The sequence below is a fragment of the Mangifera indica genome, chromosome 6, assembly GCF_011075055.1.
Source record: "Mangifera indica cultivar Alphonso chromosome 6, CATAS_Mindica_2.1, whole genome shotgun sequence".
NCBI classification, from domain to species: domain Eukaryota; kingdom Viridiplantae; phylum Streptophyta; class Magnoliopsida; order Sapindales; family Anacardiaceae; genus Mangifera; species Mangifera indica.
This window is the reverse complement of record NC_058142.1, coordinates 11,843,751-12,132,108: the sequence shown is the minus strand read 5'-3', so window position 1 is coordinate 12,132,108 and position 288,358 is coordinate 11,843,751. Positions and strand designations below refer to the sequence as shown.

The 288,358-nt window shown below is 32.0% G+C and overlaps 11 protein-coding genes across 32 annotated transcripts in view; 2 read left to right on the top strand and 9 right to left on the bottom strand.

The window, feature by feature from the left end:
* Positions 1–5,624, bottom strand: part of LOC123218765 (cation-chloride cotransporter 1) — a 12,970-nt gene extending 7,346 nt beyond the window's left edge. Inside the window, exons 1-7 of one of the 6 annotated variants that reach the window (XM_044640378.1) lie at positions 5,516–5,624; positions 5,206–5,370; positions 3,873–4,016; positions 3,482–3,566; positions 2,817–2,908; positions 2,427–2,541; positions 23–123 (exon numbers count right to left, since the gene is read on the bottom strand). In XM_044640378.1, coding sequence (XP_044496313.1) covers positions 23–123; positions 2,427–2,541; positions 2,817–2,908; positions 3,482–3,566; positions 3,873–4,016; positions 5,206–5,348 — 680 coding nt within the window. In that variant the 5' untranslated portion in view covers positions 5,349–5,370; positions 5,516–5,624. Of the gene's footprint in view, positions 1–22; positions 124–2,426; positions 2,542–2,816; positions 2,909–3,481; positions 3,567–3,675; positions 3,775–3,872; positions 4,017–4,473; positions 4,573–5,205 lie in introns of those variants that run through there. The other 5 variants (XM_044640377.1, XM_044640379.1, XM_044640380.1 and 2 more) reach the window with 5 other exon arrangements.
* Positions 5,625–27,488: 21,864 nt separating this feature from the next.
* LOC123219319 (BTB/POZ domain-containing protein At1g30440) lies at positions 27,489–32,797 on the bottom strand. Its single transcript, XM_044641209.1, has 4 exons — positions 31,771–32,797; positions 30,739–30,808; positions 28,790–30,016; positions 27,489–28,260 (listed from the first exon to the last, which is right to left on the bottom strand). The coding sequence occupies exons 1-4, from the start codon at positions 31,827–31,829 to the stop codon at positions 27,712–27,714; spliced, it is 1,905 nt and encodes a 634-aa protein (XP_044497144.1). The 5' UTR covers positions 31,830–32,797; the 3' UTR covers positions 27,489–27,711.
* Positions 32,798–91,938: 59,141 nt separating this feature from the next.
* Positions 91,939–97,018, top strand: LOC123219540 (protein ALTERED PHOSPHATE STARVATION RESPONSE 1). Of its 10 annotated transcripts, none has more exons than XM_044641545.1 (7): positions 91,959–92,074; positions 92,349–92,468; positions 92,861–93,641; positions 94,219–94,403; positions 94,847–95,070; positions 95,542–95,869; positions 96,377–97,018. In XM_044641545.1, the coding sequence occupies exons 3-7, from the start codon at positions 92,867–92,869 to the stop codon at positions 96,824–96,826; spliced, it is 1,962 nt and encodes a 653-aa protein (XP_044497480.1). In that variant the 5' UTR covers positions 91,959–92,074; positions 92,349–92,468; positions 92,861–92,866; the 3' UTR covers positions 96,827–97,018. The 10 variants fall into 10 exon arrangements, with proteins under 10 accessions (XP_044497477.1, XP_044497480.1, XP_044497475.1 ...); XM_044641540.1 differs by having other exon boundaries at positions 92,821–93,641; XM_044641538.1 differs by having other exon boundaries at positions 91,986–92,074; positions 92,323–92,468; positions 92,821–93,641.
* Positions 97,019–116,443: 19,425 nt separating this feature from the next.
* LOC123219670 lies at positions 116,444–149,314 on the bottom strand. Its single transcript, XM_044641666.1, has 9 exons — positions 149,125–149,314; positions 146,892–146,995; positions 143,831–144,000; positions 130,038–130,383; positions 129,302–129,480; positions 118,220–118,376; positions 117,612–117,692; positions 116,871–117,121; positions 116,444–116,771 (listed from the first exon to the last, which is right to left on the bottom strand). The coding sequence occupies exons 1-7, from the start codon at positions 149,312–149,314 to the stop codon at positions 117,672–117,674; spliced, it is 1,167 nt and encodes a 388-aa protein (XP_044497601.1). The 3' UTR covers positions 116,444–116,771; positions 116,871–117,121; positions 117,612–117,671.
* An 892-nt stretch (positions 149,315–150,206) lies between these two features.
* LOC123218804 (ABC transporter C family member 12-like) lies at positions 150,207–195,155 on the bottom strand. Of its 7 annotated transcripts, none has more exons than XM_044640436.1 (28): positions 168,826–168,921; positions 167,731–168,075; positions 167,006–167,184; positions 166,810–166,849; positions 160,105–160,261; positions 159,682–159,796; positions 159,494–159,574; positions 159,341–159,365; positions 158,813–158,869; positions 158,530–158,595; positions 158,009–158,083; positions 157,753–157,860; positions 156,900–157,034; positions 156,435–156,541; positions 156,248–156,341; positions 155,795–155,962; positions 155,408–155,548; positions 155,028–155,228; positions 154,790–154,888; positions 154,552–154,704; positions 153,794–154,188; positions 153,470–153,650; positions 153,045–153,368; positions 151,759–152,515; positions 151,508–151,629; positions 151,147–151,392; positions 150,631–151,045; positions 150,207–150,481 (listed from the first exon to the last, which is right to left on the bottom strand). In XM_044640436.1, the coding sequence occupies exons 2-28, from the start codon at positions 168,061–168,063 to the stop codon at positions 150,393–150,395; spliced, it is 4,863 nt and encodes a 1,620-aa protein (XP_044496371.1). In that variant the 5' UTR covers positions 168,064–168,075; positions 168,826–168,921; the 3' UTR covers positions 150,207–150,392. The 7 variants fall into 7 exon arrangements, with proteins under 7 accessions (XP_044496371.1, XP_044496372.1, XP_044496370.1 ...); XM_044640437.1 differs by lacking the exon at positions 168,826–168,921 and adding an exon at positions 168,635–168,795; XM_044640435.1 differs by lacking the exon at positions 168,826–168,921 and having other exon boundaries at positions 167,731–168,796.
* LOC123218805 (ABC transporter C family member 2-like) lies at positions 179,538–186,362 on the bottom strand. The gene is made up of 16 exons (XM_044640443.1): positions 186,245–186,362; positions 185,801–185,907; positions 185,614–185,707; positions 185,160–185,327; positions 184,778–184,918; positions 184,401–184,601; positions 184,163–184,261; positions 183,924–184,076; positions 183,181–183,575; positions 182,856–183,036; positions 182,432–182,755; positions 181,142–181,898; positions 180,887–181,008; positions 180,526–180,771; positions 179,992–180,424; positions 179,538–179,842 (listed from the first exon to the last, which is right to left on the bottom strand). Exons 1-16 carry the CDS (start codon positions 186,326–186,328, stop codon positions 179,754–179,756), a joined length of 3,594 nt encoding a protein of 1,197 aa, XP_044496378.1. The 5' UTR covers positions 186,329–186,362; the 3' UTR covers positions 179,538–179,753.
* A 28,578-nt stretch (positions 195,156–223,733) lies between the features above and the next one.
* Positions 223,734–246,725, bottom strand: LOC123219794 (ABC transporter C family member 2-like). The gene is made up of 28 exons (XM_044641780.1): positions 246,623–246,725; positions 245,588–246,027; positions 244,510–244,688; positions 244,324–244,363; positions 243,629–243,785; positions 242,882–242,996; positions 242,721–242,801; positions 242,468–242,492; positions 241,867–241,923; positions 241,603–241,668; positions 241,368–241,442; positions 240,296–240,403; positions 240,058–240,192; positions 239,774–239,880; positions 239,588–239,681; positions 238,408–238,575; positions 236,655–236,795; positions 234,375–234,575; positions 232,917–233,015; positions 232,177–232,329; positions 231,285–231,670; positions 227,827–228,007; positions 227,217–227,540; positions 225,450–226,206; positions 225,131–225,252; positions 224,796–225,041; positions 224,177–224,600; positions 223,734–224,040 (listed from the first exon to the last, which is right to left on the bottom strand). Exons 2-28 carry the CDS (start codon positions 245,918–245,920, stop codon positions 223,943–223,945), a joined length of 4,872 nt encoding a protein of 1,623 aa, XP_044497715.1. The 5' UTR covers positions 245,921–246,027; positions 246,623–246,725; the 3' UTR covers positions 223,734–223,942.
* Positions 246,726–254,168: 7,443 nt separating this feature from the next.
* LOC123218235 (cell division cycle protein 123 homolog) lies at positions 254,169–256,462 on the top strand. Of its 2 annotated transcripts, none has more exons than XM_044639530.1 (2): positions 254,169–254,619; positions 255,209–256,462. In XM_044639530.1, exon 2 carries the CDS (start codon positions 255,261–255,263, stop codon positions 256,266–256,268), a length of 1,008 nt encoding a protein of 335 aa, XP_044495465.1. In that variant the 5' UTR covers positions 254,169–254,619; positions 255,209–255,260; the 3' UTR covers positions 256,269–256,462. The 2 variants fall into 2 exon arrangements, with proteins under 2 accessions (XP_044495465.1, XP_044495464.1); XM_044639529.1 differs by having other exon boundaries at positions 254,176–254,619; positions 255,214–256,462.
* Positions 256,463–257,070: 608 nt separating this feature from the next.
* Positions 257,071–267,659, bottom strand: LOC123219085 (DNA damage-binding protein 1a-like). Its single transcript, XM_044640810.1, has 19 exons — positions 267,378–267,659; positions 266,997–267,045; positions 266,750–266,809; positions 266,547–266,638; positions 266,282–266,333; positions 266,048–266,110; positions 265,836–265,885; positions 264,733–264,808; positions 263,978–264,187; positions 263,752–263,858; positions 263,443–263,551; positions 262,946–263,146; positions 262,639–262,854; positions 260,893–261,003; positions 260,029–260,304; positions 259,440–259,714; positions 258,298–258,646; positions 257,925–258,209; positions 257,071–257,818 (listed from the first exon to the last, which is right to left on the bottom strand). The coding sequence occupies exons 1-19, from the start codon at positions 267,479–267,481 to the stop codon at positions 257,237–257,239; spliced, it is 3,267 nt and encodes a 1,088-aa protein (XP_044496745.1). The 5' UTR covers positions 267,482–267,659; the 3' UTR covers positions 257,071–257,236.
* A 1,639-nt stretch (positions 267,660–269,298) lies between these two features.
* LOC123218465 (pentatricopeptide repeat-containing protein At4g21065-like) lies at positions 269,299–271,317 on the bottom strand. Its single transcript, XM_044639925.1, has one exon. The coding sequence runs from the start codon at positions 271,202–271,204 to the stop codon at positions 269,429–269,431; it is 1,776 nt and encodes a 591-aa protein (XP_044495860.1). The 5' UTR covers positions 271,205–271,317; the 3' UTR covers positions 269,299–269,428.
* A 14,552-nt stretch (positions 271,318–285,869) lies between these two features.
* On the bottom strand, positions 285,870–288,056 carry LOC123219498 (glucan endo-1,3-beta-glucosidase 13-like). The gene is made up of 4 exons (XM_044641488.1): positions 287,689–288,056; positions 286,416–286,739; positions 286,290–286,320; positions 285,870–286,177 (listed from the first exon to the last, which is right to left on the bottom strand). The coding sequence occupies exons 1-4, from the start codon at positions 287,744–287,746 to the stop codon at positions 286,078–286,080; spliced, it is 513 nt and encodes a 170-aa protein (XP_044497423.1). The 5' UTR covers positions 287,747–288,056; the 3' UTR covers positions 285,870–286,077.
* Between the last annotated feature and the right edge of the window lie 302 nt (positions 288,057–288,358).

Here is a 288,358-nt window from a genome sequence, read left to right as displayed (position 1 = left end):
AAAATTCACAGTATATACTCACAGAGCTCCAGCAACAGCATTCCCAAGGAAAAAGCAAAGTCCAATGCTCACTCCAACCTCTGGACCAAGGGCACGACCAATGAGATAATATGGTCCTCCACCCTGCAAGCGAATATTCAAAAAGCAATAAACACAAAAACCAATGAGAAACGGTGTAGTAATTTCTGAAACCCAGTACGGAAACAGGAATCAATTCTAAGTATAACATCAATAGAAATGCATCCCTCAAATTAGACCAAAACAAAGCATTTTTGATAAGTTCCAAAACTAGTAATTTGAAGTATGGGAAATTACCAAAGTGAACAACCTATCTAGAAAAACCATGATCAGTTAGTAGAAAACACATCTGGATCCTTACAACATGTACTGTGTAGTCATATTCTAATATCTATTACTAACAAAATCATTTTTGCCCTCAAAAAACAAAGTATTAGCACAATCCACCAGCATTAAGCAACCATCATTCAATTACCAACAAGAAAATGCAAAGATAGCAGGGATACCCCATTGCCAAAAGAGTCAACCGAAAACACGTTCACACATGGAAAATCTCAGAGTATGCACGACCAATCATAGAACAGTCTAAAATTAATGTCAGTTCCTAATAAATCCTCTAACAAGAGGAAAATATACACATGAGATCAACCTAAATGCAACTATGCAAGTTCAAAATCATATCAGATTCAAAAAAGTCATCAAGTGATTATTCATATCTGGATTTTTATGAGAGGAATCACATTTGAAGAGCATTAATCAATTGGTAGCTACAGAATCTTACAATGAAAACTATCAATCACAAGATTGTGAGAAGAAATATCAAAAAGGCAGAAACTTTTTACTAGTCATGTTTTCATGTAATTATACATCAACACTTTGATTTCCTAATTTTAACTTAAAACAGAGAGGGGGAAAGTCTGCAATGGGTGCACAGGGAACATATATCCCCTCATATCCATAAATTATGAAAATTGCAAAGAACCCATGAAAAGTGTTCATAGGATCTGATTCAAAATCCTTTCAATGATGATTTTCATCAGAAGGCATATCATCATTCTGGTTCACATCTAAACCTAAACCCTAAACTAATATCAGATTAAGATTATGAGAAGTCTGAATTTTTAGAAAGTAAATTTACTCGTGTGACCAAGCTGTTAGCCTTTATGATATTATCTTCACATACAAAACACTGCTGTGTGTGCATAACAGAACTCACCACAACTTCTGTACCATCAATTAATAGCCCACAAAATGTTATTTCAAAAATCAAACACAAAGATTAGCAGCCATTGACATGCATTAAATTTGGACAGCAATGTGCCACCAAATCTCAATTTCCAATGTTCCCCATCACCATATTTCCCATTCAGAAATAATCATTATTTATAATCAAATGTCAAAACGTAACAGATTTTGCAGTTATACAGGCACGAGCAAACATACAAATGCTCCCATTATTCATGCAATACCACATGAAGAAATCTTAAATTTGGTAATTTGAAGAGCCTTGTTAGGTTTATGACTCACTCGCTTGTGTCATGGAAAAAAGGAAATTGTCACCACTCACCAATTAAATAAAGTGTTATCATATTTTCTTTTGTTTGGTTTTCTTTTTACAAGAAACTATAAAAGAAGTATTTATTAATAAGAGCTATACAAAAGCAAACAAATGTAACTACCAAACACAAGCTTGAGAAAATATGAAAAAGCTATACATAAGTGCATACCTTATAAACCAAAAATTTTAATCAACAAAAAATTACTCAAAATCAACTATATGCTCCTCACATTCAAAACTAAATAAGGGTGAGCAATTAGAAAAAGTGGGAACCGGAACCTGTACAGATAGGTTCAGAAAGAATTGAATATTTTATTCTGTAATTATTGCCTAACAAGCAATTATAAACAATAGCATCCAAAGACACAACAATTGCACCAACTAGCTCAAAAATAGTGGAGATACAACAATCTACATAGCCCTTTAGAACTATATATCTGAAAGGAAGCACTTCTTAAAACATGAAAAATGCTTAACATTCCAGACCACTGCAAAATACTGACAAACATAACTGGAATAAAAATCAAAATCGGTTTTTCAAAGAAAAATCAACTTCCTCAATTATAACAGAACCCCACATTTAAAGTACTGTCCATTCTTTAAATATAGTCAGTAGTCCACCAATATGCCATTTAATGTGACTTATCTTCTCCCTCATAACCAGTAGTAAAGATATTAAGGATCAAGAACATGAAATTGACCAAGGTCATAAAGAATTATTGCCCTGCAAAAGCGGACTCCAAATAACTGTGACTAGACTCACTACATGCCCTAAATATAATTATATGTGTACATTTAAGAAGAGTCCTTAGCTTATATCAAAATGGTGGTACTAAAAAGAGATAAATACCTTCATTGCACCATTTGTTGCAATTGCACTTAATGATAATGAAGTCAAGAAAGTACACAGGCCACAAAATGCCACCAGCACCAAGGACTCACCTATGCCAGCCATACCAACAATCCTGCAATTTCCAAAAATTCATAAAGGTAGAAAAAGGAATTGGTTAGTCTGAACGGTGAAAACACACAACTAAAGTTGGCCAAGAATTTCAATCAGATAAATTTTGATAATTTCAAAGTTACAGGAAAAGAACTCCACCAACTTTTCTCTTTCAAATTCTCAGGCAGTATCATTGATAAAAAGAAAAGTAGATACCAAATTGACAGGGAAAAATAGACTGATTCCAATACAAGAGTAGCAAAAACAAAAATTAACAGAAGCAAATGTAAGTTATACCATGTGAATCGGATGTAGTAGATAATTCCCAATATGTTTTGCAAGCACGGAATAAATACACCCATCATCGTACCCAATTTCGCCTCACTAGGCTGCAAGATAAATATGTACGCATATCAAGAGGCAAAGAAAAAGTATGAGAAAGCATATACATTGCAATTACTAACACATTGTTTAGATTCACTATTTCAAAGCTAGCCAAAAATTTATTTCGGGAATATATGCAAATTAAAAGACTATCCCATATGAGTTAACTAGATATATATACATCTTTCACATAGATACACTGAAGAAAACAAAAGAGAATAGAGGACTATAAAATTTCTTTTATTGTTACTTTTTTAACTTTTGAGCAGAAACAAAAGAACATCATTGATAAAAAAAAATTACAAAAGAATGAACAAGGTTATCAGTAATGATCCTTCTAAAACTCACAATTAAGTTGTCTAAAACATAGAAAATGACTACACCATGATATCCAATGCTAAAGTCTTTACCTTCTAATTCCATCATATATCTTCTCAGACACATAAATATGAAAACAATAACAAATTCCAGTATGTCAAGTCGATGAGATCTTGCAGGCAGTTGTATATAAACCACAAATCCAGTACTGAAAAAAGAAATTATCTCAGAGATGTGGCATGCATAAAAAATTATCATACCTGTGGGCGCCCATAAGTAACGGGAGCATCATCACCCTCTCTACCCTCTCTTGGACTTGAAGGTGCTGCAATTTGCTCAGTCATACTGGAACGGCACAAAGCAAGAATATCAATGACAGTTTAGTCAGACCAAATAATAAAAAATTAATCATATTTAAGACTAAATTAGAAACTCCATCAATATATCTTCATACATATGCTTTTGTAGCCATCCATCTGTGTCTATCTATCTACATATGGAGGCTTGTAGCCATCCACTGTCTATCTGTCTATCTACATATGGAGACTTGTAGCCATCCACTGTCTATCTATCTAAATATGAAGCTTTCTCAGTGTAAGAGAATACAATCAAGAAGATAAGAGAATAAGTTAATAAGAATAGACTGCTTACCTTCTAAGGCCAAGAATATTGACAAGAGAATCAAAACCAAACAATTCCAACTTGGAATCCCTTTGGGAGCCATTGATTTCTATAGTATCAAGATTTTGCCTGGCATCAGAACCCCTGTTTGCCTGAGAATCTACCTTTACATTCCTGCCATGATGTATTAATAATAAGATAACCTCAACATGAAGGAAATTATCTTAATATTTCCATTCAATTAAACAACTTTATATTCCAAGTAGGGCTAGATTCGAACCGATCTGAGCTCGAGCTCATTTTAATGTAGTCAAGCTTGAGCTCAGCTTGTTTGAGAGGAGTTGAGCTCAAATCGAGCTTAGAATTCGGCTCAATACTAAAATAACGTCATTTTAATATGTATTGATCAAAATGATGTTGCTTTAGTCGATTCGTATCGAATTTATCAAGCTCGCAAGTTTTACAAGTTTAACACTCTTAAAACTCGAGCTCGAAAATATTAAACTCTTAAGTTTGAGCTCGAGCTCGAGCTTGTTGAGCTAAGTTCATTTCAGCTCAAGCTCAAACTTGAACAAATTCAGCTCAAATTCAGCCCTAACTCCAAGAAACAAAAGTATCTTTATTAAAGTACCTTCTGTCCATCAGATGTATAAAACTTAGAAAAAATTTGAAGTCCTTGCATAAGATCACCACAACTGAACATGGCACCCAGACAGATCAAAAAGGTATTCTGACATGCCAGGCCATGAAAACAGGAATTTCATTTTTGCACATATTAAGAGGATTTATCAGAGCAAGTAATACTTTCACGTATTTACATTTGTAGCAAATATTCAATCATTTTCAATAAAGCAAATAAATTCTTATTCATTGACAAACAAATAGAAAAGTATGTTCATGAAACACCCGTCACTTCAATAGCTAACTCATCCCAGATTTTAAGAAACATGGCATAACACCTCTATACAAAATTCTAACCGTTCAATTCACATGAATCTAAAAGCGGAACCTCCACATCTTGAAAAAGTAAAATAATTATATTGAAAGAGAATAAATTTGTAATTAAAACTTCATACTACCTTAATTCACTAGTAAGACAACATCCAAGGTTACTAGTTGCACACTAAATGTTACCAATGCTCACGTGTATCATTCCGGTAACATTATCGAACTCGGTGACACAGCAATTCCGCTAAATAAAATTAAGCAAACACAAGTGGAATCTTGTTTCTCGCTACTTTTAAACTAAAATTCCACATCCAACACAGCTTCTCATTTCCAAATCCAATAAACATATGGGAATAGGGAAACAAATACAAATACAAATACATAAATATATTGAAACAGAGAGAGGTGTTTATACTTGAGAGAAGAAACGGAGGGAGATCCCGGATCCATAGAAGACATCTGGAAGATGGCGCTATCGTTAGCCACTACCGGCCGGTACTTGCGACCGCGCGGAGCGTGAAACTCTTCGTCTCCGCCTTCAATGTCTCCATTGTCCATTTTCGGTTGAATTTTTGATCGGCTGTTGCAAATTTTTTGAAGAGATTTGTGAAGGTGCAGATCCAAATTAGAAACAAAAAAAAAAAAAAACGATAATCACATGCAGAGATCTCAGATACAAAGTGAAGACCAAATGGAGTTTTTCTTAACTCCGACCCGATTTTTACCCTTTTTTCTTCTTATTATTATTTTATTTTGTTTTTGTATCGTGAGAGGACATATGGAGAAGTTTGTCTTTGTCACGCTCTTCCATCAGGCGCTATTTTTGTGGTGGCTTTATTCAACTTAATTCTTTTGAAATGGTAGTTGTGTAATATTATTATCTTTAATAATTTTTTTAATTCTTTCAATATATAATAGTATAATATATCAATAAAATTAGAGATATTTATTATAAATACATAAAAATATATATATTATATTATTATATAATTAAATAATTTTAAATTAAAAATAAATAATACATAATTATATAATAATATATATTAAATATATATATATTTATATACTCAAAATAAATATATATATTAATATTTATAATAAATATAAAAAAAATTTCTTAAGAACATACTGCAGACTTATAGACTTATAATATATATATATATATGTTGACATGGTCAATTTTGACCAGACAATTCAATAGTGTTCTAAAGATGACTCACAATATATATATATTCTTGACTGATACTTTAAGTTATCCCTGCATAAAGGGCATTGCACATTTACATTGAAATGCCTACCTTCGATGTATGCTGAATCACTACTCAAGGGTCATAAATAGGGCTGGATTCGAGCTGAGCCGAGCTCGGCTCACAGCCAGCTTGAGCTCGGCTTGGTTCATATATGGGCTATTCGAGTTTGACTCGGCTCATTTTTCGTTATCAAAACAACATCGTTTTTAATATATATTGATCAAAACGACGTCGTTTTATATAAAAAAATTTAAAAATAAATCTACCGAGCCAACCCAAGCCAGCTCAAGCTGGCTCGGCTCGAGTCCAACCCTAGTCATAAATAACAGGAAAATTGAAATATTTATCCTTATTTTAATTTGTATATATATATGTCATTTATCTCAAAATTTAAACAAATATATAATAATAATAATCTATTTTCTTAAAATATCCGTCTTGATGCTACTCATGCAGAGATTCTCTCTTCTTTCCCATCCTTCAAGTGAAAAAGGAATCTCTGCAGTATGAAAAAAAAATTTTAACAGAGAACACACATGATTGAATAATAAAACTCGTGAGAAAACTATTATAAAGAATTTAATTTGGACACAAGGGAGGGAGAGACAAAAATTGCTAAATTTATTAAGAGAATTAATATCTGCCGCAAAGATTTCACAACAAAATCATCCACATTTAGGTCAGTCTTGATTCAAACTTGTATGTTATGTGTTTTCTTTATAAACAATTAAAAATGAAATAAGTATGATAGATTTATGTTCATAACTTCATATAAAATTCAATTTTGTTGTGATTTCATATTGTTAGATTGTTTAATGTTGTTATTTCAAGTTGTTTAAAATTGTTATAATATTATTTAATGTTGTATTAATAGTTATAAAATACGAAAATTCAGGCTTAAAAAAATTCCAAATGAAGAACAACACATAAGATTTCAACCATCGACATATAAAATAAAATCTACTCACTAAATTTGATGGATGTCATAGCATAATAAAAAGAAATAGATAAGCCTTGTGATGGATGGCACAACATATTAAATTTGATGGATGTCAAATTTAGCTAAATTTGATGGTTGGTGGTAGGAGGCTTCTGCCAAGCCTTGGCGTTTCCGTTAGCCTCCCCTATCCAACCATACAAATTACAATTTAATTTGAAATTAATTTGAATTTCAATTTGGAATTAATTTGATCAAATCAAAATTAATTTGAATTTGGACCAAATTAAATTTCAATTTATATTGAATTCAAATCGAATTAAATTTAATACGATACAATTATGCTTCCATTTTTATAACGAAACCTAACTTGTCGTCTAGCCATTATGTCAACACTACCGATGCTCGATGAAGCTATTACTAATATTGTGAAGTCATTTAATGCCATTATCAGACCTACACAGGGTCTGCCTATCACGATACTCGTCAAGTTCATTCTTGGTACATTACAGCGATGGTTTTACAAAAAGAGAAACCATGCAAATACATGCCTAATGGTTAATAATTATGTATTTGAACATGTATTTCTTCCTTTATGTTTGTTATTAACATATGTGTTGTTAATATTTTTTCAAATTACAGATAAATGACCTAACTTTGTCACCCATTGGATAGAGGAGAAGATCAGTCGTCATCTGTCAAAATCTACATGCTTGGAGGTTTGGCCAATTACACCTATTCGGTATTAGGTTGTTGGTTTTGGTGGATACATAGATATTATGGACTTCAATGAAATGTCTTGTACGTGTAGAAAGTTTCAGCTTTCACGTATTCCGTGTAAACATGTCGTTGCTGTTGCAAGACACATGAGACTCACAAATGTCAATGCATGGGTTCACCCATTTTTCAGCATCGAGTTCTACCATACAATATATGAGGAACTTGTCAATCCTCTTGGAAACCAATCAGAATGGTTGCATGCACCAGAAGAAAGAGTTATCCTACCCTCCGTTCTTGATAGTCGTCGTCCGGGTCACCCTTCCAACAGAAGTCGACATCCTTCACATGGAAAAAATGTTACACCCAAGATTTACAGTCATTGTAAGGAACCAGGGCATATCCGAACCCAATGTAAAAACCCAACACCAGTCTTGAGCTCCACCCCACAAGGTTCATCCAAAAAAGGTAAAGGATCGAGATCTTAACAAGGTTATGTTTAGTTTTATTAATTATATGATTCATGACTATTATTCAAATGATATGTAATCAATGTATTTTGATTATTGTTTCAAATGTGTAATTGTATTCACATGTGATATAGTAAATTTAGTGTGAATAATTTCTTCATTTCATATTTGTTAGAATGAGCATTATTCTTCCATTTATTAGAATTAACTTTTCCTGATTTAATTAATGTATGTTTTACCTATGTATTAAGTTGAACTTATAAAAATCAATAAATTATGTCATTGAAACTTAACTATATTAAATAAATAATAATGATATTAATGTTGAAAATATTTTTGAGTATTTCACTAATACCATAATTTAATGTTAATAACATCACTCTAATCTCATATAATTATTTCCATGACAAAATTATTTAAAAAATGAAATCACATGCATATCTATATATAATGATAGATAAAGTACATCATACACATAAGCACATAGAATAAATATATACATAACAACATCTGAAGAACAATAAATAAACAATGATCAAACTAAATATACATCTGTGATCTACTTGATATAGTGAAAATACAATTGCAACACTAAACGCCGATGCATAAAGGTAGATGACTCTCGCGGAAAATCTACGCTCTGTGACAATGTCAAACACTCAAAAAAGTATAGCATAAACACGCCACAGTCACTGAGGGACACCTTTTGCTTAATGTAACATTAGGGGATCATATCGTGGTGTATGCCTAGAAACTGTCCAGAAATCTATCACCTTTAATAATGCCAGTATGAATGTCATGTAAGGTCGCATCGTCATTTGAGATACCCTATATTCCCTAAGTATGATATCTCAAAGTCGTACACCGTAATCAATCAATCACAAAAATCTATAATGATGGTTATCTAATGTGCACAGTCAAAGTTTATAGGGATGAAAACCTATAAACAGTGAGAAATTAGAATGGATACACGTGTAGATTATATTATAATTCAATGTAAATTATAATAAAAATACTATTATGCTATATCATATCAACCATCCCTAATGGTTTGTAAAACAATCCTAGGGTATAATCTGTTTTAACCATCTTTGTAAAGAGCCCAAGAAACCAATACTCCCCTGTCGGTGTGGTCTACCAACTGTTGTAGGCCATCTCAACATGTCCTATAAAGAAAGTGTGGGTAGTCATCCAACGCTGTGAAATAATCGCGCAGTGATCATCCTGGTGCCAACGTAATATAGCAAAAAAGAATCCACATATTGAAATGGTATAAAAAACTTGAAATATGTTAGTTATTGACGAATATATAAAATTTTTAACCAAATATGTAGTATATATAACTTACATCGTCGGTCAGCCATTCGCACAACTCCACCACAATCTGCTCGAAACTGTCTTTCAACTTCGACCTGATGAAGTAAACATCATACATGCGCGGCTTTGGTGTACCACACGAGAAAAGATTCCTCACGCTCTACAGTAGAGGATGGAATAGTTCGGAGTTGTCGTTTCGCCCTCGTTTTGATTGGATTTGTATACGAGGTGCAAACAAGCGGACCCTTTTGGATGATCTGACCGTGTGCAGTACGAACCAACTGCAAATATATACAACTATTAATTCATTATTTCATCTTAAGTAACAATTACGAATTAATCAATTTATGTTACCTTAGCCATGTATGTCAGAGAAGGTTTGATTGGAGAATCTTCTACCGTAGTCAAGTCAATTATGCCAACCCCCTCAACAAACTGCAAAATTATAATTTTGAAATCATCACTAATCAATATATATGAAATCATAATTATAGGAACCAACACTCCGAAAAATTTGGTATTAGGTAGACGAAGGAGATGCCCAAAACATCTCCTCTCAAATAGTCGAAACTGATTCGGGGTCAGTGTTGACCTAATCCTGGACAATGCAGTGCACTGTGCTCGACATATAACCTCTGCTCAGAAGTGTCTCAATTCGTCGGGGATTCGTAGCTTGCCTTCGATACGTTTTCTTTTGCGAGAAGTATTTTACAAAAAATTTTGAAAATTCGTAAGACATTCATAAAAAAAAGATTTATAAACAAACATAGAAATGACAAATAAAAAAACATCAAAAGATAAAAAATAGAAAAACAATCAAAACAAAATGACAAAAATCTAAAAAACAAAACTGTAATTCGAATTCTATATGTTGAAATACTCTAGAATGTCAATAATCGAAAAATCGTTCAAAAATCTGAAAAATACGAGTCGACATATCCTAAAACGGAAAAAATCAAAAGATAGAATTAAATTTCGAATTTTGTACGTTGAAATATTCTAAAATGTTAACAATCGAGAAATCGTTCAAAAATTTAAAAAATATGAGTCGATATATCCTAAAACGGCAAAAATAAAAAAACGAAATTGAAATTCGAATTCTATACATTGAATACCCTAAAATGTTAACAATCAAAAAATTGTTCGAAAATCTAAAAAATATGAGTTGATATATCCTAAAATGACAAAAATTGAAAAAACGAAATTGAAATTCGAATCCTCTATGTTAAAATACCCTAGAATGTCAATAATTGAAAATCATTCAAAAATTTGAAAAATATGAGTCGATATATCCTAAAATGGCAAAAATAAAAAAAATGGAATTGAAATTCGAATTCTATACGTTAAAATACCCTAGAATGTTAACAATCGAAAAATCATTCGAAAATCTGAAAAATAAAAGTCGATTTATCATAAAATGGTGAAAATCGAAAAAACGAAACTGAAATTCGAATTCTATACGTTGAAAAACCTTCAAATATCAATAATAAAAAAATCATTCGAAAATCTGAAAAATATGAATCGATTTATCCTAAAATAGTGAAAATCGAAAAAATAGAACTGAAATTTGAATTCTATACGTTGAAATATCCTGAAATATTAACAATCGAAAAATTGTTTGAAAATTTGAAAATACGAGTTGATATATCTGAAAATGATAAAATTCGAAAAAACGGAACTGAAATTTAAATTCTATACATTGAAATACTCTATAATATGAACAATCAAAAATTTGAAAAATATAAGTCAATATATCCTAAAATGACAAAAATAAAAAAAAGGAATTGAAATTCAAAAATACGAGACAATATATCTTATAAAAAAATCAAAATATCGATCAGAAATTTCGTCATTACATCGTAAAATATGTCAAAAAAGCACAAAAATAAAAAACCGAATGTCAAATTCAAAAACTACATATTTAAAAACTCTAAAATAGGAAAAACAGATATAAAATTTGAAAACTACACATCAAAAAACTCTAGATGTGGAAAATATTATTTACCCCCTTAGAACATTTCTATTGCTAATAGGTCCAATATTTATCTTTTGCCCCTACAGTTTAAAAAAAGTAAATTTCCTTCCAACCCACGGTTTTCACGTCATTAGCCCACTGTTTCATGTAAAATTTTCAAATACCCCCAGTGGACTAACCGCTCTCCCATAGCTCCCTAATATTTTGAAAAAGCCACTTCCCCCCAACCCACGGTCAATCTCTCCTGACAGTGGGAGAATTCCTTCTGTCTGTGGGATCCACTATTTCGATGGACAGAAGCGTCGACGATTCTAACCTCTTTTCTGACTCAAAAATCATCGTTTCTACCTCCATTTTGAACATAAATCAAATCTATATATCCTATAACACAAAACCCTTCAAAAATTCAACCAAAACAACTAAGAATTAAAACATTTTATGCATTGGTCAAAATCAGAATCCTAAAATTTCAAACCTCAAAATTTCTCTGAAATATCAATAATCTTAATAATAAATTGATTTAAACAACAGTAGAGAAAATGTACTAATCTTCTTTGCCATTTTCGATTATCGAAAAACACAAAAATCGACGAAAATCACTTCGCTCATGGAAGGCTCGTGGGATGCTCATAGGAGACGCGCAATTCTTTGAATTTATACAGTAAAACCGTGAGAAAATAACAGAGAAAATATATAAAATTCTTGGTTTATATATAGGGGTAATTTGGTTATTTTATTAAAAAGGGGCATTTTTGCTTAATCCTAATTGTTTTGGATAATTTTCTTAGAATCCCTTAATTTAAGGTATTTAATATAATTTCCCAGAAGTTGATGATGTTTTTTAAAAAATTTTAAATGTCAATATGTCTCTCAATAATTTCAAAAATTATTATTACACCTCTAAACAAATGAATAAATTGTAACAAATCAGGGTTGCAAACGTCATATTAACTTATTATAACTATAAATATATTATAAAAAATATATAGAGTGAACATAATAAGTTTCGAAATAAGAAAGGGGAATGTCCAATTGTCCCTAGTAAGTTTTGAATTTGGACATTTACACCCCTAACTTACACTCCGCATTATGAATTTTGGAAAAGAAAATTAATATAAAATATTTTTTTACTGTTAAAATAGATTATTGATTTTGACATACCAGCGAAAAATTAGTTTTCTCAAATTTAAATTATGAGAACACAATTTCATCAAACTTTTGGTGGGACATAGTTATTTGGCCCATATAAAAAGGTTAATCTTTAGTTTTTGACTTTCTCGTATAAATATGGTTAGAATAGTTCTTATTCATCGTTAAATTAATTAATATTAAATAAAAAGGATAATTATCATTTAAAAATTAGAACGAATAAATATTATATGTATAATTTTTATATATAATTATATATATTAATAATAATATGTTATTATTAATTAGATAAATTAAAATTAAAAATAAATTAAAATTTAATAAAACACATTATAATTTATATATAAAATTATGTATATAGTTTTATTGATATATATTATATATTTATAATATATTTGTTGCTTACTAAATTAAATAGGGTTGAGAAATGTATATTTTTTATTATTTTAAATGCGATAAGCTTGCTTGAATTATATAATATTTTTGTTGCTTGCTAAATTAAATAAGAATGAAAAATATATTAATTTTCATAATTTTAAATGTAATAATAAGAATGCTTGACAATGTTGTGGTACACAAGTCAATGTTTTAATAATCGGACCGGAAAATAAACCATTTTGAATACTGGTTTTGGTCAAATCGGTTAGACCGTTTTGATCGGTCGATCCAACCGGAGTTTTAGAATCTTAAGCAGCCACCAAGAGACCAGCAGAAGGCAACTGGGCCTAGGCGACTGGAAGAAGACATGTCACCCAAGAAAATCTAGAAAATTCAAAAACAAATCAGCGGAAAACTTGGCAAGGAACCACGGAGAGTTGCAGCAGGAAGAGGGCAAATGGACAGGAGGCAAGCAGCAGCAGGGCAAGGCTTCTCCAAAATCCTCAGGCGCAGGCAAGGAGAGGCAAAGAAAACTGACTTCAATGTGCTGCACCAGCTTAAGAAAAGGCCACGAAAGCACACTTCGGCTGAAGCAGACAGAAGTAGCATACTAGAAAGCATCCAAAGCATCACCCAAAAGCAGCTCCTTGACAGGAAAATGCAGCCAAAGAGGAAGGGAACCCAGCAGCAAAAAGCTCTAGAAAGCAGCAGAAAGCTCCAAGATGCAGCAGAAAGCTCCAGGAAGTAGCAAAAACCACTGAGAGAAGGAGGAAGCGAAGCATTGGCAGGAAAATATTAATGTAGAAACCGATCCGCCTGCGGTTTAACCTGTGAAATCATTAAACCGCCAGTCCCCCTCGGTTTACTCCAAAAATTAATTAAAAATGGTTTTGGTGCATTACAAAAACCGCTACAGTATCCGATTCAACGGCTGACCGGTCTGACCGTTCTGTCCGGTCCGGTTCTGCAATCCATGACACAAGTTACCTTTATATTTCTATATAAAGGTAAAGTTGTGTTTTTATTGAGGGGTAAAAAATTATTTTAGTAATATATTTTTTATTATTTATATTATTTTATTTGATTAATAAATAATAAAAATTTTTATAATTATCTATTATTAATAGTGATATGATAAATATTAAAAATTAATAAGTTATTCTTAATTTTATTATAATTATATTTTTACTTATTTATTTTTTAGGATAAAAATAGTTTTATTTTCAACTAATATAATGAGTAATATGGAAAATATTTTAAAATGATTATACCTAAAAATATTTAAATAAAATAATATCATAATGTTTTTTTATTATTTCTAACTAAAAACAATAATTATTTATACATATTAATTTTTATTAAATATAATAATAATTTATATTTAATAATCTCTTAAAAATTTATCTTTAAAATAATATTTTAATTTTTATAATAAAATATTAGCCAAACCAAACTTGCTATAAAAGTAATTGTCACCTGCCAATAAAATAGAAATGGTTAATCATTATAAAGAATTTGGGATTTTCTTTGTCTGATAACTGGGCTTGCCAAACATTAGAATAAAATGAAGAGTGCTCCAAATCTCAAAGCCTAATCATTGTCACGCTTACCTTGCCACATTATAAGACTAGATTGTGGAAAAAAAACCTCAATCATTTTCATTACTGATAGAGATGTTCAGTGGATTGGATCAGGGTTATCGAGTCAATCATATTGTAATCTATCGAGTTTACATATTAGATTAGGTTTAAACAGGTCCCTTGATGGGTTTTATTTCAGGTTAATCTAACAAAAACATAAGACCTGACATATAATCTAAACCCTTAGGGACGTGTCCCATGAGCCACTAGTAGGTCGACCCACATATTTTTATGATATAACCAACTAAATTATAATTTTTTAATATTTTTAATTTTAAAAAATATATGATTTTTTATTTTTAAGTAGATTGTATTTAACCAACCCAAGAGTCCTATCTCATGGTTCAAGCACAACCCTTTTTTTTTTTGTATCGGACCAATGCAAACCATACCAAAATTATAGGGGTTGGAACGGGCCACAAGCCAACCCAACCCCTTTAACAATTCTATTTGTGGTCCTGAACTTTGTCTCAACCTTTCGTTGACCATATTGTTCCAATCTCTTGAGTTGTCTCTTTATTATTAATAAAAATATGTGCAAAAACATAAACACCTTTACTATAACTCCATAGTTTTCCACTTGCTCATCCAGTTGAGCAAGCTGGAGAGCCCTAGCATTCCAAATCAAGACTCTTTCCCTCAAACTCATGACCATGTGCCTCTACTATTCGGCCTAGAATCTGTCTTCAGCAGCCTCAACAAAAAGTGGCATACCCAAATCGTGTTCTGGATTATTTGCTTTAGCCGTTGAGGTGCCACGATTGAAGGCCCACCGTTCTGCTAGAGAACTTCTTCACTATATAAATTAATGTAACATGTGATGGTATAGTTTTGAAATGATAGAAAAAGTAAATACTTATATCACTCAATCATATATTATTAAATTAGTTTGTATGAATAAATTAGTGAAATTTATTTGTATATATAATTTTATTAATAAAAGAATTGTGGTGTCAACCACTTACTCATTTTGGGACTCTTAAAATTTTATATTTGTGTTATGCTTTGTAGTGATTCCACCAGATTGGTTTAGGTCAGGTTTTTCAAATGGTTAATGTTTGAAGTAAACTATTGATGAAACGTCTCATCACTAATTAATATACATAATTTACATGGGAAAAGGACTATTTCCCACCCATTTTTTAGGGCATTCTCAAACCTATATCCACGGAAGATCAAAAACCTTTTTTCCCATCCATGACCAAACTGTCGTCTAATTTTTCAGTTAAGAATAGGGGCAAAATCGTTATTTTACTGTTTATATTAAAAAGTTATAAAATTTATTACTTTTCACCCCCCTTAGGTTTTAGAAACTAACATTTCACCTTTACCTAAAGTTTTTAAACTTTGAAAACTAACATTTTTACCCCCAAACCTAGGGTTTACATATTTTTCAAAATGCAGCCGCCCCCCATAACTTTCAAAACTAGCAGTTTCACCCCCATTTTCAACTTCATCTTCCAACGTCTCCTCCGGCATCGTCATCGGCCTCCTCCTTCTCCTGGTGCGACGACGGTGGTGCGACGAAGAGATCTCTGTCTCTTCGTCGCACGGTGTGATGAAGAGATAGAGATCTCTTCGTCGCTCCACCCAGAAGACGAAGGACGATGCTTCGTCGCTTCACCCAGATGACGAAGGACAATGCTTCGTCGCTCATCGCATCGTCCAGATGCGATGACGAAGGACGACGAAGCGTCATCCTTCGTCTGTTCTTTCAGATCTGGACGATGCTTCGTCATCCAGATCTAGGCGACAAAGGCTTGTCCTTTGTAGTCGAAGATGAGAGATCGGTCGAATGCGTCGATCGTCGGTGGTGGCCAGAGAAGGAAACAAACCCTAGGGGTGAAATCTAAACTTTTCAAACATTAAGGATGGGTTAGTTGTTAGTTTTTAAAACCTGAAGGGGGAAAATGATGAAATTTTAAAGTTTTAAGGTTTTAAACAGTAAAATAACGATTTTACCCCTGTCCCTAACTGAAAAATTGGACGGCAATTTGGTCATGGGTAGGAAAAAGGGTTTTTGATCTTCCATGGGTGTTTGAGATTGGCTTAAAAAATGGGTGGGCAATAGTCCTTTGCCTAATTTACATATACAAGATAGGCTATAATAACAATAATAAAAATTACTTCTTTCATAGTGAAAAGTTTTTGGTGAACAGTGCTTGATAACCAAACACTAAGAAGGTTAAGAGAGGACGTACATAAAAACATTATCAAACCTTTTTCCCCTACAAAAACTATGGTGTCAATCACTTGTTTTACTAGCATTTCAATTTAGTATTTTAGTGCCTCATTTCTCACATTTTGTAACTTTCAACATTTATTTTTTTTCCTCTAAAAATACTATTAGAGAGTTCCTCACCCACCATATTTTTCCATTTTCGTCTAACAATAAAGTTATTTATACTTATAATGAGTATTAATTTAAATATCAATGTCATAATATAATTGGATGATTTCAAATTAAGAATAAAAAAACACTTAATCACATAAAAACACATTATATATAGTATTTAAATTAATATTCATTATAAGTATTCATAAAATTGCTCTTTACATTTTTTTTTTTACATAAAATATCATTTTATTGAAAATTAGTTGTAATTTCCATTTAATATCACTATTCTAATCAAAATCCGTATTATACAATTTTGAAACCACCATTAACATTTAGTATCAGTATCTCACATCAAAATTAATCTTTCCACATATTATCAATGCATAATTTTTTTATATATTTTCTTATTTCTTAAAAAATGTACAAAATTTTTTTTAGAAGCATGTTTGTTTTGTTTTGTTTTTTGTTTTTAATTTGAAAGACAATTTTGACTCAAGTCATGCTAAATTTAATTATTTTAAAACATAACTGGTTGATATAATAAAACTATATATATTGACGCATGAGTTAATAAAATTGGTGGAGCTTAAGCACATCATGAGTTTTACCACTCTTATACGACCATTAATCAAAATGTTAAATGTATTGGACACAATAGATACGTCGTTGATAATCAAACACTGAGAACTTTCTTCACGAAATCAATGTTTCCTTTTCTGAAGAAACTACCGTCACACGAACTGTCATGAGGCACGATTTTCTGACAAGTTTTTTAAGTTAAATGATTGGATGAAGATTTTCCACCTTTTGAGTTAAGTTTAGTTTGAATATTAGGTTTTTTGGGTCGATTCTTGTGTGTTTTGGATGAATTTTTTGAAGTCTTTTCTTGTTAGAATAGGTGCAGATTTGTTTGTTATTGAAATGAGAATCAAAAAATGCAATTTGGATTGGAAAATTTGACCTTGTGTGTAGGCATAACCACCTTGTGATATCATAAGGTAAATAATTTCATAACGAGGCAGTTGGTTATCTCATGATAAGGGGTAGTTACGATTTTTTAAATGGTATAAGGCCTTGTGATTGGGGGAATTGTGTTTTTTAAATAGTGACTCCTCGTGATAACTTGGGGGGGGGGGGGGGGGGAGAGAGAGTTGGGAATTGTTGTTTTTTAAATAGTTTCATCTTGTGAGATCTCATGATACGGGGTAAAGTAAATTTTTTATAGTTTAGGCAGACATATTGTAGTTTTAAGGGTTTAGAAGGGGCAAGGAAAATTTTTAGGAATCAGGGGGCAAATTAAAATATTTTTCTATTATCTGGTTTTTCTACATATAGCTTTCAAATTTCCTATTTGTTTTTTGAATTATTGCAATATTAGATAGATTTTACATATTTAAAGGATATTTCATATTAAGGTTTTTTTACGTATAGTTTTCGAATTTTAAATTCATTTTTTTGAATTATTGCAATATTATTATGATTTTATATATTAAGAGGATATGTGCATTTCATATTAAGGTTTTTTTCAATGTAGTTTTGGAATTTCCAATCCATCTTTTCGAATTGTTGTGATATTATTATGAAAATTATCATTATAAAAGTTTTTTCTTTTTTTTTTTTTTTACAGAAAGTTTCATAAAAAATAAAACATGAGGACAAAATGGGGGATTGAGATGACTCGATGTGACGCTACACTTTCCGTTGGAAATAACAACTTGAGTAAAACAAGACCAATGAGCATGTTGAGAATATTTGAGAGGATGTGTTTTGGATATCTTTTAAATCTCAGAGACATGAGATGCAGTTTTTGTATGCTCATTCGTTTTAAAACAAGTTATAAGAGGTGACATGAGAAACTAGTTAAGGTTCCGGGTTAATGGGGTTGACTTGAGATTCAGCCTATTCAAGTTTACTCTGATCACTAGCCTTCACTTCTCCAAATTTAGGGACATTGAGATGTATATTCCATAAGGTGCTAGAGATAGGATTAGGGACACATATTTTAAGGGTTCTGATTCAATCAGTCACAGTGATATTGAGATGTTATTTAAAGCGAGGTCATAGGAGGGGGAGAGGGATGATGGTGAGGACACCATTAAATTGAGTCTATTATATTGTTTTCATATAGTGTTATTAGGGAATGACCATCCAAAAAAGGTCGATCCACAGTTTCTCCGATTGGTTGATCACCTAGATAGATTAATGTCTACCTATAAGGTGTAATGGTGTAGGATATGACATACTGATCCATATGCCAATCCATTGAGAGGATATCCTCGGAACTACCCAACACTGATATAAAAAAGTACGGTATAATGGGATTCCCGTAGGCTTTACGGATAAGTGGATTATTGTAAATAATTTTTTTAATTGTAAGAAAATTAAAAAAAAATCATTGATGGAATGTAAACTTTGATTTTGATATTACAGTTTTGAATATACAAGACGCTAGACTTTTTGATTGATTGGGTAGATTTAGTAAATAATACGACGTTTTCCCACATGTTTAAGTGGAAGGTGAAAGACTTCTTGGGTTGGAGTAATACAAAAATTATATTCATTGGAGATGTGATTATTAACTTTGAATTGATTATTTAATTGTATAATTATTGGAGTGATACAAAATGTTCATTGTTATATTTTATTGAATAGGATGATGTGAATATCCCCACCTTGCTACCAAAAACGAGGAATGCACAACATTGTATTCCAATGTCGTTGACTTTTTTGGAATGTTGGGTTCACATCCTTTCTCCTTAACATCATCATCATCCTCGACTCCTATAGAGGCTACTTCTCTAGCCATTAAACCCACATTTATCGTGGCACTTGTTGACGATTTAGATGTGCATCCCACGACTGTGTGCATATCACCTGTGTCTTTGATTGTGCCCCTCATGACCGAGCATAGATTGCAAGTGTCTCTAATTGTGCCCCCTCACAACCACATCCTTGAGTGTGGCCCCCACGAGCAGGCATAGATCACCCAAGTCACTCGTTTTGTCCTTTTTATGATGTTGCTACACCTATTTTGTCCCTTTTGATGTAACATTAGCTCAATTGGGCACTCCTATATAAATGGGATATCTTGTATGGAGGATGTATTGAGGATCAGATGTCTCAAATGGAGGAACATCTAGATGATAGGATGACTTACGTCAAGGGTAGAATGAGTCATTTGGAGGACATGTTGACCCATATTTGCTTAAATACTATCATCTAGGTGAAAATAACATCTACAATATTAAAAAACAATTGCAATATTGAAAATTTGTATTTATGAATTATGACATTTGCTATTTGTAGTTATACTGACTCGTATATTTTGTTGCAACCTTTTTGCAACAATGATGACAAGCCTTGATCCATAGGTCACGTTATGACATCTCTTCCCCTAGTAGAGGTTCATAATAATTTGTTACAAAAGTGTACATATACTAGGTCTTAATATTTAACCATTTATTATTAATCATCGAACTGGGTATTAGACATAAGAGATCATTAGTCGAAGGTTCTTCACGGACACCATCCCCAATTGTGGAGGTAAGTACACTATTGTTCTTAAGTCAGTCAAATGCAATTCAATCTAACAAGGTGATTAATAACTTTTTGTTGGTCCTTTCAAGATGAACGTTTGTTATTCCTTGCAGACTTACCCCCTAGTGCTAGTAAGTGATCGACTATAACACCCACAGATGCGTCTCAAAGGTAAGATAGTCTTTTTGCATGAATTAGCATGATTTGAGAGTGAAAAATATAGGTACTAAATGACACACGACTATTTATAGTAAGGTCATGTCTGTGTGTCATGTCATATCAACTGGATTAGACTGATTCCACATAAAATTTAAAATTAAGTGACACATGATCGTGTGCCTTGAACACACGCTCATGTGTATGTAACGCGTTAAGTTAGGTTGATGTTTCCAACATAGTTTTGTGCCAAATTTTAACCTAATATTGATTGAAGGTGTAGAGACAACCTAGAGATCAAAATTAGAATTCTCGGATGGCTTTCTAGGTTTGCCACACAACCATGTGATGTGGGATACATGCCTGTGTGTGCAGGGCCTATAATCCACGTCTTATTCTCGATATGTAGAGCTTTCTAAAAATGGATGAAGTGTGTTAGAAGACACATGACTTACATACGTGGATCATCGTGCATGGGAATGTGTCCAAGTCAACTCCTTGTGTACTTCTGCTCTATGCACGACCATATGTTGAGTGACACATGCTCATGTATATGGGTTAGAAGGCACATAGGTGTAGGTGGAAAAGCACACGACTGTGTATCCCTAAAAAAAGAAAAAAGATGATTATACTCTTAGACTATGTGCATAGAAGGGGAGAGTTAAGTAAAAAGAATAATAAACTATTAGAGGATAAATAATTGAACAAAAACATAAATGAGATGTTTGACTATGTGGACGATGACACAAACTTAGACTGAATCGAATCTGAGTCAAAAGTCAATAACCATAAGGCTAGTGTCACACAACTAGATAGTCACTAGTTATGTGTATAAGTGACAGTAATTGTGGAAGCAATAGGGCTGGATACTTATGAAATGCATCTTGCACTCGATGCCAAAGCGCATAGCCACCTAGTTCAGTTTAGGTGTATATGGTAAGGATATGGATTTTAGATATTCCTCACATGATTAGCAAGATACACCATATATGTACTCGAGGTAAAACCCATCTTCAAATGGTTAGTTAGTAGTTCTAATCAACTTATATGGTAAGAGAATAAGCTACTATCAGAGATTTTTCTGTGTGATTAGGGTGTCCTCATTAGATAGCATAATAGGTCATTTGATATGTGCGCAAGACACAATTAAAGATGATAATTTCAATCCGAATTTAGAAGCTTCGACCTTCCTTGACTCTAAAGAGGAAAAGATTCCCCAATAAAAACGGGAAAAGAGGCGAGCATGGAGACGAAAAAAATCCTCATAATTAGGGATGAGATACATATGTCCTCGCCCCGCCCTACCCCATCCCCCCCTCACCCCCTAAATCTAATATATTAATATAATAATTTCTTAACTATTAAATTCTAGAAACTTTTATATTATGATTTATTAAAACTATAACCTTAATTTTACTAATTTCTGAATTATCAATTATCAGCTTTTACTAATTTCTGAACTATTAATCTAATATATTAAAAAAACCCGAGAGTTTCATTATCATAAAATCCAAATGCACCAAATTAATTCTATTTCAACTTCAAAACTTAATCAACCAATCCACTAGGTTTTACAAAAAAAAAAAAACAAATTATAAACTTGATAAAATCAATTGAAGTGAATGAAAAGTGTTAAATTTAATGTTATTACAAAATTACCCTAAATCACATATATATTTACTAAAAACTATAACCTTAATAATTTTTATTACAAAATTGCCACCCATCTTTTAACCTTAAATCTAAATCTCTTTTTCCTTCCATTTTTCACTTCACAATCGCAAACTCCCTCTCCCAGCCAAAGCTTCTTTGTCTTGTAGTTAGACTTTGACACCAGTAGGTAAAAGCTTCTTCCTTCCATTTCATGATGGAATTTTGCACTTGAATCAACAGGTTTTGTACAAAAAAATGGTGAAACATATGGAGATGCAACTACTCGATTGATGCCACCAACTGGAAGCCTGGACTGATTGGACTCCAATCTATAAAATGAAGCAGTCCTATTACCCTTATCGTGAGGTAGATATGCTTCTCCATGGCTCAATTTTATATTTCCTAAAATATTTGGTTGTAATATATAACCAATTATTTGCATCTGAGTGTCAACTTGACCATTGATTTTGATGAAAAAATAGGTGTTCTTACTGCAATTGGACTGCATGATTTTTTAATTGTGTGTAGATATACAGATGGATGATTTTTTGAACTTAGTTTTGAGCATGGATAGATTGAATGTTCTCTTATATTTTTGTCTAGTTGTATTTTCACCCTATTTAAGTGCTTGTATTTGACCCAAATTTTTTGAATTTAGTTTTAGTATAAGTAAAGTTTATTGATTATGATTCGCATTATGGGTTTTAATAGTTGTGTTTTATATTAACTTGTATTCTAAATTTTGGACTATTTGATTGGAATGTCTGCTGAAAGCTTTTTGGTTAATAAAAGAAAAAACATTAAAGATGTTAACATGCAAAATTCTCAATCCTTTAAAAAACTAACATCTTTTGAAATTGGTCATCATACTGCAACTCCGGTAGGAAGTAATCAGATGCAATTGCTTGTTGATGAAAGTAATAAATCAAGTCAGGAGTTGGATAGTCCTTGTTCAAGCCCTTTTCAAAATGCACCTAACGACTCTCTTGTTACTGATCCTACTGGAAGTTGTAAATTAATTGTATGACAACATTTCAAAAAAGTAAAGGTTGATGGAAAAGACAAGGCGAAGTGTAATTATTGCCACAAACAATTGGTTAGTGGGGGAAAAAATGACACTAGATATTTACATGATCATCATAAAATTTGTCCAAAGAGAAAATATCAGGGTGTATCACAGAAGTTGCTTGTGGGATCCCATAGAGAGAATAATAAATTGACATTATCCACTTATCAATTTGATCAAGAGGCTGGTAGAAAAGACCTTGCAAATATGATTATACTGCATGAATATCCTTTAAGCATAGTAGATTATTGTGTGTTTAGGAGATTTTGTAACACCATTCAACCTTTGTTCAAGATGGTCTCTAGAAACACCATTAAGAAGGACATAATGAATATTTATGATATTGAAAAGGGCGAGACAATGAAATTGTTAAACAAAAATTTAGGGAGAATTGCAATCACTTGTGATTTGTGGACTGCAAGCAACCAAAACAAAGGGTACATGACTATTACGACCCACTTTATCGATAACAAATGAGAGTTACAAAATAGACTTATAAGGTAATTTTTTTTTTTTTATGTTTAATGTCTTTTAATATATTTTGTTAATATATACATACATACATACATATATATATATGTATTTAGTAAACAATTTTCTATTTGAATTGTAGGTTTGTTTATGTTTCTACCCCACATACAAAAAATGTGATTTATAAGATATTGATCGATTACTTTTATGAGTGGAATATTGATAGAAAGTTGTTCACATTGACTGTGGACAATTGTTCCACTAATGATGCAATTGTTGATGATATCTTAAATAAATTACCACGTTCATCACTTATGCTTTATGGTTCATTGTTTCATATGCATTGTTGTGCTCACATTCTCAATTTAATTGTTCAAGATGGTTTATCTGTAATTAGTGATGAAATTGCAAAGATTCAAGAGAGTGTTGCCTTTTGCAGAGCATCACCGAAAAAGGGAACAAAAATTTGATGAAGCAGCCAATCGGTTGGGCATTCAAAGTACAAAGAATTTGTCTCTTGATTGTAAGACTCGTTGGAACTCAACTTATCTTATGCTTAATATTGCTTTGATTTACAAAGAAGTTTTTTGTCTATTAAAACTTCGTGAGCCACAATATAAATGTTTACCAACGGAGGAAGAATGGGATTTGGCACAAGATATTTGTGGGAAATTGGAAATATTTTACAATGTCACTCTATTATTCTTTGGTACTAAATTTCTGACTACAAATGAATATTTTCCTAAAATTTGTCAAATCAAAATTCATTTGACAAAATGACTCATGTGTGAGAATGTAATAATAAGTATTGGAGTGTGATTCATGGTGTTATGGGGGTGGCCATTGTTTTAGACCATAGATTCAAAATGAAATTGTTAGATTATTTCTTTCCTTTGATATATGGAAATGATGGCAAAGACAAAATAATTAGAATTCAACAATATTGTCATGATTTGCTTTATGAATATCAACCGGAGCATGGAAGTAGTACAAGTCACACTTTGTTTGTTTCATCTTTTTCTCAATCTAGTTTTTGTGGTGATGAGGAGTATCTAGCAGATTTTGATATGTTTATTGAACAAGAATCAAATAATATCTTGAGAAAGTCAGAACTGGAATGTTATTTAGAGGAGCAACTTTTACCTAGGAGTCCAGACTTTGATATATTGACTTGGTGGAAGTTAAATGGGCCAAAATATCCAACCTTGCAGAGGATTGCTTAAGATATTCTTACTATTCCAATTTTTACTGTTGCTTCTGAGTATACTTTTAGCACTGCTGGTAAGGTAATAACTCCACATCGCAATAGACTTCATTCAGGTGCATTGAAGGCATTGATGTGTTCTCAAAATTGGTTATGGGCTGACCTAAAAGGTAATAAAATGAATTTTTATCAACTTTAATATAAAGTTAATAATTATTAAATTTTGTCTTCAATTTTTTTTATTTTCTTGAAAGGTGAAGTGTCTTGTTTGACAATCTACGATGATAATTATTCAGAAGATAATAAGTATTTTTCATTAATCTCTCTAATAAAATCAAATAATTAATTTTATTTTTAAGTGGAATATGAAACATTGGTTTTTAAAATATTGTAAGAATTTATTACCTATTTTTTTACATGTGTTGTAGTTGATAATTGATGACATGGATTTGAGTTTCACTATCCAACCTTGATGTTTGGCATGTAAGTGGATTTTGATTTTCTAGTATATTTTAATTAGTTTAATATTTTTAATTACAAATTCATTAGTATTTCTTATATAAGCTGCTTTTAAATTAATTTTGCTTTTAAAATTGATTATTGCAGGTTAGTTTTAAAAATGTTGCTTTGTATCAACATGAAGAATTAATGATGATATCAACATGAAGAGCTACTAATAAAGAGATTGATTATTGCATATTGTTAGATTTTGTGAAAACTTTGTATTTGAGCTAAAATAATAATGAATATTTTGTAGCTCTTGTAGCAAGTGATATTTTGGGAAAATATGATTTATTTTATTTATTGAAATACAGGAAGAAATTAAAATTTATATTTACGGGTATGGAGAGGGGATTTTTCCCCGCGAGGACGGGGAGGGGATAAGGAGAGGATTTTCCTTCGCGGGGAGGGGACGAAGATTCTTTGTTATCCTCGTAACGGGGACGGGGACAGAGATTGATATCCCTTTCCCGCCCCTCCCCGTTGCCATCCCTAGACACAATAGTAGTTTTTACTAAGGCATTAGATATGTTGATTTCAGTTTTGGTCTTCATATCTTCCGTGGACGACCCATGTCAAGGCACCAATGTGTCATACTATGACAACATTTAACATACAAATGGAATGCAAGTTTTATTATCAATTATTCATAATAGTTCGACACCACTTATTGAGTTTAACTCACGTGTTTCCTTTTGTATGTTTGCAAGTAAAGGTGAGTAGTAGAACAGACAGGAGATCCAGTAGTCGAGTTAGCAACTGCACGAGAATATAGGCCTTTTGTTACTTAGTTTTCATCAGATATATGGTTTTATTATTTTTATTATTGTCATTATTGCTAGTATTTTCAAACACACAATATCATATGAATATTGATTAATAAAGTGTTTTTATTACATCACATTTTTATACGCTTTATAATTATGATCATGTATTAACATTTTCAAATAGTTTAGTTGTGCACGTCTTTTTTGGTGTATTCCTATCAGGGGTATGTACCTGAAGAAAAGTATTACAATTTTTTTTTTTTAAATACTTTAGTAATAAAAAGTTTTAAATATGTTCTAAACAAAAGCAGTATTCAAACAATTAGGATGATTTACTTTTGTAAACTTAATTGAGCAAGAATGGATGCAAAGTAAACATGGTAAGGAAGCCCTTGTAGAAACAAATAATAACTCTTTTTTGTTTCTAGAACTTTTAGTTGTTTTTATAAGGTGTCTCTTACAATTGTTATATTGCACATGTTCCTAGTCAATCAAATCTATAAAATGAAGTTGTCTTAATCATTTGTACACTTTTCCCATTTAAAACATATTAAGTTTTTTTCATTATCAAAATATTCTAAAGAAAAATAATAATTAGTAAAATTGGAAAAATAAAATGAAAACTAAATTGTTATACATTAAGGAACGGTAAAAGTGGTAGATAAAGAGAAAAACAAAAAAAAAAAAAACACTATATAAAGGTCATGCATGTGAGTTTCTCAATTCTTTTTGTTAGCAAAGCAAACGAACAACAATTATCTCAAATCTTAAACGACAAGCAACCTAAGAAAACATAGTTAAATAAGCAAGTTCTAACACGACTTTTCTGATAAAATAAAGAGTTTTATTTAATTATAATACGACAATTAGTAATAAAAAATTATTTTATATCATTTAAAAATATAAATAAAATATGATTTGAATGATTGATCTATCATTTATGATCTCCAATTGTATTAATTTGAATGGAAATATAAGTTAATAATATTTAATAATAATTTTTTAAACTATAAATTACACTACAAATTCTGTGTCAAATTTTAAACTTGTTTTTATCTTCTCTTCTATATATAATTTCTTAAAAAATTTACATTATTTTAACACTTCTCTGACTGTGCTTCCACATTTACTCTTCATGAAATGTAATTTGTGAATGAAATAAAGTTGTTGCATTGTTATAAGAGCAAAATTAGAGAAAGGTTAAATAATGTTACATGAAGCAAATTGCACCATGATGTTTTGTTTCTCCATTACAAATTTCATATGATGAGAACATGAAGATTTAAAAAAATACATTAAGCAGGCATACAAGGAGATGGAAATTTTAGAAGTGGAAGTAGAAGCAATAACAACTCTGAAACCTCAAGAAAAATAGTTAATGGAAATGGGATGGTCTTACCCATCTGGTGACCAGTTTTTCTTGTGTTTTCCATGCCTCTCCTTCACCTTCTCAAGCTTCCCACTCCCGTTGTTCTGTTTGCTAACTGAGCCCTCTTGTGCACTACACATTTGCGACTTTAGTTTGAATCCGAATTTCTTAGAAACGTTACCCCAAGTGCTAGGTCCCTTTGCCCGACCCAACTTCTCAATCTCTTGCTTCATGCTTGAACATTCCTTTTCAAGCTCGTATACTCGCATCCTCATGTTGTCCATTCCCACCTTCAGAACCTGGTTCTCCCTCACAGCGGATGCCCAACCTCCCTCTTGTGAGCCAGCAAACCCGCTTCTCAGTGGCCTTGACCCGTCAAGATTATCAGAAACAAGAAAGCAACCGGCAATAGAAGTCCTGAGCTGAAGTTGCTCGAAGAACAAGACTTGGACAATTATCCTTAAGGGAAGCCTTTCATTTTGGGCAGCATGCGTGCAAGCTTCCAAGGATAGCTTTTGGCAGTCCATCAACCTGCAAAGTTGTTCTCTATCGGACTCTGCCAACCATGGGTGTGACTACAAGTTTGACAACCACAAAAAAATTAAAAGGTTTGCATGCATAGTAAACCTAAGCATAATCGAGTATTTCTCAAAAGTCACATACTTAGATTTGAGGTTACATTAAAATCTTTTGCTTTAAACACTTTCATATACCCCATTATTGTCATGTTAAGTAATGGGTGTCAGTAGCTAGAGCTTCATTCAACATTTCATCATGAAACGGAAGCAAACTATCCTATTCTTCATTAGCAGGTATTTGGTTTTTATAGGTTGACACAGAGAGGCAGCTATAGGCTTACTTAGTTTAAGGCTTGAAATTCGGACTGAATGACTTAAACTAAGAATACTATGAAAACTGCTACATTGTTGACTGATATACATATTTTAGTTGGACTAAGCAAATCTTGTCCTTTAATGCAAGTGATAATGTGACCTCTATTATCAAATTATATTGAGATGTCAATTTGAAACAATAACAGAAATTGCCATAAATGCTATTAGCTATCTAGTCTAAGAACTTTGATGCTGCAAGAAAGTATTGTACCTTCAGATATATATCTATAGCCCGGTAAAGACCATCATCCAAGGGCCTTGCATATTCAGGAACACCAGCAGCAAGGGCCTGAAACTTGGGGAGCTTCAAATTAACATCAGGTGCAACCTCTGCAAGGTACCCATCAATCAACTTGGCTACCATTGTAATTGGTGTCAATGAAGGTGATCCCATCGACTGGCCGTCATCAACTGAACAGGGAGAGGCACCACCTGTGATCTGATCCATAGCAAGGAAGTGGTCCAGAATCCGCTGCACACATTCAACATTGTAAAGTGTCTCCATGGAATAAGAGAAATTCGGCATCAATAGATCTTCAAGAGTAGCTTGATCAAGCTGCATCCCAATTCGCTTTTCTAAATTGGATGTGCATGAGGAGCTAGCTCTAAGTATCATGGCTGTTCGAAGTAGACCAAAAAGAAACTTGGTTGGGACTAGGCCCTTTTGAAATGGAAGTAACTCATCAATTTCTTCCAATAAAACTTTTTGATATTCTTCTGATGGAGGAGTAGCCAAAACCACAGGTACTAGACGGGTACTAGAATCACTAGCACCTTGACGCCGATTCAGCCCAGGTAAGAATTTTTTGGCATAGAAAGTAAGGGACTCAGCAATAATTTCCTGTCGAATACCACGAGATTCCATTGCCGCAATCAACCTCTTATAGAGAGGTAAACTTAATGAAGATGCATCCTCATACCACCAATCTGAAGTTGAATTTTGTGGTCTAGCCCCTGTACTTATCCCATTCCACAAGACACTCCCACCAGGACTCTGCATGGGTCCGCCATGCTCCACTACAGGCCAACCAAATAAATTTGGGTCAGTAGATGCCTTCATTGCTAGAGACTCAATGCACCTCTTTACAATATTAAGTTTTTCCGCATATGGAAGAATATCATCACAAGTTTGCAGTGCTTTTAGAGATTCTTTCCAATTGCGAAGGACAACTTGATTGAGAAAGGCTTCAGTTTGCGTAATTAAGTTACCCTCTCCATATTCCTCTGTCATTTCAAGAACCTCAGCTGCACACCGGAGGTATACAACATTTGAAGCAGTCAATTCCAGTTTAACACCATAGCAGAACTTTGCAACATATTCAAATGTTTTGGCACCACCAGGGACGTCGAGGAGGCTTATGACACATTTTTCCTCTGATTCTTCAGATGATTTTGCAATCAATCTTTCCATAACCCCACTTCTAGAAAGCAAAGGGAACTGCATCAAATGTATAGGAAAGATTAAGAGATTAGAATTGACTACACAGTGAGTGCCCATTGAAAAAGACATGAGAAAGGAAAGTGCAGGAAAATCAGAAGCTATACAAAATGTAACAGGCTGATCTCTAATAAGAAGCAGTTTCAAAGTGTCACTTTATACAGAGTAGTTCGGCCCATTGATGGCATTACCATAAGTATGAATAGCAGATGGCTTTATCAGGACTTATACAAGACCATATCATCATAACATTGCCCAGACAAACTACTGAAAATCTCACCTACAATGTTCAATGGCATTATAACCCATTTAAAGTTACAATAAATATAAGAAAATTAAATATAATAAGAATAAATAAATAAATCATATCACATGGCTCTGGGTAACAACTCATAGGCCATAAAGACAATAGATTTGGGTTTAACAAATTTTGGAAGAACAAGAACAAACATGATTAAAAATTTATTATGCAATACTGTAGAAACTTAATGGACTAGATTTGACCATGGAAAAATAATTTGGAATATAAACAAAACAAAGACAATACATATAGCGTACCACCTCCGTTGGGCACTCAAATGAGAACCAATATACCATTTCTCAAATCAAGAAACAAATGATACAACCATATATAAATTATCAAGTGAGTGCATACATGAAAATATTAAAAGAAACAATGAAAGAAAAAAACGAGTATAAGGATGAATGACATATATTATTACCTTGTGCAGATGAAAGGACATCTCTCCAACTTCAACAACAATGTCACTTGGAAGACCAGTTGTGCAGAACCTATAATGATACATGTCAAAAAAGATCATTATTTAGGCACAAATGAAGTGCATTACAAGCAATACGAGTGAAAACTAAGTAGCTGGGTACATTCACTAGAAGAGGTATTGTTTCTCATAGATTATAACATTTGCTAAACAACATTATCTACAACTACACAAGAACTCTAACATAATATAGTATCACAGAAAATACTTAGAATCCTATAATGTAGTCCTGGCAACCAAGTTTGAAGGGTATTTATAATGTTTAGATCAGAAGAGGATGTGCTTGTGATATATATAAACAGAATCTTAGTCAGGTAAACTGAAATTTGAAGTCAATGAAACAAGATTTGTACAGTATTTTCATGTTGCATAATTGCATCATGGCAGCAGAGGGCAATAGATAGCTAAGGAATGTTGTTTCAATTCCTCTTTACAACCCCTGCAAGCCCCCTGACAACAAATGGTTGAATAATTTAAGCTTCATGGTCAAATCAAACATCATATAGGTAGTTAGACTATCCTAAAATGAACCAATCCGTCTATCAGCTTTCCAGGCAGAAGCACTGTTAGTTACTCAGTTAGTAGATCCATCAACAACAAGTAGTTGAAGCATTCTTCCAACAATCCAATGAACAATTAATAACACTTCACCTAATATTACCTCATTTTCAATAGGATACAAAAATTCTCCTCAGAAAACAAATTTAAGCTTCAGATTGAAGATTAAATACACTAAATTATTTAGGAAAATGCAAGTGCAGGTAAGCTTTCACTGTCAACTAAAAAGTTACTACTGAATCCAGACCATCACAGAATCACCCAAATTTGGTAAGCTTGTGTTGACAAGGATAACGCTAGTTTATGCACACGAAAACTTAAACCAGTAACAACTTCAACAATGATAGGAGATGAGCACAAATTAAAATTAACAACGAAAATATATCACAAAGAGAACAGATATGTGTAGTTTCATACCACGCCTGTCCTTGCCGTTGAAAGGCATCAGTTTTAGATCCCAGCTTCATACAAGCCATATTTTTTTTCAAATTACAAGCTGGAAAGTGTCAACAACTGAGCTTCAAATTGAGAGCTGAGCAAAAGAAGAAACTGCCACAACAGCCTCCTGAATTCCTGTCTCAAACTAGAACATCAAACCAAGCACTTCAGAGGCCTTAAAAAAAAAACCCCCACAAACCCAGTTGAAAACAAGCCAAAATCACCCGCAAAAACTTCAGAAAACAAGCCCAATTTCCTCAAACCAAAGACAAAAACTCAAAATGTAGCTTCTTCAGTGATAAACCTGACCAATCTGCACAATAAACTTCTCCAGAATCTTCCAGTGCCTTCAAAAAGTGAATATTTTTCACAATCCCAGCACTGATCCCATGAAATTAAACCCTAAAACCACTCCAAAACCCAAATAAGACATACCCACTTCAAACAAAAAAAGCACTAAAACAATCAAATCTCAACCCAAAACCACCTAATTCCCAAATTAGGTAAACGATTTCAGGCTGCTCCACTCCAACTCTCAACCTCACCAAAAAGTATCTTTTAACTGAAACTTAAAAAGAACATAAAAGGCCGAAACCACTCATACCCGTTAAAGAAAAGGAACAACTAAGCCACTGAAATGGTCCTAAAATTCAATAAATAATCAATTCCTGGATACCACATGGGATAATAATTAGTAAAAAGAAAGGCAGCACACTTGAAAAACTCAAGAAGGGTAACTAATGGGGAGGAGTCGTTCTGAATCTGAAACCAAGTCTAACACATGCATCAAAGTGGGACCATTTGGCTTGAAAACGCACAGAGTCAGAGTCATTGGTTTTCTTCAACTTAGTTTCATTTCGTTTCTTCTTTTTAAAAAAAAAAAAAACACAATAACGGTGAGGGTTTTACTGGAAAAGATTAATGAATATTTTAATGGCGATGAGAAGCTTTGAAATTACAGCTACCTGCCTTGTCCAGGTAGGCCATGTGGGTTCATCACCTAGCTTTGGATTTCTTACAAAAGTTTTTATTATTCTGCAAGTAAAATTCATATTCTTATAGGATTACAAGGACAAAAAGAATATTAATTAAAGATTAGAGAAATATTAACAAAATGAAAAGAGAAATCTTGGCGTAATTATAAGATAATCTATTTTTAAATTTTTGTAAATAATTCAGGTTTTAATCAATTTTTAAATAGTAAATTATTGTTTTTAAAACAAGAGTTAAAAAAATTAAGGGTTATTATAAATTAAATGACACTTTCAAGAAAAAATAATAATAATAATAAGATAAATTTAGTATTATCATAATTATAAACTATCACTTAATCATATAATAAAATTTTATTATTATTTCATAAATTAGTTTATAATAAATGAAGTATATGCTATTTTTTTCCAACTTAGTACATTAAAAATTCCACAAAATAATACTCTACAAATTATGCATCTCCATTAATTCATACAGTATAAAGAAATTACAATAAAATGAATATTTTTGGGGTGGATATGAATCAAAGAGTTTGAGCATTTTTTATTTAAATTCGGTTTGAATTTATTAAGTCAAAATTAAATATAATTTGAGTTCAATTTAAATGAAAAAGTTTGACTCCGTTCAATTCAATTTTATGATTTGAATCTATGATTTCGAATTTGTAACTCCAGTTTATAGTTAATTAAAAAACGATATCATTTTACCTAATAATAGATAAAACAATATTATTTTAATAATCATTTGACATAACTTGTATTAAGTTGCAAGTCGAATTTAAACCAAATCATATCATCCCCAACTCACAAACCAAATCTAGTTTAATTTTCTTCAACTCAAGTTCAGGTCAGTTTTAAAAAAAAAAGTTGACCCTTTTGACTTAAACTAGTTTAAATTCAAGTTGAATAAATCTAAGCCAATTCAGTTTTCGAAACTGAGGCTAGCTTTATTCGAATCCAACCTTAAATAGTATATATATGTATGAATAATTTTAATTTATAATATGGTTTTAAAAAATAGTTAAAAGGAAGTTAAAATTTATAATATGATTTCCATGAAACTTATGAATAATTTTGTTTGTTGTAATTTACATGGTTAGTATTATGTGATATATATATTATGTTACAGGGCAGTCATATCAATATCGTTTTATATGATTTTGTAACATAATTTTTATCATATCAAAGCGAATTAACAAGAGTAATTAAGAGATTAAATTAGCCTTTAATTAAGAGAATGAAGGGTAAGTTTGGAATTTCATGTTTGTTTGATTTTGAATGGAAGGCTGCGTTGTTGACACAAATGGGTAGCTGGGTTGGGACGGCCTTTTAACTTTTAAATCTTGTTGAATCGACCTTTTTGACCTGGTTGGGTTGGGAGGGAGATGTAGTCAAAATTTTAATTGTGATGGGTGTGGAAAAAAATGCAAATACTTAAAACAAATGAAATGTGTTAATTGAGTAAAGGCTAAAACGGATGTTTCCTTTTTTTCTTTTTAATTTAAATCTAAAATATTAAAAATGTATTTTTTAAATTCATTTCTTAATCTTCAAAACTAAATATATAATAACATTATTGATACAATTAAACTTTAATATGTAAAGTTAATTCAGAGAAGCAATTACTATGCTACTATTTCTCCAAAAATAATATCAATCTATACTGATAATTTATATTATATTATATTATAAGATATACTCATCGTATTATGTAAATTTTGATACATGTTAGAATATATATCATTTTCACAATTTATGTATTGTATTGAATGTGTCTTATATCATAGGATTTTAATAAGATTTAGATACTCTTATCAAGATCATTATTTAAAATCAAATCCTTTTCAAGACAGCTCTTTTAAAGTCATATATTTAACTTTGAAGAATTTAACCAATTCGTCCTATAACATAAATTAAGTATTTGGATTTTATAAACTAATAATACATATAATTTTATATATATTTAATAATAAATTATTGTAAAATAAAATATTATTTTATTTTTAATTTAAAAATATTTAATTATATAATAATATATAAAATTACATATATTATTTACACTAATAAGGTTGCTCTAAATATTATGTCTGAAAGCCAAAAAAAAAACAAAAAAAAGGGAAAAATGCAGTGTAAATTTGTGAAACAAACGCAATAATGAGGGGCGGCTTTTGACTTTGTTAAGGTTTGGGGCCTACCGTTGATTCCCTTCTCATCGATTAACGTGTATCGTAACATTTATTACTGATTAATTTCCTTTCCCCAACCCACATACTTTATTAAATTTCCATTTATGACCTCTTTTGACCTACTTCGCCAAAATAATGTTGAATCTAGTTGGTCTAATGGCAACCTACCCAAATGCACCTTTAGATGGGGGCCTCTGACAACCATCAATGCTTGTTGCCTTGTTTGGCAACCCCATGTAATTAATTCTTTATTTCAAAATATTAATATTATAATTATATTTAATAAGTTATCAATCAAATTATATATTTTTTTTTATGTTAATAACAAGGGCATTTATATAATTAACATTTTGGCCTAAAGATTTGTCCACCCAAATTTGCTTAAACGACAACATTATACTCTTGGAGTTTTAAAAAGGGAAAAGGACTATGTCCCACCCAAATTTTAGTCTAATTTTAAAGCACACCCACAAGAGATGAAAAACCTAAACTTTTACATATGACCAAACTTCTGTTAAAAAAAGAGATAAAATAGTCATTTTATTGTTTATATTAAAAGTTATAAAATTTATTATTTTTCATCGTTCTTAGGTTTTAGAAACTAATATTTCACTTTTACCTAAAATTTTTAAACTTTTAAAAGTAATATTTTCACCCCCAAACCTAGAGATTTCATATTTTTCAAAGTGCAACCGCCTCTCATAACTTTCAAAAATAGTAGTTCTACCCCTATTCTTTAACTTCATCTTTCGACATCGTCTCCAGTCTCCTCCTTCTCCTAGTACGATGACGATGGTGCGATAAAGAGATTTTCATCTTCTCATTGCATAGTTCATTGCACGATGCGAAGAAGAGACAGAGAAGAGGTCTCTCTTCGTTGCTTCACCCAGATAATGAAGGACGACGCTTCGTTGTCCTTCGTTGCTCGTCACGTCATCCAAATGCAACGACGAAATGTCTTCCTTCGTCTGTCTTCTAGATCTGGACAACGCTTTATCGTCCAAATCTGGGCAACGAAGGGTCTTCCTTCTTCATCCTTTGTAGTCGAAGATGAGAGATTGATGGAATGCATCGACCGTTAGTATTTGTTGGAGAAGAAAGCAAATCCTAGGGGTAAAATATAAACTTTTTAAACTTTGAGGATTAGTTGAAGTGTTGATTTTTAAAACCTAGAGGGGGAAATGATAAAATTTTAAAGTTTTAAAGTTTATAGGTAAAATTATCATTTTACCCCTGTCCCTAATTTAAAATTTAGACAACAGTTTGGTTATGAGTAAAAGTTTGAGTTTTCTATTTCTCGTGGGTGTGAGTTTAAAATTGCGCTAAAAGTTGGGTGGGAAATAGTCTTTTTCCCTTTTAAAAAACCATACTTCCACCCGTTATCTACTTGTGTATTTCATTAAGTTAGAGCTTCTCAATTATATTTTTCTTTTTTAAAACGACGTATTTTTGTAGAGTGAACTATAATTTTTTAATAATTTAAAGATTTTAATGAAATTTTAGAGATTTTCTGAAAATTTGAAAAAATATTTGAGGTGTTTTTAAAAATTTTAAAATTCAATATACTCCTCAATATTTTCAAAATTGACTGTTACACTCAAAAAAATTAACAAAATGTTACATTTTAATATTAGTTATAGTTTTGATATTATTTTGCGGTTTAAATAATAAAATTTTAAATTGATAATTTAAGACATATATTAAGTAATAATAATAATTTTGTATTCTTGAAGGTGAAAATTTGTTGTTTTATCCAATCTTAAATGGAAAATAAATATTTGAAGAGTGAAACTTTGTTGTTTCGTTAAACCTTGAGTGGGAAATAAACATTTCGCCAAAAGTTTATAGTTAACATGGCTAATTAAACAGCAATGTTTTCAGCTCCATAAATTTTCACCTGATCAAGGGGCCAATTTGAGTCTTAATTGGTCTAAATCTAAACCTCAATAATTGTAAAAATTTTCATACAAAAATGTAGGGCGCAGACTTCTCAAATTATTTTTTCGTAAACACTTTTAAAAAATAAATTATAACATATGAATTGCACGTTTTTTAGGTATATAATTATGAGTTGGCATACAAAGGGGACGTTCCATATTATAGTTTGCTCTTTAACACTTCTAAATAGTATTAGAAAATAAAGACACTGAAAATAAAATTATTTATTTTCTGTTATATTTTTTCAATGATAAATATAAAATAAAAAATTATCTAAAAAATACATCTATGCTTTTTTATTTTTTAGCTATACTAAATTCTTGTCCTTTTGCCTTGTTAATGATGAAATTAGTAGCTAGGGGTATACACAATCTCGTTTAATGTAGTTTGAGAGTTTTTTAAAATCAAACTAAAAAAATCGATTTGAAAATTTTTTAAATCAAACCAGATTTAAACAAAACAAAACTAAAAAAATACGATTTAAATTATAGTTATTAGTATCTTATGATACATGATATAATACAATACAGATAAAAAATTATATATATTATAAGGTATATCGAATTAATACGATATAGTAAATATATCATACGATGTAATACGTATCCTACAATATGATATATATTACCAGTACAAATTGATATACTTTTTTAAAGAAAATGATAGTGCATTAGGGCTGTATATGAAAAATTTTTAAATGTTAATAGTGTTTGTAATATTTTCCAAAATGATAATGTGTCAATTATAATATTTTATTATTTTAATTTTTAAAAGGTATATTGTACGATATAATAAATTAGGGTTTTGATATATAATACAATATGATATATGATTCGACTATCATAGTTTAAATCTTCTAAAATTAATATACATATGTAAAATCAACTTAATTGTAGTTTTCTAAAACATAATATACATATGTAAAATAAATATAAAACATATATATATATATATATATATATATATATATATATATATATATATATATATATATATATATATATATAATGTACATTAAAGAAAATGATAAAATAAATATGAAAAAACAAATTGTACACTTAATTGTTTATTGAAAAATTTTATCAAATATAACTATATATATGTACTTTAAAAAAATATGGTTTACGGTTTAGTTTTTTTTTGAAAATAGCCCAAATTATAATCCGAACTTAAAAAATAGTTTGAAAATCTTAAACCCAAGCCAAATCAAACCAAACTATAATTTCTAAGCAATTTGATTCGGTTTTACAGTTTAAATCGAATTATGCACACCCTTATTAGTGTCAACAAGAAGTGCATTGAATAATGATAAAGTATAAAAATATATGAACATGGTAAAAATTTTAACATAGTTTGACTTGTAATTCAAAATCTTATATCTATAGTTATGTTATTGGTTGTTTTGAATGATTAGTAACGAGATTACAATGAGTGCAGAAGAAGTCATAAAAGTCTTTCGATATTCCTCAACCTCTATACAATTTTAATTAAGAAATACTATACGTACTCATTTTAAATATGTAAATAAACACATTTATATGTGTTATCATATGATTGAGTGTTTCTTTATTTTTAATTCAAAATTATTCAATCACATGACGATATATAAATGTGCATTTAAAGTGAGTACGCATAGTTTTATTGATTTTAAATTTATAGAGAAAAATGTTAGGGTTATATGTATAACTTAACATAAAATGTAATATCACGAATCTTGATGGACATCACTATCATTGGATGAACATATACTTCCAATATGGTAAGAATATAATTACATTTCAATTGTAATTATTGATATGATGAGAAGTATTTTCATGATAATAAGAAAAATGTTATTAGATATTGAAGAAACGATGAGAATCATGATAACTTCCAACTCTTATCCTCTTATTGCTTTTGGATGAGAAAGTCTTTTGCTTGCACCTTAAGTCAACCTGCATATTGGTAATACACCTAAACCTTGATTGTGTAATTTGTCATTGTTTAATGACTAATCACCTCTTAGGTGTTAAATTCATAAATTTGATCAAGGAAAAATTTTGATTTTATAATAAATTTCATTAGTTTTACAAATTTGCCCTTAAAAAGTATCTCGCAAGAGAGATAGTGAGTTTATATTGATCCAAAGCCTTCAACTCCTATTTAATGTAAGATTTTTGGTGTCAACATAATCATTACCCCTACTCAAGGGACGTGGAGAGGGTGATTGACATCATCTCCAAAGGCGAAAATCACTAGTATATGTCTTGATCTATATATAGCAAACTTCTTAAAGTTATGAAGTATTGTCTATTTCAACCTTTGTTGGTTTCAAATTTTTGTCTTTAAAAGGTGCCTCACTAGGCCAAGAGAGAGACAATATGTTTCTATTGATTCAAGTCCTTTAACTTTTGTTTAATATGAAATTTTTAGTGTCGACACCGACATTTGGTACGAACAAATATGATATACATCTTATAATATTTGTAATTATCAATCTGATTGATTTGTAAAGGTATTTCTTCAATTATTTTTGTTTTTTTAGTCCCTTATAAAAATATTTGAAAAATATATTAATCTATTTGACTCTCATCACGTAAATTTATTTAGTTAATTTTTTAGTTTTGATCTCAATCTCATGAGGTTAAGTTGCATGTAATTTATGATTATTGAATTATAATAATGGAGTGCAATTATAAGATAATTAATTATATGATAATTAATTCTTGTATGGTTGATATAATATATGATTATTAGATTATGCATAGTTATAACTAAATTGTGACCATTTGATTATTTAAGTTAAAGTGTTAAATATGTTTAATACTTTAGCTCTTGGATTAGAAATGTATAAAAATATTAAGTTAAATAATTCTTAAATAATATAAAAATGTGATTATAATTTAGGCTAAAAGACTTATTCCCACCCAAGGTTTGACGTGTTTCCAAACTCTTACCTATGAAGTTTCAAAAACTCAGATAAGCATAATTATGATAAAGTTCACTATTATGATTGAAGATAAAACCATTATTTACAAAAAAAAAAATTAAAATACTAAAATTTTATTTCATTTCTCTCGTTTATTTTAAAAAACTAACAATTTTTCTCTATCCAAAGTTTGAAAATTTAATATTTTCTCTTTAAAAAAATTATTAATTTTTTAAAACTAAAGGAAAGAAAATGAGAAAAAATTTTAATTTTTTGAATATTTTTTGTAAATGTAATTTTACCTTTACCCCTGATAGTGGTTTTAATAAAATGGTAAATATTTGAGTTTTTGAAACTTTATGAGTGAAAATTCAAAAAAACACCAAACCTTGGGTGAAAATAAATCTTTTGGCTTATAATTTGTAATCAGATTATTCACATAAGTTATTCTATACATGTCATAATTGATTATTTAATATAAGAATCTCAATCATTAGATTATACTAAACAAGCTTTTAACTATACAAGAAAAATCCCTCTAAACAACAACCGATTTTCTATCACCCATTAGTAGTTAAGGTACATGATATAGAGTAATTTTAGGTGAATATATAATAAATAATACCAATTTGAATATATAATGAAACAATAATAAGCTGCTTTTGAATGCTTGCCTTTGCAGAATTCTTTAATTAGCTTCTTATCTTCTCTGTCATTTGCAAGCCTTGTACATTAAGTCATTAATAAAAAAATCCATGTTTAAACTAGAAAAAGAATCATCCATTTTCCCGAGAAAATAAAAAATAAACGGTGAAAGACGAAACACTTCGGTTGCCTTGTAGATTAAGAAATGTTGTTGATTCCGATCTCAAAGAATTTCTTGGAGTTACTAATTTATCAAATTAGTTGATCATGGCGCCTCTATCTCTATTCTCAATTCTCAATTCTCAAACTCAATCATATTGTTCAAACAATGTGTAAAATATTCACATAGGTTTTGTTATTGTATTAAAATTTGTATTGGAAAATAAAACTTTTGCGCGCATGCAGAGTCTAGACTCCAAAGTTACTACATATTATGAATCATCTTTTAACATTTAAAACCTAAGATGGGTAGTACACTACAAAGATTCTCCATAGTGCCTTTTCGAAACAGTTTTGTATATAATGAGTTTTGATTTGAATATGTTATCGAATGATTAGAGGATGTTTAAATTTTGATTCAAAGAGTAAAATTATGTGTATATGGTTTTAAATATCCAATTGAATATTCAAATGATATTTTATTATTTGATTAGAAATCATTCATAATTATTGGTATTTAAATATAAGTACATATAATTTTATTGCTTTATGAACAATAAAACTATATTAACTTAATATGAGTATTAATTTGGATATCAATGATGATATGTCATCATATGATTGAGTAACTTTGAATTAATGATAAAGTAATACATAATTATATTGTGGCATATCATCAATTATACTTAATTTGATATTCGTTATAAGTGTATATATTATTGCTAGGGGGAGAAATTTGGAAGAGATTTTAGGAGTGTTGCTTGTGTCTCTTAGGGTAATTTGTCGTAGCAAGTTATGTCTATTGTTGTATATTATTCTCTATCTTGTATCGGTTCAACTGGAGGCAAATATTTCCTTGAAGTCTTCTCTATTGTTGGCTATCTTGCACCAATTTTCTAACACTGTCTCCTAAGTACAAGCTTGTCAACTTAAACAATGACACGAGGACGATAAAATTTTGTGGGGAATCATGGCTTTATCAATAGCTTCATCTTTTGCAACGATTTCTTCCATCTTCAAACACTTTGTTATGTTCTTAGCTTGAAGTTGCACTAGTCCAGAGATTTTTTACGAAGAAATTATATATCTCAAAGTTGCTGCAATTATCAACTTGTGTGATTTCAGGTTTGGAAACCCAAAGTTTTTTCATGACTTTGCTCCTGTATATGCTTCAACATTGGTAGATCAATGCCCCAAAGGTAGCTTGAATAATATTGGAGATGACTCCAAACATAAAAGAAGGTTTAAATCTCTTTTAATAATATTTTAATAATAAATTCTTAACTTCTTTGAAAGTGATTTATTTGTTATAAGTATCTATTGACATTGTAATAGTCTATTTGGAATGTTCCTCGCAGCCCTCCAGTGGCCTACTACTAGAGATCTCAAAATGGAGAAGGCACTACTTCAATAGTTGTTTGATCCACAAGGAGAATTAAGAAAATCTCAAATATTTGAAGCCACAATATCCAACTTACCAAAAGTAATAGAATTTGTTATTCCTTATATAAGTGTACTTCTATCATAATAAGTCTCTAAATAAATACAAACTTAATGTAATGCCAAACAACATTTCGATCATTTTAGTACTACTCAATGCTATATTTATTGTTCAATTTTTGTCGATGTAAATTGTGTGTATGTGCCTGTATATAGAGATTGTATATGCCTAAGGGTGAAGTCGGAGGAGCGTTGCGTGTCTAGATATAAGTATGTGTGTGTGTGTGTATATATATGAAAGTTAACAAATATATATATGTACGGAAAGATAGATGCTTATGGATGTTTTCCCACAAATCCTACGCCTGGGAGAGACATTTTCCTCCAGTTTCGCCAGAAATATGCATGGCTGGATAAAATTTGCCATGCATGACTCGCTCTTACAAGCATAAAGAAGAGAAAAGAGAGAGGTTAACTATTTCCTTTCTCTAGTACAACATCCACTTGCACAGAGAGGGAGAGAGCAGGACTTTCAGTACTTTGGCTAGGGAAGGATGTCATCGAGGAGACTGTTGCCACGCGAAGACAGTTGTAATCGCTGGAGGAGAGGTAGGCCATGAATCCCATTCCTTTTTTTGTTTACGCTTAAGCTCTATGCTAAGCCTTGTATTTATATTCTGGATTCGTAGGGATCATATATTGTAAAAACATGTATATGGTCTCTATCTAAGCATATATATATTGAGTATGCAAGATAAAAACCAAAATTAAATTGCGGAATATTAAACACTAACCTCCAGCCATTGCTTGACGATTTGATGCAGTATAATCCTCTGAAAATTGCTTGCAAGTTTCGTCTTCCAGGTGATATTTTTTTCTCATAGAATGGTGTATGTTTTCTCTTGTAGAAAAAACTCACCCAAGGACCCTATTTATAGCCTTAAAAAGCATTCTACCATCAAGAATGCTACGCAACTTGTGGAGTTATGGCATGAGAGTTATAAACCATAATGTATGGGAGTTACAGACCACTAAGCCATGAAGAAGTAACTACATGAAACAATTACCATTAAGCCATGAAGAAAAAACTGACATTCTCCCACTTGGTCTGTAACCCATCAATCCACATACTGAAGTAAAGAAATAAAATACACGAATCATGGCGATAAGTCCTCTAAGAACGAGTATTATCTTCCATATATCACGATGTATTCATTCCTCTATAACTTAATGAATAAACCTTATGTTTATTCTGGGTCCAAATTTGATTATTTTCTCAACCAAAATGTGCACATAAAATGAGAAAACTTAATCAATTGAAAAACTGAATAATTTTATTATAGAAAATGTATATACATCAAATCACATGATGGAACCAACTTCCATCACAATTACAACATGAGACCAACTTCTATTCGCTATACATGATCCTTAAAACTTTTTGGTGGCATGCCTTTTGTCAAAGGATCGACAATCATCAATTCAGTGCTGACGTGTTCAATGACCACTTTATTTTCTTTTACACGTTCCTTAATGGCTAAATACTTAATATCGATATGTTTACTTCGACTGCTACTTTTATTATTTTTAGCCAAGAAAACAGCAGTTGAATTATCACAATAAATTTTAATCAGCTTAGAAATAGAATCCACAATCCTAAGCCTAGATATGAAACTTTTCAACCATACACCATGTGATATAGCCTCAAAACAAGAAACGAACTCAACCTCCATGGTAGATGTAGCAATCAATGACTGCTTTGCACTCCTCCAAGATATGGCTCAGCCGACAAACAAGAAAATATATCCAGATGTTGATTTTCTTGAATCAACACAGCCAACAAAATCTGAATCGGAGTAACCAACTACCTCTAAATTATCAGTCTGTTTATATATAAGCATGTATTCTTTGGTCCTTTGAAGGTACAGCATCACTTTCTTTGCAGCTCTCCAGTGGTCTGTACTTAGGTTACTCTTATATCTTCCTAACATCCCAACAGCAAATACAATGTCAGGTCTTGTGCAAACCTGAGCATACATAAGACTTCCAACAGCTGAAGCATAGGGAATGTTCTGTATTTGTTCCTTTTCAAGTTCATTTTTAGGGCATTGGTTCAAATTGAACTTATCACCCTTCACAATTGGTGCTATACTTGGTGAACAATCTTTCATCCGAAATCTCTCTAAAATTTTGTTGATATAGGTTTCTTAAGATAGATCTAGTATGCCTTAAGGTCTGTTCCTATGAATCTTAATGCCAATGACATAAGACGCCTCACCCAAATCTTTCATATCAAAGTTTTTAGAGAGAAATTGTTTCACCTCATAAAACAATCCTTTATCATTGGTTGTAAGTAATATATCATCCACATATAGAACAAGGAAACAAATTTTACTCCCACTGACCTTCTGGTATATACATTGATCCATGATATTCTCTTCAAAACTGAATGAAGAGATAACCTCATGGAATTTCAAATACCATTGACGGGATGCTTGTTTCAATCCATATATGGATTTCCTAAGCTTGCACACCAAATGCTCACCATCACTAGAGGAGAATCCTTCAGGTTGTTTCATATATACCTCTTCCTCTAAATCTCCATTAAAGAATGTCGTTTTCACATCCATTTGATGCAGTTCCAAGTCAAAATGGGCTACTAATACCATTATAATACGAAAAGAATCTTTCTTAGATACAGGAGAAAAAGTCTCCATATAATTGATTCCCTCCTTTTGAGTGAAACCCTTAGCAACGAGTCTTGCTTTATATCTTTCGATGTTACCTAATGAGTCTTTCTTTGTTTTATAGACCCATTTACACCCAATGGCCTTTGGTCGATTAGGTAACTTGACAAGATCTCAGACTTCATTACTCTTCATAGATTTCATCTCATCTTTCATAGCATTGTACCATAAAATAGATTTACTGCAATCCATTGCTTGTGAAAATGTAACAGGATCATCTTCGACTCTTAAATTATGGTCAATTTCTTGTAAATACACTATATAATCACTAGAAATTGTTGATTTCTTCATTCTAGTTAATCTTCTTAATATTGTAACACTATCCTCTTATGGAGTAGAGTGTACAACTGGTGGTTCAACAATATCTGAAGGTTGTTGAACAATTTGATCTACTAGAGTATTATCAACAACTTGTGGAACTTCATTAATTGTTTGTTCAACATCCATTTGAACTTAAGGGGTGTTGTAAATAACAACCAATCTATTACTTGAAATAGGTGGTTGAGTATCTGAATGATCTTTCTCAAAAATTAAATCCTGAGATTGATCGCTCCCACTGATTAAGTCATTTTCAAGAAATTTTACATTTCGAGATTCCACTATTCTAGTGCTATGTGATGGACAATAAAATCTATAACTCTTAGACTTTTCGGCATATCCAATGAAATAACCACTTATAGTCCTTGGGTCTAATTTCTTCTCATGTGGATTATAAACTCTTACTTCAGACGGGCATCCCCAAACGCGTATATGTCGCAAACTCGGTTTCCAACCTTTAAATAACTCAAATGGTGTTTTAGAAACAACCTTAGTTGGAACTCGGTTCAATATATACACTGTCGTTTTAAGAGCTTCTACCCACAGTGATTTTGGAAGTTTGGAGCTGTTAAGCATACTTCACACCATGTCCAATAAAGTTTGGTTTCTTCTTTCTGCTACACTATTTTGGTCCGGAGAACCAGACACAGTGTATTGGGCAATAATCCCATTTTCTTCAAGAAACCTTGCAAATGGACTAGGTGCTTGTCCATCATGAGTGTATTTACCATAATATTCTCCACCTCTATTTGATCTCATGATTTTAATTTGTTTTCCAGATTGTTTCTCTACTTCTGCCTTAAAAACCTTAAAGGCATCTAATGCTTCATTCTTGTTATGGAGCATGTAGAGATACATGTATCGTGAATAATTATCAATAAATGAGATGAAGTATTTTTGACCATAAGCGTCCATATCAGGACAATAAATATCTGTATGTATGATTTCTAATATGTCTGAACTCCTCTTGGCACCTTTCTTTGACTTGTTGGTTTGTTTTCCCTTTATACAATCCACACAAGTATCAAAGTCAGTAAAATCTAGAGTATCTAGTAGTCCATCATTCACTAACCTTTTAATTCTTTCTATGGAGATATGTCCCAATCTCCGATGCCACAATATAGAGGAATTTTCATTCATAACACTTCTTTTAATACTAACATTATCTTGAACATGCATCAAATTAAATAAAACATTGTTTTATAAATGAATTCGGAACAAACCATCAGACAATGTACCATTTCCCACAACTGCAGATTTATAAATCAAACTAAATGCAGTTTCATTAAATGTAAAGAAAAATCCAAAGGGTACAAGTCTTGAAACAGAAATCAAGTTTCTAGAGAAACTTGAAATATAAAAGGTTCGTTCTAAATCTAAAACTAAACCAGAATCTAAAACTAATATGCACGTTCCGACCGCTTCCACATGTGAACATATCTTATTTCCTGAATAGATGTTTTGTTCACTGGCCATCGACTTCCTTTGGTTTAGAAAGCCCTACAAGGTATTTGAAATATGGATTGTAGAACCAGAATCAATCCACCAAGTGTTATGACAAACATCAACCATAGTAGATTCATAACATACAAGTGAGATTGGATTACCTTTCTTTTCAAGTCAAGCTTTAAACTTAATGCAATCCTTTTTCACATGTCCTTTCTTTTTACAGAAAAAATATTTGGATTCCTTCTTAAATTCGGGCTGATTGAATATTTTATCCTTTCCCTTATACTTAGCTTGGTTCTTTTTCTTCTTCCCTTGTGTAACCATATGTGCACTTTCATTCATTTCAATTAACAACCTTCCTTCCTCTTGAACACACATGGTCAGAAGTTCATTGATTGACCATTTTTCCTTATGTGTGTTATAAGAGAATTTGCAAGGTCCGTATTGTTGTGGAAGAGAATTTAGAATGAAATGCACCAGGAAAGATTCAGACATCTCAATCTCAAGAGCCTTAAGCTGAGCCGTAATATCCCTCATTTGCATGATGTGCTCACGCACACCTTTAACACTAGTGAGCTTCATTGATGTAAACTTTGTTATTAGAGTGCTGGCAAGTGCTTTATCTGAAGACTCAAACTGTTCATCAATAGCCTTCAGTAATTGTCTGACATTATTACACTCAGGGATTGAACCACGAATACTAGCAGATATGCGTGTCCTGATGAACATCATACTCAAGCGATTAGATTGCTCCCAACGCTCATGCAAGGCAATTTCATTTTGAGTGCTAGTTTCTGTAGCTATAGGTGGTTCATCCTTCCTAATAGCATAATCAATGTCTATACACCTTAATTGGAGAAGAATTCTCTCCTTCCAAATTTTATAATTGTCACCACTCAAAATAGGAATATCATATACATTATCAGAGAAATTCACAGGTTGAATAACTGCAAATAAATATTAATATACACGATTAAGTCACTAAATTTGAAGCTATCAAAAATAATATCATGTTCTACCAATGTATAAACATGCTTTAAATATATAAACCATATAACATAAAAACTGCTTGTGGGCTAAGTTTTTAATTTAAATAGGTTTATATACAAATATATAAACCGTATGATGAAACTACCAAATTATATTCTTTTTCTTAATTCCTGTGGGTAGATTAAGAAAAATAATTTGTTATTTCATCCTAATTAATCACATAAATATAATAAAAATTCTTGTGGGATAAAATTTATCATACTTACATTGATTAATTACAATTGATGTCATATAACTAAATGTGATCTCAAGATACTTAATGTATAACTTTGATATAATCAAAGATGCTGTGGCTACTCTATGATCAATCAAATATTATACTAATCACATGACATCTAATTTTATGCATATAATCCTTAAGAAATTATTTAAAGTATAATTTCATTTAAACCAAAATTATGCATAAAATTAAACAATATTAAATTATTTAATAAACACTAAAAATTGGATAAATGAAACTTAAATTATCCAATTAAAATTAATAATAATAATTTTGGCAATCATATATTATAAAAAATATATTTTATTAAGGCCAAAATATATTCAAACTGAACCCTAACAAAGTTATTATTCATGGCAGAGGATGGTAACGGGTTCCAGCAAACTAGAATTTTATGAAAACTAAAACTAAAGCATATAAGAATGTACGATGTCCCTGAATTCCCAACGAAAATGAAATTGGCTGAGCGACGAGTGTCTCACTCAAAACCTTGTGCCTTATGGTTTGGTTCGAAACGCGAGATTGAAGTAATTTTTACATTTTAATAAAGCAGATGAACAACATGTCATCCGTTGGAAATGAATGCATATGTCATGTCGGCTGGCAGTGCATCACAAAAGAGACAGAAGTGATGGGTATGACATGTCATCTGCAGAAACCAAAAGCAAATGACATGTCATCTGAAGATCATCCCTGACCTCTAGCCGAGTCAAGATTCGGGTCGATAGACCCGGTTTTAGACCCGTATACATTTTACACTCTAAATCAGCCTACAAAACTCTGATTTTGACATTCCATATATCAAAATTCTCAGTTTTTGATGTAGAATTTATCTAAATAAAAATTTTAAACAAAAAATGCTAACAGTCAACTTTCTCTTTCTAAAGAAATTCAGGATTACATAAAATTTTGCATGTTATAGAAATCAAAGCAAGGCAGAGGCTTAAAATAGCTATGATACCAAATGTAAAAACATGTATATGGTCTCTATCTAAGCATATATATACTGAGTATGCAAGATAAAAACCAAAATTAAATTGCGGAATATTAAACATTAACCTCCAGCCATTGCTTGACGATTTGATGTAGTATAATCCTCTGGAAATTGCTTGCAAGTTTCATCTTCCAGGTGATCTTTTTTTCTCATAGAATGGTGTATTTTTTCTCTTGTAGAAAAAGCTCACCCAGGGACCCTATTTATAGCCTTAAAAAACATTCTACCATCAAGAATGCTACGCAACTTGTGGAGTTATGGCATGGGATTTATAAACCATAATGCATGGGAGTTACAGACCACTAAGTCATGAAGAAGTAACTGTATGAAGCAGTTACCATTAAGCCATGAAGAAAAAACTGACATATATGACTCATGGTGTGTAGGTATATCTTGATATATATAAACATTGTATGATCTTTAACGTCTGCATATATAAATTCACGAAGAAGTAATATGCTCTAAGGATGACGATGATTGGCTACTAGAAGTTTTGATGAGTGTGTGTATAAGAAAGGGTGAATCTGGATTTTGTGATGGACGATCGGAGAAGGAGATGCTCAAGATACCATAAATTCTGTTTTAGATATCGAAAGTTGGTAGGTGCGTGCGGTCGCAGACGCCAGGCACCCTCACATAGGAAGTTCACGGTGGTGTTGTGGCTGGATCACCACCTAACATCGTAAAAAATGTGGGTCCTTAAAAAAATAAACGTTTGACGTTCCAAGGAGTGTGGTCGTGCTTTGCGCTCACCAAAATTAACGCACTGCCCAGACGTGTAACACGCACGGCAGAAGTGCAGCATGCACGCCAGATGTGCAGCGCGCACGCCGGCTGTGTGCAGTGCAGGTCTAGCAGGGGCAAAGTTGTCGTCGTCTTCTTTACTAAGAAGGCCAAACCTCCGTCACGTTAGCTAAAAGAAAAGCTTTGCATGTACACATTTGTTTTGGGAGCTGGGATGCAACGCGTGCATCCACACCTGTTACGGTGCACGGCACCATTTAAAGAAATCTCAACCACTAGTGAAGCACCAATGCTTGATTCTTGAGCTTGTTAAGTAAATAAATGGCTTATCATGTGATTTTGTGTAACTACATGCATGAGTTTGATTTATTGCCTTGAATAATGCTTCCATGGGCCGTTATTCGTATTTAATTGATAAATTGCATGGATTAACATAATCACAATGAGGGTATAAGTAGTTATGAATCGTATTAAAGGTCAGTTGATGAGATGTTTTGGTCTCGAGAATGCTTGATGAGACGTCTCGATTCTAAATAAGGGGAAATTAGAATTAACCTGATATATATTGATGATGTAAGCAACACATGAGATGAGTGTTCGAATTTGATGAATATAGAAGTAAGAGGCATCTAAGATGGATGCCCTTATAATATGATAGTGTAAGAGGCACCTGAGACAAATATCTAGTCACGTGCGCTAAGGATGAATTTGATAGTGAAATTCCATTAAAAGTATCCTTAAGGAACATTGTATTTATTGTAAATATATACCGAGTTTGACAACTCACATGTTTATTTTTAGGTATTGCAGATAGGAAAAATAGTGAAGCAAGCAGGGCGACGAGTAGATTAGTATGTTGAAATACACGTTCGACTATAGTTATTTTTATTTCATTCATTGTTACAACCATTACTTTATAGACTTCGTGCACATTAGAATTATTAGTATTACTTGTAATCATTGAATTTATTTCGGGATATTTTTGGCATGCTCATTTATTTCCAATAAATGCATGGTGGTTACTCTTCATAAACATTATATAGCATTTTATTCTTGTTAATTTATTTTAATCATCCACAAGTAATGTGTAACATAATTACTGCTTGGGGTATACTCCCAAAGTGGGGTGTTACACTTAAAATTCACAAGGAAAACAAAAGAGGAGTCACCGTACAAACCTTAACAAACCTCTACCTTGGCAAGTTTCCACTTGAGCAATGAATATGATGAAAATTATACTCTACCATCAATGCATGAATAACCATGCCCAAATTTCACCTAACACCCGAATAACATTTTCAAAATATTGTCTCACCAAGATCATTGAACAAGAATCTCTTCACCTATAACATAAGACTTTGTTGTAGCCATATTCTTTTGTGTGCACAAAATCTTGAAACAATTCACCTTTTGGATTATCACCTAATGCTCTGATCCACATCCTTTAAGAAAAGTGCTAGGTTTATGTGTTAGTGTTTGAGTACAAGGGAAAAACTATCTCTTGAGTTAGCTTTTGGGATGGAAAGATCCAATAAAACTATCTCTTGAGTTAACAAGTGGTATTAGAGACATGCCCCCTCCTCCCCCCCACCAAAATGTTTGGTTACGAGGAATCTGAAACCAATGATCCCAATGTATGAAGGGGACATTTTTAGGTTGTTTAACATCCTTTGGGAAAGGGGCTAGCTGCAGGTGTTAGTGTATAAGTGTGAAGGGTTAAACTAATGGCTCAATGTTTCCCTTAGATGGTTGTGAAAAGTATCAAACTAATGATCTAATGTGTGGGGGAAGGTTGTTGGGTTATCTATATCATTTGGGAACTAAGCTGGGTTATAGGTGTTAATGTATAAGTATGAGAAAAAACTTCATTCTCTGAACTAACTTTTAAGATAGGAGAGACCAATAACATTTAACTAAAAGTAAAAAGTAACAATAATACTATATAATTTGCTTGATACCAATTATACCTTATCAAATTTCAAAAATCAACATTAAATCTTGGGTGGATCCATCTTTTATCAAGAGATAAAAACAGTTCTATTAATTGTAATAGTATAAAAGGAAATACATATATTTGTAAACATGTTTCGGATTATGGAATTCAAGTCATGATCTTCTTGAAAGGAGTCATGATCCTTTAATGGTTTTGGTTACACCCTATGTAATTTTGGTGTGCTTAAAACTCTATAAAAAATACTTCAAATTTGAACATTATCTAAAAGTGAAATCTGTCAGACAGAAGGATGAAATTAAGGTTTGGCAACAAATGTAGTTCCAAAATTTTCAGTCAGTTGGAAACAATGTCTTCTTTTGTTTCAACTTCCTCAGGTTAAATATTATTACCTTATTATACAAACTTTTCCATGTATGTTGTAGATGAGGAAGAGAATTGAGCTTTAAGATTATTATTGGCAATGATTCTACTTTCACATTGAAATAGCTTGCAGAATGTTCAAAAGAAAATTAATGAAAAGACATCATGAAAGCAGACCACTTAAAGATCTTCAAGTTTGTGAAACATATTTGTTGTAAAATAGCAACAGTCTGGGCTTATCAATTGAATATCATCGCCGTTTTGAAGGAAATTTAACTTTTATCACCTGAAAATTCCAAGTAGACATTAATTAATGTTCTTTATGTTACAAAATTTCTTAATTTTTTTACATTTAATAAAACTTGGATAAATAGGGTCTAATTAAGATCATTTTAGTTGAAGGTCCAATACATTTCATAAATAAAATATGAGTTATGTTGATACAAATGTGGTTTATTAAATTTAGGGTTAGGTTTATAATGGAAGGACCCGTAAAATATTATAAAAAGAGGTTAGATCTTCTTTTTCTAATGCACACATGCTTAAAAACACCTTAAAATAAATATCATTATTTAAGCGAATACGAGAGTAGAAGACCAATCTCATCACTTCGATAATTGATAAAATCGAACAAACAATTCTATTCTACAGTAATTATGGTGCAATTGGATTTGCTAATTCTCTAATCCATTGATTGAATGCATTTACCATTTTGTGATAATTTGTAGTTTAATCAACATATGGTATAAGAGTAATGCATCTTAAGTTATAGATGTTGAATTTGGAATTTAAATTAGGATTTAATGATTTTAATTTGGGATTCAATTCAAAATTAGGTTTGAAATTCTATTTCAATTTTAGGCCACAAAATTGAAAAATTAAACCTTGGAATCAAGGTTAAAAAATCCCAGGTTATAGGAAATAGATATTGAATTTTAATGCGGATGAATTGAAAGTCGTGATTGGCATCGTATTGCAACTTGTGTTAAACTTGAATTTTAGCAGGATTAAGCATAATTTAAAACACTTATAATGAAACCGTGCAAAAAGGTGCAATAACTCAAATATAACTCAAATATAGTTATCAATATCTTATGATACGATACGTATCATGAGATATATTGAATTAATATGATATAATAAATTTATCATACGATACAATATATATTACCGATACAGATCAATACACTTTTAAAGAAAATGATGATATAATAAAAGTGTATATGTGAATTCTTTAATTTCCAAGGGTGTGTTATTTTTTTTCAAATAATGATATGTTAATTTGATTTTTTATTATTATTTTATTTTTAAAAGTTAATATCATATAATATGATATGATACTTGATACATGATACAAAAAATTAAGTTTTTAATATACGATACAATATGTGATTTAACTACTATGAACTCAAATGCTCAATTGAGAAAATGTTGAATAATATAACATCATCCATAAAACAAACATGTGTTTAAATACAATCCCATGCAAATAAATGTGCATAAAAAGTCTCAACTGACAAATAAATATATCAATCATAACATAGATAATAAATGATAAACATGCTCCTTAACCTTATGCAACAACTCAAGTTGGACCACTAACTCCCCTGTATGTCTCATTACTTATCTCGTCTACCTGCAAAACCATAAAAATGGATACGTGAGTGAAAATCATTCAATAAGTAGGTAACTTCTCGGCACGTTACACATAACATCTTAACATTTTGGTGTTACATATCTAACTCATGTTATAGTTACTAATGGATGTTTTTATAGCATTCTCTCTATACCCATCCATATTATCTTGACACCCTTGTGCCTTTTATACATATGTTATGTTATCTTGGATGCCTAAAGCCTAAATTGAACTCAGCATATTTAATGCATTCATGAAAGCAATCCATATCCTATATGTCAACTATTTATATGCCTTGTGCACTTTATTGGCTAGACTTTGGGTTACTAATGCTGATACCCTAGTCACATGGGAAAAACTAATCATAGTCTCTCCTTTACCATGTTCACATAGCTACAAGATTGTCAACTAGATTATCATTTTAAGATGACTCATACCATTGATGTATACATAATGCATCTCATTGACCACGTGAGAAAACAAACTAATGCCATTATCCTTACCATTCACACTTGAATTGAACCGAAATGAGTGGCTTGTGCACCTTGGTGTTGAGTGCGTGATTTATCTCATGGGTATCTATCTCTCTCTTAGTCCTATTACTTTCAAATATAATGCCACTTTCGCACATAGTTGTGGTTATCTCAATGTACATTGTTTTTCTTAACTTTTCTTGTGTTCAACTTGGATATGTTCTAGTCGGGGTCTGTGTCTTGTCTACACAATCGAGCACTCCCATAATAACTAGATATTGTAATTCGTCTTCTCAAAGCCTTTCTATGGTTATTCTCTCTTTAACACATAACATAAAGGTAAAATGGTCTTTTCTTACATAGGAATGAACGTGTTTAGCCCTTACTCCCCATGTTTCTCACATAAACTACACACGGGCGCTTACCCTTCCTAGGGATAGGCATTCATTGCTTCCTTGACTAACGACAAACTTATCTTGACTAAAGTCGTGAAGTTTCCTTAATCTCAAGTAATGATTTTCCTTCTCTCAAACTCATGTAATATCCTCAGGTATGTTCCAGGGGCATTTATGTATTTTGACCTTGTTTTGAGATATTTCCCATTTTAAGTATATATATATTTTCACATGTATATGTATGTTTATATATATATATATATATAAATACAAAAAGAAAAAGATAAAGATAAAGATAAAGAGATAAAGATGTAAATAAAAAAGAGAAAAGACAAAAAAACAATAAAATGAAGCTTCAAGTGTTTTCTATCATCTTGTCCCGTAAAACTCCAGCAGCCAGCCCCTTCATGCTTGTTTTCTTCATTTTTTAGAAGGAAAGTGGATGATTTAAAGAGTTTGAAAGAAGAGTAAGGAAAGAAAAGAAAAAGAAACACTTTTGAAGCTTTGTAACCAAAAGATCTCTTTCTTTTTCCCTCTTCCTATGTTTATATATATTGAATGCATGTTATATGAATATGTTAGTATGTTTTGGTGTTGATTTAAGGTGATTTTGGTGATAAAGAAAGCAAGACAAGGAAGAGGAAGTCAACTTGCAAAGATTGACTTGAAACAAGGTAAGGGGTATCATCCTTGATATGTTGCATGTTTTAGGCTTTCGGTTCCTTGGATCTATGTTATAAATGATGATTTTGAAGTTGAGAAATGTTGTTTTTCCATTTGGGGTGTCTATGTGTGTGAATTTGTTGATGGCAGAACGTTGACTAATATTTACAGTTTTACCATTGATTTCGTCCCATGTTTTGACTATCTTATCTAATGAATTATTAGTTCTATTATAGCGTGTTGGAAAGCTCTTTGAATCCTCTTTCCAATGATATATAGCTTGTATGAATTAGAGATCATTTGGACTGTTAAATATTGTATGAACCAAAAAGACTGATTTACCAAATAAACAGTGAAGACAGTTTTTTGCTATTGATTTCATCTCACGTTTTGGTTGCCTTATCTAATAAATTATGAGTGCTATTATAGCTTGTTGGAAAAATCTTTGAATCCTCTTTTCAACGATATATAACTTGTATGAATTAGAAACCATTTGGGTTGTTCAATTGTATGAAAAAGAAGGTTGCCCTGCCACATGATTGTTCTGTGAACAATATTTCGCAGTTTTTGGAAAGAAAGAAAGAAAGAAAGAAAAGGAGGAGAAAAAGGAAAGGAAGAAAGAAAGAAAAGAAAGAAAAGAAAGGAAAGGAAAGGAAAGGAAAGAAATGAGAGAAAAAGAAAAGAAAGAAAAATAAGAAAAGGAATTTGGGGTTCAAGATTTAGGGGTCGTCCCAAGAGTATGGTCTAGTGAGTTATGAATAGATTTAGATAGAAGCAAGATTAGTAAGATATAAGGCACGCATGTATGCTATGAACTATGAGGGGGCACTTTACACTACAGCGCCTGCAGTAGGGCACGTCCGAAGTAGGACATAGACCTTAGTAGGATCCGCTTGTAGTAAAGCATGCTCACAGTAGAGCTCAATTCAGATTCAAAAATAGTGTAGTGAGAGAAAGAAAGAGAGCTCGAGCTTAGAAAAGTATCAAATCCCTATAGTTAGCTTCTAGAAAGTATCAAATAGATACCAGATGGGATAAAGTATGACCCCAAATAGTAAAGTATGACCCCAAATAGTAAAGAATGAACTAGATTATCTCCCGCTTGATTATAGAGGTTATGATGTGAGATTGAGTCCCGAAAGTGAGTTAAAACAAGAAATGAGATACTCTACTTATTTCTTTCCCCTTACTGAGCGTTCTTATCTCTCACTTCCTTTTCTTTCATAATTGCAAGTACAAGTGATCGTGGTAGCTACGAGGCAGGGTTAGGTCAACGAAGATAGATCTGGTTGGAGCAGGTTATCTCTAGTTTATATTACATGCATACAGTCGCATGTTCTAGTTGACTTTTGACCTTTTTGAGATGATTGTACAGTTGTATAGGTTTACTTTATGTTTTCATATGCTTCCTGATGAGTTCTTATATAAGTATATACATTTTTTGTTCACTTCCAGATTTTTAGAGTAATTTCTAAACACTTTTAGTGATGTGCTTATTTTAAAGTATTTCAAAAAAAAAATATAGACGCTCTGGATATGAATTCGTAACATTTCTCCTTTGATGGGTAGCACTTTTTGGGGAGGGATGTTTCAACTCACCATTCATTCTAAAACGCCATGAATGAGTAGTCGTCCCATACTAAATAATCGTTCATTCTTAACCTAAGATGAACATGCATTTGACGCACAAGTAGTTATCTTTTTCACTGAGGATGAACATGTATCCCTAGTGTGGAGGAATGATCGTTCATCAACGCTTGGAAATTTCATTCCTAATGGTTTCTATGTTTTCCAATCAAATGACCACATTCCAATCGTACCAAACAATACATAATCACCATAAACATGTTTTAATATACAAAAACATCATTCCTTAACCTAAATCATTCAGATCGTAGCATATATCCATATATCTTTAGGTTTAACATCAATTCATCTTATTTACTAGCAATTTCGTCTAATTTCAATCATATAATTCAACTGATCATTCAACCAGTATACTCATCCTCATTTGCAATTTCTAGATCATGTAAACAAATTCATGGCATTTATTAACTCAGGCTATAAAAGAATAAACTCTATCTAAACCACCATACTTATTTGTTCTCTAAAGTAAAACAAATCTTTACATAGCGTGGTGATTCCAAATGGTCCAACCTTTTATTGGTGCTTTTCGATCATGCTTAAAGTGTCTTTTCGCTATTGTTTAGCTTTGAAATGTGTAAAAAGTGAAAATAAGCCAATTAAACTTACACTTCTTTTTATTTTGTCAAACTAATGCCATGAATGGTCATCTCTTTTTCATGAACCATCATCCCTTTAGTTATACAACTAAAGACATATCCCGAAGTCACTGGGAAACTAACTTGTAATACCCTCAGGTATGTTCCAGGGGCATTTACGTCTTTTAACCCTGTTTTGCGATACTTTCAATGTTTTAAATATATATATATGTTATGTATGGGGGCATTTATATAAATATACATATGTAAATAAATACAAAAAGAAAACAAAAAAAAAAAAAGAGAAAGAGATAAAGGGAGAGTAAAGTCAACAAAGACAGCTCATCCCATTTGTTTTCTATCATCTTCTTCTCCCGTAAAGCTCCAGCAGCCACCATTCTTCATGTTTTTCCTTTGCTTTCTTGAAGAAAAAGGAAGGATTTGAGGGAGTTGGAAGATAAGAAAAGAAAAGAAAAGAAAAGAAAGCACTTGGAAGCTTTGGTAACCAAAGATCTCCTTCCTTCTCCTTTCATCTATGTTTATATGCATGTTATATGAATATGTTAGTGTGTTTTAGTATTGATTTAAAGTGATCTTGATAATAAAAGAAGCAAAACAAAGAGGAGGAAGCCAACTTGCAAAGATTTGACTTGAAATAAGGTAAGGGGTTTCCTCCTTGATATGTCACATGTTTTAGGCTTTTGGTTCCTTAGATCTATGTTATAAATGTTGATTTTGATGTTGAGGAATATTGTTTTGCCATTTGGGATGTCTATGTATGTGATTTTGTTCATGGCAGAAAGTTGCATAATATTTACAGTTTTTGCCACTGAGTTCGTCCCATGTTTTGGCTGCCTTATTTGATGAATTATGAGTGCTATTATATCTTGTTGGAAAGCTCTTTGAATGATCTTTCCAATGATATATATCTTGTATGAATTAGAGATCATTTGGACTGTTAAAGATTGTATAAACCGAAAGGACTGCTTTATCAAATAAACAGGGGAGGCAGTTTTTGCCACTGACTTTATCTGCTGTTTTGACTGCCTGATTGAATGAATTATGAGTGCTATTATAGCTTGTTGGAAAGATCTTTGAATCCTCTTTTCATCGATATAAATTTTGTATGAATTAGAAACCGTTTGGGCTGTTAAATCGTATGAAAAGAATGCTGCCCTGCTAAATGTCTGTTCTGTGAACAGTATGTCGTAATTTTATCACTGAGTTTAGCTCACGTTTTGACTGCCTTATCTATTGAATTATGAGTGTTATTATAGCTCGTTGGAAATATCTTTGAATCCTCTTTTCAACGATATATAGCTTGTATGAATTAGGAACCGTTTGGGATGTTAAATGGTATGAAAAAAAAAAGCTGCCCTGTTAAATGACTGTTCTGTGAACAGTGTTTCATAATTCTGGGCAAGAAAGAAAGAAGGAAGCAAGAAAGAAAGAAAGAAAAGGAAGAAGGAAAGAAAGGAAGGGAAAGGAAAGGAAAGGAAAGAAAAGAAGAAAAGAAAAAGAAAGAAAAACAAGAAAAAGAATTTGGGGCTCAAGATTTAGAGGTCATCCCAAGGGTAATGTCTGGTGCGTTATGAATAAATTTAAATGGAAGCAAAATTAGTAAGATATAAGACCCGCATGCATGCTATAAACTATGAGGGGGCACTTTACACTACACCGCCCGCAGTAGGGCACGTCCGCAGTAGGACACGTCCGTAGTAGGACATAGACCCCTAGTAGGGTCCGCTCGCAGTAGAGCATGCTCGCAGTAGAGCTCAATTCAGATTCAGAAATAGTGTAGTGAAAGAAAAAGAGCTTGAGCTTAGAAAAGTGTCAAATCCCTATAGTTAGCTTCCAGAAAGTATTAAATAGACACCAGATGGGACAAAGTATGACCCAAATAGTAAAGAGTGAACTAAATTATCCCCTCAATCTCTTATAAAGGTTAAGATGTGAGGTTGAGTCCCAAAAGTGAGTTAGAACAGGAAAAAAAAAAGGATAGTTTACTTGATTCTTTTCCCTTACTGAGTGTTCTTATCACTCACTCCCTTTTCTTTCCTGATTGCAGGTACAGGTGATCGAGGTAGCTGCGAGGCAGGGTCAAGTCAACGTAGGTAGATCCGGCTGAAGCAGGTTATCTTTGGTTTATATTACATGCATACAGTGGCATGTTTTTATCGACTTTTGACTTTTTTAGATTATGGTACAGTTACATATGATTACTCCCTGTTTTCAGATACTTTCAGATGAGTCTTCATATGAGTATATACATCTTTTGTTCGCTTCCAGATTTTTAGTTTTCTTGGAATACTTCCTAAACACTTTTAATGATGCGTTTGTTGTAAAGTATTTTTAAAAAGAAAAAAAAAATAGACGTTACGAATATTAATTCGTAACATTTCTCCTTCGGTGGGTAGTACTACTAAGGAGGAATGTTACAGTTGGTATCAGAGCATGATTTTGGAACCCAAAAGATGTTTTCTAAAACAAAATGGAGTAATCAAAGTAACACAGAGATGGAATACCCTCCAGCCACGTTGACCACCCTTGCAGCCGATCACTGTAAGTTAAGTTTTCACTTTTACCTGCTGAGTTTTATGAAACTAATGTGTTCATTTTTAGGACTTATGAGTCAAACACCAGTAGATCCCTCTCAGAGGAGCCAGAATGAAGGAGCAGCCCCTCAGGTACCCTAGGGGGCACTTAGTGCACATGATGTGCGAGAGATTTTCAGAGAGATGATGAGAGAGCATAAAAGTGCTCCTACACAGGGAAGTAAGACGGCTCATACGCCGCCAATCCAGGGACATGATATGAGGGAGGTTACTTCAGCATCTACAGTAGCCCCAGTGAGGACTCAGTTGCATCCTATTTTCAACCTCCCTAGTATGCACCAACCTCAAAAATTTGATGGTGCAAGAGACCCAATAGCAGCTGAAGAGTGGTTGGAATCAGTAGAGAGTGCCATGGCCTTGTTTGACATGACTGACCAAGAAAGAGTGAGATATGCCACTTATCTTTTCAAGTCAGGGGCAAGAATATGGTGGAATTTAGTCAGGGAGACGGTTAATGTCTTAGAGATGACATGGATAGAGTTTAGGCGCCGATTCGAGGCAGAGTACAGGGGCGCCGATGTTACTTGTATCAGGGCCCAGGAATTTATCAGTCTAGTGCAAGGGACAGACTCTGTAAAAGAATATTCCACAAAGTTTAATCAATTGTCCCAGTATGCCCCCGAGATAGCTAGCACAGAAATAGGGCGTATGCAGAAGTTTGTGTACGGGCTGGATCCAGAGATAGCTCGAGATGTTATGACCGAGGCACAGCCACCTAGAACTTATGTAGAGGCCCTTGATAGAGCTTTAAGGGCAGAGGTTTTTGTTAGAAGGAGGTTTGGTCAGACCACAGGGCAAAAGGTTACACCTTCTTCTACCATGTCAGCTCCCCCAGTGAGTAGTGGTTCAGCTTCAGTACAGAGAGGCCCTCCTCCAGAGCGAGACAGGAAAGGTAAACGACCTCTCCAGTTTAGAGGCATGAAAAAGAACTGGAAGAGTGGAAAGAAACAAAGAGGACCTGAGATACCAGCTTGCCAGAAATGTGGGAAGCACCATAGAGGAGAGTGTTTGGCAGGTCAGGCAATTTGTTTTAGATGTCGTCAGCCTGGACATATTGCTCGTTTCTATACAGCTGCCCCAGTGAGAGTAGAGTAGCAGCAGCCTATAGGAGGGGCCACAGCCAGAGTTTATACGATCACCCAAGGCCCAGCAGAGGCTAACCCATCAGCAGTCATGGGTCAGATTCTCTATCTTGATACTCCTATTTATGTTTTAATTGATTGTGGGGCTACTCATTGTTTTATAGCAAAGAGTTTGCTTGAGAGGTTAAAGTTACAACCTGTTAGAATAGCCCAGAGGATTATGATTGAGTTGTCTGATAGGGGGTCAGTCATTAGTGAGATGATGCTACTAGGACAGAGTATTATGATTCAGGGTCGACAGTTACTAGTGGACCTGATTGTGTTCGAAATGCCAGATTTTGACATGATTTTAGGGATGGATTTTTTAGGGAGATACAGAGCTGAAATTGATTGTAAAAAGAAGAAAGTGAGATTTAACCTAGACTCTGGAGATCAATTCGAGTTCGGCGAGGGTTATATCCGGAGTTTGATGATCAGTATGTTAAAAGCTAGTAAAATGTTGAAAAAGGGGTGTACAGGGTATTTGGCTCATATAGTGAGCAAGGTTGAGTCAGGGCCAACTATTGAGGAAACACTAGTGGTACGTGAGTTTCCAGATGTGTTTCCAAGTGAGCTACCGAGATTAGCTCCTGAGAGAGAGATTGAGTTTAGCATAGAGTTGGCACCTGGTACAACACCTATTTCAAGAGCACCTTATCGAATGGCCCCTGCCGAGTTACAAGAATTGAAAAAACAGCTTCAAGAGTTATTAGATCATGGTTTTATCAGACCGAGCCATTCTCCTTGGGGAGCTCCCATCCTATTTGTGAAAAAGAAAGACGGGTCTATGAGAATGTGTATTGATTACAGAGAGTTAAATAAAGCCACAGTTAAGAATAAGTACCCGTTACCCAGGATTGATGATTTATTTGATCAATTGAAGGGATCCGTGGTCTTCTCCAAGATAGATTTGAGATTTGGTTATCACCAGGTGAGAGTGACAGAGAAGGATATACCCAAGACAGCTTTCCGAACGAGGTATGACCATTTTGAGTTTGTAGTGATGTCATTCGGATTGACAAATGCCCCTGCAGTATTTATGGATTTGATGAACAGGGTATTCCATGACTGCCTGGATAAATTTATTGTGATATTCATTGATGATATCTTAGTATATTCTTGTAGTCGAGAGGAGCATGTGCAGCACTTGAGGTTTACCCTCCAGAGATTGAGAGAGAAACAATTGTATGCCAAATTCTCAAAATGTGAATTTTGGCTAGATAGAGTTACCTTTTTGGGGCATGTGATTTCAGCAGAGGGTATATTAGTGGATCCCAGTAAGATTGAGGCAATAGTTGAATGGCAAAGACCAAAGACAGTCAAAGAGGTTCGTAGTTTCCTAGGTTTGGCAGGGTATTATCGGAGGTTTGTGGAAGGATTTGCCAGATTAGCTAAACCTCTTACAACTCTCACGAAGAAAGCAATGCCATTTCAGCGGTCAGATGCCTGTGAGACAAGCTTCCAAGAATTGAAAAAAAGATTGACTACTGCTCCTGTGTTAGCACTTCCAAAGGAGGGAGTTGAGTATAATTTATACACCGATGCCTCACACGGTGGTTTAGGAGCAGTGTTGATGCAGCGAGGCAAGGTGATAGCATATGCCTCAAGACAATTGAAAGAATTTGAAACGCGATACCCCACTCATGACTTGGAGTTAGCAGTGGTGGTTTTTGCTTTGAAAATTTGGAGACACTATTTGTATGGGGTAAAATGTAATATTTATACTGATCATAAGAGCCTCAAATATTTCTTCACTCAGAAGGATTTAAATATGAGGCAGAGGCGATGGCTCGAGCTAGTAAAAGACTATGACTGTGTTATTAAATACCATCCAGGCAAGGCTAATGTGGTTGCAAACGCCCTCAGTAGAAACGTGATGATATCATAATTGACGGTCCAGAGAGAAATTCAGAGAGAGATAGACCGAGAGCAGATTGAGCTCGTGATTGGAGCTTTCGCCAGATTAGAGATTCAGCCTACTCTCATAGATGAAATTCGAGAGGCTCAGACACAAGATGAATGGTGTCAACAGAAAATTCAGAAAGTAGAAGAGGGTCTCGAGGTAGATTTTCACGTATCGAATGAAATTCTTAAATTTAGAGATCGAGTGTATGTTCCCCAGATAACTGAATTGAGACAGAGAATTCTTACAGAAGCTCATAGTTCTCTTTACACTGCCTACCCTGGGGGTGTAAAAATGTATCAGGACTTAAAAAGGCATTTTTGGTGGTCAGGCATGAAAAAGGATATAGGTGAGTTTGTTACTAGATGTCTCACCTGTCAGCAAATTAAGGCCGAACACCAGAGACCTGCAAGGTTACTTCAGCCTCTACCTATTCCAGAATGGAAATGGGAGCATATCTCTATGGACTTCATTAGTGGACTCCCTAGAACTCAGAATGGATGTAATGCTATCTGGGTGATTGTTGATAGATTGACTAAGTCAGCTCATTTCCTGTCCATCAAAGATACTACTACCACAGATCAGTTGGGGAGATTATATGTTAGGGAGATTATTAGATTACATGGTGTACCCAGGACAATAGTATCTGATCGTGATACGAGATTTGTATCAGCTTTCTGGAAGAGTCTCCAAAGATCTTTGGGTACTAATTTGGCATTTAGTACAGCCTATCATCCTCAAACAGATGGTCAGACGGAGAGGGTTAATTAGATTTTGGAAGATATGTTGAGAGCTTGTTGCTTGGATCATAAAGCTACGTGGGTAGAAATGTTGCCCTTGGTAAAGTTTGCTTACAATAATAGCTATCAGACGACTATTCAGATGGCACCTTATGAGGCATTATATGGTAGGAGGTGTCGTTCTCCTCTTCACTGGGATGAGATAGGAGAGAGAGATGTGTTATCCCAATCCCTCAGGCCTGAATTGACCCAGAAAATGATTGATGATGTCCAACTGATCAGGCAGAGAATAAAACAGGCTCAAGATCGACAGAAAAGCTATGCAGATCATCGACGCCGAGACTTGGAATTCAATGTAGGTGAATTTGTATTTGTAAAGGTTGCTCCATTCAAGCATTTGATGAGATTCGGAAAGAAGGGAAAGCTAGCTCCCAGATTTATTGGTCCATATGAGATACTTGAGAGAGTTGGTAAAGTGGCTTACAAATTAGCCTTACCAGCGAGTATGGACCGGATTCATGATGTATTTCATGTCTCATCGTTAAGAAAATGTCTTGGTGATCATTCCCAGGTTGTGAATACAGAAGATATTAAGTTATCAAAAGACCTTAGTTATGAAGAAAAACCGATTCAGATACTTGATAGAAGAATTAAACAACTAAGGAACCGACAGATTCCTCTAGTAAAAGTCTTATGGACAAACCAGAAGACAGAGGAGGCTACCTGGGAAATGGAGCAAACCATGAAGGAGAAGCATCCAGAGTTGTTTTTGTGAATTCCGAGGACGAAATTCTTGTGAGGGGGGAAGAGTTGTAATACCTTCAGGTATGTTCCAGGGGCATTTATATCTTTGAACCCTGTTTTGCGATACTTTCAATGTTTTAAATATATATATATATATATATATATATATATATATATATATATATATATATATATATATATATATATATATATGTTATGTATGGGGGCATTTATATAAATATACATATGTAAATAAATACAAAAAGAAAACAAAAAAAAAAAAGAGAAAGAGATAAAGGGAGAGTAAAGTCAACAAAGGCAGCTCATCCCATTTGTTTTCTATCATCTTCTTCTCCCGTAAAGCTCCAGCAGCCACCATTCTTCATGTTTTTCCTTTGCTTTCTTGAAGAAAAAGGAAGGATTTGAGGGAGTTGGAAGATAAGAAAAGAAAAGAAAAGAAAAGGAAGCACTTGGAAGCTTTGGTAACCAAAGATCTCCTTCCTTCTCCTTTCATCTATGTTTATATGCATGTTATATGAATATGTTAGTGTGTTTTGGTATTGATTTAAAGTGATCTTGATGATAAAGGAAGCAAAACAAAGAGGAGAAAGCCAACTTGCAAAGATTTGACTTGAAATAAGGTAAGGGGTTTCCTCCTTGATATGTCACATGTTTTAGGCTTTTGGTTCCTTAGATCTATGTTATAAATGTTGATTTTGATGTTGAGGAATATTGTTTTGCCATTTGGGATGTCTATGTATGTGATTTTGTTCATGGCAGAAAGTTGCATAATATTTACAGTTTTTGCCACTGAGTTCGTCCCATGTTTTGGCTGCCTTATTTGATGAATTATGAGTGCTATTATATCTTGTTGGAAAGCTCTTTGAATGATCTTTCCAATGATATATATCTTGTATGAATTAGAGATCATTTGGACTGTTAAAGATTGTATAAACCGAAAGGACTGCTTTATCAAATAAACAGGGGAGGCAGTTTTTGCCACTGACTTTATCTGCTGTTTTGACTGCCTGATTGAATGAATTATGAGTGCTATTATAGCTTGTTGGAAAGATCTTTGAATCCTCTTTTCATCGATATAAATTTTGTATGAATTAGAAACCGTTTGGGCTGTTAAATCGTATGAAAAGAATGCTGCCCTGCTAAATGTCTGTTCTGTGAACAGTATGTCGTAATTTTATCACTGAGTTTAGCTCACGTTTTGACTGCCTTATCTATTGAATTATGAGTGTTATTATAGCTCGTTGGAAATATCTTTGAATCCTCTTTTCAACGATATATAGCTTGTATGAATTAGGAACCGTTTGGGATGTTAAATGGTATGAAAAAAAAAAGCTGCCCTGTTAAATGACTGTTCTGTGAACAGTGTTTCATAATTCTGGGCAAGAAAGAAAGAAGGAAGCAAGAAAGAAAGAAAGAAAAGGAAGAAGGAAAGAAAGGAAGGGAAAGGAAAGGAAAGGAAAGAAAAGAAGAAAAGAAAAAGAAAGAAAAACAAGAAAAAGAATTTGGGGCTCAAGATTTAGAGGTCATCCCAAGGGTAATGTCTGGTGCGTTATGAATAAATTTAAATGGAAGCAAAATTAGTAAGATATAAGACCCGCATGCATGCTATAAACTATGAGGGGGCACTTTATACTACACCGCCCGCAGTAGGGCACGTCCGCAGTAGGACACGTCCGTAGTAGGACATAGACCCCTAGTAGGGTCCGCTCGCAGTAGAGCTCAATTTAGATTCAAAAATAGTGTAGTAAAAGAAAAAGAGCTTGAGCTTAGAAAAATGTCAAATCCCTATAGTTAGCTTCCAGAAAGTATTAAATAGACACCAGATAGGACAAAGTATGACCTAAATAGTAAAGAGTGAACTAAATTATCCCCTCAATCTCTTATAAAGGTTAAAATGTGAGGTTGAGTCCCAAAAGTGAGTTAGAACAGGAAAAAAAAATGGATAGTTTACTTGATTCTTTCCCCTTACTGAGTGTTCTTATCACTCACTCCCTTTTCTTTCCTGATTGCAGGTACAGGTGATCGAGGTAGCTGCGAGGCAAGGTCAGGTCAGCGTAGGTAGATCCGGCTGGAGCAGGTTATCTCTGGTTTATATTGCATGCATACAGTGGCATGTTTTTATCGACTTTTGACTTTTTGAGATTATGGTACAGTTACATATGATTACTCCCTGTTTTCAGATACTTTCAGATGAGTCTTCATATGAGTATATACATCTTTTGTTCGCTTTCAGATTTTTAGTTTTCTTGGAATACTTCCTAAACACTTTTAATGATGCGTTTATTGTAAAGTATTTTTAAAAAGAAAAAAAAATAGACGCTACGAATATTAATTCGTAACATTTCTCCTTCGGTGGGTAGTACTACTAGGGAGGGATGTTACATAACTCTTTATCTAATTCAAATTTGATAAATGGATGCATGAGCATTCATTCCTAACATGAATGATCATTCATAATCCTTTACACTTAAACCTTTTCACATACTCAATACGAAAAGACCATTTATCCTTTTCAAGGCACAAATGATTGTCCATCTTTATGGTGTATGATTGTCCTTGCTTTCAAACAATATATATATAAACACAACTCAATTTTAAGAAAAAAGACCAAAGTGCCCTTACACATAGTTGTGGGTATTATAAGTAATCTATAATTTATTATTGATATTACTTTATTTGTTTTGTTAGGTAAAAAAGGTTTTTGGTAATCTTCAATTACTAATTTTGATGTGGCATATAATATAAGAGTAATATGATTACTATCTTCATATTAAGTATTAAAAGATTAATAATGTAATTTTGATTTTGTTACAATTTTTTTTCCTTATAAATTTTAAGAACAAAATTACTCTAATTGTCAATTAGTATCTCATATTCAGTTAATATAACAAGTAAAATAAAAAATATTTTAACATATTTTTATCCAAAAATATTTAAATAAAATAATATCGTAATATTATACTTATTAATTTTTATCAAACATGGTAATAATTTATATCAAGTGATTGAAGGATCAAATAGTCTAAGAAATGGGGTGAATTAAACAATTTAAAACAATTTTTAACAAATTAAAAAATTAAATCAATTTAAACAACTTAATGAATAATGGCTATTTTTAATGCAATTTGCGAAAATGTCAAGATATATTTCAAATAATTAACATCATCAAAACAACATGCAATACAAAATATGAGTCTAGGGAAAGAGAAAATTAAATGAATGATGTCTAGTGGTTCGGTGCAATCTAACCTATGTCCACTCCTCCAAACTATGTCCCTTGAAGTACTCTATTAATCCTTGATTGACAAAACTCCAACTAAGTTTTTCTTCGCAACACAAATAGCTTCTAAAATGCTATTAACCTTTACAAGTGCTAGAATCTACTTTCTCTTTTTACAAATCTCTAGTCTCACTAAGAGTGAATCTCACTCTTTTATATACAAATTAATAAGAAGATAAAGCTTAAAAACTCTCTCAAAGAGTATATATCAAAGTTTTAATTCAGTACAACCTAATACAAAAATTCAAAAAAGTTTATAAACAAGGGTTTTTATTAGCCAAGAGGATTTCAAATGAATAGCTCAAAATTAATTTGCTCTTAAATATATGAATGTTCTTAGTGGCAAAAAGTCCTTCTCAAGTGGATTTAATTGAGTTTATATATGAGAAATGAAGAAAGTTTCCGTTGTATACAAAACTAGCTATTTTAATTTTTTAGAAAATACAAAATTCTATCAATCGAATGTAATTAGATCAACCAGATGTAATGTAACACTTTCGTGGCATTTATGTGGCACTAGCTATTAAAAAATTCATAATACAATTCAATTTATTGGAAGGAATTCAGTCAATCAAATTTTTGAAAGCTAAAATACATGACTTTTGGATAATTCATATGCTACCATCGAAAAATTTAGCTAGTCAAATTTGGTCAATCAAATTTTTTTTTTACCCCCTAAATTTTGAAAATTTTCAATTTCACCCCTAAAAATTTGAAAAGTGACAAGTTAACCCATTTTGGAAAACTTTTTCAAAACCAATTTTGAGATATGAAATTTTAGTCCATAAAACTTTATAATTTCAAATGAGTTATTGAAATCTAATAAAAATTTGTCTTAACTCAATAAGTTTGAATAATAACATTTTAACCAAAAATATGAAAGATATGAGAATAAATTTTTGAATAAGTTTTCACATGTAAATGAATATTCTAATTAAGACTAATGTTTCAAAATTACAAAAAACATCTACCTAGATTTGAGCTTTTTTTCAAATCTTTAAAAATTCTTTATTTGAGTCTTGTCTTTAATTTCCATCTTGATATTCTTTCAAATCCATTTGATGAATTCTTGTAATCTAGACTCACACTCAAATAAAATCATTAGTTAATTTGATTTAGAACATATTAGTTTGTTATCATTAAAATAAGAGTATAATGACTCATTGAGTCAACAATAATTTATCTTTCTAATAATCCTTCATTTTTAGTAATAAAAAATTACCCAAATCAAATGTTCGTATTTGGTTAATAGCATTAAGACATTACTCTAGTAATATTTCTTCTATTACTGATATTATTTTGTTTGGTTTGTAGATAATAATATATTTTGATAATCTTCTATTAGCAATGGTGATGTGACATGTAATATAAAAAGTAATTTAATTACCACTTTCCTTTTAGGTATTTAAAAATTACCCAGTTAATCTTTATTTTATAATAATTATATTCTTACTCATTAAGTTTTTAAGATAAAAATAATCGCATTTTCAATTAATATAACAAGTAACATGAAAAATATTTTAGAATAATTATACTTTTAAAGGTATTTAAATAAAATAATATGTTATTATTCTTTTATTACCTCTAATCCAACATAATAATTATTTATTCCTATTAATTTTTATCTAATTTTATTATAATAATAATTTATACTCAATAATATTTTAAGTATTTTATTTTTAAGATGATCTATTATTTTTTATAATGAAATATTATTTGAACGAAATACACTTTTAGAGAGCGTTTGGTTTAGATAATGTTTTATTTCCAAAATAGGGAGATTACCTTGAAGATAGATTACTTAGAAGATTACTGAGTATAAATAATTAATATATTTAATAAAATTTGGTAGGTATAAATAATTATTATGTTTAGTTAAAGATAATAAAAGAATACTAGTAAATTATTTTACTTAAATACCTTTAAATATAATTATTTTAAAATATTTTTATATTATTTATTATATTAATTAAAAATAAATTTATTTTTGTCTCAAAAAATTAATAAATAATAATATAATTATAATAAAATCAAGATTACCTTAGAATCTTTTAATATTTAAGGTGAAGACGGTAATCAAATTACTACTTATATTACCTGTCATATCAGTATTAATAATAAAATATTATCGTAATTTTTTATTACTAATAAGTTAAATAAAATAATATAAATAATAAAAAATATATTATCAAAAAAAATTTTAATTCGGTGAACCAAATGTCCCCTCAAGGATTTATTCATATCACAGGCCAAATTGGGTTAGAAAATCCAGAAAAATCAACCCAAGTAGCCGAATGGATTTAATCAAGCCAATCAAGGTCAAACAAGGTCAAACTCAACCCAAAACTGGCCCAAAAACTAATTGGATCGAACTGATCCTGTTGGGAGAGGTGTGTGACGTTACACCGCACATGGAAGGATAATAACCGCATGTGACGTGCGTGAGAAAGCATGTAGACATGTGGGAACTTTCAAATAGCGCCGACTATTTTTAATACGATTTGTTAATTTAATATAATATAACATTAAAAATATTAAATTAAAATTAAATTTTTTGATACAAAATTTATTTTAGATCAATTTAATATAATTTAAAATTAAATCAGATAAAAAATAATTTGATATGATTTAAATCGATATAAATGTTTTGAAAAAATATTATTTTAATATATTATAAATAGTTGTATCTTTATATAATTATAATTATTCATATTATTATTTATTTGTATTTAAATATTTTATTTTATTATTAAATAGTAAAAATATGATTTGATTAATCTAATTATAGATATGTTTATTCAAAAATTTTACTCATATTATAATTATATATTATATCTTTATAATAAGAATTTAAAATCTTTACAGATTGCACATAATTATATCTTTATTTAATTATAATTACTCATATTATTTTTTATTTTTATTTAAATATTTTATTTTATTATTAAATAGTAAAAATTTAATTTGATTAGTCTAATTATATATGTGTTTTTTAAAGGTCTTACTCATATTATAATTATATGTTGTATCTTTATAATAAAAATTTAAAATCTTTACAAATTTCATATAATTATATCTTTGTTTAATTATAATTATTCATATTATTTTTTATTATAATATTTTATTTTATTGTTAAGTAGTACAAATTTGATTTTGTTAATCAAATTATTGATACATGTTAAAAGTCGTAGTATATAAATTTTTAAAGTATTTATCAATAAAATAAAATATTATATTGTATATTTTATTAATAATCCATTAAATTAAGATAATTTGATAAATAAATTAAAATGATAAGAATAATTTAAAAAATAATAAATAATTTTTTATTAAATTAAGTTAAATCATATTCACTTAAATATTATAAAATTGAGTTCAAATTAAAAAAAATTTTAATATAACTTTAATTTAAATTAAATTAAAATAGAAGATTTTTTATATAAAGTTTAAATTGAGGTATCTTAAATACTGTTTGATGATATAATACGAATGATACGATCGATCAAATCTACTCTCGAATGCGCGGGAGCAGGTGACGACGTGTGGAATACAGACTTCTATGGCGCGTTCAACCTCGTGAATGGTATAAAAAGTTGCGCATGGGCGCGTGGATATTATAAGGGGTGAGGGAGAGGACGTAACTGGCTGGCTCATAAAGTTGGCTAAATTATTTCATTTTAATATATTTAAGAACCACTTGATAAGTACAATTTACTATTTATCATTTTTCTCATTAAAATTACCTTTCTTTAAATGACTAGATTTGTAGGTACCTAGGCCTAGGCTATCTCTTTTTTAGTGTCGTAACTAGACATGTAATTGATGACCAAATATCCTCTAAGCAATAATACAAGCAATAGCATACAACTAAACAAATCTCACAAACAATATCATATAACTTAACAAAATTCAAAGCATTTAATTAATATAAAATCTCAAAATCTTGCATTGTCATAGTTTTGGCCTTTACATGACCTTAGTATAAAACAAATTCATAAATAAAAAAATGATCGCAAAAACTAAGTATAAAAAGAGGAAAGATGACACCTATTTATCGGTTCACAAGGTGTAGTCGGTGAATTTTGGTCTCCTTTGATGCTTCTCAAATCCTAGCCTCCAAAATTTTCACAAAATAAACTAAATAAAAGGTAAAAATTGCCCAAATCTCTCTAATCTGTTAAAAAATTTACAAAACTGTAAATTTATATTTGCAATAGAATGGGTATTCTAATTAATGTATGCACATTCTAGGTTTTAAGTCAGGGCCATTTCATTAGTCATTCCTCTAGCATTGAAACACTGTATCACAAACTAGTTTGTTCTTTACCCAACAGTCATGGAATAGTTGTTTTAATCGATCTTTGGACTATTCAATAGCATCTACTTTTGAATCAAACTTAGAAGGCAAACTTGCAAGTGCTTTCAACATTATTTGCTTTCTCAAATATGCCTTTCCATGAAATTTCATCTAACTTAAAAGCTCCTAGGCTTTGTTGACATACTTTTTCACACTATCTGCCTCGTTCATTTTCAATTTTTCAAACTAAAAGATTGAATGATCTAAAAAGGAGGGTGATCTAGGTTTTTAAAACATTTAAGGCCAACACAAAGGTTAAATACAATTTATGTCACTTAGTGAAGTTTGACTATCTTTAATGCAATTTATGAGAATGACAAGAGTTATGATAAATAATTAATATTAACACAATAACATATAACATAAAATAAGAGGTTAAGAGATCAAAAAAGCAAACATGCGGTATATAATGATTTGATACAAACCGATCTACTTCAACTCCTCCTAACTATTTTATTTGGAGTATTTCACTAATCCTTAATTGACAAAACATCAACCAAGTTTTCCTTTACAATACAAACAGTTTCAATATGCTATTAACCTTTGCAATAATTAGAGTTTAATTTCTCTTGTTAGAAATCTTTACCCTTAACAAGAGTGAAAATCACTCTTTTATAACTTACATTTCTACAAATATGAAACGAAAACTCTCTCAAAGAGTATATAATAATGCATAATTTAATACAAATTAAACTATACAATTACAAAGAAAGTGCATGACTAAAGTTTTTATTAGAATGAAATATTGTAAGTGAATAACTTAACAACGTTTTGCTCTCTTTAATATGAAAGATTTGACTAGCAAATGTTCTTTACAAATGATTTAATTAGATTTATATAGAGAAGGCCAAGGGACTATTTCCTTCCCAAGTTTTAACTCAATTTTAAAAGCATACCCACAGTAGTTGAAAAACTCAAACACTTTTTCATGAGCTAATTTCTGTTAAAATTTTTAGTTACAGATAAGGGAAAAATCATCATTTTACCTTTCATATAAAAAATATATAATTTTATCTCATTTCTTCCTAAGTTTTGAAAAGTAACATTTCACCTCAATCTCAACTTTGAAAAAAGTGACATTTCACCCCTACAAACCCTTAGAGTTTTCTTCTCTCCGGCAATAGCGATAACAACAGTGACAACGACCACCACCATTCTCCTCCCTTCTTTTTCTGCCACTGTCGATGATGTCCTACGATAAACGAAAAAGCGTCTGTGTGAAGAACCAAAGAAGAAGAAGTTGTTGTCATGTTTTCCTCCAGTGCAACTTCATTTTCTGTTGAATCATCTCTAGACAAAGCTTCTATAATGCGATTTGTCTTTCTCTAAAGCTGAATAGATGGAAAACGAAGTCAGTGTTGAAGGAAAACGCAATGGTAGCTTCTTCCTCTTTGATTCATCGTGTTGGCACTTTTTCCTCTTTAATTTGTCATGCCAACACTTCATCGTCCTTCATGGCCGAATTTGGAAAATAGATGGAAAGTGTCAGCTGTCAATTGGAGAAGGAAAACAAACCTTAAGGGTGAAATTTAAACTTGCCAAACTTTGAGAATGAAGGTGAAATGTTCGTTTTTAAAACTTAAGAGGGGGTATATGATGCAAATGATCAAGGGATAACTTCACCAAATTCACACATGGGGAAGCATTCTACTTCAACAAACACAAAGATTTTGGATCCATTGAGCTATGACGGAGGCCCAATTACACGAGCAAGAGCCAAGAAGATGAAAGCGACAATCATTGGGCTCGTTCAAAGTCATTTGGAGCTTATGGGTAAGAGTCCGAGCGAAGTCGAAGGGCAACTCATGGTCAACGACATGACAAGCATGGAGTTTAGTTCAAGACTTGTGCATTTAATTCAATTTGAAGAATTAAAAGAGCTTATGTTAACACAAGGAGCCCAAATACATGAATTGGGCTAAAGGCAGCAAGGAGCACATGTTGGGCTTAGTCGAATATGCATATGGAAGCCCAAGTCACATCAATTCAGCTAGCCCTTTTGTGATTAGTTATTATCTAGTTGTTATCCTAGTTTAATTAGGAAAACTTGTTTAGTTATTATCTAATTGTTATCCTAGTTTAATTAGGAGAGTACTTAATTGTCATGAGTTGTTTTTTTCCTTTTTTAAAGGATTTATTTCGTTTTTTAGGGTTAGAAGCAACATATATATATGTATTAAACTCAAAATTATGGGCAGCTTGATTCTAATCAAAAATTCTGAATTTCTCCAAAGTTCTTGTGAAAGTTTTCTTTGCATTCATTTCTTGAGAAAGTTGTGAATTCTTTCTTTGATAATTAGAGTTTCTTGTTGTTAGATAACAAAAGGGTTCTAATTCTTTTGGTTTATGCTAGATAGATCTTTGGGCAAGATTCCAATAGATTGTTATAGTTCTTGTTAGATCGATTAGCAAGGGTTGTATCAGTATAATATAAATTTTTTAAATTTTAAAGTTTAGAGGTAAAATGATAATTTTACCTTTGCATCTAACTGAAAATTTTAACAATAACTAGCTTATGAGTGAGTGTTTGAGTTTTTTAATTATTATAGGTGTATTTTTGAGATTGAGCTAAAACTTGAGTGGGAAATAGTCCTTTGGCCTATAGAGAAATATGAAAATGTAAACGTTATGTACTTAACCACGTTATAAAATTTTAAGCTCACAAAATTCAATTGATCAAATCTAATTCGGTTGTCAAAATCAAATTTTTGAAAGCCAAATATATGGATACTATTTGATCCGACAATTGATATTTAGCAGGTCATGTTAGCAAATTTGGTTGACCAAATTAATATCATTTACCCCTAAAGTTTTGAAATGCATTTTCCACTTAAACCTTTAAAAATGACAGTTCAGCTCATTTTAAAAAAATTAAGAAGATTTTAACTTTAATTTATGATATTTTAATCCTTGATCTAAAAACCCCCAAAGACAAATTTTTAAGAGGGCATTCACATGCACATAATTTTTCTAATTAAGATTAATGCTTAATGCTTACAATAAAAAATACCTAGACTTATCAAATCTTCAAAAATTCTTTATTTAAGCTTTGTCTTGATTTCCCACTTTGATCCCCTTTAAGTGTATTAGATAATTTGTTGCAATCTAAATTTACACTCAAATAAAAGTATGAGCAAATATGTTTAACGAGATGTTAATTTGTTATTATCAAAATAAAAGTACAGTGAAAACAAACTCCCTTCTCAAAGTCATCAAGTTGAAACATCCCCCAAATTGTTTTGGCTTCACCTTTTATAAAAGTTTCCCAAAATTTGGGCTGGTTCCGCTCCTTTTTTCTGATGAAGGCAAGAGCTCTGTAATTTTGTTGAGGCCATTCATTGTTCTCCTTCTTAATTTTGAGCATTTGTGTAAAGGACTCACATCTTCCAATCCTTTATAACTATCACATCACAAGCAATATCCCATAAGCCATTGACCTTGAGCAGAGTCTTCATTCTCTTAGCCCAATGTGTGCAGTGTTTCCCAGAGTAAGTTGGTGTAACAAGCATTGATGATTCGAACAAGTGGTGTGTTGAAAAATTTTCAATGATTAAGTCCTTAAAAGAACTTTTGATGCTGGGGGGTGTGCTTATCAAATTCATATTATTGTTGTCTGGATTCATAGTCGGTAAATGGGCCTTCAACTACAAGTGATATAGTTATCTATGATGATATGTTTGAGATAAATTAAATTCCTGGATTTTCATCAACAAATATAAATAAGGAAAATAAAAGCCTGAAAAAGCCAAAAGAAGAAAACTAAGTGGTAATTATGGGCAGAAACATGCTTTTAATTAAAGTGCTTTTAGAAAAGCTAAAAAAAAGAAGAAGAAGAAGAAAGTTGAGAAGATAGCTGAATAATCAAATGAGCCGAAAAAATTGACTTGGACTTTTGAAATTGGATTTTTTATTTTTTATTATTATTTTTGTTGTTGACATGACAATTCCTGTTCTGATTCTCTCATTGTAAACCGCGCAACTCTCCCCTCCCCACCAACCACACTGGACAGCGAGAACTGGATTTTGATACATGTTCCTTTTGAGTTTTTAAAACGCCGACGGGGTTATCCTAATCCAAAATATCTTATTTTTCACTCATTAACTATAACAATTTTAAATATTTATTTATAAACTATTAAATTTATTAATTTAAAAAATATAATAATTATTTTATATAATATTAAAAAAAAGTTAAAATTTTATTTTTATTCTTTTCTAAATTTTAAAAACTAATAATTTTCTTTTTAAACCAACTTTTAAAAAATCATATTTTTCTCTTAGGTTTATTTTAATATCTGATCACTTTTTTAGCATCATACCCAGTCATCTGTCATTTTTGATAGTTCTCCTTCCTTCGACGATTTATTTCAAAAAAATCTTGACCTTTCTAATGTCGTGTGACATCATCTGAGAAGATGAATTGTCTTCGCAGACTCCTTTGGGAACTCACTAACCTCTTTACTTACCAGCATTGTTTTTTATACTAAACCAGCTACGATTCAATGGAAAAAGAGAAAAACCTTACTTCACTTTTGCAAAGTTGTGCTTTTTGAGTTGGAAAGAGTGGCAGAACAAAGAATGAGGAAAAAAAAAGAGCTAGTGAATCCCCCGACTTAAAACCCTTTGTCTCTTTGGGAGTTCAGTCAATCCATTTGCTGAGTGGCTAGCAGAGAATCTCCCTAGAGCAGTTGTTGCCCATACGGTATCACATGGCATCGGAGGGGTTAGAATTCTTTGAAACAAACTATTAGAGAAAGGAGAATCGTTGGGAAGGACAAATGACCAACAATAACGACAAAGAGAGTGACTGGATATTAAAGTAATCACTAGCGAAAAAATGTGATTTTTTAAAACTTGACTTAGAGGAGAAAATTATTAGTTTTTAAAGTTTATAGAGGAAAAATAAAATAAAATTTTAAAAGGTTAGAGTTTTATTAACTTTAACCACTTATGGGTAGAAAAATAAGATTTTCTAAGTTAAAGAATAAAAACTTAGGAAATTATCAATCTATGGGTGGGAATAAGTCCTGTGGCCTTTTTAAAAAGTCTAAGTTTTATTCTCATATGAATTGTGTTACCTATAGACCAAAAAATTGTTTATATAGATTTTTTTATTATATTATTCTTATTCAAAACTATATATGTTTTGGGTGAATTGAAATTTTTAAAAAAGTTAGGAATACTTTTATAAGATTTTTATAACAAAATGACGCCTTTTTTTTATTTTTTAAATCTTTTAATATGTACAAAATATACCAGTTTAAGATTAGTTAAAATTTTTATAGTTTTTACGAGTTTAAATAATAAAATTTTAAATTGAAAGAATATATTAATAATTTAACATTTTATTTTTAGTGTTAATAATAATTCTGTAATTTCAATAAAAAACAATTATTTGTAAGAAAACTAAATAAATTACTTACAAAAGTAAATGATGGACGAGGATTTAACTTTTTTTTTAAATTTAAAAGGTGAAAATTTGTTATTTCATCAAATTATGGGTAGGAAATAGTCACTTGACCTTATTATTAGAGCAATGATATGTTTATACACTTTTGAGTAGACAACTAGATATACAGGTGATGTGTCATTATATGATTATATGTTATTTTATTTTTTTGGGTAAGTATATTATATGTTACTTTATTTCTAATTCAAAATCACTTAATCATATAATAATATATCATCTATATACTCAAAAATTTATGCACATAAATTTATTGTTATTATTATTCTCATATGTTTTTTTGTTAAATGAAATTCAATCCAATTGGAGATATTAATTAAAAGAATCACTTTTTAGGAAAACTATAACTACTTTTTTTTACTATATAAATATAGTCACTTTTTAGTTTGACTTTGCCTTTAAAAGGAGAAAAGTCTCTCGATGAAAGCAATGGTGGTCCAAAGTTGCCGTCCATTACCAACAACTTTCTAACCGAAAAAACAAAAAACAAAAGAAAGTTAAAATATTGTAGTAAACACAAAAAAAATCTCAGTTTTAGAGGATATTAATTAAAATAACTATTTTTTTGTCATTTATACATATGTAACCACTTTGTTTTCAGTATATAAATATAACAACTTTTTAGTTTGACTTTGTCTTTAAAAGAAGAAGAGTCTCTGACCAAAAACAATAGTGGTCCAAAGTTACGATCCACTTCCAATAACATTCTAGCAAAAAAAAAAAAGTTGTTAAAATATTACAGTAAACACAAAAAAGATCTAAATAAGTTTTAAATCCATATCTTCTAAATGTTATTCATAACTTTTTAATATTATTTATTTTGTTAGAAATCATGTTTGTATGATAATTCATGATTTCTTAGTAAAAGTTGTGGTTTCAAAGTTAAATAACATAAAATACTGAATAAATAATCAGAAATGTTTAGTAAATCAAGTAGAAAACAAATGTTTTCTTGTCTTTATGTTGCTTGGGTGCATGAGAATCTGGGCTTTTGGGTTGGCAGTTGACCATGGCAGGATAGGTTGGTTGACCGAACAAGTGAATATATCTCATATTATTTAAATTCAATTTTAATAATGTCCCATGTATAATAGTTAATTTTTATTAAATTATCTTACAGGTTTTATTTTCATTTCAAAATAGCAAAAACTGCATTTATAATTAAGTTTGGAGGACATTAGGTTACTAGAGATAATGGTATTATGAGATATGTTAGTGGAGACAAAAAAAAATGATAATGGTTGATATAAAGGCTTATTTTGAAGGATTGATTGAGAAAATATGTTATCATCTAAGAATCAACTGAAGGTAATCAAATGTTCATATATATATGGACACTAATTTGGTGGTGCTTGGAAACCTATATGAGCTCCAAGAGAATAAGAATGCTGAATTTTTTATGATGGCAGCTGAAAAAAAAAAGTTTCAACATGTCTTTATGTTATAGAGAGCTAAATTGAAGAAAGAGGCAATCTTGATAAAGAGTAAGTTGAGGCAGAACAATTGTAGGATGATCTGATATGCAATTGGACACAACCATAGAATGCCCCAGAGGATGAAGAATTAAGTAATCACAATGATGATGATGATGACTATGATGAGAAGAAGATATTGAAGAAGAATTTGATAGGTTTATGGATGTTAATGAGATGTATGATATACCAGTCGAGAAACTTGAGTTGTATGGTAGAGAAGACATTGAAAAAAGTCCAAGTGATTTTCATAATGTTAAGTGCGAGTCTAGCGCAACACATCATAGTTAGTTGAGCATAGAACATCCTCCAACAAATATAGATTTCCCTAATCCATTTCAATAGGTCTCATTGGCAGCTATGGATGTTGAGAATGAGGTAATTGGTAATGTTGAAAGATGACTTGATGCAAAGATCAAATTGGTGGGCTATAATAATAGTAAGGAAGAATTACAAATCTATTTGCAATACTTGCTTTAGAACAAAGTTTTCAATACAAAGCTTATCCATTAACAATGAAACAGTGGGAGATTAGATATAGGTAGAAGAAGTTTTGTAAATGGCGGGCACAGACAAGAAAGAAAGATGAAACTAAATTGCGGCAATTACGTTATTTGGATAAAATATACATATGTCCTAGAGATCAAATATTACCTCAACATAGACAGACTAGTGTTTAGGCATTGGGAAGGATTCTTACATCAATGTTCGTGGTTAACTGTATCTATCGATTGAAAGAAATTATCGCAAATATGATAAATATATATAAAATTGACATATCGTACACACTAGCATGACATGAGAAGATATGAGCATTAAATGCATTAAGAGGATCACCAGAGTATTCTTTCAAGCTCTTACTGGAGTACTGTCACAATCTTATGTTATGTAACCATGACATAGTCACACATATTAAAACATATGAGGGTAACCAGTTTAAGTTTTTTTTCATGGCATTGGGGTGTTTTGTATGGGCATTTCAACAATTTTGTCATCCGATTATTTGCATCGATATTGCACATTTGAAAGGGAGATACCTTAAGAGATTATTTATTGTTATTATGAAAGACGACCTTGGTAAGGGGTTTGTAAATTGTTGTGTTTGTAAGGTGTGAACTATGGCGAAATATGTGGGCTCGAAAATTGTTGTGCTAGTAAGGTATGAATGTGGGGGAAACCATGGGGGCTCTTAAATTGTTTTGCTAATTGTGGGCTCATTGGCTTAGTGGGTGTATTAGTGGCAACCTAAACGTGTGGATAGGTCAATGTTCCGACAAGATGGTGACACCTAGGGAAACTGCGAGCTAACCTCACAGGTTAGGGACTGGTGGCTAGGTGCAACATCATCCTCCTTTGCAATCTCATAATTCTCCTCATCACTCATCCATGACACCCCTCTAATAAACCATTTTGTCTCTATCTTTAATGGTGTTGGAAGTAATATAGAAGGGAGAACATCCTGTTAAGTGAAATAAAGCAAATTCGATTAAAAAAATTGTAATTAATGATTCAAACAACTATAAGATTTTTGAAATCAGTCCATACAGGAAGAACATCCATAATCATTGATTCGCGTTCTCACGTTGGGATGCTTAGAGTCCTTCATTTTAGCATCTGAGGGGCCTAATCAACTTTGAGTTGCTCAATGCCTCATAAATCCAAAACTATATTTTCACCAAACATTTAGGTTAACAAAAATGATCACGTGATAAAAAATTCATTAACAAGTAAATAACATGCTTACTTGGAGGCCTATTACATACCTCATTATCGAATAATTTATAGATGAGGATGCCACAAAGAAAGGTGGATAATTGTTCATCATGTGTTTGTATCTCATGTGTATTGCCTGCCATATCGAGTCCATTGTTGCATTCCACACAATGGTTCCCCATAAGTGCCTATTAAAACCATTAAAGTCGTCCATTAAATGTACGAATATATCTTGGATGACCTTCTTAATGTTTGCCCCCATTAAAGCATTATGTGCAAAATGTAAGACGGCTAGCTTCACCTTATTCTCATCGTCATCACCTTAGCAACATGCCTCAATCACTGCTTTCATATCAGTATAATTAATTGATGTGACCCTTAGAAAGTATTGTCACCTAAATCGAGAGACCCTTAAAATGTGTACATATGATAATACATTTGTATTATCGCCAAAATTAGCTTTGTCACCAATGTAAACTCTACTAGGCTAAATCAAACATCAACACCACTTACTCGGAACCATAACTCTTTTCTATGATCCTCGTAGTTAATAAGATAAAATAACATCGAGTGCATAAGTATTGAGTTATTCCGATGTTCTCACATACGTAAAAATTGTCCAAAACATGTTCCTTTAAAAATTTTTCATTGACTCATATTAAGAATAGATTAGATCTATGTAACTACATCAAGGTTTGCTCGAACAATCAATTGGCCTAAGAATTTGTGTGCAGGGTGAAACCCATACTCACAATCCCGCTCATTCACTGGGAAATTCTAAAACAAAGTAAAAAAAAAACTAATTAAAGATAAAAAATTATTGAAAAAACATATTTAAAAAAGTAATCAATAAACCAAGCACCTATAAATTATTTGAAAAATTGGTTGATCGACTAACCAGACACCTGATTAATCAATTTTCAAAATTAAATTGTTTGGCTAGGTGTTTGGCCAATTGGCCAACCACCCGACCAACTTTCTTATCAAAAATTTCATTAGAAAATTAAATCATTTCTCCCACATATCCACTAAATCATGCATCTCAAACATTTTTTCAACTCACATATATCAGTTTTACCAAAACAAAACATTATTTCAATCTAATAAAATTAAATTTAAGAAAACTCAAATCAACCTAACAAAAAACTAAGCAAATCTAGAAAATTTTAAACCTACATTGTAATACTCTCAGGTACGTTTCAGGGGCATTTACGTCTTTTAACCCTATTTTGAGATATTTCCTATTTTAAGTATATATATATTTTCACATGTATATGGGTATGTATAAATAGCTATATAGACATATAAATACAAAAAGAAAAACAAAAACAAAAAGATAAAAGAAAAAAAGATAAAGATCACATATATATGGAGAGAAAGTCAAAAAAGACAACTCATACCCTTTTTTCCATCATTCTCCCATCTCTTCCATAAGGAGGCAGCTTTCCTCTTGCTTTTGCTAGTTTTTTTGAAGAAACGTTGGTGATTTGGAAGGCTTTTGGAAGATAAATAAGGAAGAAAAATAAGATGAAACACTTTGGGAGCTTTGGTAACCAAAATATCTCTTCCTTTTCCCTTTACCTATATATATATATATTGGATGCATGTTATATGAATATGTTAGTATGTTTTGGTGTTGATTGAAGGTGATTTTGGTGATAAAAGAAGTAAAACAAAGAGAAAGAAGTCAACTTGCAAAGATTTGGCTTGAAACAAGGTAAGAGGTATCATTCTTGATATGTTGCATGTTTTAGTCTTTTGGTTCCTTGGATCTATGTTATAAATGATGATTTTGAAGTTGAAAAATGTTGTTTTTCCATTTGGGATGTTTATGTGTGTGATTTTGTTCATGACAGAAAGTTACACAATATTTATAGTTTTGCCATTGATTTCGTCCCTCGTTTTGACCATCTTACCTGATGAATTATGAGTGCTATTATATCTTGTTGGAAAGCACTTTGAATCCTCTTTCCAATGATATATAGCTTGTATGAATTAGACATCATTTAGACTGTTAAATATTGTATGAACCAAAAGGACTATTTTACCAAATAAACAGAGGAGGCAGTTTTGCCATTGATTTCATCTCATGTTTTGACTATTTTATCTAAAGATTTATGAGTGATATTATATCTTTTTAGAAAGCTCTTTGAATTCTGTTTCCAATGATATATAGCTTGTATGAATTAGAGATCATTTGGACTGTTAAATATTGTATAAACCAAAAGGACTATTTTACCAAATAAACAGAGGAGGCAGTTTTGCCACTAATTTCATCTCATGTTTTGACTGTCTTATCTAAGGATTTATGAGTGCTATTATATCTTGTTGGAAAGCTCTTTGAATTCTCTTTTCATTGATATATAGCCTGTATGAATTGGGAATCATTTGGACTGTTAAATATTGTATGAACCACAAGGACTGTTTTACCAAATAAACAGAGGAGGCAATTTTTGCCACTGATATTATCTCACGTTTTGACTACCTTATCTGTTGAATTATGAGTGCTGTTATAGCTTGTTGGAAAGATATTTGAATTCTCTTTTCAAGGATATATATCTTGTATAAATTAGAAATCGTTTGGGCTGTTAAATTGTATGAAAAAAAAGTTGCCTTGCCAAATGACTATTTTGTGAACAGTATTTCGTAGTTTTGGGCAAGAATGAAAGAAAGAAAAGGAGGAGAAAAAGGAAAGGAAGAAAGAAAGAAAAGAAAGGAGAGAAAAAGAAAAGAAGAAGAAAAAAAAGAATAGGAAGAAAAAGAATTTGGGGCTTAAGATTTAGGGGTTGTCCCAAGAGTCTAGTTTGGTGAGTTATGAATAGATTTAGACGAAAGCAAAATTATTAAGATATAAGACACGCATGCATGCTATGAACTATGAGAGAGCACTTTACACTATATCGCCTATAGTAGGGCATATCTGTAGTAGGACATAGACCCATAGTAGGGTCTACTTGTAGTAGAGTATGCTCGTAGTAGAGCACAATTCAGATTCAAAAATGGTGTAGCGAGAGAAAGAAAGAGAGCTTGAGCTTAGAAAAGTGTCAAATCCCTATAGTCAGCTTCTAGAAAGTATCAAATAGACACCAAATGGGATAAAGTATGACCCAAATAGTAAAGAATGAACTAGATTACCCCCTCAATCTCTTATAGAGGTTAGAATGTGAGGTTGAAGCCCCGAGAGTGAGTTAGAATAGGAAAGGAGATAGTTTTGATTATTTCCCCTTACTGAGTGTTTTTATCTCTCACTTTCTTTTCTTTCCTGATTGTAGGCACAAGTGATCGAGGTAGCTGCGAGGCAAGGTCAGGTCAGTGAAGATAGATCCGGTTGGAGCATGTTATCTCTGGTTTATATTACATGCATACAATTGTATATGATTACTTCCTGTTTTCATATGCTTTCAGATGAGTTTTCATATGAGTATATACATCTTTTGTTCGCCTCCAGATTTTCAGTTTTCTTGGAATACTTTTTAAACACTTTTAGTGATGTGTTTATTTTAAAGTACTTTAAAAGAAAAAAAAATATAGATGCTTCGGATATTAATTCGTAACATTTCTCCTTCGGTGGGTAGTACTTCTAGGGAGGGGTGTTACATATATTCACATCATTTAACATTTTTTAGGTGTCTAAGTTTGAGATCAAATGAAAATTAGTGAAGATGATGAAAACCCACCGGTGGAAAACGTCTAAAGTGATAAAAACATGGTTGTTGGTGACCGGACAACATTGGTAACAACGACTTGGCTGCTTAGCAGTGGTGGGAGTTTTATCCTTGGTTAGGTGAGTGATTTTTATGGGTTGGCTAGGTGGGTGAGCTTTATGGGTTGACTGGGTCACCGAGTGATTTTTATACCTTGGTTGGGCGAGTAGAAATACTAAAGATATTTTAGATATTTTATGTTTTGGACTATATATATAATGGAAAAAAAGTGACTATATATATATAAAAGACAAAAAAAAATTATTTTAATTAACATGCTATAAAGTTATCTAAATTAAGAATATATGAAATAATTGTCACAAATGAAAAGAAGATGCATCTCTAATACAATTAGAAATCTTCAATTTGTTAGAAAGATTTCATTTAAGTTTTAATGTTTAATTGAAAGTTATGAGAAAATTAGTAGAGTTAATGCATTGATGATAGGACTACAAACAAGTAGAACTAAACACAATTATTATCCAGCCAAACTTAATACTAGAGATTTGAGTATGTATTAAGTCAAATTTGAGTTTTTTATTTCTCACTCGTTGAACTAACAAATTGTGATTATATTAATAAACTTTTAAAAATTTAAAATAATTTACTTAAATCCTCAAAATCTAATATTTATCCCTAAAATTAATATTTATGTCATACATTAAGCTTTTGTATTTTAGTGTAAAAAATTTTTCCTAAACCTTTAAATTTTTAAAATTTATATATACAATTTATTATTAAATTTTAAATATAAAAGATAATTAATAAATATATAAATTATAATATTTAATTATAATTTCTAAATTATAATTCAAGAATTCCCATCACATACATTAATACTTGATTTGACAGGACTGTAGCCCAATTTATGCCCTTAGATTTGGTTAAACAGCTAGTCTCTTTACGGGTTTTCAAAAAACAAAAATCTTTTTATTGGAATGAATATTACTAAGCTTTTAAGATTTGCAGCCATTTACTAACTCTTGAAACTTATTTGTAGGATTTTTTTTTTTCATTTAAAAAACCTCAATAAATTTTTAATATTTAATCAACTGTTAAGAGTGATTATCCAAAGTAATTTTGTTATTGTAAATCTTTTGAAGAATAGTAATTACATGATCAATATCTATTAGATTTGGGTCTACTCATGATGAATATCTATTAGATTTGGGTCTACTCATGATGAATCGATTTGATCTGATTTATTTTAACTGCCAAGAACAGTTAATGTAAGAGAGTTATTGATAGTTGAACATTTATTTAAATATCCAAACTGCCTCTCTAAAGGAGAATGAACGCTATTCTTTTTAACAAAAAAAATTTCTTTTTCTCTTGGAACCTAAAATACAAAGAGGTTATGTCTCTCAAAAGAAATATAGTGCGTGGGCAAATGAGGTCATGGAAATGACTCACGTTAACACCTCGTGCCATATTCGAATAGATTTTGTCACAAACTTGAAATCAGTTACACGTATTAATGTTTATAGTATTTATAGAATTTAATATATGACATGTTAAATTGTTTCCATCAATATCAATATTAATTTTTTCAATAAAACTATACATATATATTTTTAAGTACATAATTAGATAAGTAGATAATATTTTATCATGTAATTGAATGTTACTTTATTTTTAAGTTAAAATCATCTAATTATATGATAGTACATCATTTATGTCCTCAATTATGTATTTAAAAGTATACGCATATCATATTACCCTAATTTTTTTTTTCTATATCATGTTGTTTCTTTTATTATAATAATAATTATTATTATTATTGATCAATTAAATGTGTCACTTAATTTTCAAAATTTAAATCTTTTAAATAAATGTTAAGAGAATAAATTTAACATATATTATAATTATATATTTTTTCAATACTCAAAGTATTTTTTTTTCATTTTATTTTTTAAAGTATAATGATGCAATGTAATAAAAATATATTATCTAATTTTATCCATTTATTATCCTTCTCTGTTAATAAAAATTATTTAATTTTACTATAAATTATTAATCTATCATTTTTAATAGAATTATCAAACTATTTTAAAAACTTTGAGACCAATGTTAATTACCAATAAATTATTATCATCCTACACTTTCCCCACCAAACCCACCCTTTGCCACGATAAAAACAACTCTACACATTATCTTCAAATCTTCTCTCTTTTTTAACTCTGCAACATTTTCTTTCTACCAAATAAACAAATTTTTATTATATTTTTTAAAGATTCAATTCAAAGATTTTAAAAGCGATTTTTATTCAAAGAAAACACTATTGAGTTGTCTTCAATGGTGTCAAGAGAATTGGAGAGACCGTAGATTCAAAAGCAACATTGTCATCAAAGAAGATCAATGCCTTGATTAGATTTGCTCAGGCAATCTCTAGTCTCAAAGTTGTGGTCTCCGATGCCGGAGCCTGTAACGATTTTGGTGAAGATGCAAAGCAAATGGACATGTCCTCTTCTTGTTATCATATTAAGGAAGGTCCAAGATTGTCATTGAAAGTTGTACAGATAAGCTTTTTGACTTTATCTCAATAGCTGAGTTGTCGTTGATGTTACAAAGGCCCTCAAGGGACCCATTAAGGGACCCTCAAATTAATACATCAAAAAATATTGAGATAATGAAAATAACTTCAATTGTTAGAATTAGTTTTAGGATATAAATGAGATTGTTGTTTAAAGGCCAAAGGACCATTTCCCACCCAAAGTATGCTATAATCTCACTTTTCATCTATTAACTATGAAAATCTCATTTACCTACCTATAAACTATTAACATTAACAGTTTAAAGAGTAAAATCGTTATTTTATTTATAATATTAAAAATAAATTAAAATTTAATCTAGTTTTCTCCCTAATCCCTAAAAACTAACAATTTTTCCCTAAACCAAGTTTTAAAAAATAGCATTCCCCCCTAGGGTTTAGCTTTCAATCCCAAGTGTCAAATCCTATGTCATTGCCGACGACGAAGCTTTCAAGAGGCATCACCATACTTCAACCGTCTCTCTTTTCTCCTCTAGAACTTCTGTCAGTCCAGATCTGGCCTAAAAAGTCAAAGAGTTTCGTCTCCCGACTAAGCTCTTCAACTTTCTAGGCCAGATCTTGGTCGATCAGCATTCCAGAGGAGAAAAGAGAGATGATCAGAGCATGGTGATGCCTCTAAAAAGCTTTGTCATCGATGATGATGTTGGATTTGACGTCGGGGATTGAAAGCTAAACTCTAGAGAGGGAATGCTATTTTTTAAAACTTGACATAAGAGAAAATGATTAGTTTTTAGGGGTTAGGGGGGGAAAACTAAATTAAATTTTAAAGAGTTAAGGTTATGTAATTTTAATCGTTCATGAGTGAGTAAATAAAATTTTTAAAGTTAACAGAGGAAACTTTGAGATAATAGCATACTTTGGGTGGGAAATAGTCCTTTGGCCTTGTTTAAATATAAATTCTCAATTATAGTTAAAACTTCCATTGATTTAAGTAATATTTTACGCCCCGGATTTGAACAATCAATTTAATTGATTCAATTGAGATCCACTAGTAATGACAACTCCCATGATGGTCTAATGACTTTAGTCATTGAACTGTATTAAAATGTAGTTCAATTGGGAATTTTATACCAATTTGTTAATGAAATACTAGTTTACAATATGAATGAGTTGCCAAAAGAATATAATATCAATGTGGAAAATGAATCGGATAATAAGTCTAACATTATAAATGATGAGACTGATTCCAGAAATAATCATAATGAGGTTAGAAAATGATGAAATCAATGCCATTAATGAATCATATAATCAAATCAATGTCAAAATTGACAAGACTAATGTTAGGAGGAGATTAAAAATGATATTTTCTTTACTGATAGTAGTTGACAACGAGAATGACGAGACTAGTGCAACTAGAGTTTTTCAACGTGGTTTGAGGAAAATTTATCATTTGAACAAGATAAAAAATATAATATCTCTTTGAATAGTTCGTTGGTTTAACCACTGATCAATATGTTTGAATATTAATTGATCTGAGCAGACTTTTTTATTAAGTCAATGTTCAGTTCAAATACAAAAACCTTGGACTAAAGTGTTGTAATTGTAAACATCATGTTGGCTGGTGGAGTCTTTTTAAAGCAAAAGATGAGGAGGGAATTAATTGAAGATAAATTTTAAAAACTGGAGAATTGATTTTCCAAAAAGTTTTCAAAAGCAAAATAAAATTAGGAATGATGTTGTCTACACTTTGACTTGATGTGACTCAACAAATCTCCAATAATATGCCTTCCCTTCATTCATAAGTTATAGAAAATCTGTCCTGATTCAAGCTAACTTGCGCATGATGCCAATGCTAATCTATGCACAGTAGCCATAAATATAATCAAGCACAAATCAGACATTCTTTCCAATTTTTTAATTTTTAGGATGTGTAGGCCTTTTGGGATACATAATAATAATAATAATATATATTTTTTTAAATTTTATTTTAGAATATAAAATTTATAAATTAAAGAATATAAAGCAAGTGATTAAAACGTAAGTTTGTAGCATTTAAGACAAATTAAAGCCCGTATAGAAGATTCAACATTAATGATACTAAGTTATTATCAATTTCATCCCCAAGGGTTCGTTATAATCATCTTCAACAAAATTTTGTTTTGGTCTCTAATGTTTAGTTTAAACAAATTTCCCCAAGTTTCCTAAGTAGAATTGCAAATGAGCTGACCTACTCATGATTTGATTTCTATTAAACCGAGTTTTTATTAGCTATTATTAAACTGAACTATTTGTGAGCTACTTACAACTCGATTTGTGTTAAATCAGATTTATCTTGATTGTTGTTTAGTTGAATTCAAATCTATTGTATTTTTGACTTTTTAGCCCATTTGAACTCGCCAGCTTAATTAAAATGTATAAGCATTAATAAACCCATAAAAATTTAAAAATTTATGCTTATATCCCCAAAAACTTATATTTACCTTTATGACTTACATTTCCCTTCCATAACTTTTGTATCTTAATATTACAAGTTTGATTTAGCCCTTCCAATTTTAGAATGGGTTTTTCATCCATTCTTCTTTTAGTTTGCATATACAATCCAACATTGAACTTTAATTATTTAAGTAATTGATAAAATATATAAATTAAAGGGTTTAACTGTAATTTTTTGAACCGATCTTAAGTCGTCAGTTTATATCTAGAGCTTCACCTTATAACTCTTGATTTAGAGTTCAAACTCAACCCTTACATAAACCCAGTTGAGTTGCACTCGAGCCTAACAAGACATGGTTCGATTCTATTACAACCCTAATGTCAAATAGGGACTAAAACGTTACTAAAACATGGTATGGGGATACAATTTTTTTTTACCTATTCAGGTATGTTACAGGTGTTATTTAATTAAAAAAAAGGGCCAAAAGACTTATTCCCACCCAAGGTTTAGTGAAAACCTAAACTCATATCTACTAATTTTCAAAAATCCAAATACCCACCTATCTGTTAATTTTGATTGTTACTGTTAAAAATAAAATTGTCATTTAAAGATTTTATTTGAAGAATAAAAAAATTATCTCATTTTTTCTACCTTAATTTTGAAATGTAACAATTCTCCTCTTATTATTGTTATTTTTTCAGAATTAAAAACTATCCTCTCCCCTCCAACCCAAGTTTAGGTTTCAATTCAGCCTTTCATATTTTTCCTATTTTAGTCGCATCCTTACCTTTTAAAAAATTTTAGTTTCACCCATTCTTCAACTTCAACTTCTACATCACCATTGACATCTTTTTTCTTTTGCTTCCAAGAATCGAGACCGAGCCACCATGACATACCCTTCACCTTCTTCCTATTTATATCCCATGCCAAAACTGAGCTAGATATCTCTTTCAATTTTGGCCATCAATGCTTCAATTCGTCATTGTCATCGGCCATTGGCGGTTTGTCCCCCTTCAATATGAAAAATTGGAGGAAAGAGATGTTGCGCTGCCATCGACCATCGAAGGAGGGGTCAATGACAACATGAATTTACTGAAGAAGCTAAAACCTGAAACTTTGTGTTCGCATTAATTCAGTCAACTTTGGCTTTGTGATCAACCTTCATTGTCCATTCGTTGATTTGAGAGTATAGGGTGCACTGAAGGAATGAAGAATGGCACCGAAAAGTGAGGGGCTATCAGAAAAGAGAAGAGGAAGTGAAGTTTTCAAAGTTTGGGGTCGCGACGAAAAGAGTAAAATATATGGGGGGGTTTATGAGATTTAAAAATATAAATATGAAACTGTAAAGATTGGGGGGCAAATATGAATTTTGTAAACCTAAAAAATTAACTTTTAAAACTAAAGTAGGAGAGAATTGTTAGTTTTCAAAACTAGGGTAAGAAAAAGGAGATCATTTGTATATTTTTTAGATAAATTTTTTAAATAGAAATTTTACCCTTGAGAGTAACAGTTAAAATTAATAGATGAGTGAATATATTAAGTTTTTGAAAATTAATAGGTATAAGTTTGAATTTGTACTTTACCTTTGGTGGGAATAAGTCTTTTGGCTAAAAAAATGTATATATTTTTGGCCAATGGACTAATTCCCACCAAGGTATAATGAAATCTAAAGTGACCATCGCTAACTTTCGACAACCGAAATGCCCACCTATTCGTTAGTTTTGGCTACTACAGATAGGGTCAAAATCATCATTTAAAAATTTTTATTTAAACAAAGAAAAAATGTTTCTTTTTTTCTCTTAGTTTTAAAATCTAACCACTTTTCCTTAACTCAAACTTTGAAACATTGTATTTACACCCCCAAAACTTCATTATATCTTTCTAGCTACCCTTCTTCCTAACATTTCTCTTTGATTGCATCTCCTCCCCTTCCATGATGGTTTTTCAATGTGAAAACTACCAAAAATTTGGCCAAAATAGTTGGATTTTCTCGCACGAATTTGTGCTTTTTTGCACAAATTCATGCGATGATTTATGCGTTGGTGATGCATAGATCAACTAGATGATGTCGCACAAATGATGCCCGCGTTTGTGTGACATTGTCCAATAGATCTATGCATCAATGCACAGATTTGTGCAAGAAAATCAAACTATTTTAGCCAGATTTTTTATGGTTTTTACATCGAGAAGCCACCATGGAGGGAGGGGAGATGCCGTTGAAGAGAAACACTAGGAAGAACAATTGTCAGAAGATGGAATAAATTTTTTGGAGTGTAAATACAATGTTTCAAAGTTTTAGGGGGTGGCTGTTCATTCAAAGTTTGGGGTGTAAATGAATATTTTAAAGTTTGAGGGTGTAAATATTAATTTTTAAAGCTAAGGGGTTAAAAGGAAGTCAATTTTTTAAAAATAAAAATCTCTAAATGATGATTCTACCACTGACTGTAACCATGGAAACTAATCAATGGGTGAATATTTAAATTTTGAAAAGTTAGTTAGGTCATTTTGAATTTTCATTATACCTTGGGTGGGAAAAAGTCTTTTGGACTATATTTTTTTAAAATGCGGTGGATGTTCCTGAAATTTGTCTTTGGATGCTTCTCTTACTGTACCCCACCTCGGTACTCGAGCCCTGACCTTTTTCCTCTCTGTAAAGCGTTAATCAATATTATGAATTAGACGTGACAAAGCACTCTTCAAGTCAAATGAAACCAAGCTAATACTAATGGTAATGTGTTTGGTTTCCTTCCTTTGTTGCAGAAGATTCTTTTTTTCTCTGTTAATGTTTGAAACTCTTAAGCAAACTGAGTCCTCATTTACTTTCCCAGTTTCTGTGTCAGTACCATTGTCTTCTTGTCTTCTCAAAACCCTCTTTTTATTTCAATTTTTGTCTTTCTTTGCTTGTTTGTTTGCGAGATACTAAGGTTTTGGAGGTGAGTTATTTTTTGGGTGAGTTATTTTTTGTCTTCTTTTCAGATAACCCCTTCACCTCTTATATCCAGGAATGCGAATGTGGGGTTTTGGTCTTTGGGTAGAAATGAGCACATTTGTTGAGTAAGCTTGCGAAATTTTGTGAAGAAGCAAGCTCCTTTTGAAAATGATGCCTGTTTTCAGCTTTCGGGGTTTGTATATATGTTTTGGTTTATTTGAAATTTAGTGTTTTTTTTTTTTTTAACTTGTTTTTAGTGTGCTTTAGTGAAAGAGTTTTTGTATATATGAGCTTTGAAATGTTAAGAAAGTTAACGAATTCAGTTTAGAAGCTACAAATTTTTGATGTGAAGGTGTTTAGCGTGTTGTCTGAGTAGAAAGATTCGAAACTACGATTATTTGAACTCAGTTTAGTTGCTGTGTATTCTGAGAAATTGGTATTTGTTTTGGTGTTTGAATGTAAGAGTTTAGTCTTTTATTTTTTTACTGTTTTGTGTAAAAATTTCTGAAATTTGATCCTGCATCTTGGGTTATATTGTGTTGTAGTTTGAAGTTATATTTGATGGACTGGTGAAATTTGTTTTAGTGAGAGATGGGTTGTGCTGCTTCAAGCATTGATAAGGAAGAGAGAGTGCAAATATGCAGGCAGAGAAAGAAATTAATGAAACAGTTGCTAGGGCTTAGAAAAGAATTTGCTGATTCTCAATTGGCTTATTTGAGGTCACTGAAGAATACTGGAGTAACCCTTCGGCAATTCACTGAATCAGAGTCATTAGAGATTGAAAATCCCCCTTATGACACAACATTAGAGGCCTCACCACCTCCTTCATTGCCTCCTTCTCCACCACCACCACCACCTCCGTATAGTCCTGACTTGAGGAATGTTGATGATAATCTAAAAGATGAAGTTATCCACAAAGAGAGCATAGAAATCAATGAAGATGGTAGCAGGATCTCACCAACTCAGGTCCTGAGTCCGTCATGGGAATATCATTTTCATTATTCTTCATCTCATGGGCAGTCAAGTAAGTGTGAAATGGTGACGCAATTTGATGAGGAAACTTGGGCAGAAACTAAAACTGACTTTGAGGAAGATGATCAGGAAGAGGAAGTTAATTCTAATACAGTCACTGAGAAGCCACCACCTGAAGAACTTATTGCTGATAACTTAAAAATGATGAGCTCATATACTAAAGACACAACTCATATGACCATGGCACTATGGAGGAGGAAGACCTTGGATGGTATCATCAAGGAGTTAGATGATTATTTCCTGAAAGCATGGGCGGCTGGAAAGGATATAGGTATTCTTATGGACATCAAACACGGGGACACTTTTCTTCCACAGAATTTCAAAGAAAACAAAAGTAAATACTCTCCCTTGCTATTAACTTAGATTTTATATGATACACACATATTGCCTAATGCTTTAAAATTTGATGGAAGAAACCTGAAAAGGTAGTTGTAGTTTACTAGATATACTTACCTGTATAGTACGTAGTTTGGCATTCAATGCACTACCCAACTGTTCTTAGGTGAAGCTGACAGTATTAGTTGTATACTGTATCTCTATATATTTATAGATCAGGACAGTCCAGAAAACAAGGGAAAAAAAAAAGTGAAGACACATGACATAAAAAAAGGTCCTGAAATCCACAAACTAATTTATCATTTTATGGTTACTGTAGTATTGTTCTTGCTAGTAAAACTATAATTTAGAGTTCTGTAGCGACTAGCTTTGAATGATTTTCTCTGATAAAATATTTTAGGACTGGGTGATTTATTATGCTGCAATTATCTGCGCGGCAATAATATTGTACTGCTTACCGTTTTTGTTTAATGGATGTGGGTGCGCATTGTAAGTCAATTGTTGAGTTTATGATGATGGACTCTTGCAGTAACAAGTGCCTACTGGAAGTTATAATAACCATATTTGCATGGCAGGGAAGAGGAGCAATTCCCCCAAGGTCTTTAGTTCGCTGTCATGGAACTGGTCTTCCAAGTCACTCCAATTTACACAAGGTGCTTTTGGTATGTGTGGCCCTAGTGAACCATGCAGGCCTGGAGCTCATTGCATCACTCTTTCCAAACTATATGCTGCAGAGCAGAGACTTTACAAGGAATTAAAGGTGAGAATAATATTTGACACATTATTGGAAACATTTGTGCATGAATTGTGATTCTTGAAAATAGATTTCCCCCTTAGACAGAGTTTTATTGTTACATCTTCTGATTTCATTAACTTAATGAGAAAACTGGCTTGCATTCCCCACCTTTTCTTCCACCAAACTAACTATAAGAGCTATAATTTTGTTGATGCCTTGATTCTTCAATTTAGTTCTTTTGCTTGAATTGGTAAGAGTGAGTCTACCAACATCTGATATTCGAAGAAATTTTGGTTTAGCTTTTCGTTTAGAGCTTTGGTTCACTTTTTAATCCTGCTTCCTTATCTCTTTAATAAAATAATCTTATTCAATTTCCAACCAAGGGTCGGTTCAGTTTTGTAAATGATGGATACATGTTCATTTATGCTTCATTTTCTGTTTACTTCTACTTTATCCATATTTTGTAGGAGGAAGAAACAACTAAATTAGAGCATAAGAAGAAATCCATGTTATTACAGAAACAAGAAGATGAAAACTACAACTGGATAAAGACTGAGAAAACTCGAGTCTGTGTTGAGAAATTGGGGACTGATATAGGACGCCTGCAGCATTCAATTAGTGAGACTTGTTCATCTATATTGCAAATCATTGAAGAAGAGCTGTATCCTCAGCTGGTTGCGCTAATTTCAGGGTAATGTTTGTAACACTGTAACATCTATCATAACTCTTTGTCGAACACCCATAACTTTAGTAATGGGTGCAATTTCATATATATATATATATATATATCAGTTATTGGGATTGCATGTTCTTTCATATGATAGTGGTTACTTGGTAGTTTTAAAACCATATAATATTAAGTTCATTCCAAATCCATTCATTTGAAATTATGAATGTTAAGGTCTAACGACTTCCCTGCTTCCCAATAAATTGGCTAAAGTAAGGAAGTTTTGAGTAATTTAGATGAAAGAAGCTGACCAAAAGACCATGCATTTACTCATTGGGTATATCCCCAGTGAGATGCCAGTTTAGGTGCAACTCCCAAAAGGCTTTAGCTGTTCTTTGATGTTGATGAAAACTTAGTATCTTTGATAATTGCATGATTGTTTATTTCAGAAAAGGAAAAACATTTATGATGGATATCTTGGTTAAACCCTCACAGACTGATGCATATGTGGAGAACAATGTATGAATGCCATCAAGTTCAGAAACATATCTCTGAGCGATTGAGTCATTTAACCAATGATCAAAGCAAGGACTATACTACTGAGTCCCATCAACAAGCCACAGCTCAGCTTGAAGTGGAGGTCACTGCCTGGCTTGCCAGTTTCTGCAAGCTTACAAACTCTCAACAAGTTTATGTGAGAACCCTGTGTAGGTGGATCCAACTTACTGCTTGCCTTGTGCATGATCAACAGACTTATAGCTCTTCTGCGATTCGTAGGCTCTGTGAACATTGGCAACTTGTTTTTGACAAATTACCTGATAAGGTACTTTGTCTAGGACATTCTTTCAATATTATTTTGTTTTTAAGTCCTAAATTCTAAGATTTGCTAAAATCACAGTATACCCCTAGCACTAGTCCTGTCGTGTTTTTCATGTTTAATTCAATTAGTCCATAGGCAATGTTTGCTCAGCACAGATCAGGAGGCTGTTGCTTAATGTGCACATTGCTCAGCACAAATCAGGATGCTGTTGCTTAATGTGCACAGCATGGTGACTTGATTTTCTCATCTACTGGTTCATTTTACCTACTTCTCTCCATGCAAGTTGTTTTGATGGCAATGAAACGGATTGCCTCAAAAGTATTGCTCTAAAACATTATTTTTGTGTTAAACCTGTATCTATTGAAAATTGTAACTTTCATTTTGAAATTTTGATGCACTCATCCTTGTATTCCCAAGATATCTCTGTAGCACTCTTACAAAATGCCTTGTATTCTCAAGGTATTCGCAAGACTTTTTGATGACAATTTTTGTTGAACAATGTGCTTATAGGTGGCCATAGAAGCCATTAGGAGCTTTTTATCAGCCATCCAAGTGATATTCCAACAGCAGCTGGAAGAACGCAATCTGCACAAAAAGTCTGATAGACTTGAGAAAAGGCTTCAGAAGGAGTTGAAGTCTCTCGCTGAGATGGAGAAAAAGCTAGAAGGGACGTTACCTGATGGAGTTGACCCCTCCAATCTGAGCCCCAAGCATCCTTTATCCCTGAAGAGTGCCAAAATTGAAGCTCTGAGGAAGCAAGTTCACACTGAAGAGACCAAATATCTGAACTCAGTCCAGGTTACCAGAGACATGATTATGAATAACCTGAAAACAAGCCTACCCATTGTATTTGAGGCATTGATGGGTTTCTCAAGTGATTCTGCTAGAGCATTTGAGGCCGTTCACTGCCGCATCAATCAAGCAACTTGTTCAGATGCATCAGAAACCTTGACATTCTAAACTTGTTTGATTCACTCATTGAGCAGGTAAAAAATATTATCCTATCAATTAAAAATATGTTGCTTAAATTATTTGTGGCACTGGAGGACATTGACCAAACTACGATGAATTTTTGTTTATATTAGAAGATGTTTGTTTGTTAATAGTGTACTGGAGGGATGATTTTGTGTTAATAGGTATATCTTGTTATCATCCTTCTCCCTTCCCCCTTCCCACAAGCATGTGATTTTATTAATAGTTGATACCTCAATAGGAGAGTGTTAGCCCTCTTTCACCCCATTAAAGAAAACAAATAGAGGAAAATATTGCTGTAACCAATAGCCTTGTAGCATGATCTAAAATCTACGTACCAAAATTGACACTCATGATATGATTTACTTTCAATATTTTTGTGCAGAGAGATAGCAAGAAAATGAAAAGATACATATTAGCCCCCCTACACTACAATATATGGATGAGTACATGAGAAAGTACATAAATGACTGATGTGGGATGAAAGTTTAATAATATTCTTCAAGCTGGAGCATAGGTATTAACCATGCTTAACTTGTTACATATATTAAGAATTATCTTAGGACTTCAAACTTTAGAAAAATATCAGCAATCTGCTTAGAGAAAAGTGAAAAAAGTGTATAGTTTTTGGTTCATTACAGCTTCCCTAATAAAGGGACAATCGACCTCAATATGCTTTTGCTCATGGAAGACTGGATTATTGGCAATATGAATGACAACTTGGTTATGACAATGCATTTGAGGGGGTTCTAATAGGTTGGGTGAAGGGGAATAATGCAAAAAACGTTATACATGTTGAAGAGACGTGAATCAAAACATTAATTAGGAAAGGGAGAACGGTGAAGGATTTTATTTATTCTTTTACCTCTTATATAGATATAGGATGATAATAAAATGAGTCTTCCACTTGTGAGACCTCTAAAGAAAGTCCACTAACAAGTAGAAAGACCACCCTTATTGTGAGGAAGAGAGGGGAGAGAGTTTTACAATTTTAGTGAGCAAATTTTAATTTAAAATGAATTAACTATATTTAGAATGAACTAACTTTATTCTTTTATAATGGTGGTTAGTAGTAGTTTCTAAAATTTTACTTTTGGCTCACTAAAATCTTGATTTAAAGATTTATCGTACATATATATCTATTATATATTTTAGTCACATACATTTTATCTTACTAACACCTTATTTTAAAATGTTACTTTTGTATTCATAGAACATTTTATATGATTTTTATTATTTTTCGAAAGTTGCTAGCCAACCCCAGCTAACTAATTCTCCCTCTCGAAAGTTTAGTTTATTGGTGTGACCTTTTAGATTTATCATGACATAGCTGTGAGTATTTTTTCAAACCATCTGAAAGTGCATCTATAAATTCGACGACTATGGTAAACATCTAATAATGTATCATAACCCCTAAACCATAATAAAAAAAATTCTCTATTGAATCTAATATCTCTAATTGTATATTTTGTATAGGTAATATTCTCCTGTTGTCCAATCTAGATTGATTTTGAACTCACGATTCGTCGAAGCCCTAATTTTGATATTTTATGAATCATTGATTGAAATATTTAGAACATGTTATAACAAACATATTTCATATGACTTATTTTATACTTTGACCAGAAAATTTGATTTTCAATATTTATTGACATTCACTTTGAAACTTAGATTCGAATCGAATCAACATATATTTAAAACTTAATACTTTTTGAGTCAACGGATCTCATTTTGATCATCATTCATCCCTACATATAAATAACACATGATCGATATAGTTTCTCATATGAAATGTGGTTAACTTGTATTAGAGGTGTTCAAAATTATTCGATAACTGAACAAAACCGATTTTTGAACCAAAAATTGAATAAAAAGTAGGTTATTTGAAGAATTGGTTCAGATACTGGTTTAGATACTGGTTCAATAATATAAAAAAATTAGTTTTTTGGTTTTAGAAAGGTTGAATAAAAAATTAATACAATATGAAAATATATTTTCAGAAAATAGAAAAAATAATAAAATATTGTTATTTTTTAAAATTTGTTTAAAGAATTGGTTAACCAAAAATTCGGTTTGGTTAATTGGTATTTTTAATTCAGTTCAAAATAGGTAATCATTAAATCAATTCAGTTTCGGTTCATAATTTATTCCCCTTATTCACCTACCATATGAATCACTCGTATCCGTATCAAATTTGATCATGATATCTCAACTCAAAGGATTATTTCGTACACTAGTATGATTATACAATAAGTCATTGATTATGATTTAATGAACAAGTAATTTATTATTATTGGTCACGTTTGAAAAACAGTTTTTTAATTGTTAATCCATACTAATATCCTATTGACATGCCGTCATTATCCCTTGCATTAATGTTATCTCATGATGTTCAACAGATGTATTCAGTATACTTACTATGTGATATAATAACCTAATTTATATCACGTCTATAAGAAAAATTTGATGATTCAGTTTATTTATTAAGTGAGCCTTGTGAACATTTTATATACATATTTTATATTATCGCAAATAAAGGAAATAACTTATGTATATAAACAAAAGAATTATTCTCTTTTATTAATAAGTTATTACAAGTGTACATATAAGACAAAATGTTCCTGAAACCTACAACATGAATGGTTCCTAGGACATACATTAACAAAACTCTCACTTGCACTAGAGTCATTTGCTGTTGTATCATATACCTATTTTCTCAAGATGATAGTTCAACTGTTTCAGTGTTATCGTTTTAGTTAATAGGTCAACAACGTTTTCTACTGACGGTGTCTTTTGAATTATGATCTCTTTAGTTCCATCGAGTTCTCTTAAAATATGATACTTTCACTGAATATGTTTGGCCTTCTTATGCACCCTTGGTTCTTTTGTCTATGCAATAACATTAGTGTTGTCACAAAACATGATTATTAGAGAAACCGTATTTGGAACCATAGCAAGTTTGGATACAAACTTATGTATTCGTACAACCTCTTTTGTAGTTTGTGAAACAGTAATATATTCAACCGTTGTAGTGGAGTTAAAGGTGGTTGATTGTTTGAAACTCTTCCAACTAACCATACCCCTATTACAAATAAAAATAAACCCTGATATAAACTCTCTATCATCAATGTATGATTGGAAATCAAAGTTTGAGTATCTCTGAATGTTTAACTCTAAACACCTATAACTTAGAACGAGATCCTTAGTTCTTCTTAAGTACTTAAGGATTGATTTTACAGTTGACTAATGTTTTTTCCTTGGATTACTGTGATATCTGCTTATAACAATTGCAACAAATGCTATATCAAGTCTTGTACATAACATTATGTACATGGGTGTACTTACAGCCGAAGTATAATACACATTATGCATTTGTTGTCGTTTTTCATTAGTCTTTGGACTCGTATCTTTAAAAAGATGAAAATTATAAGTGAAAGGCAAAAGTCATCTTTTTGAGTTTTCCATGTTAAAAATTTTTAACATTTTTTTATATATAATTTTTGAGATAATCCAATTATATTTTTTGTTCTATCTTTATATAGGTCATATGTCCTAAGTCTTTCATCGAGAAAGTTTTGGACAATCATATTTTTATTTTATTCATCATGTCAATGTTATTACCCATTAGTAGTATGTCATTACCTATTAGTAGTATGTCATCTACATACAATATGAGAAATGTAATGACATGATCCTTAACCTATTTGTAAACAATGGTTCATCCATATTTTTTTTGTAACCAAACAATTTGATTGTTTTATTGAATCAAATGTTTCAACTTCTGGATGCTTGTTTCAATTTATAAATAGATCAATGTAACTTGCACCTTACATCTTTCGGAAGCGGATACAAAACCTATGAGCTGTTCTATATATATGTTTTCCTTAATGAATTCATTGAGGAACACAGTATTGACATCCATTTGCCAAATTTCATAATCATGGTATGTTGCGATAACTAGTATTATTCAGATGGATTTAATCATACCCATGAGTAAAAAAGTTTTCTTATAATCCAACCCTTATTTCTGAGTATCACTCTTTGTTATTAGTTGAGCTTTATAAGTCTCTACCTTTCTATTATTATCAATCTTTCTCTTGAAAACCCATTTACAACCAATAAGAACAATTCCTTTTGGTGGATTGATGAGTGTCTATACTTGATTAGTAAGCATGATTCTATTTCAGAATTCTTTACTTCTAGCCATCTACTTGAATTAGTATCCAGTATAGCTTTCTTATAATTTTTAGGATCATCACAATGATTTGTTTCTCTCATTAAGTAGGATTCAAAATTTTGTTCATGGAGAAATTCGTATCTTTTTGATAGTCTAAATACCGTAGAAGATCTTCATGCTAGAACTGTAGTATCTGATATTGAGGTTTGCTGAGTGGATGATCTATTCTTAGTAATGTAGGTTTGGGGTTCTTTGGACTCTTCCTTGAGCTCAATGTTCCTTCTACTTTACTTTCTTCAAGAACTCTTTCTTAAGAAAGTGTGTATTACTATTGATCGTTATTCTTTGATTAGTCGAAAAATAAAAATAATACCCTAAACTCTCTTTAGGATATCTTATCAACCGACCATTCTCTGATCTAACATCTAACTTATCTGATTTAATTATTTTGATATATGCTATCCATCCCCAAATTTTCATAAAATTAAGGTTTGAGGAATTGGAATACCATAACTCATATGATGTTTTTTGGACTAATTTTAACAGTACCTGATTTAAGATATGCATAGCAGTTTGGACGCATATCCCTACAATGACATTGGCAAGTTTGTAAAATTTTACTATTGATCGTATCATGTCTAATGAAGTACGATTCCTTATTTCAAATACACCATTATAGAGGAGTTATTTGGAAATTATTTCATTGTCTTTCAAAAATTCTTGAAATTATGTACTCAAGTATTATCCTCCATGATATGATCTTAGAATGTTAATACTCTTTCTAGTCTATCTCTCTACTTCATTCTTGAATTTTTTGAAATTTTCAAAGGATTTAGATTTGTATTTCATTAAATACAAATACTTGTATCGAAATAATCGTTAATGAAGGTAATGAAGTAATGAAAACCTCTTTTACCATATTATTAAATGGTCCACGTATATTTGTATTTATTAATTCTAGTAATTCTTTGATACGTTCCATTTTATTTTTAAAGAGACATTTGATCATATTTTCTTGGAAGCATGATTCACATGTTGGATAGAGTTCATAATCCAATAAAATTCAAAGCCTACTTTCTCTAAGTTGAATCAATTTTCTTTCCCCAAGTGACCTAATCTATGATGCCATAGAACCTTTGATATTTGTTTCACTTGAAATTTTTTTATTAGTAACAAAATTTATATAACAATCATTCAGTTCAGTACATACAAATCATTTGTGTTTACAACATTACTCACTAAAATATTTTTAAAAAATATCAAATATTCATTTATATTAAACTGATTATTGTAACCAAGTTTATAAAAAGCAAAAACAGAAATGATATTTTTAGCAGCATTTACAAAATATAAAATTTTCTACAATTTCAAAACATGTCGTGATGGTGCTCTAATGTGGCAAGTCTTTGTGGCCTCGACTACAACTCTTGCCTCAGTTGTCATCTTTAAAATGATTTTGTCCTGTGACAAAACAGAACTATTCTGTAATGCCTGCATAAAACAATGAAAACATTTTTCTTTTACTTTTGCCTTCTCCACCTTGGCGACATCTTTCTTGAAATTTCCCTTTCTCAATCCAACATTTGAGCCCCTTTTTTTTGTTGCCTCTTGGGCCTTTTATTGACCCTATTGGTAGAAGTTAGATAGACATCAACATGTTTTGAATCTTTCTTCCTTTGCTTATAAAATTCTTGAAGTTCATTCAACAACTTTGAAAACGTTTGCTTAATTCGGTTGGGATTGTAGTTAGTTATAAATAGTTAACAACTTGGTGAGGGACTGCAAAATCAAATTCATTTTGACATGCTCTAGTAAGACTATGCTTCATACATCCAAATGCCTAATTTCATCGATCATTTTTATGACATGATCATCAGGGGGCAATCATTTCTTTAATTTCATGTTAAAGAGTGAAACACATAACTTGTACTCTAATACTCTTGAGTTTTTACTTTATAACTCTTATGAAGCCACGAGGATGTCATACACACTTAAAACATTTCATGTTTGGTCTAGAGCTCTTTATTCGTTGAAGCTAACATGTAACCTCGAGCTCTTCAATTATCCTCAATCCATGCGTCAAATGTGTTATGTTTCTTATCGACAACATCTTGAACAATATTGATAGAAAATGATACTTCCAAGACATAAGCAATATTTTCGAAATCTAGAACGATTCTAAGATTTTTCAACTAATATTTGAAATTTGGTCTAGTCAAAATATTGTTGTCCATTACCCTTAGGAGTACATTGTTAGTCATTTTCAATTTTATCACAATTTATTAAAACATACTGTAAAGAAAATTTAATTTTATTGAGGTCTCATATATATATATATATATATATATATATATATGTGAATTTAAACATTTTTTCACAAAATCTCACTAACTTTTACTATTTTATTTGAATTTTACACTTCTTTAGACAAGATTAAAAAATTTTCTTATATTAAATTTCTAGCGAAGAATGGAATTCTTGTTAAACATAATTAACCCCACTTACTAAAAATTTTGGTTAATTAAATTTAATAAGTAAGAAACTCTTTTCATTTATATTCTTATATAAGACTTGATTCATTTTTATATCTTTTGTTTCAGATACCTCACACAATAGAAATCTTGGTATACTTGGTTAGTTAAATTTGAACCATTACATTTTTTCGCAATGATTGTTCCTATCATGTTCTCACATAATAGAAATCTTGGTTATAATAAAAATAATCACTAAAGAATAAGATAAATTTAATTCTATTACATAAATCTTATATTCCTTATTTAATAGAAATCTTGGGTTACTAAAATTTATATTATAGAATTTAATTATCTCGTAATAAGAGACATAAATTTAGTAATTTTAACTAGGGAGATTTAAATTTAACTTAATTTTAATTAAATTCAATTAAGCACGACATCTATAAATCTCATATATGCATAATTTCAAACATAGTGAGATGATCATAAGGTTTTCGAAATTACAACCTAATGTAAACTATTCATCTAGGTCTATATATTCATTCAGATAATCATTTGAATCACCTTCAGGTCTTCATCTAGTCGCTCCAATTACATTTGTGAATATAATTTTATATTAATAATTAAAAAAGAATTTATTATTATTTAATTCATATATTGTCTATTTATATGATCATACCAATAATATGTCCTTAGAATTATAAAACTTTGATGAAAATATTAGACAACTGATTGTGTGAACTCTATATACACTTTTAGTGGCTATTTTAGAAACATCTATGATCATAACATTACAATAAACAATGACACATGTAATGATGATGAGATTATCATAGTGTTGAATAACCCCACCAAAAGTGATAATAGTTCTCACGTATTAAAGTTATTGTAGATAGCTTTGTACAACATATAGGTGTATGTTGTAGACGTGTTCATTGGACTGATATGATCAGTGAATATATATATGGATGATTGTTTTAGTGTTTATGGAATAAATTGTAACATCTCTCCCTAGAAATACTATCCACTGAAGGAGAAATGTTACGAATTAATATCCAAAGCATCTATATTTTTTTTCTTTTAAAATACTTTAAAATAAACGCTTTACTAAAAGTGTTTAGAAAGTATTCCAAGAAAACTGAAAATTTGAAAGCGAACAAAAGATGTATATACTCATATACAAACTCATTTGAAAACAGGGAGTAATCATATACAACTGTACCATCATCTCAAAAAGGTCAAAAGTTGATAAGAACATGCCATTGTATGCATGAAATATAAACCAGAGATAACCTGCTTTAGCCAGATCTACCTACGCTGACTTGACCTTGCCTCACAGCTACCTCGATCACTTGTACTTGCAATCATGAAAAAAAAGGAAATGAGAAATAAAAACACTAAGTAAGAGGAAAGAATTAAGTAAACTATCTCCTTTCCTGTTCTAACTCACTCTCGGGACTCAATCTCACATCATAACCTCTATAATCAAGCGAGGAGATAATCTAGTTCATTCTTTACTATTTAGGTCATACTTTGTCCCATCTAGCATCTATTTGATACTTTTTGAAAGTTGACTATAGGGATTTGACACTTTTTTAAGCTTGAGCTCTTTTCCTTTCTCTCACTACACCATTTCTGAATCTGAATTGAGCTCTACTGCGAGCGGACCCTACTGTGGGTCTATGTTCTACTACGGATGTGCCCTACTACGGGCAATGTAGTGTAAAGTGCCCCCTCATAGTTCATAGCATGCATGCGTGCCTTATATCTTACTAATCTGACTTCTATCTAAATCTATTCATAACTCACCAGACTATACTCTTGGGACGACCCCTAAATCTTGAGCACCAAATTCCTTTTCTTGCTTCTCTTTCTTTTCTTCTTATTTTCTTTTTCTTTCCTTTCCTTTCCTTTCTTTCTTCTTTTCCTTTTTCTCCTCCTTTTCTTTCTTTCTTCTTTCCAAAAACTGCGAAATACTATTCACAGAACAGTTATTTAGCAGGGCAACCTTCTTTTTCATACATTGTAATAGCACAAACGGTTTCTATATCTTACAAGCTATATATTGTTGAAAAGAGGATTCAAAGAGCTTTCCAACAAGCTATAATAGCACTCATAATTCAATAGATAAGATAGTCAAAACGTAGGATGAAATCAGTGGCAAGAACTGTCTTTAATGTTTATTTGGTAAAACAGTCCTTTTGGTTCATACAATATTTAACAGTCCAAATGATCTCTAATTCATACAAACTATATATCATTGGAAAGAGGATTCAAAGATCTTTCCAAAAAGCTATAATAACACTTATGATTCATCAGATAAGACAGTCAAAACGTAGGATGAAATCAGTAGCAAAAAACTGTCTTCACTGTTTATTTGGTAAAACAGTTTTTTTGTTCAAGAAAATTAGCAGTTCCAAAAGTCTCTAATTCATACAAGCTATATATCATTGAAAAGAGGATTTAAATAGCTTTCCAACAAGATATAATAGTACCCATGATTCATAAGATAAGACAGCTAAAACATGGGACGAATGCAGTGGTAAAATGGTAAATATTATCCAACTCTCTGCCATCAACAAAATCACACATATAGAGACCCCAAATGGCAAAACAATATTTCTCAACTTCAAAATCATCACTTATAACATAGATCCAAGGAACCAAAAGCCTAAAACATGATACATATCAAGGATGATACCCCTTACCTTATTTCAAGTCAATCTTTGCAAGTTGGCTTCCTCTTTCTTGTCTTGCTTCCTTTATCACCAAAATCACCTTAAATCAATACCAAAACACACTAAAATATTCATATAATATGTATCAAATATATATAATCATAGGTAAAAGGGAAAGGAAGAAAATCTTTTGGTTACCAAAGCTTCCAAAGTGCTTCCTTTTTTCTCTTCTTATTTTATCTTCTAAAATCCTTTCAATTCCTTCCTTTGGCTTCACAAAACAAAAGAAAACAACATGAAGGAGGCTGGCTGTTGAAGTTTTACCGGAGAAGATGATAGGAAAACTTGAAGCTTCCTTTATTGCTTTTTTGTCTTTTTATTTACATCTTTATCTCTTTTTTTTTTTTTTTCTTTTTGTATTTGTATATATCTATATAGTTATTATAAAAACACATATATCCATGTGAATATATATATATATATATATATATATATATATATATATATATATATATATATATATATATATATACTTAAAATGAGAAATATTTCAAAACAGGGTCAAAAGACATAATTGCCTCTGAAACATACCTGAAGGTATTACATAAATTCTTTAAATACCATGAGTTCATGTGAAGCTTTGATTTGAGGTTATTAGACCATCTCATGTAATGATCGATATAATTTGACGTTATCCACTATGTCACCATAATTGGGTTGACTATAAAGGTAGTAATCGGTCAAATTGTGGATACATAGAGACTATGGTTGATCAAGAAAGAATTTATCACTCTCAAGCACATGAGAAAACTGAATAACATTTATGACAGCTTGAATCTGTGACTACAGTGGGATAAGGTTGTTATCTAATCCATATTAGTCATTGATATGTATCAGTTCATACTGAGGAACTACTGAGATAAACGTTTTCCTATATCTCAACCTCAAGAGTATTGGTTGATGAAATGATTGAATTGCACATAACAATGATGTCGTAAAAGTTCAAGAGATGTTTGTTGACACTATATTGTTTGAGTAGCTATGATGTTTTGCTAGAAGACAATCTTGATTTCTGTTTGAATTGGGTTTGAATTCAAACATTGTGGATTCGATAAAGAGTTTACGGGTTATACATATATAAGGGTTGATTTGAACCTAAAGGTGGGGATTATTTAATGATAATTCCGATGTTTAAGGAAAAAGACAATCTATTGACTGCGTTTTGACCAAAGTAAACCCATGACACGACTGGACAAATTTTTGTCAAACTGTGCAAAGCCAAAATGCATGTCAAGGGGCACACTTGTGCGCCACTTGTGCAAGTTGTGAAACATGTTGACTTTGTATGTTTACATGTTCGTAAACACAAATAATCCGACAAACAAACCCTAACAACCTTCACTTTGGATTGTCTCTTACGTGTTCGTGCTTTGCATGAATATCAAGACACAACTTCTCAAGGGTTCAATAGTGTTAAGTCTCAAGTCACATGAAGATTTGAAAGAATCACTAGTGCATGTATAAAATCTAAAATACTTTATACATGTTTTGTATGTTCATGATTATATATTTAAAACGGGCATCTTAGTTAGGACTTTTGGGATTATACATTATTAAAATTTTTAAATTCCTTTGCGCTGCCGGTTATCGATGCCTTGAAAACCATATATGCTCATCCCTTAATCATCCATCCATCAAACATTCACATTAATATTTAATATAAATTATGAACTCATTTATGATTTATTAAACATTAATTTATAAAATATGATCTAATTAAAAACATAATTAATAACATACAATGATTCAATAATTTAAGTACAAATGACATGACATATATTATTCAAATATTCATAAAATTTATTTTAAAAAACATTTACCTAACACTAGGCCATTACAACTTTCATATTTAATTAACATTAAGTATTAGTTGACCTTATGTACTTTTATCAACTCATACACTGAATCATATTAATGCAAGTTGATGCTTGTACACAATCTTTCATTCAACTAATACATCTAACCATATTAATGCAAATTGATTATTGTACACAATCTTTCATTCAACTAACATGTTTAATATCATTAATGCAAATTGATTCTTGCCCATAATCATTCATTCAACTAATACATTTACTCACATTAATGCAAACTGATTCTTGTACACAATATTTTATTCAACAAAACAAAATCATGCGCTTCATCTTATAGCTCATACACATCCATTACCATTCAAAATAACATGCACATACTTTTACCATGTGTTATAACCTTTTAAATTATATAAAATTACATTAATCACATACATAATAATTTTTACCTAAGTGTTTTAATCAACATTAAAACATCATTTAATATGTCCAAATGAGAACTTGAAAACTCTAGAATTTTTATTATGGACCAATCATGACATATATGCTTACGTATTAACATATCATCATATATCAATCATTTCAATGCATATACCATACTTGTATGTCTCTAATACATGTATTCCATGTATAATACATAAAATAACATTAAAAAAAAAATCACCACGCATATCATATACACATGGAGTCGAGACATGTAACTTATCCATCAATTTTCAATTTTAATTTTTAAGCCAAAGTTACATGACATGCTATACATATGTGCCCTTAATTCATGTATTCCATATACTATATATAAAATAACATAAAAAATAAAAAAAATTTGAATCATATGCATCATTGTTGTGAGATGCATCCATCATTCATGACTCAAAAGTTTATTCTATGAGCCATAATGTACATACTTGTAAAGAAACAAGTATATTCACATGCAACCCATAAGCATTTCATCATGTATATGTCATATATTATATGTTTTTCATTTCAAAATCATTAGAACATGAAAATAAAAAGAAAACTCTATCCAAGAGAGTTCAAGAAGAAGAAATGCTTGGTAAAATGGATTTTAAGGCAAAATTAGAGCATACATGTATACATGTGATATTAATGCATAATAAACATATTTTTGGCTTCAAAAGAAACATGCAAGGAGTTGCACTAGCTTTGATACAAATTTTGGGCGAGGAATTAAGGCATTGAAGGACATGAAAGCCGTTTTCTCTCATAAAGAAGAGCATTTTGAAAGGTTGGGTGAAGAGGAATGATGCAAACAACATTATACATGTTGAAAACTCATAAATCAAAGCATGTATTAGGAAAAGGGCAAAAAAGTAAAGGATTTTACCTCCCTCTTTGCCTTCTATATGAATACAAAATGATAAAATGAGTCTCCCACTTGTAAAACCTTCAAAGAAAGTCTACTACCAAACCAAAAGCCCACTCTTCTTGTGAGGTAGAGAGAGGGGAGAGAGTTTTGCAATTTTAATAAGAGAATTTTCGTTTAAATTGAACTAACTATATTTAGAATGAACTAACTTTATTGTTTTATAATGGTGGTTAGTAGTAGTTTATAAAATTCTACTTTTGGCCCACCAATATGTGTGTATATATATATAATTTTAACCACATTAATTCTATCTAACACCTTAACTTTTAGGATGTTATATTTGCACTCATATAACATTTCATATGATTTTTATTATATTTTGAAATGTGCTAGCCAACCCCAAATAATTAATTCTCTCTCTAGAAAGCTTGGTTTATTAGTGACCCTTTAGATTCACTGTGACGTAGTCATTAATCCTTTTTTGGATGCTTCAAAAATGCATCCAAAAACTCAATGAGTATGATAAATATCTAGCAATATGTCATAACCCTTAAACCATGATGAAGAAATACTATATCAAACCTAATATCTTCAATCATACATTTCATGTAAGTAATATCGTTTCGTTATCCAATCCAGATCAATTTCGAACTCATAGATTGCAAAATCTTAATTTTGATTCTTTACTAATCGTCGATTAAAATATTCAAAACATCTCATGGTGAACATCCTTTGTATAACTTGTATTATACTTTGGCCAAAGATTTTGATCTTCAATATTTATTGAAGTTCACTCAAAAATTCAGATTTGAATTGAATAAGGGGATATTTATAACCTAATACTTTTTGAGTTAGTGAATTACATTTTGATGATCATTCATTTTCACATGCAAATAACACATGATGAAAATGGTTTCTCGTACGGAATGTGGTTAACCTAGTATTTACACATCATATGAATCATGTCATCTGTACCAGATCGACTGTCATATCTTAAGTTAAAGGATTTCTTCGTACACTAGCACGACCATATGATAAGTTATTGACTATGATTTTAAGACTATGTGACTTAGTGTTATTGGTCACATTCGAAAAATGTTTCTTTAATTGTTAACTCATACTAATACCCTAATGACATGACTATCATCGTTACTCATATTAGTGTTATCTCATGATATTTAACAGAAGCATTCAGTATGTCTACTATGTATTATCACAAATAAAGGAAGTAGTTTAGGTAAATGAATAAAAAAAAACTATTCTTTTTTAATAATAAGTTATTACAAGTGTACATATAAGATAAAATGCCTTGAAACCGCTAATACAAATAGTCCTGAGGACATATACTAATAGTTTTAGCATGTAAATTTCATAGAGAAGATTTTGGAGCTACATCATCTCACATATGGTCTGAGCCATGGCTCTATATTCAGCCTTCGCATTTGACCTAGCAACTTTACTCTGTTTCTTTTTTTTCCAAGTCATTAGATTTCTACCCACGTATGTGTAATACCTAAAGGTCAAATTTCTATCATCTTTCGACCTTGTATAGTTAGTATCAGAATATGCATCAATTTTCAAATGTCCATTCTTCTTGAATAATAATCATTTCCTTGAAGCTCCCTTCACATATATAACAATTCTTAAAATAGTTTCCCAATGTATAACTTTTGGCTCATTTATAAATCAACTCACCAAACCTACAACAAATGATATGTTAGGTCGAGTAATAGTAAGATAAATAAGCTTTCCAACTAGATGTCTGTATTTGGTCTTATCTTCAACTAATTCATTATTCTCACTTTAAAATGTAGGACTAACCTCCATAGGAGTATCAACTAGCTTAACACCTAATAAACTAGTTTCCCGTAATAAGTGTATAGCGTACTTCCCTTGAGACAAGGAAATATTCACTTTTTTGTGAGTAATTTCTTTATTCACAGATAGTACTTAGGATGCCCTAAATCTTTAGGAATAAAGTGTCCCCTGAAATAATTTTTGGTCTTATTTATGCCTTCTATGTCATCACGAGACAATAAAATATCATCAACATACATAATTTATATTACAATCATAAAGACACATTTTCTAATGAACACAAAATAATCGGCATGACACATCTAAAAGCCAAATGTCATAATAATTTGATTGAACTTCTCAAACCAGACTCTAGTACTCTACTTTAGGTCATAAACAACCTTGTTAAACTTGTAAACCATATTTTCCTCTCTTAGGCAATATACCCTAAAGGTTGCTCCAGGTACACATTTTTAACCAATCCTTACAAAGGAATGCACTTTTCACATCAAGCCAACATAATGACCAATCTTCATTTATTGCCAAGGAAAAAAGAACCTGAATTAAGTTAAGTTGGGCAATAGGGGAAAATGTCTTAATATAGTCAACACTATAACTCTGTGTGAAGCCTTTTGCTACCAATCTAGCTTTATATCACTCGATTGAGCCATCAGAGTTGTATTTCAAAGTATACACCTATTGACAAACCACCACATTAGCATCAAAAAGAGGCACCACCAATTGCCAAGTATTAGTAGAAAGTAAAACAAACATTTTCGTGGACATAGCACTTTGCCAATTTTAATACCTACTACCTCTTGATAAGAACTTGTAAGAGCAATGGATAACTATAATATGACAAATTTTTTAAAAGAGGGACCAAGGTGATTAACATAATTAGATTAAAAAAATAAGTTGTACCACTTCGTTTACCTTTTTGCAGTACAATAGGCAAGTGAAGATCAGAGGTGGAAGTGTTTGGCACTAGAGGATCAACTACCTAAGGCAAAGGATTGACAATAGGTGAGGTGGTACAATGGGCTAAGATCTTTTGGCATACATTTGAAAGGGTTTGACAACTTTTTCAGTTTGAGGACAATCAGTAATAGCAACAGTTATAGGAAGGAGTATAAGACTAAAGTTTTATTAATGCCCTTTATTAGTAAAATAAGGTGTAAACTCAAAAAAAGTAACATCAGCTAAAATATAAGCATGATGAGTAACCAGATCATAACATTTATACCTTTTTGAGTACGAGAATATTTAAGAAACAAAAATTTAATAACCTTAGGAGATAGCTTGTTAGGACCTTTAACATAAACAAAATAGACACATCCCTACGAAGAACTGATGATGACATTCTATTTATCAAGAAACAAGTAGCAAACACAACATCCCCCTAGAAATGTTTAGGAACATGCATTTGATGCATGATCATTCGAGTTGTGTCTAAGATATGTTTATGTTTTCACTTAGTCATACCATTTTGTTAAGAACTATGAACATAAGAAGTCCACTATATAATGCCATGAGAATCACAAAATTGAGAAACTTCAATTTTAACAAATTCCAAGGCATTATTAGTTTGTAAAATATGGATGTTAACAAAAAACTAATTCTTTATTTTATTATAAACGGATCTTATTATAGAAAAGACTTAAGAACTTTCTTTTAGCAAATAAGTCCAAGTTATACTTGAGTAATCGCCTACAAAGATTGTAAAATATCTAAAATTCTCCATAGACAAAACAAGAGTAAGACCCCATACATCTAAATATACTGACTAGAAAGAAAAAGAACTATAATTTTCAAGTCTACTAGGAAAAGTAACTTGTGGTGTTTTCCCATGTGACAAACTTCACACTCAATAACAAACACAAAAGACTCAATTAACAATATATTTTTCAATTTTTCTACTGAATAATACTTTAGTCTGCAATGCCATTGAAAGGTTGAAATAGATGTAGAAAGGGTTTGCACATTGTGAGATGAATATTGGTCATCGAGAAAATAAAAATCATCATGCTCATATTTGCCACTAATCCTCTTCTTTGTTAATAGATCATAAAACTCACAATAAGAAAGATCAAAATTAGTTGAACATTTATAAGATTTTTGCAATTTGACTTATAGATAATAGGCTTATAAGAAATATAGGGCAAATAAAACATTATTAAGAGGAAAAGAAGTAGCAGAAACAATGCTAGTGCCGACAACAAGGGAAAATGAATCATTAGCTAATTGCACAGATGGTATAAACTGAGATAAGGATAAAGAAGAAAAATGAGACCAAGTACCAGTAATTTGAGAGGTGACACTCAAATCTAACAATTAAAACTAACCGAAAGTGACAACAAAGACACTTAGAGTTGTAGTAACTAAGTGAGATGCCAGAGGACGAGTCAACCATTCATATTCTTCTTTTGATATGGTTACAACCTCTTTAACAATTGGAATAACACCTTCAGTATTATCAATGACATTGTTTGCCTATTTTGGATGCCCAAATGTTTGCTAACATTTTTCTAAGACATGATTAGTCTTGTTATAATGCTCACACTGTAATGCTTTAGAAATTACTCTGCATCTACTTGCTTGGCCACAACTGCGACCGTTACCATGACCATGACCATGACCATAAGCTGTCTTGACAAAAGTTTCACTCATTATAGTAGAGTTAGAGTTAGAGTTAGAGTCCAAAGACACACACTAAACTCATGCTATTACTCCTAATAGAGATAATAGATTCTCAATGTTGAGGATCTGATTATGGATTGGAAGTAAAGACTCATCTAATCCTGAAAGAAACTTAGCAACCATAAACTTATTACGCTAAGTTTCACTCATTATAGTAGAGGTAGAGTTAGATCCCAAAGACATATACTAAACTTGTGCTATTGCTCCTGATAGAGATGGTAGATTCTCATTGTTGAGGATCTGATTATGGATTGGAAGTAAAGACTCATCTAATCCTAAAAGAAACTTAGCAACCGTAAACTTATTACGCTAAGTTTGATGAACTTAGGCATCTGTAGTCATATGATAATAAATAACAAGCTCATCCATAGCACCCTTGAGATTGACATAGTATTCATTAATCAATCTACCACCTTGACGCAAATTAAACATTTTCCCATAAAACTCATAAACACGAGAGACATTCTTGTAGTAGGAGTACATTTTGCTAAGTGCATCTCACATCTCCTTTGCTATAGATAGGAACACGACGTTACTATTAATAGTGGCCTCCATGTTATTGAGTAACCATGTCATAATGGAGTAATCATCTTGTCGTTGATTAGATCTATGGCATCTTTCACATTTGGAGGGGCATCGATCAGGTGAGAAACTTATTATGAGATCCCACAAATAGTTTGAATTACTGGGAACAAAATAGGTAATTGAGCCCATTAAGTTTGTTCATGGTACCCAATTGAACCTTATTCTCTGAAGAAGATGAAGAGGATGTCATTGAAAAACAACACCAGAAGAGGTAAAGGACATGGATGAAATCTTAACACATCCACTTTAAGCCAATAATATAAAAATAAACGGTGTAAAATCATAAGACCATGTATTTAAGAATAGGGCAGTGGTGATTTGAGAAAATCTAAGTGCTTACTGTTCACCTAGGGCAAGAGAACAAGGCTTTGGTGGTTGAAAGCAAAAGAGAAACCCTAAAAAAAGATATGGAAAAGAGAGGAAAAAAAAAAACAAACAGAGGGACATAAGGGTGACAAAGGTTATATAGGCGGCAAACCTATGGTTTTATTGAGCCTTATTTGATACTATGTGAAGAGAGAAAGTGAGAAAAAGAGAAGATATATATTAGCCTTATTATTCTATCTATAATATGTAAAGAAGTACAAGAGAAAATACATAGATAATCGATGTGAGACAAAAGCTTAACAATTTTGTTGATCATTATTACATTACAATGCCAAGTCCCAAGATAATGGGCCTGGTTGGCTAGTTTCTATGATTACAATTGCATAAATTTATTACTATATACAATTGGAAATTTGTTCTATAGCATGCCAACATGAATAATAGAATTGGCAAATTCTCAGTGTGTTGTAACTTCAGTATTGTCCCAATAGAGGACTTTCTTCAAAATCAGCTTAAAATTCTTTAAGCCTATATTGACCCAACCTACCTATCATTGCAAGACCAGAAAACATATAGCAAAACCGATTAAAGCAAATTTATCAAACAAGTCAAATATTTTACATAAAGAATCCAATGGTCTTATGATTGAGCAACTTTGCTAAGTTACTTTTTATGGATTAAGTTTTATGCTTGCAAGAGTATTAAGTGTACCTTGAACTATTCTGTAGAGAGCTGACCACCATCCTTCTCTGGAAACTTGGTACTGATGTAGAGACTCATCTATTTCTTTATCATGCTTTCCTCCTACTACTTTCTGTAGTGTTATAACTGCATTTTTTGTTTTCTTAAGGATATCATTCTCATCCTTGATGTCTAGCCTTTGAAGGTCATTCTGAAAAAAAGTGAGACTAACAACTAGAGCAAACTCTGCAGCTGCTGACCATTGAGAAGAAGCCAACCATCTACTTTGCTCATCTTGCTTCTTGCTTTCTTCTCTGCTTGACTTGTTTTCAAAAACTATGCTTAGTAACCTAGGTAGCACAGAAACAAAAAGGTCAAAACGGAAACGTGGAAACGTATTTTCTTAAAGAAGTAGGAAATGGAAACGTGTAAATGTAAAAAATATAAGGTTTTTTTTATAAACTTGAATTTTTATAAAAAATACAATAACCTATGTTTTAATTAAAAAAATACAACAATTGATTTTTTCCAACCAATTTAAAATAACATATAACAAAATAATTTCATACAAAAAATAAATTACAAATTCAAGTTCTTGAAACATGTATGTATAAATTAAATCAATATTTATATATTCATCTTTTAAAATAGAAAATAAACATGTATATAAATCAATATATTTTATCAAAATGTAAATAAATCAATATAATAATTTAATATATATTTTATAATAAAATAAAAATCTTGGAAAACTGACACACTTAGAAGAAGCATGCATTGACAGAGAATTATAGTCTTGGGAATAGAGTATATATAATAAATTAATATATATTTTATAAAAAGAAATTAATTTTGGGAGTAGAGATGCATTATATTAGAATCTATATAAAATAATTTGTATCATAAAAGGCAAGAAAAACACACTTTTTTTCACCAAGTTTTCTTTCTTCTAGCCATTGTTTGGAGAAGAAGAAGAAGATGCTCAAGAGATTGACAACAAAGAAGAGAAAATAATCTAACGCATAAGAAACTGTTTTTGTTATTTACTTTCAGAATCTTTTTATGATACACTTTCAGAATCCTTTTGTGTATAGGAAATTGTTTCTATTAAAGAAACGCATTTCCCTTTTATTTAAAATTACCGAAACGGCCCGAAAAATTTCATACCAGCTTTGGGCCGTTTCGGATTCATGGAGTGCATTTCCGTGCTTCTTAGTTGGTAACTACTGAGCATTTGTAGGCCCAGTACTTTGAACCATTCTTGCAAATGCACTGTCCTCTCTTAATAACAGTGCCTCTGGCGTATCATGCTCCACAACCTGAAGGAAAAGGTTGCTAGTTCTCAACTCACGAATAAACACAAAAACTAAATTACACTCACAATGATTTCTTGTTTTGAAATATGCTTTCAAGAGTACCTGGCCAGCATCGAGCACAAGTGTGCAGTCAGAGTCAATCATGGTGTTTAGTCTGTGAGCAATAATCAGCATTGTACATGATCTGAATTCTTCACGGATGGTTCTCTAGATGAGAGCATCAGTTCTGACATCAACAGGAGCTGTTGCTTCATCGAGAACCAGAATCTTGGACCTCCGTAGCAAAGCTCCTGCAAGACTTAATAATTGCCTCTGTCCAACACTGTACTGAAATTCTCACCTCTCTGTGAAACCTGGACATAATTAAAATTACATCTTGGTCAGCACTTTCCTCATTTCAGAGATGATAAAAAACCTTCATATGGTTTACAAGAAAAGAAGATTGTTACACTAATGCCATAGAATATTTAAATTAAAAACATCTCTAACAAGGAGTAATCTTAAAATGAAGTATCGAAGACTTGATATTAATCCCTGTGATGTAAGAAAAATTGATCCATGTTTCTAAGTGCAAGATAGAATGAAAACTTTAGCAACATTTTTTTAGCCAGTTATGGAGTATCGAAAATCACAATATAGAAAGTTCAGAGAAAATGTGCATCCAAGAAGTACAGAATATGAACTTGGTGCCTTAAAAAAGCCTCCTAGCCAGAACCTAAAGATAGTCGTACGAAAGAAAAACAATGAGACAACAGATACACAAATAAAAGCATATCTCCTTTAAAAAAGATCAGTGTCTGATAAAAATTGAATAAGCATAAATTATGTAGGGCAATCCAATACCTCCCACCAAGGCTACTATTCAGTGCTCTTAGAAGCTAGGGTTTAGGCCGCTGCGATTCTTTAGCCCAACATCTCTGGAACCTGAAAAAGTACAACCATCCCTTTTTGTGTCATCGAGTTGAAATACATAAAATACAGTGATGTAGATATTAGCAAAAGATTGTTCAACGTAAGCAACAGAGGCAAACTTTTCGGTCAGAATCTCAGTCTGGTCCCATGTATCTAACTTCCAAACAACATTTTCAGTGATAGGTTTCTTATAGCCCAGTTGCATAAGTGGAGTCATCCAAAATATATCCCTAAAAGAAGGCAATGCACCAAAGTGTCGATGAACAACTGTAAGCAACAGGATATAAATACCTTCATCTTACATTACATAAAGGGGGAAACAAATTTTTATGACGTCGGTCTGCTAATAAACATGACAGATAATTGTGTAACATGAAAAATCCAGAGATTAATGCTTGTTGAATTTCAAAGGGTAGACTAGTGGCAATAAATGAACATATGCCTATTATTTCCCCTTCTAAAAAATAAATCAGGATATTTTGAACCCTTTAAAATATAGATTTCTAAGAAACAAGACAGCCAATTCAGGAACTACTTACGTGAAAGTATACTGGCATTCCTCTCAGGACATATATGTTCTCCTTCAAGAAGTGCATCATATTCAACATTATCGAGTGATTCATCTTCCAACAAGGTGTAATCCGGATGAGAATGCAAATTCGGAATATAAATAAATAGAAGAATCGCAAATAAAACCTGCATCAGAAAACAGTCACAACCATATTAATTAAACAAGCTTTCAAATGAATAAACAAATAAGCTAATGTTAATGGATTCTGCTACTATATCATTTCTGTACTGGGGATGGCAACTAGCCCCTCCCAACCGAGTCCCCACTTAATTTACGGAAGGGATTCCCCGATAGAAGCTAAGACAAGAATAGGAATGGAAAATATTCTCGAAAGCAAGGGAGGGTTGAAATGGGGATACATATATACCTACCATGGCCATATCTAAAAACCATTTTATTTTTCCCAAATATAAAACCTAATGGAAATGGAAATAATTTGATACGAATTTGAATCGTTACCTCTCATACAACACCATTTGACAATGGTTAATTGAAGCTAATGCGTGAAATGCACAATTCTACTTAAAAGCCGAGACGACGTTGTGGCAAGCAAATAGAGTGGGCATGAATCGTGTATTGGGTTGCTGATTTTCATTTTGTTATTTTTGTTTGCTGGGCTAGACAATGTTGTTAGACATGCAATAATAAAATATTTTAAGATAATCCATGTAACGAATGGAAGCAGAATATTATGAAATAAGAATTTCCCTTTTTCATTGTCTCTTTCGTCTTCTTTCTCCCTTTTTCTCTATAATTTTGCTACTATAATTGTGTTTTAAATTTTTGAGTATGAGGTGGTATCAAGTGGTATCAGAGCATCAACTTGGAAATGGCTGACGGAATTCATGCACAAGAACTCTGAAGGGAAACGATGCAACCGATTTAGGATGCAGAGCTTCATCAATAGAAGCTAATTCAAGAAGTAGAGCTCTGTCAACAGAAGCTCATGAAGGACTCAATTGATGAGATCAAAACCTTGATAGGGGGAACGAGCGTGCAGCAATCAAAGATACTCACCAGGAAAAAATTAGTTGATTTAACGAATGAAGGAGCCACAACATACCCAAACTAGAGAGCTGCGTGGGGGCAATCCACTAAACTCGAATTCCCTAAGTTTAGTGAGGGGACATGGACAGTTGTTTATTAAAGGTAGAGTACTTTTTCGAAATAGATAACACAACTGAGAATTGGGTAAAGGTTATCGTTTTGCATTTAAAGGGGAAAGCCATCCAATGACACCAAGGAATCACCAAGATAAGAGGAAATCAACCGAATACACAGAGGAAGTACATGCATTTATTGAGTGCCAAATTTGGTTCACATGCTTATGATGAACCCCTTTTGGATATGCAAAACTTAAGGCAAGTTAGTTCGCTCCAAGAATATTTGGATGTACTAGCAAGTAGTCAAGTATAAATTTTATGATGTAACCTGGAAAGAAATTTTGGCCATATTTTCGGAAGAGTTACATTTGCTCAAACCAAAGTATTCTAGTGGACTACCAAGCAATCCCAGTATGGGGACCAGTCAAGCCATTTACAAAACAAGAAATAAGAGCATGACTTTATAAGGAGTCCACTTTGTGAATTCAAAACGCCAAGAAACTATGATACTTAGCGTGTTGATATTTCTTTGACATTTACAAGTCAGTAAATATTGAGTATAAAGAAAAACAACTACCATGCTGATATTGGCTTGACAAAAACATGTTAAACATCAGTATTTCAAACTAGAAAACTGGTAGTTTTTGAGGTCTTTCCCACTAAATAATAATTGATACTTTCTCATAAAAAACATATAATTTTGTATATAGCCAATTTTTTATTTATATAATTATTTAGACAAGGCTAGAAAAGGTCAAGCCTCTGGGTCTTTCAAGGTTAAGGAACATGGTTTTTAAGGGAAATTGAAATTTTTAGCACTATTTTATTCCGTGTATACAAAATTGTCATCTATCCTAAAGCTTTCACAAATATACCACAACAGTACTCACCTTCCCCAAAATACCCCTCTTCAATTTTTTATACACAAATTCTCTCTCTTCTTCTCTGCAACTTTTTTCTCTCTTTTTCCTCTTCTTCCAAAGTGATAAAAGAATCACTCTCTCTTCTTCCTCATCTTCAAAAACAAAAGCAGTAAATCACTTTGAAGAATTCTTCAGATTAAGAATTCTTCAAAGTAAGGATTTAAAAAAGAAAAGATCAACCCACAAAAAAATCAGCTACATCAATTTTATATCCTGGAAGAAATGACCATAAAAAAAATCATTTAGTAGGATTTAACTGAAAAAAAAAATTAACATTTAAGGATTAAAACTGAAAAAAAAAATTTTGAGATAAACCGAAAAAAAAACAAACGTAGGCGTGAAATTCTGGAAATTATTCCTGTGCTGTACATATAAGGAATATATTATAATATTATATAATATAATATTATAATAATATATATTATATTATATTATTATATATAATAATATATATAATATAATATTTTATTATAATATTATAATAATATTAAAATATATTATATTATTAATAATTATATATTTTATATATATATAAAATGGTTGGCGAAATCGCCAACCCTTGGCGATTCCGCCAACCATTTATACTAATATACTATATATATTATTATATTAATATATTAATTTTTTATATTATTATATAATATATTATAATATTATTATATTATAATATATATAAAGGGTTGGTGACCGCCAGCCCTTTATATTAATATATATAATATATTATATTATAATATTATATATTATATAAATAATATATTATATATATTAATTTTATATATTATTATAATATATTATATAATATTATATTATACATAATATATTATAATATAATTATAATATTCTAATTAAAAATATAATATAATATATTAAATATAATTATAATTATATATTATAATATATTAAATATAATATATTATATTAATATAATATATATATATATATATATATATATATATATAATGGGTTGGCGGAACCCTTTGCCTTTTAATATCTGTGAGGGTTGGCGTCGCCAACCCTCTGCTTGCTTTATTTTTTTTGAAGTTTAAAGAAAAAAATTGGCCAAACAATTATATTAAAATATATTATATATTATATTATTATAATAATATATTATATTATTAATAATTATATAATAAAATATATATAATATTATAATTTAATAAAATAATTATATAATATTAAAATAACATATTATATTATTAATAATATAATATTATTATATATATTATATATTATGTAATATATTATAATTATATAATTATATATTATATTTAATATATTATAATATATAATTATATTATATTATATTTTATATAATATATATTAATATAATATATAATTTTGTTACCAAGGGTTGGCGGCATCGCCAACCCTTGGCGGCGCCAAGGGTTGGCGATACCGCCAACCCTTGGTTTATATATTATGACACCCTTGGTTTATATATTATATATATATTATATTATAATATAATACTGTAACCTTTTCATTGATATGGGTCCCATCTCTTTATAAAATACAAAATACAAGCATTGAAATACGCACCCTTTTATGAAATAAAATAAAATATATTATATATTATATAAAATGGCAAATAATATATACATATATTATATTATATAATATTTTTCTGAGAAATTCTGGGAATTATTACGCCAACCTTATATGTATATATATTGTTAGATTATATTATTATATTAATATTATTAAATAATATTATATATAATATATTAATATTATATATTATAACATATAAAATAAAATAATAATATTTTATATTATATAATATATATTATAATATATATAATATATAAAAAATGTATTATATATATTATTAAATATATTATAATATATATTTTATATATTATATATAACAGTAAAGGTTGGCAGATTCCGCAAACCCTTATTAAGTATTATAATATTATATATATATATATATATATATATATATATATATATTAATTATAATATATATTATATTATATAATATTATATATTATAATATTATAATATATTTTATATATTATTAATAATATAATATAATATATTTTTATATTATATTATATTATATTATAATTATAATTATAATTATAATTATATTATATATTAATATATAAGATATTATATTTAATATTTGTAATTATATAATATATTATATTATATAATATATATATTATTTATAATTATATAATTTATATAAAATTATATAATATAATATTATATATTATTTATATAATATTATTATTTGTATATATTATATATAATATTATAATAAATAATATTATATATTATATATTATATATATAATATATAATATATAATTACCAAAGGTTGGCGGGGTCGCCAACCCTTGGCGTCGCCAAAGGTTGGCGATGCCGCCAACCTTTGGTATTATATATATATATATATATATATATAAAATATTTTATTATAAATATTATATATATTAAAATATATATAATTATATATTATATATAATAAAATATATATTAATATATTATTATATATTATAATATATAATATTATAATATATTTTATATATTATTATTAATATTATTATATTATATATAATATTTATATAATATAATATATGTATATATTATTACCAGGATTGACGAAAACCCTTATCAGTTTATTTTATATGTTAAATTATATAATATTATATTATATTATATTATAATATACTATATTATATAATATATAATAATATAATATAATTATATTATATTATAATATAATATAATGGGTTGGTGTCTGGTGACGCCAACCATTTGCTTGTAAAAAAGTATTATGGGTTGGCGGAAACGCCAACCCCCAAAAATTATAAAACGCCAACCCCTGCCAACTATTTTTAATTTTTTTTTTCCAGTTTTCTTTTTAATTAAATACCCAATCTATCGATAAGATTTCCAGTTTTCTGAATTCTGAAATCTACCGAATAAGATTTGCCAATTAGTTTTTTTCTTCAGTTTTTTTTTGACAACCTTTTTTCACTTTTTTTTTCAGTTTTTTTTTTTTAGTAAAGAATTGTTAATCTGAAATCTATTTCCCTTTTCAGTTTTTTCCTTTCTTCTTTTATTTTTGAAACATTTATTCTATTTTCTACATGATTATTTTATCACTTGAAAGATAAGAAAGAGGAGAGAAAAAAGTTGCAGAGAAAAAGAAAGAGAGAATATATGCTTGAAAGATTAAAGAGAGTTATTTTGGGGAAGATGAGTACTGTTGTGGTATATTTGTGAAAGCTTTAGGATAGGTGGCAATTTTGTATACACGGAATAAAATAGTGTTAAAAATTTCAATTTCCCGGTTTTTAATAACCTAAAGCTGAACCCAATTTGGCGCAATACAAAGTTCTAAGGATACTCTCACCTTTTTCATATAGAGACCATTTAGCATTGTGACAGTGCAACCAAGCACTAAGGAAAACTAGAAGAAGAAATGATGATAGACCTTATAAGTTTCATTGGAAGAAAAGAAAATAAAATGCAAACTTTTACAGAATATGTAGAATATGTATATTGCCTTATAAGAATAGATTATATAGATACTAGGGTTTGATTGTAGGGATTTAATTATGGTAGAACTTGGTTATAGGATCGTAATCACAAAAATCAAATATTTAATTTTCCTTATCTAGAATTCCTAATTTGCATATGTATATGTATCTCTGTAATAAAGTAATACATGAATACAAAATATTTTTCTTCAATTTTGTTTATGGTATCAAAGCTAAGTTTAACCCAGTGAGCAAATCTGTCAATTTCTTCTTACCCTAGTGAGCAAAGTCTTAGGTCACCCTTGTAGAGTGATTGTTTCATCTCACCACAGGCGTACAAAGCAGTGCCCCTTGAAGACTGTTCATTTCCTAGAATCCCGTCACCAAAAGCCCAATGCATGACCCACATGTGCCACTTGTTTCTTTGATAGCATCTTTCACTAATCTCTATCTTCGACGAGCATGAGTTCTCACTGTTGATACCAATGCACTTAGACGACGCCAACTATCTAAACCCCATAAGTCCATCGCATGCGCTGTTATTGTTGCTAGAACAATTGACTTTGCCAATTTTATCCTTGTTCAGATTTCGATCACCTTATTTTGATGTCATCTCTCTTTGTACAATGTATCTTCGTAACTGTTGTTGAAATCATTTAGTCAATCACCTTTTTGCTATATCTTATCTTTGGTGTTTTGAGTACTATTATAATTGATAATGAACCTATAACTATGTCTGATGTGGTTTTTTATAATTTTAAAAATCATGGAACACAAACTTAAGGGGCCCAATTTTCTAGAATGGAGTAAGATAGTTCAACTTTATCTGCTGAGCCTTAAGAAAGATGATCACCTTATGCAAACCTTTTTTTGTTGATGGTATTAGATAGACATGGTTGGGAGATGTGTTCGATTATTCTTGCAGATATAGAATTCCATTGAAAGTGAGGTAATTAGTTAGATTAATCACTGTGAATTGGTTAAAGAATTAATGAAATATCTATATTTTTTGTATTATGGAATCTTGCATATATAAGGTGTGCAAAACATTTTATCGTGTAAAAAAACAATATAGGACTATCACATCTTATTTTATGGACTTTAAAAGAACTTATGAAGAACTCAATATGTAAGACAGTTCAACTTTATCTGCTGAGCCTTGAGAAAGGTGATCACCTTATGCAAACTCTTTTTTGTTAATGGTATTAGATAGACCTGGTTGGGAGATGGTGCCCGATTATTCTTGCAGATATCGAATTCCATTGAAAGTGAGGTAATTAGTTAGATTAATCACTGTGAATTGGTTAAAGAATTAATGAAATATCTAGATTTTTTGTATTATGGAATCTTGCATATATAAGGTGTGCAAAACATTTTATCGTCTAGAGAAACAATATAGGACTATCACATCTTATTTTATGGACTTTAAAAGAACTTATGAAGAACTCAATATGTTGTTACCATTTAGTTCTGATATGAAAGTTCAACAAACTCAAAAAGAACAGATGACCATCATGAGTTTCCTAGCTGGTCTTTCTCTTGAATTTGAAACGGCTAAATCTCAAATACTTACTAGTCTTGAGATCTCATCTTTCTATGATACATTTACTAGGGTACTTTGCATAAAAATCACCCTATCATTTCATATTAATAGTGCTCTTGTTTGTCGGAGTAGTGCACAAAAAACCATGACAATGTTATTAATAATCGGAGTTAGGATTTGAGAGGGATTGTATGCTATTATTGTCATAAGTTAGGACATACAAATAGCACTTGTAGAAAATTATATAATCTAGCTCTGAAATCTTAGTCAGAAATTGTAGCCACCAACACTACAACTAATTCATCTTTTAGAAAAGCCATTATGATTTATGCAAATGAATTTGCTAGAGTTTCTCAATACTAATAATCATTAAAGTCTTCATCTACTCCTATCACTGCCATTGTTGAGTCAAGTAAACCAAACACATGTCTTATTTCTTGATTATCCAAATGGGCATTGATTCTGGTGCCACAAATTATATGACAAGTAATTCTAATCTCTTTTTTATTGTTTAGTCATATGCATCTTCTTCTAGTGTTACTTTAATAGATGGATCAACATCATGTATTTTTGCTTTTGGCACTATTAATCTAACTCCATTAATTTCCCTGTCATTCATCTTGAGTATACCAAAATTCTCTTTTAATTTAAGTTTTGTGAGTAAACTCACTCGTGCCCTTAAATGTTATGTCTCATTTTTTATTGATCATTGTTTATTTCAAGATCTTATGACGAAGCAAATTATTTATAAAGGACATAAATATGGGGGCATATACATCATGGACATGCAAGTGCCAAGATCCATTGCTTATTCTAGTGTCTTAACTCCATTTGAAGCATATTATTGATTGGGACATCCTTCTCTACCTCTGTTGAAGCAACTATGTCCTTAATTTCATCACGTATCTTTATTAGAGTGTGAATCATGTCTATTTGCCAAAAATTATCGTCTGTCTTCAGGTTCTAGAGTCAATAAATGTGTTAGTTTTCATTTTAAATTAGTTCATTCGGATATTTGGGATCCTTTTCCTATTGTGTCCAAAACTAGACTTAAATATTTTGTTATTTTTGTTGATAATTATTCTCACATGACTTGGTTTTATTTAATAAAAAATTATTCTAAGGTGTTTTCTCATCTTTGTGTCTTTTTTATTGAAATAAAAACACAATTTAATATTCTTATTTATACATTACGAAATAATAATGCCAAAGAATAATTTTCTAAATCTTTTCAATCATACGTAATTCAAAATGACATTCTTCATCAATCCTCTTGTGCTAACACCTCTTCTCAAAATTAAATAGTCGAAAGAAAAAATTGATACTTTCTTGAGACAACTTGAGCACTCTTATTTCAGATGCAAGTTCTAAAATAATTTTGGGCTAATGCAATTTCCACATCTTTTTTTCTAATTAACTGCATGTCTTCATTTGTTCTTCAAGGTCAGACTTCTAACAATATTCTTTTTCCAAATAAATCTTTATTTCCTATTGAACCTAAGATATTTCGTAGTACTTATTTTGTTTGTGATATTCATTTCTAGGTCACAAAGTTAGGTCCAAAATCTTTAAAATGTGTTTTTCTTAATTACTTTCATCTTTAAAAATGGTATAGATGTTTTTGTCATACTCTTAACTGGTATCTTGTGTTAGCTGATGTTACATTCTTGGAAAACACTCATTTTTTTCTACCTTTCCTACCTATTCCATTTAGGGGAAGGATGATGATTTGTTAGTATATACTATTACATCTTCTAGTCCTCTAGAGGTTTCTCCATCTATTGATCTCACACCTATTAGTTCTCTAGAGTTTTCTCCACCTTATGATTCTACACTTGCTAGGCCACCTATTACCTAGGTTTATTTCAAATGTTAACAACCTTCGAATAAATGTCCTAGACCAATCTCTTCGATTGCCAGATCCAGTCTCAACTAATATTGATATTCCTATTGCTTTTTGAAAAGGTAAACGTTAGTGTACTTACCTTATTTCTTCTTTTGTTTCCTATGATCACTTGTCTTCTTTTTCTTATCCTGTTATTGCATCTCTCGACTCTGTCTCTGTTCCAAAAATTATTCATAAAGTCTTATCTCATCTTGGCTGACATGATGCTATGATGGAGGAGTTGAATGCCTTAGATGGTAATGGTACTTGGGACTTGGTAAACTTACCTACATGAAAGAGAACTATTGGATGCAAATGGGAGTTTGCAGTTAAGGTTAATCTTGATGGATTAGTGGCTTAACTTAAGACACGCTTTATTGCTAAAGGATTTGCCCAAGCCTATGCATTATATTACTCTAACACTTTCTTTATTTTTGCTAAGTTGATATCTATCCATTTATTCATTTCTACAGCAGCTACCTATGGTTAGCCTCTACACCAGTTCGACATCAAGAATGTCTTTTTACATGGTGACCTTTAAGAAGAAGTCTTTATGGAGTACCCACCCGGGTTTGTTGCTTAAAGGGAGTATGGGAAGGTTTGCCACCTTCGCAAATCCTTGTATAGTCTAAAACAAAGTCCTTGTGCTTAGTTTGAAAAAAAGAGCAAGTGTGATCACTCAGTTTTCTATAAACAGTTAGAAACTGGTAGTATTCTTCTAGTTGTGTATATTGATGACATTGTCATTACCAGAAGTGATACCATGAGAATTTCGTCTCTTAAATTATTTCTTCACACTTAGTTTCAAACAAAAGATTTAAAGGTGTTGGAAAATTTCTTGGGCATTGAAGTGACAAGAAGCAAGAAAGACATCTTCCTATATGTGTTCGACTTATTGACTAAGACAAAAAAAAAAAAAAAAGAGCTAAACCATGTAGTGCTCCAATGATTCCTAATTTGCAACATTCAAAAGATAGTGAATTATTTGAAGACCCTGAAAAATATATAAGATTGGTGGGAAAGTTGAATTATCTTATAGTGGCTCATCTTGATATTGCACATTCTATTAGTGCTATAAGACAATTCATATCTTTTCCAACAATCGATCATTGGACAACTTTAGAACAACTTATATGCTATTTGAAGGGAACCTTTGGACATGATGTGGAAATTATGAACATATTCACATTGAATGTTTCTCAGATATAGACTAGGTAGGTTTCAAGATAGATTGAAGATCCATTATGGGCTACTATGTCTTTGTTGGAAGAAATTTGGTATCTTAGAGAAGTAAGAAGCAAAATATTTTGTCCTATTCTAGTGCAAAATTAGAATATAAAGCTATAGAATAGTCTATGTGTAAAATAATGAAGATATACCAACTTTTGACTAAAGTTGGTTTCCAAATTTCATTACTAGCACAATTGTGATGTGATAACTAAGTTGTTCTTTATATTGCTTCTAATCTTGTGTGTTTCATGAAAAATCTAAGTATATTGAAATCGACTATCATTTCATTTATGAGAAAATTCAACAAAATTTAATTTCTACAAGATATGTGAAGATTGAAGAACAATAAGGAGATATATTCACTAAGGGTCTAAATGGGGTTCGGATTGAGTATATTTATAACAAACTGAACATGATTAACATCAATGCCTAAGCTTGAGAGAACGTGTTTTAGAATATAAAGAATCTATTACCATATAGGAATATATTACACAAATATTGGAGCTTGATTGTAAGAATTTAATTACGGTAGAACTTGATTACAAAATCGTAATCATAGGAATCAAATATTCTATTTTCCTAATTTAGAATTCCTAATTTGTGTATATATATGTGTGTGTAATAAAGTAATATATGAATGAAAATTATTTCTCTTAAGTTTGTTCAAAAACAAACCTGGCAAAAGATCGTGCTGACATACAAATACAGTGCTGATCTGAATTGAGTAATAAAACCATAAGTGCACTGCACATTACCCTCCAATAAAACCAGACTGTTTTTTCTTCTATGAGAAAGAGAAGCTTATATAATTTCTAGGAAACACTTCCCTTAAGAATGAAATTCATGCAGTGATATGCAGAAAAAACTTACCTACTGTAGTTGTCCATCATTGGAAGGACAAGATTTAGCGCTGCAGCATCCCCTATCAGAACATAAATGACTCCGAACCGCATGTACCACCTGAACTCACGGACATAAATTTCAGTTTCCAAACCAGTCATTATGGGCACAGAGCACCAGGCAAGAGCCTCAATGATCAAAGAAACCACCTGCAAGAGAAAATAAAATTACTTTGAATATCTTTGGTAAAGGAAGTCCAAAGTGTTGCTTGTAGCATATAACTCAACCACCAGAATTAGAGATGGAATGACTTCGCAACATCATACATTGATCACATATTGGGAAACACAATGTTATTGCCTAACCATCAGTAATTAACATATGAAAGAGCTTAATTCTGATATATTTTAACTAATTAGATTTTTCTTGGCAATCTATTATAAACATTAGCATTGTTCACTACACTTTCAGTTTCAAATCTTCAATGCATGAACCTTGTGATGTCCACCAGTATCTAGCCTCAGAAAACAGTTCAGGATTGAGCTCGCAAGGTGATTGTGGAAAAGCAGAACAATTAAAGATAATGCAATTTATGATTTTTAAAATTCTAACTGATTTCATAGTAGATTGAAGCTAAAAAAAAATCAATTTCCAGTACATTTGATTTTGTGTGCGCATGCTGAATTCGAAAGCCAAAAGCCACAAGAGGAAGACAGAGAAGATAAAACGAAACAAAACAATAAGACATAATAAAAGAAAAGCCCACCTCAAAAGGAGAAAGACTAGTCTTTTCGTCCAAGTTAAAGATAGAAATTCCCATCACCAATCTTAGTAGAGGCTCAGCAGTACAGTAAGCAGCCAACAATCCCAGCGTATAATTGTTGTAATTCGAACTCAAAGGAAACCTTTGAGCTATAGAACTTCTTCTGAGAAACCAGATTCGATAAATGCAAAGGCCGAAAAGAACCAAATGAGAAAAGGAAATGACGAGAGAATCAACCGCACAATTTGTGTATGCACCAAAAGCACTATCCACTGCTTTTGCCCAAATCCCATTTTCCACTGGTCTACAGTACCATTCCAATGGCTCAAAACCCATCCCTTTATCACACCTACAATAGATTCAAAACTCACATTACGCATTCATTATATCTTGTAAATTATGATTAGAGTCACTATGTGTGCGGGAAAATTCTGTGTTAAATAGATGTATTCACTCAATTACTATAGCAATTGCTTCACTTCTCAACACAATGGACTACATTGAGTAAATAAATCTTGGATTTAATGACTTCTTATACAACCATTGCACCAGATAAAATCTCAAACTCAAATTTTCTCTTTTGAAAATTTCACATCTTTTACCATCCAAATTAGGGGCACAGATTTAGTGTCTTAATTGATCTTAAACCAGGATTTTTTTGTTTCCAAAAGCTCTGACCCACACACATACATGGCTGATCGATTAGCTGCCCACTATGAATCTGAAATTGACCACCCTTTTGCAATTATTGTACTGTTTATTTGGGCACTAAAGAAAAAAAGAGAGAGGGAAAGAAGCTAGTCATCAATTATGTGGCCCACTATGAAACTGGGTGCACATAGTTTTATTAGACTGAGAAAAAGTATATACACAAAGTCATTGATCATAGTCTAACAGTTTGAGATACATTGGAAATCTTTATGAAGCAAACACAGGGGAGTTCGCATTCATTTAATTGCAATGGAACTTTACCACAGAGGGAGTTAACTTATAAGCTAATGCCAGGAACAATGTCAAAAGCAAGATATATTGGAGTTTTGGTTTTGACATTTAGTTATAGAGCTGTTTGAGTCGTGTGGTTGTGGAAGCTGCGTTTCTTCTGACATCACCCTCTGTTCTTTCTTCTCCAGTCTTCTTCTGGCTTTTGCAGCTGCTCTTGTTGTCAGTTTCTTCTTCCGGGTAACTGCTTCATGCAGTAAATGAAGAAACTGTTAAGAGTGTTGATGGCTGTAACTCCCATGCTTAATGGTTTGTAACTCCTATGTCATAACTTATCCGCAAATGCTTCAGTTTTTCATCTTTTATAGTAAGATGTATTTAAGCTATCTTTAAAGTCCTAGGTGTGTGATTTTTTTGAAAAAACACATACACTATATTATATAAAAAATCAAATCATCTAGAAGACAACACACAAGCATATTCCAGAGGTGTACTTTGTACCAAATCATCTAGCAATGATAAGAGATCAGATTTTATATTTCGTAATTATAAATATTTTGGTTTTTATCTTGTATATTTGTGATTGTGCATAGATAGAAACATATATTTATGTCTTTCATTTGGTATCAGAGCTTTCTACGGCCTCTGTCTTGCTTTGTTGTTGAATTGTCTTGAATTTTATATTTAATTCGAATTTGTTGTAGAGAGAGAACATTTATTTTTGGCATTTTCTATTTAAAATATTGTTTATATGAATTCTACATATAAATTGAGAATTTTGATATATAGAATATCAAAATCGGAGTTTTATAGGCTGATTTAGGGTTTTTTTAATATTCAAATCTGAAACCAAAGCAATTGACCCGAATTAGACCCTATTGGAGATTAGGGACGACATCCAGATGATATGTCGGTTTCATGTGATTTTAGTAGCCGACATGTCATACACATTTCTAGCCGCTTATATATTAACCCGATTCATTTGACCATGTCGTCTGTATTCATCCATCTTCTGTTGATTTAATAAAAAATTAATAATAATAAAGGACGGAATAATGCGTGGCTCGAATCGGAAACTCAGAAGATTGATGGAATCCGGAATAACCGCGGTAGCGGTTTAAATTTCCTTGGCTATCGGGGCAATATATTTATTATTATATTCTTCTTTTGCAGAATGCTAATTAAAAATTTTGCAAAAGACGAAGCTGCGCCATTTGACTGTCATCCGAACTGATTAACCAGCAAGCCATTTTAAGCCAGTCGCCTCAAATTTCTGCTCTTTATATTATTATATTGTTGTGACTCAGTTGGGTTTTGCAAAAATTTTGCATTGATTGGATTAAAAAATTTCCCAGTTTTGTCATATAATTTGTATTTGGTAGGCAATGGGTTATGCTTTGGAATAGCAATTATTTTAGTTTTATAAAATATGTTTCTCAATATATTTATTATGACATGTAATTGCTATTTATATTTGTTTAAAATTGGATTACTTTAGCTTTAAATCCAATTTATATTGTTGATTATTCATGTGGATTAATTTTTTTTGCATATTTAAGGTTTAACTGAAATTATTTTTATCTTAATGAATTTATGTATAAATTAGATGTCGAGTGACTAATATGATTTTAATTAGTTAAAGAGCAGCTACAACATCTTTAATTATATTAAAATTATACATTGAGTATCCTGAGATCACATATAATTATATAATATCAATTGTAATTAATCATTGTAAATATGATAAATCTTATCCCACATAAATTTTATTATATTTACATGATTAATTAAGATGAAATAACAAATTATTTTTCTTGATTTACCTACAAGAATTAAGAAAAGACATATAATTTGGTAGTTTCATCATATGGTTTTAAAAATATGTATATAAACTTATTTAAATTAAAAACTTAGCCCACATGTAGTTTTTATATTATGAGGTTTATATACTTGCAACATGTTTATACATTGGTAGAATATGATATAAATTTTTGTTATTTAAGTACGTATGTTTATATTTATTTGCAGTTATTCAACTTGTAAATTTCTCTGATAATGTATGTGATGTTTCTATTTTGAGTGGTGATAACTATAAGATTTGGAAAGAGAGAGTTCTTCTTCGATTAGAGTGTATGGACATTAATTATGTTATTAGGAAGGATGAAACACCTACACCTACAGAAACTAGCACTTAGGTTGATGTTGCGCTATATGAACGATGGGAGCGATCTAATCGCTTAAGCATGATGTTTATCAGGACACGTATATTTGCTAGTATTCATGGTTCAATCCCTAAGTGTAACAATGTCAGACAATTACTAAAGGCTATTGATGAATAGTTTGAGTCTTCAGATAAAGCTCTTGCCAACACTCTTATGACAAAGTTATCATCAATGAAGTTTACCAGTGTTAGAGGTGTGCGTGAGTACATCATGCAGATGAGGGATATAACAGCTCAACTTAAGGCTCTTAAGATTGAGATGTCTGAATCTTTCCTTGTGCACTTCATTATGAATTCGCTTCCACAACAATATGGACCTTTCAAAATCTCTTACAACACATAAAGAAAAATGGTCAATCAATAAATTTTTGACCATTTGTGTACAAAAGGAAGGAAGGTTGTTGAAGGAAATGGGTGAAAGTGCACATATGGTCACTCAAGGAAAGAAGAAGAAAAAAGTATAAGGGAAAAGATAAAATATCTATTCAGCCTAAATTCAAGAGAGAGTCCAAATGTTTTTTTCTGTAAAACAAGAGGACATGTGAAGAAGGATTGCTTCGAATTTCAAGCTTGGCTTGAAAATAAAGGTAATCCAATCTCATTTTATGTTATGAATCTAATATGGTTGACGTATGTCGTAATGCTTGGTAGATTGATTTTGGTTCTACAATCCATGTTTCAAATACCTTGCAGGGCTTTTTAAACCAAAGGAAGTCGATGGCTAGTGAATAGTGCATCTATTCAAGAAACAAGATGCGTTCACTTGTGGAAGCAGTCAGAACACGTAGATTAATTTTAGATAATGGTTTTGTGTTAGGTTTGGAACGAACATTTTATATTCAAAGTTTCTCTAGAAACTTGATTTCAATTTTAAGACTTGTACCTTTTGGATTTTCCTTTTCATTTTATGAAACATCATTTACTTTGTTTTATAAATCTACAGTTGTGGGAAATGGTACATTGTCTGATGGTTTGTTTCGAATTCACTTACAAAACAATGTTTCGTTTAATTTGATGTATGTTTAAAATAATGTTGGTATTAAAAAAAGTGTTATGAATGAAAATTCCTCTATGTTGTGGCATCGGAGATTGGGACATATCTCCATAGAAAGAATTAAAAGGTTAGTGAATGATGGGATACTAGATACTTTAGATTTTACTGACTTTAATACTTGTATGGATTGTATAAAGGGAAAACAAACTAACAAGTTAAAGAAAGGTGCCAAAAGAAGTTCAAACATATTAGAAATCATACATTCAGATATTTGTTGTCCAGATATAGACATTTATAGTCCAAAATATTTTATCTCATTTATTGATGATTATTCACGATACATGTATCTCTACATGCCTCATAACAAGAACAAAACATTAGATGCCTTTAAAGTTTTTAAAGCAGAAGTAGAGAAACAATCTGGAAAACAAATTAAAATCATGAGATCAGATAAAGGTAGAGAATATTATGATAGATACACTCAGGATGGACAAGCACCTGGTCCATTTGCAAGGTTTCTTGAAGAAAATAGGATTGTTGCCTAATACACTATGTCTGGTTCTTCAAACCAAAACGATGTAGCAGAAAAAAGAAATCGAACTTTATTGGACATGGTGAGAAGTATGCTTAGCAGCTCCAAACTTCCTAAATCATTGTGGGTTGAAGCTCTTAAAACGACGGTGTATATATTGAACCGAGTTCCAACCAAAGTTGTTTCTAAAACACCATTTGAGTTATTTAAAGGTTGGAAACCGAGTTTGCGACATACACGCATTTAGGGATGCCCATTTGAAGTAAAAGTTTATAATCCACATAAGAAGAAATTAGACCCAAGGACCATTAGTAGGTATTTCATTAGATATGTTGAAAAGTCTAAGGGTTATAGATTTTACTATCCATCACATAGTACTAGAATTGTGGAATCTCGAAATGTAAAATTTCTTGAGAATGACTTGATTAGTGGGAGTGATCAATCTCAAAACTTAGTTTATGAGAAAGATCATTCAGATGCTCAATCACTTGTTCAAGTAATAGATTGGTTGTTATTCATAACACCCCTCAAGTTCAAATAGATGTTGAACAACCAATTAATAGAGTTCCATAAATTGCTGATAATAGTCTAGTAGATTAAGTTATTTAACAATTTCCAGATACTGTTGAACCACTAATTGTACAACATTAAGAAGATCAACTAGAATAAGGAAATCAGTTATTTCTAGTGATTATATAGTGTATTTACAAGAAGTTGACTATGATTTAGGAGCCGAAGATGATCCTATCACGTTTTCACAAGTAATAGATTGTAGTAAATCTGTTTTGTGATACAATACCATGAAAGATGAGATAAAATCTATGAAGAGTAACAAAGTTTGGGATCTTGTTGAGTTACCTAATGGGGCAAAGGCCATTGAGTGTAAATGGGTCTTTAAAACAATTAAGGACTCATTAGGCAACATTTAGAGATATAAAACAAGACTCATTGCTAAGAGTTTCACTCAAAAGGAAGGAATTGATTACACGAGGACCTTTTCTCCTATATCTAAGAAAGATTCTTTTCGAATAATTATGGTATTGGTGGCCCATTTTGATTTAGAATTGTATCAGATGGATGTGAAAATGGCATTCCTTAATAGAGATCTAGAAGAGGAAGTATACATGAAACAACATGAAAGATTCTCCTCTAGTGATGGTGAGCATTTGGTTTGCAAGCTTAAGAAATTTATATATGGATTGAAACAAGTCTCTCGTCCATGGTCTTTAAAATTCCATGAGGTTATCTTTTCATTTGGGTTCGTAGAGAATATCATAGATCAATGCATATACCAAAAGGTTAGTGGGAGTAAGATTTGTTTCATTTGTTCTATATGTGTATGATATTCTACTTGCAACCAATGATAAGGGGTTGCTTTATGAGGTGAAACAAATCCTCTCTAAAAATTTTGATACGAAAGATATGGGTGAAACATCTTATGTCATTGGTATTAAGATTCATAAGAATAAACCTCAAGGTATTCTAGGTCTGTCTCAAGAAACCTATATTAACAAAATTTTAGAGAGATTTCGGATGAAGGATTGGTCACCGAGTATAACACCCATTGTAAAGGGTGATAAGTTCAATATGAACCAATGCCTTAAAAATGAACTTGAAAAGGAACAAATGCAGAACATTCCCTATGCTTTAGCTGTTGGAAACCTGATGTATGCTTAGGCCTGCACGAGGTTTGAAATTGCATTTGTTGTTGGGATGTTAGAAAGATATCAAAGTAACCCAAGTATGGACCACTGGAGAGCTACAAAGAAAGTGATATGGTACCTTCAAGGGACCAAATAGTGCATGCTTATATATAGACGAACTGATAATTTAGAGGTGGTTGGTTACTCCGATTCAGATTTTGCTGACTATGTTGATTCAAAAAAATCAACATCTGGATATATTTTCATGTTTGTTGTAGAGCCATATCTTGGAGGAGTGCCAAACAGTCATTGATTGCCACGTCTACCATGGAGGATGAGTTCGTTTCTTGTTTTGAGGATACATCACATGGTGTATAGTTAAAAAGTTTCATATCTAGGCTTAAGATTGTGGATTTTATTTCCAAGCCAATAAAGATTTATTATGACAATTCAGTTGTTGTTTTCTTGACTAAAAATAATAAAAGTAGTAGTTGAAGTAAACACATCAACATTAAGTATTTAGCTATTAAGGAGTGTGTAAAAGATAATAAAGTGGTCATTAAACACGTCAACACTGAATTGATGATTGTTGATCCTTTAACAAAAGGCATGCCACCAAAGAGTTTTAAGGATCATGTAGAGCAGATGGGAGTTGGTCTCATGTTGTAAATGTGATAGGAGTTGGTTCCATCGTTTGAATGATGTAAATACATTTTATGAATAATAAATTTTTTATTTAATATTCAGTTGATTTGTTTTTGTCATTTTCATGTGCACAATTTTGTTGAGAATAATAATCAATTTTGAGCCTAGAATAAACATAAGGTTTATTCATTAAGTAATTAAGAAATAGATACATCGTGATACATGGAAGATAATAATCGTTCTTAAATGACTTATCACAATGATTCGTGTATTTTATTTCTTTACTTCAGTATGTGGATTCATGGGTTACAGACCAAATGGGAGAATGTCTGTTCCTTCTTCCTGGTAGCTGCTTCATGCAGTAAATGAAGAAACTATTAAGAGTGTTGATGGTCTGCAACTCCCATACTTAATGGTTTGTAACTCCCATGTCATAACTCATCCATTGCTCCGACTGAGAACATTCTGAGGAGAGAGAACTACATGAAGAATAGTTTGTGTTTAAAAGAAATGTCATTATAATAGATGAAGTAACAACACAGGCTATAATTTTAGAATTTGGTTTGAGTTATAAACCAAAGTTAGAATGAAAGCAGAGACCAATGCAGCATATATATATATATATATATAAAATGCTGAGCCATTAGCTTGTTGCTCCAAAAGTTTTACTTTCAAAGGAAAATTATCTTTTAACAGTTCAAATTCATAGCTTCTAATTTCTTCCAGCTGATTGATGAGGCAGTCAAGAAACCAGAAGAGCTGAGCATAATGAAACCAGGTGAAGGCAAAACTTTTTTTTTTTGGTTAAGTAATTTTTTCAGGGTTTTGTAAATTTGATAGAAGTTCGAACAGATCTTTTTACTTCAAAATTCTAATACTCTACCAGTGTCCACAGTTTACATGAGCAGACAGACTAAGAAATTCTCCAGACTAATATTTCTTGTTGTTATGTTTTTTCAAGTCTTCTTGTCCCCTCTGAAAATGGCTCAATTTCGGATAATGATTCCAAAAACAGTTTCGGAAACAATCTTATAAAGAGTATAAAATTTAACAAAAAAGAAAAAACGAAAAAGAAGTCAATATGGTTGGATTCGAACTAAGCTTGTTCGAGTTCGAGCTTGAGCTTGACTCGAACGAGCTCGAAACGAGTTAATCCCAAACGAGCTCGAACTCGAGCTACTCATCAAACTCGCAATCTAAAAATTTTGATACAAAATGATATCATTTTGATTAATATGTATTAAAACAATATCATTTTAATAACGAATTAGTTAAAATTTGAGTTTGAATTGAACTCAAGCTCAAAACAAGTCAAGTCTCAACAAGCGCAAGCTCAATTACTATAAATCGAATCAAGCTCGAATTCAACTTGACTCCAATCCAACCCTGTCACAGCATCTTCACAAGTTAGAAGTACTCAGATAACACAAGAATTTTATTTTATTTGGATTTCAAGCCAAATGGATCATCTTTGCATGCAAACTTACAGAGAAACAGAGGAAACAGAGAAAAAGAAAGAAAAAATAATTCACACGTTTACTATTTTCCAAACGTAAAATGACAATTCAGCCACTCAACTTCTGGCCTCGTAGTATCCTCAGCACAACGTAAAACCCGAAACCCAGAATCATTTTTCTTCCTCAAAACCAACCAGTCAGGACACCACCACCCACAGCAATCCACAAAAGAGTGTAACTAACTAGGAAGAGGAGAAAAAAGAAAACCTTTTTAAGCTATAAAATTCTTCAGTGTATAAGTACAAGAAGAAGAAGTGAAACATGAAGAAAAGTCTCCGATTAACGTGGTTTGCATTGCATGGTTCATAGATACATATATACTATAGCCCAACCCCCATTAATATAATGTCAGGGAATCTGAAAGCGCCGTGCATGTCGTCATGGCTGACGCAAAGAATAATAACATAAACTACCCTTAAGATTTTGGACTGATAATTTAAATTTTAAATTTCCATGCTGTACTAATAAACCCTTAATGTTTGAAAAATTTATTACTGATACCTTTTTCCCTAGATGGTAAATATATGTCTTATACACGCCTGCCTGATATTACTGTTTTAAACACATTTTGTCATATCTTTATATTGAAAACATAAAATATGTATTTATATATTTATTGTATAGAACACATATTAAATGAACATATTATATATTATCATATTCTTGAAATCTTTCTCCTAAAAAGGATCAAATTATATCGTTTTATAATACACAAAATAATATTATTTTACGTAAAGTATATAAAACCCAACTCAACTCCAACAATGATAAGTTGTATTAATTTTCTTTCAAAATTTTTAACAATCTCATATTTTTTCCCAATTACTATTTTTCACCATCAATTCATTATTTCATTGTTCAATTTATTAATATTGGGAAAGGATAATTCACACCAATGTCCTATCAAGCTAAGAAACTTATTTCAGAGGTGCACACCAAAACGAGAGAGGAGAAATCATGCAATGTCGCCAAAGGATAAATTGACCTCAAGTGTCAAAGAGAAGGCAAGGGCAACGTTAGCTCGGTCTTAGACAAAAGAGAAGGCTAGAGACAGAGGGAGAGGATGCCGGTAGGGATGCTAAAAACTAAACTTGAAGAGCAAGGTGAAATTGAAATTTTCAAAAGTCTAAGGGGAATGGGGGTGGTTGTGAATGGGAAAAAAATGGAAACCCTAGATGATAGGAGGAAAATAACTTTTTAAAACTAAGTTAGGGAAAATTGTCAATTTTTAAAACTAAAATAGGAAAATGAGATAACTTTTTATTTTTTCAATAAAATTATTAAATGACATTTTATCCTTTTTACCAACAACAAAGTTTAACAAAGGTTGGATGATATATGGGTATTTGAATTTTTAAAATTTTGTGGATGGGAGACTTTGGGAATAAGCCTTTAAGCATACACACACACACACACAAAAGCGCACATACACACACACACACACACACACACACACACATATATATATATATATGTATGTATGTGTGTATGTATGTATGTATGTATGTATGTATATATAAGTTTCTTTTTTTTTTTATCTACGAATTTTATAATCTTTTTTTATTTATCATATCTTACCTATATAATTTCAATACTTTTTTACATGCCCATATTTACTAACAAGGGTTTGGTCTTACTAAAGCGACTTTTAAAATTTTAAAAACCTTATCATAAATACTCATTTGCCCTAATTTTGTTACATCATTGTTAAATTATTATGTATATCAATCATTTTCTAGTTATTATATTACCTAGCTACTTTTTAATAAGACTAAAGTTATTATTCCTCTCTTATAACTTAAAACGGCAATATTATATTAATATAATAAAAAAGCATTTATAACAAAGCGATTAACATAAAGTGATTTATGAAAAAAAAAAAAGACATTTAAAATTAAAAAAAGGGCGATTAACATTTTTTTTGTTCAAAGTTGGTTTTAAAACATTTTCCCACCCACTCAATAAATAAATCACGCTTTTCTATCAAAATTAACAAAAATAACCCTAACACATTTGCAAAGAATTAAATTATCATGTTACATTTATTATAATTTCTCTAATTTTCTCCTCCTTCGTCATTTCTTTCCCCTCTTTTGTCATTTCTTTCTTTTTGCCACCTTTTTATCGTTTTTCTTCTTTTTCTTCTCATTCTTTTCCCTTGTTTTTCCTTTGCCACCTCATTCTCTTTCTTCTGTTTCTTCTCTTTTATCTTTTGCGATATGACCAATCATGACTTAGATAGCACCACGAGCTGTATTTTGGTTAGAGTGTGGAATCTTTCATTTCTTTTGCACATAACTACTATAAGGAGTGTCATTTTTGGACAAGATGAGACCACCATCATCTACATCAACCTTCCTTCCATCTAACACTTCCATACCAACAATTGAAATTTACTTGGGTCATGATTTGACCTAACAGAGATGGTGGAAACATGGTGAAGAATATTTAGTTAAGGGTAAATACACAAATAAACCATATGGGAGCCCAAATGCCTTTACTTAGGTGATGTAGAAAGAGTTTGGTTATTGAGCAAAAGACGAAATGGCTTGAGTGGCTCTTTAGCGTGCAAAGGATTTATCCATTTGCATTATACTTACACAAGATTAAAAATGTTGACCATATATGAAATAGTTTTGGAAAGAGAATAATACAATAATTTCTAATGACACGGATAGAAACTCACCTTGAAGTTGAAGTAAAGATGGCAAAGGGGAGGGGCGGGGAGAGGATCTCAGTCCTTGTTCCCATCCTTATTATAAGGATGATAAAGATTTCCTATTCTCTCTGCGCGAAGAAAAATCTTCTTCCCGTGATGGAAAAAAAATCCCCTTTTCATACTCTCTAAACACAATATAAATATATTAAATAATAAAACTGAGTTAAATTAAAACCAACCCATTATTTCAGATGTCACAAATATAATATATTAACTACTTTAATATGCACAACAAGACCTAAATAAATTTTGAAAAATATAAATAATCTAAAACTATAAAAATATGTTAGTATTTTAAGTGAATATATTAATATAAAAGGATGGGATCAAGGACGGGGACGAGGCGAGGCGAGGCGAGGCGAGGCGGGGTGGGGTAGGGAGGGGATACATGAATCCCCATCCCTAATAGTGAAAATTTTTTCATCTTCATCCCAATCCCCATCTTCATCCCTATCTTTTTCCCTTTTTCTATTGGAGAATCCCCTCCTTATTAGGGTTGAGGAGGGTCAGGACCCTTAAATTTAGACTGAAATTGTCATCTCTAAGTTGAAAAGCTAGTCGAGGCAATTCTGGTTCCATTTTCATAGTCAAATGTCAAGTAACTAAGGAGAAGAGAATCTGGTGAAATTTTCTCATCTGTCCAATTTCTAATGAATTATGATAACCATTTGTTTTAGTATAAATAGTCATTATTTATTCTTCAATTGTGAAAGGGCTAATTGAGACTGCTCTTATTGATTCTAAGAAGCCTAATTTAACTATAATAGAAGCACATTGTGTAAAGACTTCTAATTTTATGAATTGGATACTTATTTTTATAGAATTATGAATTGGGTTATAAATCGAATTACTAATATTGATGAAACATCATACAATATATAGTATAATGTAATCTAAACTATCTTAATCCTATGAAATAGGAAAAATAATAAATAACTAAATTGAAATCTTAATCCTATAAAATAGGAAAATAATAAACAATTAAAGTGAAATTCTAATCCTATGAAATAGGAAAAATAATAAATAATAAATCAAAATTAGACTCAATCAGACTCATATTAAATTAAAATCAGATCTGATCAAAAACAAATCAAACAAGAATATGTTTAACGTTCCTCAGCAATTATAATAGGAGCTCTTGTAGCTGCAATTAGAGGTAGAAGCTGAGAAGTCAATTGCATCAGGATAGAGAGAGCACGTCAAAAAGAAAGGCTAGGGTAGTAGTAACCAAATCATAAAATCTATACCCTTTTTTAGTGCAAGAATATCCAAGAAACACATATTTAATAGCCCTAAAAGATAACTTATTAGGACCTTTGACATAAACAAAGTAGACACATCCTTACGAAGAATCGATGATGACATTCTATTTATAAAAAAACAAGTGGTAAGCACAACATCCCCATAGAAATGTTTAGGAACATGCATTTGATGCATGATCATTCCAGTTGTGTCTAGGATATGTTTATGTTTTCACTCAATCACATCGTTCTATAAAGAAGTATGAACACAAGAAGTCTACTATATAATGCTATAAGAATCACAAAATTGAGAAACTTCAGCTTTAACAAATTCCAAGGCATTATTAGTTCGTAAACTATGGATGTCAACAAAAAATTGAGTCTTTATTTCATTATAAAAAGATCCTATTACAGAAGAGACTTAAGATCTTCCTTTTAGCAAATAGATCTAAGTTATACTCGAGTAATCATCCACAAAAACTATAAAATATCAAAAATTTCATATAGACAAAACAAGAGTAGGACCTTATACATTTGAATATACTAACTGGAAAGAAAAAGAACTATGATTTTCAAGTCTAGCAGGAAAAGTAACCTAATGGTGTTTTCCCATTTGACAAATTTCACACTCAATAACAAACACAAAAGACTCAATTGACAACATATTTTTCAATTTTTCTACCAAATGATGCTCTAATCTACAATGCCACTGAAAGGGTGAAATAGATGTAGAAACGGTTTGCACATTGTGAGATGAAGGTTGGTTATCAAGAAAATAAAGATCGTCATGCTCATATGTGCCATTAATCTTCCTCTTTGTCAATAGATCTTAAAACTCACAATGAGAGGGATAAAAATTAGTTTAGCATTTATAAAATTTTTGTAATTTGACTTATAGATAATAGGCTAATAGGAAACAAAGAGGCAAATAAAACATTATCAAGAGGAAAAGAAGTAGTGGAAACAATGCTAGTGCCAACAACAGGGGAAAAGGAACCATTAGCCAATTGCACAGGTGGTATAAACTAAGATAAAGATAAAGAAGAAAAATAAGATCAAACACCAATAATGTGAAAGGTGACACTCGAATCTAATAATCAAGACTGACCCAAAGTGGCAACAAAGACACTTAGAGTTGTAGTAACTGAGTAAGACACCAGAGGACAAGTTAACCATTCATATTCTTCTTTCGATATGGTTACAACCTTTTTAACAATTGGAATAACACTTTCAGTATTATCAATGGCATTATTTGCCCATTTTGAACGCCTAAATGTTTGCCAACATTTTTTTGAGACATGATTGGTTTTTCCATAGTGCTCACACTATGGTGCTTAACAATTACTCTACGTCCACCTGCTTGGCCACAACCACAACTATTACACAACCATGACCATGAGCTATCCTAACAGATGTTTCACTCATTATAGTAGAGGTAGAGTTAGAGGCCAAAGACACAAGTTGAACTCGTGCTATTGCTCTTGATGAAGATGGTAGATTCTCATTGTTGAGGATCTGATCAAGGATAAAAAGTAAAGACTCATCTAATCTTGAAAGAAACTTAGCAACCATAAACTTATTACACTAAGTCTGATGAACTTGGGCATCTATAGTCACATGATGCGTATCTTAAACACATTTTGTCATATCTTTGGATTGAAAACATAAAATATGTATTTTATATATTTATTGTATACAACACATATTAAACGAACATATTATATGTTATCATAATTTTGAAATCTTTCTTTGAAAAAGAATCGAATTATATCGTTTTATAATATACAAAATAATATTATTTTACATAAAGTATATAAAACCCAACTCAACTCCAACAATGATAAGTTGTATTAATTTTCTTTCAAATTTTTTAACAATCTCATATTTTTTCCCAATTACTATTTTTCACCATCAATTTATTAATATTGGGAAAGGATAATTCACACCAATGTTCTATCAAGCTAAGAAACCTATTTCAGAGGTGCACACCAATGACATCCCTTCCCATCATTTCAGAGGTGCACACCAAAATGAGAGAGGAGAAATCATGCAATGTCGCCAAAGGATAAATTGACCTCAAGTGTCAAAGAGAAGGCAAGGGCAACGTTAGCTCGATCTTAGACAAAAGAGGAGGCTAGAGACAGAGGGAGAGGATGCTGGTAGGGATGCCAAAAACTAAACTTGAATAGCAAGGTGAAATTGAAGTTTTCAAAAGTCTGAGGGGAATGGGGGTGGTTGTGAATGGGAAAAAAATGGAAACCCTAGATGGTAGGGGGAAAATAACTTTTTAAAACTAAGTTAGGGAAAATTGTCAATTTTAAAAACTAAAATAAAAAAATGGGATAAATTTTTATTTTTTCAATAAAATTATTAAATGAAATTTTATCCTTTATACTAACAACAAAGTTTAACAAAAATTGGATAATAAGTGGGTATTTGAATTTTTAAAATTTTGTGAATGGGACTTTAGGAATTCACTAAAGCTTAAGTGGGAATAAGTCTTTAAGCATACACACACACACACACACACACGCACGCACACAAACACACACACACACACGCACACAAACACACACACACACACACACACATATATATATATATATATATATGTATGTATGTATGTATGTATGTATGTATGTATGTATGTATGTATGTATGTATGTATAAGTTTCTTTTTTTTTTGTCTACGAATTTTATAATCTTTTTTTATTTATCGTATCTTACCTATATAATTTCAATACTTTTTTACATGCCCATATTTACTAACAAGGGTTTGGTCTTACTAAAGCGACTTTTAAAATTTTAAAAACTTTATCATAAATACTCATTTGCCCTATATGTATGTATGTATGTATGTATGTATGTATAAGTTTCTTTTTTTTTCGTCTACGAATTTTATAATCTTTTTTTATTTATCGTATCTTACCTATATAATTTCAATACTTTTTTACATGCCCATATTTACTAACAAGGGTTTGGTCTTACTAAAGCGACTTTTAAAATTTTAAAAACTTTATCATAAATACTCATTTGCCCTAATTTTGTTACATCATTGTTAAATTATTATGTATATCAATCATTTTCTAGTTATTATATTACCTAGCTACTTTTTAATAAGACTAAAGTTATTATTCCTCTCTTATAACTTAAAACGGCAATATTATATTAATATAATAAAAAAGCATTTATAACAAAGCGATTAACATAAAGTGATTTATGAAAAAAAAAGACATTTATAATTAAAAAAAAGGCGATTAACATTTTTTTTGTTCAAAGTTGGTTTTAAAACATTTTCCCACCCACTCAATAAATAAATCACGCTTTTCTATCAAAATTAACAAAAATAACCCTAACACATTTGCAAAGAATTAAATTATCATGTTACATTTATTATAATTTCTCTAATTTTCTCCTCCTTCGTCATTTCTTTCCCCTCTTTTGTCATTTCTTTCTTTTTGCCACCTTTTTATCTTTTTTCTTCTTTTTCTTCTCATTCTTTTCCCTTGTTTTTCCTTTGCCACCTCCTTCTCTTTCTTCTGTTTCTTCTCTTTTATCTTTTGCGATATGACCAATCATGACTTAGATAGCACCACGAGCTGTATTTTGGTTAGAGTGTGGAATTTTTCATTTCTTTTGCACATAACTACTATAAGGAGTGTCATTTTTGGACAAGATGAGACCACCATCATCTACATCAACCTTCCTTCCATCTGACACTTCCCCACCAACAATTGAAATCTACTTGGGTCATGATTTGACCTAATAGAGGTGGTGGAAACATGGTGAAAAATATTAAGTTGAGGGTAAACACACAAGAAAACCATATGGGAGCCCAAATGCCTTTACTTAGGTGATGTAGAAAGAGTTTGGTTATTGAGCAAAAGACGAAATGGCTTGAGTGGCTCTTTAGCGTGCAAAGGATTTATCCATTTGCATTATACTTACGCAAGATTAAAAATATTGACCATATATGAAATAGTTTTGGAAAGAGAATAATACAATAATTTCTAGTGACATGGATAGAAACTCACCTTGAAGTTGAAGTAGGGATGGCAAAAAGGAGGGGTAGGGAGGGGATCTCAGCCCTTGTTCCCATCCCCATTATAAGGATGATAAAGATTTCCTATTCCCTCCATGCGAAGAAAAATCTTCTTCCCATGATGGAAAAAATCCCCTTCTAAACATAATATGAATATATTAAATAACAAAACTAAGTTAAATTAAAATTAACCCATTATTCCAAATGTCACAAATATCATATATTAACTACGTTAATATGCACAACAAGACCTAAATAAATTTTGAAAAATATAAATAATCTAAAACTATAAAAATATGTTAGTATTTTAAGTGAATATATTAATATAAAAGGACGGGGACAGGGCGGGGTGAGGAGGGGATACATGAATCTCATCCCTGATTGTGAATATTTTTTCATCTTCATCCCAGTCCTCATCCTCATCCTCATCCCTATCGCCTTCCCTTTTTCTATTAGAGAATCTCCTCCCTGTTAGGGTTAAGGAGGGTCAAGACTCTTAAATTTAGACTGAAATTGTCATCTCTAAGTTGAAAAGCTAGTCGAGGCAATTCTGGTTCCATTTTCATAGTCAAATGTCAAGTAACTAAGGAGAAGAGAATCTAGTGAAATTTTCTTATCTGTCCAATTTCTAATAAATTATGATAACCATTTCTTCTAGTATAAATAGTCATTACCTATTCTTCAATTGTGAAAGGGCTAACTGAGATTGTTCCTATTGATTCTGAGAAGCCTAATTTAATTATAATAGAAGCACATTGTGTAAAGACTTCTAATTTTATGAATTAGATACTTATTTTTATAGAATTATGAATTGGGTTATAAATCGAATTACTATTATTGACGAAACATCATACAATATATAGTATAATGTAATCTAAACTATCTTAATCCTATGAAATAGGAAAAATAATAAATAACTAAATTGGAATCCTAATCCTATGAAATAGGAAAATAATAAACAACTAAAGTGAAATTCTAATCATATGAAAGAGGAAAAATAATAAATAATAAATCAAAATCAAACTCATATAAAATTAGAATCAGATCTGATCAGAAACAAATCAAATAAGAATATGTTGAACACTCATCCGCAATTATAGTAGGAGCGCTTACAACTGCAATTAGAGGTAGAAGCTGAGAAGTCAATTGCATCAAGATAGAGAGAGCACGTCAGAGAGAAAGGCTAGGGTAGCAGTAACCAGATCATAAAATCTATACCCTTTTTTAGTACGAGAATATCCAAGAAACACATATTTAATAGCCCTAAGAGATAACTTGTTAGGACCTTTGACATAAACAAAGTAGACACATCCCTACAAAGAACCGATGATGACATTCTATTTATCAAGAAACAAGTGGTAAACACAACATCCCCCTAGAAATGTTTAGGAACATGCATTTGATGCATGATCATTCTAGTTGTGTCTAGGATATGTTTATGTTTTCATTCAATCACATCGTTCTATAGAGAAGTATGAACACAAGAAGTCTACTGTATAATTGCCATGAGAATCACAAAATTGAGAAACTTCAGCTTTAACAAATTCCAAGGTATTATTAGTTCGTAAACTATGGATGTCAACAAAAAAATGAGTCTTTATTTCATTATAAAAAGATCCTATTATAGAAGAGACTTAGGATCTTCCTTTTAGCAAATAGATCTAAGTTATACTTAAGTAATCATCCACAAAGACTACAAAATATCAAAAATTTCATATAGACAAAACAAGAGTAGGACCTCATACATTTGAATATACTAACTGGAAAGAAAAAGAACTATAATTTTCAAGTCTAGCAGGAAAAGTAACCTGATGGTGTTTTCCCATTTGACAAACTTCACACTCAATAACAAATACAAAAGACTCAATTAACAACATATTTTTTAGTTTTTCTACCAAATGATGCTCTAATCTACAATGCCACTGAAAGGGTGAAATAGATGTAGAAATGGTTTGCACATTGTGAGATAAAGGTTGGTTATTAAGAAAATAAAGATCGTCATGCTCATATGTGCCACTAATCTTCCTCTTTGTCAATAGATCTTAAAACTCACAATAAGAGGGATAGAAATTAGTTGAGCATTTATAAATTTTTTGTAATTCAACTTATAGATAGCAGGTTAATAGGAAACAAAGAGGCAAATAAAACATTATTATGAGGAAAAGAAGTAGTAGAAACAATGCTAATGCCAACAACAGGGGAAAAGGAACCATTAGCCAATTGCACAGGTGGTATAAACTAAGATAAAGATAAAGAAGAAAAATAAGACCAAGTACCAGTAATGTGAGTGGTGACACTCGAATCTAACAATCAAGACTGACCCGAAATGGCAGCAAGGACACTTTGAGTTGTAGTAGTTGAGTGAAACACCAGAGGACAAGTCAACCATTCATATTCTTCTTTTGATATGGTTACAACCTCTTTAACAATTGGAATAACACTTTCAGTATTATCAATGGCATTATTTGCCCATTTCGAACGCCTAAATATTTGCCAACATTTTTTTGAGACATGATTGGTTTTTCCATAGTGCTCACACTATGGTGCTTTAACAATTACTCTACGTCCACCTACTTAGCCACAACCACAACTATTACCACAACCATGACCATGAGCTATCCTGATAGATGTTTCACTCATTATAGTAAAGGTAGAGTTAGAGGCCAAAGACACAAGCTGAACTCGTGCTATTGCTCTTGATGAAGATGGTAAATTCTCATTGTTGAGGATCTGATCAAGGATAAGAAGTAAAGACTCATCTAATCTTGAAAGAAACTTAGCAACCATAAACTTATTACACTGAGTTTGATGAACTTGGGCATCTATAGTCACATGATGATAAATAATAAGCTCATTCATATCAACCTTGAGATCAACATAGTATTCATTGATCGATCTACCACCTTAACGCAAATTAAACATTTTCTCATGCAACTCATAAACATAAGGAAACATTCTTATCCTGGGGGTACATTTCGCCAAGTGTATCTCACATTTCCTTTGTCGTAGATAGGAACACAACGTTACTATTAATAGTGGCCTACATGCTATTAAGTAACCATGTCATAATGGAATAATCATCTTGTTGTCGATTAAATCTAGTGGCATCCTTGGCATTTGGAAGGGCATCAGTCAGGTGAGAAATTTATTATGAGATCCCACAAATAGTTTGAATTCCCAGGACTGAAATAGGCAATTGAGCCCATTAAGTTTGATCATGGCACCTAACTGAACCTTATTCTCGAAAAAGGATGCCATTGAAAAACAATAACAGAAGAGGTAAAGCACAAGAATAAAAGCTCAACATATCCACATTAAGCCAGTAATATAAGAATACACGGTGTAAAATCATGAAACCATGTATTTAGGAATAGGGCGATGGTGATTTAAGAAAACCTAGGTGCTTACCATTCACCTAGGGTAAGAGAACAAGGCTTTAGTGGTTGAAAACAAGAAAGAAACCCTAAAAAAAAGAGATGGAAAAGGGAGAGGAAAAAAAAAAAAAGGATACAAGGGCGACAAAGGTTATATAAGTGGTGGGTCTAGGGTTTTTGTTTAGCCTTATTTGATACTATGTAAAGAGAGAGTGAGAAAAAGAGAAGACATGTATTAGCCTTACTATTCTCTCTACAATATATAAAGAAGAAGTACAAAAGAAAGTACATAGATAACCATGTGGGACAAAAGTTTAACAATTTTATTGATCATTATTACATTACAATGCCAGATCCCAAGATAATGGGCATGGTTGGCTAGTTTCTATGATTACAATTGCACAAATCTATTACTGTATACAATTGGAAATTTGTTTTATAGCATGCCAACATGAATAGCAGAATTGGCAAATTCTCAGTGTCTCTCAACTTCAGTACTGTCCCAATAGAGGACTTTCTTCAAAATCAGCTTCAAATTCTTGAAGCCTATATTGACCCAACCTGCCAATCATTGCAAGACCTGAAAACAAATAGCAAAACCGAATAAAGCAAATTTATCAAACAAGTTAAATATTTTACTAAAAGAATCCAATGGTCTTATGACTGAGCAACTTTGCAAGTTTACATTTTATGGATTAAATTGTATGCTTGCAAGAGTATTAAGTGTACCTTCAACTATTCTGTAGAGAGCTGACCACCATCCTTCTCTGGAAACTTGGTATTGATGTAGAGACTCATCTATTTCTTTATCATGCTTTCCTCCTAGTACTCCCTGCAGTGTTATAACTGCATCTTTTGTTTTCTTGAGGATGTCATTCTCATCCTCGATGTCCAGCCTTTGAAGGTCATTCTGAGAAGAAGTGAGACTAACAGCTAGAGCAAACTGTGCAGCAGCTGCCCATTGAGAAGAAGCCAGCCATCTACTCTGCTCATCTTGCTTCGGGCTCTCTTCTCTGCCTGACTTGTTTTCGAAAACTATGCTTCGTAAATACTGAGCATTTGCAGGCCCAGTACTTTGAACCATTGTTGCAAATGCACTTTCCTCTCTTAATAACAGTGCCTCTGGCTTATCATGCTCCACAACCTGAAGGAAAAGGTTGCTAGTTCTCAACTCACGAATAAACACAAAAACTAAATTACACTCACACAATGATTTGTTATCTTGAAATATGCTTTCAAGAGTACCTGGCCACCATCGAGCACAAGTATGCAGTCAGAGTCAATTATGGTATTTAGTCTGTGAGCAATAATCAGCATTGTACATGATCTGAATTCTTCACGGATGGTTCTCTGAATGAGAGCATCAGTTCTGACATCAACAGCAGCTGTTGCTTCATCAAGAACCAGAATCTTGGACCTCCGGAGCAAAGCTCGTGCAAGACTTAATAATTGTCTCTGTCCAACACTGAAATTCTCGCCCCTCTCTGAAACCTGGACATAATTAAAATTACATCTTGGTCAGCACTTTCCTCATTTCAGAGATGATAAACAATTTCTAAGATAAATTTTATTGCTAAAATTTCAGGATAAGAATTCAAGTTTATACCTCAGCATCCAGACCAAAAGAATTCTTCCTGATGACATCTTTCAAATATGCCCTCTCCAAGGCCTCCCAAAGATCAGCATCATTGTGTTCACTAAATGGATCAAGATTAAACCTCACAGTTCCTGTGAAACAAATAAAAATACCCATTAGAATGATACAATTTATTTGAAGAAAGCTTTATGCAAAAAACACTGCAAAAACATGGGAAAAAAAAAAAGGAAAGAAAAGAAAAGAAGAAGCGCAGTAAATACCTGAGAAAAGAACTGGTGATTGTGGGATGATACTGAGACCTTTCCGCAAATCAGCTAGTCCAAACTTAGCAACATCACAATCATCAATCATAATTCTTCCTCTTTCGATTTCCACAATTCGAAATAAGGCATTAAGCATGCTGGACTTTCCTGCACCAGTTCTTCCAACAATTCCTACTTTCTCACTTGGAGAGACAGTGAATGATAAGCCATGCAAGACAGGAGGAAGTTCAGGCCTATAACGCAGGACGACTTCCTCAAACGTCATTGATCCTGATGAAGGCCAACCAGGTGGCGGGCGGTTGCTTTCAATGACATCTGCAGCTTCAGAAGGTAAATCTATATATGTTCCAACGCGCTCAACAGAATTCAAACTATTTTCAGCTCTACTTGCTTGTCTCAATACACCACTCAACAGATTAGTGATATTTAAGGTATAACTGAGAAGTAGACCCATTGTAGAAGCAAACGCAGACCGGTTTCCTGATCTTCCATTCTGCAGGACTGCAAATGTTGCTGTCAACCAAATCATGAGGCCTCCTAATGTTTCCAACCTGATAGTAAGCCAACGATTTGAGCTAGTATTTGCAAGGGTGAATCTGATGTTATTATCCATTGACTTTCCGTTAATGTATGCCATCCTATCATATGCTTTATATGCACGAATGCTAGACAGACCATTTAGTGCTTCTCCAAATTGTGCATAAACAGGAGATCTGGTAACGGAATCTAAGCGCTTCACTTCACGAGATGTACTCTGTATATTTCAAATGGAGATGGTTATTGAAAGTCATAGAGGATTAGCTCATTAAAATAAAGCATTCCAGAATTTTTGGAAATATGTAAGAGCTACTTAGACTATAAGTGCAAGAAAGCCAGATGTTCTTTGGTAAAGAATGAGCACAAGTTGTGTTCAGCTGATAAATACTGCATAGAAGATTCAGCTCATAGGTATCTTCATCATGTATTATTAAGCATGACATCTCAAACACCATTATTTCCCAGCATTGTTCAAAACTAAGAACTTGTATAGACAACTAGAAATTATTGACTAGAATTTGGTCACAAAGACCATCCACTTCCAGCATTGAAATTAAGTTCTTATGAATCATGAGTATCACCCATCTTATCTCTAGAAAATTAGATGAAGGTTCTCATTTGTTGTCCAGGCAAGTGCAAAGACAGGGGGGTGGACCTGATTTCTCGTGTCCAACATGATGATTTCTAATAGGTAGAGGTTATTTATGATGTTTGAGAAAGGGAAAAAACGAAAAGATTGAATTTACCTGATAGTATAGATAAGCCGCATAAAACAAGATGAGAAGTGGCATTATGGCCCATAATGATATTGTGCTCACAAGGCCTATCAGCACAAAAGTTGAAAGGAGCTGCCATACTTGGCCCATAAACATATTCACAAAATTGGCAACATTGCGATCTATATCACCTACATCCTTTGCAAACCTATTGATTACACGACCAGTTGGATTGGTGTGAAAGAAAAGCATTGGAGCTCTTAGAATGGCATTTAGCATGGCATCATGCAGTCTTCTAGCTGCACGAAGACTTGAAATGATCAACCAATAAGAGTTTGCCAGTGTCACAGTCACCTGAATCCCAAAAAAAGAGTATGTTATAAAACTAAGTAACAGTTATGACTATTTTAAATCTTTTCTCACTTTCCTTGTATTTTAATTAACTTCAGGCACACCTGACCAAACCCAAGAAGTGCATAAATGAGAATATAGTATCTGGGATTATAGTTCTGTGAAGTGCTTTGATCTGTCCAAACACTTAACCAAGTGCTACTGGAAATTCGAAGAACTTCAGTTGATATGTAGCATGTAAAAAGTATCATAAGTACCCACAGGCCTCCTAATGCATTTTTGTACCTGCAAATAAGAACAATATGTCATTACATACAATATCAATTGAGTTTAGTACATGACTTATCAAAAACTATTTAAAATTCGAAGCAATTGAAGATACAAAATAAATTTCATAGCATGAGTCAGGAAAAAAAGCCCCATCTTACCTCATCAAAACATTCCAACTGACTATACCTGTTTCCCGTTCTTCTTGCTTAATGAGAACAGATTTCCCTCCTTTCCCTAATTTCTTTGAGTTGCCTGCATTCTTAACATGCTCTTTCTCCTCAACCACCGCATTTGCAGTTGATTTAGAGGCTTCATGGTTAACATTTTTGCTGTCACCATTTTCGTCCCAATTTTCTTCCATTTTCCCTGAATTTTCCATGAGTTTCTGGAACAGCTGGCCATGTTTGGAAAGCTCCTCGAAGGTTCCCTCCTCTTTAATCACACCTTCAGAAACCAGAATAATTCTATCCACTTGAGGAAGAAAATGTAGCTGATTTGTAACAAGTATCCTGGTCTTTCCACGCAACTCTTCTTTGATACAATTGTAAAAAACCTGGAAATGGCTTCAGTTAGACCAATGGATGTGACCTTCAAGCATCCATTCTTAGACACTCCACAGGTCATGCTTGTGATGACAATAACTTTTAGAAAATATTAAAGCAGTACCATCATATCAGAAAAAAAAAATGTAAAATGATATATAAAGAAAAGGGTAAGAGTCTCCTCTCTTGTAAGAAACAAGAGATAATTGATTAACATAAAGAAGTTAGGAAATTCTCCCATATAAGCTCAATAGGAAAGAATTAGGCTCAAAGAACACTGCTCATTATCGATTTTTATGAAACTTCGAATTTAACATTGAACACTACTCCTAAAGCGGAGCTTCAGGTGATTCTTGACTAATTTAAATAAGTACCTGGCGACCAACATGCGCATCTAGGGCACTTAAAGGATCATCAAATATGTATACGTCCGAATTGGAATAGACAGCCCTAGCCATAGAAACTCTCTGCTTTTGCCCACCACTAATATTCACCCCTCTTTCCCCAATCTCTGTGAGGTCACGACCCTGAACAAATAAAGGTAAATAGTTATTAGGATTCTGGATTAAGAAAAAAGTAGTTGCTAAGATAAAGGTTTGTGGATGCACTTACAGGAAGTAAGTCAAGATCATGCTCCAATGCAGTCACATCAATAGCCTTCCAATATTTTGTGGAGTCAAACTCAGACCCAAATAGAATGTTTTCGCGTAACTGAGATAGTAATACCGAAGGTCAGAAGCGTGCATGCATGGTGCAAAGAGATAAGTTTGAAGTTCAAAAGCTAAAGAAGATCGAATAAAGGAGATATCTATCATGTATCAGCAGAGAATAAATGCATGCTGTAGCTTACAGTAGCATTGAAAATCCATGAAACTTGAGGAACATAGGCAACAGTCCCTCTCATAACAACATTTGCATCTGCCAAAGGAGGTAGCTCCCCAAGCATTGCTGATATGAGCGATGTCTTTCCTTCTCCAGTTCCACCAACAATTCCGACTAAGCTACCAGCTGGTATGTCTAAATTGATATCTAATAACGTGGGTTTCTGTGACTGAAAAAGACATGTAGGAAAGGAATAAATTTTGGCTATCAAAAGGAATACTGAAACCATGAAGTACATCTGAACTTCCATATTAGCCAAAGTAAGAGCATGTAGCCTTGAATATTACTCTGTTAGCCTTACTACCACAAGCAGAATTGTGCTTAAATAATGAGTGAGTACATGTTTACCTTTGAGTCCCAAGAAAAGAATCCATTTCTAATTGAGACAGCAGGAAGCCCTGGTTCGAGTGGTGGATTTGGCACTAGAATTCTCTCTTCAGCTAGAAGTAGCTCCTCAAGACGTTGTAATGATACATTTGCATTGACCACCTGGGAGATTACTGTAGCATTAGATATTTTTGAAGAAAAGTGGTAAAGTAAACCAGACACAATTTGAGTGCAAGTGCAATAATATAGTACTCTTGCAGCCAAGTTAAGAGTATGGATTTATCCGAATCCAAAATTAAAATAGTCTTATGTGATGTTGCTATCTAACCGTACGTCAAGAATGTGTTTGATTTCAAAAAGGAAAATAAGATAAATATGCAAATGAAAAACAGGGAAAATTGAAGGCACCTGACTTAATAGATTAGGAAGCATATTCAAAGGAAATCTTAGCACTGCAAAGAGAGAGAGAGATGTAAATGCCCTTGCAGGTGTCAAATCCCCACCTAGCCAAGTGAATGTTCCAAATGAAACCACTGTCACGACAACTGGGATGCTATTCAGTATAAAACTGTTAGACTGCAACAGAAGGCATCTAATCAAAAGAATGTAAAGATATAATAAATTAACAATAATATAGTCAACCGCCCATCTAATTTCAAAATTTTTCTGTTATTGAAAGATATGATGGTAAATTATGTACATAAACATAATAAGGGATCATCTATGCACATGAAATTGAAACAGGAATTGTTATTTCAGATGCAACTATATGCAGAAATTGCCTAAAAAATACACTATTAAAAGGTAATGCCATTTAATATGAAATAAGACAGTTTTTTAAGATAGTGTTTCATGTCATACCGCAGAAAGCAATTGCGCTTTACGGAACCATGACAGCTCATCATTCCGGATACTTTGAACTCTAGATCGGAAGCTCTTCTCCCATGCATAACACCTTAAATTTCCAGCATAGTGTTGGAACAGTCACTGTTAAAAACATAAAACTTCACAGAAATCTGAGGACAATGATTCTGTAAATCAACCATACTTTACGGTGTCCATGGCAGCCAAAATTTCATTCATGAGGCTGACTCTCTTGTCAGTCCTTTGGAGTCCTTCCTTAGTCATTTTTCGCATTTTGCTAATCATGATTGTCTATTCAATAAAACAATGAGAAAGTCATTTGGGATAATCAATGAAAGACAAGAAAAATGTTATTGAGACTTCATAAGAACATGACTTTATATCTACATTTCATGACTTAAAACAAAGGTTAATGAAGGGCACATAAACATCCACAAGAATGTCTCAAAAATGCAATGTTGTTGCTTTGCTGTCAACAAACTTGTATATTATTTACTTATTTTTTATGCTCTTACTAGTATTTTGAGAGCTTAGAAAGTCGAAACATACACTCTGGTACATGCAGTTTCACTTGTAAATGCACTATCAGTTACATGACAAAATAAGATCTGCAGAAATAATGACATAGACAAGGACAGAGATTTCTCACCTGTACAGGCACCATGAGCACAAGGATTAATGACCCAAAGAGTGAAGCAACACCCAGTTGCTGGTAAAGAAGAACCATAGCCATTGTGATACGGAATGGAGCCGACCACAACCCATGAAGTTGTTGGCATATTTGCTGAAAGAAGTAAACAACATATTAGTAGCAATTCAATCCCATTTCCCCCATCACCACCCAGGCATCTGGAAAAGGTGAAAAAGGGGAGAAAACCACAGCTGTATTGCAGATTGTGGCAATGTTGCTTTCTATCACTTGAAATTTTGAAATGTAACACATTATGTTAGATCAATGCATCTGCAGATCTCAACTTGCCAATCCAAAAGTGACACTAGGATTATTGTGCAACCATCAAACCCAAACCACTAATCAGCAAAGTGACGCTAGTATTATTGTGCAACCATCAAACCCAAACCACAAATCAGCAACTAAGGATTTTATGATGCTGTGCCAGGCTGCCATAAGATCAGACTTGTACAGTTTAAGCACTATATGGAAAGCTTTTTAAAAGCACATTAAAATAACAGTACCCATTCTTTCTTTTCTGTTAAAAGTTTTAGAGCTTTAGCTGGAATTGGTTTTTTCAGTTTTTTTTTTTTTTTTTTCCTCTTTAGATGTCAAAATTTTCTTCTTATTGCTTATTTACTGAATGTTACTCATGCATCCTTCTCAGTGTGTCTATAAAAGCACATTAAAATAGCAATACCCAGTCTTTTTTCCAATATATTGTTACTACGTATATAACATCTTTAATCAGATGTCTAAATCTGAATTCCATGGTAATTGAAAAAAATTTTAAAAATAGAAGAAGAAAATAAATAAATAAATAAAACCATACCTGAAGTGCATTCGCATCCGTTGTGATCATATTAGTAATTTTCCCAGATGGAAAATTCTTGCGACTTTCATGAGTTAGTCTTAAAGATTTGCGGAATATAGCAGCCACCTATAATAACAATAGTGAAACATGAGGCAGTGCTTTAAAACGGACCAACTCATTCAGGAACCTTAATATAACAATCTAGTGCCAACAGCCAAACCAGAACCAAAAGGATGGATTCTCAAGACTAAATGACACAAAGAAATGATTTTACCAAAGTTGATCTCAGCTGAAAACCAACTCGCCAAACATTCTGAAAATACTGTGCCTCGCATAGCACACCAGTTGACTGATCCAAGCGAAATAAACTTGTCAGTAAGGGATATACTAACTATAATTGCAGCACAAGTAATTAGTTCTTCAAGTTCAAAAAATAATGTACATTCAGTTTCCTAATTAAAAAAAATACTGCAACATTGTGTACACTGATCGAAGAGCTCATGTAATTAGAAGAGAATAAGTTTAAGAATTATTCTTTATGCAGGGATAGATTTTATTCAAGATAAATATGCAGGAGATGGCTTTCATTTTTTCTCCATAGGACAGGGTTGGAGGAATGAAGGGACAAAAAGTTAACAAAATCACAGATATTTCCTTGAAATAGAATCAATTTTAAGTCAATCAAGTGACATCACTAGAGGGGAAAGAAGTATTGAACCTAAACAACAAGGTATGATGCATCATTACTAGAAAAGTTAGAACATAATATTAAGAGAGAGTACCTAGGAGTCTTACCACCCCAACAAAAATTAAGAAGGCATAGGCATAACCAGTCCAGGCGGGATCACCTCTTTGCGTGGACTGCAAGCCATAAAAAGAGATTAAAAATCTTGGTTGCCAAAACAAAAAATAAAATAAAGAGAGCAATTTGAATCTACAGCATTCAGTTAGTTATGTACTAGAAGAATCACTTTGACTAAAGGACCAAAAATATTTTCTTCCCTCACAAAAATAGGAGCCTCTAGATTTGGTACATAAGAAATTTATCAATGAAGTCTTGGATAACAAAAAAGCTAACCTGCAAGAGGCGGTTCAACAGAAGAGGACCTACAAACTGAGAAAGATCATTTCCAATCTGCACAATGTTCAAAGAAGAATTAAAATCATAAGAGATTGTAAGAAATGAAGTGAATAATATTTCTGACATGCAGCAGTCTACACAATCTTTTTAAGACCTACAAACTGCTTGATGCAATAGAATAAGAAGTTAAGACTTTATGACAAATTATAGACGCCAGATATCCATGTGGTAGTGCTTCATATTAAGAAGCCTTCATATGGTTTAAAAGAAAAGAAGATTTTTACACTAATGCCATAGAATATTTAAATTAAAAACATCTCTAACAAGTAGTAATCTTACAATGAAGTATCAAAGACTTGATATTAATCCCCGCGATGTAAGAAAAATTGATCCATGTTTCTAAGTGCAAGATAGAATGAAAACTTTAGCAACATTTTTTGAGCCAGTTATGGAGTATCCAAAATCACAATATAGAAAGTTCAGAGAAAATGTGCATCCAAGAAGTACAGAATATGAACTTGGTACCTTAAAAAAGCCTCCCAGCCAGAACCTAAAGATAGTCGTACAAAAGAAATACAATGAGACAACAGATACACAAATAAAAGCATATCTGCTTTAAAAAAGAGCAGTGTCTGATAAAAATTGAATAAGCATATATTATGTAGGGCAATCCAATACCTCCCACCAAGGCTACTATTCAGTGCTCTTAGAAGCCAGGGTTTAGGCCGCTGCGATTCTTTAGCCCAAGATCTTTGGAACCTGAAAAGTTATAACCATCCCTTTTTGTGTCATCTGGTTGAAATACAGAAAATACAGTGATGTAGATATTAGCAAAAGATTGTTCAACGTAAGCAATAGAGGCAAACTTTTCGGTCAGAATCTCAGTCCGGTCCCATGTATCTAACTTCCAAACATCATTTTCAGTGATAGGTTTCTTATAGCCCAGTTGCATCAGTGGAGTCATCCATCCAAAATATATCCCTAAAAGAAGGCAATGCACCAAAATGTCGATGAACAGCTGTAAGCAACAGGATATAAATACTTTCATCTTACATTACATAAAGGGGGAAACAAATTTTTATGATGTCAGTCAGCTAAGAAACGTGACAGATAATTGTGTAACATGAAAAATCCGGAGATTAAAGCTTGTTGAATTTCAAATGGTAGACTAGTGGCAATATATGAACATATGCCTATTATTTCCCTTCCACAAAATAAATCAGGATATTTTAAACCCTTTCAAATATAGATTTCTAAGAAACTTGAAAGCCAATTCAGGAACTGCTTACGTGAAAGTATACTGGCATTCCTCTCAGGACATATATGTTCTCCTCCAGGGAGTGCATCATATTCAACACTATTGAGAGATTCATCTTCCAACAAGGTGTAACCCAGATGAGAATGCAAATTTGGAATATAAATAAATAGAAGAATCCCAAATAAAACCTGCATCAGAAAATAGTCACAACCATATTAATTAACAAGCTTTTAAATGGATAAACAAATAAGCTAAAGTTAATAGATTCTGCCTATATCATCTCTGTACGAGGGATGGCAACTAGCCCCTCCCAACTGAGCCCCCACTTAATACGGAGAAGAGATTTCCTGATAGAAGCCGAGACAAGAATAGGGATGGAAAATATTCTCAAAAGCAAGGGAGGGGCGGAAATGGGGATACATATATACCTACCACGACCATATATAAAAACCACTGTATTTTTCCCAAATATAAAACCTGTTGGAAATGAAAATAATTTGATACGAATTTGAATTGTCACCTCCCTTACAACACCATTTGACAACGGTTAATTGAAGCTAATGCATGAAATGCACAATTTTACTTAAAAGCCGAGACAACGTTGCAGCAAGAAAATAGAGTGGGCATGAATCGTGAATTGGGTTGCTGATTTTCATTTTGTTATTTTTGTTTGTTGAGCTAGACAAAGTTGTTAGACATGCAATGATAAAATATTTTAAGATAATCCATGAAACGAATGGAAGCAGAATATTATGAAATAAGAATTTCCCTTTTTCATTGTCTTTTTCATTTTCTTTCTCGCCTTTTCTCTATAATTTTGCTACTGTAATTGTGTTTTAAATTTTTGAGTGTGAAGTTGTATCAAGTGGTATCAGAGCATCAACCTGGAAATGGCTAACGAAACTCATGCACAAGAACTCTGAAGGGAAATGATGCAACTGATTTAGGATGCAAAGCTTCATCAATAGAAGTTGATTCAAGAAATAGAATTTCATCAACAAAAGCTCGTGAAGGACTCAATTGATGAGATCAAAACCTTAATAACGGGAGTGAGCGTGTAGCAATCAAAGATACTCACTAGAAAAAAATTGGTTGATTTAACTAACGAAGGACCCATAACATATGCAAACCAGAGAGCTCCGTGGGGGCAATCCACTAAACTCGAATTCCCTAAGTTTAGTGAAAGGACATGGACAGTTGGTTATTAAAGGTAGAGTACTTTTTCGAAATAGATGACACAGCCCCTGACAATTGGGTAAAGGTTGTTGTTCTACATTTAAAAGCCATCCAATGACACCAAGGATTCACCAAAATAAGAGGAGATCAACCGAATACATAGAGGGAGTACCTGCAATTATTGAGTGTCAGATTTGGTTCACATGCTTATGATGACCCCTTTTTGGATTTGCGGAACTTAAGGCAAGTTGGCTCACTCCAAGAATATTTGAATGTACTTGCAAGTAGTTAAATATAAATTTTTTGATGTAACCTTGAAGGAAATTTTGGCCACGTTTTCGGAAGAGTTACATTTGCTCAAACCAAAGTATACTAGTGGACCACCAAGTAGTCTCATTATGAGGACTAGTCAAGCCATTTACTAAACAAAAAATAAGAGCAAGACCTTATAAGGAGTCCATTGTGTGAATTCAAAACGCCTAGAAACTATGATACTTAGCGTGTTGATATTTCTTTGACATTTACAAGTCAATAAATATTGAGTATAAAGAAAAACAACTGTCATGCTGATATTGGCTTGACAAAAACATGTCAAATATCAGTATTTAAAACTAGAGAATCGGTAATTTTTGAGGTCTTTCCCACTAAATAATAATTGATACTTTCTCATAAAAAAACATATAATTTTTGTATATAGTCAATTTTTTACTTATATAATTATTTAGATCAAGCCAGAAATGGTTCAGGCCGCTGGGTCTTTCAAGGTCAAGGAACATGGTTTTTAATAGCCTAAAGTTAAACGTAATTTGGCGCAATACAAAATTCTAAGAATACTCCCACCTCCTTCATATAGAGACCATTTAGTATTGTGACAGTAAAACCAAGCACTAAGAAAACTAGAACAAGAAATGGTGATAGACCTTATAAGCTTCACTGGAAGAAAAGAAAATAAAGAGCAAACTGTTACAGAATATGTAGAATATGTATATTACCATATAGGAATAAATTATACAAATACTAGGGTTTGATTGTAGGGATTTAATTATGATAGAATTTGGTTATAGGATCATAATCGCAGAAATCAAATATTATGTTTTTCTCATCTAGAATTCCTAATTTGTATATGTATATGTATCTCTGTAATAAAGTAATATATGAATGAAAATTATTTTTCTTCAATTTTGTTTATGGTATCAAAGCTAAGTTTGACCTTGTGAGCAAATCTGTCAATTTCTTCCTACACTAGTGAGCAAAGTTTTGGGTCACCTGAGTAACTATTTTATCTCACCATCGGCGTAGGAAGCAGCACCCCTTGAAGACCGGCCATTTCCCAGAATCCTGTCACCGAAAGACCAACGCGTGACCCATATGTGCCACCTTTTTTTTCAACAGCATCCTTCACTAATCTCTATCTCCGATGAGTGTGAGTTCTCACTATTGATACCAATGCACTTAGATGGTGTCGGCTATCAAAACCTCATAAGTCCATCACACGCATCGTCATCGTAGCTAGAACAATCGACTTTGCCAATTTTATCCTTGTTTAGACTCCAATCACCTTTTTTTCGGTGTCGTTTCTCTCTATACAACATATCTTCATAACTATTGCTGAAATCATTCAATCAAGCACCTTCTTGCTATATCTTATCTTTGGTGTTTTGAGTACTATTATAACTAGTAATAAACCTATAACTATGGTTGATATGGTTCCTATAATGTCAAAAATCATGAAACACAAACTTAATGGTCCCAATTTTCTATAATAGAGGAAGACAGTTCAATTTTATCTACTAAGCCTTGAGAAGGATGATCACCTAATGCAAACCCCTCTTACTGATGGTACTAGATAGACATGGCTGAGAGATGATACTCGATTATTCTTGCAAATATGGAATTCCATTGAAAGTGAGGTAATTGGTTAGATTAATCACTATAAATTGGTTAAAGAACTAATGGAATATCTAGATTTCTCGTATTCTGGAATGAATATTTCTCGCATATATGAGGTGTGCAAAACATTTTATCGTGCAGAAAAACAATATAAAACTATCACATCTTATTTTATAGACTTTAAAAGAACTTATGTTGTTACTATTTAGTTCTGATATAAAAGTTCAACACGCCCAAAAAAAACAGATGGTTATCATAAGTTTCCTAGCTAGTCTTCCTCTTGAATTTGAAATTGCTAAATCTCAAATACTCAGTAGATTTGAGATCTCATCTTTGTATAATACATTTACTAAAGTACTTCGCACAAAAATCACCCCATCATTTCATACTAATAGTGCTCTTGTTTGTCAGAATAGTACACATAAAACTGGACGTTCATATAATAGGAGTGGTAATAGAAAAGGGGGAACCAACAACCATGACAAAGTTATTGATAATCAAAGTTAGGATTCGAGAGGGATTGTATGCTATTATTGTCATGGGTCAGGACATACAAAGCGCACTTGTAGAAAATTATAGAATCAAGCTCCGAAATCTTAATCATAAATTGCAACCACCAACACTACAACTAATTCATCAGTTAGAAAGGCCATTATGATTTCTATATATGAATTTGCCACATTTTCTCAATACTAAGAATCACTAAAGTCTTCATCTACTCCTATCACTGCCATTGTTGAGTCAGATAAACCAAATACATGTCTTATTTCTTGATTATCCAAATGGGCATTGATTCTAGTACCACAGATCATATGACAAGTAATTCTAATCTCTTTTTTCCTTTTCAGTCACATGTACCTCCTTTTAGTGTTACTTTAACATATGGATCAGCATCATATATTCTTGGTTTTAGCATTGTTAATCTAACTCCATTAATTTCCCTATCATTTGTCTTGAGTCTACCAAAATTATCTTTTAATTTAATTTTTGTGAGTAAACTGACTCGTGCCCTTAAGTGTTGCGTCTCATTTTTTATTGATCACTGTTTTTTTCAAGATCTTATAACAAAGCAAATTATTGATAAAGGACATAAATATGGGGGCATATACATCATTGACATGCAAGTGCCAAGATCCATTGCTTGTTCCAATGTCTTAACTCCATTTGAAGCACATTGTTGATTGGGACATCCTTTTCCACTTTGTTGAAGCAACTATGTCCTCAATTTCGTCATGTATCTTTATTAGAGTTTGAATCATACCAGTTTACTAAACATCATCGTCTATCTTCAGGTTCTAGTGTCAATAAACGTGCTAATTTTCCTTTTGAATTAGTTTATTCGGATGTTTGGGATCCTTGTCCTATTGTGTTCTAAATTGAACTTAAATATTTTGTTACTTTTATTGATAATTATTCTCGTATAACTTGGTTTTATTTAATGAAAAATCATTCTTAGATGTTTTCTCATTTTTATGCCTTTTGTACTAAAATAAAAACACGATTTAATATTCTTATCTATACATTACGAAATGATAATGCCAAAGAATATTTTTCTAAATCTTTTTCAATAGTACATAATTCAAAATGGCATTCTTCATCAATCCTCTTGTGCTAACACCTATTCTCAAAATAGAGTAGCCGAAAGAAAAAATTGATGCTTTCTTGAGACAACTTAAGCATTCTTATTTCAAATGCAAGTTCCTAAACAATTTTAGGCTAATGCAATTTTCACATCTTGTTTTCTGATTAACTGCATATCTTCATCTTCACCTGTTAGTTCTCTAGAGTTTTTTCCACTTGATAATTCTACACCTGTTAAGTCACCTATTACCTAGGTTTATTCCAGATGTCAACAACCTCCGAATACATATCCTAGACCAAGCTCTTCATTGTCAGATTCAGTCTCAAATGATATTCATCTTCCTATTACTTTTCGAAAAGGTAAACGCCAGTGTATTTACCCTATTTTTTCTTTTGTTTCTTATGATCACTTGTCTTCTTCTTCCAGTTCTTTTATTGCATCTCTCGACTCTATCACTGTTCCAAAAACTATTCATAAAGTCTCATCTCATCCTAGCTGGCATGATGCTATGATAGAGGAGATGAATGTCTTACATGGTAATGGTACTTGGGACTTTGTAAACCTACCTGCAGGAAAGAAAGCTATTGGATGCAAATGAGTGTTTGTAGTTAAGGTTAATTTTGATGGATCAGTGGCTCGACTTAAAGCACTTATTGTTGCTAAGGATATGCTCAAGCATATAGAGTGGATTACTCTAAGTTGACATTTATCCATTTATTTATTTCTATGACAGCTACCTATGGTTGGCCTTTACATCAGTTGGACATCAAGAATGTCTTTTTACATGGTGACCTTCAAGAAGAAGTCTATATGGAGTAATCACTTGGGTTTGTTGCTCAAGGGGAATATAGGAAGGTTTGTCACCTTTGCAAATCCTTGTATGGTCTAAGACAAAGTCCTCGTGCTTGGTTTGGAAAATTTAGCTAGGTAGTTCAAAAGTTTAGCATGGTAAAGAGCAAGTGTGATCACTCAGTTGTCTATAAACACTCTGAAACTGGTAGTATTCTTCTAGTTGTGTATATTGATGACATTGTTATTACTGGGAGTGATACTACGAGAATTTCATATCTTAAATCATTTCTTCACGCTTAATTTCAAACAAAAGATTTAGGGGTGTTGAAATATTTATTGGGTATTGAAGTAACAAGAAGCAAGAAAGACATCTTCCTATCTTAAATGAAATATGTGTTTGACTTATTGAGTAAGACAAAAAACAACAAGAGCTAAACCATGTAGTGCTCCAATGATTCCTAATATGCAACATTCAAAAGATGGTGAATTGTTTGAAGACCCTGAGAAATATAGAAGACTGATAGAAAAGTTGAATTATCTTATAGTGGCTCATCCTAATATTGCATATTTTGCCAGTGCTATAAAACAATTCATCTCTTCTCTAACAATCGATCATTAGACAACTTTAGAACAGATTCTATGCTATTTGAAGGGAGCCTTTGGACATGATATGGAAATCATGGACATGCTCATATTGAATGTTTCTTAGATACCAACTAGGTAGGCTTCAAGATAGATAAAAGATCCACTATGAGCTATTGTGTTTTTGTTAGAAGAAATTTGGCATCTTAGAGTTTTGACTAAAGTTGATTTCCAGATTTCATTACTAGCACAATTGTGATGTGATAACTAAGCTATTTTTCATATTACTTTTAATCTTGCATGTTTCATGAACAAACTAAGCATATTGAAATCGATTATCATTTTATTCGTGAGAAAATTCAGCAAAATTTGATTTCTACAAGATATATGAAGATTTGAGAACAACTAGGAGATATATTCACTAAGATTATAAATGAGATTCGGATTGAGTATATTTGTAACAAACTAGACATGATTAACATCAATGTCTTAGCTTGAGAGGGAGTGTTTCAGAATATACAGAATATATTTCCATATAGGAATAGATTATACAAATACTAGAACCTGATGGTAAGGATTTAATTATGCTAGAACTTGAATATAGGATCGTAATCATAGGAATTAAATATTCTACTTTCCGAATTTGTATGAATATATATAATAAAGTAATATATAAATGAAAATTATTTCTCTTCAATTTGTTCAAAAACAAACCTGGCAAAAGATCGTGCCGACATACAAATACAATGCTGATCTGCATTGAGTAATAAAACCATAAGTGCACTGCACATTACCCTCCAATAAAACCAGACTGTTTTTTCTTCCATAAGAAACAGAAGCTTATATAATTTCTAGGAAACATTTCCCTTAAGAATGAAATTCATGCATTGATATGCAGAAAAGAACTTACCTACTGTAGTAATCCATCATTGGAAAAATAAGATTTAGCACTACAGCATCCCCTATCAGAACGTAAAAGACTCCGAACCGCACATACCACCTGAACTCACGGACATAAATTTTAGTTTCCAAACCAGTCATTATGACCACAGAGCACCAAGCAAGAGCCTCAATGATCAAAGAAACCACCTGCAAGAGAAAATAAAATTACTTTTAATATCTTTGGTAAAGGAAGTCCAAAGTGTTGCTTGTAGCATATAACTCAACCACCAGAATTAGAGATGGAATGATCATACATTGGTCACATATTAGGAAACACAAAGTTATTGTCTAGCCATCAATAATTAACATACGAAAGAGCTAAATTCTGATATATTTTAACTAATTAGATTTGTTTTGGCAATCTATAAACATTAGCATTGTCCACTACACTTTCAGTTTCAAATCTTCAATACATGAACCTAGTGATGTCCACCAACATCTAGCCTCAGAAAACAGTTCAATGGATTGAGCTCGCAAGGTGATTGTGGAAAAGCAGAACAATTAAAGATAATGCAATTTATGATTTTTAAAATTCTAACTAATTTCATAGTAGATTGAAGCTAAAAGGACATCAGTTTCCAGTACATTTGATTTTGTGGCTGCATGCTGAATTTGAAAGCCAAAAGCCACAAGAAGAAGGCAGAGAAGATAAAACGAAACAAAACAATGAAAAATAATAAAAGAAAAGCCCACCTCAAAAGGAGCAAGACTAGTCTCTCCGTCCAAGTTAAAGATAGAAATACCCATCACCAATCTTAGTAAAGGCTCAGCAGTACAGTAAGCAGCCAACAATCCTAGCATATAATTGTAGTAATTCGAACTCAAACGAAACCTTTGAGCTATAGAACTTCTTCTGAGAAGCCAGATTCGACAAATGCAAAGGCCAAAAAGAACCAAATGAGAAAAGGAAATGACGAGAGAATCAACTGCACAATTTGTGTATTCACCAAAAGCACTATCCACTGCTTTTGCCCAAATTCCATTTTCCACTGGTCTACAGTACCATTCCAATGGCTCAAAACCCATCCCTTATCACACCTACAAAAGATTCAAAACTCACATTATGCATTCATTATATCCTGTAAATTATGATTAGAATCACTATGTGTGTGGGAAAATTCTGTGTTTAGTAGATGTTTTCACTCAGTGGACTACCTGCAAGAAGTATAAGCCAAGTTCATATTTAAAACAAGAAAAAGGTTAGCTAAAAATTGCAATTAAATTTGCCTGATCAGAATACAAGATAACATAAAAAACTTTTGTAGTTAGAAATTTCCATCCGCTGGTTGATTGATAAAAGGAAATTGAAAGAAAAATTTTGTGAAGAGGCATTTGTATGAATTCGGTTCGAATAATGATTCCAAAAACAGTTTCGGATACAATCTTATAAAGAGTACAAAATTAATAACAAAAAGGAAATAAACGAAAAAGAAGTCACGACGTTTTCACAAGTTAGAAGTATTTAGATAACATCAGGATTTTTTTTTTTTAATTCTATTTGGATTGCAAGCCAAATGGATCATCTTTGCATGCAAACTTACAGAGAAACAGAGGAAACAGAGGAAACAGAGAAAAGGAAAGAAAAAATAATTCACACGTTTACTATTTTCCAAACTTAAAAAGACAATTCAGTCAGCCACTCAAACTTCTGGCCTCCTGTCATCCCTCAGCACAACATAAAACCCAAAACCCAGAATCATTTTTCTTTCTCGCAACCAACCAGTCAAAACACCACACAGCAATCCACCAAACAGTATAACTAACTGGGAAGAGGAGAAAAAAGAAAACCTTTCTAAGCTATAAAATTCTTCAGTGTATAAGTACAAGAAGAAGAAGTGAAACGTGAAGAAAAGTCGTGGTTTGCATTGCATGGTCCACAGAGACAAATATAGTACAGCGCAACCCCCATTAATATAATGTCAGGGAATCTTAAAGCCTCTTGAATGTCGTCATGGCTGACGCAAAGAATAATATCATAAACCACCCTTAAGATTTTGAACCTATTTTAAATTTTATATTTCCATGTTCACTAATAAACCCTTAATGTTTGAAAACTTTATTACTGATACCTGCTGTCCCTAGATAATAAATATATGTTTTATGCACGTCTGCCTGATGTTACTGTTTTAAACAAGTTTTGCCATATTTTTAAATTAAAAACATATAAAATATGTATTTTATATATTTATTATATAGAACACCATAATTTTGAAATCTTTTTCTGAAAAAAATCAAATTACATTGTTTTATAATGCACAAAATAATATTGTTTTACGTAAAATATATAAAACTCAACTCAACTCCAACAACGATAAGTTGATTAATTTTCTTTCAAAATAAAAAATTCCTAACAATCTCATATTTCTTTTATTACTATTTCTCATAATCAATTCATTATTTTATTTTTCAACTTATTAATATTGAGAAAGGATAATAAACACTAATGATTCTATCAAGCTAAGAAATTTATTATTTTATTTATTTTATAATAAAATAACCTTACGTCGATAGATTTTGACTTTCATCGTTTCTATTATAAAGAAAAACTAAAACTTAATTAATAGAAATATGATTTTTTTTTCTTTCTATCATTTGGCTTAAGAGCCCAATATTGGTCTATTTATATAAAAGAAAAAAAAACATAAAATTAATTAATTTTGTTATATAACACAATAATTTGAATTTGAAGAATCTCTTAATTAAAACAAATGATGAGGATAAGAAAAAGATTTGGGGATATAATATAATTTCTCCAGGATTATTTTTGTTTTATTTTTTAAAATTTTATTTACTTTTGAAACATTTTTTAATTCGTTAGGATGATATCTACATCACTTGAATTTAATTTAAATAAAAGTGGGACATAAATAATTTATTATTGTTATAATAGAAAATTCAACTAACATAGTTTATTATTGGCTATGTTATATGTTTGAAAGACTATAATTGATCTTAACTACATATTTGGTCTGATGATCAATTAAGTATATTGTATTTTAAATTATATATTAATTTTAACCAAATTATCTATAAAAATTGTTATATTAGGATTTATATATATATACACACCAAACACTTATTCCCACTCAAGACTTAGTGCATTCTTAAACTTTCACTTGTAAAGTTTCAAAAACTCAAACACTCACTCGTCAATCAATTTTTGTTAAATTTTGCTATTAGTACAATAATAAAAATGTCATTTAATAATTTTTATTTAAAAAATAAAAATTTATCTCCTTTTTCCACCTTATTTTTGAAAATTGATTAAAAAAAAATTTATCTTAGTTTTTAAAAAAAAAAGTTCCTATTTATGGTTTCTATCTTTTTTCCCATTTGAAAACTTCAGTTTCACCCCTATTTCAACTTTAGTTTTCGACATCCTCTCCTTTCGTCTTAGGCCTTCTCCTTTACTTGAGATTGAGCCAATATCAGTCTTGCCTTCTCTCCAACACACTAGCGTGATTCCTCCTCTCTCAAGTTCATATGCATTTCCTTCTCTCTAGTTTGTCGTCGTGACTCTCTCTGACTTCGAGCACAAAATCTAAGTTTTTCTTGTCAACAATATCATCTCCTTCTATTGTTCGCATTTTTGATGTTCCTACCCATCATTTCAGAGGTGCGCACTAAATCGAGAAAGGAGAAATCATGCAATGTCGCTGGAGGAGAAATTGCACTCAAGCATCAGAGAAAAGGTAAGGCCAACGTTAGCTCAGTCTTAGACAAAGGAAGAGGCTAGAGACAGAGAGAGAGGACGCCAATAGAGATGTTGAAAACTAAAGTTGAAGAGTAGAGTGAAATTGAAGTTTTCAAAAGTCTAAAGAGAGGGCGCCGACTGTGAATGGGAAAAAAATGGAAACCCTAGATGGTAGGAGGAAAATAACTTTTTAAAGCTAAGTTAGGGAAAATTGTTAATTTTTAAAACTAAAATGGAAAAATGAGATAAATTTTTATTTTTTAAATAAAATTATTAAATGGTATTTTATCTTTTATACTAACTTTAAAATTTAACAAAAGTTGGATGATAATTGGGTATTTAGATTTTTGAAATTTTGTGAATAGAAGTTTAGAAATACACTAAATCTTGAATGGGAATAAGTCATTAGGCTCTACATATATATATACACACACCCTTGTTAGTCCTTTTTTTTTTTGTCTACAAATTTTATAATATTTTTTTATTTATCGTATCTTGTTTATATAATTTCAATACTTTTTTATGCGACCATATTTACTAACAAGGGTTTGGTCTTACCAAAGCAACCATTAAAATTTTAAAAACTTTATCATAAATATTTATTTGCCCTAACTCTAATATATCATTATTAACTTATTATGTATATCAATCATTTTCTAGTTATTATATTACCTCGCTACTTTTTAATAAAATTAAATTTATTATTCCTTTCTTATAACTTAAAACGATAATATTACGTTAATATAATAAAAAAGGCATTTATAATAAAGCGGTTAACATAAAGTGATTTATGAAAGAAAAAAAAATGACATTTATAATTAAAAAAAGTGACTAACATTTTTCTATTCAAAGTTGGTCTTAAAACATTTTCCCACCCACTCAATAAATAAATCATGCTTTAATCAGAATCAACAAAAATAACCCTAACACATTGCCAAAGAATTAAATTATCATGTTATATTTATTATAATTTCTCTCATATTATCCTCCTCCATCATTTCTTTCCCCTCTTTTTATTTCTTCTTCTCCTTCTCATTCTCTTCCCTCCTTTTTCCTTTGCCATCTCCTTCTCTTTCTTTTGTTTCTCCTCTTTTATCTTTTGCAATATGACCAATCATGACTTAGGCAGCACCTCGAGCTACGTTTTGGCTAAATTGTGGAATCTTTCATTTCTCTTGCACATAACTACTATCTGGAGTGTCATTTTTGGACTAAAAGAGACCATTATCGTCGACATCCACCTTCCTTCCATCCAACACTTCCCTACCAATAGTTGAAATCTACTTGGGTCATAATTTGACCTAATAGAGGTGGTGGAAACATGGTGACGAATATTAAGTTGGAGGTAAATACACAAGTAAACCATATGGGAGCCCAAATGTTTTTGCTTAGGTGATGTAGAAGGAGTTTGGTTATCAAGCAAGAGACTAGATGGCTTGAGTGCCTCTTTAGTGTGCAAGGGATTTATCCATTTGCGTTACACTTACGCAAGATTAAAAATGTTAACCATATATGAAATGGTTCTGGAAAAAGAATACTGCAATAATTTTTAGTGGCATGGATAGAAACTCACCTTGAAGTTGAAGTAGGGATGACAACGGAAAAAGGCAGGGAGGGGTGGGGAGGGGATCTCCATCCCTATCCCCATCCCTATTACAGGGATGACAAAGATTCCCCATTCCTTTCACTTGAAGAAAAATGTCTTTCCCATCCTCTCCCCGTCCCCACGAGAAAAAATCTAATCTTTATATTCTCTAAATACAATATAAATATAATAAATAACAAAACTGAGTTAAATTAAAACCAACTCACTATTGCAAATGTCACAAATATTATATATTAACTACTTTAATATACACAACAAAAACCTAAATAAATTTGAAAAATATAAATAATCTAAAACTATAAAGATATATTAGTATTTTCAATAAATATATTAATATAAAAGGATGGAAACGGCGGGGAAGGGATACAAGTATCCGTATCTTTGATTGTGGAAATTTTTTTTGTCTCTATCCCTGTCCCCGTCCCCGTCCTTGTCCTCATCCCCATCCCAATCTCCATTCCCTTCCTTTTTTTATTGAAAAATCTCCTCTCTGTTAGAGTTGAGAAGGGTCAAGACCCTTAAATTTATATTGAAATTGTCATCTCTAAGTTGAAAGGCTAGTCAAGGCAATTCTAGTTCCATTTTCATAGTCAAATGTCGAGTAACTAAGGAGAAAAGAATCTGGTGAAATTTTCTTATCTATCCAATTTCTAATGAATTACAATAACCATTTGTTCCAATATAAATAGTCATTATCTATTCTTCAAATATGAAAGGGCTAATTGAGACTATTCCTATTGATTTTAAGTAGCCTAATTTAACAATATTAGAACTATATTTTGTAAATGGACACTTATTTTTATAGAATTATGAATTGGGTTATAAATCAAATTACTATTATTGACGAAACATCGTGCAATATATAGAATAATGTAATCTAATCTATCTTAATCATATGAAATAGGAAAAATCATAAATAACTAAATTGCAATCTTATTCCTATGAAATAGGAAAATAATAAATAATTAAACTGAAATTTTAATCCTATAAAATAGTAAAAATAATAAATAATAAATCAAAATCATACTCAATCAGAATCATATTAAATTAGAATCAAATCTGATCAGAATCAAATCAAATCAAAATATGTTTAACACTCCCTTGCAATTATAGCAAGAGCTCTTACAGTTGCAATCATAGATAAAAGCTGAGAAGTTAATTGCATTAGGATAGAGAGAGCACGTTAGAGAGAAAGGGTAGGGTAGCAATAACTAGATCATAACATCTATACATTTTTTAAGTACGATAATATCCAAGGAACACATATTTAATAACCCTAGGAGATAACTTGTTAGGACCTTTGACATGAACAAAGTAGACACATCCCTACGAAAAACCAATGATGACATTCTTTCTATCAAGAAACAAGTGGTAAGCATAACATCCCCTAAGAAATGCTTAGGAACATGTATTTGATGCATGATCATTCTAGTTGTGTTCAAGATATATCTATGTTTTCACTCAATCACACCGTTTTTTTAAGAAGTATGAACACAAGAAGTCTATTGTATAATGTCATGAGAATCATAAAATTGAAAAACTTCAGTTTTAACAAATTCCAAAGCATTATTAGTTCATAAAATATGGATGTAAACAAAAAAAATGAGTTTGTATTTCATTATAAAAGGATCTTATTACAAAAGAGACTTAAGATATTTCTTTTAGCAAATAGATCTAACTTATACTCGAGTAATCATTCACAAAGACTATAAAATATCAAAAATTCCACATAGACAACACAAAAGTATAACCCTATACATTTGAATGTACTAACAAGAAAGAAAAAGAACTATGATTTTCAAGTCTAGCAAGAAAAGTACCCTGATGGTGTTTTCCCATTTGACAAACTTCACACTCAATAACAAACACAAAAGACTCAATTGACAACATATTTTTCAATTTTTCTACCTAATGATGCTCTAATCTACAATGCCATTGAAAGGGTGAAATAGATGTAGAAAAGGGTCTGCACATTGTGGGATGAAGGTTAGTCATCAAGAAAATAAAGATTGTCATGCTCATATCTATCACTAATCTTCTTCTTTGTCAACAAATCTTAAAATGCACAATAAGAGCAATAAAGATTAGTTGAACATTTATAAAATTTTTGTAATTTGACTTATTGACAACAGGCTAATAAGAAAAAAAGTGTCAAATAAAACATTATCAAGAGGAAAAGAAGTAGAAGTAGTAGAAACAATGCTAGTGACAACAACAAGGGAAAATGAACCATTAGCCAATTGCACAAATGGTATAGACTGAGATAAAAATAAAGAAGAAAAAAGGAGACTAAGTACCAATAATGTGAGAGGTGACACTCTGATCTAACAATCATGACTGACCTATAGTGGCAGCGAAGACACTCAGAGTTGTAGTGATTGAGTGAAACGCTAGAGGACAAGTCAACCATTCATATTCTTCTTTCGATATGGTTACAACTTCTTTAACAATTAGAATAACACCTTTAGTATTATAAATGACATTGTTTGCCCATTTTGGATGCCTAAACATTTGTTGACATTTTTTTGAGACATGATTGGTCTTGCCATAGTGCTCACACTGTGGTGCTTTAGGAATTACTTTACATTCATCTGCTTAGCCACAACCACGACTATTACCACGACCATGACCATGAGCTGTCTTGACAGAAGTTTCACTCATTATAATAAAGGTAAAGTTAGAGGCCAAAGACACATACTTAACTTATGTTATTATTCTTGATAGAAATGGTAGATTCTCATTATCAACGATCTGATCACAGATTGAAAGTAAAGATTCATCTAATCCTAAAAGAAACTTAGCAACCATAAACTTATTACACCGAGTTTGATGAACTTTGGCATCTATAGTCACATGATGATAAACAATAAGCTTATCCATAGCACCCTTAAGATCAATATAGTTTTCATTGATTGATCTACCACCTTCACTAGGGATGACAATTTTGACCCAAAGTTAGGGGCTCCAACCGTAAAGAGAAGGGAATTCCTCGATAAAAATAGGGAAATAGGCAAGATAAAGACAAGAAAAATCCCCATAATCAGGGACGACGATATATATGTCCCTGCCTTACCCCCAAAATATAATATATTAATGTGATTCAAAATCTTCTCCTATGGAAGTATTTTTTTAAAACATTTATGCACTTTTTCCTTTTTCTATAACATTTACTATTGTTTATAGGCCAAATGACTATTTCCCACCCAAGGTAAGCTGCAATCTTAAGTTTCCACCCTTTATCTTTGATAATACCAAATACCCACCCATGAGCAGTTAAAATTAACGGAACCCTAACCCCTTGAAATTTTATCTCTTTTTGCCCCCCAAACTTTAAAAACTAAAAGTTTTTTCTAACCTAAGTTTTCAAAAATTGTATTTCCCCCCTAAGGTTTTCAAACTTCAGATCCAATTTTTTCGACGACGACCGACAATCTCCAAGCACCTACTCTCCCTCTCCAATAGCCCTTCCTTCCAATCGTATACAGTGTCATCATCGAGGAAGACGATTTGTCTTTGTTTCATCTTCGTCTCAATGAAGACACGTCGTCTTCATCAATGATGACTCCTAAGGGGGAAGACATCGCACAGTCGAAAAGTGGAGACACTAGGGAGAAAGAGACATTGCCTGAAGATGATCAGTAGTTGCCAAAAAATTCAATCCGAAAGTTTGGAAACCTTAGGGGGGGAAATGTTGTTTTTGAAAACTTACGTTGGGGGAAATTGTTAATTGTTAGGGTTTAGGGGTAAAAAGTAAATTTAAGTTTATTTTTAATATTACAGATAAAATAATGATTTTACCCTTGAATCTGTTTTTTTAGCCCATAGATAGATAAATGGGCTTTTCAAAGTTAATAGGTGGAAATTTGCAGAAAAAGTAAACCTTGGGTGGGAAATAGTCCTTTGGCCTTGTTTATATTTAGTCTCTAATGAAAAAACCTTGTTTAATGTTGTCTTTGATCTTGAGTCTGCTTTGCAAGTGTATAAGTAACTAGGATTAGAAATATATAACTATGTAATTGATTTATATCTACTCTAATTAAAGAATTGTTGAAAGACAAAACTTTGTTAAACTCTTTACATAAGATTTACATTTTTGCTTATTGGTTATAACAAATTTTTGTCTTTAATAATTTTTTGTATAGGGACTTGTTCATCTTGATGATGAATATAGGATTCTATGGTTGTTTCTGTAGGTCTAGATCAAGACAAAAAAATGTTAAAGTGAATTAAAGTGTCAATTTAATGTTATTACAAAATTGCCCTAAATCAAATACATATTTACTAAAAATTATAATCTTAATAATTTTTATTGCAAAATTGCCACCAATCTTTTAACCCTAAATTTAAATTTCCTTTTCCTTCTCTTTTTCACTCCACAGCCACACACTCTCAACCAGAGCTTCTTTATCTTATGAAAAGCATTTCACAGCTATTTATTGCTACATTTACCAATGACATTTTATGGTAAAGTTGCTTTTATTTTTCCATTATTATTTTTTGCTTTTAGGATATTTATTGTCCATTGCTAAAAATATTTAGGGAAACTAGATGTATAATTGGTGTGATTAGCACAGTGCATTACATGGTTTCCTGTGATGATTATATTTTTGTGTAGTTGCATTTACACCCTATTTGAGTGCTTGTATTTAACCTAGATTTATTGTCCTTTCAAGTGTGAATTGGAATTGTGTCAACCACATGAATATTTAGGCTAAACCTTAAAGCTTGCTAATTTTTAAGATTTTTTACTCTTTTTTTAATTGCCCATGGAAGGATTTTTGCATTTTTATCATGACAATATATTGTTTTATTTAGATATGTTGTGTAATTTCTTTTATCTTTTTGTTCTACTTATCAAGTTGCTTGACTTCTGAAGGGGAATGATGTTACAATGATTATCGTTTCCATTAAATTAATATACAATGTAAGAAACCAAGAGTAGATAGACATATGGGAGTTGACTTCTTGTAATTGTTAGTATGGGAAAGATTTTTAGTGTATTTGTTGACATTCAATTGCTAAGTGTGTTGAAATATCAACGTTGGAAATACCTACTTTGTTCTTTAGGGTTTTAACGTTTAAATGAGTTTTATTTTCATTAAATTCTATTGAATTGAGGTTTCATGGAAAAGTATGGCATTCTCATGTGTCATAAGCCTCAATAAACTATTCATTATAATATAAAATGTATTGATGAAGGAATTGACCTAAAGGTACATGTAAAACTTTAAATGATCTATGACTGTTGCAGTGCCTTTTTTATGAAGCCTTATATGTACTTGCTTTACTTATTAAGATGTCTACTGCTTCTCACTTGATTTATATTGCATTTTCAATTGGAAAGCCTAAGATCTTATCTTTACGGTTTTATTTCTTTAGATTCTTCTAGCTACTACATGATCTTTTAATTGTGTGCAGATATACAGATGGATGACTTTTCATTAGAAACTATATCTATTCCTTGTTGTTTAGTCTGCTGAATGACTTAGTCGATTTATTGAACACATACGAATAATTTTGAGCATGGATAAATTGAAAGTTCTCTTATATTTTTGTCTAGTTTTATTTGCATCCTATTTAAGTGTTTGTATTTAACCTAGATTTTCTGAACTTAGTTTTAGTGTAAGTAAAGTTTCACATTTTGATTTTTTTTCTTTAAGATTAAAACTAGTTTATGTTGTTTATTTATGTTGTTTCAAATTTGATCAAAATGTTTGTAAAATAACTATTATTATGATCAGGGCTGGACTAGAACCGAGTGGGAGCTCGAACTCGAACTCAGCTCAAACAAGCCTAAAACGAGCCAACTCTATATGGTTTGGTAAAGCTCGAGCTACTCGCCAAATTTTTCAATTAAAAATTTTGATGCAAAATGATATCATTTTGATCAATATGTATTAAAACGACGTCATTTTAATAACGAAAAACAAGTTGACCCTAATTCGAGCCGAGTTCAAGCTTGACTTTCATGAGCTCGAGCTCAGTTATATGTAAACGGAGCCAAGCCCTAGCTTGGCTCTACTCAAATCTAACCCTAATTATGATAGGTTTCCGCCACGCTTTTGGTGAAAACCATAAAAAAACAAGGCATTGCTTGTCATCATCCAAAATTGTTTGTTTTCCAGAGAGAGGACAATATTCATGTGATCATTATTTCTGCTAATTTAGTGGTAAAATAGGTGAGAACTTACTTTAATGTCATGTTTTTCATGTTTACTTTCATAAGTCTACTTGACTTGCACCTTACATGTTTACAGTTAAGTTTTTGTGTTTATGTTGTTGAAGCTATTGTATTGTTTATTAATTGTATAGAAAGTTGATGTTAGATTATGTAGAAAACTTGATGTTAGATTAATTGATATTGTTGTATACTAACTGATAGGATAATGTTAGATTGTGTAGAATACCTATATTTTTTGCTTTCATTAGCATTCGACAGAAGACTGTGCCACTTTTTGACGCAAATTGAACATTTTCTCATACAACTGATAAACACGGGAAACATTCTTGTCTTGGGAGTACATTTCGTCAAATGCATCTCACATCTCCTTTGCTGTAAATAGGAACAAAACGTTACTATTAATAGTGATGTCCATGCTATTGAGTAACCATGTCATAATGGAGTAATTATCTTTTTGTCGATTAGATCCAATGGCATCCTTGGCATTTGTAAGGGCATCGGTCAATTAAGACACTCATTATGAGATCCCACAAATAGTTTGAATTCCTAAGACGAAAATAGGTAATTGAGCCCATTAAGTTTGATCATGGTACCCAATTGAAACTTATTCTCAGAAGAGGATGTTATTGAAAAACAACACTAGAAGAGGTAGAGGACATGAATGAAAGCTTAACACATCCACATTAAGCCAATAATATAGAAAAACACAACGTAAAAACACGAAACCATGTATTTAAGAATAGAGGAATGGTGATTTGAGAAAAGCTAGGTGCTCACTATTCACTTAGAGCAAGAGAACAAGACTTTAGTGGTTGAAAGCAAGAGAGAAACCCTAGAAAAAGAGATAGAAAAAGAGATAGAAAAGAGAGAAAAAATAGGGATATAAAGGTGGCAAAGGTTATATAGGTGACAAGTCTAGGGTTTTATTGAGCTTTATTTGATACTATGTCAAGAAAGAGTGAGAAAAAGAGAAGATATATATTAGCGTTACTATTCTTTCTACAATATATAAAGAAGTATAAAAGAAAGTACATGGATGACCTATATGGGACAAAAGTTTAACAATTTTGTTGATCATTATTACATTACAATGCCTGATCCCAAGATAATTGGCATGGCTGGCTAGTTTCTAGGATTACAATTGCACAAATCTATTACTGTATACAATTGGAAATTTGTTCTATAGCATGCCAACATGAATAGCAGAATTGGCAAATTCTCAGTGTTTCTTAACTTCAGTATTGTCCCAATAGAGGATTTGCTTCAAAATCAGCTTCAAATTCTTGAAGCCTCTCCCGACCCATCCTGCCCATCATTGCAAGACCTGAAAACAAATAGCAAAACCGAATAAAGCAAATTTATCAAACAAGTTAAATATTTTACTAAAAGAATCCAATGGTCTTATGATTAAGCAACTTTGCAGGTTTACTTTTTATGGATTAAGTTGTATGCTTGCAAGAGTATTAAGTGTACCTTCAACTATTCTGTAGAGAGCTGACCACCATCCTTCTCTGGAAACTTGGTACTGATGTAGAGACTCATCTATTTCTTTATCATGCTTTCCTCCTAGTACTCCCTGCAGTGTTATAACTGCATCTTTTGTTTTCTTGAGGATATCATTCTCATCCTTGATGTCCACCCTTTGAAGGTCATTCTGAGAAGAAGTGAGACTAACAGCTAGAGCAAACTGTGCAGCAGCTTCCCACTGAGAAGAAGCTGCCCACTGAGAAGAAGCCAGCCATCTACTCTGCTCATCTTGCTTCTTGCTCTCTTCTCTGCCTGACTTGTTTTCGAAAACTATGCTTTGTAAATACTGGGCATTGGCAGGCCCAGTGCTTTCAACCATTTTTGCAAATGCACTTTCCTCTCTTAATAACAGTGCCTCTGGCGTATCATGCTCCACAACCTGAAGGAAAAGGTTGCTACTTCTCAATTCACGAATAAACACAAAAACTAAATTACACACACACAATGATTTCTTATCTTGAAATATGCTTTCAAGTGTACCTGGCCAGCATCGAGCACAAGTATGCAGTCAGAGTCGATTATGGTGTTTAGTCTGTGAGCAATAATCAGCATTGTACATGATCTGAATTCTTCACGGATGGTTCTCTGGATGAGAGCATCAGTTCTGACATCAACAGCAGCTGTTGCTTCATCGAGAACCAGAATCTTGGACCTCCGGAGCAAAGCTCGTGCAAGACTTAATAATTGTCTCTGTCCAACACTGAAATTCTCGCCTCTCTCTGAAACCTGGACATTATTAAAATTACATCTTGGTCAGCACTTTCCTCATTTCAGAGATGATAAACAATTTGTAAGATAAATTTTATTGCTAAAATTTCAGGATAAGAATTCAAGTTTATACTTCAGCATCCAGACCAAAAGAATTCTTCCTGATGACATCTTTCAAATATGCCCTCTCCAAGGCCTCCCAAAGATCAGCATCATTGTGTTCACTAAATGGATCAAGATTAAACCTCACAGTTCCTGTGAAACAAATAAAAAAACCCATTAGAATGATACAATTTATTTGCAGAAAGCTTTATGAAAAAAAACACTGCAAAAACATGAGGGAAAAAAAAAAGAAAGAAAAGAAAAGAAGGAGAAGCGCAGTAAATACCTGAGAAAAGAACTGGTGATTGTGGGATGATACTGAGACCTTTCCGCAAATCAGCTAGTCCAAACTTAGCAACATCACAATCATCAATCATAATTCTTCCTCTTTCGATTTCCACAATTCGAAATAAGGCATTAAGCACGCTGGACTTTCCTGCACCAGTTCTTCCAACAATTCCTACTTTTTCATTTGGAGAGACAGTGAATGATAAGCCATGCAAGACTGGAGGAAGTTCCGGCCTATAACGCAGGACGACTTCCTCAAACGTCATTGATCCCGATGAAGGCCAACCAGGTGGAGGGCGGTTGCTTTCAATGACATCTGCAGCTTCAGAAGGTAAATCTATATATGTTCCAATGCGCTCAACAGAATTCAAACTATTTTCGGCGCTACTTGCTTGTGTCAATGCACCACTCAACAGATTAGTGATATTCAAGGTATAACTGAGAAGTAGACCCATTGTAGAAGCAAACGCAGGCTGGTTTCCCGATTTTCCATTCTTCAGGACTGCAAATGTTGCTGTCAACCAAATCATAAGGCCTCCTAATGTTTCCAACCTGATGGTAAGCCAACGATTTGAGCTAGTATTTGCAAGGGTGAATCTGATGTTATTATCCATTGACTTTCCGTTAATGTATGCCATCCTATCATATGCTTTATATGCACGAATGCTCGACAGACCATTTAGGGCTTCTCCAAATTGTGCATAAACAGGAGATCTGGTAATGGAATCTAAGCGCTTCACTTCACGAGATGTACTCTGTATATTTCAAATGGAGATGGTTATTGAAAGTCATAGAGGATTATGCTATTAAAATAAAGCATTCCAGAATTTTTGGAAATATGTAAGAGCTACTTAGACAATAAGTGCAGGAAAGCCAGATGTTCATTAGTAAAGAATAAGCACACATTGTGTTCCGCTGATAAATACTGCATAAAAGATTCAGCTCATAGGTACCTTCATCATGTATTATTAAGCATGACATCTCAAACACCATTATCTCCCAGCAATGTTCAAAACTAAGAACTTGTGTAGACAACTAGAAATTATTGACTAGAATTTGGTCACAAAGACCATCCACTTCCAGCATTGAAATTATGTTCTTATGAATCATGAGTATCACCCATCATATCTCTAGACAATTAGATGAAGGTTCTCATTTGTTGTCCAGGCAAGTGCAAGGACAAGGGTTGACCCGATTTCTTGTGTCCAACATGATGATTTCTAATAAGTAGAGATTATTTATGATATTTGAGAAAGGAAAAAAAAAAAAACAAAGAGATTGAATTTACCTGATAGTATAGATAAACTCCATAAAACAAGATGAGAAGTGGCATTATGGCCCATAATGATATTGTGCTCACAAGGCCTATCAGCACAAAAGTTGAAAGGAGCTGCCATACTTGGCCCATAAACATATTCACATAATTGGCAACATTGCGATCTATATCACCTACATCCTTTGAAAACCTATTGATTACACGACCAATCGGATTGGTGTGAAAGAAAAGCATTGGAGATCTTAGAATGGCATTTAGCATGGCATCATGCAGTCTTCTAGCTGCACGAAGACTTGAAATGATCAGACAATAAGAGTTCGCCAATGTCACAGTCACCTGCATCCGAAAAAAGAGAATGTCATAAAACTAAATAACAGTTACAAGTATTTTAAATCGTTTCTCCCTTTCCTTGTATTTTAATTAACTTCAGGCACACCTGACCGAACCCAAGAAGTGCATAAATGAGAATATAGTATGTGGGATTATAGTTCTGTGAAGTGCTTTGATCTGTCCAAACACTTAACCAAGTGCTACTGGAAATTCGAAGAACTTCAGTTGATATGTAGCATGTAAAAAGTATCATAAGTACCCACAGGCCTCCTAATGCATTTTTGTACCTGCAAATAAGAACAATACATCATTACATACGATATCAATTGAGTTTAGTATACGACTTATCAAAAACTATTTAAAATTCGAAGCAATTGAATATACAAAATAAATTTCAAAGCATGAGTCAGGAAAAAAAAGCCCCATCTTACCTCATCAAAACATTCCAACTGACCAAACCTGTTTCCCGTTCTTCTTGCTTAATGAGAACAGATTTCCCTTCTTTCCCTAATTTCTTAGAGTTGCCTGCATTCTTAACATGCTCTTTCTCCTCAACCACTGAATATGCTGTTGATTTAGAGTCTTCATGGTTAACATTTTTGCTGTCATCATTTTCTTCCGAATTTTCTTCCATTTTCCCTGAATTTTCCATGAGTTTCTGGAATAGCTGGCCATGTTTGGAAAGCTCCTCGAAGGTTCCCTCCTCTTTGATCATACCTTCAGAAACCAGAATAATTCTATCCACTTGAGGAAGAAAATGTAGCTGATTTGTAACAAGTATCCTGGTCTTTCCACGCAACTCTTCTTTGATACAATTGTAAAAAACCTGGAAATGGCTTCAGTTAGACCAATGGATGTGAGCTTCAAGCATCCGTTCTTAGACACTCCATAGGTCATGCTTGTAATGATAATAACTTTTAGAATATATTAAAGGAGTGCCATCATATCAGAGAAAAAAAAGGCAAAATGATATACAAAGAAAAGGATAAGAGTCTCCTCTCTTGTAAGAAACAAGAGATAATTGATTAACATCAAGAAGTTAGGAAATTCTCCCATGTAAGCTCAATAGGAAAGAATTAGGCCAAAAGAACACTGCTCATTTATCGATTTTTATGAAACTTTGATTTTATGAAAGATGAGCTTCAGGTGATTCTAGACTGATTTAAATAAGTACCTGGCGACCAACATGCGCATCTAGGGCACTTAAAGGGTCATCAAATATGTATACGTCCGAATTGGAATAGACAGCCCTAGCCATAGAAACTCTCTGCTTTTGCCCACCACTAATATTCACCCCTCTTTCCCCAATCTCTGTGAGGTCACGACCCTGAACAAATAAAGATAAGATAGTTATTAGGATTCTGGATTAAGAAAAAAGTAGTTGCTAAGATAAAAGTTTGTAGATGCACTTACAGGGAGTAAGTTAAGATCATGCTCCAATGCAGTCACATCAATAGCCTTCCAATATTTTGTGGAGTCAAACTCAGACCCAAATAGAATGTTTTCACGTAACTGAGATAGTGATACGGAAGGTCAGAAGCGTGCATGCATGGTGCAAAGAGATAAGTTTGAAGTTCAAAAGCTAAAGAAGATCGAATAAAGGAAATATCTATCATGTATCAATAGAGAATAAATGCAAGCTGTAGCTTACAGTTGCATTGAAAATCCATGAAACTTGAGGAACATAGGCAACAGTCCCTCTCATAACAACATTTGCATCTTCCAAAGGAGGTAGTTCTCCAAGCATTGCTGATATGAGCGACGTCTTTCCTTCTCCAGTTCCACCAACAATTCCGACTAAGCTACCAACTGGTATGTCTAAATTGATATCTGATAACGTCGGTTTCTGTGACTGGAAAAGACATGTAGGAAAGGAATACATTTTGGCTATCAAAAGGAATACTGAAACTATGAAGTACATCTGAACTTCCATATTAACCAAAGTAAGAGCAAGTAGCCTTGAATATTACTCTGTTAGCCTAACTACCACAAGCAGAATTGTGCTTAAATATATGAGTACATGTTTACCTTTGAGTCCCAAGAAAAGAATCCATTTCTAATTGAGACAGCAGGAAGCCCAAGTTCGAGTGGTGGATTTGGCACCAGAATTCTCTCATCAGCTAAAAGTAGCTCCTCAAGACGTTGTAATGATACATTTGCATTTACCACCTGGGAGATTACTGTAGCATTAGATATTTTTGAAGAAAAGTGGTAAAGTAAACCAGACACAATTTGAGTGCAAGTGCAACAATATAGTATTCTTGCAGCCAAGTTAAAGAGTATTGGATTTCTCCGAATCCAATGTTAAAATAGTCTTATCTGATGTTGCTATCTAACCGTATGTCAAGAATGTGTTGATCTCAAAAAGGAAATAAGTATGCAAATGAAAAAGAGGGAAAATTGAAGGCACCTGACTTAATAGATTAGGAAACATAATTAAAGGAAATCTCAGCGCCGCAAAGAGAGAGAGAGATGTAAATGCCCTTGCAGGTGTCAAATCCCCACCTAGCCAAGTGAATGTTCCAAATGAAACCACTGTCACGACAACTGGGATGCTATTCAGTATAAAACTGTTAAACTGCAACAGAAGAATCTAATTAAAAGAGTGAAAAGATATAACAAATTAATAATAATACAGCCAATGGTCCATCTAATTTCAAAATTTTTTTGTTATTGAAAGATGACGGTAAATTATGTACATATGCATAATAAGGGATCATCTATGCACTTGAAATTGAGACATGAATCGTTATTTCAGATGCAACTATATGCAGAAATTGCCTAAAGAGTACACTATTAAAAGGCAGTAATGCCATTTGATATGAAATAAGACAGTTTTTTTAAGAGAGTCTTTCATGTCATACCGCAGAAATAATTTTCGCTTTACGGAACCATGACAGCTCATCATTCCGCATACTTTGAACTCTAGATCGGAAGCTCTTCTCCCAAGCATAACACCTTAAATTTCCAGCATAGTGTTGGAACAATCACTGTCAAAAACATAAAACTTCACAGAAATCTGAGGACAATGGTTCTGTAAATCAACCATACTTTACAGTGTCCATGGCAGCCAAAATTTCATTCATGAGGCTGACTCTCTTGTCAGTCCTTTGGAGTCCTTCCTTAGTCAGTTTTCGCATTTTGCTAATCACCATTGTCTGTTCCATAAAACAACGAGAAAGTCATTTGGGATAATCAATGAAAGACAAGAAAAAATGTTACTGAGGCTTCATAAGAACATGACTTTATATCTACATTCCATGACTTAAAACTAAAGGTTAATGAAGGGCACATAAATATCCGCAAGAATGTCTCAAAAATACAATGTTGTTGCTTTGCTGTCAATAAACTTATATATCATTTGCTCATTTTTTATGCTCTTAACAGTATTTTAAGAGCTTAGAAAGTCGAAACATGCAGTGTCACTTGCAAGTGTACTATCAATTACATGACAAAATAAGATCTGCAGAAATAATGAGGACAGAGATTTCTCACCTGTACTGGGACCATCAGCACAAGGATTAATGACCCAAGGAGTGAAGCAACACCCAATTGCTGGTAAAGAAGAACCACAGCCATTGTGATACGGAATGGAGTCGACCACAACCCATGAAGTTGTTGGCATATTTGCTGAAAGAAGTAAACAACATATTAGTAGCAATTCAATCCCCTTTCCCCCATGACCACTCAGGCATCTGGAAAAGGTGAAAAAGGGGAGAAAACCACAGTTGTATTGCAGATTGTGGCAATGTTGCTTTCTATCACTTGAAATCTTGAAATGTAACACATTATGTTAGATCAATGCATCTGCAGATCTCAACTTGCCTTGGATTTTTCTGGGTAAGTGAACAAGCTATTCAGTTTGGATTATGATGCCAATCCAAAAGTGACTCTAGGATTATTGTGCAACCATCAAACCCAAACCACAAATCAGTAACTAAGGATTTTATGATGCTGTGCCAGGTTGCCTTAAGATCAGACTTGTACAGTTTAAGCTGTTGGAAGTAACAATTCAAAAAAAATCATGGGTGCATGTGTTAAAGAAGAAGTCTTCAAGTAACAATAAAGTCTGGTCTTGAGTATGACCGATTCCTATGCCACCTCTCTAGTCTTAGGCCTGATCTCTAGGTGAAATTTGTTTTTTGAGATTTTGTTTGTTTTGACAGCTGTTTGCAAGCTCTGTATTTCCCTATAAAAGGAGATCATGAGATTCAAATAAAAATGTAACATTTTGCCTGAGTAATAAATTCCTATGATGGTGTTTATAAAAGAAACAGGACAAACAGAGAAAGAGTTGTACGAAATGTGAAATCAATGAATTTATTACTCAGGCAAAATACTACATTTTTATTTGAATCTCAGTCACTCTTTCTCTATTTGTCCTGTTTCTTTTATAAACACCATCATAGTGGTATCAGAGCTTATTTGCTTCACAGCCTCACAGTTTTTTTTTTTTTTTTTTGCTTGTTCACGACCATGTCATCAAACTTAGTCCAGCTTCAAGTCCCTAAGTTAACAAAAGAAAATTTTGAAAAATGGTGCATCCAGTTCAAAGCACTGTTTGGTTCACAAGATTTGTGGGAGATAGTCAGTAATGGCTATATTGAACCAAGTTCAGAGGAAGAAGCACTCTACACTACTGAACAGAAGACCGTTCTCAAAGATCACCAGAAAAAGGATAAAAAGGCTCTTTTTCTTCTGTATCAAGGATTGGAGGATGTTACGTTCGAGAAAATCTCAGAAGCATCAACAAGCAAGGAGGTCTGGGACAAATTGAGCACAATATTCAAAGGAGTTGACAGAGTAAAGAAGGTACGATTGCAAGCTTTAAGAGGTGAATTTGAAACAACTCGCATGATTGAAGGAGAGACAATCTCAGATTATTACTCACGGCTGATTACGATTGTCAATCAAATGAAAAGGAATGGTGAAAAACTTGATGACGTTCGTGTGATGGAGAAGATACTGAGATCTCTCACTCACAACTTTGAGCATGTGGTAACAGCAGTAGAGGAGTCCAAGAACTTGGAAACTATCAGTACAGAAGAACTTTTAGGTTCTCTACGAGTTCATGAGCAGCGTATTCTGAAGAATACTCAGAGCACTATCACTACAATAGAGCAAATGCTGGAATCAAAGCTCACACTAGAGAATTCAGATGGTGAACGTGAACATGGTCAGGGTCCTTCACAACGTGGTGGCACATCCTATCGCGGACGAGGTAGAGGTCGCGGTAATTATTCTCAAACTAGAAATGGCAGAGGTAGATCAAATGTTCGATGCTTTCAATGTAGAAAATTTGGACACTATTTATCTGAATGTCCAAATAGACCTGAAAACTATGCCAACCTAGCTGAAGCTTCTAATGATATTACTGAGGAGCCTACTCTTCTTTTAGTCCATAATGACTGTTGAACAAAATAATGTTTGGTATCTTGACTCTAGTGCGTCCAACCATATGTGTAGGAGGAAGGAATATTTTGTGAATCTCAAAGAAGAAACTGGTGGATCAGTAAGTCTAGGTGATGACTCTAAATTACAAGTCGCAGGGAGGGGACAAATCCAAATTTATCAGAAGGATGGCCAAGTCAGATACATTTCTGATGTCTATTATATTCCTAGTATGAAAAATAATATTCTCAGTCTTGGCCAGTTGCTTGAAAAAGGAGATATTATTCACATGGAAGATAATCAGCTGTAACACCCCAGGTCCAATAACCCGGCCCACTGTTAAGATATTGTCCACTTTGGACACACAGTCCATCATGGGTTTGCTTCTGGGCTTTGCAACCCAAAACGCGTCTTAACAGTTAAGGAGCTCACAGGCTATTTAACCAATTCAATTCTCCCACCACTAACTAATGTGGGATCCATAGACAGAGCACACACAGACCCAACATCTCTCTCGTGCTTTGTCGATGTGGGATTCGCCTAAGGGTATCACATACACCCCCCTTACGGGACTCAGCGTCTTCGCTAAGATTTGCCCCACCATCGTTCAAGAGGACACGCGGAGTTGCTCTGATACCATTTGTAACACCCCAGGTCCAATAACCCGGCCCACTGTTAAGATATTGTCCACTTTGGACACATAGTCCATCATGGGCTTGCTTCTGGGCTTTGTAACCCAAAACGCGTCCTAACAGTCAAGGAGCTCACAGGCTATTTAACCAATTCCATTCTCCCACCACTAACTAATGTGGGATCCGTAGACAGAGCACACACAGACCTAACATCTCTCTCGTGCTTTGTCGATGTAGGATTTGCCTAAGGGTATCACATACACCCCCCCTTACGGGACTCAACGTCCTCACTGAGGTTTGCCCCACCATCGTTCAAGAGGACACACGGAGCTGCTCTGATACCATTTGTAACACCCTAGGTCCAATAGCCCAGCCCACTGTTAAGATATTGTCCACTTTGGACACACAGTCCATCATGGGTTTGCTTCTAGGCTTTACAACCCAAAACGCGTCTTAACAGTTAAGGAGCTCACAGGCTATTTAACCAATTCAATTCTCCCACCACTAACTAATGTGGGATCCATAGACAGAGCACACACAGACCCAACATCTCTCTCATACTTTGTCGATGTGGGATTCGCCTAAGGGTATCACATCAGCTTTATCTAAGAAATGGAAATAAACAACTCATTGCTCGAGTTCAAATGTCGAAGAATCGCATGTTCCCTCTACACTTGCACACCATAAATGAATCATGTCTTCTTGGACTGATTGAAAGTGCGTCAGGAAAATGGCATTTCGATTTGGGCATCTTCATTTTAATGGGCTAAGGCTGTTATCTTCAACGGGCATGGTACATGGCTTACCAAATATTGAACTATCCGACCGTGTATGTGAAGGATGTGTGATTGGTAAGCAATCTCACCTTTCTTTTCCTAGTATTTCTTCCTAGAGAGCAAAATCACCCTTACAATTAGTACATACAGACATTTGTGGACCTATCGAACCTCATTCTTTTGGGGGAAATAAATACTACATAACCTTTATTGATGATTTTAGTAGAAAGGTGTGAGTATTTTTTCTTAAAGAAAAAAAAATGTTGCATTGGCTATATTTAAACAGTTTAAAGCTCTGGTAGAGACTGAAAGCAACTGTAAGCTTTGCACATTAAGGTCTAATAGAGGTGGGGAGTATACCTCCAATGCCTTTCAAGTGTTTTGCAGGGATAATGGTATAAGACATCAACTAACAACTGCATACACTCCACAGCAAAACGGGATTGCTGAAAGGAAGAATCGTACCATACTTGACATGACAAGAACACTGCTTAAAGAGAAGAACTTACCAAAACGATTCTGGGCTGAAGCTGTTGCATGTTCAGTATATCTTCTCAATAGGTGTCCTACGAAAAGTGTCAAATACATGACACCACAAGAAGCATGGAGCGAACACAAGCCTAGTGTGGGTCATTTGAAAATTTTTTGGTTTTTGCATATGCCCAAATACCTGAAAGCAAAAGGAAGAAACTGGATGATCGTAGTCAGAAATGCATTTTTGTGGGTTATAATGAAGAATCAAAAGCCTACAAACTCTATAATCTACTCACCCATAAATTAGTGGAAATTAGAGATGTAGTTTTTAATGAAGCAGCAACTTGGGACTAGAGCAATAACAAAGACATGAGTGAAAGCAGTATTTTCCATGAGGATGTAGCAGCTCAATCTCCTACTACTGCAGTTATAGCAAATCAAACACCTCTTGCGGCCACAACTACCACAGAGTTATCATCTACAACATCGTCTTCTCCACAATCAATTTCACCCTCTCATAATACAAGCAACAACAATTCATCATCAAGTACTGGAAGCAATATCAGTTCACCTCTACCCAAGATGAGAAGTCTTTAAGATATCTACAGCGCTATTAAAGAAGTAGAAGAAGAGAAAATAAACTTATTTTGTTTGTATGCAGATCATGAGCCTATCAACTTTGAACAAGCTATCATAGAAGATTGTTGGAAAACTGCTATGGAGGAAGAAATAATGGCCATCAATAAGAATGACACATAGGAGTTATCCAAACTTCCACCAAACCAGCAAGCAATTAGAGTAAAATGGGTATATAAAATCAAGCGCAATGCAGATGGTAGTATTGCCCGCTACAAAGCAAGACTTGTAGCCAAAGGTTATAAGCAAAAATATGGGATTGATTATGAAGAAGTATTTGCTCCAGTGGTCCGATTCGATATAGTAAGATTACTCATCTCTCTTGCTGCATCTCATAGCTGGAAAATCTACCAACTTGATGTCAAGTCAGCCTTTCTTAATGGAGTTCTTGAGGAAGAAGTATATGTCCACCAACCAGAAGGTTTTGAAGTAAAAGGAGAAGAATACAAGGTTTACAGGTTGAAAAAAGCTTTGTAAGGCCTCAAGCAAGCCCTACGAGCTTGGAATGCATGCATAGATGGTTATCTTCATCAAACTGGTTTTGTTCAGTGCCCCGTATGAACCCTGTGTGTATACTAAAATTAACACTCATGGTGAAATTTTAGTACTTTGTTTATATGTGGATGATCTTTTGTTTACAGGCAATAGTGAAAGGTTTTTCATGGAATTCAAGCAAACCATGTTTGATGAATTTGAAATGACAGATAATGGAATTATGTCCTTCTTTCTTGGCATAGAGATTCGACAAGATTAGAATGGGATTTTTGTATGTCAACAAAAATTCACAGAAGAGCTTCTGGAGAAATTCAAGAGGAAATATTGTAACATCACAACTCTTGTTGCTGCAGATTTTCATTTAACAAATGAGGGTGATGGTAAGCTTGTTGAATCAACACTATACAAAAGTCTGATTGGAAGCCTCAGATATCTAACGGTGACAAGGCCAGACATAGTCTATGGAGTTGGTCTTCTCAGCCGTTATATGGAAATGTCAAGAGAATCCCACTGGCAAGCAGCTAAAAGGGTTTTGAGATATGTTAAAGGCACATTTAACTTTGGTCTTTTTTATGCTTATGGAGAAAACTCAAAGCTAATGGGATATTCAGATAGTGATTTGGGACGAGATCCAGAAGAAAGAAAGAGCACAATAGGTTATGTGTTTTATGTTGGTTCTACAGCTTTTACTTGGACATCGAAGAAACAACTGATTGTGGCCCTATCTTCGTGTGAAGTTGAATATTTAGTTGTTTCTTTTACTGTATGTGAAGCTATTTGGCTTAGGAATTTACTTGCAGGACTGAACCACACACAAGAAGGACCTACGGTGATATATGTAGATAACAAATCAACAATTAAATTGTCCAAGAATCCTATCCAACACGGAAGAAGCAAGCATATTGACACAAGATTTCATTTTATCAGGGATTATGTGAAGCAAAAGACAATTGAACTACTTTACTGCCATACAACGGATCAAGTAGCAGATATTTTTACTAAGCCATTGTCTTTTGAAGTCTTTAATAGATTAAGAGCTATGCTTGGAATGAAGTCATTTTGATTTGAAGGGGGATGTTGGAAGTAACAAATCAAAAAAAATCATGGGTGCATGTGTTAAAGAAGAAGTCTTCAAGTAACAATAAAGTCTGGTCTTGAGTATGACCGATTCCTATGCCACCTCTCTAGTCTTAGGCCTGATCTCTAGGTGAAATTTGTTTTTTGAGATTTTGTTTGTTTTAACAGTTGTTTGCAAGCTCTGTATTTCCCTATAAAAGGAGATCATGAGATTCAAATAAAAATGTAGTATTTTGCCTGAGTAATAAATTCATTGATTTCACATTTCGTATAACTCTTTCTCTGTTTGTCCTGTTTCTTTTATAAACACCATCATAAGCACTATATGGAAAGCTTTTTAAAAGCCCATTAAAATAACAATACCCAGTCTTTTTTCCAATATATTGTTACTACATATATCACATCTTTAATCAGATGTCTAAATCTGAATTCCATGGTAATTGAAAAAAATTTTTAAAAAATAGAAGAAGAAAATAAATAAATAAATAAATGAAACCATACCTGAAGTGCAATCGCATCTGTTGTGATCATATTAGTAATTTTCCCAGATGGGAAATTCTTGCGACTTTCATGAGTTAGTCTTAAAGATTTGCGGAATATAGCAGCCACCTATAATAACAATAGTGAAACATGAGGCAGTGCTTTCAAACGGACCAACTCATTCAGGAACCTTAATATAGCAATCTAGTGCCAGCAGCCAAACCAGAACCAAAAGGATGGATTCTCAAGACTAAATAACACAAAGAAATGATTTTACCAAAGTTGATCTCAGCTGAAAACCAACTCGCCAAACATTCTGAAAATACTGTGCCTCGAATAGCACACCAGTTGACTGATCCAAGTGAAATAGACTTGTCAGTAAAGGATATACTAACCATAATAGCAGCACAAGAAATCAGTTCTTCAAGTCCAAAAAATACTGCAACATTGTGTACACTGATCAAAGAGCTCATATAATTAGGAGAGAATAAGATTAAGAATTATTGTTTATGCAGGCATAGATTTTATTCAAGATAAATATGTAGGAGATGGCTCTCATTTGTTCTCCATAGGACAGGGTTTGAGGAATGAAGGGACAAAAAGTTAAAAAAATCACAGATATTTCCTTGTGATAAAATCAATTTTAAGTCAACCAAGTGACATCGCTAGAAGGGAAAAAAGTATTGAACCTAAACAACAAGGTATGATGCATCATTACTAGAAAAATTAGAACATAATATTAAGAGAGAGTGCCTAGGAGTCTTACCACCCCAACAAAAATTAAGAAGGCATAGGCATAACCAGTCCAGGCAGGATCACCTCTTTGCATGGACTGCAAGCCATAAAAAGAGATTAAAATTCTTGGTTGCCAAAACAAAAAATAAAATAAAGAGAGCAATTTGAATCTACAGTATTCAGTTAGTTATGTACCAGAAGAATCACTTTTACTAAAGGACCAAAAATATTTTCTTCCCTCACAAAAATAGGAGCCTTTAGATTTGGTACATAAGAAATTTATCAATGAAAGTCTTGGATAACAAAAATGCTAACCTGTAAGAGGAGATTCAACAGAACAGGACCTACAAACTGAGAAAGATCATTTCCAATCTGCACAATGTTCAAAGAAGAATTAAAATCATAAGAGATTGTAAGAAATGAAGTGAATAATATTTCTTACATGCAGCAGTCTACAGAATCCTTTAAGACCTACAAACTGCTTGATGCAATAGAATAAGAAGTTAAGACTTTGAAAAATTATAGACGCCAGATATCCATGTTGTAGTGCTTCACATTAACAGGCCTTCATATGGTTTACAAGAAAAGAAGATTGTTACACTAATGCCATAGAATATTTAAATTAAAAACATCTCTAACAAGTAGTAATCTTACAATGAAGTATCAAAGACTTGATATTAATCCCTGTGATGTGAGAAAAATATCCATGTTTCTAAGTGCAAGATAGAATGAAAACTTTAGCAACATTTTTTGAGCCAGTTATGGAGTATCCAAAATCACAATATAGAAAGTTCAGAGAAAATGTGCATCCAAGAAGTACGGAATATGAACTTGGTACCTTAAAAAAGCCTCCTAGCCAGAACCTAAAGATAGTCGTACGAAAGAAATACAATGAGACAACAGGTACACAAATAAAAGCATATCTGCCTTAAAAAAGAGCAGTGTCTAATAAAAATTGAAAAAGCATCAATTATGTAGGGCAATCCGATACCTCCCACCGAGGCTACTATTGAGTGCTCTTAGAAGCCAGGGTTTAGGCCGCTGAGATTCTTTAGCCCAACATCTCTGGAACCTGAAAAAGTACAACCATTCCTTTTTGTGTCATTTGGTTGAAATACAAAAAATACGGTGATGTAGATATTAGCAAAAGATTGTTCAACGGAAGCAACAGAGGCAAACTTTTCGGTCAGAATCTCAGTCTGGTCCCATGTATCTAACTTCCAAACATCATTTTCAGTGATAGGTTTCTTATAGCCCAGCTGCATAAGCGGAGTCATCCATCCAAAATATATCCCTAAAACAAGGCAATGCACCAAAATGTCGATGAACAGCTGTAAGCAACAGGATAAAATACCTTCATCTTACATTGCCTAAAGGGGGAACCAAATTTTTATGATGTCAGTCAGCTAGTAAAACATGACAGATAATTGTGTAACATGAAAAATCCAGAGATTAATGCTTGTTGAATTTCAAATGGTAGACTAGTGGCAATATATGAACATATGCCTATTATTTTCCCTTCTACAAAATAAATCAGGATATTTTAAACCCCTTAAAATATAGATTTCTAAGAAACAAGAAAGCCAATTCAGGAACTACTTACGTGAAAGTATACTGGCATTCCTCTCAGGACATATATGTTCTCCTTCAGGGAGTGCATCATATTCAACATTATTGAGAGATTCATCTTCCAACAAAGTGTAACCCGGATGAGAATGCAAATGGGGAATATAAATAAATAGAAGAATCCCAAATAAAACCTGCATTAGAAAATAGTCACAATTATGTTGATTAACAAGCTTTCAAATGAATAAACAAATAAGCTAAGGTCAATGGATTTTGCTACTATATCATCTCTATACTAGGGGTGGCAACTAGCCCCTCCAACCAAGTCCCTACTTAGTACAAGGAAGAGATTCTCCAATAAAAGCTAAGACAAGAATAGGGATGGAAAATATTCTGGAGGGACGGAAATGGGGATACATATATACCTACCATGGCCATATATAAAAACCAATTTATTTTTCCCAAATATAAAACCTATTGGAAATGGAAATAATTTGATACGAATTTGAATCATCACCTCCCATATGACACTGTTTGACAACATTAATTGAAGCTAATGCATGAAATGCATAATTTCACTTAAAAGTCGAGACAACATTGCAGCAAGAAAATAGAGTGGGCATGAATCGTGAATTGGGTTGCTGATTTTCATTTTGTTATTTCTGTTTGCTGAGCTAGACAAAGCTATTAGACATGCAATAATAAAATATTTTAAGATAATTCATGTAACAAATGGAAGCAAAATATTACGAAATAAGAGTTTACCCTTTTCATTGTCTCTTTCGTCTTCTTTCTCCCTTTTCTCTATAATTTTGCTACTGCAATTGTGTTTTTTGAGTATGAAGTTGTATCAAGTGGTATCAGAGCATTAACCTAAAAATGGCTTATGAAACTCTAATGTAAGAACTCTGAAGGGAAATGATGCAACTGATTTAGAATGCAGAGCTTTGTCAATAGAAGCTGATTCAAGAAGTAGAGCTCCGTTAGCAGAAGCTCATGAAGGACTCAATCTATGAGATCAAAACCTTAATAAGGGGAATGAGCGTGCAACAATCAAAGATACTCACTAAACAAAAACTGGTTGATTTAACTAACGTAGGACCCACAACATACGCAAACCAGAGAGCTCCGTGGAGGCGATCCACTAAACTCGAGTTCCCTAAGTTTAGTGAGAGGACATTGATAGTTGGTTATTAAAGGTAGAGTACTTTTTCGAAGTAGATGACACAGTCCCTGAGAATTGGGTAAAGGTTGTTGTTCTGCATTTAAGGGGGAAAGCCATCCAATGACACCAAGGATTCACCGAGATAAGAGGACATCAATCGAATACATAAAGGAAGTACGTGCAATTATTGGGTGCCAAATTTGGTTCCCATGCTTATGATGATCTCCTTTGGGATCTATGGAACTTAAAGCAAGTTAGCTCACTCCAAGAATATTTGGATGCCTTTGATGAATTATACCCAAGAGCTGGAGTCCGAGAGGATTAAGCTCTCAATTTCTTTCTCTCAAGTTTAACGGATGTCCTGCAGATGCCCATCCGCATGTTCAAGTCGTAAACTCCTACAGAGGCTTTTGCCTTGGAAAAACTACAAGAGATTACCATGGCTGTCATACGTGACCAACTAAAACCTCTAACTTTTAAGACCCCTCATCTAGGCATCCTTTACAAAGCCAATAATAACGCCCCACCATTAGTTGTAACCAATTGTCCATTCACTAAACAGACCACCTAGGCCGATTTACTGCCTACTCCTACATTACCAAAAACACAACCCCAACCTCCACCTAAGAACGATCGAGTAGTTACCAACAAGGAGCTTCATGAAAGGAGGGCCAACGGCCTCTAATTTTTGGTATGACGACAAGTATGCCTTGGGGCATAAATGTAAGAAAAAACAATTTTAAACCCAGCAACTGCAAGTGGACACAGGAGAATATGAAAACTCAGAACCATACTTTGATGCAAACGATGTGGGAGAGGAACTTAGTTTAATGCACCTCTCTTTGAATGCTCTAAATGGGGCATTCAAACCAACGGTGATGAGGCTGGTCGGAACACATGGGAGAAAATCAATCCACATTTTGGTAGATTCAGACAGCGCTCACAACTTCCTAAGTGAAAAGACTACCTATCGATTAGGATGTGTACTAAAGTCAGTGGAAGTAGCTAAAGTTTTGGTGGCTAATGATCAAGAACTTTTATGGAATATGGTTTGTGAAGGGTTTGAATAGAGGGCCGAAGGTCAGTTGTATAAAGTCAATGCTTACATTCCGCCATTAGATAATTACGATCTAATTTTAGGTGTTAAATGGTTGGCTACTCTGGGGAATATTATGTGGAACTTCCAAGAGTTGAAGATGGTGTTTAAGTAGAAAGACAAAGTTAAGGTGTTACAAGGAAGTAAGGGCGGTGGAGTGTCAGTAATTGATCAACCGAAACTACTGAAACTATTAAAAAGAGATTACCAAGTTGCTTCTGTCCAGATGATTATTAAAGTGGAAGAGGAGGAATTAAATATGTTACAAGTGGCTAAAATAAAAAATGCAGGTGAATAGGAGTTAAAGGTTCTCTTACTGCAATTCCAAGATGTTTTTGGGGAGCAAAATGACTTGCCTCCTATGAGAGAACATGTTCACTAGATTATTTTGGAGGAGGGATCTCAACCTATCAATATAAGACCATAAAGATACAATAGTTCGCAAAAGGATGTGATTGACGGTATGGTAAAAGAGATGCTTCAAGCTGGAATGATAAGGACTAGTAGCAGTCCTTATTCAAGTCATGTTGTGTTGGTGAAAAAGAAGGACAGCTCATGGCGACTTTGTATCACTATATTTTAAGATGATCCATGCAACGAATGAAAGGAGAATATTATGAAATAAAAATTTCCCCTTTTCATTGTCTCTTTCGTCTTCTTTCTTCTTTTCTCCTATAATTTTGCTACTGTAATTGTGTTTGAAATTTTTGAGTACAAGGTTGTATCATAATTCAATCAAAATATGCTGAGATCCTAGGGATATGTTAGCTGTAAATTAATTGTAAAGTCAAAATATACAAAATAGGAAATAATTAATTTATTCTTAATTTTATGTCATGTATCACCTATAAATATAGTTGTTGTATATTAGTTGTAATATAGAGAAAAATAATAGTCCTTTCTTATTTTCTTAAATTTTATGGTATCAAAGCAGAGAATTAATCTCTAACTTCTATAGAAACCCTAAAGAATTTTCCAACTGTCTTTAACCATGTCTGAAATTTCATCCAATGTCACGACCTCTATTACTCCTACAAAATCCCTTTTAAACCACCCCTCCAACTTTGATTCACATGTGGTCCAAATCATCAATGTCCAATTAAAAGGTGACAACTTTTTGTGTTGGTCTCAACCTATCCAAATGTATATTCGGGGACGGGGAAAGATTGGATATCAAACAAGAGATAAGGAGATACAACCGAAGGAGAACCCCACATATGTTGTTTGGGATGCTGAAAACTCCATGGTCATAACATGGTTGGTTAATTCTATGGAGAAAGACATCAGTTCCAACTGTATGTGTTATTCTACAAACAATGAACTATGGGATGATGTAAATTAGATATATTCTGATATGATAAATCAATCCCAAATATATGAATTGACAATAAAACTTGAAGAGATTTGTCAAGGAGAGGACAACATCACTAAGTATTTCAATTCTTTAAAATTGTTTTGGTAAGAGTTGGATTTGTTCAATGACTATGAATGGAAATCAATGAAAGACTGCAATCACAATAAAAAGATAATGAAAGATTATCAGATCTACAAATTTCTTGTAGGATTAAATGTTGATTTTGATAAAGTAAGGGGGAGAATTATAGGTCGACAGCCTTTAACCATGATTAGTGAGGTCATTTCCAAATTGAGAAAGGAAGAAAGTTACAAAAATGTTATGCTTGGAAAAAAAGGAACTACTACATTGGTTGAAAACTAGATGTAGTTTTCAATAGACAAAAAACTATGGGATGAAGTAAATTAGATGTATTATGATATGAGAAATCAATCCCAAATATACGAATTGACAATAAATCTTGGAGAGATTTGTCAAGGAGAGGACAACATCACCAAGTATTTCAATTCTTTAAAACGGTTGTGGCAAGAGTTGGATTTGTTCAATGACCATGAATGAAATTCAACAAAAGACGACAATCACAATTAAAAGATCATGAGATCTACAAATTCCTTACAGGATTAAACGTTGAGTTTGATAAAGTGAGGGGGAGAATTATAGGCCAATAACCTATACCACTTATAAGTGACGTCATTTCCAAATTGAGAAGAAAAGAAAGTCACGAAAATGTTATGCTTGGAAAAAAGGGAACTAGTGCATTTGTTGAAAACTTAGTTTTAATGACATCTCATGCAAGTGCTAATAAAGTTAGTGCCACTTATCAATAAAAGCAACATGAGAAGCCTCAGGTGTGGTGTGATTATTGCAAAAAACCACGTTATACTCGAGAAACTTGTTGGAAGATTCATGGGAAGCCAACAAATTCGAAAAGCAAAAAATCAAGTGATAGGCCCAATCATCCATTTCCCTTTGCAATTGAAGCTAAGAAGAGTCTCTTCAATAAAAAAGCAAATGGATCATCTTCTAAAATTGCTAAACTCCAATACCTCATCCAATATTCCTAGTGGTTCTCTGACTCAAATAGGTAGCAATCCTAATGTTTTATCTTGTAGTATAAATAATGTCTTTTAGATCATTGATTTTGGGGCTTCTGATCACATGACCTTATTGTCATATCTATTCAACACTTATTTAACTTGTTCTGGGAATGAAAATGTTATGATTGCAGTCAGAGAAGGGTAAAATAAAAATTTCAGAACTTCTAGACTTTAAATTTGTTATACATGTTCCTAAATTTGCCTACAATTTATTATCAGTAAACAAAATAGCTGGGGATTCTAACTGTCATGTTATTTTCGATGATTCTCATTGTGAGTTTCAGGATTAGAACTCAGGGAGGATAATTGGCAATGCAAGGATGATTGGTAGTGCTGGGATGAATAACGATCTTTACTATTTTGATGATAATTTCTTCAGGAATAAAACAACTCAAGGGTTGAGTAGTATTGGTTCAATTTCTGCTCATAAAAAAATAATACTTTGACATTATAGATTAAGACATCCTAGTTTTCTTTACCTTAAACATTTGTTTCTAGCTTTGTTTAAAAATTTTGATTGTTTTTCGTTTTAATGTGAGAGCTATCTTTTATCTAAAAGTCATTCGTGCTAATCATTTTACAAAACCATACCGTGCATCAAAACCTTTTTATTTGATCTGTAGTGATGTGTGGAGACCCTCCAAGTTTATCACCATGTCTTAAAAAAATGGTTTGTGACTTTTATAGAAGATCACACTCAATCATGCTAGGTTTATTTGATGTATGAAAAATTTGATGTAAAAAAATTGGTTCAAGATTTTTATAAAATGATTGAAAACAAATCTCAATAAAAAATTAGTATACTTTGTTTTGATAATGGAACCGAACACTTCAATAAACGTTTGAAAATTTTTTTGAGGTCGAAAGACTTATTCCCACCCAAAGTTTATTATTTTTCTAAGTTTTCACTCATTAACTTTAAAAATCTAAAACACCCACTCATCTATTAATTTTGACTATAATTGTTAAGGGTAAAATCATCATTTTAAAATTTTATTTGAAAAAATAATAATTTATCCCTATTTCCCACCTTAATTCTAAAAACTAATAATTTTTCTTTAACTTAATTTTAAAGAGTTATGTTTTTACCCTCACTATTTAGGATGCCTAGGGTTTTCATATTTTAGGGTTAACAACTACCTCCCACAAAGTTCAAAACATTATACTTGCACCTTCAAAAATTCAGTCTCTCTTTCTGGTAATTGTTTTTCCTAACGATTCTCTCTGACGTCATCAACCCCCCACCCCCCACCAATAAGTTCACTCCTTCTTCGATGGTTTTTTGATACAGAAACCACTAAACATTTGACTAAAATGATTGGATTTGTCACACAAATCTATGTGACAAAATTGCATAGATTTGTGCAATAGAGCTGTGCGATAGGTGACGTATAGCTCTGTCATATGACATCCAACTCGGTGTGACATCGACCAACACAGCTCTATCACATGGATGTGTAAAAAAAATCTAGCCATTTTGATGGGATTATTGGTGGTTTTCGCATTGAAAAACCATCAAGCAAGGACAAAGCTTACCAATGGTAGGGTTGACGACACACCAAAAGAAATTGTCAAGAAGAACGATCACCAGAAAAAGGAAATGAATTTTTAGGGATGTAAGTGCATTGTTTTGAATTTTGAGGGGGGTGGTTGTTAACCCTATAATTTAAAAACCTTTGAAACCCTAAATAGTAAGGGTGAAAAAGTAACTTTTTAAAATTAAATTAAGGGTAAAATTGTTATTTTTCAAAACTATGATGGGAAATAGGGATAAATTATTTTTTCTTTAAATAAGATTGTCAAATAACAATTTTACCCTAATAGTAAAGGCCAATATTAACAAATAGATGAGTGTCTGAGTTTTTTAAAGTTAATGGGTGAGAATTTAAGAAAAGAGTAAACTTTGGGTGGGAACAAGTCCTTCGACCCTTTTTTTTTTTAAAAAAAAGGTATTTTACACTAATCTACTTGTCATAATACTCTTCAACAACACAAAATTGCAAAATGAAAAAAAAAATTTCTTGAAATGGCTCGTGCCATATTGTTCTTTATGCAAGTTCCAAAATATTTGTGAGGAGAAGTTGTTTTAATGGTACCATATTTGATCAACAAGCTATCTAGCCGTGTTTTAAAATATGTCACACCTTCAGATTATTTCAAAAAAAAACATTTCCTAAATATAGAATTAATTCAAATTTGCCATTAAAGATTTTTGGTTGCATTATTTTTTTTCACATACGTAACAAGTTTCGCTTTAAACTTGACCCAAGATTAGAGAAGTGTGTTTTCTTAGGGTATGCTCTAAATAAAAAAGAGTACAAGTGTTATAATCCAAAAACAAAACGAATTTTTGTAAGCATGGATGTCACTTTTTTTTTTTTAAAACCAACACCATTTTTCCAAAAATTGTCTTTAGGCAGAGAAAGAGAGATAAAAAGAAAATTTTTGGAAAATTTCTTATCCTTTACCAAATCCTATTCTCTTTTACTTAAATCCTCCTTTTCCTTCTATTTTTAAAAATTAAAATCAAGAATAAGTCATTCAAGATTTGAACACAAAGAAAATTCTAATATGCTACAATTAGATGGATCACGAACAAAAGGAGAAATACTACAAAAAGAAAAAATTACTCTTGAACTTGAGCTCTTAGTTTATTCTTGAGAAAGGCTAAGGAAAAGGGTAAAGACACGCAAATCATTCTATTACAAAACTAATCAAAATCTCTAAGAGAAGGTTCTTTGGATAGTACAAATATTCTCAATCCTAATCTTGTTTCTCCACCCTTGTCTATTTCTAATCTTGAGCTCTCACCTTTTATAGTTTTGCCTAGCATTGAATTATCAGATCTTGATATTCTTATAGCCATTAGAAGGGGAACTCGAACATGCACCCAACATTCCATTACCAAATACTTATCCTACCATATGTTGTCCAATAGTCCTAGAGCATTTACTTCTAAATTGTCTAACTTGTTTGTTTCAAAAACTATCAAGGAAGCTTTAGGTGATCCGAATTGGAAATTAATAGTTACGAAAGAGATGAATGCTATAAAGAAGAACAGTACTTGGGTAGTAGTAAATTTATCAAAAGATAAAAAGACTGTGGGATGCAAATGGTATTCATGATAAAATGTAATGTTGATGGAAACATATAGTAGTATAACGCGAAACTCATTGCAAAAGGGTTTACTCAAACCTTCGGGATGGACTATTAAAAAACTTTTACTCTTGTTGCTAAACTAATCTCCATTCGAGTTTATTATCCTTGGCCATGAATTACAACTAGTCTTTACACCAGTTAGATGTAAAAATGGAGATGTGGAAAAAGAAGTCTATATGAGTCTACCTCCAAGCTTTGAAAAAGGGTTTGGTGAAATGAAGTTTGTAAGTTGAAGAAGTCCTTATATGGGCTTAAACAATCCCCAAGAGTTTGGTTTGAACACTTTAGGAAGACTATATAAGGCCATGGTTATTACCAAAGTGAAGCAAATCATTTTGTGTTTCATAAGCATTCAAAATAAGGGAAAATAGCTATCATAATTGTTTATGTGGATTGTATAATTTTAATAGATGATGATCATATTGAATTAGAAAACTTGAAGAAACGACTTGTTAAAGATTTTGAGATCAAAGATTTGGAAACACTAAAATACTTCCTTGGAATGGAGTTTGCAAGGTTTAAAGAAGGAATTTTTGTTTTTCAACGTAACTATGTACTTGACTTGCTCAATGAAATAGGTTTATTTGGTTGTAAAAGAACTGAAACTCCAGCTAAACCCAACTTAAAACTACAACATGATAGAACTGAAGATGTGGTAAATATACATAAGTTTCAAAGGTTTGTTGGGAGACTAATTTACTTGTCTCATACACGTCTTGGCATAGCAGTCGTTGTAAGTAGAGTAATCCAATTTATGCATTCATTAGGACAAGAACATTTTGAAGCAATGTATAGAATCCTGAGATATCTAAAAGGAACATTTGATAATGGTTTGTTGTTTAAAAGACATGCGCATCTACTGGTTGAAGTCTAATTAAGCATGGAGTATTGTTGATTGAAAATCTAAATCAAGTTATTGTACTTTTGTTAGAGGAAATTTGGTCACTTGGAGGAGCAAAAAACAAAATGTGGTGACTAGAAATAATGCTGAAGTTGAGTTGAGAGCAACTACTCATGGGATTTGTGAAGTTTTGTGGATTAAAAGGTTGCCAGAAGAAATGATAATTTCATGCACCTTACCAATAAAGGTTTATTGTGATAATGTGGTTGTTATTGCCTTGCTTATAATCCTGTTTTTTATGACCGAACAAAACATGTGGAGATTAACAAGCATTTTATTAAAGAAAAACTTGAAAAGGGATTGCTTTGCACGTCATATCTACTAACCACCAAGCAAATTGCAGATATACATAGAAAAGGACCACACAAAAAGCAATTTGATTACTAGACTAGCAAGCTAGCAATTGAAGACATTTTTTAGCTAGCTTGAGGGGCAATGTGGAAAACGGAAATAATTCAATTGAAATATGACCGAGATTTTAAGGATATATTAGTTGTAAATTAGTTGTAAAGTCAAAATATACAGAATAGGAAATAATTAACTTATTTCTAATCTATTCCTAATTTCATGCCTTGTATCACCTATAAATATACGTGTTGTATATTAGTTGTAATATAGAGAGAAAAATTAGTCTTTTCTCTTTTTTTTTTCAATATTTTCTTAAACTTTAAAATCTCATCCTTATTTTCGTTTTCTTTCCTCAAAGCATTCCTTTTTTTCTTTATCCTCTTCCCTTTCTTTTTCATCATATCCTCTTATTTTCTTTCTCACTCTCTCTCCACTCCACCACTACTTGGCACTTGTATAGGATATGAGTCCCTAGTTTTAATTTTTACTATGGTTTTTGCGTTTTGCAAATTAATATAATTTGTTTGTGAGATTGTTGAAATGTTTATATATTTTTTGGAAGTTGGACGAATGAGAAAGTTGATAAATTTTGTATTTTGAATCGTTGAAGATTGATGATGAATTTAGAATGTTATGCTTGGTTGTATTTTGATGAGCAAATTTAATGATGGTATGTCAAGGACGGAATAAGGAAGGGGATTAATATTTTCTTGTAAGGTGGGGATGGGGGCAAAGATGGGGAATGAGATATTTGTCCTCGCACCACCCTGTCCCCATTGCCATTTTTACTATGTACTAGCAAGTAGTTAAATATAAATTTTATGATGTAACCTTGAAAGAAATTTTGGCCACATTTTCGGAAGAGTTACATTTGCTCAGACCAAAGTATTCCAATGGACCACCAAGTAGTCCCAGTATGGGGACTAGTCAAGCCATTCACTAAACAAGAAATAAGAGCAAGACCTTATAAGGAGTCCACTGTATGAATTCAAAACGCCAAGAAACTATGATACTTAGTGTGTTGGTATTTCTTTGACATTTATAAGTCAGTAAATATTGAGTATAAAAAAAACAATTGTTATATTGATATTGGCTTGTCAAAAACATGTCAAACATTAGTATTTAAAACTAGAGAATTGTTAGTTTTTGAGGTCTTTCCCATTAAATAATAATTGATACTTTCTCATAAAAAACATATCATTTTTGTAAATTGCCAACTTTTCACTTATATAATTATTTAGATTTGGCCAGAAAAGGTTCAAGCCGCTAGGTCTTTCAAGGTCAAGGAACATGGTTTTTAATAGCCTGAAGCTGAGCCCAATTTGGCACAATACAAAATTCTAAAAGTACTCCCACCTCCTTCATATAGAGACCATTTAGAATTGTGACAATGCAACCAATCACTAAGAAAAACTAGAGCAAGAAATAGTGATAGACCTTATAAGCTTCACTAAAAGAAAAGAAAATTAAGCTCAAACTATTACAAAATATGTATATTAGGGTTATAGAATATGATAGACCATTTATGAATAGATTATACAGATATTAGGTTTTGATTGTAGGGATTTAATTATGGTAGAACTTGGTTATGGGATTGTAATCACAAAAATCAAATATTCTACTTTCCTCATCTAGAATTTCTAATTTGTATATGTATATATATCTTTGTAATAAAGAAATATATGAATGAAAATTATTTTTCTTCAATTTTGTTTATGGTATCAAAGCTAAGTTTGACTCAGTGAGCAAATATGTCAATTTCTTTCTGCCCTAGTGAGCAAAGTCTTGGTCACCCTTGAAGAGTGACTGTTTCATCTGACTGTTGATGTAGGAAGTAGTACCACTTGAAAACTGGCTATTTCCCAAGATCTTGTCACCAAAAGACCAGTGTGTGACCCTTATGTGCCACCTCTTTCTTCGATAACATCCTTCACTGATCTTTATCTCCAACAAGCATGAGTTCTTACCGTTGATACCAATGCACTCAAATGCTACCGACTATCAAAACCTCATAAACCTATAGCACACGCCGTCATAATAGCTAGAACAATCAACTTTGTTAATTTTATCCCTGTTCAGACTCCGATCACCTTTTTTTAGTGTCGTCTCTCTCTGTAAAATGTATTTTCGTAACTGTTGCTAAAATCATTCGATCAAGCACCTTCTTGCTATATCTTATCTTTGATGTTTTGAGTACTATTATGTTGATAATAAACCTATAACTATGGCTGATGTGGTTCTTCTAATATCAAAAATCATGAAACACAAACTTAATGGTTCCAATTATCTGGAATGGATTAGAGTAAGATAATTCGACTTTATCTACTAAGCCTTAAGAAGGATGATCACCTTATGCAAACTCCTCCTGCTGATGGTACTAGATAGACATGGTTGAGAGATAATGCTCAAAATTCCATTAAAAGTGGGGTAATTAGTTAGATTAATCACAATGAATTAGTTAAAGAACTAATAGAATATCTAGATTTCTTATATTCTATAAGAGGGAATATTTCTTGCATATATGAGGTGTGCAAAGCATTTTACCGTGTAGAAAAAAAAATAGGACTATCACATCTTATTTTATGGACTTTAAAAGAATTTATGAAGAACTCAATATGTTGTTACCATTTAGTTCTGATATAAAAGTTTAACAAGCTCAAAAAGAATAGATGGTCATCATGAGTTTCCTAGTTGGTCTTCCTCTTGAATTTGAAACTACTAAATCTCAAATATTCACTAGCCCTAAGATCTCATCTTTGTATGATACATTTACTAGGGTACTTCGCACAAAACTCATCCCATCATTTTATACTAGTAATGCTCTTGTTTATTAAAGTAGTACACATAAAATTGGACATTCATATAACAAGAGTGGTAATAGAAAAGGGGGAACCAACAACCATGACAAAGTTATTAATAATCGGAGTTAGGATTCAAGAGGGATTGTATGCCATTATTGTCATAAGTCAGGACATACAAAACGCACTTATAGAAAATTATAGAATATAGCTCCGAAATATCAGTCACAAATTGTAGCCACCAACACTACAACAAATTCACCATCTAAAAAGGCCATTCTGATTTTTGCAAAGGAATTTGCCAAATTTTCTCAATACCAAGAATCACTAAAATCTCCATCTACTCTTATCACTACCATTGTTGAGTCAAGTAAACTAAACAAATGTCTTATTTCTTGATTATCTAAATGGGCATTGATTCTAGTGTCATAGATCATATGACAAGTAATTCTAATCCCTTTTTCACTTTTCAATCATATACATCCTCTTCTAGTGTTATTTTAACAGATGGATCAACATAAAATATTTTTGGTTCTGGCACTGTTAATTTAACTTCATTAATTTCCCTATCGTATGTCTTGAGTATACTAAAATTCTCTTTTAATTTAATTTTTGTGAGTAAACTCCCTCATGCCCTTAATTGTTGTGTCTTATTTTTTCCTTATCATTGTTTATTTCAGGATTTTATAACATAGCAAATTATTGATAGAGGACATAAATATGGGGGCATATACATCATTGACATGCAAGTGCCAAGATCCATTGCTCGTTCCATTGTCTTAACTCTATTTGAAGCACATTGTTGATTAAGGCATCCTTCTCTATCTCTGTTGAAGTAACCATGTCCTCAATTTCATCACGTATCTTCATTAGAGTGTCAATCATATCAGTTTGCCAAACATCATTATATGTCTTCATGTTCTAAAGTCAATAAACATGCTAGCTTTCCTTTTGAATTAATTTATTCGGATGTTTGGGACCTTTGTCCTATTGTATCCAAAACTAGATTTAAATATTTTGTTACTTTTGTTGATAATTATTCTTTTATGACTTGGTTTTATTTAATCAAAAATTGTTCTGAGATATTTTATTATTTTTGTGTCTTTTATACTGAAATAAAAACACATTTTAATGTTCTTATCCATACATTACGAAGTGATAATGTCAAAGAATATTTTTTTGAATCTCTTCAGTCGTACATAATTCAAAATGGCATTACTTCATCATTCCTCTTGTGCTACCATCTCTTCTCAAAATGGAGTAGTCGAAAGAAAAAATTGATGCTTTCTTGAGACAACTCGAGCACTCTTATTTCAAAAGCAAGTTCCTAAACAATTATGGACTGATGCAATTTCCACATCTTGTTTTCTAATTAACCATATGTCTTCATATGTTCTTCAAGGTCAGACTCCTTACAATATTTTCTTTCCAAATAAATCTTTGTTTCCTATTGAACCTAATATATTTGGTACTACTTATTTTGTTCATAATATTCGTCTTTATGTCACAAAGCTAGATCCAAAATCTTTAAAATATGTTTTTTTAGTTACTTTCGTTTTCAAAAAAGGTATAGGTGTTTTTGTCCTACTCTTAACTAGTATCTTGTGTCAATTGATGTTACATTCTCAAAAAACACTTATTTTTTTTCTACCTCTTCTACATATTCCATTTAGGGGGAGGATGATGATTTGTTAATATATACTATTACATCTTCTAATCCTTCAGAGGTTGGTCCACCTATTAATCTCACACCTACTAGTTCTCTAGAGTTTTCTCCACCTGATGATTTTACACCTACTAGGTCACCTATTACCTAGGTTTATTCTAGATGTCAGTAACCTCCGAATACATGTCTTAGACCAATCTTTTTATTGTCAAATCTAGTCTCAAGTATTATTGATTTTCCTATTGTTTTTCAAAAAGGTAAATGCTAGCGTACTTAAACTATTTCTTCTTTTATTTTTTATGATCACTTGTCCTCTTCTTCTTATTCCTTTATTGCATCTCTCGACTCTATCTCTATTCCAAAAACTATTCATAAAGTCTTATCTCATCACGGCTAGCATGATGCTATGATGGAGGAGACGAATGTCTTAGATGGTAATGGTACTTGGGACTTGGTAAACCTACATGTAGGAAAAAAAAGCTTTTGGATGCAAATGGGTGTTTGCAGTTAAGGTTAATCTTGATGGATCAATGGCTCGACTTAAGGCATGTCTTGTTGCTATTGGATATGCCTAAGCTTATGAAATGGATTACTCTGACACTTTCTTTATTTTTTCTAAGTTAACATCTATCCATTTATTCATTTCTACGGCAGCTACCTATGGTTGGCCTCTACACCAATTAGATATCAAGAATGTCTTTTTACATGGTGACTTTCAAAGAGAAGTCTATATGGAGTAACCGCTTGGGTTTATTGCTCAAGAAGAGTATAGGAAGGTTTGACACCTTCGCAAATCCTTGTATGATCTAAAACAAAGTCCTCGTGCTTGGTTTGAAAATTTTAGCTAGATAGTTCAAAAGTTTAGCATGGTAAAAAGCAAGTGTGATCACTCAGTTTTCTATAAACATTCTAAAGCTAATGGTATTCTTCTAATTGTGTCTATTGATGACATTGTCATTATTAAGTGATACTATGAAAATTTCATCTCTTAAAACATTTTTTCACACTTAGTTTCAAACAAAAGATTTAGGGGTGTTGAAATATTTCTTGGATATTAAAATGACAAGAATCAAGAAAGGCATCTTCCTATCTTAAATGAAATACGTGCTTAACTTATTAACTAAGACAAAAAAAAAAAAGAGAGAGAGAGCGAGAGCTAAACCATGTAATGCCCCAATGATTCCTAATTTGCAACTTTCAAAATATGGTGAATTGTTTGAAGATCCTAAAAAATATAGAAGACTGGTAAGAAAGTTGAATTATCTTATAGTAGCTCATCTTGATATTGCATATTTTATCAGTGTTATAAGACAATTCATGTCTTCTCCAACAATTGATCATTGAACAGCTTTATAACAAATTTTATGCTATTTGATAGGAGCCCTTGGACATGATATGGAAATCATGGACATACTCACATTGAATGTTTCTTAGATACAGACTAGTTAGGTTCTAAGATAGATAGAAGATCCACTATGAGCTACTGTGTCCTTTTTGGAAGAAATTTGGTATCTTAGAGAAGTAAGAAGCAAAATATTATGTCCCGTTCTAATGGAAAATTAGAATATAGAGCTATGAAACAGTCTATGTGTAAAATAATGGGGATATATCAGCTTTTGACTGAAGTTGATTTCCAAATTTCATTACTAGCACAATTACGATGTGATAACTAAGTTGGTCTTCATGATGCTTCTAATCTTGTGTGTTTCATGAACAAACTAAGCATATTGAAATCGACTATCATTTCGTTCGTGAGAAAATTCAGCAAAATTTGATTTCTACAAGATATGTGAAGATTGGAGAATAACTAAGATACATATTCACTAAGGTTATAAATGGGGTTCGGATTGAATATATTTGTAACAAGCTAGACATGATTAACATTTATGCCTCAACTTGAGGGGGAGTGCTTCAGACTATATAAAATACGTATATTACCATATAAGAATAGATTATACAGATACTAGAGCTTGATTGTAAAGATTTAATTATGGTAGAACTTGATTATAGGATTGTACTCATAGAAATCAAAAATACTGCTTTCCTAATCTAAGATTTCTAATTTTTATGTATATATGTATCTCTATAATAAAGTAATACATGAATGAAAATTATTTCTCGTCAATTTATTCAAAAACAAACCTGGCAAAAGACCATGCTGACATACAAATACAGTGCTGATCTGCATTTGAGTAATAAAACCATGAGTGCACTGCACATTAACCTCCAATAAAACTAGACTGTTTTTTCTTCTTTAAGAAACATTTCTCTTAAGAATGAAATTCATGCAGTGATATGCAGAAAAAACTTACCTACTGTAGTAATCCATCATTGGAAGAATAAGATTTAGCACTACAGCATCCCCTATCAGAACATAAATGACACCAAACCGCACATACCACCTGAACTCACGGACATAAATTTTAGTTTCCAAACCAGTCATTATGACCACAGAGCACCAAGCAAGAGCCTCAATGATCAAAGAAACCACCTGCAAGAGAAAATAAAATTACTTTGAATATCTTTGGTAAAGGAAGTCCAAAGTGTTACTTGTAGCATATAACTCAACCACCAGAATTAGAGATGGAATGATCATACATTGGTCACATATTGGGAAACACAATGTTATTGCCTAACCATCAATAATTAGCATATGAAAGAGCTAAATTCTGGTATATTTTAACTAATTAGATTTGTTTTGGCAATCTATAAACATTAGCAATGTCCACTACATTTTCAGTTTCAAATCTTCAAAGCATGAACCTAGTGATGTCCACCAATATCTAGCCTCAGAAAACAGTTCAATGGATTGAGTTCGCAAGGTGATTGTGGAAAAGCAGCACAATTAAAGATAATGCAATTTATGATTTTTAAAGTTCTAACTAATTTCGCAGTAGATTGAAGCTAAAAAAACATCAATTTCCAGTACATCTGATTTTGTGTGCGCGTGCTGAATTCGAAAGCCAAAAGCCACAAGAAGAAGGCAGAGAAAATAAAACGAAATAAAACAATAAAAAATAATAAAAGAAAAGCCCACCTCGAAAGGAGCAAGACTAGTCTCTCCGTCCAAGTTAAAGATAGAAATACCCATCACCAATCTTAGTAAAGGCTCAGCAGTACAGTAAGCAGCCAACAATCCTAGCATATAATTGTAGTAATTCGAACTCAAACGAAACCTTTGAGCTATAGAACTCCTTCTAAGAAGCCAGATTCGATAAATGCAAAGGCCAAAAAGAACCAAATGAGAAAAGGAAATGACGAGAGAATCAACTGCACAATTTGTGTATTCACCAAAGGCACTATCGACTGCTTTTGCCCAAATTCCATTTTCCACTGGTCTACAGTACCATTCCAATGGCTCAAAATCCATCCCTTATCACACCTACAAAAGATTCAAAACTCACATTATGCATTCATTATATCCTGTAAATTATGATTAGAATCACTATGTGTGTGGGAAAATTCTGTGTTTAGTGGATGTATTCGCTCATTGGACTACCTGCAAGAAGAATAAGCCAAGTTCATATTTAAAACAAGAAAAAGGTTAGCTACAAATTGCAACTAAATTTGCTAGATCAGAATACAAGATAACATAAAAACCTTTTGTAGTTAGACATTTCCATCTGCTGGTTGATTGATAAAAGGAAAGAAAAATTTTATAAAGAGGCATTTGTTTGAATTGGGTTCGAATAATGATTCCAAAAACAGTTTCGGATACAATCTTATAGAGTACAAAATTAATAACAATAAAGAAAAAAAGGAAAAAGAAAGTCACCTCGTTCTCACAAGTTAGAACTATTCAGATAACACTGGGATTTTTACGTATTTATTTATTTTCATTCTATTTGGATTTCAAACCAAATGGATCATCTTTGCATGCAAACTTACAGAGACACAGAGGAAACAGAGAAAAAGAAAGAAAAAATAATTCACTCGTTTACTATTTTCCAAACTTAAAATGACAACTCAGCCACTCAAACTTCTGGCCTCCTATCATTCTCAGCACAACGTAAAACCCGAAACCCATAATCATTTTTCTTTCTCGCAACCAACCAGTCAGGACACCACCACCCACAGCAATCGACAAAACAGTATAACTAACTAGGAAGAGTTGAAAAAAGAAAACCTTTTTAAGCTATAAAATTCTTCAGCGTATAAGTACAAGAAGAAGAAGTGAAACATGAAGAAAAGTCTCCGATTAACGTGGTTTGCAATTTAATATAATGTCAGGGAATCCCAAAGCGCCTTACATGTCCCGACCCCCATTAATTTAATATAATGTCAGGGAATCCGAAAGCGCCTTGCATGGCATCATGGCTGACGCAAAGAATAATATCATAAACCGCCTTTAAGATTTTGAATTTATAATTTAAATTTTATATTTCCATGTTTTACTAAGGCCAAAGGATTATTTTTCACCTAAGGTATGTTGTTTTCTTAAGTTTTCTTCTGTTAATTTTGAAAATTTTATTCACCTATTTGTAACCAATTAAAATTATAATGGGTGCTTAAGTTTAAAAGTATGAGTTATTTCCTGATATTCTTTCTTCAACTTATTTTTCTTCAATTAATAAATTATATTGAATGACACTTTTTAGTTGAAAATAGGCGCATCTTCCATTTTTCAATCTAAATACAAAACCTTTTCTCTCGGGTGCATTCAATGTAACCCTTTGAAAAGCCTCTTCATTTTCAAATGTTATGGATCAATTTCTTTTTTTCTAAATCTCACATAACCAACCTCAACATTTTCGTATTTTCAGATGCAGTATTTGTGTCCATCCCTAACATTTCAAAATATAGTGTTTTTTATTGTTGTTTTTGAGGTTCCATTTCGTCAATAACTTACTCAACCTACTGGGCACACTATTTTAATAGAACGCTTCTTTTTTATAAAAAAGAAAATGACATTTACACCTTTTTTAATGTGTCGACTTTGTTAAATTTCTTGAATAATATGTCATTATTCGGTGAATCAGAGTTGACTCTGTTTTTGGTGTATCTATTTTGTTGTGTTTCATTAAAAATTGTAGGTTCTTCTGCAAGAAAATTTAGGTGTTTTCTGATAGATTAAATTCAATATAAAAATGTTAAGTAGGTGCGTGATGGGCGCAAGATTAATAACATAATAAGCTAGAGATATAATATCTAAGTTTAATGGTAGTAAGTATGTGAGTAATGAATATGAATATCATAAGGCCAAAAAGTCAACAATAAAACTATGTATACCAATTTTTGATACATAATTTATGTACACAGAGGAGGTGTTATCATGTGATTGGATGTTTCTTTATCATATGATGACACATGTTTTAAAATAATATAATTATATGATGGCATATTACTATGTATATGAATTATGTATTAAAAATAGATACATATAACAATGTTTAAAAGTCAAATATGTGACATGTAAATGATATTGTATGATCTACACGTATTTTTATTAGACTTTTCTCAATTCCATGCAAATGATAGAGAGAAGTGCTTATGTCAGCAATAGTCGGTCTTCTCAAGCTTTCACATCAAGCTTTGATACAAGAATAAGGAGAACAAAGATGGAGACAAACTTTCACAATTGAGTACTACATATATTTGAGGGTAAATACACATGGATTAGAAGATGGAGAACAAAGTAGCAACACATGTTCATGAACTTTTTTGTTTTAACAATGTAATCGAATGATATGAGAATCTAATATCATCTAGTTATACACTAATTTGGCTAACAAGGAGAGGGTTGCATACAATGTCATGGTAAAATTTGAAGTAAACATTTTTAGATTTCAATTATTGACAAAGATTACCCAGAAGCAATTTATAATAGACTATTAGAGTTAAAAATTTACACAACCAAACCTTTTGGTCGCACAAATTGACTAATATATGCTCACATTAGATGATATGTGTTGGAATTACAAATGTCCAACTTGAGTTGACCATTATATCTCTGTTTTGAATGATCATTGTTAATAAAGAAAATCTAAAGGTATTTGCTCTAGACTTTACCATGATATGATATACAAATCCTTCCTTATTAGACATATTAATATATAACTAATTGATATTATCCTTTTATGTTATTATGCATGTTTGTTGTTCTCAAATCATATGTCATACCAATATTTTCTACACGACATAAGAAGATAAATAAGTTAAAAGAAACAAACCCAAAACTTAAAACTTAAATTTTTTCCGAAATGGAAGTTTAGGCATGTTTCAACCAACTCTTTCATAAAATGTTAGACGAAACCTACCTAATGGCTAATTTGGCCAACTTTATATGAAAAAGTGCTTGCATAAAATGTGCCCGAAATGATAGTTAATGTTAAAAAGTTATCCGAAAGTCGATCAATATCAATGTTGGACAACTTCTTACATAGAAAGCTTGCCTGAAATTGGCCCTTACCTATCGTTTCATGTAACTTCTTCAACAAAACACTAGAAATTCTCTACAACACTTATATTTTCTAAACAAAATCATGTGTTTTGAACAAAAAACATTGATTTGTGTCGATGAACACAAAGACACCAAAACAGATTCAATAAATAACGAAATAATTAAAGAAATTATTGGCCAAAAAGAATGGCAAAAGCAATAATACAAAACCTTGGATTTACTTTTTAAAAAAAAAACCCTTGGGTTATAAACAGATTAAATCCAATGAAAATATTGAGGTTGGTTCCGCAAGAATCAAGCAAAATAAATCAATTCAGGACGAGAGATATGATTATGTTATTAGATAAAATAGTATTTGTGGTAGAGAAAATAATAAACTGTGATCAAGCGTCATTCATTAAGATAAAAGATATAATGTATCCCTCCACAATTTTTCCGGGAAATTGAAATTTTTACCCTCATTTGGGCTCACGTATATATTTATATCATATTTTTTACACTCTAAATATTTTTACCACTTTATAGGATAGGATACTTAAATTGTCTTTATCTTCAACCTTAAAAAACTAAAACTAAGCGTTTAGTATTACTTATTTTTAATGCACTATAGAGAGAAAAAAAATGTATAGATATTTAGTAGCAATATTTGAAACAAGATTTATATTTATGTGTTAGATAAGATTAAGTAAATTTACAATTGTTGAGTTTAAATTTTTTAGATTAAATGTATAAAAATTATAAACTCAATTGATCGTATTAGTCGAAATTTTTAAAGTAGCACATGAAAAGGTAATCCAAGAAACCACCCATAAAGAGTGTGCACTGAAGTACTTGATGTTGAATATACAAAGAATACATCAATATATATATATATATATATATATATATATATATATATATATAAAGAATCAAAACAAAAATGAATTGCAGAATCTTGCAGGGAAAAATTTGCAGAAGCATGCGGGAATAATTTTAATTGCAAAATCTTGTAGGGAATAACTTGATTTGCAAGAAATTATTGGTGCAATAGTATTCACGTGATTCATCTTTAGCATATATATATAGCAAAGATATAGTATATCTATCTTAAACATACCATAAAAGAGCGAGAGATTTATACTTTGCACACAAAAAAATTCATTGAGCAATCGACCGACGAAACTTATTGGATTTGTAGAGATAAAATAATAGCAAGACAACAGGTGAGGTTTTCTTATAAAATAAATACATAAATGTATTGTATTGTACCAAAATTAATTCAATTTGAATTCACTCTAAATCACTTCAATTTAATTCTATCGAAATTTAATTAAGTAAATCAAAATATTGTTAAATATTACAATTTTAACAATATTGTTAATTAGTCAATTGGTTCAATTTTAGAAATAAAAAAACTGTCAAAAAACTGATTTTGGTTGGGATGGTTTGGGAGGGGGGGTTGGCGACTCAAATTAAGGGGTTGGCGAAAAATTAAGGGGTTGGCGACGCTAACCCCTTTTAAAGTTAAGGGGTTGGCGGCAACCCCTTTATAAATAAATTAAGCCAAAATTTTTTATTTTGGCTTAATTTATTTATATTTAAATAAATATATATATTTTGTTTAGAGTAAATATTTATATTGTTATGCATGTATAATTTATTATTGTTCATTTATTGCTCATCTATAAGATAAACATGTTAACTAAGGACTACTATCTGAACTATAAGATGAATCTAGTGTACAACCTTTTCACTCACCTTGGCGTTATGCATGAGAGATATTATGATTTAAAAGACAAGGGCATCAAATTAACTGCAAATGAGAGGATATCTGGATTACTAAGCTCATTATCAAATTATTGGACTTCAATAATTTCTAATCTTGTTCGGGATAAGAAATTCAATAATTATTGGCAATATGTAGATGAATTACAGCTCGTTAAATAATGCATAGTTGTAATGAATATAAGAAAATCAATATTTCTCTCTATTTTTCCAAATAAACAAAGTGCGAGACATGTAGGCTATCGCAAGCATTATAATAACTTTATCTTAGATAAAGTTACTCCTAATATTATTAGAGATAGAGAAAATGTATTTTCTCAATCTGATTGGTGAAGATCAAATCCCTATAAATATGGAGAGCGTTTGATTATCAAAATGTTCTATTTTAAATCGTACAAATCTCAAGCCAATGATAGTTCAAAAGTGGTCATAGTCATTGAATTTCATATCCAAATTTATTTTCGTACGTATTTATTCATTTATTAATATGTTATGGTATTGAACCTCTTTGATTTATGGAAATGTTGAATTCCATGTTGATATAATATAATATATTTTATGATTATTTGTGGAAATTCTAATATTGATAGAATTTAATTATTCTCGTCTAGAATATACATTAAATAACAGCATTAAAAACAACATGAAATTGAGTGAAATGGGAGGAGAAAAACAATGTGGGGTTGGCGTCGCGAAGCCAAGTTGGCGTCGCCAACCCATTCTTCATTTGGAAATTTTCAAACCATAATTTTTGTATTTTTTTTTACCATCAATACAACATTAAACAATATTATAACAACTTTAAACAATAAAAACAACATGAAATAACAACATTAAACAGTCTAACAACATGAAATCACAACAAAATTAAATTTTACATGAAGTCATGAGCATAAATCTATCATACATTATTTGATTCTCAATTATTCATAAATAAAACACATAACATATGAGCTTGAATTAAGACTGACTTGAATACGGATGATTTTGCTGTGAAATTTTTGTAACAAATATTAATTCTCTAAATAAATCTACCAATTGTCGTCTCTCCTCCCTTGTGTTCAATTTAAATCTTTTATAATGGTTTTCTTACAGGTTTTATTATTCAATCACAGGTATTCTTTGTTGAAGAAGTGTTTTTCTCATACTGCAGAGATTCTTTCCTCATTAGAAGGTTAAAGAAAAAGATTTTCTCTTTCTGCATGCAGGAGTTACATCAACGGAGGTATTTTGGAAAAATAAAATACTGCTGTGGTATTTTTATTTAGGCTTTGAGATAGGTGTTATATATGTATACACAGCTAAAAAAAAGATAAAAATTTTAATTTCCCATTTTTTTCTTCTAAAGAGCATAATCTAATATAATTTCTCTAAAAATTAATTATCCCCGTTCTTCATTCCGTGACGCTCTCTTACTCCCAAATCATCAGACGGATGACAAAGGTCGAAAATTGATTATTATTTTTTTAAAATATTATTATTAAAAAAAATGGTCAGGTGATATGCACAATTAAAAATTTTTTCATGAGTAATATTTTAAAAAAAAATCAAGTCTGACACCAAAAAGGTTAGTGGCACCACGGTTGGTGGAAACACCAACCCTTGGCATCACCTCTAACCACTGGTGTTCTCACCAACCGTTGGCACCGTCAACCTATTTTCATTGCAATGATTGATAATTAACTTAATTAGATTTATATTTACTTATTTAGCTAGTCTTGATTCAGATCGAATCGAGATTTACATTTACTTAATTGGTAATTTATATTAAATTATTTAATTAAATTCAGATTGAATTAAATTTAATTGGTATTGATAATTTACATTCAGTTATTTAATTAAATTTGGTATAATACAATTATGCTTTCATTTTATGTTATATATATTAACTCACTTGTCATCCTGTCATTATGTCATCGCTGTCAATCCAACAAATTTTATCATCGGTCGATTGCTCACTGAATTTTCTTAATACATAGGAAAGCAATCCGAAAATCTATGTTGTATATGTTAACTTTTTTATGCTATATATAAAATGATCTTTGGGAAAGCAAGGAAGGACTATTGCAAAAAATAATTGCAAAAGTTTATACATTCATATAAAAGAAGCAAATAAGTATTGTTTGAAAGTATTCCCTGCAATATTCTATGCTTCTCTGCAATATTCCCTACACAAATATTCTCTGTAAAATTTGTTTTGCTTCTTGGGACATTTTATATAAATATACATATATATATATATATATATATATATATATATATATATATATATATATATATATATATATGATATATAAAAGGAAAAAGTATTCTTTATTTATTCAACACCAAGGCTTTCAGTACATGTTCTTTATAAGTGACTTATTGAATTATCTTTTCATATGCTGCTTCAATATGAGATCAACACTAACCACACTTATAATCTAAAAAATTAAACTCAAAAATTTTAAATTCAATTGATCTTATCTAACATATATATATGAATCTTGTTTAAAATATTGATATTAAATATCTATACATATTCTCTCTTTACAGTGCATACAAAGAAAGAGATAATAGCATTCTCTTTGTCTGATTTCTCAAGGTTGAAAATAACAACAATTTAGATATTCTAACAAATAAAATGGTAAAAATGTTTAGTGTAAAAAGTTTGATATAATATACCAATAAAACTATGTGTACCCACTTTGGATATACAAATGTATACACATTTATATGTGTCATCATGTGATTGGATGATTTTGAATTAAGAATAAAACAATAACCAATTATATGATGATACATATGAATATGTATATATTTGTGTACCCAAAGTGAGTACACATAGTATTGCTGTAAATATATATGTTGGCCCAAAATGTACTAAAAATTAAATATCCTTTTTTTTTTTACAATTATGAATTGAGTTGTAAAACTAATTAATATTATTTACAAACATCGTGTAATATATAATATTATAATGTACTCTAATCTAAAATTTTAATCCTATAAAATAGAAAATATAATAAATAACTAAATTGAAATTATAATCTTATAAAAAAGAAAAATAATAAATAACTGAATTGAAATCTTAATTATATGAAATAGGAAAATAATAAATAACTAAACTAAAATTTTAATCATATGAATTAAAAAAATAATAAATAATAAATCAAAGTCAGACTCTATCAGAATTAGATTAAATTATAACCAGATGAAATAGTAATATGTTTAACAATTTCATAGCTTTAATTTGAGCATCAAAACCTACTATGGAGATAGAAATACTCACATTAATGGCAATATTTTGTGATGAAGTTAGTATGAGAATGATCTTGATTCAGGTCTCTATCTATACCTGCAATTGTTGTTGGCAAAAGACGCAAACATTTGAAGAAGAAAGTTACGGTTGGTGGCTCATGCCTGCACGTCAGATCCTAATTAAAGAAAACAACATATTTATTCCAACTAAAAGTTGTGTAGATAAAGGAAAATTAAAATTTTGATACCTATTTTCTTACTATTACACATTTTCATAACTTCTGTCGCATTTCCAAGACTGACTGATGAATTTTTCATATATTATAAGTTATTCTATAGTTTACTAATGTCATTATAATAAATGGCTCAATTGGTCAAAAAAAAATTATAATGGGTGCTTAAGTTTACAAGTATGAGTTATTTCCTGATATTCTTTCTTTAATAAATTATATTGAATGACACTTTTTAGTAGAAAATAGGCACATTTTCCATTTTTCAATTTAAATACAAAACCTTTTCTCTCGGGTGCATCCAATGTAAACCTTTGAAAAGCCTCTTCATTTTCAAATGTTATGGATCAATTTCTTTTTTCCAAATCTCACATAACATAACCAACCTCAATATTTTCGTATTTTCAGATGTAGGGTATGTGTCCATCCCTAACAATTCAAAATATAGTGTTTTTTTTTTTTTTTTTTTTTGAGGTTTCATTTCGTCAATAATTTACTCAACCTACTTGGCACACTATTTTAATAGAACACTTGTAGAAAATATTGTTTACGCATGATTGGGATAACTTTAGCCTTTTTATAAAAAAGAAAATGACATTTACACCTTTTTTAATGTGTCGACTTTGTTATATTTCTTGAATAATATGTCGTTATTTGGTGAATCAGAGTTGACTGTGTTTTAGTGTATCTATTTTGTTTTGTTTTATTAAAAATGGTAGGTTTTTCTGCAAGAAAATTTAGGCGTTTTTGGATATATTAAATTCAATATAAAAATGTTAAGTAGGTGCGTGATGGGCGCAAGATTAATAACATAATAAGCTAGAGATATAATATCTATGTTTTATGGTAGTAAGTATGTGAGTAATGAATATAAATATCATTAGGCCACAAAGTCAAATATGTGACATGTAAATAATATTATCAAGACGAATGTGTTTGATCTACATGTATTTTTATTAGACTTTTCTCAATTGCATGCAAATGATATAGAGAAGTGTTTTTGTTAGCAATACTAGGTCTTCTCGAGCTTTCACATCAAGCTTTGATATAAGAATAAAGATGACAATTTTGGTCCAACTTTAGGGGCTCCGACCCTAACAAAAAAGAGATTCCCCAATAGAAACGGAGAAGGGGAATGAGACAAGGATGGAATGCATATATCCCCTCCCCGCCCCACCCCCATCTTTATCTCTTTATATTAATATATTTACTTAAAATACTAAATATCTTTATAATTTTAAATTATTTTGGTTTTTCAAATTTATTTATATTTTTGTTGTGCATATTAAAGTGGTTAATATATTATATTTGTAGTATTTGAAATAGTGGGTTGGTTTTAATTTTAGTTAATTTTGTTATTTAATATATCTATATTGTGTTTAGTGGGTATAAAGAGAAAATTTTTTCTTGCAGATACAGGGAGAGGATTTTTCCCCACAAGGATGGGGAAGGGATAGGAAAAGGGTGTTTCTTCGCGGGGAAGGGATAGGGAATCATTTTTATCCCGATAACAAGGATGGCTCGAAGACAATAATTAATATCTCATACGAGGATAGGGACGGGGATGGGGACGAGGACGAGGATAGGGACAAGGACAGAGATGGGGATTGAGATCCCTCCACCCCTCCCTATTGTCATCTCTATACAAGAATATAGAGAAACAAAGATGGAGACAAACTTTCATAATTGAGTACTACGTATATTTGAGAGTGAATACATGTGGATTAGAAGATGGAGAACAAAGTAGCATCACATGTTCATGAACTTTTTTGTTTTAACAACGCGATTGAATGACATGAGAATGTAATATCATCTAGTTATAAACTAGTTTGGCTAACGAGGGGTTGCATACAATGTCACGGTAGAATTTAAAGTAAACCTTTTTAGATTTCCATTATTGACAAAGATTACTCAGAAACGAAATATAATAGGCTACTAGAGTTGAAATTTTGCACAACCAAGTCTTTTTGGTCGCATATGTTAACTAATATATGCCCATACAAAATAATATGTGTCGGAATTACAAAGATCCGACTTGAGTTGACCATTATATCTCTGTTTTGAATTATCATTGTTAATAAAGAAAATCATCAGACAGATGACAAAGGTCAAACACAGAGTTGTCTTAGACTAAATCGACACAGAAGAGATGACTTAGGGTTTCATTCTTTTTGGATTCGTTGGCAAATTTCACGTCGTTGTCAATCTCTCCTTTGATAGTCAACGAAGACATGACGTTTCCTTTCTCCGATTCATCATATTGAAGGGACACAGAGCACCAAATTAGCCTTGAAGCATCGGTGGCCGAAATCGAGAGAGAGTTTCTCACTCAATTTCAACTAGATTTTGCATCAGATGAGAGATAAATGGGAAGAAAGTGAAGGGGATGCTATTGAGACTCAATCTTGAATACCGAAGACAAAGAGAGAAAGATACTAATGGTGATCTGGAAGTCAAAGAGGGGGTGAAAATGAAATTTTTCAAAAGGCTAGGGTGGCTTAAATAGGAAAAATATTAGAGGTTGAAACCCTAGATTTGGGAGAAAAACGCTAGTTTTTAAACCTTAAAAAAATTAGGAAGAAATTATTAGTTTTTAAAACTAAAATAAGAAAAATGAGATAATTTGTATATTTTTTAAATAAATTTTCTAAATGATAATTTTATTCTTGATAATAATAATCAAAATTATCATATAAGTAGATATTTAAATTTTAAAAAATTAACATACGTGACTTTACATTTTCACTCAACCTTGCGTGGGAATAAGTCTGTTGGCCTGAAGGAATTTAGGTGGACTAACATCTTTGGATCATGCTAATAGGGCGACGTCAGTAGTGACTTGGGCAACAATTGTATTAAGAATATGCCAATCATATTTACTTAAAAAGAATATTAGTTGCAAAAGCCAATAATTATACTTAACTACCAATAATTCTTTATGAAACCCCAACATACACGTGGCAATAACCCACATAACCAAGGCCCACAAATATGCACCGAACAGGAGTTAGTCCAATCCGAGTCCTCGTTTTTGGTATGTGTCGTAAAATTGCATGTGGTTCCGTAAAATTAGCTTGGTACGACTTGTCGATTAAAAATATAATAATAATAATTGAAAAATAAAATAAATATATTTTATACACTTTTTAAAATTTTTTTAATTTACTATAAATTTTATAATTTCACACAACAATTCTCTTATTGTCCTCAACTCTTTCAATCTTAATCTTTCCATATCAATTCTTTTCTTAAGTTGTCAAGGATTTATTTATTTTTCATTTCTTTTCTTTCTAATTCTTGTCAATTATTATTATGTTTATTTAATTCTTTGTCAGCCCTACTTTGGTTTTCAAGGACTGAAAAAGCTACAATAATAATATAAAATAGATTATATAAACAAATAAATACTTGAAATTTTGTTTCATTTTTTTATTATTGTGAAATTCATAGTCATTCATACAAAATTATGAATGCTTCAATTAGCTCTTGTCCCAAAACAAAACAAAACAAAATGAAGAACTATTTATTAATGGAACTCATTCAGACAAAATGCTACAACTACAACTCTCTTATTCACCAAAAACTAGTTATCATATCCCAACTCACCAGTCATTATTTATAGTTGTCATTAATATATATATCCCATCATAGGAAGAAATTGAGTCTTCTACCGCACAAAACCATCTTCAAGACAAGACAATTATAGCTGCTTATTACATTTCCACATTGTCCCAGTTAATTGATCTCTCTTGAATATCAAATTCTGATTCATTGAGCCTGTTTCGGGCCAATCTGCTCATGACTGCGAGACCTGAGAAACGATAAGTAAAATGTTAGTTCGGCATGAAGATATATAATCTCATACACATCCATCATATATTCTGAAAACATATGTATCATTTCTACAAAAACATAAGATTACAAATGAGGGAGACTCAGACTTGTACCTTCAATCATTCTGTAAAGTGCTGACCACCATCCATCTGAAGAAACTTCATATTGTTTCAGTGACTCTTCAATTTCTTGGTTATGCTTCCCTTCAAGAACTCGTTGCAGAGTTATAACCGCATTCTTTGATTTCATCAGAATACTGTTCTCATCCAGAATTTCTAAACGTTGAAGGTCATTCTGTGAAGAAGTAAGGCTTACAGCAAGAGCAAACTGGGCAGCTGCAGCCCAACGAGAGGAGGCCAGCCATCTCCTTTGTCCATCTAATCGCTTGTTCTCTTCTTGGCCCAACCTGTTCTCTCCTTCATCAAGCACCAAACTGCGCAAGTACTGAGCATTTGCAGCACCTGTGCTCTGAACCATCTTAGAGAAAGCACTTTCTTCATTTAACAACAGTTGCTCTGGAGAATCATACTCGAGAACCTGTAGCATAGAAATTCTGTCATATCAACCAACACAACAGGGAAAAATAAAATTTAAAAAAAAAAAATTTTGGAAAGTCTTACATTTGACATCCAAAACCTATTGCATTCATCAATAATATTCCCTCAAGATGGTAGCAATAATAAAAATTAACAAATGAATTAAAACACAAGCAACAAGCTTTAGTAAGAATACCCGGCCAGAATCAAGCAGTAGAATCCGGTCACAGTCAATGACAGTATTAAGTCGATGAGCTATAATAAGCATAGTACAGGATTTGAATTCTTCCCTTATGGTTTTCTGAATAAGTGCATCTGTTCTAACATCAACAGCTGCAGTTGCTTCATCAAGAACAAGTATCTTAGATCTCCGTAATAATGCACGAGCAAGACTTAACAGTTGCCTCTGTCCAACACTGAAATTCTCCCCTGCCTCTGAAACCTGGCAGACCACAAGGAACATTCATTATAATTGACAAATTTTGAAGAAATCATGGGCTAAGGAATTTAAAATAGATTTTGAGTGAGCACCTCAGCATCCAGACCCAAAGAATTCCTGCGAATGGCATCCTTCAAATGTGCCCTCTCTAAAGCCTCCCAAAGGTCAGCATCATTGTGTTCACTAAAAGGATCAAGATTAAATCTTACAGTTCCTGAAACAAAAACAGCGAAAAGGTCAATTAGACAACTTCATGAATAAGGACTTCGTTCCAATCGAGAAAATCTGTCAGGTTGACCATTGAATAGTTCTAACAAACACTAATCATCATAGAAAAAACTTATTTTGACAAAGGCACTGATGTCAAAAATTAAAATCCCTACTGTAACCACGATCATGGATGCCCCGTACCTGAGAAAAGAACTGGCGATTGTGGTATAATACCAAGTACTTTACGTAAGTCCTCTAATCCAAACTTCCCAATGTCACAACCATCAATTAAGATTCTTCCCCTTTCCAGCTCTACTATTCGAAATAAAGCATTGATCATGCTAGATTTCCCAGCCCCAGTCCTTCCAACTATCCCTACCTTGTTACTCGGTTCAACTGTAAAATACAATCCATGCAAGACTGGAGGAAGTTCAGGCCTGTAGCGTAGGACAACATCCTCAAATTTTATAGATCCTGATGAAGGCCATCCAGGAGGAGGGCGGTTGGTCTCAATTACAGGTGGAGCCTCTGAAGGTAAATCTATATACGTGCCAACCCTCTCAATAGCATTTAAACTATTCTCAGCCAAACTTGCAAGCCTCAATACACCAGTCAACAAACCTGTAATATTTAATGCATAACTTAAAAGCAGACCCATAGTTGATGCAAATTCCTCCTGGTTCTCGGCTCCTCCATTCTGCGTGACTGCAAAGGTTGCTGTAAACCAAATCATCAGGCCCCCTAATGTTTCCAATCGGATCGCAAGCCACCGGTTGGCACTCATGTTCACAAGAGTAAACCTGATATTATTATCCATGGATTTCCCATTAATGTCAGCCATCTGGTCATAAGCTTTATATGCACGTATGGTGGACACACCGTTAAGTGCTTCACTAAATTGTGCATAAACAGGTGATCTGGTTATGGAATCCAAACGTTTTATTTCACGAGCCGTACTCTATAGAAAAAAGAAAAAGACATTCATTAATAACTATTAACCATGCTTCCAAAAACACAAAAATGCCTACAGAAGGAAATATCAGTTCTCCAACCAGCAACTCTGTACTCCATATCGCTGAGAGAAAAAATTTACTTCAACTTCACTAAAATAACCATTCATGCCAGCTAAGGACTGAAATACTGGAACTAAAGAATGAACCAAAAAACCAATTAAAACCTTTACCACAAAAGTACTCCTTAATTAGGAAAGATTTCTTTTTAAAGAAATAGACTGTAACTGAAAGAAAAAACGATATGTAACTAGAATAAAAATGAACAAATCATCAAAAATAGTTAGCAATCAACTAAAAGATTACAAAATGATCAATATATTGATTCCAAAATACTTCTTACCATCCTCAGATTTAATTTAAACCCAAAAAAAGAATCATAACAAGCAAATTAAATATTTATATTATAAATTTCAAAGTACAAATTAGAAACATATTAATAAAAATAACATGAGTCAAATTAGAAATTTAGTTATTCAGAAAAAGATGGCAGGCTGAGGTTGATAAAGCAAAATGACGAGTGAAAAAAAAAATAGATGGTTTCAGTATTTGCATTAGATAAAGAAGTTGCTCCAAGTGAAGCCTTGCCAGTTCAACAGGGACCTAACAAATTTAAGATGAACTTGAGTAGATAAAATGATAGGCAATCTGAGACTATGGAAGATAATTTATACTCATACTTTGTTCAAAGAAAAGAACATTAGGGCTTACGAATCAATTTCTTCAACCAGTCAACTAACTTGTCAATTGTAATTTACTAACTTTTTTGTTGGTCAGATGGTGCTCTCAAATAATTTAAATTGTAGTGGGAAACTACAATTCCAAACCAAAACTCAATAGCAGAAGAATCTCTGACTAAAGATAATAGGAGATGACACAGAGGTAAAGTTGTCCCAAATAATTTATGATCTTCAAAGTTGTGAAAGGCATAGACAATAAGGACCAAGTGTTTATGTACCTGGTAATACAAATAGGCTGCATAAAATAAAACCAACAGCGGCATTATAGCCCACAAAGACATAGTGCTGACAAATCCAATCAAGACAAAAGTAGAAAGGAGCTGCGACACTTGGCCAAGAAACATGTTCACAAATGGGGCGACAGTTCGATCAATGTCACCTAGATCCTTTGCAAACCTGTTGATAATTCGTCCAAGTGGGTTGGTCTGGAAAAAGACCATTGGAGCTCTAAATATGGAATCAAGCATAGCATTATGCAATCTTCTGGCTGCAGAAAGACTTGATATGATTAACCAATACGAATTCGCCAAGGTCACCAAAACCTGAAAGCCAAAAGAAAAATAAAGGGTTAACCTAAGAGATTACACCATCCAGCACAAATTTATGAGTGAAAATAAAATTGACTTCCATTTCTTCAAATGAACCCAAAAATAGCCTCTTAAGTTATAGTAGGAGGAAAAAAGAAATATTGCTTAGGATGAGTGAAACTTCCATTTCTTCGAATGAACCCAAAAATAGCCTCTTAACTTACGGTAGGAGGAAAAAAGAAAATTTGCTTAGGATGAGTGAAAGCAAAATCTACTGAATTTTGGAGCCAAGAATTTACACCTGACAAAATGAGAGAAGCGAATATATCAAATTGTAATAACCAGGTCCATGTTTCTTTGAAGAACCTTGATCTGTCCAAACACTCAGCCATGTGCTAGTTGAAACTCTTAGAATTTCTGTCAGCACATAGCACATGAAAAGAATTAATACCACCCATAGGCCTCCTAATGCATCCTTGTACCTGGGAAGAAAGAAGTATTGTATTCATTAATATTGAAACAGATATAGAACAAAGAATAGCATTCACATGTAAAATAACTATATCTATATATACACATAAGATATCTCTATTGTCCACTGGTAAACAAGCACACATGACACATGATAGTGTTCAAGGCATAATCAATTCAACAGTTGGGTAATGCATTCACAGTCAAAAGACAATCAGTAATTTAACATGCCAACCATAGAAGTAAATATAAAGTGATTGTAAAAATATTAATATAATCCTCCATTAAAATAGGTTAGGGCTGGAGATATGAAAAAACAGAATAAATAAATCATTGGCAATTAATAAGGAAGACACCAAAAAAAAAAACACCGCTTAGTCTGCAGTAGCAACCACAGCAATATTAGACAAACTTTTATGTGGAATTTCATCATTAATTAGCAATACATAGCTATACGATACTTTCTAAAAAAGTTCTTTTTGTTTCGTAGGTAGGATTATTGTAGCCTATTACCTGATCACAACCTGCTGTATTTACTATCTGATTTGATGGAGATTTCTTCTACTAAAAATCAAGGATTAGTTTATCCTTTTCTAAGGTTGATGTTCACAGCCATCAGCCTATTTACTTGCTTTGCTCAGAAACATTGTTAAAATGTATAAGTGAATTATTTTCCTTCTCAAAAAATATGGTATCAGAGCTTTCAAATTAAGCCATTGAAATCCAGGTCCACCAAAGTCCAACATGGCTGACAAGAAAGAAAGCTCAAAGTTGGAGGCCACCTCCAATCCAAGAGGAGTTGTCTCTAGCAATCCTAGCGTGCAGGAAAGGACTGTTCTCCAAATAACCGGCCACAAGCTCAATAGGGAAAAACTTCATCCAATGGTCTCAATTGGCCATGATGTTCATTTGTGGTAATGTCATGGCTAACTAATTCCATTACTAACGAAACTGGAGAGAATACCATGTACTATAAAACTGCAAAGGAGATTTGGGTTTAGGGTTTTAGGGTTTAGAGTTAGATGGCTTTGATTTACCAATAAACTTGAGCAGAGGAGTTCAGTCATGCACAAATCATCTCATTTATAACTTTGTCTCCAATGAGAATCTATCAATACTCAGTATTTGCTGCAAGCCTCATTGATGTACAGATCCCTAATACTCTCCATGAAGCTTTGCAAAAACCCGAGTGAAAGAAAGCCATTAAAGATGGAATTCGTGCCTTTGTAAAAATAATGGGATATGGGAACTCCTTGATCAACCAAAAGGGAAACATCTTGTCGAGTATAAACTGATTTTCACTGTCAAGTTAAAGCTAATGGAGACATTGACAGATTTAAAGCTCAACTAGCAGTTAAAAGATTTATTCAATCATATCGAATCAACTATCAAGAGACTTTTGCCCCAATTGCCACCCATTTGTGTCCTTTGGTCGACACACAAAGTTTTCGGATTGAGAAAATCCCTATATGGCCTTAAATAGTCTCCCAGAGCCTAGTTTAACTGGTTTACCAAGACTACCAAGAAATTTGGCCACTAGTAATGTCAGGCCAACCACACTTTGTTTGTGGAATACTGAATCGAAGGGAAAATTGTCATCACCATCATGTATGTTAGGAGTGGATATGAACCATATCGAGCCCTGACTCGAGTTCAGCTCAAATATAAAGTTGTCTAGTTCGAGTTTGTTAAGCCAAAATTAAAGGTGGCCCTAGTTCAACTCAAATTCATGAATTGAATTCGTGATTCAAATTCGTAGGTCATTGACAAAACAACGTCGTATTATTTAAATAATGGTCAAAAACATCAATTCACATAATGAAGTCGAGTCGAACCAAACTAAAACTTTGAACCATCAATTTGAACCACGAATTCGAACCAAATCAAATCACGAATTCGAACTATCAATTTGAGCCATAAATTCAAGTCAAACTCAATCTAAATCAAGTTGAACTCAAACCGAAATGAGCTTAACACCTCTTACCTCGAGTTCGACTCAGTTTTAAAAAGGGACTGAATTTTCTAGCGAATATTCAACTTGAATTCGGATCAAACGAATTCAAACTGAGCCCAACTAACTTGGTTCGGATCCAAGCCTAATGTATGTTGACGACATCATTCTAGATTAGGATAATGAGAATGAAAGAAGCAAACTTAAAAGATTACTTGTTCATGAGTTTGAGATCAAGGAACTAGGTAATCTCAAATATTTCTTTCGGATGTAAGCAACTCAATTAAAAATGGGAATTTTATTTTCAATATGAAACCATGTGTTTAATTTACTAAAAGAAAAAGGTATGATTGGTTGTAAACCTACAAACACACCTATCGACAACAATCACAAATAAAATATTGTATTCTGGGGTATCTTAAGATCCAAATGAGTTTTACTTCAAGAAGAAACAAAACAAAGGAATTGAGATTTATTCATATGTGGATTGAACTGATTCCATCACTGATAGAAGATCAACCTCAGGCTACTACAACTATGTATGAGGGAATCAAGTTACTTAGAAAAGCAAGAAACAAACTGTTGTTTCAAGAATCATTGCAAGTGCAAAATTTAAAGTAATATCACACAGAATTTATGAAGAAATGTGATTAAAAAGAACTATTGACAAACTAAAAAAATCTAGTTGAAAAGCCTATAAAAATTACTGTGACAACCAAGCAACAATAACTATTGCCGAAAATGAAAAAAAACAAGTCCAGCATGATATGATTAAACACGTGGAGATAGATAGACACTTCAACAAAGAAAAAAACAGAGGAAGGAATAATCTCATTGGTTTACACACCTACTACCTTTCAAAAAACAAACATATTCACCAAAGTCTAGCCTAGGACCAACTTTGAAGACCTAAAAATATTCAAAGCTAGGAATGATCAACATCTACAATCCAACTTGAGAGGGAGTGTGGAACATCATCATTAATTAGTAATATTCAGCAACAGGATACTTCCTAGAATAGTGTTTTTTTCCTTTTTTGGGTTCCCTTCTAGGTAGGATTCAGGTTGCCAATTACCATACCAAAATTTAGCATTTCTTCTCCTAAAAATCAGGGAATAGTTTTTCCCTTTCTAGAGCTAATGTTCAGAACCATCAGCCTATTTATCCTCTTTGTTTTGAACCACTGTAAAAAATAATAAGAAGAAAATTATCTTCCTTCTCAATCAACAATTTACATTCTTTATCTCATAGCTATAGATTTAAATTGCAATAGGAACTACAAATATATATATATAAAAAATAATTTAAAGGAAAGGGAGAAAAAACAACATTTGTACCTTGATAAAACTTTCCAACTGACAACGCCAGTTTCTCGCTCTTCTTGCTTAATAAGAACCGATTTTCCTTCTTTCAATTTCTCTTTACGGTCGGCATTCTTTGGCAAATCATTGGTTAGACCATTAGCAACAGGTTTTGAGATCTTATGATCAGCAGTTTCAACATCTTCCTTTTCTTCATTATATTCTTCCATTTTTCCAGCATTTTCCATCAGCTTTTGGAACAATTGGCCATTACTAGAAAGTTCCTCAAATGTTCCCTCCTCTTTTATAGTACCCTCATGGACCAAGATAATTCTATCAACCTGTGATAGAAAGTGCAACTGGTTTGTGACAAGAACCCTTGTTTTCTTCCTTAATTCTCCCTTGATACATTTATCAAAAACCTGAAGATGATTGGTAATATACATTAGCCTACCATAACATAAAAATACATAACTTAAAATAAAAAGTAACACAGCATTCACAATACTTAACACAGCGGCAGCTACTACATTATAAAACATATTCAAAAACAAGCAAAAGAAAATAGCGAAAAAAGAATTTTAAGGAAAATGTAGACATTAGGAAAGCAGAATAGACCATAAATTACAAGTTTTCCAAATCAAACATTAATACATAAATAAACCACAATAACTTCACTTGCAGAATTGGTTTGTACTTCCACCCAAACTGTACTTAACCCACAATATCACCTATACAACACGTGTCTTAATATTTGAATAAGACAATCAAGTAGCAGCCAAGTCAGGAACAAAATTTGACCCAGATAACAACTAAGATTCTCACAAACTTGAACAAAATATAATACCATAAAATTGCAAATACAATCATTATCCGCTAGAAGTACTCCAGAAAAAACAGTGACAGGAGCAAACTATCAACTAGTCACCTGGCGGGCCACGTGAGCATCCAAAGCACTCAGAGGATCATCAAATACGTACACATCTGAATTTGAATACACAGCCCTTGCCATGGACACCCTTTGCTTCTGCCCACCACTAATATTCACTCCACGTTCACCAATCTCAGTAAGATCACCACCCTAGCATCAAGCAAGCAGAACACAGAAGAAATTCAGGTCATCATGCTACTGGTTAAGACTCTAAAGTGAAGAGTGGAGGATTCCACTCATCATCCTTGATCAATTAATTTCGAAAGGATGGCTTATATTTTCTTTCATGTGAAGTGTGTCGTACGTAGGGGTGGATTCAGTCCCCACCGATCTAATAATGTCTAACTCGAACTCATTCAAGTTGGTGCACAGTATCACTCAAGGGCCACTAACAAGGTAAACAATGTCATCAAAAGGGTAATCAATGTCACTAACAAGATAAACAGTATTATCATATGAACAAATGAGTCAATATTAAATCAAGTTGACGAGCTCCAACTCAAATTAACTTGTTTGAACCAAGCTAGTTTGCATCAAATCCACCCCTCATTGTAGGGAATGGAAAAGAATTTATGTTAGGGGATCCAATGATTGTAGATCTCTCAATTATGTCATATTTGCTTGTCTTTAGAGATAATCAATCCATTAACATCTCTCAATGTTTCTACTAAAAGTACTCCAATAAAGGGATTTTTCATATCTTTAAAAAACTAGTCAATGAATGTGAAAACACTTACCGGTAACAAGTCAAGATCATGTTGTAAGGAAGTCACATCAATTGCCTTCTCATATCTTGCTGATTCAAAGGGAGATCCAAATAATATATTACCTCGTACCTACAAGAAAAAACTATCAAGACCACAAAAAGACAAACTTATAACAATTGGAGTGCATGCATTTTCTGCCAAAGAGATATAATCCTACGTTATTTACCTTCAGTTCTTTACTTTAGTTTCTGAGAGATCTATGCTCAAATAATTACAATATGATTCTATAGCAACTATTTTGAAATTAAAAAATGTTCAAATAAGAGATAAAATGACAGATATTAACATAACTATATATAAACATAGTAGTCGAATCACGTATCGTATCGTGTATTAAAAGTCTAATTTTTTGTATCGCGTATTGTATCGTATGATACACCTTTTTAAAATAAAATAATAAAAAATTCTAAAAATTAAATTAAAATTTTTATTACACTTTCCATTTTATTTCCACTTCAATTTAATGTCATCGATGTTTCCAAAACATAAATGGAAAAATAAAATTATCTTATCAAATTTACTAGCTTAGTCAAGAAAAAAATATAAAAAAATAATTTATAATTAAACTTCGTCATGTAAAATAAATAATACAATATAAAAAAACAAAAATATATAGTTCTATGTTAAATTTTCAACTTTAGAATAAAAAAATCATTCTTCCTTTACAATAAGAAAATAGATCTAGTTAGGGTTGGGCCTGACCCAAGTCAACTTAATTTCGAAAACCAACTTGATTCTGTTTGGCACGATTCAAATTCAAGTTACATTTGAGCCTGAAGATTCAGCTCACTTTTAAAACCAAGACAAACTCAAGTTAGAAGGTGTTCGGCTCTATTCAGTTTGAATTCATGACTTGAATTGATGGTTCAAATTTGTAGCTTAATTCGATTCAAATTCATGGTTTGATTCAATTTAAATTTATAGTTCAAATTGATGGTTCAAATTCGTGACTCAATTTAGCTTAAATTTATGACTCAAATTGATAGTTTTACTTATTATTTGGGTAAAACTATGTCATTTTGTCAATGAGTCATAAACTCGAGTCACAAATTTGAATTATTAATTTAAATTATGAATTTGAGCCGAAATCAAACCGAATTATTTTTTATTTAAACTGAACTCAAGCCAAGGAGTTTTTAGGCTCAACCTGATTTGTATTCAATCTAAATCCGGTTGGGTGATCCGGTTTTGAGTTTGACCAACCCAATTTATTTGAAAAAAGGTGTATCAATCTGTTTCGTTAATTTTATTGATACGGACCAAGATGTATCGTATTGTACGATACGCATACCATATTATATTAATTTTCGATACACCCTAAAATATGTTTGTTTTTTATCCATATCATATTGTAAGATATATATTGTGTATCATACAATACTGATTACCATGTATATAAATGCAAAACTTAGAGATGTTACAACTTACAGTTGCATTGAAAATCCATGAAACTTGTGGAACATATGCGACCCTCCCTCGAATAACAACACTAGCATCAGACATTGCAGGAAGCTCCCCAAGCATTGCCGATATAAGAGAGGTCTTTCCTTCTCCTGTACTGCCAACTACTGCGACCAGACTACCGACTGGTATATCCAAATTGATATTTGACAATGTGGGCCTCTCTACCTGGATATAAATCAAAACATCCAAAAATTCATGTGAGCTTTAAAAGTCGGCAATAATCAAACTGTCATCAAGGTAGAAAATAATGAAGGCACTTTCACATGGCCAAGAAGTCTATAAAAAACTGAGAGAACACAAAACATGCGATAGTAAAACTTTCCCCCACATGGTATAATTAGCAAATCTTTCTTGTAATCCATTCTCTGAAAAATAACACTCATCTAAAATACTATTGGCCTCAAGATACACATTGTTCTAACGTTGCATTGGCCCACATCATATATATGTATATGTTAGAGAGATAGGTGGCCCTTTTTTTGGACACAAATTTGTACCATGGATCAAAGCAACATTAATGGTCAAGATAAAATGAGTTGAAAATTAAATATTTATAAAATAGTCTCTCCCCTATCTATCAATATAGCATCTCTCCGCATTAATTATCATAAACATCTCTCTTTATTAATGCTAAATAAGCTCCCACCCCTAATTGTTTATTTTTATCAATCTTTAATATTCTCAAACTCCTTTTATTATTATTGTCTGTTGTGTATTATTGAAAAAGGCAAATATAGGCAGGCTAGTTTTTTTTCCAAGGGTATGGCAATCTTGTATTTTAGATAGCTAGGACTTATGTACACCAACTAATAGATTGAACTCATCAGAGTTCTTGAACCTTGTTTTCCCCTTAAATTTCTCTACATAAAAACTGCGATCTATATTTGTTTAGCTTATAATAATAATAATTTATTTTAAAGAGTAAAAAGTCGCTAAACAAGAAAAATATAAATTTAAAATTAGAAGGAAAAAAAAAAAAAAGCTAAAGACAATAAAAGAGGTGTGTTGCCATGACTATTAGCATCAAAATACAAGTCTTTCAAGTCCATGGACATTTTACTCCGGATGAATGCGAAAATCAAGTTTGAAAGAATCTTTAATTCTTTCTTTTTCAATTCAGTGAAGTTAAAGGTCACGACTTAAAAAGGAAAATATGAATGAAAAGTGAGCATTTAGTTGTGAGATAAAGATATGGCCATGGATTAAAAAAAATATAAGAAAGAGATTCTTGTACAATTAATGTGGGGAGAGAGTTTGTGTAGCGTTTATAAGTAGAGATATTTTTAACAATTAACGAGGAAAGATAAATTATTGACAAATAGGAAAGAGATAACAGATACATTAATTTTAAAGGTATTTAGTTCCAAACTCATCTATCATGACTATGATTTTGCTTTGATGTAAGGACGCAATCTTGTGTCAAAAAAGAGGAGTTGTTGAACCCCCCTATATGTGTGTGTGTGTGTGTGTATACACACACATATATATGTATGTGTGTGTGTGTGTGTGTCTTGTGTCAAAAACTAGGAGTTGTTGAACCCCCCTATATATGTGTGTGTGTGTGTGTGTATATATATAATACACACATAGACAAAGCAAAATTAAGGGCCACATGGTAGATATCCAAATGGAACAAGTTGGCTATAACAGTCCTAAAAACTTGTGCAGTCAAACATGGACCAAGTTGACCTAGATATTAGTTTTTCTAATAAAATAATTGTTATTCTTTATTAAAGTAAAGAGAACTTTACAAAGAGGGTAAAGAGCCAGAAGTCTATTAAAGCTAAAAAAAAAAAAAAGGAAAAAAAGAAAAAGAAAAGGCCTCTACAAACATAATCAGTAGAAAAGAGGCTTTGCTAAAAGCAGAGCTCCCCTAAAAACCAAAATCCTTCAGCCTGTAGCCTCCTAATTGTGTTGAATGAAGAATGGAACCAATACACTGATATTCAAAAAAAAAATCCACATGCAGCACAATTTACTGGGTATAACTGGTAAATGCAATGCATTACACGCACACATATATGCATGCACAAACAAAAAAAGAAATCGCTTCACCAATCCTCTTCAATTTATGTAGCTATAAATCTGAAATGCAATATCACACAGGTGCGCGCACACAAAGAAAAGATGAAAAGGTAGTTCATCATACAGACATGGTCGTCTCTTTTAGAGCATGCATGTATATATAATGGTTAAACAAACACCGAGAAAAAGGTTGCACAAGAGAAAGTAGAGGAATTAAACCTTTGAATCCCATGAAAAGAAACCATTTCTTATTGAGACTGCTGGCAAAGCAGGATCAAGTGGAGGGTTTGGTAGCAGAACTCTTTCTTCAGCCAAGAAAAGCTCCTCCAGACGTTTCAATGATACATTTGCATTTACCACCTGTTAAACTACAACAGCATTAGTTGACGAGTAAACGATACAACCAGCCTCAGTATATTCACAACTGATTAATATATATTTTAAACACTTGAAGGAGGAAAAAATGTAAACACACAGACTGAACAAATACAGAAGATCAAAAAGGAAGGTAATATACTAAGAATCCTTGATGAATAACTAAGCTAATACTATGGATACTCCAAAATATGTATCTTAATAAAAATGTCAAATTAAATTCCATTAAATATTTGATGTTTAAGAAGATTTTAAGCAGAACTTGCTCAATTTCACGAATCTATCAAACAATCAACAGATGTGAAAATCCATGATGTTTGGATGTTCCACAGAACCACAAACTTCTATGTTTAGTCAACCATAATGCTCCATATGTGAAATAACTATGACAACCTTGCTTTTAAATATTAGTAAAGGAAAATTGAGGGAGAAATCTGATTGAATCTCCCATTTAGATACAAAAAGTTGATGAAGAAACCAAGAGAAACCAATCCAGGAGAGGAAGAATATATATCCTTGGGATAAAGGATTTTTGCAGGTTAAATCAGTAAGAATAACAATGCTATTGGTATTGTTATGTAGCCAAGTAATTTTGGAAAATAATTGTGACAAATGGAGAACGACAGTGAAATGATTGTTGTTAGATGTTGTAAGGTTGCCTAAGTGATGATTCTATGACAATTACTTAGGACACTGGTCACTGCAATGAGCCTGAGTGATGATAGCAGGAGCTTTAAAGAAAAAGATCATATATTAGTAAATGGTGGTAATGAGATAATTGTTGATTTTGGGAAGTGAATACCAAGTGGAGGATATAATTATGAACAGTTGGGATGCTGACTATAATGGTGGTTTGAGGCCCCAAGAGCAGATGGAGCTTGTATGACACAATAGCATAAGAACAGAGAAGTGAAAGGGCCCATTTGCTCAGAGATTTCAAAAGAATTTGTAAAGACCAATATATACAATCTAAAAATCTGAGTTATATAACAATGTTGTTTTTATTTTCCAAAAACATTTTAATATATAAACATTATTTTTAGAGTAGAGAAGTTGTGGAAAACATCGAATATAGATTTTTCTTCATTTTCTATTGTTATGCTATGATAACAAAAATTTATGACAGCATTGAAAGAATTTTATTTTGTCTACTTTAATACAATATTTTCTCCAACTAAAGCAAAATTCAGACGGCATTCCACAGATTCACATAGACTGCTTTCACTATCAAGCCAAGGACATATAAATTTAGGATTGCATTAAATGGAAGATCAGAGGAACTAGCCCACTAAAGCCAGCTCCACATTCAGAAGGGAGAAAGCTTGATGTAGAAAAACATATTAGATTAAAGTATTCAAATAGATTTGTGCCAAGATAAGATCAACGAGAAGGAAAATGTTTTCCTTTACAGAGTCAAAAGCCATTTTCCCATAGGACTCCACCATTCAATGTACTAGAACCACAACCCAGTAAACATACCACATAACTGAACAGAAACTAACTAAACAGTGACAAGATCGAATTATATCAATCTTCTCTACATGGAAAATGCAGTTTATAACTAATGCAGATGAATGGAATAGGTATGGGAGAGAACCTGAGTTATTATATTAGGAAGCATGAACAGGGGAAACCGAAGCACAGCAAACAGTGAAATAGAAGTAAAAGCCCTTGCCGGTGTCAAATTCCCTCCAAGCAAAGTGAACATGCCAAATGAAATGACAGTCACCACAACTGGAATGCTGTTTAGAATGAAACCATTCAACTGCCAAATGAGAGAAACATTAGAAAACAATAAATTGATAACCAAGCTAGATGCCTACATCATACAAATGACTACAAGAAGCAACTATCAGCAAGCAACAGCCCACAATTCATTAGTAGCATGTAAAAACACAGCCATTATCAGATGAGCAGTAAAATACCATTTAAGCATTATAAAGCCTTTATTATCCAAAATGGTTCAATCAATATGCTTATCTGTCATTAAATGTGATCTTAGATTGCTAATAAGGGCTCCATAATCTAGGGTTGGATCTGAACTGAGCTAACTCAGTCTTGAAAGCAAGCTCAGGTCAAATTTGTTGAGGTTAAACTTGAGCCAAGCTCAAGTCAAGAATATCGGCTAGTTTCTAAAACAAAGTCAAACTCAAGCTAGAGGGAGCTCAACTTAGTCCAGCTCACAAGCCAGACAAAGACTTGATTCGGTTTGAGTTTGACTCGCTACTCAATTCCAGTCATGTCAAACAATCATCAGATACGAAGTTGTTTTACCCATTATTGAGTAAAACAACATTTTGTCAATGAGTCACAAACTCAAGCTATAAATTCAAGTTATAAATTTGATTCATGTGCTTAAGTTGATCTTTGAAATTCAAACTTAGACACCGAGTCGAACTCCAGCCACCCCATTTTTCTTTCGAGCTAAACTCAAGACAAGATTTTCAAGCTCAACCTGATTCATATCCACCTCTATTATAAACTGTTGTCTTATGGTCTTACAACAATGGTCCTAACCAATCTATAAGATATCATTAGAGACTCTTAAAATAATGAAACACAACAATTGATGGATTAGAGAAACTGGTATAACAAAACACAACTACTGAAGGATTTGTATTATCTTTTCTTCCATCATCAAAAACTCTAAAAACATATCAGCAAATAAAGTTTTGTCCATTTAAACAGATTTTTATTTTTAATTTTAATGATTAAGATTTTCTCCATCATAGCAAAGAAACAATCCTAGATTTTCTAAAGAATATCATAGGCCATACTGATGCTAGCAGGGATGCTTTGCGGAACCAGGACAGTTCATCAGTCCGAACACTTTGAACTTTAGAATTAAAACTGTTTTCCCATGCATAACACCTGAGACATTTTTAGCATGACAAAATTGTCAATATATACCCACATACTGCATATAGAGAAGAAAGAGCATCTCAATTCAAAATGTCTCATACTTCACAGTGTCCATTGCAGCCAAGATTTCATTCATAAGGCCAATTCTCTTGTCTGTACGTTGCAAACCTTCCTTAGACAATTTCTGCATTCTGCTTATGACAAGAGTCTGTTCCCACAAAAATATTATAGATTAAGGATAATATGATGAAAAGAGACAACTACAAACATAAGAAGTAACGCATTCTGTATCACATCAAAAGAGAGTTAAGGCTTAAAAATATGACATCCAACAAGTAATATAAAGATGCGGACAACAATTAATTAAGGGGCAGATTTCATATACCTGTATGGGAAACAGTAAAACTAACATTAATGCACCAAGAAGTGAAGCTACACCCAATTGCTGATAAAGAAGAACCATTGCAACAACAATACGAAATGGAGCTGACCACAATGTGTGAAGCGATTGGCATATTTGCTGTCAAAGCAAATGACCAATTGGGTCATAGCATAAAGCACGGTATTTAACATGTACAGTCAAACCACTCTGTTGATGGCAGAATCATTGGGATAGGGCATACCTGAAGTGCCTCAGCATCAGTTGTCATCAAGTTTGTTATCTTTCCAGATGCAAATTTCTTACGAGCCTCATGTGTTAGCCTAAGAGATTTGCGAAAGACAGCAGCAACCTGTAAAAGATTCAGATAAAGCGAACATTAAAAGATGAAACAAATACTTGGGTTTAATCAATGAAAGGAAGACAATATCAATAATGCACTGCTCTTATAGTGACAAAATAAACATTTCACTATGCTGCAATGTCAGGATGTTCTAAATTCAGAAACTGAAATTCAATTAATCAAATTAAGCCCAAAAAGTTTTGGCATACTTATAAGCTTGCACCACACTAAGATAACCAAGGAATTAAAAATCAACTTATGGTTTATAGTGACAACAGTATCAATTTCAAATCATGTTATATAAGATCCAACTAACTCCAAATAAAAAACTGACAAGAAACAATCAAGTGAAAATTAAGTTATAAAGTTCCAAGCAGCTTATAGATTGCAGTTTTTATATTAATAAGATTTGTTTGTCCAGTAGACAATCACTCAAAAACATAGACACAGATCATTGTTATACATACATGTCACCATCTTGCTGCCAAACCCAGAAGGGTAGAATATGTTAGAATTCATATTAATAAACTCTATTCTCTCATCTCTACTGGTATAAGGTAAGGGTTTCAATTTATGCGAAAACTGAAGGCCTAAAGAAAAGATACCCAAATCATTATAAGTTAAACAAGATTCATCTGCTAAACTTCCAGGGCAAGCAACAGTATCATGTTCCATGCTATGAGATAAAACCAAAGCAAAGTATTGCAACATCCATATTACCCAAAAGTGGAAATATGGAAAAAGGCAGCAAAATTCTACCAAGCCCAACCCACAGCCCAAGTGCCACCAAAAATCAACTTACCTCTAGGAGAAGAGAATGGACTTATGTGGTGAGAGTGGCTATGCCAGTGCATATGTTAATGGTATGAATTTACACAAGCATGGGATACTCATATAGGCAGGCAGTATAGAATCATATTAAACCTAAAGAATTGGCAAAAGGAGAGATAAACGTTCATAGAAACTAAATTACCAAAGTAGATCTCAGCCGAAAACCAACACGCATGACATTCTGGAAATACTGAGCCTCACATAACACCCCAAATACCTAGAGCAAAAAGCAAATATAAATAATACTGAACCTTGTCAAATGAAGCAAACAGATGATAGGTTTAATCAATAAGTTAATGCCAACTTCCTGAAGTAATAAATATCTTGGCATATACTATATACTAATACAAACTAGAAATATAAGCATTTTTTCATACCACTCCCGCAAAAATCAAAAAGGCATAGACGTAACCGATCCAAGCTTGGTCACCTTGTTGCATAGACTGAAGGCAGACCATCATAAATGGTTAGTGAAATAATTATAAAATAAATAATAAGTAAAGAATAAAACTCTCACAAGTTGCAAACTGGAAAAAAAAGGTCTCTTACAATTTTTTTTTATATATATATATATATATGTAAACCAAAAAAGCAGGTATATCATCTATCCAAAAGCAAGGGACAAATTGACAACAGCAGACCTGTAAGAGTAGGTTCAATATAAGCGGCCCCACAAACTGTGAAAGATCATTGCCAATCTACAAGGTTTTAGAAACAAATAGGTGAGGAGACTGAAAAATAAATTAAATAGAATAAATTCAGCCAGGAACATGTTAGTACTGGTTAAAATCATCAACTGCAGTCAAATTTCACATTTAGTCCACAAATTGAGTTCTAACCTGGCCAAAAGATAACATCATACAGATAATGAAAAGCAACAATTCCCAGGTTAATCATTTAAAATGGAAGACTTCAACCAGTGCTATAATATTAAAGTAAGCCATAAAACTTTTAGACTTCATGTCAAGTGAGGTTGATATAAAAAAAAAAAAAATAGCATCACACAGAAAAAGTCGAACTTCATATAACTAGAAACAACTAATCATAAAAAAGCATTATCTAGATTTGCCAAGAAAATGTAAAACAGTTTAAAGTGCTGCTGGCTCAGAAGTTAAATTTTTGTCAAGGTATATGCTCATACAATACGTCTTCATACGCTTATAGCTTAAAAAGCATTATTATACTACTAACAAATCACAACACTAATGCCACAAAGTATAATCAACAGAACAAGCTCATTACCTTCCAGAAGCCTCCCCGCCAAAACCTACATGCAGAAGAAGAAATAATTAGATGCATGTATATAAACAAAAGATAAACAAATATTTCATTTGAGAAGTTGTGCTTGTCTCTAAAACATCCAAGTTTCAATTAGAAACATTCTTATTATCTGATCCAACATTCTTTAAGCAGTACTTAACTTCCTGCTTTTTTTTCTGAACTCAACTGTTATCCAGTTAACAAAATATGTTCTACAGTGTCTTGCAATTTTTACCTTCCTCCAAGGCTCCTATTAAGTGCCCTTAAAAGCCATGGTTTAGGTTTCTGTGATTCCTCAGCCCAGCATTTCTGGAATCTAAAAAGACAACCAAAGACATCATACAAACCTGCCATTAGAAATTACTGTAAATTTAAGTATAAGAAACCAATACACACGTGTTATTCAGCGTTTCGGTCAGATCCCATGTATCTAACTTCCAAACGTCTTTCTCTGTGATAAATCTTTCATAGCCAAGCTTCATGAGTGGATTCATCCATGCAAAAGTTGTTTCTAGCACAATAAACAATAATCAAATAACAGATTAGAAACAAAAATTGCAAGACAATGGAAGGTAACCAGATAACAAATTCAATTTTTTTGGGGGAGAAATTAAGAAATTTTATAAAATAAAAATAAGTACAAAATATGAGGGGCATACCCCAAGCAATGTCAATATAACAAATTAGATCCTAACCACTGTGTTAACAAAATTCCTCCGAGGCTCCTATTAGTTCACAAAATTTTCAGGAACTGAATAGCCTGAGCACCAAATTATGACATTTGTGACCAAAGGGAAAAAAGAAAAAGAGGCTACAAGATCCTAACCACTTTATCAAGAGTTTATGGATAAAAAAATAATTACATCAAAACAATGGAAGTGAACCAGGTAGATCACAATAAAATGTGCTTACAACAATTCCATGGGAAAAATGCATCAATAGGGGTAAATTCAACCTATACAATGTCAAACCATATATGCGGGGCAAAATTGTTCTACTTGCCAATGAAAGAGCACCGACACATGGTTGAAGTTTATTTACCAATTTTTATAAGACATAATGACGTTTATCTTCAGAAAACAATATGCCATATGAAAATTTATAAACGTTACACATTTAAAGACAAATTCAATGCACACATACTGGAAAATAGGTTGGCATGCCTCTCAGGACATATCTGCTCTCCTCCAGGAAGTTCTTCATATTCAGCATTATCAACTAACTCTGTCCGCATTGGGGTGTAACCAGGATAAGGATCCAAATCAGGAACATATACAAGCAGAAGTAATCCAAACAGAACCTAAATCAAAACAACACCCAAAATATAAAGATTACTATAACATACAATAAATATAACTTGCTGTAAATATCAAAGATTAATAAATTACTAGCTTTCTTGGTCATATCATCCTAAGCTTGGTACTGACACAGTATTTACACATATCTGGTACTCCATGCCTCCAGCAAAATGACTAGTTGATCCTAGCTACACTGAGCATAAACTAGTCATACTCAAACAGTCACCAGATCCAGATATAGGTCAGTAAAATTCAAGCCCATCACACCATTACCATAAACTGGCTAAGCAGTCTTTCACAAACTAAATTATGTAATATTGCAGTTAAAAACAGCGATCAATTTTCATATGTTAGACTCGCTAGGCCACACTTAAAGATATTGCAAGTCACTATTAAGGTCAGGGTAATCCCAGGCTGGTGAAAAATAGCCAACCTACACTAACCAATAACCAAGCTAAGTTGAAAAACTAATAGGCCAGACATGGCATTTTAATACAATTACGTAAAAAGGAAAAATGACCGAACAAACATGAAACATACCTGAACAATGAGCTCACTAAAGTACAGATAAAGTACAGAACTGCAAAAACAAGGTACAACTGTGAGTTAGTCTCCCAAGCATATTACACACATAAGCATGAAATAGTTAACTCAAATCAAAAAAGGGTAAATCCTTGAAAGGATGAAGGAGAAGGGAACTGGGCATTAGAACCAAGAAAGACAAACCTATCGTAAAAGCTCTTTGCTGAAAGAATGAGATTGAGCATCACTGTATCACCAACCAAAGTGTAAAGCACTCCAAATCTGACAAACCATCGAAACTCACGAATGTAGACTTTAGTTTCCACACCAATCATAAGAAGCATAGAACACCAAGCCAGAGCCTCAATAATCAGGGAAATAATCTGCCATTAAAATGAATATTATAAGATACTCCACACAAGGAATTCACATAATCTTGCTGAACCAGATTAGCCATGCCTTAAAGGTTATACACTGATAAAGTATTCACATAGTCCTGAACTGTTATTGAAATCAGTATACATATGTACTGAATGATAAACATTTTAGTTCATCAGCAATTATTTTGAAACTTGTAAGATTGTGTTTCCACGGTAAATCCCAAACTCAAAACTACATTACAAACACTTTGAAACCAGTGATGAGAGAAATCCCAAAGAGGAACAGAGTGAAGCTTTGTAAACAACAAATCAAACAATATGGACCAACTGATGAACCAAAAACAAAATATTCAATTCGTTTTGCTGGATAAACATCTCTGTCATGGTACATACGAAAACAACAGGATATGCCAGTAACGATTTTTACTGATGTTTTAACTGTCATTGAGTAAATGGCATAATATCCTTAACACTAGTGGTGCAAAATCTTATGACTGTCATTAAACACATCAAGTTGAATATAAAAACCAAAAAATTTTAATGTTGTTGTCTTGTTGAAGTACAAATGTAAGAAGTATGAAAAGTTGAAGCACATTATGTCACCTTAACTTAGTAAAATGACCAGCATAAAACTAACCAAAATTCATCAATGGGATAAAAAAAGAACCACAAGAGAAAGTAATTCATGATATTTTCTACAGCTATAAATGGTAACAATTATACTTATGTCAAAAGAAAATTAGTACAATTAATTTCTTCTCAAATCACAAATTGAGAAATTGACAAAGGTCTGGACAAATCCTCATCTGCATATTCCAGAATAACTTGGTGAACTGAAACTCAGTAAAGCACATAAGAAACCAGATATAGAAGCAACTAATTATCAGAAAGTTAAAACTGACCTCAAATGGAGCGAGACCAGTTTGTCCTTCCAAATCCAGAATGGAAATACCCATAATCAATCTGAACAAAGGCTCAGCAGTACCATAAGTAGCCAGTAAACCCAAAAAGTAATTATAGAGTTTTGACCTCAAACAAAACCTCTGAACTTTAAAATCCTTCTTGATCAACCATATTCTATAGAAACACAATCCCATAAGTACCAAATGAGAAATGGTGATGGCTAAAGAGTCAGTAGCACAAGGTGTGTATGCACCAAACGCATTGTCCACCACCCTAGTCCACACCCCATATGACGATGGTCTACAGTACCAAACCAGTGGCTGAAATGCCATTTTTTTATTTTTTTATTTTTACCACTGTTATTCACTGAAAAATATTCATAATCCTCTATACTCTCTCTTCTTCTAGGCACTTTGACTTCTCCGACAGTACACAATCTCTGCAACACAATAAAATCATGATATGCATTAAAGCATTTAACATAAAAAGAAAACCAAACAAACAAACCATCTAGAAACTCGAATAACAAACTTAAAAAAAAAAAAAATGGAAGTTGTTAATCAATGAATACTCGTGTTTGTCATGACTACTATCTTGAAAAAAAATTTCCCTGAAAGAACAGATTTTTTTTCCTCAGTTTAGTTCATATTCCAGCCAGAAAAACAACCCTTGAAGTTGAAGACAAACTCTTTGACTTTCCCTCTTCCCATACAAACAAACAAAACCACAAAAAGATGAAAGAACTAGAACATTTCCTTCTCGTTGACATCAACGAAAGAAAAGTGAAACCAAAACCCACATAAGGATCAAAGAATCAAACACTAAAACCGATAAGCACCTTTCCAACCAACGGGCTTCGCTACTCTTGGTTCTATTTCGGTAACATAAAATCTCATAAAAAAACGAAACCTTTATGAATGAAAAGAAAAAAGAGAGAAAAGGGTAAAATGCTTTGTGGTAAAAAAAGAGGAACCAGAAGAAAGTTTTGTTAAAGAAAAAGCTGCAAAACAGAATCCATGGCAGAATTAGCATACCGCTCGAGATGTGAAAGTCAAAAACAGCAGAACGTACCGTCGAGGAGGAGAGAACGTGCTCGTCTCTTTTATTAACAAATAATAAGCGAACGTCACCGCTTAGCGAATATATTTTTATTTTTATGTAATACATTTTTTAATTTTCATAATTGCCAAAGGATATGTCACCCCCAAGTTTTAGTGAATTGTTGTCACACTGATGAAGTTTGAACGTATCATTAAAAAAGATAAAGATAAAATTATTATTTTATTAATTATATTAAAAAATATAAAATTTATTATATTTTCTCTCGTAGTTTTAAAAACTAACAACTTTAACCCTTTCTAAGGTTTTCTAACTTTCAAAAGTAATATTCATATTTTTCAGACATTCTCTGATTACCATCTCCAACAATCAATGACAACGCTTCAACCCATTACTCGGCGACCACTAGATCTTCACTCTCTAGTGGAAGAAGAGATGACGAAGACACATCTTTGTCGATTCTAGATGAATCAACAAAGACATATTAATTCGTTTGAATCGATGAAATCTTCGTTGATTCCAGATGAATCGACAAAGATAAGCATCTTCGTCAATTCTTCTAGAATCAACGAAGACCCTTGTCTCCGTTGATTGAATCGACGAAGATGACTCTTTAGTACACCATTTGGAAACTTCATAGGTGACCAATGAAATAGTGGGTTGAAGCTCTTTCTCTAGTGGCTGGAGATAGTGGTCAGAGAGCTTCTAGAAAATAAACTCTACGTTTTGAGGAGAAGATAATACTTTTAAAATTTAAAAAATTTTAAATAGAGGTAAATTTGTTAGTTTTTAAAACTTTAGGAAGAAAATATAATAAATTTTATATTATTTTAATATAATTAATAAAATGATAATTTTACCCTTATTTTTTTAACAAAAGTTAGTTTATAGATGGGATTTTAAGTTGTTCAAACTTTATGGGTGTGGCTTAGTATTGCATTAAAACTTGGCGGTGACCTATGGTTTGGCCTTTCATTAATATATTAATGTTCTAAGGGCCGTCACGTCCGTTTGAATTTGTCTTTTCCTTGTTAAATAGTAGAAATTTCGTAGTAATAGAACAAAGAGAAAGAGGATGACTAAATTGATATTTTATTTTATTTTATTTTATCATTTATGAATTGTAAGTCGGATAGAAATAGATCTAGACACCGTGTGACGATCCATCACTTTTATGGTTGGAGACCGATGATTACATCTTCGTCCAAGTTGTGGGAGAGAACGTCATCAGATGGGAGGTTAGTTGGAGAAGGTTGTTAAAGAAGAAAGAGAATAAATGAAACTCTAGGGTTAAAAAATAGTTTTTCAAACTTTTGAATAAAGAAAATATTTTGAGGAAAAAATAAAATAAAATTTTAGTTTTTTAATATTATTATTTAATGACAATTTTATCCTTATAATTATTAACAAGTTTTAATTAAAATATTATAATGAATAAATATTTAAATTTTTAAAACTTTATAAATATGAATTTATCTTTACACTAAACCGTGGGTGGGAGTAAGACTTTTGCCTTCCCAATTTTTATAAAATGGATATGGAGGTGTCTATATTAACATCTTGATTTATAGTAAAATCCAATTTTACGGGTAAAAAATTGTTTTTTTAAATCTTGGCTTTTGTGATGATGTGGAACGAAGGTAAAATTGTCATTTCATAGCAAAGATTGGTGACAAAAGTGAGGTCTAGTAGATCAGCTACTTTATTGAGTCAATGATTTTATATCATTTGCGAAAGGAATTCATTTTAAGTTAAAAAAGAAAAATAATATAAAAATAGAATATTATAAAATATAAAATCTATTATCATTAATGAAAAAATATATATGGTAATGAAATATTATTATATTTAATAAAATTAATATATATAAATAATTATTACATTTAATTAATAATAATAATAATATGTTAAAAATATTTAAATTCAAATTTTTATCATATTTGTAAAACTTTGATTTAAATTATATTAAAAAAATAAAAGTATTAAAATATAATTTTACGTAAACACTCTTAAACAATTATTAGACAAAAATTATCTTTTTCTAAAAAAAAATTTCACTCAAACCAAATTATTTTATAAATTAGTATTATATTTGATTAAACTAACATAATATTTAGTTTATATATTTTAAAATATTTTTTATATAAATAAATAAATATGTATTAGAATTTATTTTCTGTTGTGAAATTATGAAATTAATTAATTAAATTATTTATTAGCTATATCAGGAATAAATAGAGTTCAATTAGAATTGATTAACTTTTAAAGTAAATGGGTTTTTGAAATTGGAAAGAGTGGATTTTTTAACCTTTTATTTAACTATAAAAAATTATACGTTCGACCCAAAAACCCATCAATTGACCATTTTTTTATAAATGTATTAAAATAAAATAAATAATAATTTATCATTTTATATAAAATTATTTCAGCACAAATCAGTGTGAAAAGAAAAAAATCATTTATATTTTTCATTAAATGCTAATGCTTGTTGTACTTACAAATTTGGGAATGTACAACTCATCATATTAATTTATTACTGGTAATTGTAAAAACTTGCAAATTTAAATTTTTTCTATACGAGGCTTTTTTCATTAAGAGAAAATTTATTACAACCATTTCTTATCAAGAAATAACTTATTTATATATAGAAAATAAAAGTTGTAAAAATTAATATTTTTATAACCAAATCAGATATTGATCTAATAAAAGAGTGGTTTGATCCAACCAATGATCAGACCATTTGATTGAAAATCAAATTAGTTAATTGTTTAAATAAATATCAAACTTAATTTTTAAAATAATTATGTATAATTAATTATTAAATATGTAATCTAAATTATTTTAACGTAATAAAAATTTAATTTAATTGTCATATGTAGGGTTGGATTCGAATCAAACTCGTTCGAACTTAAGTTCAATTTGAATGAATCTAAAATGAGTCAGCCCTAAATGAGCTTGAGTTGTTCGCCAGATTTATAAATTAAAAATTTTTATACAAAATAATGTCGTTATAACTAATATATATTAAAACAGTGTCATTTTAATAACGAGTTAATTAAAATTCAATATGAGCTCAAACTCATTTGTAGCGAGCTCAAGCTCTATTTCTGTAAATTGAATCGAACTCAAATTTGATTTGATTCAAATTTAATTCTAATCACATGTATTAAATTGATGGATGAGATATTGGGTTTAACTCCTATCAATGATTTTGGGTTTTTGTCGACATGGGTTAACTCTAAGGTTTACTTAAACCAACCACGAATTGGGATGGTACGAATAGTTAGATCGTGGCGTAATTAGTGTAACTTTCAAAACAATTTTTTAACAAATAATTTTTGTTTTTTTCTAGCAATCAATTTGGATTGATTTTTAACACCATGATGAAAATTATAAGTCAAAGTTGGGGAATGTTTGGTAAGACTGGTAGTAAAGACTGGGAGGAAAAAGTCTTATTCAACCATTAATGATATTATAATATTGAATGTCCAACTATATTATATAATTATATTTATGATATTATTTTTTTATTATAAAGTTGGGGACACATAAATATTCTTCAAAAAGTAAAAGAAGAGTAGGGTATACAAATTTTGCACTATAAGAAATTATTCTTTGCATGATCAAATAAATATTCATCTAGCATTAATTATGTTTATCATTAGGGAATTAGACTATTTTCCCCCCTTTTTTAAAATCCAATGATGGCTCTCACAAATGACCCAGAGTTTCACAAAACATTTATTCTTACCGTATAAATTTCAAAAAGACATTTTCTCCCCCTATCTCTTAAAGTTCATAATTAGTTTTAACAGTAAAAAAAATATTTATTTTATTTTATTTAAATATTATAATAAATGTTTAATTAACAACATTTTGTACTTAAGAGTTAAATTTTTGTGATGAGGTTCCTATCGAATTGAATTGTGAATAATATAATAAAGGTATAACTATCATTTATTAAATCTTATTAGAGCCAATTGGTATTTTCTCTATTTTATTTTAAAAATTATCATTTAGTCTTCTGGAAATGTAGTTGTTTTTGAAATTAATGAGAGACATATTCAAATTTCTAAAATGCCCCCAAACTTTTTTCAAATTTTAAAAAAGCCTTGAAAGAATTTTTAACACTTTCAAAATTTATAATTTATCATAAATATATGATTATACATATTTATATTTGTAGTAGTAAATGGGTGGGAAATAGTTGTCCATACTTTACTTTTAATTACTTTTAAAAACCTTTGTAAGACAAAATTTCAATTACAACCCAATTAAAGACGAAAGAATTATTCGAATTTAGGGAAGGTTTTGATTTGAATGAAAAAGAGAGATGATAGGTAATAGGTGCCAAGCCATGGAAACAGACAGACAGACAGAACAATTCCATTTCCATGGCATTAAAGATGAAAAATACAACACACATTATAAGCTACCTTATGTGAATTGTGAAGCACTGAACCAGTAAGCCACCTGAAAAGGAATTTGATTCTGTTAATGCCCACTTGTGGTCCTGTCCTACCAATCTGCACTTGAACATTACAAATCACTATCTGGGTTTTTTTTTTTTTTTAAATTAATAGTCTGATTTTCCCCCTAAATTTTCCTACATATTGGGTAGATTCTGTTTAAATAACCCTTTTTATTAGGTTATTTAGGCTTTTAAACTAAGTTCAAGTAAATATTTTTTAAAATAAAATTTAATAATTCAAAAAAATAAGGGACAAGAGATATGGGAATCTCAAGAATAAGGATAAGCTGAGATACTGAGAGGAAGGAATAAGACAAAATGAAGAAAAAAAAAACAATTTAGTGAATTGGCTTTGTGTTAAAATTGAAAGATTCTGGTTTGTCAAGTCTGCCATGACTGTTTTTGGAAGGAGCTCCCATGAAAAAGCTGCTCATTTCATTGTGTGGCTCACCATGCATTTCGCTGCCAACATTATCACGATGGTATCAATAATTGAGTAAATAGTCAATGATTTTATTGAGTTTTTGTCAATTATAAATGTAGGGCCAAAAGACTTGTTCCCATCTAAAATATAATAAAATTTTAAAGTGATTTTTTCTAATTTTTTAAAATTGAATTATCTGTTTATGAATAAAATTTAATTAAAATTAAAAATAAAATTATTATTTAATAAAAAATATAAAATCTATTATATTTTATCTTCTAAGTTTTAAAAATTAAAAACTTTACCTTTCATTAACGTTTTTAAACTTTAAAAACTAGCGTTTTCCCTCCTCCCCAAAAAAAAAACCTTAGGATTTTCTTCCTCCTAGGTTTGACCACCGTCTCCGCACGAATGATTGCCTATCTTTCTTCTTTTGGGTAAAACTTCTTCCCTTGACAATCTCAGATGATGTTTGGATCGAAAAGTTCAAAATTTATCCTTAACTTTAACTAATATTTTTAATGAAATTTCGCTAATGAGTGGGTATTTGAGCTTCTGAATGTTAGAAAGAGTCACTTTTTGATTTTACTATACCTGAAGTGGGAAATAGTATTTTAGGCCTAAATATAGTCAAGCTGGCCAAGCTATTTATTTATACCTTAATTTGAGGTCAGCATAGAAATAAATCTCTTAAATTTGATTTAAAAAACTATATTTAAATATCTTAATTTTAGAAATATTATATATTAATTTTATAATTTATATATTTATTAATAATATTTTTTATATTTAAATTCAAAAAATAAAATTATAATAATATAAAGATTGTTATGAACAATCTGAACGATATTATCTGTTTTGGGCTTCAAGCCCGTACGGTTTTGTTTCTCTTTATGAAAATGCGTCATTCAAGTTAAGGACTTCTGGCCCCTACCTATATATACGCTCAGTGGATAGTACGAGAACGATGTAGGATTTCAGGTCACAATACACCTTTCCATCGCTATCGTACTGATAACGTGTTATAAACACTCCAACAGATATTATCCGTCCAATAGAATGATTTACCTTTCCAACTCACACAACAAAATTACAGTTTGATTGAAGTTGACAGGAGCCATTGCTTAAAGATATTTTGAATCAAACTAATAAAATCATATATATATATATATATATATATATATATATATATATATATATATATATAAAATATAATATAATATAACATAATTTTATGTTTAAACACTATTATGTCATTATGTCAAATATATGGCTCTGTGTTGCGTTTGATTTTTTAGCACATTCTTGAAATCGACATCCACTACGACTTACTTTGCTTAAGATTTGCTAAAAACTGGATATGATTTTGCTCAAAAACAGTAGAAAGTATTACTTTCTATCAACATTTAGGGGTGGATAATATGCTCTCTATACAAGAAAGAAAGTATTGCTTTCCAAGAAAAAACAATATAAAGAGAATATTTTTTTTTGAATTTTTTAAATTAATTTTGTTGGGATTTATATAATATAATGACATTAATTCAACTTTCTCTTGCAGTCCTAATAGCCTAATATTCCATTTGTTAGAAATCATAATTCCATAATTATAATAAGAGACTTAATAACTCTACAAATTACTACTAAATGACTTTCTTTTTTTTTTGTGGGTAATTATAATTATTGATTTGAATATTACTTTTCTAACATTATTGTCCTAATATAACTAATAAAATAAAACTATATAGATACAATTTTGAATATATAATTAGGTATATAAATGATGTATTATAATGTGATTGAATAATTTTAAATTAAAAATAAAATAACACTAATTATATAATAACATACTATATATTTTAAATTATGTACATATAATATTTCGTCAATTAATATAGTATTTAAAGCAAATGGGAATCCTTGTCGAAAAGTCGCATATTCTTGACAAAACCCTAACCTATGTCCACTTTTGTGAAAACTTTGACAACATGGGGTGGAAAGTTGCATGGCTACCCATTGGCCCAATGAGTCAGCATGCTAATATCTTAATGAAGGCAAGCTAATATATACCTTTACACTGGCTTTTGCTTAATAAAGAGTGGTTAGGTAACAGGAAAGTTTCTGAAAGCCCTTTCAAATGGATAAAATGAACTTGGGAGGAGGGGAGTTGAATAGGGTCTTCAGAAATTTTTAATGCACACATAATCAATAATAAATAAATGTCTAAATTAATAATAAATAAATATTTAATTATAGTGATTCAGACAGAGCTTTCTCTTATAATTCTCTTATATCCTCTTTTTCAAATAAATTATCTTAGAATTTTACTATTACTTAAAATGTTTTTTACAAGTAGTTTCACTAGAATTTTACCCACAATAATAGTTGAATCGAGATTTTGTATGCTATATTTTTTAACCCTTTTTCATCTCAAACTAGCTATTTGTCTTGTCTTGTGGAAACAATATTTTACTCCAGAAATAGGTTAGCTTAGACAGGGAGGGTTAACAAGTTCAAAAGGCATAAGTTTCTTCACTTCAACTTTGGTACTTTCTTTTGTTTCTTTTCATCACTTACTAAAACGAAATCCCAAATTTCTCCTTTCATCTGAATTGAAACATTCTTGACAATTTCTTCTTCACCTCAGCTTTGCTACTTTCTTTCTTTTTGAATCTTTAATTAGTTGCTATAGCATTTCGTTTCCTGTAATTGCTTCTTGTTGGAATCAATGAATGAATTTATTAAACCCCTGAATTCAGTAATTACTCCCAAGAATATTTTTGTTAGCCTTTTCTCTTGATAGGAAAAGGGTAAAATAGTAATTAACGCTACAAAGCCAAACCCAAAATAGTAAATCCTCATCCGAAACCCAATCCCAAAACAATCACTGCGGCAGCTAAATCCCCCTCGCCCTCCCCACTCAACGTTCGCGCGTCGGCAGCAGCGGCAGCAACTTCATACACACGTCTCCCTACGCGTACCTGCACCTCTCCTGTCCCAATATATCCGACCCACATCTGTAGCAGCGCCGCACCGGCCTAACCACCTAGCCGATAATTAGAGCGCCGCCCTCCTCGCAGGTTTGGCCCTCACCGCTTAAACATCATTGCATGTTCTCCGGTTTGTGTTGATTTTGCTTGCCCAGTGAATGAGTTTTAACAATAAAGGAGCATATTTTTCTTTGTTTTTTAATTGTTTTTTTTTTTTAATTTGGTATTGGGTTTGTTTATTCGGTCATTATGATTTTTCGATGGCTGATACTCTTGTTGGTGGTGAACTGGTGTGAAACGGAAGGGAGAAGGAGGTCATTAAGGTCATTTACCATAATCCTGTCAAAGCTAAGGATAATTAAGTGTTTAAAGTAATTGACTATCCCTGCTACAACAGTAACCCAACTCAGTTTAGATTTTCGTATTTGGATTTGGGCTGGAACTTGGATGAAATTATTATAAGAATCAAGAATCACTGCTCTACATATATTATATAAAGTTAGGAATTTGTGGGTTCTATATTTTGTTGTTAACTATTTTGGCTTTGGAATTTTATTTTGTTTATGAAAGTGTGTTCTTTTTTTTATTTTCAATGAATTATATGCTTCTTTGTTATTTGCATAGGATGTAGATGATTAGATTTGTGGTTATTGTAATTCGGTTGTTACATAACAAATAGTACAGGAATTCCATCCGTGATTTAAACAAGTTCTTTGTCTACACTCTCATCAATGAAGGAAGAAGAAGTTAACCGGTGCCAGATTCAAGAATGGTACCCAAAGTTTAAATCTGTGTCCATCAAAACCGTGATTCATGAACTTCCAGAGTCTTTTGTTGAGTATCTTCTTGATGACTCTGGGCCTTTTGTGCTCCCTGCTTCTGTCTCAAACGATGATGCCCTTCCCAATAGAGTCCATAATCTTTATGAGGAAGAAGACTATCAGGTATCAGAAGGATCTGGGGATGAAGCTGAACCGTCATCTCCTCCTTCATTTCCCGAACTAGAACTAAAGATTAAAGAATCTATTGAATCCCTTGGAGGTGCAGTTTTCCCTAAGTTGAACTGGAGTGCACCAAAAGACTCCTCATGGATTAGTACATCTGGAACACTTCGATGCACTTCATTTAGTGAGATCGCACTCTTGCTAAGGTCATCTGACTCGTTGGTACATGATCTGTGCCATGCATATGATTCATGCAGCGATAGAACCTTATCAAGACCCCCAAGGTTCTTCCTTGCCCTTCGCAAGTGGTATCCATCTCTACGACCAGAGCTGGAATTTCGTTGTTTTGTACGGGGTCGATGCCTAGTTGGAATTTCTCAGCGTGAAGTCACAACATTTTATCCAGCCCTCTGTGAGAAGAAAGACAGTCTAAAAGAATTGGTTCAAGAGTTTTTTGACAACATTGTGAGGCAGAAATTTGAATCTGAAAATTACACATTTGATGTTTATGTCACAAAAGATGAGCGGGTTAAGGTTTTGGATTTTAATCCTTGGGGTGCATTTACCCTGCCACTACTATTTACCTGGGAGGAATTGGAGCAGAATGTTAGAGAAGAAGGGGATGCTGTGGACTTGAGAATTGTGGAGAGCCAATGTGGTGTTCGGCCAGGTTTAAAGACAGCTGTGCCATATGACTACCTGGATACCAGTGAGGGGAGTGGTTGGGATCAATTTCTTAGGAATGCTGATGAGGAGCTGCATAGGCAAACCAGATCACCTGAAGCAGGTGCTTGAGGATACTTTTTTTTTTTCAAAGTTATGATGTACTGAGCTATCACTATATTTTGATTCATATTTTTCCTCAACAGGACGTCAAGTTCTGGTTTATATTATACATTAGTTGAACTACTGGTTCAAACAAAAAATGTGCAGGGGTAAATCTTTACTTTTAAACCTTTTATAATATAATAATTATTGTTTTTCTCCTAGATTCAAGTTCTAATATTAATTTTCCTTTACGGGGTGTTTAATTTGAATAATGTTTTATTACCAAAATAAAAAAATTACCTTAAAGATAGATTACTTAAAAAATTATTAGTAAATTATTTTACTTAAATACCCTTAAATATAATTATTTTTAAATATTTTTCGTATTAATTAAAAATAAATTTAGTTTTATCTCAAAAAATTAATAAATACTAATATAATTATAATAAAATCATTATCTTGACAATTTTTAAAACTCTAAGGTGAAGATAGTGATCAGATTATTACCTATATTACTTGTCACGTTAACATAGATAATAGAAAATTACTATAATATTTTATTACTGATAAATCAAACGAGAGGATAAAAAATAGATTATCAAAATAATTTTTAAAATCCTTAACCAAACAGCCCTTAGTGACATCAATAAATTGCAACGGTTCAAGCAATTGGAACATGGCACAATCTGATTCAATTCCTAAATAATTTTTTTGCCAATTGGATCAATCGATCTAGTATTTAAAATAATGCTATATACGATAAATGACATGTCTAAGGTCCACGTAAGCTAAAATGGCCCTCGGCCTCCTCAGGTTAAAGAAAAAGAGATAAATGAAAGATAACTGCTCCTTGCGCACATTTTACTCTGATACAACCCGTGTTTAGAAGAAGAAGAAATATGTAAAAACGGTTCACTCTTACATTCCATACAAAGCCAGATGAGAGAGAGACTGCAAAATGTAGAGGATATAAGAATTTCATTAACAAATATATATCAATGCAACCTCGTCAGTTCCTCAACCCTCTTACACAGCTCCTCTACCGAAACATTCATTGTCTTGGATATTTCATCCATCCGACTACGGCTTAGGTCAAGGAACGACTCTATCAAATCACCATCCAGGAAATTTTTGGCATCCACTGTTTTCTTCTCATTGTTAAATGATCTCCATTGCTCATGATTTAACCCTCCAACACCCTTTATCACCTTCCTTATGTTTGACTGCAATTTTTCTAAGAAAACGTACTGCTCCTGAGGGAGCGAAGCAACAACCCCAATTACACCATTCACCGTCCCAAATATCACTGTTGGAATCTGACCCACATCAGAATCTGGCAACCGCATTACAAGGGAACCATGCCGGAATCGATTCACAAATTCTCCAACGTGGTATTCACCAACCACCTCAAGCCGCCCTCTTTCCTCATCAGTGGCACCTTCACTATTCTTCCTAACTGTTACCAGATTAAAGTTGTTTTCAGCACCAAGGTAAATATCATCGTCAAGAATTTCAACAGCTGACATCCAATTTGCATTGTAGTCACGGGCACGTTCTTCAATAGCACCTTCTTCATGCTGAATATAAATCAAATTTATTAGCAAATTAGCAAGAGAAAAGACCAGTATCAACCAGAAAACAATTGAAAGTAAAGTAGAATGCAACTGAGAGTTATAAAGGCACCTTGTAGATTAACAACGAAATGGACTTCATCAAATCACCTACAACAATGAAATCTCCACGAGTTTGTACATACAGGGCCAGTATGTGACCATGATGACCGCATTCAGATTGCAACTCCCAACTACCATCATCTCTGAGCATCCACTTGTATAACTGGATTTTTTGATTTATAGCAGCAAGCAATTTGCCATTGAAGGCATTCAATGAATAGACTGCTCCCTTAGTTTCTTTCTCCGCAATCAGCTGCAACTTCCCGTCTTCCACTATGAAAACCAATATCCTCCCCTACATAGAGAAAAGAAAATGAATTAGGAACATTGCTACAATGTGTCAATCTAAAACTGCAAAAAAATATAACTTGCATCCAGTTTACCTTGGTAGGCTCATTTTCTTCTGGCAGAACATATGCAGTCCCAACACAGTAATAGACATTACTATCATCAGAGAAGGAGCAGCTGAGGATGGAGCAACCATACTCGAATGTGTCAAGTGCGTAAGTTGATATGAACTCAAATGTTTGGTCATCTAATAAGCGGATGAAGTGCATTTCAGATTCTTCTGCACTAGACTGGTTCTTCAAACTACATATACAAAAAGTCCGGGACTGCTCTTGATGACAGATACGGCGTGCATGCTCCCCAAGAGGTATAGAACGGATATGAAGCTTCTGGATATCATCAATTGTGCCAATAGTAAGCTCGCCTTCTTTTGCAATTGCAAGACTGTTGATTGAAAAAACCATTATATGATGCCTTGTCAAAATTAGTCTTTAGAAGAAGATAAATTGAAAAGCACTCTGCTCGAGTCATGTTTCAGATATACTCTTTCAGTAAGACTCATCTAGAAAACAGTCGATAAGAAAGTGTTTTTGAAGTAGCTCATAGTAATAAATAAATTAGGTCACAAAAACTGAATTGAAAGATCTATTCTAGTTCATAATATATGAAATATAGGGATCTCTCAACAACTTTTTTGCCATATTTTGCGTTATGATAAACAATAGAATATCCGAAAATTACCAACTTGTGAACTTTATGCTTATTCTTTGGTACATAACTTCACATCAATCATATCTTCAACAGAAAATCACAGAACCATTCATTACCAAGTATGGCATATAAATAAGAAAACCAATTTGAATAGCAACATCCAATTAATTGTTCATTAAGACAAGATATGCTAGAATCATATACAATTAGTAATACATTCCTTTCCAGATAATGGAAAAATTAAAGTAGCAAGTAAAGTTTCTTAAATCAGATGCCTGAATTCACACCAACCAAGCACATACAGACTAAGATAAACACTTGATGTCTAGCTTTGTGTAACATTACAAATTAGCCCCAATTAGTCCATCCTCACGAATATGCATAAATGAGACAACTAAATAATGACCACCCTAATAATGTGGCAATGTTTTGTACATGTAAGTTAAATCAAAGTCACTTTATGAATACTAAACTGTATAATGTATATTCCGCATAGCTGAGCTAGTAAATGAAGGATGAAGGGTACCTGTCTGGAAAAGCAGCAGAGTTGAAAGGGCACATATGACTGACTTCTTTCAAATTTACATTACTATAAAGTAGCTTTTTGTTACTGCTATAAATCACAGTCGGCCTATCTGATGTAGCGAATACATGAGTAGTACTCTTGGATGAGAAAGTACGGAGAGTAATAGGCTGGGTTCCCAGAGACACCTTTTTCCTATCTGCCAACTCACCCGTACTCATGTTCAACAAAAAATTTAAAAGATGACCATCTCCAAGTGCACATAACAAGTAAGATATCTGAAAAGGAATTGCAAGAGACATTCAGTAATGAGAAACAGCAAAAACGGAAATATTATACCAACAAAACGACAATGCAGCAGCAGACAATTTACTTCATATTCACCATCTAAGCTAAAAATTAGATTTCATATTCATTGCCAACTGAAAGTCAGTCATGACCACATGTTTGGTGATTTTCAAACGAAGATTCATCTTAATGCAAGGCATGAAATTAGTTCTTAAGACATAACATATTTTCTATTATGGTGTGGAAGTCTGATCACGAGAAAATTGAAAGGTATAAATTCTAGAAACCTCAAGCACTAGCATACCCCTTCAAAGGCACATAAAAGAACAGATCGAGGTATGATTTCTCCTCCCAAATGCTCCTTTGTGATCAGATTTAGGTCAGGAAGTGAAAATATCCTAACAGTTATATCTGTCCACATTCCAACTGCAGCTATCTGACTATAGTTGGGGTTTTCACCGATTGGATTAATGTCAAGGCATGATATCTCATACTCCAATTGTGCATGTTTTACTTCTGTCAATGTTCCATCACCAATTTCTAAATAAACCAAATGTCCACCTCCAGTTGCCAGTAAAACCTGTCACAAGCAGTGCAACAAATATGTCAGTTACTGAAACTATAACATGCAAAGCTGGATGTTAATGTAGAAATTATCCAATAGGCAGTTGATGCATCCAGAACTTTTAACAGATGGACTAGCTACATCATTGAATAAATGAAAGTGGTAAAGGTTTTCCCTTCCCTTTAAAAGGGCAAAAAAAAAAAAAAACAAATTGTAATTTTTATAATTCTCTTTTACCTAGAAGTCACTTTCTAAAATATCTTTTTAAAAAATGTGATAACTGCCAGAAGATATATAATGCCAATCAATTGACTGAGTTTAAAAATTTTGTAGAAAAGACAACTGAATAGAATATTGACACATTATTATTTGTTTTTTGCTTTGCTTATTTTGATTTCTGATAATAATTTATTTTTTAGATTTTATTACATTTGTATTTGCAATAAAAAGTTTCATTTATTCAGTTGAACTGTTAAATAACCTTAACAAGTGAATAGAAGAACTTAGAGACAATTAAATAAATAAGGATGTGCATTATCACATTTGTCCTTTACAAGTGAGACCAGGCATACATTTATACACAGAGTTAGGATGGAAACAAACCTGAGTAGCATTGGCAGTTGCAACATTAACTGAATATCCAGCTGGAGCTTTCCATTCATTACGCAGCTCCCTAGATGTTGAACTTACAAGTCTTACAGAGCTAGAAGTAACCTGTCCAGGTAGTCTGATTAGCCAGTGCACACTAATGTTAACCTTGTCATTTGTTAGAAACAGTGTAATCATAATTATATAAAACAATTTCACAAGCCAATTGCAGAACCTACAAGACAATTAAGCTAATGAAAGAAGACTTAGTAAAAGAATGCCTTGCATAATATCAAAATTTACAATAACAATAATAACCAAAAAACAACTAAAACAATACGATAACATTGAAGAGAAAGATAACAACATCAAGAAATCACTAAAACAAACAACCACCATAATATTAGTTATGGCAGATAATTTCTGTGATTTTTCATGCTCAATAACAAGAGGATCTCAAATCTTTTCAAGTTACAGTTATCCATTAACGCTTGGCTGCAATGTGGTAATCTCTACAATAGCTAAGAGAGAGAGAGAGAGAGAACACTTGCAAACACACAAACAAAACAAAAAATTGAACTCAATATGTAAGTTTCCAGGAGGTTCATTCCTGCTGGTAAATAAAAAAAAGGGAGGTTGATGCCTTTTCACCACATCCCCAAGCTTATAGATAACATAAAGAGCATTAAGCTTGACACAAAATGTGGTGGTCATATTACTTTTTTTTTTTTTTTTTCAAATTTAGTAAAATTTTATTTTTTCACCTTTCTCTTTGTTAGGCAACACAATAGATTTATAAATTTTATGAGATCACAAAAGAGTAGGTTTACTTCTTACATCTTTTCTATATAGCCCATTACCTTAATAAAAATTGCTCTTTGTTACTTCCTACAGCAAAACAACTCTAAATGTTAACTAACCATATAGTGCACTTAAAACCTAAAATTCAATAATAAGCCATTTATGTGCACACAAACTTTCAATTCCTCAGATGACAAATTATGCATCTACATATGTATCAGTGGTTGTTATTATATAATATAGTTCAATCTTTCAATATCTAATTACTAAATGTTGAACTTTTTTATTAATTTTCCCCACTTTTTCATGTTGCATATGCAAATTCTCACAATTCAGCCATCACCAGGACCACCATATAACCATACCACAACCACATCACAGCAGATGATTAGCCACACAACCTCAACTGCTACACGGTCATCGCCATTACCAACACCACCATCATTATTTCCATTGCTATTATCACTATGCAAACCAGAACTCATCACAGTTGCCAGTACCAAAATCAACCACCATAACCACTATTATTATGCTAAACAGCCACCATCACCACCATCATGAGTGCCCTCAAATATTTTATAACACAACTTTTCAAATTTCAATTGCTATTATAATAAAAAGTTCAAAGTATTTTTTATCTCTACATTTTAACGCTGATACGTCTCCCAAAATTTATATTTCAGCTTTAAGTGGTAATTTTTAACCAAAAAAATAACTACTCTCAGTGATTAACAGCCGTTTCTCATGCATGACTATTTAATTATGACTAATGCATAAAAGCATGTCTCTGAGGCAGCTCCAATACTGTTTATGCTGCTAACAGAATTGGTTCTTAATGTCCACAATGTCCACTGAAGTAAACATCCCTTTGTTGCAGGTTGATTTAAGAAAAAGATTGTATGCATTTAACAATCATAAAAGGAAGAATAAATAAGGAGAAAAATTGAAAACAAAACATACCTGAACAAGTTGATTGAAAACGGCATCATGGCAAAACAAAGTCTGTGCTTGAGAACAAAAACCCTCTATCTCAGTTTCTTCCAGCTCATCCTCAAGATTCATTGCCAAAATTCGTGTTTCACTGATAAAACTGACCACCAGAAAGGTATCAAATGGATCATCAGTAGATGATCTCAATGACCACATCCCTTTAATACCTTGCAATTCCACTGATGCCTACAAATAAACCAATAAGTGAATTTTGTGACTTGAGAATATTAATTGGCAGATCCTAGAAATAAATGAAAATACTTTAAATGTGAAATACCTGTTCGTTTATTCCAATTCCATTTCGAACTATGCGAAGAGAACCATCCTTGTAAGCTCCAGAACAAGTTACAACCTGACCTTGGCCTTGCCTCTCAAGGTCAACCACACAGAAGTCAACAATGGGCCCCAAGTTGACATACCTTTCTAATACTTCAACATATGAACCTTTTGCATCAGGTTGTACATTTAGCTTTATAAGCTGTATCACAACCAGTGGAGTGTCAGTATTTAATGTTGTGTATTTATCCTAGAATTGAAATATCCCTCAGTCTTTATAACAAAGTGTATTATTCAGCTAAAAGCTGTAAGACACAGCATGAGAGAATGTTTGAAACTATTGATTATTTGATTTCAACTCCAAGGGTTTTATGAATTTTTATTTTTTGTCAAATTTTATTACTAGATGCAGTGGAAATTTAACGTATGAACTAGAGAGTTTTCAACATATAAACTAAAAATGAATAATGATCAACAATTTATTCAAGTTCACCAAACCTGTGAATCTCCATAGCTTGAGCCAATATACACAAATGCATTATCCAAATATGATATAGTAGATGCGATAGATGTTTCCCCCAAAAGCTCAATTTTTAGTCCAGTAACCCTGAAGCATAGAAGTATATAACACAACCATAAGAGATCCTACCATACCAAACTGAACAAAGATTAAAACTAGTCTAAGCTTTGATTCATATCTCAAGTTGGAAATTTAATAAATTATGCCATTTTCTCTTTTGAGGGGTAAGAATCCAAGACATACTGCTCGAGTGTAAATATGTGACAGAAGATTGCATGGCAACTTACTTCTCTTTCTCATGGGTTATAACCAGCAGGTGGAGAAGCCCAGCATGGTCACCAAGTAAATACCTAGAACCATCAGCATCAACTCTTCCATAGGCCTTCGTGATAGACTAGTTTAGCAAAATGATGTAGGAAATAAGCCAAAACACATGTATTGTATAAGCACAATTCTTCAGAAATGATAAAGCAGCACTGCACAAAACTGGTAGCAAACCTAGAAGTAACTTACTGGCCTGATTGGAATTGCTTTAAAAGTATTAGCACTACAATAGACAATTGTTTCTTCTCCAATTATGAGGACACCACAGAGAGGTGGGGGTACTGGTATCAATAAATCAGCTCCATTGTCCAAATTATTCTGGTACCAAGGGCCCTCAGCAAAATCTTTATCCTTCAAAGCAACCTCATATGTCTTCACATGACGAGCATCTTTGTTATCCTACAATGATGACAACACAATAATAAGACCATATAAACTATTCTGTCAAATATATCTCTACTATATTACACAAAGAATATCCTTAAACAATCCAGTAAAATGACTAAACATTTACATAAGACAGACATATCTCACAATCAACCTAGTAGGGAAACTTGAAAATGATAGTAAGCCAAGAGAAGGCACTTCTCTGACACTCCAGAATGGTGTGGAAATGAATCTAAGGCAACTGTAAGTTTTAGTGAAAAAAAAAATTGTATCACTTCTTATATGCAAAAGCAATAGTTCACACAAGCTTGAGGGTAGCCAGACATTCAACTCTTCACTTAAGCCACATCTAGTTTTTTCTGTGATTTTGCCTCGTCAATAAAATCATCTTGTACTGGAATCTTGGCCACCCCTTTTAAACTTTGATGGTCTAGTCGTAAATGCACCACAAAAACAATATCAATAAAAGTAGAACTATTAATCAGAGCTATAGATTTAAGAGAATTAAAACCACATTTCCTTTACAAAAGTAAAGATGAATGAAGAAAATTAGGGACCTGGTAGAGAACTACAATTGTTGGTTTTGAACACCCATAAAGAAACTTGATATCCAAAACCTGAAGCTCCTCAAGCCTGAAAAGAAGATACCATCAACAATGTTATGCTTGGTCTTAGAAGTAAAGCATTTTATCTGTTTCACAGAAATAGAAAAACACCCTCACAGGGAGGAATAAAATGGATATATATCAAAATATGGATTTCCAATGTCAGCAATTTTTAGGTTATACTCAATGACCTGTTTATTCAAATGTTACATGCAAGTTCAGTACAAGTTCTCAAGGGTTAACTGTGAGGATATCAATACACCTCCGTAACAATAGAAAGTTTGTTAGGCTTGGATCCGATCCAACTGGGCATCCAAATTTATTTAGAGGTGCACTAGCACTTTAAAACCGCAATCTTAGAGAACAAGCTGATATTTCCCCATCTAAACTGTATGTTTTCTCTACAACATGTGAACATCATGATGTATGTATGCATAGTGAGACACAGTTGATGAATATGTATGAGAAACAAAATTGAAAAAAAAAAAATCAAATAATGTAGACAAGCTATCACAACCACAACAATGTAGTAAAACAAAAACTTAACAATAAGATAGCACTGGAAATTCCAAATCACAAACAACCAACAACCCCATCAGGATATATGAAGAAGAGAATTCTTCTAATATTCATTTCTGTAATAAGTTCAAAGTGATGCCCTGGATGGATCTCTATCACATAACAGTTACAAATTCATTAATAATTAACCACTTCAATAAACTAAAGAAAAATTACTTAAATCAGTATTTTAAAGGTGAAAAGGGAATTGAATTTGAGAATGCAACAAAAGGCTTGGTTTGGCTCTAGGTCAAACATTGAAACATGAGTAGGGGCAACAAATTCCATTACTGACTTTTTTTTTTTAATCACAGTCCAAACCACACATAATTGATACAAGAACATTGGACCTCTATCTAGAGTTCTGTATAGTTGAATTTTCTCAACTTTCTAAAGTCCCAAGTACTCAAGGGACACGCATTTTAAGTGCCAAAAATTACATTCAACAAAACAGAATATTATATCATAGCTGAAGTTTCTAAGTACTCAAAGAATACCTAATATTAAAGGCTTCCTTCAGCTGTCCTTTACTATCAAAAGGAATAACCTGACAAAACAACACATCATGAAAATCAGTCTTTACAATATAGATTACTAGCAAATGCACAAAATTTTTTGAACATTAAAAGTGAAAATTAACACACAAACATGCACACTTTCACTCAGATACACACCAAAAAAGAAGAGGAATGCACAACAAACTACATACCTTAAACAACCCATCATACAAATGGAGTCCAATTAATCTACAATCAGGATCAATTATGCCAATCTGAAAACAAGGGAAAAGAAAGAATAGAAGATACAAGATTAAGTGGGATAACCTTTGTTGAAACTTTTAATTTAACTTAGCAAGCTAAATATAACAACAAATGTGTGAAGAGAAATTGCAGCAAAAAATATAATTGAAACCACCACAAGTATTCATGAAGAGATTTATTACCTGACCATTATCTGTAGGACGGCCTATACGATCAGAGACATCCCCCATTGCTCTACATGAAAGTATAAGTCTATTAGCGCAAGAATGTTACAAGTTAATGATTAAACATATAACAAAATTTCAGAGATCCATCTAGGTTATTATACACAAACTCTATACCTAATATTTCTTTTGAACAGAATGCATTTGGTAAAGTTCAAATTTATATATCCTACTATACTAGATTCATGAGAACTAATTGTCTTTATTTGTGTAGATCTTGAACCTTGTAATAAGTTCAGATGACTCAGCATCCCATTGGAGAACACAGAATTTGTATCTTTCGGTTGCAATAAATAGAAAATCCTGTGCTTCACCCTAATATGAACAAAAACCATAAAAAAAACCATTAAAAAATTTACACCACAACGCAACTATGTGTAACATAGAAACAACAAACAAACAAACAAATAAACATACAACACTCACATGAGGGCGGAAAAGTTCAAGAGTTGCAATTCTTCCATATATGGGTACATCCAACATAGGCTGCACAAGAACATTATTACTTATTTCCAACGTTCTCCATACCAGTTCTAACCAGAACATACATCTTAGAATTGTGAACTCCATTTTTTCTTGTTGTACATGAAAGAAAGAAAGAAGATAGAGACCTGTCCATGCTAGATTCAGATATGCATAGAATGAAACACAAGAAAAAAAATGAAGAATCTACCTGCAGTCCCTGGGGAGTAAGCAAATGTACTTCAATACGAGTGCATTTCCTGAAAGCAGATAGAAACATGATTTATTATTAATACACTTCAATGGCACAAAAAAGGCTGATTCAACGTTAAATAGGCTTAAAGAGCTTGTGCTAAAGATCAGACATATCGAAATAGTTTTCTAATGACCAACACAATAAAGCAATTAATACACGAAAAAGAAGGCAATTCCTCACAATCACACCAACACAACTTCAATTAACAAGAAATAAACAATTAAAAAGTTGATATGAAGCCCTAGCAGACGGAAACGAAATTAGAAAGTGAAAATCCGAAAAGAAAAGAAGTAAAATATCAATTATAGAGCAAGAAAAGAAGAAGAAGAAACGTACGCGATAATGAGATTGAGCTCCTGAGGGCTGGTAAAATTGCCGACACAAGAGTGAGTAACATTAGTGGGCTTGTGAGCCGTGACGACGTAGTTCCATATGCTCATTTCGGTAGAGTCAAAAGAGTGTTTCTTGGTGCTATAGCTTTTAATTTCTCGGTGCCCTCTGGAATTTCAAGTGTTCTTTTCTTTTCTCTGGCTTCAGCTTGTAGCTCACTACTCTCTGCTGTGGCTCTCCCTCTGCAAAGAGGGGCCGCCGCGACACGTGTTTTTTTTTTTGGTTAAATCTAACGGGATTTGATTTAATGTGAAGAGTTTCTCATCGTAGAAGTTACCCGAGATAGCCAGCAAGTACTGAGAGGTCAAACTTTGTTTACCCTCTAATTTTGGGAAATTTTAAGACCCCCAAGGGTTTCAAAATATACAAAGATATCCCCTCTAATTAGGGTTAGATTCGATCCAATTCAAACCCAAATATAGACAGACTTGAGTTTGATTTGAATCCTAAATGGTCAGTTTGAACTCAAACTCATTTGAATTAATCGAAAGTCATATAATTAGATAAATAATATTACTAACGAATGAATAATATTATCAATCATATAAATAGTATGATCAATAAGGTGGACAATATCATTGAAAGGGGGTTTGAGCCGAATTATTGAATTAAATTCCAGCTCAAACTAAATTAAATATCAATTTAAATTGAGTTAATTTGGTTTAAATCTATCTTGATCTCTCTTTTATTATTTTCAAAAGTTTACCTCAGCCTTTTTTATGCATTTTCGGGTAAAAACAACCACATCCAACAAAGAAATCTTTCTTGTGTTTTTCCATTATTCTCTTTCATAATTGTTCTCCTTGGATGTCATTCTCTAGACTTGGCAAATGGGCGGGCCAGATTGGGTCGATACAAATACAGGTAAAATAGATATGAATCGAAAATAGATTAAATTATACGGATGATGATTTCTAAACTTATACCTGGACCATGGATACGGGTTGACCTACGAGTTACTTGTTAATTTAATTTTTTCACTATTTCTCTTTTATTTTTATTATTATAATGTATTCTTTTTTTAATTTTAAATGTATAGAAGAACGAAAATTTACCTCAAATTATAAAAATATATTTTTTTATAAATTTAAAGAATTTTAGTAGTAAACATGGAATGGATGTTTATAATAAAATGTTTATTGCTTATATTTTTTAAATTTGTTTTCAACACAACAAATTTTTTAATTTTAGGGTAAATTTGAGTTTATTTCATATCAAAAGAAAAGAAAATATGCAAAATTTGTATTGAATGTGTTATAAGTTTGATATTAAAGTGGAAAAAGAAAATGAATAAAATAAAAAAGTTGACCCACGGGTACTTGCAAGCATACTTGACCAGTCCATGAAAATTTATTATTTATGGGTATGGGTTTAAAGTAGGTACGGGTCTAAAAATCTAAAACTCATACTTGTATTTAGACGGGTTACTTACGGGTTACATGGTAACTCGTCTGTTTGCTAGGTCTATCATTCTCCTTCATTATTATACTTTTTTGCCATCATTCTTTATCGTAGTTTTGAAGATTTGAAATACTTTTCAATTTGCAAAATGGGAAAAAGTGTTAGTTGTATTTGTTTCTTGACAATATTATACATATTTTGTGATGATATTATGTGTTACTGCACTTATTTATGGTTTGAAGGTTTCTTTGCTGTCATGTTTAAATTTGATAGATTTGATTGTTGACTTAGTGATGAGATTGAATCCATCTTAGGTGAAATGGACAACACTGACCAAATTTTTATCGGATTTCATAATTTAGCATAATTCTCTATTTTCATGGTATCCATCTTTTAATTAGTACATGAAGGATCTTTATTTTCATAAACTCTACTTGAAGGAATTTCAAAAGAACAAGGTAAAAGATTACGGCAAGGAATGGACAAACTTTACAACATGATCAAAGCTTCAACTGTATAATCTCATCTTTTTCAGGTTAAAAAATATTCTATAAATTGAAAGAACTAATCAATGTCAATTGCCAACTCTCCACAACTTACCAGTAATCCATACAGGAACAGTCGCCATCTTTAAAATGATGAAACCTGCTACAATCCCTCACAACGATCTCTCTATAAAAAACTTTTGATATAAGTTTAATTGCTAAATGGCAATCTGCACAAACTCTTAGATTTTTTATGACCCTAATTGGGGTCATTGGTGGTGTGTTAATAAGCATAAAGGCAATAGCCATCTTCTCACTATGATAAGACAAAGCATTCTCCTTTTCTTCTTCTTCTATATCCATAAACACATTTTCAGTAACCGGCACATAGCCTTCTTGCTTCAACTTGTTTGTGACCTCTACCAGCATTGCATATATTTCCTTATTTTGAGGATGAGACCTGTCACCCATATAAAATTCATGGACATGATTTCCCAACTCAACAAAGCTATGTCCCGGAGTCTTCTTTACTCTTTCACGGACCATTGTCCCCCTAACTCTCTGCACATCTAACCAGCGTCGCTCTGATGCATACAAGTTCGAGAGGAGCACAAAATCTCCACTGTGTTTAGGCTCCAATTGCAAGAGTTTTCTTCTTGCAATCTCTGCTAAAGCTGAATGGCCATGTGTTGTGCAAGCTCCCAATAGTGTTCTCCAAATAACAGGATTTGGTAGCATTGGCATGCTTTGTATAAATTCATATGCTTCTTTCACCAAGCCCGCCCTACCCAATAAATCAACCATGCAACCGTAGTGTTCTATCTTGGGCATAATTTCATACTCATTTATCATCCTTTTAAAATAATTGTACCCCTCATCCACCATCCCGCAATGACTACAAGCGTACAAAACACCAACAAAAGTTGCTTCACCAGGCATGGATCCTTCTCTTTCCATCTCCTTAAAACATTCAAGTGCTTCCTTACCAAACCCATTTACAGCCAACCCCACTATCAAAGAACTCCAAGAAACTACATTCCTCTCTTTCATCTCAGCAAACACTTTCTTTGCCTCTTTAATGCTCCCACACTTGGCATAAAAATCCAAAATAGCATTATTAACTTTCATATTCTCAGTCAACCCAATCTTGGTCGTATAAGCATGAGCCCTCCGACCCAAAGCTAAGGCACCAAGCTCAGAACACGCTGAGAATAGACTAACCATAGTGAACCCGTCAGGCGAAATGCCCTCATAAAACATTTCCCTAAAGAGGGTAAGCGCCTCATTGGGTCTCCCATTAGAAGCAAACCCATTAATCACAGAATTCCAAGCCACAAGATCCTTCTCACACATTAACTCAAACACTTTATACGCATCTTCAACATGACCAAAACTAGCATACATATGCACCAAACCGTTTTGGACAAATAACAATGACTCAAACCCATTTCTTACTGAAACCGAATGTATCATTTCACCTAATCTAACATCCGACAGTTTAGCAATCGCTTTCAAAAGAAAAGGGTATGTATGCGTGTCAGGTTTAATGCAAGAATATTGCATTTTGTTATAGAGTTCATAAGCCGGGCTGGGATTTTCACTCTCGGCATAGCCTCTGATCATTGTATTCCAGGTAAAAATATTTGAGTCTTGAATGAAAGAAAAGATTTTGTGAGCATAAGACATTGGAGCTGAGAGTGTAACGATACCATAAATTAGATGTTTACCCAAGTCTGGGTTGGAAAGCGGGACGCCACGCCTGATGGCGAAAGCATGGACTTGCTTCAACTTGAATTTGCAGGAAGCGCAGAATTGGAGAAGAGTGACGCACTTTTTGACTATGTTAGCTATTGAATTTTGTGGGGAAGTGGACTGCTTTGGATGCATGGGGGCAACATTGAGCAATTGATGAGACTAGAAATCTGAATTTCCTAGCAACATGTTAACCATACCAAATTTAAACAATATGTGATACAGGAAAGACAGTCCGTGACTGTGAGTGAAAGTACCTGTAAAAGAGCAATGCTATGTGTACTTAATTTTGATACACAATTTATATATACAGTGATGTGTCATCATATAATTAGGTAATTTTAAAATATGTGTCACCATATGATAAAAAAATATTCAATCACATGATGACATATCATCTGTGTACATAAATTATGTATCAAAAATAGATAAACATAGTTTTATTGAACTGTAAAAACTCACGAGCTCGCACGAACTGCAGCCTTGTTTAAGGTTTTACACAAAAGATTAAAAAAAAAGCCAACTTATTTTAAAAATAATTATTATAATAAAGTTGTATTTAAAAGATTATCTTATATATCATATGTCCCGTTAGCTCGGTTATGTATTAAGGGTAATAAGATTTTTTTTATTTATTTTAGTTTATTTGGATGTCCCTCGGGGGTAAATAAAATTTCAAGAAGTGTAATGAGTGAGAGAAAATTGTTAGAAAATGAGAGAGACAATAGTGTAATTTTGGAGAATGTTTAGGCTATAGTGAAATTTCGATTAATATATAAAAGTAGGTTTTAATGATGGACCATGGAAAGATAATTGTTGGATAGAATATATTAAAAACACTGAAGAAATGATCCAAATGAAGAAACATGACTTAACACATGATATAACAACTCGTTTAGCGACGTGACATGATGACATGGAGCCATGAAGGAAATTCTATGCATATGAAATAAGGTTTCCTTGTCTAATTTAGTAAATAAAATATTTGATTAATATTAGCTTTCCTAATAAGTTAATAATCTTTTTTAATTTTTGGTAAGTATTCTATTTTAATTTAGAAAATAAAAAGTTTTAGTAAGTTATTATTTAAAAAAATTCAATTAAAATAGTTTTCCTTATCATTTTAGTTTTTCTAGCCTAATTATGAAAAATAAGTTTATATAAAAGTAAAAGTTTTGTCATTCAAAGAACCAATTCAAGTGATCAATAAAATTTTTATTTAAGTTTTCTTAAAAATTGTGTATTGTATAGAATTTTTATTATTCATTTCATCTATTCAACGATATTAACCCTCAACATTCTTGTGAAGGATATCACAACACCATTAACATTGGTCCTAAGTCAGGTTTATACCGTAAGTCATATATCATATTTTTTTTTTTGTATTTTCTCTCCAACTCTCTCCTATCTCCAAGGCTAATTGTTGAAATCTCACTAAGAATAAAGGGTAAAGTGTGTGAGATATTCAATGAAGATTCAAGGTGTGGATTTTATGTTGTTTTAGTTCATATTTTGTGAAAATTCTGAAACCCTAATTTGGTTTTTTTGGGGTTACTGGAAGTTGAGCAAGACAATTGTGAAGGGATGGAGGTTAAATTCTTCAAAAGGGTAGGGGAAAACCCCCCAAAAGTGATATTTATATGTGATATATTTTCGCTAATTATGTTGAATCAGATGATTATGCTTTGATTGAGATGTAATGATAAACATTATAGATGAATCCTAGCCTTAAATAGACCTGGCCACGGTTCATGAACCGCCGGTTCACGGTTCGAAAACATAAGGGCCTTGAACCGAAACCGTAATACGACGGTTCGAAACCAACGGTTCTGATTCATAGCCTGATTCAGAACCGACAGTTTCGGTTTGAAACCGATATTGAATAGTCAATTCTAATACATGATCTTGATTTAATTTTTAAATTATTAATTACAATAATTAAAAATTAAAAGAAAGACTTAGGCTTAATTTTTCAATTAAGCTTCCTACGTATCTTTTTAGGGTCTATAAGTTGATTTTCATTCACATTTGATATATGTAAATATTGACCAAATCTCTTATTACTGGAAGAATTTTCACTACTTGTCATTTTTTGATAATAAATAAAATTAATTATATAAATAAATTATTTGATTAATTGTAAAAGATAATAAAAAAGTAAATAAAATTAATTATATAAATAAATTATATAATTAATTAGGAAAGATAATACAAAAATAATAAATAAAATTAATTATAGAAATAAATTCTATAATTAATTATGAATTGTATAATAAAAATAGAAATTAAAATTAATAAAAAATTAAGAAAGAATTTAATTAAATTTAAGAGAATTTGATTGAATTGAAAGATTGAGAGAGTACTAAGAGTTGAAAGAATGAGAATGAAAGTTTGAAGGATTGAGAGTGAAAATAGTAGTGCGATTGAAATTTAAGAGAATGAAATTTGAATTGGTAAATATATAGAAAAAATTTTTTTTGAAAAAATTAAAAAATAGGGGGGTAAATTATAATTTAAAAAATTGCAGGGCTATGAAAAATTTGCAGGGGACTTGGTCCCCTGCAGTTTTTCTTCAAACTTCAGCAAGCCAACGGTTCAAGGGAACCGTTGGCTGTTTAAATAAAATTAAAAAAAATTTAAAAAATTAAAAAAAAATTCAAATTTTTTTCGGTTCAACATAGGAAACCGCTGGTTCATAAACCTGTGTGAACCGACAGTTTTACGGTTTTAATTTATGTAAACCAAAATCAAACCACAGAACCTCGGTTTCGGTTCCGGTTAAGTCTGGTTTCGGGTTTGCCGGTTCCGGTTCCAGTTTTATCCGGGCCGATTTTGATCCGGTTCACGGGCCAAACCGGCCCGTGGCCAGGTCTACCTTAATATATTAGAGTCATATTGAAAGACATGCATAAGAGGTTAGAGAAAGTTTTGATCAATCAATCCATAATGATTTCGTGACATGTAGGACGAAGTCTGCTAGTTTTCATGCATTGTTTGTAGTTTTTAGCAACTTCTTCACCTACTTGTATGACAGATTAGGTCTTGACCAAAGCATGAAAGTTGTAGCCCTATTTCTTAGTTTTATAATACCACTAGGATCAGGTCAATTTGAATTCTATAAGCCAATGTTATGTGTATATTAGTGAAACCAACACACAACATATGTTTTTATCATGAGCAACAACAACATGTAAGCGTCATAGGAAGAATGTCAATATCACGACATTGCCCTTTTTTCTTTCAAAAAACTTCTCGAAGCATGTTTTAACCATTTCCAATGAATGTCTTGAATGCATAAGAGTAAGAGTTTTTAAGCATGTTTTTGAACTTGATGTATGACTAATGAGTAATTAAGATACGCTAATAATAGTTATGCCAGTTGAGTAAAGTATGACAATATTGATAAATGTTCGCAAGATTTAGACATGTTTTAAAGTTTATTCAGCAAGAGTTAAAGAGAGTTACATGGTTTGTGTGCATGAAAATGGGATTGCAATAGAATATTTAGCTATTGGCTAGGTTTTTGAATCCAAGCCTCAACTTAGTGTGATCAGCAGAGATAAAAGATTTTCATAGCAAAAGTTTTCAACATTAATGTCATTAAGATGCATGAGTTATGAATGCATTGAGATTAGCAATTGTTTGTGCCATGTTATGAAGTAACCGAATGCACGATGCATGTTTTGGGATATTAAGTTATGTAACCACTAAGTTTGAATGTAGGTCTAGAACATTTCATGTGGGCTAAAGTGATCAATACCCTATTGATTGAATAGCACTCACCTTTTTTATTTTCATGTTTTTGCAGGTAACATATAAAGCGATGGGTTGCGAGTTGAGGTTAGGTGAAGTCATGCGAGAACCAGAGATTTTAGTATAGTTAAAAGAATACATTCATGTTGATACTACTATTTTAGAATATTTATTTATAACTCATACATATATGACTAAGTATTTGTATTTTGACTAGGTATTCGTAGTTAAAACTCATACATATATGACTAAATTATAGTGAGATTTTTCTTTTATAACTGAAGTCTCAATTTGTGTATAGACACAAATTGAGAATTGAGAACAAGTTAATCAAAGTTTTTATGTGATGTGTTTTTGAAATTTTTAATTCTGATCTAACTTGTCAGAATTTTATGTTTTATTACACAAACTTCTTAGACGTGAATCTATTAAGGTCTCTTTATGACAATTAGAGGGTTTTCAATTGGGAGGGACATTATAGTGCAATTTTTGTCAATAGTGAAAGTGTTCTGGTAGTGTTGATAAATACTGATGGGTGATATAAGGGTAATCTAAATTTAGAATAAGAGTATTGTTATCTTAATAATTTTTTGGATAACGACAAAATACCGTAATGGGGCTTTACGGTTATTTGTTATTTTAATTGAATAAAAAAGTGTTTTTATCATAAATAAATAAATAAGTAATTTTTTTATAAAATTAGGAATACTTTTAATCATTTTTAATAACTAAGATGTATGTATTAATTAAATTATTTTTATATTACTTATTACATCAATTCGATAATAAAAAATTTAATATTAATAATAAAAAATAAATTATTTGATAATTAAAAAATTATCACAACCAAATACCTCCTCTTAAGTAATCAATTCAAAAAATCAATATAATACTTATAAAAAATCATTCATATATTAATATTAATTTCACATAAAATTTCGAGAGTGATGTTATCGACCATTCACACCTCATTATTTCTTTTTTACTTAATTACAATTTTATCCTCTATAAAAAATACTCTATAGAATATAGGTTTTTTAATCTACATTTTTATTTTCCCATCTAATTATAAACCCCAACTCAAAATTTGGTTTTTACTTTCTTTGTGCTTCTATTGGTCCGCACTTTAAAAGCAAATGTATTCAACAGTAAGTCATTCTAACCAAATTTCAAAGAATTCAAGTTCTCTTTAAAACATTTTATAATATAATTTTGAAAGACATATTCATTAAAAGAAATAAATTTAAGTACTTAGAATGTTTTAGATTGAAAGCAAATTTAAGTACTTAAGAATGTTTTAGATTGAAAGCAAAAATATATTACCACTAAAATTTTCTTCAAATAAGAGAAAATTATTAGATTAAAACTTGTAGTTTGTAACTCTTTAAAAAAAAAAAAAACTTAAAAGTTTACTATTTTGTGTCATTTTCTTCTTGGTGTCTCTGTTCTTGTTAGTGCATCCCGTGCTTCTAGGTGTTAGGACTCATCTAGGTGGTCTCATTTGCTTTGGTGTGTCATCTTTTTGGCTATTCTCCATTTTTCGTTCTTGGGTGTGTAATACCCACCCCAAATATCTTATCATTTGGAGTAAAGTGTTACTAAAATCTACTATATATGAATAGGATAATCAAAATTAATCCATGAACCTTATATTAGCATGCAAAAATCTCATATTCATATAATTCATCAAAGTCTTTATTATAAAAAAATAAAACTAAGTTTTATGGAACAATCCCTAAGCATAATAATAAATCTCCACTCAACAAATAGTCTAGTACTAGAAAATAAAATAAAATCTATAATTATAATATTATCAAACTTTATCAATCAGTTTATTTATGCCTATAAGTCTCTCGCATGCTGCTCCATCACTAAGTCGTCATCTTGTTGTTGTAGCACCTCTAATCCTATCACTTGTGAAATGCAAAGGAAGGGAGTGAGTACAAAACTTAGTAAGTAGAGATGATGTATAATATAATCTCAAGTATCCATCTATCTTTTTCCTCAACTACCTAGGTTATCATGATCTTGATCTTAGGTTATCGATATTTAACCTGAATCTTAGGGAATCAGCATACCCACTCTATTGACCACTCTTTATGCAATCTATCTCTAGTCCAAGTTGTCTAATCATTTATCGTCATTCGACAGACACATGATCTAGGCTAAATCAATTGATGAACCTTCAATCAATGAACTCTTCATTTCTTGGTAAGTCCTAGACTTTCAATCAACAAACTATCTATGTCCCAAGAAACTTTAGCCAATCAACAGATCCCTAGTCTTGATAATGATATATCTCTCAATCTAAGGACACTAATCAACGAACTTTATGTTAGGAATTTTCATATGTTAGAATTTGGCGACATAGTGGAATATATTTTAAAAATCAAACAAACCCAAAAACCCCATGGTGGATCACATTTTAGGAGTTGTTTTTACTAAACATGTTTAACAATATACATATAGTGTGTTAGGAACACAATACCTATATTTAGAGGCTCTTTCGATCTTTATGTGATTGTGAGAATGTTGTCCAACCCACTATGAGCTAGTGCCTTGGTATCCATGTGAAGCATAAACAGAGTAGAGGCTGAAACCAATCATTTAATGTTGTTAAGGCTCTATGAATAGGTAGGGTATACAAACAAATGAATGTTGTGTCATATACATATCCTTTACTAGGTTACCATTCAGGAAGACAACCTTAACATCCACTTACCAGATTTTATAGTTGTGGTATATAACAATCGTAAGTATAATCCTGATAGACTTAAACATTACAATAGACAAAAAGATTTCATCATAGTCAATGTCATATTTTTTGATGAAACCTTTAGCAACCAATTGTGCTTTATAAGTATTCCTCTATTCAGATACACCATGCAAATTTCTTTTTGATCAAGAACCTATTCCTCCATTCAGATACACCATTATGTTGATATGTACTAAAAAGGGTGAGTTGATATTCTATCTTATTATTCTCTAAATTTAGTACTTAGGTATTCACCTCTTCTATTATTTCAGAGGATTTTTATATGTTTCTGAAGTTACTTTTCTACTTTGTTCTTAAGTTCTTTGAATTTTTCAAAGTATTCAAACTTGTGTTTCATAAAAAATACATAGCTATATCTACTGAAGTCAATAGTAAATATGACAAAATAAGATTCCCCATATTTGCCATGCACTATCATAGGCCTATACATATCACTGTGTATGATCCTTAATAATTCAAACGCCATTTCACCGTGTCAAGTGAAGAGTGCTTTGGCCATCTTACCTAATAGGCACGATTCACATTTATCATATGACTGAAAGTTAAATGATTGTAAAACTCTTTCTTTGAGAAGTTTTGATATATGTTTTGATTCTATATGGCCTAGTCTGCAATGCCACAAATATGAGGTATTCAGTTTTTTTTTTAATCTTTTATTTTTGCATATTGACTACCTTATTATCAAGTTTTAAAACTTATAAACCATTACACAATTCAACTATTTCATAGAGAATATTATTCAAATTAATGGTTGTAATAACATTAACAATAGAAAACGAATATCTTACTTTGCTTAATATAGACACAAAAATTAAGTTTTTAGAAATAGAAGAAACATAATAATAATTGTTCAATTTTAAAACTAGTCGAATAGACAACCTAAGATAATAAGATCTTACGGTTAATGTTGTAATATGTGCTCTATTTCCAACACGTAAGTCAACTTTCCCTTTGACGAGCAATCTACTCTATCATAGTTCCTATATATCAAAACAAATATGAGAACGAAATCTTGTGTTTACAACCTAGGAAGAACAAAAAGAATAATTTATCTCAATGACAAACATACCTAAAGTTGAAACAACTTTCTTTTTCTTGCTTTTAGGAAGGCCTTACAATGTATTCTCTAGTGACTAGACTTGCCACAAAAGAAACAAATAACCTTTCCTTTTCTCACACCACTAGTGGGTTATGTAGTACTAGCAGACAACATTTGGGCCTTGGACTTTGACTTAGACTTGGCCTTAGCCCTTTCCTTGTCCTTGGTTTTAGGTGTTTTAACATCAACCACAAGTACATTAATAGTAGCCTTCTTCACATCTTACTCCACAGTCCTCAACATATACAACAACTCCTCGAGGATATTTGTTATGTCTTACTTGTAAGTGCACAAGTCGTCAAGTAATATAATAAATATCGATCCCACAAGGATTAGGAAATGAACTACTAATTCATTTCTAGATCTATATTAACTAAGAAGATCGAGTTTTATTAATGTTAAAATATTGAAATACGACTCTAACTATCCTATTAGTATTACTACCACTAATGCAACTAACAATTGCAATGGTATTATAGTTATAGAACTGGTATAATAAAAGCTTCTAGGAAGTAATATTTCACTAATAGTTGCACACAAACTTGTAGATGATGTTAAGTTCCTTCGGTAATCGTGATATGTTAATGTTTGGATATCCTAATTTATCCTAATTCCTCTTGCAATGTTGACTAAATGTGTACATATTAAACAAACACTTACTTTTGTGATACTCAGATAACACGTACCTTTTATGATCTATGATTCAAATGACTCCACCAGGATTTGATCTATTTCTAGTATCAAAGTTTTAGGTTTAACGAATGTTTGCACTAACTTCATACCTATCTTTCGATATCTATGTGAGCCTACTAACATGTGTAAAGTTAGACCCTATACTCAACACAAGACACTATAGATCCATTCATTAAATCAAACATCGATGATATTATTAAATTATAAAATATAAAATACTACAAGTTCATGGGGACTGAGGGATCCCTCTTAGTTCCTAGAATAGCAAAACTTAGCCACTAATGTATAAATCGAAACATAACAACAAATATATAAAAACATTGCAAATTCAAGGCAAAGAGAAAGATTGTGATTGTTGCTTGTATTTGCACTCGGATTGTTGATTGTCGTCCTCAAGTAGATTGTTAATGTGTGGCAAGTTCATCATCTTTTGGTGGCTTACAAAATTTTAGAGAGTAAAATGTGATCACTAAATCACTAGAAAGCTCTTGAACGCGAAAAGTTGTAATAAATCTTAAAAGGTTTAAAGCTCTCTTCTTTACTCCTTAGCAAGTCTTTATATAACGTCTTTCCTTTCAGAAATATGATTCCTTGATTTTATCTAGATTTGCTTAGCGTTGAATCCACTTTTTTCTAGATCCACGTATCTTCCTAATTTATGCTTGATTCTAGTCACTTAGATTTCTTTGCTGTTTCTATGTTGATGTCTTTGATTTCCTAATGCAATCAAGAAATGTGTCATGCTTTCTTTTTTATTTCAATGTTCTTTTCTTGAATATTCATGCTTTTTCTACAAAAAATAAAAATCAACTGGATTATGAGAATTAATAAAAATTTACTCTTATGTCCTAATTATTTTACTTAAAATGAAACAAAATGTCAACCTAAGACACGAAAATGACTTAAAATCTAAATGCAACAAATTCCTTCAAACTTAAACCTTTGTTACTTTTATTCTCTAGCAAAACAAAAACAAAAATAAAATACGGTGAAAATGCACTATACATTTAATATCCCTTTAGTACACAAGTATTTCAAAAAACCAACAAAATCTATTATTAAAAAGAGTTGTATTCGCCAATAGGCGATCTTAGCTTGGCAAACATCTCAAGCATCTCAATTTTTCCTGAGAACTACCCTCACACCACCATCATAATCGAGTTTGTTGCACTTCAAATTAAGCATTTACATGTTTAATTCACTATCGCGACCCCTTAGCACTAATGTGATCCAAGCCTTATAGATCAGATCATGCTTCCTATCTCCACTAATGTAGACTTTATACTTTGAGAAATTAGCAAGTTTTTCCTTTGGTTGCAACGTGGCCAAAGGGTTATTGGTTCATGTAATGAACTAGATAAGGTATTCTTTATACAAACACACAAGCATCTTTTCAAGGCTAGGATCCAGACACTTGCATATAACTCAGTCCGAGAATTACCTCACACAACCATCACAATCGAGTTTGTTGCACTTCAAATTAAGCATTTACACGTTTAATTCACTACCACAACCCCTTAGCACTAATGCAATCCAAACCTTATAGATCAGATCATGCTTCCTATCTCCACTAATGTAGACTTTATACTTTGAGAAATTAACAAGTTTTTCCTTTGGTTGCAACATGGCCAAAGGGTTATTGGTTCATGTAATGAACTAGATAAGGTATTCTTTATACAAACACACAAGCATCTTTTCAAGGCTAGGATCTAGGCACTTGCATATAACTCAGTCTGAGAATTGCCTTTTTTTGCTTCAAGGCTCTCTTTCTTGTTTTGATATAGGGAAACAACTCTTTCATTCTCGTTCTTGATTTTATACAAGTTTCCCTTGCTTTATTCAATTTTCTTTTTTATATTAGACATTTTTCCCCAAACTTATTTTCAAGTGTCTTAGGGGCACTTGTTATGATACTCCTTTCTTGCATTCTCCTTGTTGTTCTTCCTCAAACTTGGATTGAACATATTGCCAATCTTCTACCCTTGATCAAATGCTTATACGATTATGGTATGGCTTGCTCAAATCTAGGCTTGGTGAGGGATTGTAGGTTACGAATAAATGCATCTACATGGCCTATTCAAATGCAGTTAGTGTCTTAAAGGGCTAGCAAATGATTGTGTAAATATAGGGATAGTGAGGGATTATGTAAGATAGGCTTTTTGGGTTATGAAAGAAAATGGTGCCTATATCAATTTCCTCTTAGTATGATTCCTAAGATTTCACATTGAAAGGTCACTTGATTGAGTTCTAGGAAGTACTAGACAAGTTAAACATAAATAAACTCTCTTTAAATAAACATCCATGACCTTAGAAGTTGGTTGCATTAAACAATCCCTAAGGGAAATTACCAGTTTTGCTTCCTTCCTTGCCAATCTTGGACGCTTTCACACCCTTGACCTCTTAAGTGAGAAAAATTTAATTCAATATAAAATGTTTATAGTTGACCTTATGTCCTTGGTTCTACTAGCTCATGTAGGCGAAAACAAAATTTTACAGAATATGAAATTGATTTCAAAACAGCTAATGTGACTAATGGATATGGCTCTTACTATGCACTAGTCGTAACCTTATAAATTTTTGCCTATTAGTCTAGGTTTGCATGCATATGTGCCTAATGTAAAACAAGAACACTTGAAAAAATGTGAAATAATGTCAAAATAAAAAAGTTAAAAATATCCCTCCCCAAAGTTAAACTGTATAATGCCCTCATTGGACTGAAAGAGTATGATGAGTTAGAATACTTTTTATATATGGAATCAATGCGATCTGCTCAAGATGTTTTGTTATATGATCCATTATTTCCAGTTTATATGCGTTGACATAGAATTTTATCTATCTATTGTATTGTGCTTTCTTCCACGCAATTTGGTTAGGTAAAAGGTAATTACCAATCATCAAGATAGAGTATATTGCAATGAAACAAAATTCACCAGATAAGTTTTGGAACATAATGAAATGAACAAATAAAAATAACACCCATTGCATCGATTAAGCTTACAAAGATTAATTATAACGAGTGACTGAAAAACAACACATAATCAAAGAGGGTGTTTATGCCTATTCAAGTCACTTAAAACAAAACAAAACATCTCCACAATTAAAAAGAAACCGTTACTAAAGAAATAAAAACTACCTAACCTGTCAATTCATACAACCATATATGAACCAAACACCTTTCTTAAAATTAGATGAATCTTCCATAATAATGTAGATGAGTAAATAAACTATTCTTATATCTAAAATTATCTACAAACTAACTAGAATCAATGAAATAATGAGGTAGAATTTATCACTTTTACCACTCCTATCTTAATTCTATTAAAGATTTCTACATATTTTACACAAAATTTAACTCTAAATCATATAAATAAGGTTAACAATTATCCATATAACTCAAATTAATAATAACAATTAAGATATGACTTAAAAACATAAGTTAATTAGGAGAGAAAAATGAAGAGTATGAGTGATGAGTCCTATCATTTCTACTGTCGCTCCCACCTTAGGAAATTTTAAAATTTCAATTTCAATTATTCAAACAAAATAACAAACTATATATTAAGATAAATTTGTTGTCAAATTTCTTTAATTTTTAGCAAAATTTTAGATGATATTTTGAATGAAAACATGTTTGAGAGGCAAGGGTTTTTACTGAAAGAGATAAAAGTAAAATGAATATTAATTTGAGATCCTGGTCATATCCCTATTGATATATAAAGTGTTGGCTGATATCATTTAATTGCAATAAAATTAAGTTATTTTAATTTATTTTCCTTAAATCTAACACTTAAACTAGATGTCAAAACTCTTTTTAATAGTTTATTATGAAAAAATGAACAACTTATATTTTTAATATATAACAGTTTGAATAATACATGAATTTATATAAATATAAAATATTAAATAAAGAAACATAAATCAATATAATAAATATACAATATTATAAAACAAAAACTACATATTTAGGATATGTTTCAGATAAAAGCCATATATTTGGAATATATTCTAAAATCCCCTCTCAAACTCAAGTAGCCAAAGAATTTGCCAAATTGAGTTTGAAATGTAAGTCATGAAATAGTCCAAGAGAATGAATCTTAATGAAGACGTTTGCTATTTGATTAATAGAATGTATGAAAGTGAGATGAAGGGTGTCATTAACAAGATGATGACGAATAAAATAACTATCAATCTCCCTGTGTTTAGTACGCTTATGAAAAATATTATTATTGGTAATCTGAAAGGTACTTTGTTTATCCGAATAGATGGTGGCAGCACTGGATTGAGAGACTATCATGTCTTGTAATAGCCATCATAACCAAATAAGTTTAAAAGTAGTGTCTACAAGTACTCTGTATTCTACTTCAGTACTTGATCAAAAAACTACTATTTACTTTTTACTTGGAATTTATTGTTTATCAAGAGAATGATTGGGAGTTTAGATGATTATCCCATGATTAATATTTGTTATAACTTGAAAAAAAAAACCACATTAATTATAAATTTAGTTAAAGAAAGAGAGAAAAACCTGATATGAGTTTTTTTTTTTTTTTTTATGTATAAGATAAATCTTTGTGGCATAAAATAATGATTTAAATAATCTATTTTTTATTATTTTGTTTGTTTTATAAATAATAATTTTTTTGATAATTTTTAATTATTAATAATAATATAACAGATAATATAAAAAATAGTTTGATTAACAACTTCATCTTAAATATTAAAATATTACTAATATAATTTTAATTTTATTATATTTTTATTTATGAATATTTTAGGAGAGGAATACTCTAATTTTTCAATTAAAATAGAAAATAATATGAAAAATATTTTATAATAATTATATCAAAAAGTATTTAAGTAAAATAATATTTTAATATTTTTTATTATTTTCAATTAAATATAATAATTATTTATTTTTATTAATTTGTATCTAATTTTATTAAATATGATAATAATAATATTTTTTATTCAATAATTGTTAACATAATTTTATTTTATATTAATATTTTATTTTTACAATAAAATATTATCATAACTAACCATATATTAAGAATTTAATTTAATTCGATGTAAAACTTGAATGTTTGGTGGTGCGTTCTCCATTGCCACTCTGCCACTTGAGACGAGGTTGTAGGCCTGCCGTATCACTGCGCCTTGGAAAAGCTGTGATGCATTGGTTCAGTCTTCAGATAACACTGCCCTAGGCTAGGCTTTCATTTCATCGGCAATGACGAAGCGACAATTTATGTCACCATCGCCATCTATTTATTTTACATTTTTTATCTTTTCTAATATTGCATTTAGTTTGCGCGAACTTTTCTTGCCTGCCTTCGTTTATGTATATAGGGCAAATTCGGTAAAAAAATCCAGAGATACCATGTCAGCCATCAGCTTCTTTACTGTTTCTCGACAGCTTTCAAAAGGACAAAACTGTCACCTTCAAACCGAGCCCAAGGGCTATTTTTAATCCAATTTTTAAAGTAAAAATAAACACATAATTTTAAAATTTTAAAAATTTAAATATTTATCGATCGATTAATTTTTTAAAATTAATTTAAATATTTATGTGGATATTAACTTTTTTAAGTTTTTTATTAAAACTAAGATAAAATAATTATTTTACTAATAATATTAAAAATATATATTTTAAGCTTTTTTTTCTCAAATTCTTAAGGTTTATTGAAAGCTTTGGCAATAGTGACGACAATGGTGATTCTTATGTCAACCACCTTTTATGTGTCTCCCTGTATTGCTACCATCGACGTCAAACAAAGGGCAACAAAGTCTTGACGGTGACAAAGCCTAAAGATGAAGAGGCTTTAGATGGTAAAAATTTATTACGTTTGTGGCCAAAGTTGGGTCTTTATCGATTGTCATCTAGATTTGAAGCTGAAAATACGAAAAACACAATGAATTCTTGTTGTCTAGAGCTGATTCGATGAAAACTTTTCGTCTTGAGACTTCGTCACCATCAGGGCTTTATTGGCTTTTGCCTGACGTCGTTGGTGACAACAAAGATAAACACATAGAAAGTGGTCGACACCAAAACTAATTGGCCTTGACCGTCATCATCATTGAAATTTGCAGTGAACCCTAGAGTTTTTTTTTTTTTAAAAGGGGGAGTTATTTTTCAAATTGAGGTTGAGGATAAAATGCAAATTTTGAAAACTCAAGAGGAAATAAAAAAAAAGAAGATATTTTTTAATATTATTGATAAAATAATAATTTTATTTTAATGACAGTTGATTTATAGATAAATATTTAAGTTTTTTAACACATTATGGGCGTACATTTACGTATATTGAAACTTGGGTGGGAAATGCCCGATGGCCTTCAAACCTGCCCACCAGTGTATTTATTTGTTCTACTCTTTACTTAAAACTCTACCGAGATGTATTAATCAAACTCATGGTTGTAGAATTGAAGTAGGCTCAGAAACAAAAACATATACGTTTGTAATAGACATAAAAGTAATAAGGGGACCAAAAAGAAGTGAATATGACTGTAAAGAAAAGACAGAATTTGCATAATAATAATACATATATAAGATTCCCTGTCTAAGAACCAAGATTGGAATAACTTAATCACCTCTACAAAAAGCTAATAATCTAAACACTTTTTTGAAATCTCGTTGCAACAAAACGAATAGTTTGGCAAAAGCATGCACAGATTATTCAGCTTTGTGGGTCAGCTTGTCAAGTACAAAAGCACTACAATCCCGACAATCTTCCACCAAATAAAGCTTGGTTTTTGCTTGTAAAATGGAGGTGCTGAAGAGCCTACAGATCTGAAAATAAAAGTAATGACAAAAATCATTTATACATTTTAAAAAAAAAAATTATGTATACATACAGGCATTTTATATCAACAAAATTTTGCCCTCTCAACTCAACACATACCCCGGGGAGGCATACACACATTTGTTATAACCTGTAATCAGCGCCATATGATAAAAGTGGTTAGCTCTGAATGTCTCTTATCACATTTGAATAACTTTGATAATATATATATAGAAGATTACTCACTGGGATTGCGTTTTGTTACAGTGGCAGTTCCTCCGAAATTGCAAGCAATATCGGAATTGCCATTCTGTTGATAATAGCTATTGAATGCGAAGGAGGCGTGAGAGACGAGCGTGTCTGGTTCGAAACATGCTTCACCTTTTTGGATGGCATTGCAGTCAGCCATTCCCAGTCCGCAGGCCCAGTCTAATGCATTTTGTAAATCAATCTGTGAAACTCCATTAAGGGCCACGCACCATGTTGTTCCATCAAGGAATGTTGTGTTACCTTCTGGAGGTGACATAACTGTTACTGGAACTCCTGCATCTGCTGCCTCCATTGTTGAAGCTAATATTTTTGTTTTATAAATCAAAAGGCAACAAAATGTAAAATATGCCCAGAAAAAAAAAAAAATCAATAGTATCTAATAGCCAACAATGTATAGACAATCAAAACAATATAATATACTTTAAAGCTATGGAAACATTTTTGAGGTGATAAAGCTATGGAAAGTATAAATTTATAGTCCAATTTAATGTCCTCATATAGCACAAAACAAGACGCATTGGGGAAGCAAAGGATGTCTGCCTCTGCCTCCATTCTCTATCCGTCAATATGCAATATTTTATCAACTCGATTATCCCTCTCACCAAATTTCAACTTAAACATTCTTCCATAAAATTAATCAAATATAGAGGAATAATAAAAGTTAAAACATAATTACAGGACAAAAAATGTAAATCATCACAAGATTTATTTGAGCTTAGCCTAGAGCTAGAGCATATTAAGTATTTATGTGCCTCATTTTCGGTCAAGGAAGGGGATTTTTTTATGTTTAAATTAAACAAATAAAGCACTTAATTGGAGATATAAAGATTTTCCCGTTCCTCTTTCCTCCTTTTAAGTTAAAACGTATGCATAAAAGTAACAACAGTTTCAACAAGGAAAATAATTAAGAAGACAGAAAAATTTGAAGGCAACTTGGGTACAAGGGCTTAACTTTCATAATGATAAACAGACTGTTCAATGTTGCCTCTGAAAAAGGCTTTCTCTTTTTTTTCTTAACGTATTAAGACTTCAAAATATTCTGGAAAATGAAAATGTTTCTGTAAATAAAGGAAACAGTTTCTGAACCTTCAATAAAGGCGGTAAGTGAATCAACGAAACCCAACTGAACCACAACATGAAACAAAATTAAAATGAAAATGACATAGAAAACCAAGAGCAAGGAAAAGAAACTAGAAAATGTTAATACAAAAAAAAAAAAAATAAGGTTATAACAAGAGAAAGAACATACCCAGATAGCATTCCAGAAGTAAAAGACACTGAAGTATCAACAATATGTTTTTCCTCATGGTAAAAACTGCACAAAGCCTCCACCTGGACAGATATCACAGCTCTCTTCAGCAACTAGCCTTGAAGAATGTGAAACTCTCTCTTCTCTCTCTTAGTTAGTCTTGTTCCACTATCTTCGTGTATGAGTATGAAACTTAAAGAGTGATAATGAGGGGGTTATAAATGGCGGAGATTTATGAGGAATCAGCGGTTTCTTCAAAGGAAATTATCTTCTTTTTCTCTTTTTGCTGTGTGAATGTATGCTAGTTAAGAGAGCCTGTATGGCCAGTGAATGATGAATTGTTCAGAAGCTACGTACTGTCACTGTGCCAACTTAGATAATTTTTTATTTTCCTACAATATAATATAATTTTTAGCTAGCCACAAAAGATTTCGTGACATATTGGTCAATTGACTCGGACATTCGAAGCTTCTCGTGCAAATTTGACACTTGTTGAGGCTATTTTCGTCAAATCGAATTGTCAAAGCCTTAAGGCTGTAAATCAACCTGTTTCAATTCGGATTAGGGATAGCAATAGATAGATCCTTCAACAAATGAATACCCCAATCCCCGTTTCCCTTTTTATTCTCGATTTTGCTCCCGTTTTTATGAAAAAATAATTTCTGTCTCT

Bases quoted from the DNA above. Each gene is read 5' to 3' on its own strand.
- LOC123218235 (XM_044639530.1), top strand. From the start codon at position 255,261: ATGAAGGAAGAAGAAGTTAACCGGTGCCAGATTCAAGAATGGTACCCA.
- LOC123219794 (XM_044641780.1), bottom strand. From the start codon at position 245,920: ATGGCATTTCAGCCACTGGTTTGGTACTGTAGACCATCGTCATATGGG. The intron at 241,669-241,866 runs GTCTGCTGTTGT...GTCTGCCTTCAG, and splicing joins TATTGAACCTACTCTTACAG to TCTATGCAACAAGGTGACCA. The intron at 224,601-224,795 runs GTATTCTTACTA...TCTATGCTACAG, and splicing joins TACTGCTTGATTCTGGCCGG to GTTCTCGAGTATGATTCTCC.
- LOC123218465 (XM_044639925.1), bottom strand. From the start codon at position 271,204: ATGCATCCAAAGCAGTCCACTTCCCCACAAAATTCAATAGCTAACATA.
- LOC123219540 (XM_044641542.1), top strand. From the start codon at position 92,867: ATGGGTTGTGCTGCTTCAAGCATTGATAAGGAAGAGAGAGTGCAAATA. The intron at 95,071-95,541 runs GTAATGTTTGTA...AAACCCTCACAG, and splicing joins CTGGTTGCGCTAATTTCAGG to ACTGATGCATATGTGGAGAA. The intron at 95,870-96,376 runs GTACTTTGTCTA...ATGTGCTTATAG, and splicing joins TTGACAAATTACCTGATAAG to GTGGCCATAGAAGCCATTAG.
- LOC123219085 (XM_044640810.1), bottom strand. From the start codon at position 267,481: ATGAGCATATGGAACTACGTCGTCACGGCTCACAAGCCCACTAATGTT. The intron at 263,859-263,977 runs GTAAGTTACTTC...TTGCTAAACTAG, and splicing joins AAGCAATTCCAATCAGGCCA to TCTATCACGAAGGCCTATGG. The intron at 259,715-260,028 runs GTATGCTAGTGC...ATTCCTTTTCAG, and splicing joins TTTTATGTGCCTTTGAAGGG to ATATCTTACTTGTTATGTGC.
- LOC123219319 (XM_044641209.1), bottom strand. From the start codon at position 31,829: ATGGCTTGTATGAAGCTGGGATCTAAAACTGATGCCTTTCAACGGCAA. The intron at 30,809-31,770 runs GTATGAAACTAC...GTATCATTATAG, and splicing joins CAACGGCAAGGACAGGCGTG to GTTCTGCACAACTGGTCTTC. The intron at 30,017-30,738 runs GTAATAATATAT...CATTTGATGCAG, and splicing joins TGTCCTTTCATCTGCACAAG to TTCCCTTTGCTTTCTAGAAG.
- LOC123218804 (XM_044640436.1), bottom strand. From the start codon at position 168,063: ATGGGTTTTGAGCCATTGGAATGGTACTGTAGACCAGTGGAAAATGGA. The intron at 159,797-160,104 runs GTAAGCAGTTCC...GCCTTCTTTTAG, and splicing joins GAATGCCAGTATACTTTCAC to GGATATATTTTGGATGGATG. The intron at 158,870-159,340 runs GTACCAAGTTCA...AACATTGTGCAG, and splicing joins GGCTGGGAGGCTTTTTTAAG to ATTGGAAATGATCTTTCTCA.
- LOC123218805 (XM_044640443.1), bottom strand. From the start codon at position 186,328: ATGGCTGTGGTTCTTCTTTACCAGCAATTGGGTGTTGCTTCACTCCTT. The intron at 183,576-183,923 runs GTACTTATTTAA...AGCCATTTCCAG, and splicing joins ATGCGCATGTTGGTCGCCAG to GTTTTTTACAATTGTATCAA. The intron at 181,899-182,431 runs GTAAATTCAATC...TGAAATATACAG, and splicing joins GAGTTTATCTATACTATCAG to AGTACATCTCGTGAAGTGAA.
- LOC123219498 (XM_044641488.1), bottom strand. From the start codon at position 287,746: ATGAGGAAAAACATATTGTTGATACTTCAGTGTCTTTTACTTCTGGAA. The intron at 286,321-286,415 runs GTGAGTAATCTT...CGCTGATTACAG, and splicing joins TGTAACAAAACGCAATCCCA to GTTATAACAAATGTGTGTAT. The intron at 286,178-286,289 runs GTATGTGTTGAG...TTTTATTTTCAG, and splicing joins TGTGTGTATGCCTCCCCGGG to ATCTGTAGGCTCTTCAGCAC.
- LOC123219670 (XM_044641666.1), bottom strand. From the start codon at position 149,314: ATGGTTGCTAAGTTTCTTTCAAGATTAGATGAGTCTTTACTTCTTATC. The intron at 144,001-146,891 runs GTATCCCCTCCT...ATCCTTGATCAG, and splicing joins CAATCAGGGATGAGATTCAT to ATCCTCAACAATGAGAATCT. The intron at 117,693-118,219 runs GTAAGTAGTTCC...GTACTTTTTCAG, and splicing joins GAATGCCAGTATACTTTCAC to GTTCCAGAGATGTTGGGCTA.